Source organism: Rhineura floridana, chromosome 5 (genome assembly GCF_030035675.1).
Source record: "Rhineura floridana isolate rRhiFlo1 chromosome 5, rRhiFlo1.hap2, whole genome shotgun sequence".
In the NCBI taxonomy this organism is placed as follows: domain Eukaryota; kingdom Metazoa; phylum Chordata; class Lepidosauria; order Squamata; family Rhineuridae; genus Rhineura; species Rhineura floridana.
The window spans coordinates 85,191,988-85,480,345 of record NC_084484.1 but is presented as its reverse complement, the minus strand read 5'-3'; the positions used below and the strand labels follow the sequence as shown (position 1 = coordinate 85,480,345).

Below are 288,358 nucleotides of genomic sequence, written 5' to 3'. Positions count from 1 at the left end.
TCCAATGATGTCCTCCCTTCAAAGCCGGCGCACAAAAAAGGAGGTCAGTGTCATGCAGCCCTAGCCCTTTTAAGGCCTCGCTTTAACTCTGCCCTCCTCAGGCCCTCACAGGATCGCCTGAGATTGCTAGCGATCATGCGACAGCAAGCACATGTAGGAGAAGGAATCTCCCTTTCATTGCTCCGGAGTCCATGCACTGGCCTGCAAATGCAGCCTGTGCCGGGCGTGAAGTGGTTCCTGCAACAGTACTGGTTGCACCTGCCTGATCTCGGGGGGGGGGCAGAAGGAGACATAACATCTCCTTCTCCTCCCATCACATTTTTAATTAAAAAAAACTTTAGCCCTGCCCCCTGAATAACTTCAAGGACAGATTCGGAGCAGATTGGCCGGCACAGGGTCAACAAGATTGAGACCACAGGGCGGATCGGAAAGGCTATGCACAGCCCTAATAAGTCAAGAGATCTGACAAACACATGCACACTTAAGTCACTAGGTTTGTGCCTTGGTCCATGGACACAGGTCCTCTAATGCACACACACATACACGTGTGTGCATATAATTGTTTAACAGTTATATAATTATACAAACAAAAATCTCTGGACTGCACCTCTCATCACATCAGCAGTTGTAGTCCTAAACATTGGGAGCACACCAGATTGGGGAACGCTGTTGTGCAAGAAAGGAGATTCTAAGCTTGCTTATCTGCAGGAAGAAAAAGATCTTAAAATCTGTAGGATATTTATTGAAAACATTTCTTTACCATCCTTCATTTAAAAATTTCCAGGGCCATTTACAATAGCTCACACTACACAATAAAACAGAAATAATGAATACAAACAGTTTACACCAGTAAAAAGCAAGGCAAGCAACAGGAAACAAGGAGCAGTTTTACATCTGCTTTATAGATCAACATACCACACATCCAATTCATCTACTGTTTGGGTTTGAATTAGTGAAATGTGTCAGTGTTTTGCTGTGACACTGAATGAAGATTAACTGCATTATTCAGTGTTACCACCACCAAACAGCTACTGTTTTAATGTAAAAGAATGGCAAGATAGCTTCTTGGAGTAAAAGCCTATTGGCATTTAAAACAGAAGGTGTGTGCCACCTTGTGGTTAGCAATTATAATAAAAGGTAGAGCTTGGGCTTTTAAAACATGTCATATAATGAAAATCCAATAATGCATTTTGTGTAATGGCATCATGTGTACAGAAGGCTACTGCTTTCAAACACAAGACCTGAAAGATGGGGTGTTTTTTTAATGTAGCATCCTTCTATTTAACCAATGCTCCATTGGATAGGTGACATTGTCCATGCTGTTTTGGATATTTTAATTGGAGTGAAGCTGATTCATGGCCTAAGAGAGAGAATGAATACAGGCAGCCATTTATCATGTGATAATTTAGCACTATATGAGCACAACAAATTGATAAGCTGTTTGGTTGAATGACCAACTCTTACCACATGGCTAATGGGGGAAAAGACTTATCACTTGATAAGGCCCCAACCTTTCATTATACAGCCACAAAAGTGGCTGCATACTATAGCCAGCGTGGATTTTTCACATTCCACAATGTTAAATTGAAAATACCCCCATGCCATTCTGATGCTTCCCATAAGCTCATTTCAAAACAACCCTCTAAATTTTCATGGCGAAACACAAAACAGTCAGAGAGCATTGTGATGTTCCTGTATTAATGTATATATGGTAAGTACTGTTTGTATAGAAGATATGTGGTAAGTGGAGTGAAAGAGGAGGGGGGAGTAAATGAGCAGTAGAATGCTGGATGATTGGCTGAGTGTTTGGATGGCTGAGAGTATAAATGGAAGGATGACAGTTGAATCTGGGTGGACATTGGTGGGTTTTAGAGGTGTTTGAGAGGTGTTTGGAGGTGGATGTGGGGAGAGTGTGGAGTTCGGATTAATACTAAGACAAGTATCACAGGAATAGATGAAACCATATGCTTATGTGCCTTTATAAAGTAATCTTGTTATTTCTAATATTTAATAAACACTATTTTGGTTTACCGGAGGCCTGATCCTTGGCTGGGGAATATACAGACCAGAGGGGAGGGCAAGGTACTTACCAAGGCTGAAGAGAAACTGTAACAATTGGTGGCAGCGGTGAAGGGAAGAATATAACACCACAAGTATCCAGAGCAACCCAGAATTATATGCATTCTATATAGATCAAAGGGATTGGGACAGCTTAAGCACGCAGTCACAGAGGTAACCTGATTGAGAGAGACTGAGGCAGAGTCTCTGGGAATACTGGTTATAGGACGTGACTGGTGGTGCTGCCTAGCAGAGGGATCTGGTGAGGTCTGTGCTAGAGCGGAGAGAGAAACCATAAAAAAGGACAGTCCGAACTGGTGGAGTCCCTGGTGGTGCCTAGTGACAGGCAGTAGCCACGAGCAGGTAGGAACCTGACAGGGAGAGCCAGGGAAGGGCGTCACAAGCATTGAGAGTTCAAAGTCTAAAAAGAGAGAAAAAAACCCAGAGCCCTTTTGAACTTTTTTGTCAGAGTTCTCATAATCTGTTGAAATTCATTAAAAATCAGCCATGTTCACAGAGTACCTGTAACCCAGAGTACCTGTAATCCTTGCCCCATATTCTGACCTTCATCTTCTGCAGTTTAGAAGTTTTAAAAAATGCCTGGATCATTTTTAATTAATTTAAGAAATTTTGCACTGAACTGAATGATAGTGTCGGGCATGCTCAGCAAGAATCAGCTGTCAGTGTTCTAAAAGCCAGACTCACAGCTGCTGGGCTTGACTAATCAGGGAGCCACACCGACACCAGACAGACGTGGCTTTCCCCAAAGAATCCTGGGAAGTGTAGATTGTGAAGGGTGCTGAGAGGAGACTCCTTTTCCCCTGACAGATCTCCAGTGGCCAGACTGGTTCAACAGTCAGCCACTTTGATTGAAGGTCTGTGAGGGGAACAGGACGTTTCCTAGCAACTCTCAGCACCCTTCACTAACTACACTTCCCAGGATTCTTTGAGAGAAGCCACAACTGTCCAAAGTGAAATAAAGGCCTGGTGTGGATGTGGCCAGGGACAGCTTTGGTTTAAATTTGGGTGGGAGGCTACATTTGCCTGCTGTGGAATAAAAAGGTGAGGGAAACCCTGAAAAGCAATGATACTGTTCACAATGTTTTCCTTTTGGAAAGGAAAGGCGCTTCCCCTCTCCCCAATGCCCTCCCACCCAATCTTCTTCCCTTCCCCTCCTTATACCCTCCCTGCCCCTCCCCCAAGTCACCATTGGACTATGACCAGGGAGACCAGGATTTGAATCCCCACACAGCCATGAAGCTCACCGGGTGACCTTGGGCCAGTCACTGCCTCTCAGAGGAAGGCAATGGTAAAACCACCTCTGAATAACATTTACCATGAAAACCCTATTCATAGGGTCACCATAAGTTGAGATCGACTTGAAGGCAGTCCATTTCCAAACATGACTGCACAGAAATAAATCCCATTGAATTCAAAACGTATTCAAATTATCAAACCCACCCTTCTCCTCCCTCCTATCCACTCCCTCTTGCCCCTTCCTTTGCCCCTCCCTCCCCCTCCCCTTCATCCTCCCCCCTCCAGTTCATCCTCCCCATGGTCAGTTTTATTTATTTATTTTTTATTTATTAATTAAATTTCTATACCGCCCCATAGCCGAAGCTCTCTGGGTGTTTCACAACAAATAAGCATCTGAAGTACAAGTAAAAAGCCATATATAACACAAGTTCTGAAAGAAAAGACAAGACTTATGAATACTTGTAAATCAGAATAATCACAACCACAACCAAACTCAAAGCACCAAACCCCACAACTAAATATTTTTTATTCAAAAACCACGAGGCTCCCTCCGCCCTTTGCCTGGCTCTTCTGTTCTTTGTCAAGTAAGATGTGATCTTTGAATCTGTTAAGTTAGGATCTAAATAGAGCTCATTGACGTAATGGCTTCCTCCGTTCTCCTGAACCATCTCCTGAACTATTCCCATCAGCTCAGAGACCTGCCTGTCCTGCTCTGCTCCTTCTGCCCTGTTATTGAAAGCACAGAAGCGGCTCCCACATTCCCAAATCAACTTCTGGAGGGCCTGGTTATCTGACAACCTCACATAATCCTCCAAGGAGCCCCCTCCTAAATCTTCTTTGCGGGTGAACAAGACAATCATGTGCTTCGTGGCCTCCACCCCAAAGACATCCTTGACATGGTTCACTGTCTCCTCATCTTCTGCGATGAAACGGCCCACCTGAGTCACAAACACCAGAGCGTGAGGGCCGGGCCAGGACTATATATCTTAAGCATGACTGCATGGGAGTAAAGCATGCAAATGATCAAACCTGCCCTCCCCACCCCCTTCCTTTGCCCCCCTCCAATCCGCTCCTTCCCCCTCCAATCCGCTCCTTCCCCCTCCCTCTCCTCCTCCCCCATGGCCAGTTTTACCTATCCTAACCATGATTGCGTAAGAGTAAATCCCATTGCACTCAATAAGCATGCAAATGATCAGACCTGCCTTTTCCCTCCTTCCCCTCTTCTCTCCCTGCCTCATCCCCTCCCCTCTTCCTTCCTCCTCCTCCCCTGCCCACTCCAGCCCTCCCTCCCTCCCCCCCAGTCCGTTTTACCTATCCTAAGCATGATTGCATGGGAGTAAATCCCACTAAACTCAATAAACATGCAAATGATCAAACCTGTCCTCCTCCTCCTCCCCTCCCCCTCCTGCCTGCTCTCCTCCCCCTCCTCCCCTCTGCCCTTCCTCCCCTCTCTCCTCCTCCCCTCCCCATCCCCTGTGGTCAGTTTCACCTATCCTAAGCATGATTGCATGGGAGTAAATCCCACTGAACTCAACAAGCATGCAAATGATCAATCCATTCTCAGCAAACTTGCACAAGATCCCATTTCTTACCTCCCAGACTAAAATGCAGGGAAATTCGCTAATAGGCAAAAACCCTTGTGATTTGAGAATGTACCTATAGCCCACAGGTATTTCTATTAAACTTTAAAAAGCAGAGAAATTGGGCAGCTATAGTGAATGCACCAGGGGAGCAGAAGACCTGACTTCCTCTCTGCGATATTGTACTGCCCTACAAATTTGTAAAAATGCAAACACAATTTCCCCCTCCCAACAATCACCACTTACTTTAATCATTCTAATAAAACCCATTTACCATAAATAACATAATACAAATCTATACAACATTTTAACATAAAGTGTGGAACATCACAGCATACACTGGGCATTTTACATTACTATACTCAACTATAATAGGGAAAATTATACTGGACTGTCATGTTTCTCTTTTTTCTCGCAATTATTAATACATGGCCAAATGCCTTATTAGTCCTTTCCCAAGATCCATAATTCCTCTAAATCTATTGCATATGAGGAAACTTCCCTTTCGCAATAAGAGGAATCCCTCATTGCAGAGTCAGATTTTCCCCCCAGCAAGCAACTCCACAACAATAGGGAGTTAGAGATCAAGAGTCATTCCTCTATACCTCCATGCCACCCAGTTCTCCCACTTCCAGTTCTTTGAGTCAAAAGGCCCACAGACTCTTCCTCAGCTGCAAAGATATCAAGAGCAAGAGCAAACTAGTAGACTGTACACTTGAAGGACCTCTGGCCAGGCTGAGACCCCAGTGAATAACTAGGGAAGAGGTACTGAATCCCAGTTCTCAAAGATTAATAGTTTAATTTTAAACACAAGTACAGTCCTAGATAACATAATATCTAAAGTTATTTTGGACTTTATTAGGCCTCCTCCATTGGCAAAGGCATGGCATGTTCCTTGGTTACTGTACAAGTGGCCTTTGTTCTCACAATCAGAACAATTAGGAGCTTCCTAATAAGAACAACGTATAAGCCCAGAACCCAACAAAGGGCACATTTTCTCCCCAATTATGCATATAAACCTACATGTATACTGTTTGTACACATATCAAGTCTACTGAAGGCAAGTAGGTGGGGCCAATGGAAGTGATCCTGGCCCACTGATATGCTCACTGTACATGCCCATATCACAACCATACCATTCTGCCTGCTCCCTAAGTTCAAAAGGAGAGCCCTGTGATGTCCCTGTATATATATTACTGTAAATATGGTAAGTGCGGGTTTATTAGAGTATATGTGGTAAGTAGACTGAGTGAGAGGGGGGAGTAGATGGGCTGGAAGGCTGCAGAATGTTGTATTATGATTGGCTGGGCGCTTGAGGGTCTGAAGGTATAAATGAGAGGATGACAGTTGAGAGGGGGGAGCTGGTTGGAGAGAGTTCTGTTGGTGGGAGGTTGGAGATGGTTTTGTGGGTTGGATTGGATTAGGCTGGTAGTGAGACAGGTTATTGATGAGTAGAAACAAAGAGAAAAGCATCTGATGAAACCACACGCTTGTTAACTATACCTTTAAATAATCTAGTTATTCCTGTGTATATAAATAAATATTTCTTGGTTTACCTAACATCTGATCCTTGGCTGGGTTTACACAGACCAGAAGGGTGGGCAGGGCATATACCAAGGTTGGGAAACAGTATCAACGGTGGCAGCGGTGAAAAGATAGTGTAACATCATCAAGTATCCAGAGCAACCCAGGGCTGTATTCTTTATAGGCACAAAGATACAGGGGGGTTGTGGCCTGCAAGTGCACCCAGACACAAAGTAGCAATAGGCCAGGAGGAGACTAGGCACAGTCTCAAGGCAATATTGTTGTACAGGGAGTGTCTGGTGGTGCTGCCTAGCAGTGGGATCTTGAGAGATCTTTGCTAGAGCTGGTGAGAACCATTTAAAGACCAGGACCCTGAGGTGGGACCGTGACAAGGCAGTGACCACAGGCGGGATCCTAGCAGGTGGCACCTGAGGTGGGATCCTGACAGAATGGGTCCTGACAAGCCCTTCTCTGTGTCCTACTTGAAGGCACAGTTGATGGCAAAATTAAGAGAACAAATATACAAAACTTAGCCACCTGTTGCCCACAAATACACAGTTCCCCAATTTCGGTTGTTTTTATAGGTATTATTTTGTAGATTTCCAAATGGGCTGACAGCATGGTCTGAAAATGAAGGGCCATAAAAGATTCCATAAAAGCAAAAATGTTAAGTTGTACAAACAAGCTTTTTGGGCATAGTCATCTTTTAAGAAATACATGTAGAAGGTGAGTGCTCCATATCCAGTTGAGTATCAATTTCACAGTGACCCTTATCCGCTTTATAAATGTTTCATAATATGTAATTCTTAACATATCTAAAGATAATCCATAATACGATGTAACCAATATAACTAGTAAAGTGACAGATGAATTCATCACTATCCCTTTTTTCACGTTATTCTCTATGTCCTAATAGCCTTTTTTCAAGTTTCTGTTCTAAGACCTTAACCTCCATGATTCTCCTCTCCCCATCCCCAGCATTCTTTCATAGCCTAACCTGGTCCTCTCCCTTTCTCCCCGGCTTGTTCTTCTATTATAGGTTGTAGACATAGCTCTGCGTGCCTAAAGCATACTACATCACAAATAAGTAAACGATTCAACATCCAACTTTTTCATTGCCCCGGTTATATTCCTGAGATAGTAATTTAATAAAAGACAATGACAGGAAACATCAAGCAATCATTTCAACTATTAGTGGTAGGTAATTCATTACGCACACTCTCTTTTTGTGAGAGCCTTAAATCAGCAGGGCTTCTTAATTAGAGACTTGAACATTTTCATCTGCAGTAACCAAGGGCTTGACGTTTGAATCACCAGGTGGCCATCCGGTTCAATCCAGCCTACTAATTTTTCCCACTTCTGAGAATGAGACACTTAATTATGAACAAGGTCAGACAGAAGGAAAGAACCTGTAACCCATTTTTTTAAAAAAACATCAACGTTGTCAGCATTTTTAAGTATAAAGAGTTGCATCTGCTTGGTTCAATAATTTATTGATAAAACAAGCCATACAAGCGTTGCCAGAATATCTTTAAATAACTGTCATAATAGGTAGTATCTTCCCAGGGTGCTGTTTCTTGCTGTTTCTGAACTTTTATTATAACCATGGCATTTAAGTAGTGTTATAATTTTTCAAAAGAATAAATGGGTACCTGCATACGTATGTGTGTTTAAATGCAAGCATAGAAAAGTTTTACCAGGCAGTTATAAACAGCTCTTCCCACTACTGTACATACCATGTTCCTCTCCTGTGCCCATTATGCAGACTGGGTGCAGATTTGAATTTTGTACTGCTTGCTTTACAAAACAGACAAACAATGGGACACTTTAAATAACATACTTGTAGTAAAAAAAGATGTCTATGTCACACATGGCTCTTACTTGTTTTCCTTCATGAAGATAGATGCAAATGTAAAGACTATAGATGGAGCCTTCAAATGTGTAAGAATTGCATATCGTATCTGTACTAAGACACCTATACAAACTGCTTGACTCCAATGCTTCAAACATCTAGCACAATTTCTACTTTTTAAAATTTGTTTAATTACACAGATTATTTGTGCAACTGTTGCTTATTTATGGAAACCACCCTGGGATCACTATACGAGATGAAAGGTGGTCTATAAATCTGAAAAATAACTAGCAAGATCTGAAGGAGGCTTGTGTTTACAAGCGTCCCCACATCTGGAAAACCTGCATGATTGGGACTGCAAATTATGGGAAACCTTGTAAGCACGTTTAGGCAAACATGCTTGCAAACCCCCTCCAGACCTTGCTACTTAACATAGCAAGATCAGGAATGGTGCCTGCATGCATGATCCCATACTTCTTATATGCCTTAAGAAGGCTCTTGACCCTACTGATATCAATGACAAAGAGTTCTCATTGTAATCAGAGACATGCAAACCTTCTTGGTCTTATTCTAGAGTGTGCTGATCAGCTACAAGTAATATAAATGGGGAAGAAGATATTCAGTATTTATTAATACTGTAAGCTATCCCATTTAGGCTGACAGTTAACTTCAGTGGTTTCATGCTTAATGGAAGTTATACATTTTGAAATGCACTCAGAAAGCCAATACAAAAAAAGGTCATATGTTTTGTTTTTGCTGAGTTGTTGTTAAGTCCCCCCCCACCAGTGTATATCTATATACTATTACCTCAAAATGACATGAAGGCTACAAAGCTTGCATTTATAAAGCTTGTTTGGGGTAGAATAACAACATCAAGCCATTCTTCGATGGTGGTTCGTCACAAACTCTGACTTTGACCTTCAAGAGCTAAAGAATACTTTTTGTCATTGCAGGGTCTGTGGCATTAAATATTCATTAATTCTCTTTCACCAAGGTGACAAGTCGGATATTGCAGGTTGTCTGCTGTGGTAACCAAGTTCGCAAGTCAGCAAACATGGAGCCTGCTCAAGTAATAATTATCTTGTCAGAGATGGTTGTGTCTCTACAAACAATACACATTATCATAGATATTTCAGTATACGTTGCCTTTTATTTTATGTGGCCTTTCTCCAAAGTCATGTACTTTACAAGATGAGCAAATCATATGTACTCGAACATCTCCCAACATTTATTAGATTCTCTTACTCTTATGGCCTGACTTGCATAAGCCACTGTGTGGGCAAAGAGGTATTGACAGAAGCAGGCACTGGAAGAGTTCAGCATCCAAGCAAGAACATTGCTAGTACTTTGATGCTGGGGAACTGCAGCTCCTGTGAAGCCATTTAGCACAAGGGAAACTTAAACTGCATAAGTGGCATAGGGAATGGGGGATGAGGAAACACCTATTCTGAGAATCCAGAAGTGATGCACAACATTGGGATGACTGAGACAGAAGCTTTCAGGCAATTTGAAGATTTTAATGGATATAGGGCAGAGCCACTTAATGCACTGAGCAATATTGCAGCAGAGTCCAGGTTCATCTGAATGAGTTCTGGTCCTCAGTTTTTTCAATAAAAAGGCTGGGATCAAGGGAGGTGGAAAAGATAATCTCATGAGGCTCTACGGTCTTGGCTATTTGGTACAGTCATTTCTATAGAGGGTCTCATCCCCTTCACAAGCATTAATGGGAATGTAGCATTAATGGGAGAGCAGGATCCATAACAGTAATTTCTTTCTATATGCCCATTCACTGCTGCAGTCCCAGTTTTGTTCCTCACCATTATGTCCATGCCAGGAGCTTCACCTGCTAAATATCTGCCTCTCAGGCTGCTATTAAAAGCACAGAAACACAGCCAGTTAAATGCTTGTTTTTCTGTCTCACTTAAACCAGGCCCTTAAGGTGACTTGCATGGATAAAATGGTGCATATAGAAAACATCATATACAAATCTATAGACACTCTAGAACTTGCCTGCATAACATAAAGTTTGTAATTATTTGAACTCCGACCCCTCAGAAAAATTCCAAATACCCAAAAAAAGAAAGAAAGAAAAGAAAGAAAGAAAACACGGTTATATGTATATAGCTGTAGGTTTGTAGAAACATCTAAGGCCAGTCAAAGCATATCAAAAGCGGAATGGGGGATTGTGGGGAGGGGTGAAACACCTGTGCCCCTACATCTGTCTCCATTCACAGGGCCAAACCTGACACTACTTGAAAGATGTTTGAATGCCATGCTTAGGACTCCCAAACTTCTTCTTTTTCTTTTTACAAAAAACCATTTGCAACTCCAAATCCAGATCTAGACTACAACACCGGGGTTAACCCTTTCCCCTACGTTGCTTTCATGCTGACCTCTGCAGAAGCTGAAGGTGCTTTTTACTGCAAATGATAGGTAGCCAAAGGTCACCAAAGCAAAACACAAAATATTAAGAACCAGATAACATAATTGGGCAGCAACACCTCAGAACATATCCATACTTCAGGCAAAAAGGTCTCTATTTTTATTTTCCTAATGTGACAGCTGTACATCATGACTAAAGGTCTTGAAAAGTCTGTGAAAGTGCAATATATTCAGTTCATGCCATTAAAAAAAAATACACATAGTATATGGCAATTACAGATGGGTACATGTTACAACCAGTTGCTGACAACAACTGCAGGCAATGGAGGCAGTCTGTTAGGGCAAATGAGGCACTGCCCCACCAACCTCAGTCTTGATTCTTCCAAGCCCATCTGCCTTTTTACTTACAACTAGCCCAGGAGGTGGCCCTGGCTGTCTGCGTTCTCCTCCTTAGTCTCATTGTTGCCCTTGTAGAACCCATCAGGGAGAAGGATGGAGACAAAAATAGAATTAGCTGGCTCCGCCTGTCATTGGCTCTGGCTCCATCTACTGCTGGGCTCCCTGCCTTCTGCCCCACCAGTCCCAATCGGCACCAGCCACCACTAACTGCAGGAGATGCCACCTGTTTTGCTTGAGAGCTTCCCAACGGCATCTGTTTGGCCACAGTAGGAAACAGAATACTCAATTAAATCAGACAGCTCTTCTTATGGAAACAATTCCCACTGATTTATGCAGAAATGATTACTAGTTAAATGTGTTTAGGGTCACGTCTTAAGGTGTTTTCTTATGCAATCTTATCTGTGCCAGTGAACTTGCCCCCAATATGAGATCTATCATATAGGAAATTTAATTACGCTGAGTCATTAAGATAAAGAAAAAAAGGACACATTATAGTATAGTGTGTTTAGCCCAGTCCTTTGATATGCTGAGCACTCCACATATGGTGTGCCTTTGAGGCCAGTACCTTAGCAGGGATTAACAACTCTAGCATGCCATATTTCACAGCCAGCCAAGACAGCTTCATTTGTGCTAATGCCCCAAAGCAATTTCACCACAGTGAACAACTGAATTACTAACAAAACAAGTTTACAGGAAAATACAGCTCTACCAGACATTTTCCAAACTGACCTACTGCAATGAAGTAAATGGTGGAAAATCTTCCCCTATTTAATCATTTCTGTGTGTCAGGTTGTAAGTTAAAATACATGGATTGGTGGGAGGGATGAAATGCAGCAACACAACAAGGAACATACTGGCTTCATAGTAAGGAGTTACAAGGGAACTATGTGCATAGCTATTGTAGAAAAAGCCAAAATTCTAACAAACAGCTGTTGTTGGGGGGTAAGGAGCAGCAAACGGAATCCTAATCCCCAGAACTCCTCAAAAACAACTGATTGGTTGAATTTCAGCCATTGGGGGAAAGGGGGCTATGAGCACAACAGTCCTTTCTCACTGGATTGGGAAACCACACAGGGAGCATTTATCTGAGCATGTGCAGCCATAGATACACATGCAGAAATACACAAATATGGCTGATAGCTGGTTCTGGGCATGTCCAGTATCCTGTTTTTATTTAGGCTTGTGGATAAATGTTAGACAATACTTAGCAACAATTAAAAAGTCATAAAAATCATAGGTATCTAGATCGAACATCATTACAGGTGGTGGTACAAGCCTACAGCAGCAACACTGAAACTTTTTTTTAAAGTTCTTTATATATATTTTTCATATTTAAATCAATACAATGCTGCTTGGTGAGGATAGAACCCTAACCATACCTCCAATAATCCCCTTCTGAAAGCAGATGCAAGGCTGGAACGTCTCTTCATTTCATTTCATGACCCCTGAAAGCAGTATACAATTATGCCAAGTATACGTAATAATAAATATGTCAGTAGTTCCCAACCTGGGGGCCGTGACCCCCAGGGGGCCAGGAAGTAATCCACAGGGGACCGTGAAAAGTAATGAATTATTTATTAATATTTTTTAAAGTCTTCACTACCTGGATGCTGTCGCTCCCCACTACCACTGCAGACCCCTCCCCCTTGCTCTAAACGAGAGGAGAGGACTTTGCTGAAGCTCCAGAGCATATTTCAGGTACACTAAGGGCAGGCATCTGCCTATACCATGCATGGCAGATACCAAAGGAGACTGAGGGAGTTTCTACCAGGAAGGAGCTGGATTACTATCCCGACTCCCGTCTCCTCCACTGCCGCCGCTGCTGATGCCCTCGCTCAGAATGAGAGGAGAGGTCTTTTCGTAAAACAAAAAGAAGCAAAGCTACAAGGAAAGGCTGCTTTCCCCCTTCCTTCCTGGCCACCTGCCTGCCTTGACTCCTACTTCGCTGTCACCTCCTTTTAAAAATTATTCTTATTTGCGAGGCCACCCAGATGTCACCTTCGGCCTAGATGGAGCCAAGGAGCAGTGAGGAAGCTCAGGACTTGTTTGCCCCCCATCTCTGAGGCCAAGTGTGTGTGCCAGTGTCCCCCTTTCTTTCACCTACATTCTGCCCCCACCACCCCTCTCTCCAAAACGCTGCAGCAGTTGAGGGTTTCCCCCCTCCCACGTGCCCAAATGCATGCACGCCTGCAGATGCTTGCAGGAGGAGCAGGGGTGCGTGTGCGTGTATGTGTGTGCGCACAAGCACGTGTGTGTGTGCATTGATCTGTCTTCTGCTCTACTCTCATTCCCCAAGTGCATGCTAACCAAGTTATCAGTTCTGATGATCATCCCAAGGCCTAAAAGCACTAACCCCCCTCCTCAATCTATCCACCTTTTTGTCTTCACAATCTAGCATCCCTACCTCTACCACATTGCTGCTTCTTGATTATTATTATTGTTATTTTTAAAAAGCTCAGCAGGTTGGCTGAGGCTAGGGTGCACATACTGCAGATGAAATTATTTATTTAATTATTATTTCATTTATATCCCATCTTTCCTCCAAGTTGCTCAAGGTGGAGCACATGGTTCCCCCTTTCCATTTTATCCTTATACCAACCCTGTGAGGTAGGTCAGGCTGAGAGACTGTGTATGGCCCAAGGTCACCCAGTGGGCTTCATGGCTGGGTAGGGATTTGAACACCCGCTGGTGTTGGGAGACAGGATTGAACATCTTCAGACTGTCAGGAGGGATACTCCCAACTAGGGCAAAACAGGGCAAAAGACAGTTTAACAATACACTGGACGCCATACAATAGCAAATGCTAGCTATGACTCACCAGCAATCAGGAGGGAGGAGGATCCCAATTTGATTGGACATTTGCATTTAGAAAAGAAAGCAACACCTCCCTGTCTGCAGGCAGCTTTTCATGGAAAGCGGTATTTGGAGATGCGATTTTGCCACACACCATTTTTTCAATTAAAAGAGACGAAAATTACAATTAGCGTGCGGGGGCAAAAACTTTTGAGCATACAAAGGGGGTCCCATACTCATAAAAGTTGGGAACCACAGTTGTATGTTTCATAAAAGTAAGCCCTTAGCCCACACATCATGTTGAGGTGAAGAAGCCATTTGGCATTTCCTCTTGGTTTTGCACAGCCCAGGAAAGGATGCTGCAATATCAAAGTGCTGATTGAGCTGTTGGAAGACGGCTGTTCACAACAGTGCTGATTGCACTTCGGCCTTTGTGCTGTCCTCTCCTTCAGTGCTGAATTCTAGCTAGTGTTTATATTATGTGCGCTGCTGTCTTCAAAATGGAAGCTGTTCATCATGTCTCCTTCCTTAAAGCTATTCACATTTGTTACTTTTGAAGCCATTAAGAGCACAGACACAATAGAGATAATTTTCAGCATTAAAGAACAGCTGAGTAATTACTCTGAACTTGCCCCATTCACTGAATGGGTTCTTTCATTTGACAGAGAGAGAAAGAGAGAGAGCATGTGTAACAGAGTAGCCAAAAGGTAGAAATCGATAACTCATTACACACCAAGGTTTGGATAAATGTATGGTGAATTCTGGAAAGAAATGGATTCGGAGATGAAGATTCCACTTTTTCTTAACTATTTGTGCACATTTTTAAATTAAAAAACCATACAAGACTAGAATTAATCTCAATAAATTTTTAGTTTGCTTTTAAACTGTAGAATTAGGTTAGCTCATTTGTATTGTTTTATGCAATGCTGAAGAAGATGGTGATGATAAATTAGGAAGACCCTTGATGACAGCACCACCAATTCCTGGCTCAATACCAGAGATGACTCAAGAGATTGTAATGGATGAGACAGGAAATCCAAACTATGTCCCTTCTACCCACCCCACCCCCAAATCATGATAAAATGCCACCATGGTAAAATATAACAATAAACAAATGATAGAGGGGGGTTGTTACAGCAAAGATGCATACATGTGAAAGAGAGTCCTGTAGCACTTTAAAGACTAAAGAAGTAATCCTATCTACAAATGTACCTGGAAGATAGTCCCACTGAACACAAAGGGGCTTTCCTCTGAAAAGATACTCATAGGATGTTGCTAGAACATTTATTATGGCATAGGCTTTCAGGTGCATGAAGTGCTATCCTCAGTTTGTAAATATATAACACACACATTCAAGTACAAAGAAAACATGAGGGGCCAAAGGCCATCAAATCAAAAACTATATTCTAAAAACTGGTATTTAAGAGTTGAGGTAGCCAAACAACAGCCTGCCACATTCAGGCCTTTAGCACCCAAACTAGTCCAATTGCATCCAGTCCAATTCCGCACCCAAAGGCAAAACCACCGTCCTACCTTTCCTCTTATCTGCAGTGTGCCATATTCAGAGAGCAGCTACGATACAAGCAAGGATTGTTTTCCCTTGCTTCACATTTGTATAGTAAAAGGGATGCTGAACCTCCAGCCTCCGGGATAATCATGCCCTCCCAAGGGGTCCACTTTGACCCATGAGGCCATTTCCCCCAAAATCACACCCATCTGCCCACCAACTGATGTAACTAGTGACATCAGCTGATGGGTGGAAGGAAAGGTTTAATCCTGCCTTGGCCATGTGATCCTGTTTCCACCAGGAGCAAGATCGCACAGCCAAAGCAGCTGGTTTTAATCCCCACTTACTAGCTGAACAGAGATTAAAGCCCTGTGAAAAAGTGCCCTTTGAAACAGGGCACACACATGTGCCCTATTTCAAAGAGCCTTTAAGATGGCTCCTGCACTCCCATTTGCCTTAAAGTCTCTGCAATCAGGAAGTTAAAAGGGGAGAGGGAGAGACTTGCAAAAGCATTTTCCAAGTCTCCCCACATTTCCCTTTTAATTCTCCATGAACAGGGACTTAAAGGGGGAGGAGCGGAGACTTAGAAGAGGCTTTTTCCTTAAGGCACATGTTGATAAGGATCTGGCCTGCAGAGCCAAAAAGGTTCCCCACCTTTCAGAGCATTCACACACATCATATACCTTATCTTGGAAATCCTTACAAACATCCTGTAACATAAGGCCATTTCATTGTTGAGTCTAGAAGATCATAACTAGCCCCAAACCACCTACTGTGTTTTGTATATTTTAGTAGAACTATCCAGCTGACCTCGGAACAGCTACTGGCCTGTTTGCTTGTTTTAATTAATGAATATTTTACTTTGTTGATGTTTTTGGATCTCTCTCTGCTGCTGCTGCTTTGGTCATTCTCTGATTGAAAATGTAGTAGGTAACATTTTATAAAAGATTCATCAGCTTAACATTTGCCTGTTGAGTAGCTATTAGAAACATAGATGTCCTGCCAGAAAGATACTGCCAATCCTAGCTGTAAATGTTGTTTACTGAGCAATGGTCTAAAATCGATGACTCTGACAAAAGGAACCAACCCACACAGTGCAGAAGATGATCAGCTCTGAGTGAGTGTATCTGATCCAAATCCCCTAAATTGGAGGATATCTGGCAACTAATGATTGGCCTTGCACACGGATGGCTTCCTCTGGGTCCCAGCTTTCCTTGAGGTTTGATTCCGTTTCTAACACGCATAAGCAGAAATCACATTTTCAGTGTAATTATGCTTTTCCTCTTCCAAGGAAACCACCTATAGCTTCATTGCCATGGCAGTAACCTAAAATGTTGATGCCAGTGACAGAGGTGCAGTATGCATCTCCTAAAAGCAAGGCAGCCTCACAATTCCAGATACAATTTTCTTCTTGTTAATCCAATTTATATGCTACCTCTTCTGGTACGAGGCCTTGTACATCCTTCGTTGTTGTGTTTTAAAGCTAATAGAGATACATTTATCACACACAGACACAGCTAAATTATTGTTTTCTAGAATCTAATGTCACTTGAAAGTCAAGAGCGTTTAAAGTATTGATGTGTCATTTTTATCTTTGAAAGTCATCCATTATAGCAACCGTTATTACAGAAATCTTTCAGGGCAAGCTGGATCTATGGAATTCATTAGACAATTGCAACAGCAAAGAGAATCAGATTCTGCTGAAGTCTTAATATAAACACACTCGGTGGTGTTAGTCCTGATGTAGGTGTTCAACAGTGTGATCCCACTGAATCTTATAAGGTTTGTTCTTGGTTGGTTCTTGGTTACAGCTCATGGTTAGTGCGGAGACAGCTTAACCATGAGCTCAGGTTCCGATGACACACTAAGCCAAACCCTGGCTTAACTCAGCACAGCAGCCACTGGGGAGGAGCAAAACAAGTGCAAGTTCCTCTCTGGAAGCCCGCACACTTGTGCATTCATACTAACCATCAGGCTGTTCAGGATCATCATCAGAATTCAGTTCTCTTTGCTGTTGTGATTGTATCCTGAATACTGTACCATGGAACCAGGGTGCCTTAAAAGATTTCTGCAATAATATGAATCGTTGCTATGGTGGATAGCTGTCAAACACAAAAATGATATGTCAATACTTTTGAGCAAGTATAAGTATAATGCATCTTAATTTAATTTAGAACTTGTGCACTTCTCTGAAGTCTCTGGCACTTCAGTCTCCTTCCACTCTCCCTCACCTAAGTGTACAGGTGCAGGCATGCAGTACTTATTTTTCACCTCTTGCTCAAGTGGCTCTCTTTGTTATGAGCTAGAGGGAGCCCCAGCTGACAAAGCGTCAAGGCGAGTTAAGCAGCAGAGCGAGTTCAGCAGCAGGGCGAGGAGGCAAGGGCCCCCCATTCTGCCTGTCTGTTCCCTGACCTCAACTAAACCGCAGTTTCCAACCCATCGACGTAATAAACCTTAAACAAAACTATGCAGGTAAGAAGCCAGCAGGGGTGTGGGGGCTTTCCAGTGTTTTGCACTGCCTGCAGCATGTATGACTATCTGCATGTTGGACAGAAGTTGTGGGTGTGCTCTCAGTGCAATGAGCTCCTGGCTCTCCAGGAACAACTTCATTTCCTTGAGGCCAAGGTGGCTGACCTGGAAAAGCTGAGAGAGGCAGAGAGGTGTGTGGAGGAGGCCTTCAGGGATGTTATAGCTGTGTCCCACTCCAAGGATGATAGCTCTTCTGCTATCATGGAGAACGATGGTCTCAGGGAAGGAGAGCATCCAGCTGAGGAAGAGGGAAACAATCCCTTACAAGGGACCCATTCCTTGGGGGATGAGCAGCTATCCTCTCGTGCCGAGGATATATCTCCAGGGGGTGGAGGGATCCTTGTAGTGGGTGATTCGATCATTAGGAACATAGACAGTGGGGTGTGTGATGGGCGTGCAGCCCGCAAGGTGTTTTGCCTGCATGGTGCGAAAGTTGCGGATATCGCCCGTCGTTTAGATAGTTTGGTAGACAGAGCTGGGGAGGAGTCAGTGGTCGTGGTGCACGTTGGCACCAACGACATGGGGAAATGCAGCCGTGAGGTCCTGGAAGCAAAATTTAGGTTGCTAGGTAGGATGCTGAAAGCCAGGACCTCCAAGGTGGCTTTCTCTGAAATGCTACCGGTTCCACACGCAGGACCAGCCAGACAGGTACAGCTTTGCAGTCTCAATGCGTGGATGAGATGATGGTGTCGGGTGGAAGGTTTTGGATTTGTTAGGCACTGGGGAACATTTTGAGACAAGCTGGGCCTGTACAAAAGGGACGGGCTCCACTTGAACCAGAATGGAACCAGACTGCTGGGACTTAAAATTAAAAAGGTGGCAGAGCAGCTTTTAAACTGACTGAGGGGGGAAACCCGACAGGAGCTGAGGAAGGTCTGGTTCGGAATAAACCTCCCCCCTGGGATAAAGACCAAAGAAATGATTTAAAAGGGGTAGGCCTAGAAGTAGGCATTGTGAGAGCAGGGGCACAGGATATAAATTCAGAAGGGCAAAATTACCACAGGCCAAACCACAAGTCCCAAAGACACTTGAAGAGAGACACTGCTTACAAGTGCCTGTACGCTAATGCTAGGAGCCTCCGAACCAAGATGGGAGAACTGGAGTGCTTGGTCTTAGAGAAGAGCATTGATATAGTGAGCATAACCGAGACCTGGTGGAATGGAGAAAACCAGTGGGATACGGTTATCCCTGGATATAAACTATATCGGAAGGACAGGGAAGGACGTATTGGTGGCGGAGTCGCTCTATAAGTGAAAGAAGGCATTGAATCCAGCAAGCTCAAAACCCCAAAAGAGGCAGACTCCTCCACAGAATCGTTGTGGGTGGCGATACCATGCCCCAGGAGGGATTTAATACTGGGAACGATCTATCGTCCCCCTGATCAAAATGCTCAGGGAAACCTTGAGATGAGATATGAAATTGAGGAAGCATCCAGACTAGGAAATGTGGTAGTAATGGGTGACTTCAACTACCCAGACACAGACTGGCCGCATATGTGTTCCAGTCATGACAAAGAAGCAAAATTTCTAGATATTCTAAATGACTATTCCCTAGACCAGTTGGTCATGGAACCGACCAGAGGGACAGCAACCCTGGACTTAATCCTCAGTGGGGACCAGGACCTGGTGCGAGATGTAAGTGTTGTTGAACCGATTGGGAGCAGTGACCATAGTGCTATTAAATTAAACATACATGTAAATGGCCAATTGCCAAGAAAATCCAACATGGTCACATTTGACTTCAAAAGAGGAAACTTCACAAAAATGAGGGGATTGGTAAAAAGAAAGCTGAAAAACAAAGTCCAGAGGGTCACAAAACTTGAAAATGCTTGGCAGTTATTTAAAAACACTATATTAGAAGCTCAACTGGAGTGCATACCGCAGATCAGAAAAGGTACTGCCAGGGCCAAGAAGATGCCAGCATGGTTAACGAGCAAAGTCAAGGAAGCTCTTAGAGGCAAAAAGTCTTCCTTCAGAAAATGAAAGTCTTGTCCGAATGAAGAAAATAAAAAAGAACACAAACTGTGGCAAAAGAAATGCAAGAAGACAATAAGGGATGCTAAAAAAGAATTTGAGGAGCACATTGCTAAGAACATAAAAACCAACGACAAAAAAGTTCTATAAATACATTCAAGGCAGGAGACCATCTAGGGAGGCAATTGGACCCTTGGATGATAAGGGAGTCAAAGGTGTACTAAAGAACGATAAGGAGATTGCAGAGAAGCTAAATGAATTCTTTGCACCTGTCTTCACAGTGGAAGATATAGGGCAGATCCCTGAACCTGAACTAACATTTGCAGGAAGGGATTCTGAGGAACTGAGACAAATAGTGGTAATGAGAGAGGAAGTTCTAGGCTTAATGGACAATACAAAAACTGATAAATCACCGGGCCCGGATGGCATCCACCCAAGAGTTCTCAAAGAACTCAAAGGTGAAATTGCTGATCTGCTAACTAAAATATGTAACTTGTCCCTCGGGTCCTCCTCTGTGCCTGAGGACTGGAAAGTGGCAAATGTAACGCCAATCTTCAAAAAGGGATCCAGGGGGATCCTGGAAATTACAGGCCAGTTAGCTTAACTTCTGTCCCTGGAAAACTGGTAGAAAGTATGATTAAAGCTAGATTAACTAAGCACATAGAAGAACAAGCTTTGCTGAAGCAGAGCCAGCATGGCTTCTGCAAGGGAAAGTCCTGTCTCAGTAACCTATTAGAATTCTTTGAGAGTGTCAACAAGCATATAGATAGAGGTGATCCAGTGGACATAGTGTACTTAGACTTTCAAAAAGCGTTTGACAAGGTACCTCACCAAAGACTTCTGAGGAAGCTTAGCAGTCATGGAATAACAGGAGAGGTCCTCTTGTGGATAAGAAATTGGTTAAGAAGCAGAAAGCAGAGAGTAGGAATCAACGGACAGTTCTCCCAGTGGAGGGCTGTAGAAAGTGGAGTCCCTCAAGGATCGGTATTGGGACCTGTACTTTTCAACTTGTTCATTAATGACCTAGAATTAGGAGTGAGCAGTGAAGTGGCCAAGTTTGCTGACGACACAAAATTGTTCAGGGTTGTTAAAACAAAAAGGGATTGCGAAGAGCTCCAAAAACACCTCTCCAAACTGAGTGAATGGGCGGAAAATGGCAAATGCATTTCAATATAAACAAGTGTAAAATTATGCATATTGGAGCAAAAAATCTGAATTTCACATATATGCTCATGGGGTCTGAAGTGGCGGTGACCGACCAGGAGAGAGACCTCGGGGTTGTAGTGGACAGCACGATGAAAATGTCGACCCAGTGTGCGGCAGCTGTGAAAAAGGCAAATTCCATCCTAGCGATAATTAGGAAAGGTATTGAAAATAAAACAGCCGATATCATAATGCCGTTGTATAAATCTATGGTGCAGCCGCATTTGGAATACTGTGTACAGTTCTGGTCGCCTCTTCTCAAAAAGGATATTATAGAGTTGGAAAAGGTTCAGAAGAGGGCAACCAGAATGATCAAGGGGATGGAGCGACTCCCTTACGAGGAAAGGTTGCAGCATTTGGGGCTTTTTAGTTTAGAGAAAAGGTGGGTCAGAGGAGACATGATAGAAGTGTATAAAATTATGCATGACATTGAGAAAGTGGATACAGAAAAGTTCTTCTCCCTCTCTCATAATACTAGAACTCGTGGACATTCAAAGAAGCTGAATGTTGCAAGATTCAGGACAGACAAAAGGAAGTACTTCTTTACTCAGTGCACAGTTAAACTATGGAATTTGCTCCCACAAGATGCAGTAATGGCCACCAGCTTGGATGGCTTTAAAAGAAGATTAGACAAATTCATGGAGGACAGGGCCATCAATGGCTACTAGCCGTGATGGCTGTGCTCTGCCACCCTAGTCAGAGGCAGCATGCTTCTGAAAACCAGTTGCCGGAAGCCTCAGGAGGGGAGAGTGTTCTTGCACTCAGGTCCTGCTTGCAGGCTTCCCCCAGGCACCTGGTTGGCCACTGTGAGAACAGGATGCTGGACTAGATGGGCCACTGGCCTGATCCAGCAGGCTCTTCTTATGTTATGTTCTTAACCAAGATAAAGAAGCCTTTCTGAAAAAAAATCCCTGTTGTAGTTCCCCCTGGCCTTTCTTAACAGTTCAGATTATTTTTCACATATGGGAAGAGCACAAGTGGATAACTGGAAGCACTTCAGCCTACATATCTCCTGCACTGTTTTGGGATGTGCCTTCACCCAAATGGAGATATAGTAAGTATGTTATTCAGTGCTGTTTTACATTGCTGCTTATTTGGTTTTAAAACAGTTTGTCAAAACTGACCATGGAACACCTAAAACAGTATAACACTAAAACTTTCCTTGTTTTTTTGTATTACAGCACTTGTGTTTTGGAAACATTGCTTAGACCAAAGATGGGGAACCTGTGGCCTTCCAGAAGTTGCAAAATGCCAACTCCTATCAGTCACAGACAGCATCGCCACTGGTGAGGGATGATGGGGTTTGTAGTTCAATAACATCTGCAGAACCACAGGTTTGCCATCCTTGGCTTAGACCAGCCTTTCCCAACTAGTGGGCCACCAGATGTTGTTGGACCACAATTCCCATGTTTCCTGACCATTGGCAATGCTGGCTGAGGCTGATGGGAGTTGTGGTCCAACAACATCTGGTGGCCCACTAGTTGAGAAAGGCTAGCTTAGACAAATAATGAAACAATATTTTCAAGATTGGTCTATTATTATTATTATTAGATTTATATCCTGCCCTTCCATCCAGTAGGAGCCCAGGGTGGCAAACAAAAGCACTAAAAACATTAAAACATCATAAAAACAAACTTTAAAACACATTAAAACAAAACATCTTCAAAAATGTTACTTTAAAAAGGTATGAAAACATCTTCTAAGATTAAAAACATTTTTAACAAGAAAGTTTTAAGAACATATTAAAAAGCAATTCCAACACAGATGCAGTCTGGGATACGTCTCAACTTAAATACCTTGTTGAAAGAGGAAAGTCTTCAACAGGCGCCAAAAAGATAACAGAGATGGCGCCTATCTAATATTTATGGGGAGCGAATTCCACAGGGTAGGTGCTACCACACTAAAGGTCTGTTTCCTATGTTGTGCGGAACGGACCTCCTGATAAGATGGTATCTGCAGGAGACCCTCACCTGCAGAGCGCAGTGATTGACTGGGTATATAAGGGATAAATGATCTTTCAAGTATCCTGGTCCCAAGCTGTATAGGGCTTTGTACACCAAAACTAGAACCTTGAACTTGGCCTGTGAACTTTTATATATTCTCACTTTCATGAATGAACTACTCAATATTCCAACAAATATTTTGGTCAGCTTTACAGCACATCAATGTGAACTGGATATTTGCGTATCTGATTTAAGAGGCAAATATTGTATTTATTACATTTTGTTCTAGTGTTACATATAAGTGTGCAATCATCCTCTTCAAGTATGAACTTTATACTGTTTTACATCTGTCTCAAACAAGGAATGTGAAGTTAATAAGTCTTTGTATTTATTCATGCTGCAATATATTCTGGAACCAGACCTCTGCAAGATTAAATTTTGTACTTTCCCTGCATTTCCACCAAGTCTTCAGGCAGTAAAACAAGTGACGGATTGATTCCATAAAGAAAGCCACAGACCTGAACTTACAAGATCTGAACAGGGTGGTTTATAAAAGATGCTATTGGAGTTCGTTGATTCATGTCATCATAAGTTGAAATCGACTTGAAGGCACATGACAACAACACTGCTGAAACATTGCTCCTAAAAATTTAGTCCAAGCAACTTCTCACATAGCTTAATCTCACATGTCTTTTTATGACAAAGACGCTTTCCTATAGCTCTTGCTGTTCTTCATTCCAAATGAAAAAGGCAGAAGTGATTTCAGTTAAAAATAAACCATGTTATTATTTGGGAGGGAGAATGTTTGTAACTAAGGGTATAAACATTTTTGTCCAGCAGGAGAACTAGATTTTCTAGGAGCCAGCTTAGAAAGAGGAAAAGGTGGAGACAAGTGTGTGTGTGTGTCATTTAGTGTAAAGACCCTCTCTTCAGCTGGTGCCCTCTTCCAGACAGTGCTTAGTCATTTGGTGCCAGGGATGAAATTTACCTGGGATTAATTTCCACTGAATTCAATAGGACCTAATTCTGAGTAGACATAGTTAGAATTTCACCGTTGGTCCCTAACTGCAACCAGAAAACCTCCCAAGTCATAGGCTAACTTTTTTTTTTAGGATAAATGGGGTTCAGAGAAAAAGTGCAATCCTAACCATATCTACCCAGGTCCTACCAGATTCAATGCAGCTAACTCCCAAGTAAATTGGGTTAGGATATAACTTTATACTAAATCAGATCAGTGGTCCATCTACCTCAATATTGTTGAGACTGACTGGCAGCAGCTCTCCAGGATTTCAGAAAAGGTTATCTCCCAGCCCTACCTAGGGATGCTGGGCTTCCCCTTGGGACTGCAGCCTAAGATAAAGAGGAAGCTACACAATCCACACTGGAGAATAATAAACCCACTTCTTGGCCTCTTTGGCAATGCAGGTGCCAGACTTACTTTTAACATGCCAGTGCAACGAAAGCTTTCCACTCTCTGCTTGATAAAGTTTACTTCCGAGCTTGGAAAAGTTACTTTTTTTGAACTACAACTCCCATCAGCCTCAGCCAGCATGGCCACTGGATTGGGCTGATGAGAGTTGTAGTTTAAAAAAGTAAATTTTCCAAGCTCTGGCATCTAATTGTTTTACTATTGAAAGCAGAAACAAACATATATCATACATTCTCACACTGATGAAATTAAATATGCCCCCTCTCAATATTGTAATGCTAAAGGAACTGAAAGTATTTTTAAAAATAGGAAGTTCTGCCTTAACTTAAATAATGTAATAAAGCAGATGACCCCATCATTAAATTAGTTACAAAGCTTAGTCCCCCCAAACAGGCATAGAATATGAAATTTCCTTTTAAAAAAGAAAATTTAATTGTGTTAGATAATCCTAGGAATCTCCCAAACTGAGAGATTAGCCATGAAAGTGCCAAATTCCACAATTTTGAGTCTTTCACAAATCTGATAATGGTTTCTACATTACAATAACAATACCATCAGGTATACTAATAATCCTTCAAGTACCTATCCTTATATAGCCAAACCAGCACCACAAACAAGAGGGAGGGTATCAGCAAGCATGTTCAATGCAACTCTGAGGTTTGCAGAAGTATTTTTAAAGGAGTGGGGTTAAGGAGTGGGAAACAATACATCTAAATAGCCAAATGACCAAGCATGCTCAGTTGCTACATGATGCTGGCATACTATTGTAGAGGAGAAGGAAAACGATGGTGGAAAATGGAAGAAAATGTTCTGAGAGAGGCCATGAAAGCTTAGCTGGCACAATAAGCAGGAGCACTTCACATAGCAACATGCTGCAGGAAGCCACACTTGTTCTTTCTAAGACCAAGGTTGGTGCTTCCTCTAGAACAAAAAAACTGGAGAAGAAATACCCCTAAATGGAAACCGGAGATTAGTTAATTCATTAACATGAATTATTTTTGTCAGATTTAAATTTCTTCTGAGAAGTCAACGTTTTTTACCTGAAAAGCATGGGGGGGAGACAAATAAAGGCATCTTCCATCATTTAGGGGCTGAAGAAAAGTTATTAATACTAGAGAAACCTGTCCCTTCCCTAACTCTACTTCCTAGACCTCCTATCATTTAATTTAGAATCTTTCAGAAATCCTTTTCTGACTCCTACTCCTTATATTGATTGATTGATTGATTGCACTTGTATACCACCCCATAGCCAAAGCTCTCTGGGCAGTTTACAACAATCAAAAATATTAAAACAAATATACAATTTAAAACACATATTTTAAAAACAATTTAAAACACAATTTTAAAAATTTAAAACAATATAAAAACAATTTCAATATTTTCAGGTCAAAATATAAAACACACAAAGAGTACTACTCACCACAGCTGCTCTTCATTTCCAGAACTATGTGGCCAGCTTTGTAACACATTTTGGCTCACTCCAAAGGCACGACTTTCAACTGCCTCATTTGAATTCGTAGGCCTGCTCTGGAAAAAAAAAAAGGAAGCCAAGCCCTCAAAAACCACTGAGTCCAAGTGGGATTCCCAGAGTGTCCTACTAGCCATAGAGTTCCAGTGAGCTTTTTTAGTGGAATGTCCCACATTTGACATAGAGGGACATGGATGTTCAGCATGGTGTTAGAAGGTTTAATGCTGGTACAGTGACCAGTCGTGCCTTAGAAGAGTTAGACAGTTATTTTTCTCCTGTTGGTCTCAGTCTGCCTCTTAAAGTGAAAATCTGTGCATGTTTACCTACATGTAAATCCCTTAATGCTCAATAGGACTTTCTCCCAGGCAAGGGCGAATAGGATTGCAGAATTCATCTAAGTAACTGAATAAAACAGAAGGTGGTCTTACAATAATAATTATTAGCTTATTTTATTCAATTCAGGCCTTTGTTTAATCCATCCTTAATGTTATTTGATCAGGAAACAAACAGTTTTTAAAATATATATAACATTTCAATCAATATATATGTGTTTCAGTTAACATGAGTAGTAGCCAGAAACAAATCAAGGTACAGTAATAGGTGGTGTAAACTACCTTCTTATTCTTCTTTTTTTGGTGTTTCATAGTGAATCAAGGCCAGGATAACCTTTCATAAAGCTTAGTTTCTTTAACAAACTGCCAAATAATTTCAAGTACCAAGCCCCAAGAGACTTTTGTCTCATAGAGCCAAACCCACATTCAGGTTTCTAATCCCCAAAAGACTAAGCTTTCGGAGGAGAGACTCTCTATCTTTCACGTACCTAATACAATCCCAAATAACATGGTCCACAGTTTCTACCATCCCACAGAGCTCGCAATCCTCAGAGTCCATGCGTCCAACCCTATACAAACCACTCCTAAGAGCACAGTGTCCCCTTAGGACTCTAAACATTCCTCCTCTTCACCAGTTTGTTATCAAATTCGAAAGAGGTGTTGTAAGCATGCTGGGCTGCGCCCTCTGGTGGTCACATAAATAAGCCATTCTTATCCAGAAATGTTATTTAAATTCCTGACGAGTAAAACTCCATTCCAAGCTGGAAAGCATTTTATCCTTCTTGCTTTTCTGGCAAATGGTGTAACTATCTGTTTTGCTAAATGTATTTATGTACTAGGTGAGACAAAAATCAGAATTGTCATGTGGAAACACTTCTAAATGCATATTTGATTGATGTTTTTATTATAGCATTATTTCACCATGAGACATGTGCAACCTGATGTAAATAGCCATAGACTAACCCAGCTGCAGTCCCGCTAGGAGGAAGGGTGGGACATAAATCAAATAATAACAAATAAATAAATAAATAGTATACACCAGAGCCTGGAAGTAATTCGTTACATTGAATCATAGAATAGTAGAGCTGGAAGGGGTCTATAAGGCCATCGAGTCTAACCCCCTGCTCAATGCAGGAATCCAAATCAAAGCATTCCCGACAGATGGCTGTCCAGCTGCCTCTTGAATGCCTCCAGTGTCGGAGAGCTCACTACCTCTCTAGGGAATTGGTTCCATTGCCGTATGGCTCTAACTGTTAGGAAGTTTTTCCTGATGTCCAGTCAAAATCTGGCTTCCTGCAAATTGAGCCCATTATTCCGTGTCCTGCACTCTGGGATGACTGAGAACAGATCCTGGCACTCCTCTATGTGACAACCTTTCATGTACTTGAAGAGTGCTATCATATCTCCCCTCAGTCTTCTCTTCTCCAGGCTAAACATGCCCAGTTCTTTCAGTCTCTCCTCATAGGGCTTTGTTTCCAGTCCCCTGATCATCTTTGTTGCTCTCCTCTGAACCCGTTCCAGTTTGTCTGCATCCTTCTTGAAGTGTGGAGACCAGAACTGGATGCAGTATTCAAGAAGAGGCCTAGCCAGTGCTGAATAGAGTGGAACCAGTACTTCACGTGATTTGGAAACTATACTTCTGTTAATGTAGCCTAATACAGCATTTGCCTTTTTTGCAGCCACATCACACTTGTAATTCATTTCTTTTTTGAGAAATGAGTGGGTAATTCCTTACATTTTGATTGTAATAGAACGAGGAGTAATTTTATTACTTTTGTGGAGTAATTGTAATGTTTCCAGCATTACTTTTGGGCATTACTTGGGGGGTGGGGAGCAGGGGAAATCTTCTGCTCCTCTGATTTGTGGATGAAAATCATGTGCCTCAAACTGGACTTCTGTACAGCATCGCTCTTCCCTCGTGCTCTGTGGGTGGACAGGAGGCGACAAGGGAGGAGGTGGAGAGTGAGACGGGGTGGAGTAGAGAAAACAATTGTTTAAAAAAATGGATGGTGGTGGTGAAGAATGGAGTGGAGGGAAAAAGGAGCCGGAGGGCAAGAACATGGATAAAGGAGGAGAAGGAGGCAGCAGCAGAATGGAGATAAAGAACTGTGGAGGTGAAAGATGATGACACGTGTGTTTGAATACTGTGTTTGCACTTGGCACACAAAGTGGCCTCCACCACCCTCTCTGGCTACTGTGCTGCATTTGCAATATTTTAACTTTTTTGCATCTCAGGGGAAAATGGTTGCTTGGGTGAGTGTCCCTTAGTTGGTGGCAGGGCAGGGTCCGGGAGGTGGTTAAGTGAGAGAGATTATGCTTGCTGGCTGAGTGGGGGCAGGGGGGTTGCACTTGGTTTGATGTGCAAAGATCTGAGTAGTGGCCTCTGCCTCCCTCCCCACTAGGGTTGGCAGGTTCAGGGCCTGATCCTGTATCTTTAGGAGAAGAGTAAGTCAGCCAAGTGCAGGTGTTCTTGCAACTCTGTAATGGGAAAAACCACAAGGTGGAATTCTCCCTCCTCCCTGCACAATTTTTAAAGATACACAAGATCTCTTGGTTGCCAGGCCCAGCCTCCAAGAGGCTTTTTGTATCTTTAAAAGTTGTGCAGGGGGAAGGGAGGATTCCACCTTGTGGTTTTTCCCATTACAGGGTTGCAAGAACACCTGCACTTGGGTGACTTTCTCTTCTCCTAAAGATACAGGATCAGTCTCAGGCCTTGAACTTGGCAACCCTACCCCCCACCTCCCTTACCAGCAGAGAGACCACCATTGCTATCTTATGGATAAAAATAATTAATTATTCTACTACCTATGTATGTGTGTGTTTATTTCTAATGTTGTTTTGGGCTATTTAGATGTGCAGCAGCCAAGGGCAGCACCGTGTAGGCTTTTTTTTTTATTAAAGTAACTGAAATGTAATGGTAGTGATTACTTTGGAGAAAAAGTAATCTGTTACTTTCAGAGCAATTGTAATTGTAACAGTAATTACTACTTTTTTGGGCCATGTACTTATAACCGTAATTGATTACTTTTTAAAAGTAATCTTCCAAGAGCTGGTATACACTTACTTGAAAGTTTGTACTATTAGACTCAACTGGATTTCTTCTAACTTGTAATAGGCAAGGCATGCATAAGGTGTAATGTAAAGAAGCTACAGAGCAGAGAGACAAATTCTATGCACTCTTTACAGGATTTTTCATTGCAATATGATGACTGAATTTGTGGTCAAATTTGGGCTAAAACGTACTATCTTTATGACCTTTTTGAACGTGGTAAGATAAGTACATGAGTGTTTTCAAGCCACTGAAAGCATTCATGCAACCACATTCTGTTGCTACTTGTGTCTGAAATGAAGGGCAGAGAGCAGAAGATGGAGGAACTTTATTACCACTTAAAATGACTGCCCTTAGAAATGGTGTGCATTTCGTTAACATGGATTAACATGTAGCTGAGCTACAATTCAGAGTTCTGTTTGAAAAGCAGTCCTGATAAAACATATAGGCTGCACTCCTAGAAACACTTTATTATTTTATTCATTTATTGTCTTACATTTATATCCTGCCTTTCTTTCATGAAGAAACTCAAGGCAGCATACAGGTGGTCTCCCATCCAGACACTGACCGGACCCACACCTACTTCATTTCAGCAAGGTGGTGGCCCCATGTGCCTTCAGATTATATCCAGTGCATCCACTTATAGTACTTAAGCTTCCCAGTTGTCCAAGATTCTGATTATACCACATCAACCAAGTGGCTGTGCACAAAAAATAAATATTTCAGGAACACCAAAAATTAGGGAGGACAGGAAAGGTTAGGAGCATATCTTTATTTTCCCAACCTTTTAAACTGAGGGAGTTTGTTGCTGTTGTTTTTAATCTGGTGTTTTATTTTTATTGTTGTGCCTTAATTGAAGGGGTGCACACATATTGATTAAATAAATAAAAACGTTTCACACTGATGGTTAAATTTAATTTCAGATTCCCCACTACAAGTAGAGAAATTCCAGAGCAATTTCACAGTGTCTTGTTTCCTAATGATGGAGATTTGGTTGGTGGTTGTGCTTTGGGTATGGTTTGGTTTTGTAGTATCTGTCTGTTAGGAAGTAAATTCTTCCAGACTAAGCTCGAAAGTAATGTTATCATTGTTAGTGAAATAATATTCCAACTTTGAGACTGTATGTAGTTTAAATTCTACAATTTAAATGGTGGAATGCTCAACAATGTATCCCAGAATCCAAGATTGTTAGTAATTATTATCTCTGGGGGGGGAATCCTACATATAACTCAGCAAACACACACACACACACACACACACGCAAAATGAAGGTGACGTGTTTGAACTCCACCACTAACTGGTGAATCCCCTAAGGTTCGATCTGTATGGTTCAACATTTGCCACCCATATGATGAACCTTCTTCCCACCCCATTATTGGGTAAATGAGCCTTTGCCAAACTGACGCCCTCTGGATGGTTTGAACTACAAGTTCCATCAGCCCCAGACAACAGAATTAAGTTTAATTGAATGTAATGGAGTTAATGGGAGTTGTAGTTCAAAATATCTGGAAGACACTGGCTTGGTGAAGACTAGGGTAGGTATTATCTCACAATTTTCATCTGTTTTGTCCTTTCCTTGTTCCTAACAATACTGTCCTTCCTTTACCTGAAATGTGACCTTGATTAAGGTGAAATGTGGCATAAAAAGTCCAAAGCTTGTTGAAGAATTCAATGTGAATTCCAAATGTTGTGGTTCAGTGTCTTTAGACTCCTACTCAGGTAGACCAAGGAAGAAAGGAAATTACAGCTGTGTTATGAGCCTTCGGAAGCCTCTTTTTTCTGTTTTGCAGAGGCTTGCAATACTTGCCCCAAGGTAATAGGGGAAATGGCATAAGCTGACTCTCTCAAGCATTTTGTCTGATTCCAGATAAATCCTCAAGTACCTGTTCACACACATTCATATGCAGAATCTGTTATTGACTAGTTCATGCTGAACCATTTTTTCCTGCACTTTCCCCCCTTGCTATTTGGATTATTGGACACTGGGTATTTCTTAAATGTGTATGCCATTAATTTCCATTTATTTTTTCATTGTTTTTACTTATTTAAAATAATAGAATTGTGGCAAGAAAAATTCTGTTACAAAATTACCCCAGGCAATTAGTAATTTTTCCAGCTTATTTGTTATTGAAATAATGTGATATCTTTGATGGTTGGGGGGAAATGTGAAAAAATTAACCTTGTAGGCAGCTGGAGAATTCAAGATCAAATTCACTGAAGCCAACTAAAATAGTGCAGATTTCTAGCTCATCAACTGACCATAGGGTATGTCAGTAAACAGAATGATTTGTTTTAATAAAAATCAAACAATTTTTCATTTAACTCTTCAATTAGTTTCAATGTGTAATTAGTTCAAGGCTAGTCTGCATGCCATCATGCTATATAGAATCCAATTAGTACAATGAAGTCCTATGTGAGTGAACTTTCCTATTACCTTTACTGAACTGTAAACAGAAAAATTTTGCTCCTAAAGTCACCTCCTGTGTAATGTGGATATCTCCAAATTGCTGGAGCTTTTGGCTTTCCAATATTCTTTTGTTAGCAGCTTGCTATTTGCATGTCAGAATACAAATATGTTCTGTACAACCATAGTTTGTTTTTTTGGTTGCAACAAAAAGGGTATTACAATCCTGTTGTATTTCCAGTTTGAGTCCCACAAAATCATCAGATTAGAAATTTGATTCCTGACTTCCGGGAAGGGTGACTTAGCCTGTGCCTGCTTTTGAGACGGGCTCCTGCCTCAAAAGAAGCTTATTCAGATATATCAGTCAGTTTTTTCTTTTTTTTTTGACTGATTAAACTTCTCCCGGGTAGGGAGAAACGAAGAGATTAACCTCAAAGCCTATTTTTGTTGGGACGACCAGATCTCATTAATTTATGGGACGAGGTCCAGCCGACGAAGGTGGGACGGATTTTCAACAGCAAGCTCTATCTGTTAAAGCGAACGTTCATCTTATCTTCTAAGAGAGAACGCACTAACAGGCAAGCACCCTTCTTTCTATATTTTTCTTTTACTTGACTTAAATTGTTGCTGTTTAAAAGAGATTTGCCAGATTGATCAGTTTTTGACATCTCACTGGGGAGCCATAACTTCTCTCTGCTACGCACTAATTAATAGCTTATCTCTGTTTTTGTTGCAAAAAGCTGTCCTGGATTTGCATTCTAAAGATATACACAGAAGAGGGATTTCTATTCCAGATTTTTATTTTGAAAAATATTATACTGTTTTGAGACTACTCTCTTTTTGGTCTATTTTATTTTGACGAATCTGTTTCTTGACGATTGCCATTAATTGTTTCGATCCTGGGAACTGCATTTTGTTTACTTAACTATTGGAGAGATAAGGCTGTCTGCTCTGTTTATACTGTGATGTCACCAAGTTTGGAGTATTAACCCAATTGTTGCTGAAATAAGAAGTGGTTTTCCTATATTTTTCTTTTAAAATGGCAATTAAGAAAGTGGCTGAAAATCTGGAAATAACTATGTTTCAGAAAATAATGGATGAGATTGAGATAACGAAAATTGAATTGAGTAAAATGAAGCAGGAGATTAAAGATATAAGGGTCCCTGTGAGAGAGGTGACCCTGGAAGGGGTCCCTGTGAGAGAGGAGACCCCGGAGATTGGAACAGGGGTCCCTGTGAGAGAGGAGACCCTGGAGACTGGAATAGGGGTCCCTGTGAGAGAGGAGATCCCGGAGATTGGAACCAACGTGGAACAGGAACAAGATTTGGAGTCTATGGACTTTAGAAATAAAATCTATTGTTTGGAACTCAATGTTATCTCTGAAGAAATGAATGAAGATTCTAGAGATAAAGTTATCAATGGCATGGATAATCTTCTGGACTGGAATGATGTGATGGAGCCCAATATAGAGAAAATCTATGGAATTAACTGCAGCCATGTGACAATGGAAAAACTTTTAAGAGATGACCCAGTGTATTTTGAAAAAAAGAACAGAGATATGATTTTACAGCAGTATTTCAGCAACCTATTCAGAATGGATGGCAAGAAAATATTTGGGATAGAGGTAATTCCCATCAGACTCTTACTATATGACTATGGCTTTGACAGCAAGATTATTATGGAATACTGATAATGGAAGATTGGATATTGAAATTACTGGACTTAACAAGACTACTGAAGATGGAAGATGGAAAATGGAACTAATAGAGATAATAGAACAATGGCTACTGAAATTATTGAACCTAACAGATTCTGATGTGATGGATTAATTGAAATGTTTATTTTGACTATGGTTATGACAATAAGATTATCATAATTAGTAATGAGATGGATTAATCGATATGCTTATCTGGAAAAAAAAATTGATAGATATATTTCTTAAAGAATTGAAACCTCTCTTTGACTTTTTGTGGAAAGAATAAAGTAATGTTTATGAGATTTGATGATTAAGTAAGATAACTACTGGAGGAAAGTGATTTTATAATATGACTTAAGAGACAGGATTGTTATATATTATAGACTTATAACTGATTTGATCTTTGACAAATGGGAAGTCAACATTTTACTCTTTATTTTTTATTTTTGTTTTTTTTTTCTTTTTTTCTTTTTGTTTAACTATTTTTGATTTTGTTTTTTGTCTTTGAATGTTTTATGATTTTGTCTTGTATGTTTTATGAAAATCTGAATAAAAATTATTGAAAAAAAAAAAAAAAAAGAAATTTGATTCCTCCCTCTAAACCAGTTAACAACAAAAAGGTTGGATACCTTGACTGCATGGGGTGGATCTTGACTGCTTCATAACACACATTTTGGTTGACCAAGAGTATGGCAAGCCTGTCTAATTCTGATGGCTGCTTTGAAAACATTACATTTTTCAGATTTTTTAAAGTTGCTTCCTAATTTATGAACTCTGGAATATTGGACAATAGTATTTTTCAGTATTTATTTCTACAGATATGAGGACTAGAAACTTTAAACTGAAAGTTTTGCATCTTGGAAGCTTATACAGAGTGTGGTGGACTTTTTCTGATGTTTCATATCTTTAAAAAGAGTGATTAATTGTGTAAGATTTCCGTGTAACTCCTTAAGTAACATGTTTTATATCTGCAGGTCTTGTATGTCCCTGATGTTATAAATGGCTTTTGCCAGAGAGAAGAGAGCATAATAAGCCAAAATAAATTCTCTCTTTCTACTGTGATCAGCGTTCACTCCAGAACCGTTTTTCTCTGTTACTGAGCAGAGACCTGAGACAAGGGGCTGTCATACTGTGTACAATTGCCCATCCATCATGTGAGTTAAGATCTATCCACTCTCAGTATTTTGACTTCTCATCACTCATATGATAAGGTTCCCATATAGATAAATGAACTACAGAAATGTTACTGCATTAAAGTTGTCTTTAGATAAATTAAAATGTTATTACCATATTTTTGTAATGTTGCATGCATTCTTCTATAAACCACATAATTTAATCACTGCTAGGAAGTGAGTGATAAGCACAAGAGTATGGAGATCCTGAACATTCAGAACACAAAGTTGAGAACTGCTCTCCTGAAGAGTAATGACCCTGCATTTGCCTCTCTGTCTTGCTGTGTAGATTCCTTATCTGTTGGAAATGGGGAATAGTAGAGGATATGGCATATTCTCCTATTTGTAGATGACAGGTTAAATTTCATGCACTTGGTGGACTAGATAATGGAATGCACAAGCTTTTTCACCATTGTGCTTCAAGTAGGAAGGGGCAAAAAAGTTGCCACAATTGCATCATAACATATTGCTCAAGCCATGGATTTCTTTCCATCTTCCATCTCTTGTGTAAACATGGGTGGATGCTGTCTGGAAGTCCTGGATTTTCCCCATGTCACTATTTTTTCATTGCTATATTCTTTTGTTTGGCCATTAATCAAGTTATCCCAGGAGATAAGTTGTATCAGGTTTGTTTTCATCAGAAGAGCCTGCTGGATCATGCCAATGGACCATCTAGTCCAGCATCCTGTTCTCATGGTGTTCAACCAGTTACCCATGAGAAACCCGCAAGCAGGACCCGAATGCAAAGAGCACTTTCCCCTCCTGATTTCCACCAACTGGTATTTTGAAGCATACTGCCTCTGCCTATGGAGGGAGAGCATAGACATCATGGCTAGTAGCCATTTATAGCCTTTTCCTCCATGGATATGTCTAATCCACTTTTAAATCCATCCAAGTTGGTGGCCATCACTGCCTCTTGTGGGAGCGAATTCCACAGTTTAACTTTAGAAGGAGGTCAATGGAGGTTTATGGCATTTTATGATATTTGGGTTTGTTTACAAAAGCACAAGTTGAGCAAAGGTGGAGTCACACAGCTTAAACCTGGGGTTGCCATTGATGCAATGGTGCCTTTAAAGACTTTTGTTGGTGGATGTGAAGCTTTTAGGCCCCCTCTTTGTTCACTGCCCCCTTCATGACTGTTGACTTCATCATGAAAAATACATCGAGCTGGAAGAGTTATTCTTTCCCATGTCCTTTCAGCTCTACGTGCTTTTCATGGCTGAGATCAGCAGCTGAACAAGGAGCGGAATAAGTGAGAGGCTAGGAGGAAAAGGGGAGCAATCTGGGAGACTGGAGGGGAGGAAAATGGAGTAGCCAAGAGACAGGAAGTGGGAGGCCATACGAGAATGGGGTGTCAGAGAAAGAAGTTGGACCTAGAAACAACCTTTGAAATGGCATAATTTTTTCACAGGTCCCCCACCCCAACCAACCTCAAATCATATATCATATCTGTCTGCATTGAAAAAAAAAATGGAAATGGACTGCCTTCAAGTCAATTCTGACTTATGGCAACCCTAGGGTTTTCATGGTAAGTGGTATTCAGAGGTGGTTTACCATTGCCTTCCTCTGAGGCTGAGAGGCAGTGACTGGCCCAAGGTCACCCAGTGAACTTCATGGCTATTTGGGGATTTGAACCCTGGACTCCTAGGTCGTAGTCCAACACTCTAATCACAAATCTGGTCCTTCTAGCATTGCCATCGCACAAAAAACATGGATTCTGTTTTTTATAAGCCATCCCCTCAAAGCCACCATCAAATCATAGGCTACCTCTGTGTACTGAGTCGACAAATCTGTTCTGTGATTTGTTGGTGGTTTTGTTGTCATTCTGTGTAAAAATCATGAAGATCCATGAGGATCTGTGCTTTGAATTAGTGTTTTTGTGGTGCTGGCTATAATGTTTCATACATTTGTTTTAATGTTCATGCTGTTGTATTCATATATCTATGGTAAGAGGTTTGTATTAGAATGTTTTAGGTAAGTGATAAATGTTGGAAGGGGAATGAGTGAGTAGAATGCTGGAGTGTGCTGGATGGTGATTGGCTGAGTGACTGAGAGTGAGAGGTTTATATTTGAGTGTGTGGTTTTGGCAGTTAAGGATGCTTGGGCTAGTTTAGTAGTAGAGAGTGTAGGATCAGTGTTGATTTATTATTTTGGATTTATATGGTGAAAGGGTGGAGTTAGAGTAGGAATATTTTAGGTGGGTAGCTACAAGTTATAGAATAAACAGTAATTAAGTGAAGGAACAAGAGACCTGTTTTGAAACCATATGCTTATGAACACAAAATAATCTTGCTCATTTAAAAAATGCATCTCTTCTTAAATAAATGTTTTATTGCATGATTTAGCTACACTAAGGGTTGATTCACATACATGGAATCTGTAGTGGCAGCATGTACGAGTGTTATAGTAGCAGGGGCTCAACTCATAGCTGTGAGCTTTAAAAAGACAAAGTGTCATAGGGAAGTTGAGGCTTGCCTATTTACCTGAGCTATTATAGCAACAGAGCCAAAAGAATATAGTGTTGCGCGCCTCCCCAATCTCAGAGCGGAGAGATTTCAGGGGTCCCTGCTCTCATCCAGGGTTTGGTTTCATTTGGGAAGAAGGTCAGCAGAGGCTGTTGGTGTCTTTATGAAATATGGTTTATTTATTTACACACATTCCAACCTGAGCTTAGGATGGAGGGGTTCAAGGCATCATCAGTCCAATATCCAGCTTTTCCATCTGGGTTGCAGGAGGCATCCTAAAGCAGAGGGATAGCCTCTCTGCCTGCCTCCAGTTCCCAGCCTTTCTTTGAGACACACTAAACACACTCAAAGCACAAACTTCTGCTAGCCGCCAAAAGGGGGGGGACTTTCCTGCAGAGTTTAAATGACAAAAGGATCTTCCTGGCCCATTCACCAGGTGCTGGGCACTTGAAAGACCCATTCGCAAACTGGCCACTCTATTAGCTTAACAAAATAAACTCCAGCAGAGCCAGCCCCTCACCCCAAGACACTGGATTCCAAATCAGAGGCTGGAAGGGGACTCACAGGGATCATCCATTCCAACCCCCAAACTCACAACAATAGAGAGGAATCCCTAACAGCATTGCTATATTGGATGGTGTAGAAGAAATAGTAAATAGTAAAACCTTGTCGCTCCCTGCTAACAAGTAAAGTGGGTTGGTGAGGGGTGGGGGCACGACACTGGTAAGCATTAAGTCTGTGATTTTTACTGGGCAGTCTACCACTGTAAATTTTAATTGGATGGTGACATTTGGGTAACCTCATGCTGCAAATTGAAAATGATCAATTTTAATTTTACTGGATTCAAATTTTACCCAGACCCCATAGTGTGTGTGTGCTTTCTCTCTATCTGTCTATCTGAACCAGGGGAGAAAAGAAGCAAACAGAGGTGATGGCATCCAAGGTGCTCCCTCAAAATTACAAATGTGCCCATAGGCTCAGAAAGGTTAGTGATCCCTGGCTTAAACACTCCAGCAGCAAATCCCACAGCCCCATATCAGATCTCCAGAGAAAGGCGACCAACCCTTGCCCCACCCCCAAAATGATCTGGACTTTGGAGACCTCAAAAACTCAGCTCAGCCCCCTTTCCTAGACTGTCCTATAAACAAAATGAGCCATCGTGTTTCTTAATGCTTGCTTTCATTTGGAGCTGAGCAGTAGAAGTCAATAAGGTTCATATTCTGAACTAGTAACTTCACTGACATCACTTATTCTAATAAGGCTGTAGAACTGTTGCCAGAAGTTGGACTTGAATTTAAAATCTATATATAGTTTTCTTTCTGGAGGAACATCAATTGGAGCACCTTTGCAATGGCTGCCAATTTACATACAGCACTGAGCTCTTAGTCCTTCACTGAATGCTGGGCTAGGGAAATGGGAAAAAGACAGAGAACCTATCTGTCCTACAAAACATATGTTCTGTGACATAGATCTGGGTGGTGGACATCTCAGTTTTGTCTTTAGTGTGGTTCTGTGCACAGTCCAATAGTGTAGTGGCAAATTCAGATGTGCAGGATCCCTTCATGATAGTCACAATCACAACCACTTTCCCTCATCTCACTTGCTCTCTGTGTCATCTCCGAGTCCACCCTCCACTACAACATACATTCCTAAAAGCCAATTAGCATGAAAAGGGAGGGTGTGTGTTAGCTACTGAGAAGAGTCTTCTCAGTGGCTGACTTACCTCCTTTCACTATGATTGACTTCAATCAGCACAAAAGGACAATGACTTTTCTCAGTGGCTAACATGCTCTCCTTTCATGATGATTGGCTTGTACATAGGCACCTGGCTGGAGGCCTGCTCTCAAAAAAGCAAGGGGTCTACAACCCCCCATGACCCTGGACAACTACACCCCTGAATGCACACTGACTTCTTGTACTTTTTCCTGTATTGGTCTCAGATGTGTAGGTAACATTTATTCATTGTTCCCTCCACCTTCAACTCCAATGAACCTATCCAAGATCTAGCCTTAGATCAGATGTATCTGGTTTATACAGCCACGAGAGTGGCTGTATACTATATACTATAGTCAGCGGGGATTTTTCACATTCCGCAATGTTTTTCACATTCTGCAATGTTAAATGGAAAATATCCCCCCATGTCATTCTGAGGCTTCCCATAAGCTCATTTCAAAACTAAACCTTACAAAACTTATAGTTCTGAACTCAGAAACGCTTGCTTAACAACCCTGTCAATTTTCATGGCGATACACAAAACAGAGAATCGAGAGTTCAAAGTCTAAAAAGAGAGAAAAAAACTCAGAGCCCCTTTGGACTTTTTTCTGAGAGTTCTCATAATCTGTTGAAATTCATTAAAAATCACCCATGTTCACAGAGTACCTGTAATCCTAATACTGACCTTGCCCCATACTCTGACCTTCATCTACTGCAGTTTAAAAGTTAAAAAAATGCCTGGTTGATTTTTAATTAATTTAAGAAATTTTGGCTGGAAGCCTATTATAACGCGGAGCATGCTCAGTAAGGACCAACTTTCAGAGTTCTAAAAGCCTCACAGCTGCTGGGCTTGGCTAATCAGAGGGCCACACCCACACCAGACTTGATTTCACTTGAGACAGTCATGGCTTCCCTCAAAGAATCCTGGGAAGTGTAGTTTGTGAAGTGTGCTGAGAGGAGGCTCCTATTCCCCTGAGAGAATGGTTTAACAGTCAGCCACTCTGATTAAAGGTCTGTGAGAGAAACAGGGCGTCTCCTAGCAACTCTCAGCACCCTTCACTAACTACACTTCCCAGGATTCTTTGAGAGAAGCCATGATTGGCTTTGAGCCATGGCTTTGAGAGAAGTCATGATAAATTGTTTTAAATTGATTTTAAAAGATGTGTTTTTAAATTTGTATATTTGTTTTTAATGTTTTTAGTTATTGTAAACCGCCCAGAGAGCTTCAGCTATGGGGCGGTATATAAATACACTAAATAAATAGATAAATAAATAATGATTGTCCAAAGTGTAATAGAGGTGGATTCCAAAGTGGATGTGTCCAGGGACAGCTTTGTTTTAAATTTGGGTGGGAGGTAGGGTTGCCAGGTTCAGGGCCTGAGACTGATCCTGTATCTTTAGTAGAAGAGAAAGTCAACCAAGTGCCGGTGTTCTTGCAACATTGTAATGGGAAAAACACAAGGTAGAATTGTCCCTTCCCCCTGCCCAACTGTGAAAGATACAGAAGACGTCTTGTTTGGCAGGCCCAGCCTGGTCAGTTTTACCTATCCTAATCATGATTGCATAGGAGTATATCCGATTCAACTCAATAATCATACAAATGATCAGACCTGCCTTTTCCCTCCTTCCCCTTTCCTCTCCTTTTCTCCTCCCCTGCCCTCTTCCTTCTTCCGCCTCCCCTGCCCACTCCATCCCTCCATCCCTCCCCCCCCGGTCAGTTTTACCTATCTTAAGCATGATTGCACAGGAGTAAATCCCACTGAACTCAATAAACATGCAAATGACCACTTCTGTCCTTCTTCTCCCCTCCCCCTCCTGCCTGCTCCCATCCCAGTCCTCCCCTCTGCCTTTCCACCCCTCCCTCCTCCCCCTCCTCCCTTCCCCATCCTCTGTGGTCAATTTCACCTATCCTAAGCATGATTACCGTGTGTGTGTGTGTGTGTGTGTGTGTGTGTGTGTGTGTGTGTGTAAATCCCACTTAACTCAATAAGCATGCAAATGATCAATCCATTCTCAGCAAACTTGGAGAGGATCCCATTTCTTACCTCCTGGATTAAAAAGCAGGGAAATTCACTAATAGGCAAAAAACCTTGCGGTTTAAGAATGTACCTATAGCACACAGATATTTCTACCAAACTTTAAAAACCAAGGAAATTGGGCAGCTATAGTGAATGCACCAGGGGAGCAGGAGACCTGAATTCCTCTCTGAGATATTGTACTGCCCTACAAAGTTGTCAAAATGCAAACACCATTTGGGTTGGTCTTTCACAGTCCAATCCACTTGCTGTGTAGCTTGGAAGAATTGGGTAACATGTGCCTCTGAGCATATGGTGAGTGGTGACAACACCTGCCATCCCCAAAGATGGAGAATTATATTTTTGTATGTTTGTTGGTGTTCTTCTTACTTTGCTTCTTTCCTGTGTTACTAATGTTTCTACAAATAATCTAAACTAGAAAATTTTATTTCCCTCATTATTTATCCTAGAAATCTGTGTCAACCTGCGAGGGAGGGGACATGGCGAAGATCATAAGGTAGGAAATTCCAGAGGGTGGGAGCCACAATCGAAAATGCCCTCTCTCTGGTCCGCACCAGCCTAGCTGATTTAACTGGTGGGACCGAGAGAAGGTCTTGATTGGCTGATTGGCTTGATTGTCAGGCAGCATACTTGGTGATGCTGGAGGCGCTCCTTCAGATAAACTGGGCTGAAACCGTATAGGGCTTTAAAGGCTAATACCAACACCTTGAATTGGGCCCAGTAAACAACTGGTAACCAGTGTAGATCTTCTAACACCGGCATGATGTGATCACGGCGACGACTGTTCTTAATCATACGTTCCGCCGCATTCTGTACCAGCTGTAATTTCCGGACCATTTTCAAGGGTAACCCAACATAGAGCACATTACAGTAGTCTAAGCGATAGGAGACCAGGGCGTGTATCACCCGCGGGAGAAGATGGACAGGAAGGTAGGGTCGTAACCTCTGTATCAGATGTAATTGATACCACGCTGCCCGGGTCACTGCCAAGACCTGAGCCTCCATTGACAGCTGGGAGTCAAGAATGACCCCAAGGCTGTGGACCTGGTCCTTCAGGGGCAATCTTACCCCATTAAACACCAGGTCTATATCTCCTAACCTTCTTTTATCTCCCACAAGCAACACCTCGGTCTTGTCAGGGTTCAGTTTCAGCCTATTTCCTCCCATCCATTCGCTTACGGACTTCAGGCACTTGGAAATGGTATCCACAGCCAACTCTGGTGAGGACTTGAATGAGAGATAGAGCTGGGTGTCATCCGCATATTGGTGACACTGCAGACCAAATCTCCTGATGATGGCCCCCAGCGGCTTTACATAGATGTTAAATAGCATGGGGGAGAGGATAGAACCCTGTGGTACTCCACAAGTGAGAGGCCAAGGGTCTGAAACCTCATCCCCCAATGTTACCCGTTGATATCTATCGGAGAGATAGGAACGGAACCACCGTAAAACAGTGCCCCCTATTCCCAATCCCCCCAGGTGATCCAACAGGATACCGTGGTCGACGGTATCAAAAGCCGCTGAGAGATCCAGGAGGACGAGGAATGTACATTCTCCCCTATCCAATGCCCTCCTCATATCATCCACCAGGGCGACCAAGGCTGTTTCAGTTCCATGTCCAGTCCTGAAGCCCGATTGGAATAGATCTAGATAATCTGCTTCATCCAAGTGTGTCTGTAACTGTTTGGCCACCACACGCTCAATCACCTTGCCCAAGAATGGTAATTTAGAGACTGGGCGGAAGTTATTCAACTCTTGGGGATCCAAGGAGGACTTTTTCAGGAAAGGCTTTATTACTGCCTCCTTGAGGGCTAATGGCATTGCACCCTCTTCCAAGGATGCATTCACCACTGCCTTGATCCCTTCGCTCAGTCTCTCTTTGCAGCCCATAATGAGCCACGTAGGGCAAGGATCAAGCAGGCAGGTGGTCGGCTTCATGGTAGAGAGCACCTTGTCCACTTCCTCAGAGGGAAGAGGCTGAAACTGATCCCACTGGACCGGAATGCAACTGGCCGACTCTGGCCCACTACCTGTATCCACGGCGTATGGAATCGTGCTCTTCAGGCGCTCAATTTTATCGGCAAAGTGTTTGGCAAATGTGTCACAGGAGGCTTTAGAATGTTCCATAGGTTCCTGAGCAACTGGACCGACCAGGCTTCGGACCACTTGGAACAACCTCCTGGGACAACACTCTGCGGACGCAATAGAGGCAGCAAAGAAATCCCTCTTTGCTGCCTTTGTTGCCACTTGATAGGCAGCATCGCTGCTCTAATCTGTGTCCGATCGTCTTCAGAGCGAGATTTCCGCCACCGACGCTCCAGTCGTCTCACCTCCTGTCTCAGACCCCGCAACCGTGGTGTGTACCAGGGCGCAATCTGAGTTCTATTCAGGGGGAGAGGACGTTTCGGAGCCACCCGGTCTATTGTCCTGGTGATCTCCCTATTCCACTTCATCACCGGGGCTTCGGCCGGGTGACTTTCAGACAGCTCCAATTCTCCCAGCGCATTCAGGAATCCTTTAAGCTCCATCAGGCATCTGGGGCGGACCATCCTAATAGGTCCCTGTCCTCTGCAGAGGGTGTGTGGCATTGAGAGGTCTATATTCACCAGATAGTGGTCTGACCATGACACGGGGTTAGAAGAAACAACCCCCATTTTCAGAGCACTTCCTCCCCCCCCGAGACAAACACAAGGTCAAGAGCATGACCGGCTACATGGGTGGGCCCAGTGTTACTAAGGTGCAGTTCCCAGGAAGTCATGGTTTCCATGAAATCCCGAGGAGCTCCTGTGAGAGCTGCCTCGGCGTGCAGGTTAAAGTCCCCCAGAACTAACAGGTTGGGGGAAAGCACCCGCACGCCCGAGATAACCTTGAGCACCTCGGTCAGGGAGTCTGCTGTGCAGCGGGGTGGGCGGTACACAAGCAGAATCCCCAAACTGCCCTTTGGGCCCAACCTCCAGTACATGCAGTCAACATACTTGGTCTCGTGGAGAGGGGGTCTGGCAAAAACCAAAGACTCCCGATAGATGACTGCCACTCCCCCTCCCCGCCTACCAACCCTCGGCTGCTGTGTGTACCGGAAACCGGCTGGACACATGGCCTCAAGCACAGGAGCTGAGGCCTCATCCAGCCAGGTGTCCGTAATACACATCAGGTCTGCGTTCTCATCCACGATCATGTCATGGATGAGCATTGTTTTCTGTACCACAGACCTGGCGTTACACAACAGCAGTCGAAGGTCGGATGGAGTCTTGCATCCCCCAGTTATCTTCTGGTCATGGACAGGCCCGGAACAGGGGATGGATATTAAGCATCTATCTCTCATTCCCCTAAGCTGGCATGGCCTGCCACTCGCACCTTTCCAGCGTCCGCCGCCTAGCCTTTTGATGTCATGGCTACCCACCCTCCCCAGCGTGTCTCCCTCCGGTCTGCACATGTCCACCTCCCCGTTGAACAGTCAGGCAGGTCCCCACCCCCAGATAAGACACACAGAATCACCCGTAACTTTCTAGCTTCACAAGGGCGGTCAGTTCATCTGCAGCCAATGGCCGTTCGTCTCACGCGGGCTGGGCTTCCACCACGGCTCTCTCCTGGCCCTTGTTCCCCTTCAGCGTGATCAATGGCTCCCTCCACTCTCAAGTCCTGATCTTCTGGAGCTTCCGGAGCAGTCGGCAGAGGGTGCACCGCATCGTATTGCTGGCACCACAGTCTTGCCCCTCCTCTCCCCCGCGGACAAGCCGCAGAGGGACTAGGCGGCCGCGCAGGCAGCGCCCAAATCCGCCACTCCTCGCCCCCAGCCAGGCAACCCCCACAATCAAGCAGAAGTCGTCCCGAGGTGCCCCATCGTCCTCTTCCTCTCCCACGACCTGTTCCTCTGAAGCAGTCGGAGCGGTCTGTGGAGGGCGTGCCACGTCGCGCCGCTAGCACCACGGTCTCTCCCTTCCCTTCCCCCACGAACAAGTCACAGAGGGACGAGGCGGTCGCACAGGCAGCGTCCAAGCCCGCCACTTCACGCCCCCAGTCAGCCAACTCCCACACCCAAGCAGGATGTGTCCCGAGGTCACTAGAAAACGTCGTCCCAACGCAGCCAGGAGAGCCGCAGCGGGAGACACAATCACCGCGGCGACAACGAACGTCAGTGGCCGGCGCCGGAGGCACTCCTCTCTTGTTGCGTCCTTTCTCGTCGCGGTAGGCCCCACTCGATCCCTGGCCTCAGCACCAGCCTCCGCGGCACTCTCTCGCCACTCTCACCGCAACCGCCGCCCACGCTGCAGCTCCGCGTCCAGTCCAGGGAAAAGTAGACCGCGTCAATTAAGAGGGGAAAGAGGGGGGAGAGAGCTGCTCACTCACGCAGTCACACATGAGCCCCAAGAGATGTTAAAGATGTCAAAAAATAGATGTGGAAATATAAGCTGCGGAGCTCCGAAAACCCGCGTCCTCCTATGCTGCCACACAGCCCTGAAGCTCACTGGGTGACCTTGGGCCAGTTATTATTATTATTATTATTATTATTATTATTATTATTATTATTATTATTTACATTTGTATACTGCCCCATAGCCGAAGCTCCTTGGGTGGTTTACAACAATTAAAAACATTAAAAACAAATATACAAATATACAAATTTAAAAACACTTAAAAAAAACACAACAATTTGGGGGAGATTCCTGCCTGGTCAGCTCTGCACCTTGAACACAAGCCAATCTGTCCATTCAAGAACTTGAAGGACAGTCTAGCAGCAAAAGTGGGTAGCTCTCTTCCCTCCACCTTCAAAGGCAGCACTCTTCCTCGCCCATTTCAACCAGAGGCTGGTGGTGAGGCTCCCCTTCAGAGCCTTCCTCTGCAGCCACCTCCTGTGGGGAGGCTGAAGAGGGGCCAATTCCACAGAGAGAGAGGGAGGCTGTGCAACACCAGGCAGACAAACTGGCTTCCACTGCTGCCATCAACAAGGAAGGAAGCCAGAGGACCAGTGCTGTGTCATAGATGTGGGTAGTGTCAAAGGGGCACTCGTTTGTTATCACAGTGCGGGCATCAGCTGGAAGGGCAGAACTGTTGCAACCGGTAAAGAGATAATGGCCACCGTTGACAACAGTGAGGGAGATGGCAAGTGCCAGCCCCACGCAGCAGGCTCCTGAGATCAGGACATTTGCCAGGGAGATAACAACCAGGATCCAAGGCAGGCAATGGTGGGGAAAGCTCCAGGACACCAGGATCGCCAGGACGCCGGCAGCAATGCTCAAGAGCCCAGAAGCCACTACAACGACATTAGCCATGGTGTACTCCGAGGTGATGGTGTGCACAGGCCAGGCCATGTGGTGCAGGAGGGAGCCGTGGATGATGGCCCCCAGCACCAAGGTCAAGTGGCCCAGGACCACCAGCAAGATGCCGCTGCGATCTAGCAGCTGGGCTCTGCAGCCCGCCTCTGCAGGGAGGGACTGAGAGAGGGAGGCTAGTGAGGACTGCTGTGCATGGGAAGCAAGGAAAGCCCGGGGGTGGGGCACCAAGCCCCCAAGAGGAGGAGGGGCTCCCCAGGGCGGTGCTAGACCGAGGCACAAAGGAGGGCCAGGACTGAAGAGGCTTAGAAATCCCCCCCCCGCAGTGGCTGCCCTTCCTCGCCCAGTAACCTCTCAAGCTCGGAGTTGTTCTTTGGGGGCCCGTCCTCTTGACATCATAATTCTGTGGCTCTTCAGTAGGTTGGGAAATATGCTGTACATAATCCTTGGACTCACTAAGTAGTCTAACAGTAGCAGCACAATCTTATACATGTCTACTCAGAATTAAGTTTAATTGAACGTAATGGAATTTTGTCCCAGATGGGGTGGGGATTAGGACCGCAGCCTTAAAATACCTCACAGATCTGAGCATTGATGCTCAAAACTGGTTCCAGGACTGATCCATAACTCAAATCATGCACTGCTGCAACTCCTTTGAAATAAACAAACCACTTATCCAGCAAGGAGCCAGATTTTTTCTCACCACTTTAATGTGAAAAGATGCTAATATCATAAAGATGAATAAGGTGTTTCCAATAAGTATAAGATTTAAGTTATTCAGATTTTTTAAAAGGACATTTGTTGCAAAACTGCACAGTTGACCAATACCCATAATGTTAGCAAACATGATATGCAGGAGTTTCATTTTAACAATTGAAGTGGAATGCAAAGAAAACAGTGGATGTGTATATGGAATTCCCTTCTCTTAAATAGCAGACAAGAACCATCCCTGTTATCTACTGCAGACCTTTCTCTTTCAACAAGCCTTTTAAGTAGAGACCTTTTCCCAGTCTGCGTTGTGCTGGCATTACTTTTTTTATATATTTTAATGCTTTTTTAAAAAGATGTTTTAAAATATATTTTGTTTTAATATGTTTTTAAAGATGTTTTAGAGTGTTTTTACTGTTTTCGTTTGCCACACTGGGCTCCTTCCAGGAGGAAAGGCAGGATATAAATTTAATAAATAAATAAAATAATAATTGCTGTTATTAATACAGCCAGAAGGAGATAGAATAACTTTAACGTATAAACTGCAATTACAGATTCTGTTACTGTTATTTGAAACTCCCAGCAGCTTTTTGAAAAGTTATACGGGCAAATTTGCCCTGTTTACCTTGTTAGAACAAAATTTGCATGAATTTTTATTTTATTTATGTACAAAATGTATCTGTCACATGATTGTAATGAAACCTCAACATTGTTTACAAATAAAATAAAACATTACAATTATCAATAAAGTTTTTGAATGTTTTTAAAAACCAGTTTTTAACTAATTAAAATCAACAATAGGCTAAAAAATTACAACCCAACTCTATACATATCTACTCAGAAGTAAATTCCATTGAGTTCAATGGGGGGGATTTCATTTCTAGCTACCGCAGGTAAAATCCTTGCAAGAATCCTCACAAATCGCTTCCTACCTACCTCAGAAGACATCCTCCCTCAATCCCAAAATGGTTTCCGCCCTTCCAGGGGGACAGTGGACATGATCTTCACTGCACAACAGCTTCAAGAAAAATGCAGGGAGCAAAACCCACCTCTGTATATGGCATTTATTGATCCGACTAAGGCCTTTGATTCTGTAAATCAAACTGCTCTCTGGACCATCCTTCTGAAAATTGGATGCCCTGATAAATTTGTGAATATTTTGTGACTCCTCCATGACAACATGACGGCAACAATTTTGGATAACAATGGCTTTCAGAGTGATCCATTCAAAGTGGGATCAGGCATCAAACAGGCATCTGTCATTGCTCCGACCTTATTTGCTATTTTCATCACCATGATTCTACACCTTGTTGAGGGGAAACTTCCCACTGGCATGGAAATCACATATCGAACAGATGGAAAGCTTTTTATTCTCAGTAGGCTGAAAACAAAAAGTAAGGTAATGTCAACCTCTGTCGTAGAACTTCAATATGCCGATGATAATGTAGTCTCTGCACATTCAGAGGAAGATCTTCAAACTATCCTAAATGTCTTTGCAGAAGCATATGAAAAGCTTGGCCTCTCGCCTAACATCAAAAAAACCAAAGTGCTTCATCAGCAAGTGAGAACCAATCCCTCTGTAGCGCCATCAATCCAGCTTAATGGTGCGACGCTGGAGAATGTCGATCACTTTTCTTATCTTGGCAGCCATCTCTCTGTAAAAGCTGACATCGACACTGAAATTCAGCATTGTCTGAGCTCTGCGAGTGCTGCATTCTCCCAAATGAAGCGTAGAGTGAGGATCAGGATATTCTCAGGGAGACCAAAATGCTTATTTACAAAGTCATTGTACTACCGACCTTACTGTAAGCCTGTGAAACATGGACCATCTATAAATGCCACTCCCAACTTCTTGAAAGATTCCACCAACGCTGCCTCTGGAAAATTCTGCAAGTTACTTGGGAAGATAGGTGGACTAACGTTAGCGTATTGGAAGAAGCAAAGACCACCAGTGTTGAAACAATGATCCTCCAATATCAACTTCGCTGGACCGGCCATGTTGTTCGAATGCCTGATCACTGTCTTCCAAAGCAGCTACTTTACTCCCAACTTAAGGATGGAAAATGGAATATCGGTGGACAGCAAAAGAGATTTAAAGATGTTCTCAAAGCTAATCTAAAAAAATGTAACATAAGCATCGAGAACTGAGAATCCTTGGCCCATGAGCGTCCCAATTGGAGGTTGGCCATTATCAAAGGTGCTATGGACTTTGAAGAAGCACGAGTACAGGGCGAAAGGGACAAATGAGCTAAGCGGAAGGCATGTCAAGCAAATCCTCATCGTGACCATCTTCCATCTGGAAACCTATGTCCTCACTGTGAGGCTGTGTGGATCCAGAATTGGCCTCCACAGTCACTTACGGACCCACAGTTAAAGACCTTATCTTGGAAGACAATCTTACTCGGCCACGAGTGATCGCCAATGATGAATGAATTACTCTCTGGTAAACTATCACATATTTATTTATTTATTTATTCTATCCTGCCCTTCCTCCCAGAAGGACCCCAGGGTGGTAAACAAATAACAAAACACTAAATACATTTTAAAACATCTCAGAAACAAAACATCTTAAAAGCATTTTTAAGTTAAAACATCTTAAAAACTTATTTTTAAAAATCTTTTTTAAAAATCTTAAAAAGCAATTCCAAACTAGTTGCAGACTGGGATAAAGTCTCTACTTGAGGCTTGTTGGAAAAGGAAGGTCTTTAGCAGGTGCTGGAAAAATTACAGAGATGGCACCTGTCTAATATTTAAGGGGAAGAAATTCCAAAGAACAGGTGCCACAACACTCGAGATCTGTTTCTTATATTGTGCAGAATGGACTTCCTGATAAGATGGTATCTGCAGGAGGCCCTCATCTTCAGAGCGCAGTGATTGACTGGGTATATAAAGGGCCTTATAGGAATTGCAGCCTTAAAGGAGCACTTCTGCTTTCATAAATTCAATGCAAAACATAAACTTAATTTTATTAGTGGAGCAGGATGACAGCTAAGAATGCAATCCAAGTTAGAGTACTTTGCAGATCAGTGGCCTTTGCTTGACAGATGTGTGTTTCCCTTTGTGTATAAATGGTTTTGTTGTTGTTGTTTTGCTTTGCAGAACTTCAGATCTGTGACCTCTTTCCAGTCAAAACTAGTAATAAAATAGCTGAGAATGCACAATCACAGGGCCTTTCAAGACAGTCATTTTATAGTGCAATAAATGTGTGTAGTAGTTACTAACCTGCGTAACTTCCTTCAAGGCAGCTCTTCTGCTAGCTTATCTCATTTTTTTTCAGGATTTAAGCTACATTTGTCACTGGGAAAATGTGATTGTTTCTCCACCAAATATATATATCCATGATGGTTAAGTCCAGTAATGTTCAAGGATGCCCGCATAAGAGGAATTTCCCATTCCCTCCTCCAATGCCTCCTCCCCCCGAATCCTCAGCTAAGGCCTGGGATGTAGGACAAGGAGCTGCAGTGTGAGGGGGCAATCAGGTGGAGACAGCTTATGGGAGTAGGAGCTTCAGTCATGCAAGCTGCATCTCTGTGACTTCCCTGTCCCGCTACAGTGTTTGATGTTATGCCTTTAATGAGACCTAACCCTTTTAGGAGGTGCAGTTGGGAGAATGTAGAGAGGAAACTCCCTTTGTGCATGCATCCTTGCACTCATGCACCATTTGATGCAACCCAACTCATAGATACTGATAGAAGTATATGGAGTATGTTAGTATCCAATAACACCTGTGTACCTATGACATTTCTGGTGGTATGCAACACTACTCTTTCCCCCCTCCTACCTTACATGCACTATTGATAATTTTTTTAAACTTATGAACTTGCTGCTGTGTAATTATTAGCTGGGGCTCTTACAACAAAAACTGCCTCTGGTGCTTCAGTCTTACCTTATTCTGTGTCTGACTTGCAACTTTGTGCCATGAAGAAAAGAACAATGGCAAAAAATACCTGCAGGTCCCTACAATGTTACCTAGCTAGAAAAAGGATATTGTGTGTGTCTACTTGTTGATGGTGGCACTTTGATGAACAAAAGATAATTACTGGAAGAAGAACAAGTTGAGTTACACAGTCCTGTTACCTGATTGTATTATATGAGCTGAACTGTGAAATGGGGAGGGGGGGAATGGGGAATTAGAGAGACTGTGGCTAATGATTATAGAACCAATTTTATAACTACTACTATCCGGGTTTCCACCTCATAAAATCTAATAGAAACAATGGGGAATGTCTCATTAGCAGCTCCATAAATGCTTTTGGAGCTTGAGGTCCAAGAGTGTGATGAGTAAGTAGATAGAGCCAGGAGCAGACTTTTCAGTTTCCTGTGTTTTATGTGGAGGCAATTTGCTATTCCTTTTAATTTGTTATGGAATGTAATTAGAGACTCTTTCAGGATATGGAAAACAAAAGTGGTCTCCTTGGAGTGCTGTAAGCACTTCAGAATAAGACACTTATGTCCAGCCTTATTTATGTTCTCATATATGTGCTATAAAGTCCTAAATTTTCCTTACTTAGCAAAGTATCACACTGTGGCTGAGCAAAATACACCTTGTGTCAGCTGTTTATACTCATTTACTTTGATAGAATGCTTCAGTACTATATCATTTTATTGTCCACCACTTCTGAATTACTGCAGGTAAAATAATTAACAATGTGGAAATATTCACCTGCAAACTAAACATTACAGTCCTTAAATGTGAAGATTGCACAATTAAAAAAATATGTATTGCTCTTTGTGTAGTTCGTTTCATTTTCTGGGTGGAGAGAGTGGGACTTTTATATAACTAGCCAATTGTTTTAACCTTCTTTTGGATATTGTCATGACCCTTGGGATCCAACTCCCATCATTACAGGATTGAGGCTGAGGATTCAGAGACAGTATCTGAGTGGAAAGAGATTTACCTGCAGAACCAACCCATGGGATCTCCAGTGCTCTGGAAGATCCAGCACAACAGGAACCAGTGTTGGCAGCACTTCCGCAACCCAAGGGGGTCACAAACTCCAGTCCAGAAGATCCAGCAGAACCATGGTCTTCCATGGACCACCTGAATCAAGAGTTACTGAAGCAGGCTAAGTCCCTTTAATGTGAAGTGTCTTCACTCAGTGGTGGTGGACATAGCCACCCAGGTGGGGCTACAGCTTGATACTGAACCATCATTTTAGCTATGTTTTTATGACTGCTTAGTTTCATATGGACCCATCCATGGTGTGATCTGGTTTGCTTGAAATTTGCCTCAGTGGAACCTAAGCTCTGCTTTGCTTGGACTTTTGCCTTATTGGAACCTGAACTTTGCGTTACTCAGCGTTGTCTTACCGGAAGCTGAATTTGCTCAACTTGTGGGGACCTGAACTCATGCTTATAACCTCTCCCATTTTGTGCTAGAATTCCATATGTCTGAGATCACTGCCTGGAACAGAACAGATAACAGTTCTCTTTCTGATGCTCTCTTCCTTTTTACCACTGCAAGTCATCTCCTGCCACTGAGAATACCTGACGTGAAGGGAAAGAAGATAGCAAAGTGTGACAAAATTTAAGACTGCAAAGCTTGGCAGTCTATGTCCTGTCTGGCTCCTTGCTATTTCTGCTTACATACTTAGGTGACATAAGACAGTATTTTTATCCTGGTCATACTCCTTCTCCTGGCTCACCTCCATCTGTACTTCCAAACTAGACATGTTAAATACGTTATTGCATTAAACTGTACACGTATTTTAAAAAATGCTAATAGCTGCCATGGAAAAGGGGAGCAGGATTGGGACCACCGCAGGCAGGAATTAACTATTTTCTTCATGGTCTTCCCATGCAAATTATTTACTCTTTTGCTATTTGCATTCGATTTTTGGATCAGAAATTCATGTGCAGATATATTTAGAGTTCATTCCCTTCTAATTCCAAGGTATGAATAACCTCCAATTGGACAAAAAACTAAGCATGTACTGCAGTATATGGCCAATGTGGTGATGGGAGCACAGAATTCACTGCTATGGTGTTTCCCTGTGCAAACCCCATCAGATACTCTGCAAACATTCTTGCCCCAGCCACTTCTTCAAATGGGCTTCATTAAAATAATGGGCTGATATAGCACAGCCCCAGCTGTTATGGCCACAAAGTACCTTCCTTCTATCAAGATAATTATTGATACTGGGTTCTATATTAACTGCAAATATTTGCTTCAGTAGCCACTCTCCCTTTCCCCCCTGGTGTTCCCTTGTAGCAAAGTTCTTTATGCCTTTTCCAATTTTGCAGTTCTCTCCCAAGCAACCACTTTTAATTCACACCACAAACTTCTACAGCACAGAGCTTTATAAGACATTGTATGCTAAAGCATAAACCAGTCTCTCTGGAGATCCCATGGAGAGTTTTCCATTTGGAGTGTTGCTTGTTTTTAGCAATATAAGTCCCCCCCCCTTTCTGAATCGTCCCTGAGAGATCAAGGATGTAAGATGGGAAGGAGCAGCAAAATGTTGGCTTTGGAAAAAGGACAGGACAGAGGTAGAAAGTGGGGGGCAAAAGAGGGGGACTGAGAAGATGGAGAAAAAAGTCAGTCTGGAAAAGGTTGCAGTAATGAAACGGTGTATGAGGGTTTCTTTTAAAAAAAATCCAGTTATAAAATGCAACTCATGCATTTCATCAGAAGCTACTTCCAGTTACCTAGAAAGTTTGTCGCTTAATTATGGTACCAGAACCACTTGGACATGCTAGACCTTAATTGGAGTCTCCTTCATAAGCACCCCAGATATTTACACTGAAGGGCCACACCAGGGTACACCTAATAGTGTAGTGACAAAGTGCAGGGTCCCTTCATGATAGTTACAGCCATGCCCCTCCCCGTTTCTTTAATGCTGGATATCCTTGTTAATGCCTTCTACCACAGCAACAGATGTCCCTAGGTGCCAATCAGCATGATAGGGGAGAATGTTAGCTACTAAGAAGAGTCTTCTCAGCAGCTGACTCACCTTTCACTCTGGCTCCAAACAGCAGGAAAGAATAAGGGAGTATGTTAGACGACCCTTCTCAGTGGTTAACACACTCTCCTTTCATGCTGATTGGCTTGTAAGATATTGGAGACATAGGGACCCTGCTGGACCTCAGCCTGCTCCCAAAAAATTAAGGAGTCTAAGACTGCCCCTCTAAGACCCTGGATGAGTACACTCCTGGGTGCATCCATTAAGAGTGACAGAGTGACCTAGAGGCCTGATTCTTTTTTTTTTACAATGTGTTGTATTGTTTCTACTTGTAATTAAATATATAATAACTTTTTCATTTTTTGGATAACAAGATAAGCTCTCAAGTAAAGTGGAGGGGCTACTTTTAATTGCAAGGTTTTCCATCATGGATTGTCCTTTGCATCCCCTCACACTCTTGTTATTGCTAAGCAACCAAAAAATCAGTGCCATTTTGAAATCAGTGGTTAAAATCGGTGCAGTTTTGAAAGATGCATTCCACCATCTTGATTCAAAATAGTGTTCAGTTGTATCCAGACATAGACAAAAACCTGCTCCTTCATCTTGGGAGCCATGATGAAAATTTTGAGTATGATACCTTACATTTGGTTAAAGTCAGTGCAGTTTTGAAAGGTTTAGTCTGCCATTTTGTTTAAAAATGGCATCCAATTGTATCCAAACTTAGACAAAAACTTGCCTGATGATCTCAGGAACCGCCATGCAAAATTTGAAAATGAAAAATTAAGGTGTCCAGATGCAGAGAACAAAGAAACAAACACTTTCCAAAATATACAGACAAATGGATATTTGTGATAGCTCAAAGATAATGGTTGTTACTACAATGAGATTTAAAAAAAATGTTTTAAAATATATTTTATTTTAATGTAATTTAAAGTCTGTTTTTATGATGTTTTAAAGTGTTTTTTGTGCTTTTGTTTGCTGCCCTGGGCTCCTAATGGGAAGGGTGGGATACAAATAAAATAATAAATAAAATAAATTATGTGACATGACTAACAAAAAACTAGTTGTGTACATTGTTGAGCTTAATTTAACAATAGTTTGTGACTGATGGTGAGCTGTAATAACCCATCTGCTTCCTCCATACCCTTGACTATAAATCATTGTGTGATGCTGGTGGTGGCTTGGCAAACCCAGTAGAGCACCTCTAAAAGAATCTAACTTGGATCCTGAAAAATTCCTTTACTCCTGGCTTTGGACTGGAGCAAAACCACACATCTCTTTCCCCCTCCTCCATTGCTGGGTTTGTTAATGCCTTCTCCCACAAAAACAGATATCCCAAGGAGCCAATCAGCATGAAAGAGGAGTATATTAGTTATTGGCTCCAATCAGAAGGAAAGGACAAGGAAGCATGTTAGAAGACTCTTCTCAGTGGCTGACACACATCCATTTCATGCTGATTGGCTTGGAGGATGCTGGTGATGCAAGGACCAAGCTTGGACCTGGCTCCCAAAAAAGTAAGGAGTCTAACACCCCTGAGACCCTGCATGACTGCACCCCTGGCCTTAATGCTCAAAGCACTGGTGTTGCAATTAGCTACCTTGAAGCACAAATACCCAATTTGACAAAACTATGGATGTTGAGGAAAATAACGCAATACCAATTTACTGAAGAGCTCTCTCAAATAACAGAACTGAGATACAGTGAGTGACATCACATAATAGCATGATTTTAATGCTTTAATTATATTTAAGATACTTTAGATGTTTGTGCATAATAAAGCAAAAGTAGTGTGAAATAATACTTGTGTAAGATTTACACACTACTGTTTCCTGCAGAAGTTACTAGTCTTGATTTCATCCTGTTTTTCCTTCCTGAATATCGAGAAACCATCAAGTATTTTTTCCCAGATGATTTTCTCCAAGAGGCACTAGTGCTAACATGAAAAGAAGCTCCATGTAAAATCCTATGTTTCAATCAAAACTTTTATCATTTACATGTTATGTACCAGATGAGTTTTCACAAACAGAGGAGGTGGTGGGAAACTGTACCACTTCAGCCTGCTAGTGGGGGCTCACATAATTCAATATTTTTCCATTCAAAAATTACTTTTAAAAATAAACTAGAATCCAGGAATAGAAACTTCAGTGTAAAGGAGAAGGGGTCTAGTCTAGCCTTTTTCCTAACAAGGAGGTTTTCTACAAATGATAATGTTATTTCCCATGAGGGAATCATTCCATTATGGGGCCTCCCTTCTGTGTGAAGCTATACAGTTCCTAGGTTTACCTCAAGTACTGTTTGTGATGATTATGCACCTGTGTACTTTAACTTCTTTCCAAAATACTCATATTACTGAACCACTCTCATTTTAATATGTTAATTATTGTTCCAACCTGCCAATATTCTGGTACAATGTGGTCCCTAGTGAGTGGGACAAGTCATTAACTGAAAATAAGTAGAGAGGGCAACAATGGTAAAAGAACAGTACTGATGAACAGTTGAGAGGAAAGGCATAGGTCAGTGATAAAGCACAGATTCAGTCACTAACACCTTTAATTTAAAATTGGACAGCAGTGTGTGTGTGGAGGGGGTAGAATTAGGCAGCAGATGATATAAAGGACCTGTACGTAAGACCTTGGGAGAGCCAGTACCTGTGAGAGTACACAATACTAGGGAATAGAAAAATAGTTTGACATGGTATAAGGCAGCTTCCTATGTACCTTTTCTACATTCATGTATTGTTTGTAAAGTGTTTCCAGCATGTAGTGGGAATGCAGCAGAAATGACAACTTCAAAACTCTACTTCTACATCAGATTAGGTTCTTCAAGGGCTTTTACAAAATAAACTATTAAAGTATAAATGTGTAATGGTGGGCATTTACTAATGCTTGGCCAATGTGAACAGTTCTTTTTCTTAAGTGGCAATGCTTTGCCTCTATAAAATGTATCAACTCATTAGGTAAGGATGGGAGATCTGAAGCTTGCATTCCCCACCTATGTAGTCCACACTTTTAAATTTCAGAGTAAAGTCTGTGTGAGGAATAAATATGAAACATGTTTCAGCCCACTACCTAAACAACCTCAGTATAATTTAATACACCAGCTCAGAGGGAACAGCTAAAAATGATCAACAAAAATGAATGATCAATTCCCTATTGACGTTTTAGTGCTATATTGTTCTCTTACTGATATATCCACAGAATGAAGATGGTTTTCTTTTGGGATTAATACTAATGAAGTTATTGCAAGATTGTTTTTCTATACAGCATACCTGGACAAGTTCTAGTCCCATCCCTTCAATATGACGTTGCCACAATGGTGTTGTCTTTGGGAAAGAAATGTTTTTTTTCTTTTAAGTAGGCAGTTTGCTTGCCTTGTTCATATATATGCACATGGATCATAGGGCAAAGTATTCCTTGCACCACAGAAGCAGCGCAGTTATCATAACCAATCCTTTCAATGTTTTAAAATACACAATTACTTAAGTTAACCAGTTCACAGTTTAATGCAGAGTACCAAAAACCAGCTGCCTGTATAGAGATCTAAATGAAGGAAAACATGTATAACCACATTATACACAATATATTTATTAAGAACTTGGCAACAAGTTTGTTTGTGTTCAAACAAAGCAAAATATAGAGGTCTTAACAATAGCAAAATTACTATATTACATGTATCTTGTTTTATTGATGCTTTTCACTCAGCTGGAATGGACAGTGGGAAGAAGGTTCCCATCAATACTCTACCAAGGACAAAAGATTAATGCCCCCCCTGGTTCTGATCTGGCTTGGGCCTTTAAAAAGAGGGGGATCAGTAATGTAAGGCCAAGCCACATGACAGGTCACACATGGTTTGGCCCTGAATTCCTACCAAGTGGCTCTCAAGGAGGAAGCTTCAGCAAGGAGTAGAATGTACTGAGCTGAGAAGACACAACTGGAATAGCACAAGCCAAGCTTTTTTCCAGCCTCCCAACTTTAAATTAATGATGCCACATATCTACGTGCCCATTTTTTGTGTTAATTATTCTGAATCAAGTTAACTTGCTTTTCCCATTTTTTGACCTTGCAATCCTATTACGGTTTAGAATCTCTATTCTGCCATTAAGCAGTGTAGGGGGAACGTCTGGCTTCTCAAATACCTGATAAAAGTATAGCAATGATGGCCATTCCTACACAGCAACTACTGAAAAAGAGGAGGGTGGGGAGAGGAGAGTAGTTACCAGAACATTCAGTTAGTTAGTACTACTGCCTCCATGTCATTTATTATTGCAAATGGTCACAGTACGTTAACCAGTTGCTCATACAGCTTCTAAACTATCACAAGGACATCCTTCCATCTCGCCAGAGCTGTTGGAAGGGAAAAGGAGGAAAACAGAATATGAATGACTTGAAGAAACCAGTCCTTGTTTCAGGATCAACAGTGGTGGGGATCCCGGTGTCCTCCAGATGATATGGACTCCAACTCCCATCAGCCCCAACAAGTATAGCCCATGATCAAGGGATTATGGGAGTTGTAGTCCAACAATATTAAGGTCATTACAGGGTGAGAAGAGGAGCCCTTGGCTCTGCAAGATCTGTGAAAAGGAAGAAACAGCTGAAGATACATTTCTTTGCTTTCTATAGAACACACAAAAATAAATAGAAGCATCTCACGAAAAATATAAATCACGGGCGTGAACACCAAAAAATGCTAAAGTAACTTTTCCTCCGTTAAAATCCATGCAATCAGCCTGCAACCTTCCTCCCAATAGCCAAACGTTTAAGATCTCTCGCTTTCTTCTCACTCCCACCACTCACTAGCTAATAACTATAACACTCTTTAATCAGTTCTTATTTAGACTGACACATTCACATTCGATTATCGTACTGCCTAACGGGAGTTGTAGTCTCAACGTCATCGAAAGCACAACTCTACATAAGCTTTGAAGCTACGATTCCCAGAAACGCCAAATTCCCTTTTGTTCCAAATTGAGTTCCGCTTTCACAGAACCTGACCTAGAACCCAGAATCCAAAACAACCCCCTCCCCACCGCTTCTCACTATCCCACTCTGAGTTACTTGGTCGTCATCCGTCTTTTAAACGGCCTCTTTTCAATGGTTCCTCAAGCTGCTCGACCGTCGATGTCATTATCTCGCGATATTTTCTCAGGGGCGCGGTGCCCTATTAGAGTTGAGAGACCGGCGGGTACAAGGGTTAGAGTCATATGGGTTTCAGCAAGAAGTGTTTCCGGTTCCTGATTGTTTTTCGTTAGTTTGAATACATAGGGTTTAATGTACTGATTTTTGTAAGCAGGTCTGAGATCCTTTTTTGACTAAAGGGAAGGGTATTCATGTCTTAAGTAAATAAATAACAGCGCAGTCCTAACCATTCCTACTCAAAAGTAAGTTCTCATGAATTCAATGGGACTAACTCCCAGGTAAGTGGGGGTAGGATTGCAGACTTAATAAATTAAAAAAAAAATAAGAAAATCGAGAAGGCATAGTAGTTGGAAACTTCCTTTTATTACTGTACTTTAAAACAATTTTGCTTTCTATCATAAAAAGAAGGAAAAAATTCCCTGGAAGACTTAATATATTATTGGAGGGAGAAGTCTACTGTCCCTTTAAAGATGGAGAACGTTGCACCTGTTGCATTTCTGACTGTCATGATAATTTAAACGTACGGACTTTAAGCCCCCTTTTCAATTTTGCGTAGTTTATGGGAAATATGATTTCACGGTGCTACAGTAAGAGCGAACCTGTACCTCATGTGCTTTAAAAACTCATGGGGCAGCAAATGGGAGACGGGTGTAAACCTTTCTCATCGCTACATCGCCATCTGTTGAATTTCTACCTTTCATGAGATTTTTTCTAAAAAGCCAGAAAGAGAAAAAGCTGGAATTCTTCCTAAATGATGATGACGAATCGATAATGTTAATAATATATTTAAAATCCAGGGTCCTTTTCGATTTTTCGGGTGCATAAAGGACATCATTATTATCTCGAAGCCCTGCAACGTAAGGGAGAACGGAACGTTGCCTATATTGAGGTATATTCTCAGCCATCTCCCCGCCTGCCCCAAATCCTATGTCTTCCCACTACTCCTGCCCCGCACATGGAGGATTCTCGGAAGTTCAATTGTGGACCGGAAGTAAAGGCTGTGCGAGTGGGTTTGGGGGCTTTAAAAAAAAACTTCAGTGAGGAGGAGGAGCAGGTGCCGGAAGGTTTGGTCCCTCCCCTCCCTTCTCTTCAGCCAGTCGGGCCTTTGCTAGGCAATCCCAGTTGAATTCCTTCTGCCTGACAGCGGGCGGGGCAGGCTAGATTCCGGAAACCCTTCACGGCCTTGTCTAGCGGGTTGGCCCGCCCCTTCTACTCCCTCCGTCCGTGTTCTGCCGGTACCACCCGGAGACGCCCCCCTCGCTTCACGCAGACGGAAAGGGGGGCTTGTTCCACTCCCCCAAGAAGCGGCGGGGGCTTGGCCTCCTCTGCTACCACCAATACCGGGGGCGAATGGGAGGGAAGTGCGAGATGGTGTTACTGGAACCGCCCCCCCCGCGAGCGGTGAGAGGGAAGGGCCCGGGATGTGTGTGAGGATTGTTGGCAAAACATGACAGGAGAGGGGAAAGCAGCTGGGTGGGTGGGTGCGTGGGTGGGTGCTTGCTGTACGCCCAGTAAGTAGGCAGGAGGGGTCAAAGGGGTGACCTGAGGGGGGGGGATTCAGGAGCGGATTCATATTCTTGCGGTTTGAAGGGAGTTTTTAAATCCACCCCCCCCCCAGTTGCTATTGTACAAACGTTACTCAGGTGGATGAAAACCTTGTATGGGTTGGGGGCTATAAATTAGTATACCCTGCCACCTTTTAAAAATATAATAAAGGCAAAAACAAACTTTGGCCTTCCGTTTTTATTTATTTTATAAACTCAGCAGTGGTATTGTTTGTGAAGTTACAGTAGACTTATAGATCTGTTAAAAAGAAACGAGGTATTTTCTGAGTGATGGGGAACCTGTTCTTGAGGCCTATATACGAGGAGCAGTATTAAGGATCAGGTATCTTTCCCCTTGTACGCATACAAGAGACACACTTTGGGACCTATCTTGTTTGGACGTCTTTAATTAACTTTTTGCAGATACATTTGATTCTCCACAATGTTGAATTATAAAATCACAGACAAAGTAAAACTTTAATAAGGATGTGATTGGTGTGAGTTTTTTCATCTACACCTACATGTTCAGTAAAACTTTTTGTCTGTTTTGGAGGCTGCTTTTGGGTTGCTGCGATATGCCACACCTTGCATGTATTTGTATAGCAGGGTTATGGGTAGTGCTGCAATTATTATCTTGTTACTGTTGTAAATAATTGCATATGTTATTGATGCCGCTGGTTTTTTTGGCATGTTTCCTCAGCATGGTGACTGCAGTATGATGCTGCTGCTTTGGTTTTGGCAGCTTTGGAAACAGACAGTCTTCAGCAGTAAGGCCTTGGTAGTGTACTGCAACTTCTTCTTGCTGAATTTTTCATTGTTTATTTGTTTATGAATTAAAGAGTATATATGTTCAAAAGATGTGGAGTAAGGCTCTGTGCAGATGTTATTGTTTTTGAATGTGTTTTTCTTGATGCTGTTCTTGCACTGGTCTGGATCCAGAGCTACTCATGGTGTACTCTTTGCTTTCATAATTAAAAATGGCAGGGTAGCCTGGCTTCAGGAGAATTGGTCTTCACTGCAAATCAAAAGTGCTGTGGAATGAAAGGGTGTTGTTGCAGATGTGGAGTGTAGCTTGTTCAATGTTTGATTCTTCATTTTTTCCCCTTTGTAAATCTTCTTGGTAAAACCTTGCAAATAAGGCAACAAACAAGCAAGCCTTTCTGCCCATATGCACCTGTGCTAAATATCTGTGGCATAAATGGGACAGGGTTGAAATACCCAACATTTTTAATGACTTTATGTCTAGTAACCCAAAGAAAATGCTTACATGCCTCAGATTGTGATAAAGGGATCCCCTCGTGTTGTGATACAATAGAATAGTGCTCAGCTTGTAAAAGTAAAATGATGGTGGTGAAAGATATTTAAAAATTAAACAGGTGGAATGAGGAGAGAGTTGTATTACTTGTTGCCTGTAATGTGAATGTATTATGTTGTAGATGATTGTGACACTTGCACAGCCGTGTTCCTTGTTGCACAGTTGCAGTTGCTTTATTAGATAGGAAAAATGCATTTTCCTGGTAACAATGTAGGCTGTGAGAATGCTAGTCGCCTACAGCGAAGTGTTTCCATTGGCCACATGTGGAGGGGCAATGGGTTGATCTGCCGATCAGTTGCAAAATCTGTTTGAAGCGGATTTTTTTTTTAAAAAAACCACTCAAGCTGATCCCACCAGGTTTTACAGTAAAAAGTGGTGGGATAGTATCGTATGCTCCCATTTTCAGAAAAAAAGGTGGAGACACACAGGAACAGGCAGAACAGTAAGTGACTCTACCCATAGTCAATGGTACATAAATGTGATTTCCTCTCAATGGAAGCACTACCTGGAGTAAAGAGATATTGAGCCCCTGCAATTAGATCTGTTCAACCACTATTACACATGGTTTTAAAAAGAATTTGGTGGATTCACAGAGAGGATAGATCTGTTTTAAGCCACAATTAGCTGCTTTTGAACATGAACATCTCTATCAGAGGTTAAGGTCAAATAGCAAAGGGGGAAATTGTCAGTTTTTCTAACTATTTGTGCACTTCCCGGGGGCAACATCTTGACTGTTTTCAGTAGATGGTTTGACTCAGCATGGGACTTCTGGTGTCTTGAACAAGTTTGGTGTATTAGTACTGTTTGCTAATACTTAACTATTGCTGTAGTGGACTACACAAATATATTCTTATTTTGGATTTTTTTTAAAAAAAACGTTTACATATATATCAGTATAGAAGGAAGGCATGGGTATAACTTTATTTTAGGCTTTATACTTATATATGTATTATGTAATTGATTTTAAGGTACCAGGTTAATGAGACACAGAATCTAGTTCTTGGTATGTTTTTGGAGGCATATTTTGAAACAGAGATGGACAGTGATATAATCACGTTGGAATTGTAGCCTAAATTGCAGTTAAACGTCTATGTTTTTATGGTTGTATGATGCCTTCTGTGCAATTTCTGATGTGAGAACTGAGGTGGAAGCTAAGCATTCTCCTAGGACATTCAAAAGGCAACAATAAAGAGTAGGATGTATATTTTTTTGAACTGAAGAATCTTTTAACTAATGTTCTCCACATGAACTGTTACGTCTTTAGCCCTGTGTCTTGTGAGACCTTTCTCACTTTCAGTAAAAAATTTCTGGCAAGCAGAGAAGTATGTCAGTCCTTCAACCCGCTGCTCATAAGCATGGTAAATTGAGGTTTTTTTCTAGGTTCCCTTCTAATACTCTATTATTGCTCAGTGAAATGTATTGCTTTTTGTAAGCCTCAATATTCCTTTGCATAGGAATAGTTAGTAGTACATCTTGAGCTACCTTAATTTTTGGTGCTTTGTTCTTTGAGAAGCTGCTTTCTCACCTTTATTTCAGAGGTGAGAAAGTAATATACAACCTGTGGAACTTGTAACTCTTGAAGAAATATCTGTACTGCTTTTAACGATGTTTGCTTTTTGTGATTTTATATTGCTGTATACGACCCTGATATTTATGAGAGGGTTTTATTTATAAATAAATAATAAGGAGAGACAAAGACTGCTGAAGAATGAGGGGACTTAACTGGTAAGGATAGATGGCATTTCAACTTTTGCTCTCTGGTGATAGAAGATAAGCAAGAGTAGGCAGGCTGGCCAAGCAGTGTGTTCTTGTCTTGATTATTGTCTTGGGTCACATAGAATACATGACGGCATAGACATAAAAACTATTTATGCTGTATTAATCTAACAGTTACTTAAGATCCCAAACATATAGCATTGTATCGAATTGGTACCTTTCTGTGATCTCAAGGGTTTTTGCTCCAGCAGAGGTGTCTAGTAGCAGAAGGGTAAAGGAAGGGATTTTGTTTGTGAAAATCTATTCTAGAGGGGTCACCCAAAATCTGTTCCAGAAGAACAGCATTTCAAGGGTGCTGGGGACTGCAGGGGGAAGAAACTAATCAAAAATCACTCTTCTCTAAGTTGATGCCTCAGCTGGAGCAGAGTGCAAGGAGAGCCAGTTGGATTCTACTCACTGTAAAAACCAAGATTTACAGGGAGACGGTGATATTTGCTTGCCCCCTTGCAGACTCACTTCACATTATGGTTTCTCATCTTCGCTTGCAGCCAGTCCTTAATCATGGGTTAGAGGTAATTATTATTAATTGTTATCTGTGTAGAAAGATACACTCCGTCATTTCCAGTTTGGGAGTAAGTGTGGCTGGCTGCTCTCATTCTTAATGAGGAGAAAGGTGAAAAGGTTGCCCACAAGGGAGGGGACTAGGTCAAAAGAAGCAAAATCAAGATACTTGCTTCTAGTTTACTAGTATCTCAAAATTAGACCAGAGGTCACCAGAAGAGGTAAGCAGCAATTCACAAGCATTCAAGCCCCTGTATGCTGCTTCTCATTTATTTATTGAAGTATTTATAATTAGCACTTCCATAAAAGTATATCAAGGCAGCATGCAACATACAAAATCATAATACAATCAACAAACGTATCTATCAAAACATAATTAAAAACAATAAAACATCAGTAAATACTGATTGGTTAAAAAGAGAAAATCATATTGTGAAGGCCTGTTTATGAAAATGCAACAACCTCTGTGTAGAAGTACATCTTGGGTGCGAGAGTTGTGTCTGTCAAAATGGTCATTATTAAATGCTGTAGATTCTTACTTTAAAAAAAAAATTTTTTTTTGTCCTGCCTTTCTTCATCATAGAACCCAAGGCAGTGAACATGTGGTTCTCAGGCAGTCACCCATCCAGTCATTGATCAGGTCCATACTTGCTTAGTTTTAGCCAGGTGGTGATCTCATGTGCCTTCAAGCCATACTCAGGCATTCTGTTGAAGCATTCCACTTGTTATAAGAGTTCATCGATTTTTTTCAATATTTCCCAAAATTCCTATTGAAAAGTCATCAGAAAAATGAGTGGACTGTTTTTTCATTTCCCCCTCAGCCTTCACATCTCTAGTATCAGCACCCATATTTAGAATATAAACAGATGGTGATGTATGGTTTTATTGTGGTAAAGTGCTGACAATGGATGTTTTAAAGGGTTTGGAAGTGACCCAGTGAATGCTGGGTATGTTGGGATTTTTTTTGGATCTTAGTTTGGAAGTGGAAAAAGACTAGAGAAGCTGGTGAATTAGCAGGAGCATGGGATTGGATATGAGGTTCTCAGCTTTAGTCTGCAAGTAGCTGTTAAGATAGTTAGGTAGCAAAGGCCACGTGTGCATCTGTTCATATGTGATAGCAAACTATGGTTTGACATGAGAATGAGCTTGCACATTGCCACTTTGAACACAGGGCTTCTGATCCTGGTTTAGCAACAAATTATAGTTTGCCAGATTATCTGAATCAGGGCCGGCTCCAGGCATTTGGGGGCCCTTGGGCATCAGCTTGCCCTGGCCTCCCAGTGGGTGGGTGGGTGGGTGTGCCATGCCCCCCCACGGCCCCCCTACCTGTCTAGTCTTTACCATTGCCCTTAATGAAGATGGCGGCTGCGGTTTTCCTAAGGGGAATGAAGCCTCCAATGCCATCTTTGTTGATGGCACATGTGCATGCTACGTGCGCACATCTCTGCCATCAGTGGTAACGAGAGAGGAAGTTCTAAACTTAATGGACAATATAAAAACTGACAAATCACCGGGCCCAGATGGCATCCACCCGAGAGTTCTCAAAGAACTCAAATGTGAAATTGCTGATCTGCTAACTAAAATATGTAACTTGTCCCTTGGGTCCTCCTCCGTGCCTAAGGACTGGAAAGTGGCAAATGTAATGCCAATCTTCAAAAAGGGATCCAGAGGGGATCCCGGAAATTACAGGCCAGTTAGCTTAACTTCTGTCCCTGGAAAACTGGTAGAAAGTATGATTAAAGCTAGATTAACTAAGCACATAGAAGAACAAGCCTTGCTGAAGCAGAGCCAGCATGGCTTCTGCAAGGGAAAGTCCTGTCTCAGTAACCTATTAGAATTCTTTGAGAGTGTCAACAAGCATATAGATAGAGGTGATCCAGTGGACATAGTGTACTTAGACTTTCAAAAAGCGTTTGACAAGGTACCTCACCAAAGGCTTCTGAGGAAGCTTAGCAGTCATGGAATAAGAGAGGTCCTCTTGTGGATAAGAAATTGGTTAAGAAGCAGAAAGCAGAGAGTAGGAATCAACGGACAGTTCTCCCAATGGAGGGCTGTAGAAAGTGGAGTCCCTCAAGGATCGGTATTGGGACCTGTACTTTTCAACTTGTTCATTAATGACCTAGAATTAGGAGTGAGCAGTGAAGTGGCCAAGTTTGCTGATGACACTAAATTGTTCAGGGTTGTTAAAACAAAAAGGGATTGCGAAGAGCTCCAAAAAGACCTCTCCAAACTGAGTGAATGGGCAGAAAAATGGCAAATGCAATTCAATATAAACAAGTGTAAAATTATGCATATTGGAGCAAAAAATCTGAATTTCACATATACGCTCATGGGGTCTGAACTGGCGGTGACCGACCAGGAGAGAGACCTCGGGGTTGTAGTGGACAGCACGATGAAAATGTCGACCCAGTGTGCGGCAGCTGTGAAAAAGGCAAATTCCATGCTAGCGATAATTAGGAAAGGTATTGAAAATAAAACAGCCGATATCATAATGCCATTGTATAAATCTATGGTGTGGCCGCATTTGGAATACTGTGTACAGTTCTGGTCGCCTCATCTCAAAAAGGATATTCTAGAGTTGGAAAAGGTTCAGAAGAGGGCAACCAGAATGATCAAGGGGATGGAGCGACTCCCTTACGAGGAAAGGTTGCAGCATTTGGGGCTTTTTAGTTTAGAGAAAAGGCGGGTCAGAGGAGACATGATAGAAGTGTATAAAATTATGCATGGCATTGAGAAAGTGGATAGAGAAAAGTTCTTCTCCCTCTCTCATAATACTAGAACTCGTGGACATTCAAAGAAGCTGAATGTTGGAAGATTCAGGACAGACAAAAGGAAGTACTTCTTTACTCAGCGCATAGTTAAACTATGGAATTTGCTCCCACAAGATGCAGTAATGGCCACCAGCTTGGACGGCTTTAAAAGAAGACTAGACAAATTCATGGAGGACAGGGCTATCAATGGCTACTAGCCATGATGGCTGTGCTCTGCCACCCTAGTCAGAGGCAGCATGCTTCTGAAAACCAGTTGCCGGAAGCCTCAGGAGGGGAGAGTGTTCTTGCACTCGGGTCCTGCTTGCGGGCTTCCCCCAGGCACCTGGTTGGCCACTGTGAGAACAGGATGCTGGACTAGATGGGCCACTGGCCTGATCCAGCAGGCTCTTCCTATGTTCTTATCAACTAAGATGGCGGCAGTGGCTTCAGTACCTTAGGGAAGCTGCGGCCACCATCTTCATTAAGGGCAATGCTAAAAAGCCAGCTGACAGGTAAGTGGGGGGCGTGGGGGGGGCGCAGATCACGGAAGGGGAGCGGAGGGCCCCTCAGGGGTTCCTGTAGCTCCGGGGCCCTCGGGCCAGTGCCCAACCTGGCTGCCCTTTAGAACCGGCCCTGATCTGAATGCACCAACTATTGTTTGATGTTGTCTGCAGGTTAGAATAAGGTAGTAAATCAATTCCTGCTTTAGCAGCAAACCAGGGGAGGAGGCAGTATGTGAGAGTGACTCCCCTTGTGGTTTCTTCTTGTAATGCTGAGTGTGGTTTGGCACTATGTCTAAATGGGCTTACTGTTGTTTTAGGTGAAACTGCTGGGTGCTCATTGAAGTTACATATAAATGTAATAATATTTTGTAGGCTGGGGAGTTCTAGGATGTTAGAATTTTTAAAAATTCATCAGTAGTGTCAGGTAATGGTGTCATCTTTATAGGAACTGGGACAATTCATATGGAGATGCTTTTGTGTGGTAACTGAAGGATGGATGTGATTTAGCAGGGAATAGTCTGGGGGATTATGGAAAAGGAATATATGGTTTACTGTAGGTAATGTGCAGGAAACTGTGTACTGCCTGCAAAATGGTGTTCTATGATCTCTTGCTTGTGGAAGCAATCCACATGCTAACGTTAGACCAGAAACTAGCTTGTGAAGCAGCATAACTGGACATGGAGCTGGAATTTAAGCTATCTGTGCAGCAGCCTTTTTGTGGTCCTCTTTGCATGGAAGGAGCCCAATTCTGTATGACTGGAAGTGAGGCACCACACTGCCAAGGAAGGCTAGACAAGCAAAATCCGGAGAACCAGTCTCTTCTTTTTACATTGCAAAATTATATACTGTATAATGTTGTGCTTTTAGTAATTCTTTGGGATTGCTGTGATCATGACCTCTGAGAACCAATTCATAGTTATATTTTCCCATTTACATTGTAGATAGATAGATAGATAGTAGGATTGGGATTACTTGTAACAGCAATCAGTAGTGCAGTATATTCTGAACCCATGCTTTGCAATTTTCTGGATCAGAATCTAGCATTTATACACAAGTAGAGGAGCAATTAATAGATAATTTCCATTATCTTTTAGAAAGACTATTTTTCTGTGCCTGGATGTTTCATATTTGTAAATATTTGGCCTGTATATGTCTTGTACGATGCTGGTGTTGGGAAGCAGATGTATTTGTGAGGATTTTCTAGGAACAAAATTCTAATTATAATCTTGTGTAAAAAATTAATTACTTGAAATAAAAGTTTTTTAAAGGCTAAGCCAACAATTCCTTCTTGATTTTGGAAAGAAGTCTATCTTTCTAATAATACAAAAATCCTTCATGATTGGGAAATAAGGTGTGTGAATGAAAAACAGACATAGAACATATTATTGCATGGGGGGGAAGTGCAGTTCTAACTTTTTCTGTAGGCAAATTGAAGATCTTTTATCTGGATGCTTGAACTGTACTTTTCCACTTCAGCAAATGCTGAAACAGGACTTTAAACAAAGTTGAATCTTTAAACAATTTTCTACCACTCAAATGTAGGGGCATGTTCAAGAATATGTTGCCGATGATAATACGTAGTGAAGCACTTGATTCCTCTCAAGGTATTGATCTGCACTGGAATGTCTGCACTGGCAGTGCTGATAGCATGTGTGTATGGCTAGCCAAAGACTCCAATGGAATTGTCTCATCTGAGGTTTTTCTGTCGTTACTGACTAGACTGTCATATGTAAACGTTGATGTGTGCATTCCTCCCTGACTGACCTAGAAGGGATTGAACTATGTATTATATCACAATACGGCTGCCCTTAGATCTATAGTAAAGACAAGTTTGTCAAGGGCATGATTATTGTAACATGAAAAAAATGCATCCAGGAACTATGGTTGGCGAAGGGGAATATTTAATGTTTTCAGATACATGTACCTATTTCTTTGTGCAAATAAATTAGGAAAATACACGTCATCGTCGGTAGTTTTGAAATATATTCTTGGAATGTGATTTACTATGTTCCTCTCCTTCTATTTTGAATCGAGGGGGAATCTTATGGTGGCTGATGCTGGTCCAAAGTTCTCTTGTTAGAAGAAACATAATTAAGAGTTAATATAGGAGGGTTGATAAATCTTATAGAGAGCTGTTGTATGATTTGTATGAAGATTTTTTTAAGGGTAGAAGAAGAGTATAGGTTGTAATTATTTCTTATGTCCTTTTGTAGACTTCATTGTGGCATTGAGTAATGAAGGTCAGTCTCATGAAATAATAAACTAGAGTGTTGGTATTTATATGGTTGTCAAATATGTATATGTTTTTGTGAGAGTGTAAATCATATTAAATTATTTCTTCGTTTTATTGCATTTGTATTTATAGAAGATGCAAGAAGCATCAGAAGATCATAACCACTGGGAAGCCTGTTGACTGCCATTTCTTGAGAGTCCTGAGACTGACATCAGTCTGGCATGGCGCAGAGTAGCCAGCAACTTGACATGCAGGTACTCCATGACCTCCGGCAACGTTTCCCTGAGATCCCAGAAGGGGTGGTATCCCAGTGCATGCTCCAGGTAAGAGAATTGTTTTTTAAAAAGTCTATTGTTATATGCTAGTAAGATCCAAGCATAATTTCATTGTCTTTGTTTCTGAAAAATAAAAGCTTTTTTGTGGGGAGAGGAGGGAATGAAAATGAATTAATTCCAAGTTGAGTTTTCAAAGCTTTTCATAGCATGCTTAATTGCATATTACCATTGTCATGAACCTGCACCAGTTCAGTTCCGGGACCCGATTCCCAAACCCAGGGCAATTGATCCTGGCAAAGCACAGATCCCGTGCCTCCCTTACCACTGCTGAGTAAACCAACAACAACCCTGCAAGGTAGGTAGACTGCCACCACCACTTAAACTGGTCACTCACTCTGGGCCAAAAGGAAACCCAAAGTGCCAGAAATAGACCTGCCAAGGATTCCAACAGACGAGAGCCAAAGTTACACTCCTTGTCTTGGAGCCTTAGGCAAAATACCCAAATATGCAGTAGTTCGTGATCAGTAGCCAAGGTACCAGATTCAGGGCCACACCTGCAATGAACACACACAGGTAAATAAGAAGTAGCTTTATTAAATAAAATATAAGCACATAAATATAGCAGCAAATTGGTTCCTTAAAACCCACATCATTGAAGGGCCAGGTAAAAATACAGAGAGTTACAGTCACAGACACTGACAAAAAATAACAAAAATGTCTAGCCTAGTCTGTATTTACAAAGAGGTAAACACCAACATAATGTCATGATTCCATATTTATTATTTATTTATTTAATATTTGATTTATATCCCACCCTTCCTCCCAGTAGGAGCCCAGGACGGCAAACAGAAATGCTAAAAACACTTTAAAACATCATAAAAACAGACCTTAAAATACATTAAATGTTAAAAACATTTTTTAAAAAAACTTTAAAAACATCTTTAAAAAAGGGTTAAAAACATATTAAAAAAACCACATATTAACAAGTAATTCTAACACAGACGCAGACTGGGATAGCTCTCAACTTAAAAGGCTTTTAATCTCCCCAGAGATGTATTATCTGGATAGCAGATGACAAGATGGAACCTCAACATCAGGCAACACCATCATATTGAGGAACAAAGGCTAAGGTTTGAATCCTATACTTATGGGAAAATCCCTAGCAACAGCCAGGAATTCATTAGTCAATCAGGGGGCTTTCACATGATGAAATGCTTTTGGAGTGTTTGCGCCCAATGGTCACATACTCCCAAAACCTTCCCAGGCCTGTGGCCTTGATTGTACCAGGCTGTACTGATAAGCAGGTGTTCTTGCTTGGGCCTAATTAACTAGCTTCATCTGTGAAAACTGCAAGTCACTGCCTTCACAGAGGCCCCATTTCAGACAAGATGAAATCCCCACAGTTCTTTGCTTCTGAGCCATTTTAGAAATCGGGCGTTCTTGATAATCATATCTTTAGAAAACAACTATCTTTTCACTAATAAAATAGACTCTATTTGTACCAATTTAGTATGGTTAAAGATCCCAGAGCATCTGATTAGCACTGTCACAACCTAGAAACCTACGTCTACTGAGATCAGTGGAATTTAAATGCTTGGCTAAACACTTAACTGCTCTTGATTTCAAAAGGGACAGACATGCTCATAAGAATATAAGAACATAAGAAGAGCCTGCTGGATCAGGCCAGTGGCCCATCTAGTCCAGCATCCTGTTCTCACAGTGGCCAACCAGGTGCCTGGGGGAAGCCCGCAAGCAGGACCCGAGTGCAAGAACACTCTCCCCTCCTGAGGCTTCCGGCAACTGGTTTTCAGAAGCATGCTGCCTCTGACTAGGGTGGCAGAGCACAGCCATCATGGCTAGTAGCCATTGATAGCCCTGTCCTCCATGCTCATTCACTGGATGGTGCTTTACAAGCACTAGGACAGGCAGGACATATTAAACAGAACATCACCTGCAGGTCCTGCAATATAATTTATGTCATCTAATGCAAAAGACCAGGATGTCATATCCAATACGTAGGAAAAACCACAACTGACCTACGCACACGCTTCAGAAACCACAAATTGGCAATCTTAACAAAAAAAAGTGGAGCAACCAGATGCAAAACATTTCACCATTGAGGGTCACAGCCTGTTGTACTTTTCTACAACAGCTATAGAGATGCCAACAGATCCAGCAGCATTGACTAAAAGGGAGAACTTTTGGATATACTGTCTGGACACATTGGCGCCACATGGCCTGAACCTGGAGGACAGTACCAGCATCACTTAGCTTCTGCAAATGAAGCCCCTCTGAGCATTCCATCCTCAAAGCTCTATAGCTGCCACCTTGATAACAGCATTTCTATGTTAGCAGCTGATGAAGGCGGAAGCCAAAACGTTTTGGTATTACAATAAAAACCTCTGTTTCGTTAATCACAATTACGTGCATATATGTTTAGGTGATTAACGGAATCTTTATAGGGATCCAGAGCAAGCTTGGGTGAAGTTCAGTTCGTTGCTTTCAAAACTGTCTCTGACTGTCTGTCTGTACTATGCATTTTATTTTCCTCAATTTCTCCATAGGGAATGTTGTGTTCTGCTTAAAATATATTAATAATAAAATTCTCCCTATGGGGGAATAGAGGGAAATAAAATATATGGCAGATTACAGGCACGTGATGTGTTATTCAGAGAAACAGAAGATGAGCATAGCTAGGTCGTTTTTAAATCATTGTGATTTCAATAGGACATAGGTCTCTGGATTCTCATATTATTTAGCAGTAGTGGGATTTTTAACTGGATATTCTAACTTAAAGTACTGCTATGCAAATATCACTTAGCACATATATAGTTGTCTGTCAACGACAGGTGGATGAAAGGGACAGTTTTTTAAAGAAAAAAAGGTATTCCCTTTACTACTAAAGTGAAATTCTCTCACTCTCATAGTGGTCAAAGTTCCTATAAGAGCGGGAAGACATGCATTTCTACTCTGAGGATGTAAAAATGTCATCATTCCTGTTTTTTCAGTCACTTGTTAACCTCTGGCTACATTTTGTATGTCTGTAGGTAGTGTTTGGCTATAGAATACAAGCCTTTCAACAAGCCTTTTAAGTAGAGACCTTATCCCAGACTTTGTGTTGGAATTGCTTTTTAAGATGTTTTTTAAAGTTTTTTTTTTTTAAAAAAGATGTTTTTAAGATGTTTTATTTGTAAGATGTTTTTAAAGTTTTGTCCCTTTGCTGCCCTGGGCTCCTCCTGGGAGGAATGTGGGATAGAAATTTAATAAATAATAGAATAAAAGGTAAGCAGCTTTCTCAAATGCAGCAATAAGACCAGTTTTCTGATCTGATGTATGAGGACAGTAAGATGCCTCTTGGTTTTTTTTTGTAATAATACCCATCCCACCTTTAACCCATTTGATGCAAGGACAAAGCCACAGTAGGAATGGTTTGTGTTTTTGATGTCGAGATAATAAGATAAAGTTCTGTAGCTATTTCAAGCAGCCTGGAAAAGACTTAAGAAATTGTTTTGATGCCTCAGTAAAAAGATGGAGGATGCTTAACTACTTGGCAAATGCAAATATAAATACTTATTTTGATGTTTAAACCCTCCAATAAAGAAGATTGTAATAAAATTAACAAATACTTTGCAATTAAAGAGAAAGTTCTGACTGTTACAAAACTTGGTTCTCTATTGTACCTTTGACTAGTCACCAGTTTTCACCTTCATTGTTACTGTAAATGTCCAAAATAACCAGTGACACAAAAGTAGTGATGAGTGAGTTGTAACCTGGTTTGCCTCATAATTGGTTAGTCCAAGTCTTTCTTGGAGAGTCCTCAGAAATTTTGCTTAAGAATATTCTGATTTAGGTTTGGAATGTTGACATGTCTTAGGGAAGTTCTCCACCAGATCTTTCCACTGATGCTTCCCTTTCCCTCTCCCTCAAAGAAATGTTTGGGAAACATCCGATAATGGCAAAAGCTGTGTAGGCCTGATCCTTAAGTCCTAGATGCTTCTGCCATTGGGCTGCTTGAGAATTGTCATTTGGAAACTACAACTGTCAACTGCCACATATCTCAGAGGCAGTGTATGCTCAGGAACATCCAGCCCTTATGGATAAAGCCTACATCATCTGCTATCATCAGCCAGCTTTCCCTGTTCTAAAGGGTGGAAATCCAACAGTGATTAACAGTGACCTTATTAAGCTTCAGAGGAGTTGTACACTGGGAGGGCAGATCCATGAGTTCAACATTACAGTCTTGTCTCCCCACTCCCCATTCTAAAATTCAGGTATGTCATGCAGGTAAGGCTTTGGAATTTCCAAAAGTTGATTTGGTGTTGGTTAGTAAGTGATAGAAATGAGATGCAATCAGGTAATTTGCTGAAGGTGCCTGGAAATTCCCTAGCTTACGGTAAATATTTTATATGATTAGTTTACAATACTTGATGCATGATAGAATGCAGAATAAAATTTGGTTATTAACTAGTCTGCTGGAGAACTTGAGATTTATTGTTTAAAGGATAATTTTCTCACGTTTCCCACTGGCCTCTGAATACATTGCAAATTAACTGTTTTTCTGGCAAAAGTAAAGGGAAAAATTGCTGAGGGAGAAAATTAAGAACTATAATGGATCACAGTAAGAACATAAGAAGCTTGCTGTTATGCAAATGGAAAATGGGACAAATGCCTCAAAACAAAACAATGATTTTGAAGAAAACTCAGTCTTTTTAGATGAAGCACATATGGCACCTCAGAAGGGGCATCCCATTGGAACCTGCATTGACAGATCCCTTGAAACCCAGACAGCAGAGTATAGAACTCTGTATTCTGCACTTGGTAAGCTTCAGTGTTTTCAGTGCTGTTGATTACAGTTTGAAGAAAATGCAGTTAAATTTAAGAGGTTTCAGAAGATACCAACAAAGAATGTATTTAAAGGCCAACTTTGTTGTTGATGTTATGTCCCTTCAAGTCAATTATGACTTATGGGGACTCTATGAATCAGTGACCTCCAGTAGCATCTGTCATGAACCACCCTGTTCAGATCTTGTAAGTTCAGGTCTGTGGCTTCCTTTATGGAATCAATCCATCTCTTGTTTGGCCTTCCTCTTTTTCTACTCCATTCTGTTTTTCCCACTATTATTGTCTTTTCTAATGAATCATGTCTTCTCATGATGTGTCCAAAGTATGATAACCTCAGTTGCATCATTTTAGCTTCTAGTGATAGTTCTGGTTTAATACATCCCTCCAAGTGCTTTTTAACTAGTATTGCTGTTAGATATTTTAAGAGATTCTTGAACCTTGCACGTCTCCCACCTGCTCCTGCTTTCCTCGCTTACTCGCAAGCTACAAATAAGGGCTGCATTTAAACTTTCCCATCAATTATTAAAAGAGAGAGAGAGAGAATAGGTACTCTAAAAATCAGGGAGTTTATTAGTCGAAGGGAATTTGGATAGGCAATATATTTTTATAAAATCTTCTTTATAATGTTTATGTTCTTAAACCAAAGCAATATGTGCAGAAGAAAAATGTGTAGCAATTTTGTTTCCTAATTTCTTTTCTATCTATGATTGGCAAGTGTCATCTTAGTAGAAACTAGAGCTGAGCTATATTTTTTGGCCTAGCTTTCTTGGCCAATTCTTAGTGGTATGGAAAGAAAAAAAATGCACTTGACACTTTGGCGGGGAGGCAAGTTTTCCCAAACTTTGCGGGTGGAGGTTGGCTTACCTTAGTTAACTTTGAGGTGACCAAATCTTGTTCCTCTTTTTCTGTACTTCTTTAAAAAACCATTTTGCCCTCTTGTAGCATTAGCAGGGTTAGCAGCTTATTGGCTGTGTTTCTTAAGAAATGCGTCTGGGGGTTGTTGTGGAGTCTTGCTGCTTCTACAAGCAACTATGAGGCTTTTTTAAAAAAAATGCAGGAAAAAAGTGGGGACTTTCAATACCTTGTAAAATTAACTTAGGTAAGCCAAACCCCCTGAAAATTTCAGGGAAATTTGCCCCCACTGCACTTACGCATGGGTTGAATAATCCCCTGAAAGTGTCTGAGGAGATTTTCAGCACAGCATTAGGAGAAACAATCTTCTATCACACACAGGAGAGGAAGCGTCTTCTGAGATATTGCCTATTTGTGATATGTGCATGCAGGAGTGGGGATCTTTTTCAACACCAGAAAGTGGCTAGCATATAAAACCAGGGAAATATGAGGAAGGAAAACCAAAATGCTAGAAAAATAAGTATTTATTTGTAATCCAAGCCTAACGTGTTTCAGTCTTAATGGCCTCAATGAGGAGCTAGAATTTCTTCCTCTTTAATGAAATTCAGAAGATATCCAGGTTCCTTTACATGGTCTCTACCTTCAGCTGTCTGTGATCAAGTAATTCTTAAGTGGTTTTACGGGCATTATGTTCTTCGGTGTATATATATATGTACAGGCCTAATTAACTCTTTTCTGAGGCGTTTGCATCTGTGAAAGCAGTTTGCTTATTGGAAGATACTTCTTGCCAGCCTTTATTGTAAGTGAAAAGATTGTTTACAGATAGATGTTACATTTATGATTTTAATTTATATGTTCATGGAAGTAAATTTGTCCCTGCCTTTTTATCTACAGCCCCTGATGAAGGCCTAAATATACAAAGGCTGAAATGCGTTGGGCTTGGATTACAAATAAACACTTATTTTTCTAGCATTTTGGTTTTCCTTCCTCATATTCCCCGGGACCTTTTTTCAGCCTGTTTTCCTTTGTGGACAACTTTCTAGGTGTTAGAGGCAAAAATTAAGTGGAGCAACAGATAATGACTCTTACTGTTATATAGTAGGCTCTATTTCAGCCACACAAAAGTCAGCAGTTTCTACACACAGCCACACCTTTCCATCCAGGCAAGCCAGAGGCATTATCACAGTTCCAGAACGCATTCCAGTCAGGCAAAAGCACTTCAGGAGGATGTGAAGCAAGGCCGGGGAGGAGTGTGGCCTGAGGAGGGTCCTGAGGGCTGGATGCAGATGCCCAGAGAACTGCATTGGATCCCTGGGCATGGATTCATGTGTGCCTTCTTCAAAACCATTGTTTATAGACATATTTTTCTGTTTTTATAAAGTAAAATAATATGGTTATTCAGCTAATACTCTTTGAATCAGATGAGTTCTCACTGAAATATAATGCTAACAGCTTGTTCACACTAGGCTTTATAAGTGCTTGATATGTATGCACATGGAGTTATAGTATAGCTTGTCAGACTAATTTACTTAATTTAAAACTTTTAACATTTGCTATTTCTTATTATTAGAACAACAACAACCTTGATGCTTGTTGCCGAGTTCTTGCACAAGAGAGTAACAAATACCTGTATATGGAGTACCACAGCCCAGATGACACTCGATTGAACAGGAATCGCCTTCTGCATATTAACCTGGGCATCCATCCTCACACCAGCTATCATGGAGGGGATGGAGCTCAACTTAATGGTGGTCGTACACTGGTACATAGTTCAAGTGATGGACACATTGATCCACAGTGCACAGCAGGTAAACAGCTGATATGCTTAGTTCAAGAACCACATTCTGCTCCAGCTGTTGTGGCAGCTTCCCCCAACTACAATCCATTTTTTATGAATGACCAGAATAGAAATGCAGCTACTCCTCCTTCACAACCACCTCCGCAACCTTCTTCCATACAATCTGGAATGAATACATCTGCTATGCAAGGCCCTCCTCCTCCTACGTATATGCACATACCTCGGTATAGCACAAATCCTATAACTGTTACAGTGTCGCAAAACCTCCCCTCTGGACAGACTGTACCCAGAGCTTTACAAATTCTTCCTCCAATTCCAAGCAATCCTTATGGAAATCCTAGTTCTCTTTATATTAGGCAGACATCTCAAAGTTCTTCAGGACGACAGACTCCTACTCAGAGTACACAGTGGCATTCATCACCACAAGGTCCAGTTCCACATTATAGTCCACATCCATTACCTGTTTATCCACACCAACAAAACTATCAGCCTTCTCAGTATTCTCCAAAACAGCCCCAGATTCCTCAGTCACCTTTTCGATCACCACCTACTTCACAGTGTCCTTCTCCTTTTGGCTCACCTCAGCATCAAGTTCAGCCTGCCCAGTTAGGCCATCAAAGTTCCCATGTGTTTATGCCTCCTAGTCCTTCAACTGTGCTACCCCATTCATATCAACAAACACCCCAGACCTATCAAAAACCAAGTGGACACTCAGTATCTTATCTTCCATATGGTGGACCTAATTTATCAAAAAGCTCCATGAACAAGATAGAAATTACAGTTGAGCCACCACAAAGACCTGGGACTACAATTAATAGGAGCCCTTCGCCTTTAAGTAACCAGCCATCCCAAAGGAATCAGCACCCACTGTATGCACCTGCTACTCCTCCTTCAAGTTCTCCTTCCAGAAGTATGTCAGGTCAGCCCAAACCACCTTATAGTGTGAATCCTGTATATATAACATACACACAACCAGCTGGACCTTCAGGTGTACTTACGCAGTCCCCCCGGGTCATGGTATCTCAGCCGAATCCAGCAGTTTTTAAAATCACAGTAGGTCGAGCACCAGCTGAGAACCTTTTAAATTTAGTGGACCAAGAAGAGCATTCTGCAGCACCAGAACCAATTCAGCCCATTTCAGTTGTACCAGGATCTGGAGGTGAAAGAGGAAGCCATAAGTACCAGAGGAGTTCCAGTTCTGGATCAGATGACTATGCTTATACTCAAGGTAAACATATTGAACTGCAAGTTGCAGTAATTATCCAAAGATTTATTTGCACTGTGGTGTATCTTACATGCTTCTGTCCCTAAACTACTACTAATCTTCCAAAGTCATAAGCCATTGTGGAATGTCATTGTTGTTTTATCTGGATTGGTTAATGACAGATACATATCATTTTGTCTCATGAAAGAGAAGATGGACGAAGTATGTCCTTCTGTAGTTTACCATGACTTATTTTAGTCTGTGCAGCAACAAAGAAGGTGTCAGGATGGGGCTTAATGGCTGCTGTGCCGCTGTAGTGTGGCAGGATATTGCATTGTACCCAGTATGTTTCATTGATACGATGTGGTGCAGAAGAAATAGTTAGAGTTTACAGACAGGGTAGAACTAGGTATGATGTATTGCCTTCAGCTATGAAAATGTCTGAAAACTAGACATTGGTTAGAGCTGAATTAAGTTAATTAAGTTAATTCAGCTTGGGTCACATTGAAATCTGTGGGACTTAAGTTGTTAGTCCCATTTTTTTTAATGGAACCTGAGTTCAACTAAATTAGGCTGGCTCTAATTGTTAAACCTTTCATAAATATGTAGAAGTATCATCTCCTTCTACCAAATTGCTGTAAACCGCCAAGAGAGCTTCAGCCTATGGGGCAGTATATAACTGTAATAAATAAATTGCTCAGAGAGGCTAGTATGGAGTTCCTAATTGAAAGCAGTTATTATATTTGGAACTTTGGAACTTGCGTACTGCTTCATGGACAAATTGGAATGCAGATGTTACTTCATTCTCATGTTATGTTTTCTGCTCCAAGTTAAGTGCAGGATTGTGTGTACTCTGCACTAAAATGAAATCCGAATTCTGTGTCAAGATAATCCCAATTTCTGTAACTTGTATCATTTGTTCTAGTTAAGACCATGTGCATGATTTCTTTTCCCTTTGTATTAGTTGATGCTAGTTTGCATAGTTTATTTTGCTGCTGCTATTCATGGGGAAGGACAAAGACTTAAAAAATATGGCAGTCCTGTCCTCTGACTACTAGAAAAGTTATATGAGCCTGAGATGTCATCATGCATTCCCCAACACAGTTTTGCGCATATCTTTGCAATGCTTCAGGTGCACTTCCATGCACACTAACTTAGAAGTAAGTTCTATTGAACACAGTGAGACTTCCTTCTGAGTAAACATGTATAGGATTGCATGGTTAGGACTAGGAGGTTGCTTTTTTTGTTATGAGACCCTTGATGCTGAATTCTGCCACCAATACACATGCAATGGCTTTTGTATATTGTATCTCTTGGATTCTCACTATAATACTTCACTGATTTAGTGTAACAGTAAACAAGAGTCCTTCATGTGGTCCATTCACTTGGTCCTTTTTGAGTTGAAATCTCAATACACAAGCAGCTTAGGTGTGCCTTCCCTAATTTCTGTTCTGAAAGACTGAAAGTGATCTGGGCTATTCCAAGTGTCTTTCAGTTCACGGTGTCCATATTTCTCTCTCTTGAAGTCTAGCTATAGATTGTAGGGTCAGGAATATCTTCCATTTGAACACATGGGGTATAGTTCCTTTCACGTCTGAGTACAGCATTCCTTATAACATAGGTGTATGAGGAATATGTGTGTTTAGGTAACAGAGTAGAATGCTGGCTGGTAATTGAAAGAGTCCTGAGAGAGACATGCATAGTAACCCGGACGTATCAAGGGAATATACAATCTGCTAAATAATTGTGCTGCAGAAGCAGACACCAGAGTGTGAAATCGCATCTCATACAGCTTCCCACTTGTTGCAAATCCTTTCAGCTTTGCTGGCTTATTTGCTCACCCCAGTATGAGATACATTTTTGTGAATGAACCATTGGCCTTACTTTAGATTTCTAACTGTAATATGTAAGCACAGCAAGAATGTAACTATGTGCAGTGTGTGTTCGACTCAATTCATAGGACCCCTTCTAAATGCCTTTATCATGAGGAGGGAGGCTTGGTAGGCCTGTATTCAGTTCATAGGAAATCTAGCATACCAATACTTAAAGTAACAGAAGGTGCAGAATATTTCAGAGGAAGATAGGATGGATAAGTATGGCAGTGTTGAAGGGCTCTCATGTTCTGGCCCTATTTATACTACAGTTTCTCCTCCCACCCATTCATCCCTCATGCAGTTTGTAACAAGTGTAAGAGACTGCTATCCTGTTGTCTGCCACAACTGAGTTGGGTTCTGTTCAATTGGCTGGCAGACCAAGGCCTCAAATTCTCCCTAAAGACAGCTGGCATGATTACTTTGAACAGTCAGGAAGAGCAATCCTGTATTTCCAGCACAGCACAAAAGAGGCTCCAACCTCTTTATCATAGCAGATTGCATTTCTAGAAGCCAAGAAAGAGCAGGATGGAAGGGTCTTGAGAAATTTCTAATCTCTTTGCATGTAGAGTGCTTCTCTTCCCACCCCCACCCCCAAGCAAATATCTTTAGTTGAAATTGCTCTTGACTTTCTCCCCTAAAGATATAAATGGAGACTTATGTGGATACCTACTATGAAATGTGAGAATTGGGTTAAATAGTTAAACTTCTACTGTACAATGAATTTTTAAAGGGTCAATCAAGGAGGATCAATCTTTTAATATGAAGACTCTGTTAACTAATTTGGCTGTCCTGCTCTAACCACAGGCTCATGTAGTTCATTAGAGCACTTTAGATAAAAGCTGTTTTTACAAAGAGTAAAAGCAGCTTTTAAGAAAGAATTGCATTTGTTATAGTAATACATTCCATTGTATTGGGTGACCTTAATTGCAAGAAGTGAAGACCATCTTGTGATCCTTATACCTTTTGTCTTTGGAATTTAGTCTTGCCATTACTTTGTTATTACAATTAGGTTGCCATTTCTTCCTGTGCAGGTGCCTTTTTATTTTTGAGGGACAAAGAACATATAATAAAAAGCAGTGGCCAGAAATGGTAATATTACTGTCTAAAATAATGATTTTTATGGTAGAAGAACTTTGTCTACAGCTATAGTACCATTAACATGAAACATCTTTACACTGATGTTTGACTGCATGTTTATGGTCACTTTCTTTTCTTAAGCTCACTTTTATCTACTATCTAATTTGGGTTTCTCAGTCTTGGGTATTCGCACTGAAGTTGTTTCTTGTAATATACTAGCCTTGTTGTTACACCAACGTGCAAGGATGGAGAGGCTAGCTAAGGAACTGAAGTTTGAAAATGAGGAGCTTGAGAAGCTTAAAGGTGAAGTGAATGGCATGGAACATGATCTTATGCAAAGGCGTCTGAGAAGAGTGAGCTGTACAACCTCAATCCCAACTGTAAGTAAGCAGATTTTACAGTATTATATTAATGTTGTTTTTCCCTTAATGGCAGTGTGTGCAGAAGCCTGGCATGCCATACCTTGTTTATATATAATACACAGTGGTAGATAAAATTCAATTAATTTAATCTGTTTTGTATTGTATTTGTTTATTTCGGTACAAGACCAGCAAATTTAAAACAATAAGATTGTACACATTGACCAGACCAGGTACAAAATAGTTACAACAAGCATTAAAATGCTTGGGCTAAGCTCTTTCTGCGTGTCATGGCTGCCACACAAAATCTCGCCACCATATCCGTAATGAGTGGATCACGGTCGTCGAGTAAAACATGCACCTGGATATCTTCAAAAGGTCAGTCTTTTTAAAAGGCAAGGAGATATAAACAAAGTGCGAAGGTCTGTATAAAAGGAGCAATGTAATATGACATGCTCTACCCCTTCTATCGCTCCAGAACCACAAATACAGACCCGTTCTTTTAGCGGTACTTTCTTATATCTCCCCTCCAATACAGCAGAGGGGAGAACGTTAAATCTGGCCAGAGAGAACGCCTTCCTATACTTGGGGATGCTTAAGGAAGTTAAATAGGGCGCGGGTACAGGTGCTCTTACACTGGGCCCTTTATTGTTGAACGCCGACAATTGGCTCATATTGTGCTAGAGCTCACTGTCCCTAATACGTAAAGAAATAAGCTCTTTAGCTTTAAAGTATGCCAGTCGTAGTATATCTGGCCATGAGAAACCCATAGACAGCAATGAACATGTGGTTAAAGTTAACCTTCTCCCCTCTGGGACTTGCCCCATTAACTCTCACAGATCCATATCAATCGGGTTGGAAACGTGCGGTGAACTCTAAATTGCTATCTGTGGGTTTCTCATGGCCAGATACACTACGACTGGGATACTTTAAAAAAAAAAATCTGTTTCAGCAGCTGGATACCAGCATTGTCTTGTAATTAGTCCACACATTTTCCCAGACCAGAAAGGGTATAGTGGTGCTTTCTTTGGTATTAACGGTTGTAAATGTACACTTAACAGCTCTACACTTTCCATGTTAGCAATATGGCGTGTCTTCAACTGGAACGAAGAACCCAGGGTGGAAAGAGCTGAAATGTGAAGATGATGGACTTGGTACAAGCACTGTGATGCTTGGAAGAGGGAGAGAGGTGGAAGGAATAGGATGTGATTGATTTAAATTTTACAAGACTGCAGTCTGTAATGAGATTTTCTGGAAATTATGTATTTCAGCGACCAAATGTTTTATGTGTGTTTCTAAATTAGTGGTGGTTTTCCTTCTGAGAAGCAAAATTAATCCCATACCCTAAAAATATATGTTGTTTGGATTCACAGGTATAGGGTGAATCTATTATTTACCTCAAAATGACTGCACCATTTAAGAATTTTGCCAAAGTGCAAACTAACTTATTTATCATAATTTTAAAAATGCATAATTGCTTTCAGAGTGCATCTGTGCTGTGTTGGCTTGAAACTTGTTTAAGTGTTTTCCAAAGCAGATAAATTGGGTTTCTCATTTGTAAATAAAGTTTTGCCTGAAAAAAGTCCCTACTAATTGACATTGGTAGGGAACAATGAAAACACACTGGATCTCACTCTAACAAAGCTCTGGTCAGAGATTCCACATACCTTTTGATAGCAATTACATCTGCATAAAGGGGAAAGGAGAAATGGTTAAGTTAATATTTCTCCATATTTATGTATGTACATAGCTTAACAAAATCATTATGCTGACTTCTGTCACTATTCTTGGTTCTCTTTACTAGCCTGAGGAGATGACCAGATTGAGAAGCATGAACAGGCAGCTCCAGATAAATGTTGACTGTACACAGAAAGAAATTGATCTCCTTCAATCTAGAGGTATCTACTTTAAAATAATTATCTTTGTCAAAATATGTATTTGTTTGGAGCTATATATTTAAATATGAGAGATTTTATGTACGTTATTGACCTGTCCTATCATTGGTGCAAACTGATATAAATCCATTCTTATTTTCTCTTTGTCAGTTAGTTATGCTGCTGGTTACTTCAATTCCCCTAGTAAAAGGAACATAATTTACAAACTAGAATATTTGAAATATTGATTCTAGGAGTGTTCCAGGGAATTGCATTTTAGTGCTAATTTAAGTGACAAAACTGCCACCACTTTTGTGTCATAAAAGCACAGCTCCCCAAACAGTAAGATGATGATAACAGTAATTTAAAATAGATTTCTTACCCACCTTACACCAAAAGGTCTCAGGGTGGGTTTCAACAATGTAAGTATACAATATTAAAATCAGTTAAAATAACTTACAATCAGAAGAATAGTGTGTGTAAGTGTGTGTGTGTGTAAATGTGTGTGTGTAAGTGTAAATAAAGAAAATCAAAGGCCCAGGGTAAAGAGGTACATGTTTAGCATATGCCAAAAGCTATACAAAGAAGCTGGTAGATGAACCTCTGATGGGAGGGAATTCCACAAACTTCCATAACAGGAATGTACAAATGAAGGTCTGAAGAAGAGAGTGCACTGTAAACATCTCTCATATTGAAATCATGCATATAAATTAAGGTTACTCACTTTTGTTACTACTTGTTCTGAGGGGATCACCATTTCCCCCCCTCTTTTATATTAATAGGGAACTTTGACCCGAAAGCCATGAGTAACTTTTATGATAACATAGAGCCTGGTCCTATTGTGCCACCAAAGCCATTTACAAAAGGTGAGTCACCAGTTATATGTTCTAGGTTTAGCTTCTAATAGCTTGGTGCTGAGGACTTTTTATGGTACAAAAATTTAAATGCTCTCTATGTATGTGATTTATTAACCCAGTTATAGTATCAAGAAATATGTTTTGTATGTACAATCTGTGTATGAAAAATCCCACTTGGCCTGATGTATTATGATATTGCAGTAGTAATATTGGCAGTCAGAATGTGATAGATGTGTTGTGAAACAGTCATTTACAGTATATTATGTTTATGTATACAGTAGGGTATTATTTAGGTTTACCTTTTTTCTTTTTTTGAGATAAGCACCTTCTTGATTAAGATGCTTATGTGCTTACATCTTTGTGTACCATGCTTCTTCCAACTTGTACAAATTAATTTTTGATTTTCCTCTTAAGGCTATAAAACTTTAAATATAGCCCCCTGTGCATATGCAGAAGTGTTCTTGTCTTGCTTACCTACCCCATCCCAATGTCCTTACTTTCTAGTGTGATCTGCTTCCTGTATCTCCATTGGGCAAACTCCTCTTGTAGCAGGGACAATTAAAGGGCCTGAAAACACCAGAGCAAGAATTGGCAGCGTGACGGCCCAGATGGCAAGCTCTAATTAATGTGTGATCAGACCACAAATCTTTGGGTTGTATTCAGTGTAGCGCTAAGTAGATTGTTCTGTCAGTGCAAGGATTTTTCAGTGTGCAACAGAACAATATCTCCCTCTCCCCCCATGTGCCCCCAAAATCTGTTCTGAGTTCCCCCAAACCTATAGAGCAGATTTGTGGGATGTGTGGAGGGACGAGAGGGGATAACTCTAGTGCAAAAAGTTAGTTGAATACCACTCAATCTTGCTGTCTCTCTTCCCCACCCTTCCTGTTCATTATAGTTGGATAAAAGAAGATTAGACAGATTCATGGAGGACAGGGCTATCAATGGCTACTAGCCATGATGGCTGAGCTCTGCCACCCTAGTCAGAGACAGTATGCTTCTGAAAACCAGTTGCCGGAAGCCTCAGGAGGGGAGAGTGTCTTGCACTCGGGTCCTGCTTGCAGGCTTCCCCCAGGCACCTGGTTGGCCACTGTGAGAACAGGATGCTGGACTAGATGGGCCATCCAGCAGGCTCTTCTTATGTTCTTAAATCTTACAGAAATTACAGTTTACTCTTATCATTGTGGCAGTGTGACTCTACTGGACAAACGTTTCCTTTGCGAAAACTAGCACAGCTTGAAAATCTGTGAATGTAATTGCCATAAGTCAGCCCTCTGGTTATTTTCATATGGAGGGTGTACATTATACAAAGTAACATGCTGAGTGCTAAACAGAATATACTAAAGACTGTTTGTGGCTTTCTGCCTTGTATTACCTACAGTAATTTGATAGCGTTTTGACAATGTAGCATGCATGTTTAAATACTGGTGTTTTATAGTTTAACCTTCTATAGAAGTCATAGGACATACAGTGCCTTGCAAAAGTAATCAGAACCCTGACCAATGCTCTCATATTACTGAATTACAAATGGTACATTGTAATTTTGTTTTGTATGATAGTTTATTTTCAAACACTGAAATTCAAAAGCAATTATTGTAAGGTGACATTGGTTTCATGTTGGGAAATGTCTGTAAGAAACAAAAAAACTTAAACATGTTGCTTGCATAAGTATTCAACCCTTGTGCTGTGGAAGCTCCCAGTTTACACAGATGAAAGAAACTGCCCTGTCGAGGACACAGTTACCTTACCATTGGCCTCCACCTGTGAACCATTAAAGTTGCGGTCACATTGTCAAGATAAAACCCCCTCTGTTGAAGGATCATTGGTCAGGCTGCGGATCTGAAGGAAAATGAAGACCAAAGAGCATTCTACAAAAGGGAGAGATAATGTAATACAATAATACAAATGACTAGATTAGGAAAAGGGTACAAAATAATATCTAAGTGTTTGGATATCCCAGTGAGCACAGTTGGATCAATAATCAGGAAGTGGAAGCTGGATCACACAACCCAGGCACTGCCAAGAAAAGGCGTCCCTCAAAACTTGGCACTTGAACAAGAAGGAGACTTGTGAGAGAAGCCATAGAGAGGCCAACAATCACTTTGAAGGAGCTACAGAGTTCAGTGGCTGGGAGTGGAGTAATGGTGCACCAGTCGACTATATCAAGAGCTCTGTATAACACTGACCTGTATGGGAGGGTGGCAAGAAAGAAGCTGTTGTTCAAAAAATAGCATCTGAAAGCACGTCTGGAGTTTGCCAGAAAGCATGAGAGTGCCCCAGCTGCGATGTGGGAAAAGGTTTTGGGGTCAGATGAGACAAAGGTTTTTGGCCAAAACTCAAAGTGCTATGTGTGACGCAAACTTAACAGTGCCCATGTTTCAAGACACACCATCCCTACGGTGAAGTATGGTGGTGGCAGCATCATGCTGTGGAGATGCTTCTCATTAGCAGGGACTGGGCATATTATTAAAATCAAAGGAAGAATGGATGGAGCAAAATACAGGGAAATACTGCTGGAGACCCTGCTTCAGTCTACTAAAATACTGAAGCTTGGGAGGAAATGCACTTTTCAGCAGGACAATGATCCCAAGCACAAGGCCAAAGCAACATTAGAGTGTCTCAAGAACAAAAAAGTTGAATGTCCTACAGTGGCCCAGTCAAAGCCCTGATCTCAATCCCATTGAGAATCTGTGGTGCTCTTTGAAAATTGCGGTCCACAGGCCACGTATTTGGTCAGGGGTCTGATTACTTTTGTAAGGCACTGTGCATACATACTTTTTGAGCATTCATTTTGCTATTACTCTAACAGTGCTAGCTAAGTACTTGTGCTGAGAAAATTATAGTAAGCATTTTGTGAGGAAAAGAAAGGTGCCTTTAAAGTCTCTCTTGATATCCAGATGCAAAATTTGAATATCCAAAAAAGCATAGGGCAGCTGAAACAACAAATTATCATTGACTTGAGTTTGTGTTTTACCTACTGTGCAAATTTCAATCTGTTAGATTCACAAAGGTGTAAACAGTTTCATCCCACAGATGCTTGAGACTTAAAGATTGAATTTACTTGTGAAGTCTCTATGAAAGTAACAGAGCAGAGCATAGGAAGCTGCCTTATACCGACTCAGACCATTGTCTTATACCGACTCAGACCATTGTCCTATAGCTCAGTATTGTCTATACCGATTGGCAGTGGCTCTCCATGATTTCAGACAGGATTCTCTCCTAGCTGTACCTGGAGGTGCCAGGGATTGAACCTGGGACTTTCTGCATGCAAGGCAGATGCTCTACCACTGACCTATGGCCCTTTCCCTAAGGTGAAAGAGCATTTATAGATGATGTTATAACTGTTGATATACTAAGCTATGGCACTAGTGATGCTCTGTCTGCCTGATATTTAGGGGACCATCTTTGTATTTACAAAGATGTCATGAGGATGAGCTAAGATACCATGACAATTCTGTTGGAAGTGTCAGGTATTCATTCAGAAGCTGTCCAAGCCCTGCTTGTCCTTTCATAGAAGTTGTTGTTGTTGTTATGTGCCTCCAAGTTGACTACGACTTATGGCGACCCTATGAATCAGCAACCTCCAAGAGCATCTGTCATGAACCACCCTGTTCAGATCTTGTAAGTTCAGGACTGTGGCTTCCTTTATGCAATCAATCCATCTCTTGTTTGGCCTTCCTCTTTTTCTACTCCATTCTTTTTTTCCCAGCATTATTATCTTTTCTAATGAATCATGTCTTCCCATTATGTGTCCAAAGTATGATAACCTCAGTTTCATCATTTTGGCTTCTAGTGACAGTTCTGGTTTAATTTGTTCTAACATCCATTTATTTGTCTTTTTCGCAGTCCATGCTATCCGCAAAGCTCTCCTCCAACACCACATTTCAAATGAGTTGATTTTTCTCTTATTCGCCTTTCTCACTGTCCAACTTTCACATCCATACATAGAGATTGGAAATACCATGGTCTGAATGATCCTGACTTTAGTGTTCAGTGATACATCTTTGCATTTGAGGACCTTTTCTAGTTCTCTCACAGCTGCCCTCCCCAGTCCTAGCCTTCTTCTGATTTCTTGACTATTATCTCCATTTTTGTTAATCCTTGATAGGTTCAATGTCCTCATTGTTAACTGTAAAGTTACATAAATCTTCTGTTGTCATCACTTTAGTCTTTTTGACGTTCAGCTGCAGTCCTGCTTTTGTGCTTTCCTCTTTAACTTTCATCAGCATTCATTTCAAATCATTACTGGTTTCTGCTAGCAGTATGATATCGTCTGCGTATCTTAAATTATTGATATTTCTTCCTCCAATTTTCACACCTCCTTCATCTTGGTCCAATCCCACTTTCCGTATGAAATGTTCTGCATATAGCTTAAATAAATAGGGTGATAAAATACACCCCTGTCTCACACCCTTTCCGATGGGGAACGAATCGGTTTCTCCATATTCTGTCCTTACAGTAGCCTCTTGTGCAGAGTATAGGTTGCGCATCAGGACATTCAGATGCTGTGGCACCCCCATTTCTTTTAAAGCATTCCATAGTTTTTCATGATCTACACAGTCAAAGGCTTTGCTGTAATCCATAAAGCACAGGGTGATTTTCTTCTGAAATTCCTTGCTCCGTTCCATTATCCAACATATGTTTGCAATATGATCTCTGGTGCCTCTTCCTTTTCTAAATCCAGCTTGGATGTCTGGCATTTCTTGCTCCATATATGGTAAGAGCCTTTGCTGTAGAATCTTGAGCATTACTTTACTTGCATGGAATATCAAGGCAATAGTTCTATAATTACTGCATTTCCTGGGATCCCCTTTCTTTGGAATTGGAATGTATATGGAATGCTTCCAGTCTGTGGGCCATTGTTTAGTTTTCCATATTTCTTGATAGATTTTTTTTTGGGCAGTTTCAGTCTCAGTAACTTGTAGCAACTCTATTGGTATGCCATCTATTCCCGGTGATTTGTTTCTTCCAAGTATTGTAAGAGCAGCTTTTACCTCCCATTCTAAAATTCCTGGTTCTTCATCATACAGTTCCTCCGTGAATGAATCTGTCATCCTGGCTTCTCTTTTATAGAGTTCTTCAGTGTATTGCTTCCATCTTCCTTTTATTTCATCTTGGTCAGTCAGTGTGTCCCCCTGTTGATTATTCAACATCCCTACTCTTGGTTTAAATTTCCCTTTCATTTCTCTAATCTTTTGGAACAGGGCTCTTGTTCTTCCCTTTTTGTTGTCCTATTTCTATACGGTAACTATTGTAATAGGTCTCTTTGTTCCTACGTACTAGTCGCTATATTGTTGCATTTAGGGTTCTGACTGTGTTTCTATCTCCTTTTGCTTTCCTTCTTTCTTTAACCATTTTAAGAATTTCTTCAGTCATCCATTGAGGTTTTCTTTCTTTTTAACTAAAGGTATTGTCTTTTTGCATTCTTCCCTGATAACGTCTCTGACTTCATTCCATAGTTGTTCTGGTTTTCTGTCAGCTAAGTTTAAAGCCTCAAACCTGTTCCTTATTTGATCTTTATATGCTTTTGGGATGTTATTTAAATTGTATTTTGGCATTATGATTGCTTTGTTGGTCTTCTTTAGCTTTACTCTGATTTTCGATACGACCAGTTCATGATCTGTACCACAGTCTGCTCCTGGTCTTGTTTTTGCAGAAAGTATGGAACTTCTCCATCTTCTGCTACCAATTATATAATCAATTTGATTCCTATATTGACCTTTTGGTGATGTCCATGCGTACAGTTGTCTTTTCGGTTGCTCAAAAAATGTGTTCACAAGAAACAAATTATTGGCTTCACAGAATTCAATAAGTCTTTTTCCTGCTTCATTTCTGTCTCCTAGGCCCCAATTCCCCACAATTCCTAATTCTTCTCTGTTCCCTACTTTTGCATTCCAATTCCCCATGATTATCAGCACATCCTGTTTTGGTGTGTGATCAATTTTTTCCTGTACTTCTGCGTAAAATCTCTCCAATTCCTCTTCTTCTGCATTTGCCGTCGGAGCATAGACTTGGATGATGGTTATGGTGATAGGTTTCCCATTTAATGTCATAGATATAACTCACTCAGACCTTGCTTTGTAGCTCCTAATTGCTCTTGCTACATCACTTCTCACTATTAAAGCAACCCTATTTCTTCTTAATTTCTCATTTCCTACATAAAATATTTTGTAGTTGCCTGACTGAAAATGTCCCATTCCCGTCTATTTTAGTTCGCTCACACCAAGTATTGTAATGTTGATGCGTTCCATTTCTTGCTTGACAATTTCTATCTTTTCCTGGTTCATGCTTCTCACATTGCTTGTTCTTATTGTGTGCATCGTACAACTCCAGACTCTCCTTTCGCATCTGTGCGCATCAGCCTCTGGGCTTCCTTTTGGCTTTGACCCAGCTGTGTCATTAGTCACAGCGCTACTCGTACTTGTTCTTTGTTCTTCCCCAGTAGCTCAGTGGGTGCCTTCTGACCTGGGGGTCTCATCTTCCAGCACTATCTCGTGTTGCATTTTGGATACTCTGTTCATAGGGTTTTCATGGTAAGAGATATTCAGAGGTGGTTTACCATTGCCTTCCTCTGAGTTTGGATGCATCTTAGTCTGGTGTCTCAGCTTTGACCATTCCGCCTTGGGTGCCCTTGCTAGGAGTCTAGCCTCTTGGTCTAGACTCCTGACGGCATTGCTCTTAGCTTCTTCAACACTCTCAAACCCCCTCACCATGTTAAGGTGTGCATCCTAGAGGGGGTTTCACAGAAGAGCAAGAAGTAAATGCTACTATTTAATGTTAGCCTACACCTTAGTAGTGATGTCGGTCAGACTAGACTCCCATATCAATTTGGTAGATCAGATTTTATCTGCTGTAGCTCTACGATGTTGGAATATAGACTATGACTGAGAACATTTCACAACTGAAATATTTTGTGTATGTTGGCCTCCCCTGGGAACAAAGATAAAATGTAGATAACAGTGTGATTGCAAAAATGTTGACATTTCAGCAATCTACCATATTATCATGCATTGTTTTTGTGTATTTTAAAACTATAGAGTTTAAAAGAAAATCGTTCTCTGTAGACCATCAGAGCAGTTCCAAACAAGCTCCACGAACTCAGCCAAGAGATGAAGACTTTGAAGGAGCTCCATGGAATTGTAAGAGCTGTACTTTTTTGAACCACCCAGCACTGAATCGCTGTGAGCAATGTGAAATGCCGCGGTATGCCTGAATCCATAAAGATCTGCTTTGGATTAAAAACAGGCTCTTGAGGACACAGCCATAGGAGATGAAAACATAGGACACCTTTCAGTAATCCACCAGGCGTCTGTCAGCCAATTATTTTCAAATTCTAAGGGAGAGATCCCCCTTCCACTTCATGCTGCACTAAATAGTAGTTTGGGGGAAAATCCCATTGTGGTGAGCTAGACTGAAAGGATACCCTAAATCCAAAATGGATTCCTTCTGTCAAGAATGTAAACAAAAAAGCAGATGATTGCTGCTGTTCTAGCCCCCTATAATTACATTTGCTGGGTAGTAGCCCTTATATATATTTTTATAAGCATAGAACTATTACATTGTGGTGTGAAGTGTTACAGGTATCCAGACAAACTGTGAAGAACCAGATCTGATAATCTGGCCACAGCCACTGGAAAACAAAGACTCCTTGTGTTTCCAGATTGTAAACTACTGAAAAAGAAGGCTTTTTTGGGGGGGAGGGGGAAACAGGAGATCAAAGAGCAAAAGAAAAAGATATTTGTAAATGCTGCTTTTTCAGGGTAATTTAAGTCTACACAAATGCTGTTCTGAAATTATGAATCATGGTGAGGAGGGACAAGTACTGTATGAGCCTTATTTATAGAGTACAATCAGAGGTGATTTTACAATCCCTTTTGCTTGTACAGTGCTCACCAAGTCATGTTAACACTGGTAATTAAATAATTATATCATATTACAGAGGAAAAATAGTGCTGCATGCTTTTATTAGGCCATTGTGTTTTAAAGCTAAAATTACGCTTTTATAAATGATGTTCCCTTAAACTGTGCTTGATGACATTAGAACGGACATATGCCAAATGCAGAACTATTTCAAATTCTCTTTGGAAGACTTGAGCTCAGCCACCTTTATGTATGAGAAGTGTTTGCACCCTGTTCCTTAGGCCTTTTCAGCTTCAAATTATGTGAAGAATTCATGATGTTTACAGCACAGAAGGTACTTTGTGCCCCCATTCTGATTTAGCTGCAAACCAGTAATTAATATTAGCTCTTCAATAAAGGTTTATTTGCACATTGTCAATAAACCAGCCTGTATTAATTTGTAAGAGCGATGGATCTTAAAAAGCGTTTTTTAAAAATTTGGTCAGTTAAAGTAAACAAAAAATGGAACTGTACTGGTACTTTTATGCATCTGATTATCATAAAGAGGATGTTTGATTTTTGTGAGTGCTAGGTTGCTGAAATAAAGCACTCTTCTGTGAAGGTTTCTTGGTTTTGAACTTGAGTCATTCTAAAATAAAGTTGTGCAAGAACAGTCAGACTTTTTTCTTCACTGATAAAACACTGGGACAATGTTTTTAATTTCTTACACTGTCAAATTATGTTGTTCTGAATCCTTCCAGCTTTTGCGAGCAAGAGAGTTTTGCATCTTGCCCATGTAAATGTTTGTCTCTCATCTATTGGTATGTAGAGATGTTAATGGTAAAATGTAGAGATTGTCAATTCAAATTGGAATTTATCTGTCGTGTAAAATCTTACTGAAACTATATCAAGCAGCAAGGACCACAATGAAATTAAAGGAATGAGTGTTGAGATTTAAAAAAATATCCTGATTTTTACAAGCTACAAATATTTGGGCTTCTACTGGGAGGAAGGGTGGGATAAAAATCTAATTAATTAATTAATAAAATTTCATCCAGACATTGAATATGTAAGAATTTTGCTGTGCTAATAAGAAATAGCTTGTGGAATTCTTTTTTATAAAACAGAAAAACAAAGATATGAAATAATTTAGGTGAAATATTTGGTTTTTCAGTTACTCATTAAGTTACATCATTATGTCTTAAGCTGTTCAGTAACATTTGCCATGATTTTATATTGATCCTTTTGACTTTTTTGAACATAAATTCCTGTTTGGTAATTCTTTGTGCTGCCATTGGCAATGAAATTACAGTAATCGAGTTAAGAGTAGAAGTAGCACATTTGAAAGGTATGTTCTACTTTTTCATGCCCATGTGACCTTTATAGCTTTTGGGTGGGGAGAGCTAACTGACAAGTGTTGCATGCAGCCTTTCACTTCTGGGTGCAATCCACCATAAGTGTATGCGTTCTGGAGACAGGCAGCATAATTAGAAGTCTCACAGGACGTTTGATGTATGTACACAGCTCTATCCTCACAAGCTTCCCCTTTCACTGTGTAAGTAGGGAATGCTGTGCTGCACATACGGGTTTCCTGAATTGTGTGTACAGTATTTTCTTAATCATGGGAGATAACAGGGAAGCCAGACATATACACTGCAGTACTGCATGGTGGATCTGTGCTGTTGTTATGGAGTCCTGTTTCATTTTACTTAGTTTTACTTACGGAGTTTTACTTATGGAGTAGAAAGTAAGAACAAAGCTTGTTGTGGGGGACGTGGTAACTAGTGGCCCTGTTGATTAAAGATGAAAATAGTAAAGAAATTATTTTTCCTCTTGAAGACTTAATGTGAGTATTGGATATCAATTTTGGAATCCACTTATGAGTAGGTGGCACCAACCAAAGTGGCTTTAGATTATGCCAGAATAAATGTTAATTGCTTAAAACCATTGGTTAATGTGCTGATGACCACTTGTCATACTAAATGCAGTTCAATGTATACAGCTTTAGAATCTGCACATCTGTGGGTGATGTGATTTTGAGGCCATCGTGAATTTTTAAAACACACTACTTTTAATAGTAGTTTATCCCTTCCTTGCCCATGGTACTTGGGTCGATACAGAGGGTAATCTCTTGGGATGTTAGATACTCGAGACTGTGTTGAGGTTCTCCAAAATACTTCTGTGTATGAATGCCTATTTTATATTAAACTGCTCTTACAAGGATTTGCTTTCACATATAAAATACAAAAGCTTCTCCAAGTTTTACTCAATAAAATAGCTTGTGGAAAAGTTGGAATATAGCAAACCAAAATTAAATCCTATTTTTGGATATATGATATTGCTATCAAGCTAGCTTGTTTGTGTAGGAAGTAAGGGGCTAAGAAAGTGAAGAGAAAATGTTTTGTGGAATATATCAAGTTAAGAAGGGTGTTTGTGTGTCTGTGGTATGTATGTTTTTCCTGTTTTTATGGCAGATGTGCGAAGCAAGTGTATTTTTTAAAGAGCTGGTCTCAGGTATGCTATTAAGTCATGTTTTGTCACATTGTGTTGTTTACGTACCCTTCCTTCATTACTCCCACTCCTTTGATTGCAAATCTCTTTAAAATTACTTGGATTGACAGACATATTGAAGACAAATATTTTAAAAAGTTTAAAGATGATTAACTTTGCTGGCTAATGGGATTGTGAGCTTGGCTTGATAAGCTTTTTAACACAAGAAAAAACTGTAGCAGTCTGAAATAGGAAATCACTTTAAAGTATAGTATGAAGTAGCCTGCTGGGCTTTCAGTTGCTGTTACTACTCAGATGCTGTGAGTCTCCAGAGAGATTATGTGCACAATGCTGCATCTGTGTGCTATCTGTTTATCCAAATGTTCAAACTTGCCATGCGTTTGGGCTAGAGGCATCTTGTTTCTGTATCAATGAGAGGGCTTTTTATTTTGAAATCATCAGAGGTCAGAGTTAGTGCAATACTCTTAATTTCAAAAGACCTTTGAACAATACTTTTTACATTGTTATTTGTGACCAAGCCAATGTATCTAATCTATACTTTCTGCTCTGTTGAAAACCTGTTAATTTTTTTCACTATAAAACAAAACCATGATCTTTCTAAATCCTGTACATAGGGTGTATCTTACATTCTAAATTTATGTATGCTGTGAATGGAAACAATTATTGCAAGATAAAAAGTGTAAAGGCCTTAAGTGGCTGTGCATGCATGGTACCTCCAAATGATATATATTGGGAGCTGCAGTTTCCTTTAAAAAATCAATAAACTAAGAAAATTTAACATCCTGCATTTGTTTTCGTATGTAGTAAGAAACCTTTAAAAAAATAACTTGTTTTGCCATCCAGTTATTCATTTTAATCTGGAGTTTTTCTCCCTAATCAATTAATATACATTTTAACAAAAAAATAAGTACAGGTCTTTTTTTGGTGACTTAATTAACCATGTATCTTCATCTTGAAGGGGAAAAATGTTTTGTCCTCATTGGTCTGCAGTGAATCTTTGGAACTCCGTAAGAGTCAAAATTCAGTATCTGGATATCATCTTGCACAAATGGTGGCTTAGTGTTTTTGAAGATTAGAAGTTTCTTAATTATAAGTGCTACAGAAAACTCTTGAGTTTGTCCAATACAGATATTTCACATTTGAGCATGTTTTTAGATAACAAAAAGGCATCTATACCTTTCCTGGGTTGTTGCAGCAAGAATCAATTTGGGTAGCTAGACAAGAAGTGGCACCTTAACCATTAAAACCTTTTACTTTGTAATTGTCAGGCTTCCACATTTCAGTCATGAAGTACAACTAAACACACCACCAGTTGTTTCTCTGGATTGCTGAGATGATGCTGGCTATCTCTTCAGTGTGGATGAGATCAAGAGTGACCTGAAGGATCTTGTACTCTTTTCTACCAATTTATTCCCTCAGGTGTGAATTCCCTATGCCTTTGTGGTTTCCTCTTAAACAGGGAACCCACTGTAAAATAATACCTAATTCAAAATTTACTGTTAACACGTGTAGGTTAGTTTTGGAAAGGACACAGAGGTAACATATTTTAATTTAACATGATTACATATAAGGGTGGAGCTGAGCAAGTGAAAAAAAGTTTTTTTTGTCTCCCTAAGATAATATAAGCTCAGTGCCATGCCTAAGGTGCAAGCTGAAGGGCAAAATCCTTCTATTCGGAATACTGTACCTGGAATACTGTTGCTATTTTCTGATGTCACTTCACTGTTTCCCCCATAGATCCAGCTGGTCTAAGTAGTAGTTCAGGCGATGTGATGAATTAGGAGGTTTTCATAAAAGGCCTTGGTATATAAAACATGTGCAATTATGTCTTCTAGAACTGTAAAGCAGCTTTTGTTGTTGGTTGATGAGTCGTTTTACAGCATCGAATTTTAAACACAGTAAACAACAGGTGGGGTTGCTGTGGTCTATAAGAGTTCCATCTCACTCACCAAGCACCATGTCCATGCAATCACTGGTCTGGAGTGTTTGCACCTTGTGCTGGGCCAGAGGGACAGACTGGGAATCCTTTTGGTGTACCGCCCACCTTGCTGCCCAATGGCTTCCCTAACTGAGCTGATGGAAGTGGTCTCGGAGGTACTATTGAGATCCCCCAGACTATTAGTACTGGGAGATCTCAACATTCATGCTGAGGCTACTTTGTCTGGGGCAGCTCAGGACTTCATGGCCGCCATGACAACCATGGGGCTGTCTCAATATGTTAGTGGCCCAACACATACATCGGGGCATACTCTTGACCTGGTCTTTGCTACCGGACATGGGGATAGTGATCTGGATGTGGGGAGTTTTACATCTCTCCCGTTGTCATGGACAGATCATTGCTTGCTGAAGTTTAGACTTTCAGTAGCCTTTTCCCTCTGCAAGGGTGGGGGACCTATTAAATTGGTCCGCCCCCGGAGACTAATGAATTCTGAAGGTTTTCAAAAGGCTCTGGGGGTTTTTCCGGCTGATAAGACTGGCGCTCCTGTCGAAGCCCTGGCCGATCTGTGGAATACAGAGATGACCCGGGCTGTTGACACGATCGCTCCTGCGCGCCCTCTCCTATGTAGAGCTCATACAGCTCCTTGGTATACTCCGGAGCTGAGAGCGATGAAACAAGACAGGAGGCGGCTTGAGCGGAGATGGAGACGAACTCCCAACGAATGCAATTATGAGCTGGTTCGTGCTTCTACTAAGCTCCATGTAGGAGCGGTGAGGGCGGCAAAAAAACAACATTTCGCCGCCTCTATTCAGTCATCTCTCTCACGCCCACGGGAGCTTTTTAAAGTGGTTCGTGGCCTACTCCATCCAGGCCTACAAGATACGGCAGATACATCGGTAGCTCGATGTAATAAATTTGCTGAACACTTCCAGCATAAGATCTCATGCATTCACCGGGACTTAGACTCCTATTTAATAGCAGTTAATCCTACTGAGGTGTCCGGAGCACAGTCTTGTCATGTTTTGTTGGATGAGTTTCAGTTGGTTCAGTTCGAGGACGTGGACAAGGTGCTTGGACACGTTCGTGCGACCACTTCGGTACTGGATCCTTGCCCCTCTTGGCTAATTAAAACTAGCAAGGAAGGAACAGTTGGCTGGGCCAGTGAAGTGATTAATGCCTGTTTACGAGAGGGAGTGGTCCCTGGCTGTCTGAAAGAGGCAGCAGTGAGACCACTCCTGAAAAAACCTTCCTTGAACCCAGAGGATTTCAGCAGCTACAGACCAGTAGCCAATGTTCCATTCCTGGGCAAGATCCTGGAACGTGTGGTTGCTGACCAGCTCCAGGCGCTATTGGATGAAACCGATTATCTAGATCCATTTCAATCGGGGTTCAGGCCTGGTTTTGGCACTGAGACTGCCTTGGTCGCCCTGTTTGATGACCTATGTCGGGAGAGAGACAGAGGGAGTGTAACTCTGTTGATTCTCCTTGACCTCTCAGTGGCTTTTGATACCATCGACCATGGTATCCTTCTGGAGAGGCTTGCGGAGTTGGGAGTTGGAGGCACTGCTTGGCAGTGGTTCCGCTCCTACTTAGCGGGTTGTCTCCAGAAGATAGTGCTTGGGGAACATTGCTCGACACCGTGGGTTCTCCAATGTGGGGTCCCGCAGGGTTCGGTTCTGTCTCCCATGCTTTTTAACATTTATATGAAGCCGCTGGGGGCGGTCATCAGGAGTTTTGGAGTGTGTTGTCATCAGTATGCTGATGACACGCAGCTCTACTTCTCCTTTACATCTTCTTCAGGTGAGGCAGTCGACGTGCTGAACCATTGCCTGGCTGCGACAATGGACTGGATGAGAACTAACAAACTGAGACTCAATCCTGACAAGACTGAGATGCTGTTGGTGGATGGTTTCTCTGATCAGATGGTGGATATATACCCTGTCCTGGATGGGGTTACACTCCCCCTAAAGGAACAGGTGCGTAGTCTGGGAGTCATCTTAGACTCTTCCCTCACACTTGAGGCTCATGTAGCCTCGGTGGCCCGGAATGCGTTCCACCAACTTCGGTTGGTAGCCCAGCTACGTCCCTATCTGAGTAAGGAGGACCTCACATCAGTGGTACATGCTATGGTAACCTTGCGTCTGGACTACTGCAATGCGCTTTACGTAGGGCTACCTTTGAAGACGATTCGGAAGCTACAGCTAGTGCAAAATGCGGCGGCCAGACTGCTAACAAGAACTAAGCGGTCTGAGCATATAACACCTGTGCTAGCCCGTTTGCACTGGCTTCCAATATGCTTCCGGGCCAGATTCAAAGTGTTGGTACTTACCTATAAAGCCTTATACGGCGCGGGACCACGATAACTGTCGGAACGCCTCTCCCGATATGAACCGGCCCGTACACTACGGTCTACTACGAAGGCCCTGCTCCGGGTTCCGACTCATAGGGAAGCCCGGAGAGTGGTGACAAGATCTAGGGCCTTTTCAGTGGTGGCCCCCGAACTATGGAATGGTCTCCCCGAGGAGGTGCGCCTGGCGCCGACACTATCATCTTTTCGGCGCCAGGTTAAAACCTTTCTCTTCTCTGAGGCATTTTAATTCCTGTTAATTCTAAATTATTATATTTTGATTTTAGACTGTAGTTTTTTGTACAGTTTTGTATTGTGATATACTGTATTGTGTTATTTTTATTGTATTTTTAATGTTCACCGCCCAGAGAGCTGTTGCTAGTCGGGCGGTATATAAGCTTAATAAAATAAATAAATAAATAAACTTGATCCATTTTTACTACTAGCAGATAACAGATTCTGATGTCTAGTCTGATATGTCAGCTCCTCCAAACTTCACTTCTATGACTACTACAGACTAATTTAGATCTTCTGTACATTAGGAAGGGATTCCTAGTTTTGCCAGGCACTCTGTTAGGATTGGTGAAATGATAAGATTTACAAATGCTTGGAAGTGATAGTTCAGGTTCATTCTCATGTCTGTTGTTAATACTATGAACTTTGAGCCAAAGAAGCTTTCTTACAAATGGGCACCGCACTATGGTAGATTTAATTCAGCAAGACGGGTAAGTATGTCTCTTCTAGAAATTCTCTTAAGATTCTATCAGTCTGTTGTAGCTATTTTTGAATGAAGAATCCAGATGGTTTGTTATCATAGGATACTTCTTCTGCACAGAGGCTATCCTAGCCTTATGCTTACCTTCTGTTTTCACCCCGCAAGGGTGGGGTGGGGGACTACTTCTGCATTTTTTCCTAAATACAAAATCATGGAAATCACTGCATCTGTATTTGTGTATGACAGTTCCTTTGTTCCATTCTCCACATTAATATGTGAGCAATCATGAGCTTGAACGGCATATATGGAGAGGAAAATAAACTCTTTTGAATTTGTTTAATTGTGGAGGTGCATTATACCTATTATGACTTGATTCCAGGTGTTCTCTGCTTGCATTTACATTAATGGTGCAATTAGATTTATTTTACAAAAAATAGGATACTAGAAATGCTGAAGTACAATCTGATAAAATACACTGATTGTTGAACAGAGTTCTAAACACTTTGTTTCTTTTTTTGCAACAGAAGCAACAATATATCTGAAAGCTTTAAAAATCCATGTGTTCATTGTTCAGGATGTAGTGGAGTCATTATTCCCAGGCAATAATGATTTTGCTGAAGTTAACAAAAACTCCTTTGTTAGGTGCACTGGAAGACAAATGTCAAAAGTCAGTAATGTGGACGTGGTCATTTAGCATGACTTCTTAAGAAATAAACTTAACCAACAAGTTAAACTCACAGATATACGTAAGCCACTGTTGGTCATACAAACAGAAATCTGTTGCGGGACAGTGTTTTCTGCTTAGATTCTAAAAGGCCACAATTTATAGACAACCACGACCCTCACACATGGTAGAAAGTCCCACAATTTTCTGTTGGTAGAGTATTCTTTTCTAGTACCAGTGGCACAATAGTATCCTTTCATTATGGATTGGTTTAGCCTTTTTTAAGGTGGGGTATCTATGCTGTTGAGGATAACTCCCTTTTTTTACTACTTTATCACCCATACCCATGGAGATGCATACTGCGGCACTGGTGGACACCGAGGAAAAAAGGAATTGAGGAAAGGGTCAAAGAATGGTAGGGCATTGCTGAAAGTGGGGATCAGGATTTAGTTAAGGGGATAGATAAGTGCTTCCTGCAACACTGATGTTATAGCCATTGCTTAGACAGTAACTCTAGTGTAAAACTTGGAAGAACACAGTATGGGTTCAGGCATGGGGTAGGATGAAGGTATAGGTCACTGGTGATACTTTAGACCAGAGATAGCTAATTATCCCTGATCCCGTCAAATGCTGTTGGACTACAACTCTAATCGGTCAGGAATAATGGGAGATATTGGTCAACATCTGGAGGACACTGTATTGCCTATTCCTGCCATAGTTGTTAGTAGGTGATACATGCACTGCTTAATTATGCATAACACTCATCATCACACTGAATTTGCTTGCTGATGGAATAATTTGTGTTCTCAACAACTTTATTTAGAAGTATTAGTTTTTTGAAGCCCTTGCTTGATAAGGGCCTTTTTAAAGTGGGCCTACCAGATTAGTAATTAGGGCACATCTCTTTTGCAAATACCTCATCTGGAATGTGTCTAAAATCATCAAGTTATGGAAGTGTTTGGATCTATAAAACTGCCACACTGCCAGTGAAAAGTACAAACATTATACTCAAAATGGCTATGAAATTTAGGATGGAGAATCCTTTGATTGAGAAGAAAAAACTGTCAAGACTTCAGAGAAATATGTTTAAAAATGGATAGCAGATATTTTTCTGGATGTTTCTAACCTTTTTTAGTTGCTATTACCGACTTGGGCTTCTTAAGTGGCCCAATATAGCAACAGCTGTCAAAATCAAGTTAGGATAATGTCAGTTATTTTCTTCATGCAGGACAGTATGTCAACAGCATCTTACAAAAGAAACCTAACTGAATGTTTTGTTACATTACATTGCTCTGGATTGTATGCACATACTGACACTCTCTGATCCAGTGTTGACTCTGATTAACAGAATAGAGAGGAAGCCAATTTTTGCTAATTACCCTTCCCCTTTACAATTCCCAAATTGCCCCAACCATTTGCTCCAAAGAATTGTGAGACCCTTCAGAACAGTGTATGAATTGGCCCTGGAGTCTTGCAGGGAGGAGAAGCAAGCAGTGAGTATCACTTCAGCGGCCTTTCAATTGGCAAAAGCCTCTACTGAATCAAAGAGCCTTCTGTCAGCAAGAAGGACAACAGTAGATGCAATCCTCTAAGATATTTGTAGATCCAAGTGGCCAGAATGGAGGGATACATTGCTTGGTTTGGCTGTCTTTTCAAATAACAAGATCATACATTTACTAGGGATATGCAGCTGTTCTGTCCTTGGGCCAAATCAGCCAAATTGGGGTGATTTTTACCCTTCCCTGAATTGAGACATGATGTCAACAAAGTGTCATGAGTTGTATTACGGCCCACACAAAGGCTTGTGTTGCTTTGTCAGTTTCTTTGTACTCTGTTTTTCAGTTTCTTTTTCTCTTCTCTAGGCCCAAGGGCTTTGCAAGAAGGCAGTCCAAGTGTTGTTTGCAGAACACATGATTTCTTTTGTTAAAGCAGAGCATCAGATGATTTTTAAAAATTAAAAATAAAATTGTAATTAAAAAAAAATTAATCGCGTCATTTAACTTTTAAAATAATTTTCTGCTGCTTAAAAAAAAAATCCTCCAGAGCTCTTCAGCACGCCACAAGCAGCATTAAGGCCAACCTCACACTTTATAGTGTCTTATTGGAAGATGTCCCCACCCCAACACAAAGTACTAGGAAAGCCAAGCCAGCTGGTGTGAAGCTAATGTTTTTAAAAACATACATGCAAAAATACACACTAGTCAGCCACCTCTTACTTATCTTAAGGTAAGAAAGAACTGGAGACAAACACCACTCCCCACTCTTGAAAATATGAAACTTATATGGATTTTTGACTTTTAGTTGGCCTAGTATCCTCCTTGCACAGAAGCTTCAGGACATGCAATCTGGTGGGGTTGCTGTGCCTACAAATTTTGTCGGCTTATGCCAAAAGGGAAAAAAGCTAGTCATTCTTAGATTCCCAAAAAGAGTGAATAGGGAGAACGGAACTTTATGTTATACAAAGTGTGTCAGAATCCAAACCACAGATTGTAGCAGACAGAGCAATTCAAACAGACTATAGTTTTTTAAGAAGCACAGTTACAGGGTGAATCTAGGGTCCATGCATACCTGTAGTATTTACAGACCCAATTATAATTTCTGAATTCAAGCCTTGTTGATTCTCTAATGATGCACACAGCAATTTGTTCTTCAGAGTTTTCATAATGTCCATTATATCAAGGAAGTTCTCAAACTTAAGGTATGTAGATATAAACGAATAGGGCTGAAGATTAAAACAGGCAGGAACAGACATGTATGTGCTACCAGCAAAACATCATATTCTTAGGATTTCACCTCTTACATTAATTGCTGTGTTTACAGCACCAGCAAACAATTATGGGAGTTCAAATGTTTAATACTATTTTTATTTCTGAGTAAAGCAATTGCAAGTGGAAATTGGTGCATTTATAAACTCTGAGAATATTTTTCGTGGGCCACTGACCTGAGCCAGCAGACTCTTTTTATATTAGTATTTGATAATAGGACATTAATGCACTATCACTCCGAATTAGTTCAAGGCACAATTACTGTTTGATAAAGTGTAAAGAAAATTGTGAAATTCTAGTCCTGAAGGGACAATGAATCAGGACTCCCACATACTTGGCTTTCCCTTGCAGTTCAGTTTTTACTGTGGTGGGATAATGCAATGTATTTGCATGTACATTTATATCAATATTTTATGCAGTTTGCTCTCAACCATAGCTAAAAAGTGCACTTGGTTATAATTCACTGCTGTTATCAGTACACTGACCTAATTATAACGAGTATACCACTAACCCTACCCTCACCAATAATGTATTCAGGAAGTTGGGATCTGAAAAAAAAAGATCTTAAATATATCAGCTATAAGATTAAAAATTACCAAAGAAAGTAGCGTGTTCCTTGAAAAGTTCCATCATGCCTCCCTACTTGATTGTCTTCCAGCTCTATTCCAAGGTAGTCCTCTTCTCTTCCAAAAAGTGGCCCCAAATACTTAACAGTTCCTTTGCTGATTTTTCCTGTTGGGCATGAAAATTTCACTAGGTTTCCAACTTTCAGGTCTGCAACACTTTTAGGTGCAAATGGCCATCTTGATAGTGCTGCCTTATCCATATGAATCCTTGGATAAAATAATCATAGAAAATCAATAGCTTTTCTTTGAAAGTCAACAGAGACCATTTTTATAGCCCTGCAAACCATTATTACCCTTGAAAACGACCCAGAAATTGCAACTTATACAGAATGCAGCGGCGCGCTTACTTACCAACAGCCGCCGCCGTGATCACATTACGCCAGTGTTATTTGATCTACACTGGCTGCCGGTTGTTTTCCGGGCCCGATTCAAGGTGTTGGTATTAACCTTTAAAACCCTGTACGGTTTCGGCCCAGTTTACCTGAAAGAGCGCCTCCACCGCCACCAATTATGCTGCCCGACCAGATCAGCCACGCAAGGCCTTCTCTCAATCCCACCAACCAAAACAGCTAGGTTGGTGGGTACTAGGGAGAGGGCTTTTTCTGTGGTGGCTCCCACTCTCTGGAACTCCCTCCCGTTTGATCTTCAACACGCCCCTTCCCTAGATGTCGCCTCATCTCAAAAAGGATATTATAGAGTTGGAAAAGGTTCAGAAGAGGGCAACCAGAATGATCAAGGGGATGGAGCGACTCCCTTACGAGGAAAGGTTGCAGCATTTGGGGCTTTTTAGTTTAGAGAAAAGGCGGGTCAGAGGAGACATGATAGAAGTGTATAAAATTATGCATGGCATTGAGAAAGTGGAACTAGAACTCGTGGACATTCAAAGAAGCTGAATGTTGGAAGATTCAGGACAGACAAAAGGAAGTACTTCTTTACTCGGCGCATAGTTAAACTATGGAATTTGCTCCCACAAGATGCAGTAATGGCCACCAGCTTGGATGGCTTTAAAAGAAGATTAGACAAATTCATGGAGGACAGGGCTATCAATGGCTACTAGCCATGATGGCTGAGCTCTGCCACCCTAGTCAGAGGCAGCATGCTCCTGAAAACCAGTTGCCGGAAGCCTCAGGAGGGGAGAGTGTTCTTGCACTCTGGTCCTGCTTGCGGGCTTCCCCCAGGCACCTGGTTGGCCACTGTGAGAACAGGATGCTGGACTAGATGGGCCACTGGCCTGATCCAGCAGGCTCTTCTTATGTTCTTATGTTCTTAAGTCAACACAGTTACAGCAGAAGGTATTCTATGCTGTCAATGGTTTTCAGTTAAGGATGAGGGAAGAAAAGCAGTGAGAATCTATGCTGAACACGAGGAATTAGAGAAACAACAGGAAAAATGCCACAAATTTCATCACTGAGAGTCAAAAGAGACTCAGCCAAAGAAAATCAAGTAATAGCTAAAGTTCACCACAGTATTTCCAACCATTTAAGTGACACAAGCTAAGATTGTGCAGACAAAATGCTTCCAAGAATGTTGCCTGATTCTGAAATTGCCCCGTCCCTCTCTCTATATAGTGGGTGGACAAAAGCAACCAGCATAGCAGAAAGTATTTTGGCACAAAAATCACTAGAACTTCTACGCAAGGAGTTGGATAATGCACAGCTCTTTTTCCATTGGGTCTGATGCCTCCTGCAATGGACACAGGAAATTCTTCCCACTGATTTTGTTACTTTTCTTTGAAAGAGGGAATCAAGCATGGTTTGCTTGATTTTTACAATGACAATGATGAGATGATTGAGATACAGATCTCCAGTATTCTACAGAAGAATGGGTTCAGCATTAACAGTGTGTTGTCTTATGTGGCTGACAATGCCTCTGTAAATTTTGGAAAACACATCAGTGTAACAAATTAAAACAGTTTAATTACCACCTGACGCAAGTGGGATGCAAATGTAATGTAATCCACAATTGTCTCAAACATGGGACGAAGGCTTTGAGTTTTGATGTAGAAATACTTATCCTCAACGTATACAGTGGGTTTAGCTTCTCAGCCAAGAAGGCAAAGTCTCTTTTGTCCTTTTTTGAGTTTGTAGAAATGGAATACAAAGATGTGCTTTAGCACATGCCAACAAGGTGGCTGTCACTTCTACCGCTACTGAATGCATACCACAGTGTTGGCCTGTATTGAGGGCATACTTTTTTTCCAGTGGGGCAGAAGAATGTGTGAAGATTATGTGGGCAGCTTTAACTGAGGAAGAACACAAATCTGTTATGTTTACTTTTTGCACAATCTGATGGTAATCTTTCAAGATGCTGTGAAGAAACTGGAATGTAACAATGTCAGCTCCACAGAACTCCATGGTGTCATGGAAGGCCTCCATTCAAAAGTGAAGACAGGACAAATTATATGGAAGATGAGTCCAAGTCATTTTGGACAATGTGTCTCCAGCTGACAACAGATAATTCAGGGAGGAAGCCTATAAGACATTGACAATATATGGCATGGTTTCTCAACCTTTTTGCAGCAGAAAACACAACACAATCCTATTTGTGTCCATCCAGTTCAGTGTACATAGGATTATCACCTTAATTATGTAGCAAATACCTTTTAATTGAAGATGCCTGGGATTAAATCTGAAACCTTCTATATAAGCTTTACTGCTGAGACATGTTTTTCTGCCCTGCTTTAGGCTATAAAAAAACAAGGTGGGCTTCAATAGCTCTATTCAAGCATTCAACCAAACACACAAGGACACCAACTATGCAGGAGGCATGGCAGCATGTGCAACAGTCCCACCCGCAAAATCCCTATGTACACCAGCCTTGCTTCCCCCCTTTAGGATTCTTGATCACAGGGAGGCTTCTAAGCACACTCAGAATCTCCCATAAGATCTTTGTGCTGAATGCATGAATGCGGAGAGTGGAGGGTGCCACACATGGGGTTATTAGGGATAGGGTAGGTGAATGCACACCCCCTGTGATCCCATCTTGGCTTGTATGCTCAATGTTTGGCTGAACATCTGAATAGGGCTAATATGTGAGAGCAGTGAAGACTTGAAGGGGGGAGGCAAAAATGTGCCTGGGATGTATAAACATTAAGATGCAGCTTGTATTGAGAGACCACAGCAAGAGTTTTCGATGTGCATAATGATTACTTTGCTTAATAGGGAACTAAAACGACACCCCATTAATAACTGCCATCTTTAAATAGATGGAATCCTGCACTATATATCTTACCTGTTTGGAGAATATTTATCACGAGTGTCCACTACAGAGAGACTTCTTGAAATTAAACTTGAGATGTTTTTATCATAGTTCTCATAACTTGTTTGATTGTGTTGAGTAATGCAGGGAAAGTTGTTGGTGCTCACCTTTGTGGTTGTTTCAGATACATCATCTTGATAAAACAACATGAAAAGGAGCTGCTAGAGAAATTTGCATCAAATCTAGTTGCCAACATTTCACTCAAAAATGTCAAACTAAAATAGATAATGTGGGCCCTATTCCCTACCACCAGATGCTTAGGGATAATTATCTAATTTTGCTGACAAAAAAACAATTTCACCTCAATTAGATACATTAGTTGGAAACATCTAGATATTTTTCTGGCACTTTTGGACAATATTTGGCATGAATATGGTAACAAAATGGTGCTATGCATCCTGGGAACTAGGATGCATCAATTCATACTGTTTTTCTTCTTATAAATGCTGGAAAATTGCAAATTAAAACACTGTGCTCTAATGTACTCAATTTGAAACAACTCCACTTTCTTTTACTTGCCACATTTCTTGCGTCCACATTGCTAATTTGGAGGGGACAAAGAAACAGATACTGATACTACATCATCCTGAAGCAGTCACTGGCTAGTCTGCCCTTCTCATGTTAATGGCATTAACTCCCTCGCCCTGAAGATATCATTGGATGTATTGGGGATCCTTAAAGGCTGTGATAAAAGCCCTTGGCTAAAGGTTTGACTTCCTGGTTTAGTTTTGTATTGCTATGAAAGTGGTGTGGCATTGTCTAAAGCACATTCATTCAGTTCCTGCAAATTCTAGATATACTGTGACAACTCTAAGGATGAGTCTTAATGGTCCAATGAAAATAGGTTTAAATTGTACTCCCTCAAGGATGGTCTTCTCTTCAGTTTTCTGTCTGTAGGCTTTTAAGTCAATGCAAAATCCTTGCAAAATCACATTTTGTAGCTACTTCAAAAATGCTGTAAGCAGTATATTAAACCCAGGATCGTTTTCCCTATATGGAGTAAAAGCTGACACTGAAGTGCAGAGTCTACAATTTTGCAGTACCTAATTCATCCCTATCCAATACAGCTTGTTACTAATAGTAATGGTGCCCAAGTAAAGAATTTTTTTCCCTATATTTTGGACCGATTGAAATCTTCCATGTTTTGTGGGAAAGGTCCAGGAAGACAATGAATAAAATCCAAAGCCAGGGCATGTCTGGATAAAATATTTCAAAACTCTCATCAGCAAGTTAGAATTTACTTTTCATTAGTCACATAACACAGAAACTGTAAACAGAAAATAAGTATAGGAATTTGCCTTACAACATGAAGATCCGTGTGAACATATTATATAGCTTTAGATTCTTTTCTGTGCTAACAAGCCAAGATGACAAAGAAAATTTGAGATTGCAAATTTTTAATTACCATACCTTTTAAGTCTCTGTTTTCTTTTGCTTGACCTGTGTCACAGTATCCAGTAATCAGAATTTCTGTAGATTCGCTATTTATGGAAGATGAGGAAGTATTGTTCCTAGAACGTTGTTCTATCTTTTCTACATAAAAATAAAAACCATGCTTATATCAAATTCTTCTTGATGTTTTAGATATTTCATTAATACAGCAATAATTTTACCCAGACAAATCTGAGTTCTTATCACTGTTGATGCAGCCTATTAAAATGAAGCTAGTCTTATCAAATAATGATGCTAACTCTTTATTAAAATGCTATATTTTAGAAAAGTGAAATGTCTTTTTGATTGTTGGAAGAATGTCTTCCAAATTAGCAGCTTCCTGATTTTTTTAAAAAAGTACTATGCATGAGAAATACCCTTTGGCCTTAGAAACATTGGCACAGAAATGTGTTACTTACCACAGATACAGTATTTAAAGAGAACTGTACTCAAATGAGCAAAATGGTACTCATTGGAAAAGACATTATGTAAATGAAAATAGAAAATGCTGCTAGTTGCACTGGTCTTGAGACACTTTTAGTCTTCAGAAAGCTATTATATAGGGGCTTGTCATGGTTCATTGTTGTGACTGCAGTAGAAGGTTATATCCCTTTTTCTGCAGTGATGGATCTCATCTCTTTGCTAACCATCAGCTCTGACACTATTACTTGTTGTGGGTACCTAGAGCAAATAGCTCTTTTAATATTTCAAAGTCCAATGAAGATTTTTTTATTTTTATTTTGGTGAATTTCACTGTTGTAGTGTTGGTTTTAATGTTGTAACTTTGCCTCAGGTGATTTATAAAATACTAGAAATAATAATTTGAGAGTATGAAGATATACCTCACTATTATAAACATGGTATTTAAAAAAGAAAACAGTCTTCCAGGTTGTGTGGATGCATGTGTGCATGCCCACCCACACAAAGGCAATCCAGAATAATGAGATGAGGGTGGCAATATGTCTGTTTATATGTAGCATAAGGTGCCTGGCTTGCTGCACTAGCTACTAAATGGTACTGTGTTATCCTGCTTATGAATGAAATTTCAGACTTTTCACTATATTGGCAGGATTCATATTGAACTTGGTTATTCAAATGGATCCTTCACGCTGAGTTAATTGTCGCTATACTTTTAGCAATGGATATTTCTTCTTCTTGAAAACCTGTTGAATGCACTGATTGTGTGGTAGTCAGTGCACAATAGTGGTGGATGGGGACCTGTTTTATTCAATCTTCCTAGTTTGGTAAGTATACTGCAGCAAGGCTCATGATGAACCCATGCAGAAGAATGAGTTCTATGAAGCTCTGCTATAAAGTCACTGCTTCAAAGTAACTGTTGGTAACGTTAATGTGATGTGGCCTCTTATCTTTGCTAAAGCAGCATACTGGGATGTTTACTGAGCATCCTAAGAACCCGAGCAATATACCATAATAGTTGTTCTTTTACCATCCTGTTTGCCAGTAACTGTATGCATTAGCCATTCATATTGCCTTTTTACATCCCATAGTTCTTCTTTCAATCTATGGTTTTCCTCATTCAACTGGTGACTGATTTCTCTCAGCCTCCTGGATTCACTTCTTAGCTCACAAATCTCTTCATGCAGGGTCTGCTCATAAATGTCTACTGGATCATGTCTGCTGTGCATCCTGTTAACCTTTAAAGGAGAGAGATTAGTTTGAACTATGTTTTGATTCTTGATCATGAAGGTGGAAAACAAAGGGTAGAAGTCAATATTTAAGCATAATTTATCATTGCTGAACTGCTGCTATTCTCAAGCTGGTGAAGGTTTTGACTAATGGCTTCACATGCAGCGAAATCACATGGTAAACCCTACCTGGGACTGTGTCACTTAAGACTGCAGGTTAGGTTCTCATGTTTGAATATCCCATGTGGAAAACAACATGCATGAAGAAAGGCTAGAATGCTTTTTCTTATGTGCTACTTTTCTGCATGCAAGGAATGTTTAATTCCTCACAACATGGTTAAGCAGTGAATGTGTTAAATATGCAGTTATGCTCTACAACGGTAGTTCCCAAACTTTTTTCCTCATGGACCATTTGAAAATTTTGAGGGGTCTAGGTGGATCACTTAATGATTTTTCTGCCTATTGTAGCAATTGTAATGCACTGTGCTAAGTGCCATATGACTTTTTAATGTATTTTTATTGTTTCTTTTACTTCTTACATTTTGTATTTTATGTATTCCATTGAATTCAAATTGTAATACAATAATATACAATATAAGAAATAAAAGAAGCAATTAAAATAAAATTAAAAATTAATATGAACACTGAATGTGATGGATGTGCCATCTCCTATCTTCAACCACAAATCCACAGACATGGTGTGGAACTGGTGGTCCATGGACCACAGTTTGGGAACGCCTACTCTATAAATATATAAAAGTAGTACACTGAGAAGACAAATACATATAAACTAAGAATGTTTATGCTCAAACTGTTATAGACATAAAACAAATTGTTATCAACAGTTGACTAATTTTAGGTATGGTTTGGTGACTCTTGTTTACATGATGAACTATGTTTTCTTGTCTTCCACCCCTCTTTACACTAAAATAAGAGTAGGCTTAAATTAAAGTATAGAAGTTATTCACTAATAGGCAAAAAACCTTGCGGTTTAAGAACATACCTATAGCCCACAGATATTTCTATCAAACTTTAAAAAGCAGGGCAGAAGGGAAGCCCCTTTCCTTTCCAAAAGGAAAACATTGTGAACAGTATCATTGCTTTTCAGCGTTTCCCTCACCTTTTTATTCTACAGAAGGCACATGTAGCCTCCCACTAGGGCTGCCAGGTGCAGGGCCTGAGACTGATCCTGTATCTTTAGGAGAAGAGAAAGTCAGCCAAGTGCAGGTGTTCTTGCAAGTCTGTAATGGGAAAAACCACAAGGTGGAATTCTCCCTCCCCCCCCCTGCACAACTTTTAAAGATACAGAAGACCTCTTGGAGGTTGGGCCTGGCAACCAAGAGTTCTTCTGTATCTTTAAAAGTTGTGCAGGGGGAAGGGAGAACTCCACCTTGTGGTTTTTCCCATTACTATGTTGCAAGAACACCTGCACTTGGCTGACTTTCTCTTCTCCTAAAGTTACAAGATCAGCCTCAGGCCCTGAACCTGGCAACCCTATCTCCCACCCAAATTTAAAACAAAGCTGTCCCTGGCCACATCCACACCAGGCCTCTATTACACTTTGGACAATCATTATTTATTTATTTATTTATTTATATACCGTCCTATAGCTGAAGCTTTCTGGGCGGTTTACAATAATTAAAAATATTAAAAACAAATATACAAATTTAAAAACACATTTTTAAAAAACAATTTAAAACACAATTTAAAACAATTTATCATGGCTTCTCTCAAAGAATCCTGGAAAGTGTAGTTAGTGAAGGGTGCTGAGAGTTGCTAGGAGACGCCCTGTTCCTCTCACAGACCTTCAATCAGAGTGGCTGACTGTTAAACCATTCTCTCAGGGGAATAGGAGTCTCCTCTCAGCACCCTTCACAAACTACACTTCCCAGGATTCTTTGAGGGAAGCCATGACTGTCTCACGTGAAATCAAGTCTTGTGTGGGTGTTAGCCAAGCCCAGCCACTGTGAGGCTTTTAGAACACTGACAGTTGGTTCTTACTGAGCATGCCCCGCGTTATCATTGGCTTCAAGCCAAAATTTCTTAAATTAATTAAAAATCAGCCAGGCATTTTTTAAACTTTTAAACTGCAGAAGATGAAGGTCAGAGTATGGGGCAAGGTCAGTATTAGGATTACAGGTACTCTGTGAACATTGCTGATTTTTAATGAATTTCAACAGATTATGAGAACTCTCAGAGAAAAAAGTCCTAAAAGGCTCTGGGGTTTTTTCTCTCTTTTTAGACTCTGAACTCTCGATTCTTTCTGACTGTTTTGTGTATCGTCATGAAAATTGACAGGGTTGTTAAGCAAGCGTTTCTGAGTTCAGGACTGTAAGTTTGGTAAGGTTTTATTTTGAAATGAGCTTATGGGAAGCATCAGAATCGCATGGGGGGTATTTTTAATTTAACATTGCGGAATGTGAAAAATCCACACTGGCTATAGTATACAGTCACTCTCGTGGCTGTATAATAATAAAGGATTAATCACCACCCAAACGATCTCTTACCTTTTTCTTCAAAATAAGATTTTCTTCTTTGGAGTCTGCTAACTTCTGCAGATATTCAGATTTTAATTGAGCCATTTCATTCTTCAGTTGTGAAATCTCCTTGTCTGCTTTTGCTAGCTCTAAGACAGCAGTCTCATTGGCTTCCTGAAGATCACTGATGTGGCTTTTAAGGTTTACTGTGTATCAAAATGCAAACATACTCATTAGGCATGATCCAGTCACATTTAAGCTCAACTGTGCTTAAGATTTACAATACAATAAATATACTTACTTCTGAGTAGACATGCATAGGATTGCATTTTTCCGACTGAAATAAAAAGGGACTGGAAAAAAATTAGCTTGCAGCTTCATCCTATGCTTGTTTATTCAGAAGGAATGCCCAGTGAGGTCATGAGACTTACTCCCACATTAACAGTGTACTTAAAATATAGCCTTCATTGGATAGTGCCTTGTATTTGTAGAGAAAAAAGATATAACAAAATTCTCAACCATCTCAGGGATTATCAATAGCTGGAGAGAACTGTCCCCCTTCTCTGGAGCTACATAAAACCCGTGTGCCCTGAGGGAAAGCAGAAAGAGGATGAGAAGGAGATGCTCAGGGAACTAGTGTCCTCAGTTCCTGATGTAGGCCTGAGAATACTTTGTACCATTTGTTTGTGTTAATATTTTAAATTGTAAATCACCTTGGCAGAAAGGCAGTATATAAATAGAACAACATTAGAACTGGTGTAGTGGTTAAGGTGTTGGACTATGACCTGGGAGACCAGGGTTCGAATCACCACATAGCCATGAAGCTCACTGGGTGACCTTGGGCCAGTCACTGCCTGTCAGCCTCATAAAAACCCTATTCATAGGGTCGCCATAAGTCGGAATCGACTTGAAGGCAGTACATTTACATTTTACATTTAGAACTCACTATCTAGTCTGAGTGCTAGCCATTAATGCTACACACTATGCACACACACACGCACGCACGCACACACAATGGGGAAAATGGCAGAAAATTCTTCCATCTTTTAACCAGAGCAAAATAGGGGATAGCACTTCAGTGACTTTGAGTAAACTTCTTACGTAAATTCTTACAGCTTGAATTAGTTTTGGGGAAAACAATTTGTTTACTTGATTATACTTAGAGATTTTAAGGCAGGGGAATGCATTAAGCTGATACTTAACTTTATTGCATTCACAATACATTTTACAGTTGATTTCAACTGTAAATCTGAAAGTGTGTTAAATTGAAAAAACAAATTTGAAATCTGAAATTCTACCTAACTAATCTGTGTAAAATTTAGTAGCAGAAATCTGTCTCTTGTCCTAGCTAAAGTAGATGATGTTATCTGAGGCTGTTAACTTTTCTGGAGATAGATACCCATAACTGGCCACCAGATAACATTTCTCCCACCTTCACCACATTATAATGAAAGACAGTGGCAACACATCTCTCTAGCATTTGCACACAACAAAGTAGCAGAGCAGGATTAACAGAAATTGCTGCAGTATTGATTAATGTTTGGTTGACTCTGGCTATCAGTGCAATCCATTATGGGACTGTAGTGGTGCCAAGAGCCTGAATATCCATTCTAGTCTTGTGGAGGAGCAGAATATGGCTTTAGGATTTCTCCAGTGGGCACCAGGACACCCCCAAGTGGGTGCTGTCTTCCTGTGCTAGTGCTTGAGGCAGGAAAGAGTTAACACTCCCAACAGACTGTCACCACAGCCCCTCCCACGGAATGCTAGTTCATTTTCCTGCCTCGCTTGAGCAGTACTTAATTTCACCTTGCTCTTCAGTCTAGCTAGCTTATCTTCTTATTTAAATTTAAAATATTCTTCAGTGTTGTAAATTAATTGTTTGAATGTTTATGAATTATTTCAGAGAGTTCGCTAATGAATTGGTGTGCGTGGCTGAGTGGCTGTTCAATGTCCACTGTGTCCATTGATTAATTAATTTATTGTTGGATTACTCTAAATATTTAATCCCCTGAATTAATTACCCTATTGATTAGCTGAAGTGTTTAAGTTAATCCCGTTACAGTTAATGAATTTTACTGGGTTGATTCCTTTGGTTAAAGAACAGTATTTTTTAATTTAAAGAGAGAGAAAAGAACCAAACAAACCTTTTCCTGCTAATGGCAAAATGCCTAAGGATCATAGCAAAGTCTCCACAGAGCACTCTAAAAAATTTAAGTCATGGCACAAAGCAGCAGGAGCAGTTGGTGCGGTAGTGCCTACAGCCCGCTCAGGCAAAATGATGGTTAAAAAGACAAGCCATGGCAGCACGCACAGAGGCAGCTGCCATTTTGACCAACAGCAAACAGCTCGCAGTCAGCATGTGGCTCATTCAGGGTAGCACAGAGAGCGGCCAGAAATCAGCAGCAAAGCACTGTAAACCCTGCAAGCGATGCGGTAGCAGAACAATCAGGGAGGAAACATGCTGCCAAAAATAAAGGGAGTAATAAGGATGCAGTCTTACCAACATCGTCATTACAGTGCAGAAGTGCAGCTTACATGGGAGAGCAAAGCCAGCAGTGAATGGCAGCAAATGATGAAATGCTCTCTGAGGATAAAAGAGCTCCAGATCCGCTAGTCCTTGTTTGCTCAGATTCAGATGAGGAAGAGGAATTTACTGGGTTTAATACAAAGCAGCCTCAATTCCTGCAGAGCAGTTTAGGCACTGCACCTTTGTGTAATACTGCCATCTCTGGTCAAAATCAGCAACAGCAGCATGCAGTATTAGCTAATACATATAAGCAGCACCAACACCATAGGGATTCAGCACAGACAGTTAATGCAGTCTCTGCTGCCACCTCCTGTTCCAATCAGGAACTCCAGCAGGTGGAACCTTTTCATTTAAGCCCTGCTGAGTTAAATCATATGAGAAGCGCTCTGATGTACAACATTTCAGCAGAACTAGCTGCTTTTCACCAGTCTTTTAAAGTAGCTCCTCAGAAATATAGCAGCTTACACAATTACATCATGCAACAGTGGTCAGTAACCATCCAATATGTTGCAGTGCAGGGACTTCCGGGAAGGGTGACTTCGCTTGTGCCTGCTTTTGAGATGGGCTCCCGCCTCAAAAGAAGCTTATTCAGATATAAATCAGTCAGAACATTTTTTTTTGACTGATGAAATTTCTCCTGGGCAGGGAGAAACGTAGAGATCAACCTCAAAAGCCTGTTTTTGTTGGGAGGACTGGATTTCATTAATTTATGAGAAAAGGTCCAGCCAGCAATGCCGGACGGACTTCCAAACAAGCTCTATCTGATTAATGCAATACGTTTATCTTTTCTTCAAAGAGAAAACCGACTAACAGGCAAGCACCCTTCTTTCTATTATTTTTTTTACTTGGTTTAAATTGTTGCAGCAAAAAGAGATTTGTCAAATGAATCAGCTTTAAAGAACTTCTGGGTGAGCTATAACTCTTCTCTGTTATTCACGAAATTAACAGCTTATCTCTGTTTCTATTGCAAAAAGCTGTCCTGGAAGTGCATTCTAAAGATATAAACAGAAGAGGGATTTCTATTCCGAGGAACATTATATTGTCTGGGACTATTCCCTTTTTGGTCTATTTTATTTTGACGAATCTGCTTCTTCACGACGCCACTAACTGTTTTGATGCTGGGAACTAAATTTGTTTTGTGTTCTTGAACATAGAGAGATAAGGCAGGCTGCTCTGTTTATACTGTGATGTCATCAAGCCTGGAATATTAACCCAATTGTTGCTGAAATAAGAAGTGGTTCTTCTTTATTTTTGTTTTGTTTTGTTTTGGTGGTTTTAAAAATGGCAATCAAGAAAGTGGCTGAGAATCTGGAAGTAATTATGTTTCAGAAAATAATGGATGAGATTGAGATAACGAAACAAACCCTGCGACAGGGCAGTAAGGAGCTGAAAATTGAACTGAGCAAAATGACGCAGGAGCTTAAAGAAATAGGGGATCCTGTGAGAGAGGAGAATGAGATCAGAGATGAGAAAAGAAAAAATAAAGGGAAGATACAAGCCCTGGAGATTGGAACAAATGTGGAATTGGAAAAAGATCTGGAGTTTATGGATATTAGAAATAAAATCTACTGTTTGGAATTTAACGTTATCTCTGAAGAAATTAATGAAGATATTAGAGATAAAGTTATCAACGGCTTGGATAATCTTCTGGACTGGAATGACGTGATGGAGCTTGATATAGAGAAAATCTATGGAATTAACTGCAGCCATGTGACAATGGAAAAACTCTCAAGAGATGAGCCAGTGCATTTTGTAAAAAAGAAGAACACAGATATGACTTTACAACAATATTTCAGCAACTTATTCAGAATTGATGGCAAGAAAATATTTGGGATAGAGGAAATTCCCATCAGACTCTTATTATATGACTATGGCTATGACAGCAAGATTATTATGGAATACTGATAATGGAAGATTGGATGCTGAAATTACTGGAAATAGGACTATTGAAGATGGAAGATGGAATTAATATGGATAATGGAATAATGGCTATTGAAATTATTGGACCTAACAGATTTTGATGAGATGGATTAATCGATATGTTTATTTGGACTATGGTTATGACAATAAGATTATTATTATTATTAACGAGATGGATTAATCGACATGTTTATTTGGAGAAAAATTGATAGATATATTTCTTAAAGATTTGAAACCTCTCTTTGACTTTTTGTGGAAAGAATAAAGTAATGTTTATGAGATTTGATGATTAATTAAGATAACTACTGGAGGAAAGTGATTTTATAATATAATTTAAGAGACAGGATTGTTATATATTGTAGACCTACAACTGATTTGATCTGCGACAAATGGGAAGTCAACATTTTATTTTTTTGTTTAATCATTTTTGTTTTGTTTTGTTTTTTGTCTTTGAATGTTTTATGATTTTGTTTTGTATGTTTTATGAAAATTGGAATAAAAATTATTGTAAAAAAAAAACAATATGTTGCAGTGCAGTGCTCAGATGAGCCAAGCAAGAATGCCTGATGATGAGCAACAAGGGCTACAGAAAGCACGTAGAAACGACTCACCAGATTCACATGATGTGGCCAGAGATAGAGTGTGGAGGTTGGTAGCACACAGACTTGACAGACCAACCGCCGATGTGCAACAGTTTGTGTGCAATGATTCAGTGGTCAATCTGGAGGATGACACAGATTAATGGAGTGATGGTTCACAAGTAGATGAGCAGCAATCCACTAGCCTGTTCCACAGAGCTTATTACATGCCTTATAGGATTTATAGGATTCAGCCACGGAGCAGGCACCTTCTACCTCAAGGGGAGCCACTGTGCTTCCAGAAACAAAGCCTAGCAACAAGGTGGTTAAAGTGCCATCTCAAGAAAATAGTGAAATCTGAATGGGATTCAACAATTCCGTCTAAAAGATCAGTGATATGCTAATAAATTATACTTGTTAGAACCAGAGTTCATGGAGCAGCTGAGAGCTCCAGCAATTGATGCCCCAATTTCTGCTTTAGTTTCCAGAAAATTCCTTTCAAGGGATGGGGATGATCAGTTGAAGCAGCTCACAGAGTGAAAGTTAGACATGGCACTTAAGAAAGTACATAAGGCACTGGTTATACAGGCTCAAGTGCAGCATCTGTGTTTTCAAGGGCAGAACTACTGTGGTTAGACGATGTTTTGGATAATCCAAATCGGGATCCAGAGAGACTCAGGAAAACCATTCTGAAGGCCTTTATTGCGGATGCGACACAATTTGCAGCTAGGCCTATGGCAGCTGAAGTGGTGGCTAGGAGCATTTTTTGGCTTCGCCATTGGGAGGAAGATCATAGAATCATAGAATAGTAGAGTTGGAAGGGGCCTATAAGGCTATCAAGTCCAACCCCCCTGCTCAATGCAGGAACCCAAATCAAAGCATTCCCGACAGATGGCTGTCCAGCTGCCTCTTGAATGCCTCCAGTGTCGGAGAGCCCACTACCTCCCTAGGTGATGGTTCCATTGTCGTATGACTCTAACAGTTAGGAAGGTTTTCCTGATGTCTAGTCAAAATCTGGCTTACTGCAACTTGAGCCCATTATTCCATGTCCTGCACTCTGGGATGATTGAGATGCTACTTCTCATGTAGTGCTGGCTACACAACCATATGCAGGCAAGAAATTGTTTGGTGAGGATGTTTTGAAGGACGTGTCAGTAGAGACAAAGGAAAAGAAAAAGGCAATGCCAATAACAGGCCGAAGAAGGGGTGACCAGTGTTCCTTTCGATGCTATCAGCCATACCCGTCATTTTGTCCATCTAGATTTGGAGGAAGAGGGTGAGATTACCATTCCAATAGACAAGCCTGGGTTCATCCTAGATTCCAGTCACGCAACCAACAGCAATCAGGAGCGCAAAATCCAGGTTCAGCCTCCATCAGGGGTGGAAGGCAACAAAGACAATTCTAACTTCAAATTCCAGTGGGAGGGCGCCTACTAAGTTTTGCACAACAGTGGGAGGCAACAACATTAGACCGCTGGGTCAAAAATGCAGTGTGTCACAGGTATTGAAGAGAGTTTCAGGCCCCACCTCGAAGCAGATTTATCCCATCACCAATTTCTTCAGATCTACAGAAGCGCAGACTAGAACAGGAGGCAATAGACCATCTGTTGCAGATAGCGGCCATAGAACCAGTTCAACAGGACCAGAAATTCTGTGGTGTTTTTTCGCTACTCTTTATTGTGCTGAAGAAAGGGGCACTTGGAGGGCTGTGTTAGACCTAAAATTCCAGAACAGGTTTATAAAATACTGAAAGTTTTACATGGTTGCCATAAGGGAAGCGCTTCAACAATGAGACTTTGTGGCCTCCATAGATCTAACTGAGGCTTACCTCCATGTGCCAGTCCATCCACAGCACCACAAGCATTTTTGCTTTGCTGTTAGTACAGGGCAATGCCTTTTGGCTTGGCATCCCCTCCAAAGGTCTTTATGAAGATAATGGTGACCCTTGTGGCTCATCTTCATCAGGAGGGGGTGCATCTATACCCATAGTTAGATGACATTTTGATTTGGTTGCAGACAATACAGTCAGCATATCAAAACATTCAGGTCACCCTAGCAGCTCTCAAAGATCATGGGTTCCTGGTGAACATTGCAAAGAGCCATTTGATTCCAAAACAATGTCTGCAGCATCTTGGGGCAATGATAGATACGGAATGGGAGACAATATCTCTTTCAGATGAGAGAGAGGAGAAGATAGCTGTTCCAAGTTATACCATGGGCCAGATTTCACGTTCAGCCTCTGTTACATTACCAATTGCAGATAGCACATTCCAAACACTTCCAGGTTCCACTAACAGCATAACTGAGGGCAGCTCTACGGTGGTGGACAAAGGATTGTGACTTACACAGAGGTGTTCCTCTAAAGGACCCATCATGAGAGGTTGTTACAACAGATGCAAGTCTGCATGATTGGGGCGCTCACTGTAGGGGCGAGCTTCTACAGGGTTCATGGTCACCTCAGGAACCAAAACTTCAGTAACTGGTGTTACAGCATTTTGTGCTGCTTTTTCACCTCAAGCACACAATGTTGAGGACACACAACAATTCTGTGAAAGCATTCATAAATTGTCAAGGAGGAACAAAATCACAGATGCTTCATCTGGAGGCATCACAATTACTATCCTGGGCAGAGAGGGCCCTACACTCACTGACAGCAGAGTACATAAGGGGGCTGGACAACATATAAGGCTCCTGCTGGGTAGAAGGGCGGGATATAAATCAAATAATAATAATAAAAGCAGATTGGTTTAGCAGACAGGATGTGTTGCTGGAAGAGTGGCAACTTCACAGGGAGGTATTCAAACAGATCCGCAAAAGGTTTGAGAGAATGGGTGTGGACCTTTTTGCTCCTGACATCAATCAGCAGCTGAGAAGGTACTACACTCAGTACCCATTGTTGGTAGCAGAAGGTGTAGAGGCACAGAATTCTCCTTGGCCAACAGGAACACTTTACATCTTCCCATCATTCCCTTTGCTGGTTCGAGTGTTGAAGAAAGTGAGGATAGAGAGGTCCAATGTCATTCTAGTCACACCAGATTGGCCAAAGAGGCCATAGTTTTCAGAACTAATTAACCTATCTGTGGATCCCCCCATAATTTCTGCCTCTTCGTCCAGATTTGCTGCTACAGGGGCCTCTACGGCATCCTGATCTGCAATGGTTGAGCTTAACTGCATGGAAGTTGAGCAGCAGACTGCTGACAGCAGGATTGCCAGCAGAGGTAGTAATCACCATATTGGCATCTCGAAGGCTTTCCACAATAAGAAACTACCAGTATACCTGGGCTGCATTTCTGCAATGGTGCAACAACAACCATGTGAGAGCGCAAAAGGTGGGAATTGTGGAGTTGTTATCTTTTTTAAACAATGGCTTGAAGCAGGGTTTGAAGCCCAACAGCTTGTGGAGGCAAGCATCAGCCTTGGCAACAGGGCTTTCTAAATTTTCATCTGAGTTACTGGGTGTTCATCCATATCTGAAACAATTCAGATATCTGACATCAGTCCCTATTCACCACGGGTTTCCTACGTGGGATCTTTATAAAGTATTGTCAGCTCTCCAGAAACTGCCTTTTGAACCACTAAAAACCTCCACTCTGTGAATAATGTCTTCAAGGTGCTAGTCCTGGTGGCAATAATGTCAGCTAGATGTGTGTCCCAACTGGGAGTACTCTCAGTAGCAAAACATCTCTGTATTTTTCATAGGGACAGAGTCATACTTCGAACAGATTCTGCTTTCATTCCAAAAGTAAATACAGTCTTTCACCATCAGCAGGAATTGATTTTGCCAACCACCTCAGCATGCTCTAGAGCACGCTTGGCATTCTTTAGATGTGTGGAGAGCACTTAAGGTCTATATTAATAGGACAAGATTGATAAGACAAAGAGATTCGTTATTTGTTTCTTACCACCCAACTACTCTGGGTAAAAAGGTGACATCTTCCACTCTGGCAAGATGGATTAAGGGGTGTATTGCTTTAGCGTACAGTACGCTGCACATGCCATTGCCATCAGGTATTATGGCACATTCAACGAGAGCAGCAGCTGCTACTGCAGCTTATTCAACAAATGCACCTCTACAAGAGGTTTGTCAAGCTGCCACCCAAATACTTTTACTAAACATTATAGAATAGGCATTTACACATCTGCAGAAGCAGCCTTTGGCAGGCGAGTGCACCAGCAGGTGCTGAAGAATCAGTAAGGGGTTATGTGCCCACCCATACAATAGGTCAGCTTTGGAACATCCCACTTGGGGGTGTCCTGGTGCCCACTGGAGAAGGAACTGTTTTACTCACCAGAAAAGACATTTGTCTTACCATGAAACGGTTTTCTCTGTGCATGTCAAAGATGGCCTCAGGTGGGTAGCTAGCTCCACCTAGTGGTTCAATTTTGCAGGGACTTCCTGCTTCCTGTGGCTCCTTATCTCAGTTCTTTATGACAAGCAAATTAGATGAGTACAGCCTTAACCTGTAGAAAACACAACTGAAGAAAAACAAACATCACACACAAACACTGCTAAACACAGGCTCACTTAAAGAACTATGGCAGCCCAACCCTCATAGAGAATGGCACTGAGGTCATCTTTGACATGCACAGAGAAAACCGTTTTATGGTAAGACCAAATGTCTTTTCTCCTGTGCATGTAAAGATGACCTCAGGTGGAACATACCAAAGCTGACCAATGTAGCGCGGGAATATAGCTGGGCTGTAACAACGTTATTGGTCTGGGAGAACGTGCTGTAGCACTCTCCTCCCAAAGATTGCCTCAGCAGAGGTGTAATCATTTATTTTGTAGAGTTTGATAAATGTGTTAGGATCAGCTCATGTAGCCACTCTGCAGATCTCCAGGAGGGAAGCACTGCGGGAAAATGCTGTGGATGTGGCTGCCACCCTAGTGGAGTGGGCCACTACCTTGGTGTGGTGAATTCATCTCAGGGAAGCATATGCCAATTTAATGCATGCCTCATCCACCTGGCTAGTGTTGAGGTGGAAACCTTCTTTCCTAACAAAGTTGGGTGAAAGACACACACAAGCTCTTGTTGACAGAGGAAGTTAAACAACACTTTAGGATGAAAGGAAGGGACAGTGCTGGGAACAGCCCTATATTTATGAAAACAGCCAGTAACACTTGTCAACAGACAGTGCATTCGGCTGTGACGCTCTCTGAGACAGGTAATGGCCACAAGAAATAACACCTTAAAGGACAGTAGGTGGAGAGGAACTTTACTGAGTAGTTCAAAGGGAGGTTCTGAAGGGCAGTCAGCCCTTGTGCAGGTCCCATGTTGGGTAGCGATGTTGCTCCGCAAGGAAAACTCTTCAGGAAGGGATGAGATCTCGGTGGATTCACTGGGGATCATGACAGAATTGCTGGCAGAGCCAAAGCCTAACACTTCAAGGTGTTGGGTCAGAGTCCCAATGCTAACCCATCTTGAAGGAGAGAACCTCACTGATACCAGCTTCCTAGGAGGTATCTTCTTCCTCTGAGAAAGCCTTCGAAGTGCCTTTGTAAATCCGAATAGTGGGTGGATGTCGAGAGGCCAAAATTGTCTCCACTACCAACAGCTGAGGGCCCTTCTTAGCAGGTGTCACCTCTCCAACTGCAGACATGAAGCACCAGCCATCCCAAGTCTGGGAGAAGCTGTCCTAGTGATAGCAGACATCCCTGGGGGAAATCTGCTAAGGAGGAGCAACGACCAGGTCAAGAGTTTCGGAAATCGGGCGCTCCTTGGCCAATATAGAGCGACCAGTAGCATTTTTGGAGTACCCTCAGAATAACTGGAAGTGGAGGGAAGGCATACAAATGAGCTGCAGGCCACCAGGATGTCAGGGCTTCTATTCCTTCCACCTTTGGCATTGCATATCTGGCAAAGAACCTTTTCACCTGAAAGTTGAGGTGGGTGGCAAAGAGATCTACTTTGACTCTCCCAAATGGTCCACTATCTGCTGAAAGGCCATCGGGTGGAATTTCTATTTCCCCTGATGGATTTGGTCCCAACTCAAGCAGTCCGCTTGACTGTTGCTCTCCCCTCTGATGTATTCCACCTGGATTGAGTCCAGGTAAACCACCGGCCATAGGAATAGCAGTGAGGCTTCCCTCTGGAGCTGAGCCAACCATGCGCGCCCCTGACGATTTAAATGAGGTAGATAGCCACATTGTCGGTTCTGACAAGCACCGCCCCAACTGCCTCCATCTTCCTAGGTGCTTTAGTGCTAGGCAGATCATGCACAGCTACAGAAGAATGATGGGGAGTAAGGACTCCTGTGTCAACCAAGATCCTTGGATCATCTGGCCATCGCGTATAGCCCCCCATCCTGTGGGGGTGGTGTCCAATTTGATGAGTGTTCACCTAGGGTCATGAAATGGAATTCCCCTTACAGATTGGGTTCATATGTCCATCATAGTAGGGAGTGACGAACCTTGGTGATAGCAATAGCCTTTGGTGATTCCTGGCTATGTAGCTTGGAAGGGCAGTAGTGACCACTGCAGGGGACGCAAATGGTGACGTGCCCCGGGAGTGGTTCAGAATGTAGAAACCATCAACCCTAGGGCTGCTGTCCAATGTACAGGGTCCACTGATGTAGAGGCCAGAAGATGTGACATCGCTGCACGTGTATTGTTTATTCTGTCCTGTGCCAGTTTAATAATGCCATGCATTAGGCGAAGAGATAGGAACAACTGGCTCTTGGCATGATTGATTAAAGGCCATGGTTCTTCATATAGGCTAAGGTGATGTGTAGATCCTCCCATTATTTGTGAATTGATGAGGATCGAATTAGGAAATCTTCCAGGTAGGGAAAAATGTGTACTCCCTGTGTCCTGAGGCATGCTATCAGGGTCACCGCAACTTTGTGAAGACGCTAGGGGTGGACGACGGACCAAAGGGCTTGGGCCTGTATTGGTAATGGTCTTCCTCTACCACAAACCTGAGGTAGTGTCTGTTGTGGTGTAAATTTGTATATTTGTTAAGCAGAGAGTAACAGCGGTCTGAAATGCATGTGTGTCCGTTTACCTAAGAAAGCAGGCTTTTACCCTGCATTAGGATCACTGAGACTTAAGACTTAGTAAAATAAGAAAAGCTACTTTATTTATAGAAATATACATAGTAGATAGAAAGGCATACCTAGTTCTAACTAACTAACTAAGTTGGAGGCGCAACGCCCAGGCCTGGGAATTGCCCTCATGGCTGGGAGAGAGAGAGCAGAGACAAAGGTGTCTCCTCTCTCTCAGACAGTCAGAAAAGAGAAGAGAGGAAAGGGTGGAAGGAGGAAGGACAGGTAAGCTTCCCTTAAGACGTATCAGTCTAACAACGGAAGGAAGTCAGTCAGAGCATCACAGGTAAAGGTAATCAAGCCTATCCATCTGGAGAACCCTATCTCCCTTCTGGAACATAAACAAAAGAACAAAACAGGAGTTGCTCTTGCCCCACTTCCAACAGTGTTGGTGATGTGGAAAAATAGGGGTATGTAGGTACTCCTTCGAGTCTATCGAGGTGAGGTAACTTGTGGCATGTGATGTACTCATTCAGGTTGTGTAGGTTGAGTACTCCTCTGGACAAACCGTCTTTTCTCCCAACTGTAACAAAGAGTGAGTAGTTTCCCAAAATCTCTCTCCCTGGAAACAGGTTCTATTACTGCTATCTGCAGCAGGTGAGAGATTGCTTGGTGGATCCTCTCCCTTTTGTGTGGAGATGTCGAGCTGGGAGATGGTATGAACCTTGGGTGAGGCGAGAATGTGAATTCAAGATGTAGCCCATACTAGAGGGTCTGCTGCACCCATTGGTCCGATGTTATGTCCCTCCATTGAAGGGCGAACCGGTGGAGGTGACCTCCCACCGGATTGGTGCTGGTGCCAGAATTGGTTTCCACATGATAGGGACCCACATCTGGTCCTGTTGCAGAACTGCTGTGAGCCCCTGACCTGGCTGCTCTGTCTATTCCTGGAGGGGCGGATGGGTCAGCCCTCCTTAGCCCTTCCCAATGGCCTGGAGCCTCGAAAGGGCTGGGACATCTGATAAGAATGAGGGTTCTCCAAAAGAACCTTCTATTGTCTCTTTTGCTGGTTGAGGGATTTCTTTTCTTTAGATTCCAGGACGTCTGTGAGGGTGGCATCAGCCAACAGCTTACCTCCTATGTAGGGTCTGAGGCCAGATTAGAGCGAGCCATGGGGTCTGCGTCCCAATGGCACAACCACAGTGTTTTTCTAAGTAAAGACACCTGCCACCAGTGACTGTGTTGCGAATTATGTGGTGTCTGTTGATGCATCAGTCATGAAGGTCATCGCCTGGGAGATTTTCAGCAGGGATTTGCAGACTCGAGCTGGGTCCTGCTATGGGCCGTCCCATAAATCTTCCCACCACAGGAGGGAAGCCAAATGTGAAGGAGACCGATAGTACCCCAATTGATAAAGCACTAGCCTCATGGATTCTTTTGAGGCCCTGATCCATGTTGTGTTCTGTATGGTCCTTGAGATGGGCAACTGAATCCTTTGGGTTCAAGGACGGGCATAACAATTTACTATGGCAGCATCCCCGAGCAGGGCTTTCAACTGATCCATAAGCTGTAGCTGCAGTGTATCATATTTATTGGTTGTCAGAACTGACTTTTTAAACTGCAAAGGGACGTTTTATCTTTATTTGGTTGATGGGAGTTTCAGCACCCTAGATTTGGGTTATTGGTTGGGACACATGACGGAAACCCTAGATACATCTTGGGCTGGAGAATCTTCTGAAGAATTCAAACTCAGTGCTCTCGTTGCCTTGCACGAGAGGGGAAGAAACTGGGCTTTTTGGAAGATCCTGTTGGTAGAAACCTCTTCAGGTTCAGAATCCCCACTCTGCTCTTCCTCATTCAGAACAATAGAGTTATTGTCTGGGTTTGTGCTCTGGTCTTCCACAAAGCCATGGTGTATGCCTTGAGCAGCTGCATGTGGATCTAGTGACGTGCGGTTGGTTGGTGGTGGTCTTGAAGATGCAGATGCATGCAGTGGGTCAGAAGCTTGAATGCGCTGAGCCCTGCCCGGTTCTGGGAAGAGGGTCTAGCAGCCCCCATGTTCTCCAGGACATATTGAAGAGGCTGCTGAAGCTGACAGGTCTCCGGCCAAATCTATTAGCAGAGATTCCCTCAGTTGTTCTTTCAATTGTTGTAGCATCAGGGATGAAAACTGCAAATGCAGTTGATGAGCATGGCAGCATGATGGATGTGCACCCTCCTGTTCAGACTTCTGCAGGGATGTGAGTCAACTGGGAGCCTCTTGAAATCCTGAGAAGTCCTCAGGAGATGTGGTGGCGAAAATACAGTTTAAAACATAGGTTCCCCCCCCTTTCTCCTCAGAGGTCTCTTGCAATCTGCAAACAGAGCTGTGGATATCTTGCATGGCCGCTGGGCATCTATTGCCATCATCCTGGCATACATCACCATCCTGCCTATTTGCTTCCGAAGAAGATTCCTCTGAAGCCACCCTGCCCAGTTGAATACATGCCTCAGCAACTTCCTGCCTGCAGGTGAAGGGGCAGGCTACTGCTGACTCAGCAGCCGTCTCTGGCATCTGGAGGTCTGTGACTGGCAGGAGCGGTTTGGCCTTCTTGGTGGGAACTGCTGATTCTGTTGTTGCCTTCCCCATGGGAGCAATGTATGGTGTGGGGCTTATGGGGGCAGTCTTAAAATGAAAAGCTGCGGGCCTGTATGGAGGCAGGAGGCTGAATGGTGGACTGAGAATGGTGGACTGAGTTGGGCCTGCCGCAGCCTGTGTTGATGGCAAGTGGGTTGTTTGCAGCTGCAAAAGGCTCTGTTGGGTCTGCTGTGGCCTATGCCGATGATGGGTGATGGAGGCAGCAAGGCAGCGGTTGGTAGCCACAAACAGCTCCGTTGGGCCTGTAGTGGCCTTCATTGGGCCTATTGCAGCCTACTTGTGGGCCTACTGCAGCCTACTGTGAGGATGGACAATGTGGGGGAGAAAGGCGTATGCAGCAATGGACCGGATTGGCGGCCTTCATTGGGTCTACTTGTGGGCCTATTGTGAGGAAGGATGACGGGAGGGAGAAAGGCAGATGTGGCAATGTAGTGGCTTGGCAGCTGCAAATGACTTTGATGGCGAGGAGGTGATCTGGCGTAGGCAGCCAGATAGCTGCTGATGATTGAAAGACGCTCCACTGTAGCTGCGGCCTCGGTTGAAGTGGGGGGGAGAAAAGGAAAGCCAATGCCTGGTGTTTTAGGTGGGCAAGCCTCTTCCATGCACCTGCTGGTGTGTAAAGAATTTGGTTTTGGGGATCTAAACATTGCAGTCCCCTGCTCCTCTTATAGATATATAGATATAAATATAGATATATAGATATAGATATATATAGATATATGTACTCCTGTAGCTATCATGTGTGTGTGTGTGTGTGTGTGTGTGTGTGTGCGCGTGTATGTATGTATGTATTCATGCGAATGGGAGAAAGGATCAAACCTACCCAAGAGGAATGACAACTAAAGACAAACAAACATAGAAATATACAGGCCTGAACCAAGAGAGCAGAGAGCAAAGTCAACCATCTTTGATGAAGGCAGAAAGAACTGTGATAAGGAGCCACAGGAAGCAAGAAGTCCCTGCAAAATTGAACAGCACTCCTTCTGCCTTCAACCGCTAGGTGGAGCTAGCTACCCACCTGAGGTCATCTTTACACGCACAGGAGAAAGGTGTTTCTCTGGGGTCACCAGGACACCTCCAAGACCCACCCTGGGATGCAAAAAAGGCAATAAAAATCATAAGGAAATTGGGTGGAAATTAAAGGGTCAGGAACTGGCCTAGCATGTGCAAGTTTTAGTTTCACGTTAGTTACAATTGCTTCAATGTTGTTAGTGTTTTCTATTTGTGTTATGAGATTATATTTTCAAGCTTGGCCAGACAACAAACTAGCACTCCATGGAAGGGGCTGTCAGGGCCGGCCTGAAGGGCCCCTCAGGGTAGGTGGGTAGCAATAGCTTCCATGATCCATGGTGCGGGTCATGGGAGGGAGTTCCGAGACACCCCCCCTACTGCCGTGCAGACCCGTGACGGCTGCCTGCAACATGCTCCACCTACCTCTCAAAGTAAATCCTGGTCGCCAGGGCAGCTCCAGGCATGCTGAGGCCTGTTCTGCTGCAGGCGCAAGTCTGCCATCAACCAAGATGGCGGCTGTTTTCCTAAGGGCCTGATGCCTCTGCTGCCAACTTGGCTGATGGTGCCATGCAGGCATGCATGTGCCAGGACCCAGGGCAGGCTGGTGTCCAAGGGCCCCAGCATGCCTGGCACTAGCCCTGGGGACTGTGGTGATGGTTAGCTGGAATGTTAACTCTTTTCTACCTCAAGCGCTAGCACAGGAAGACAGTACCCACTTGGAGGTATATTGTTGTGCCCAGAGAAACACTTTTCCAGTGAGTAAAACCATTTTAACATTCATAGAAATTAATAAATGGGAAAAATCATATGGAATGATGCTTATAAAAGCAAACTAGCACACTTTCAAGTGGAAATTAAAATAAAGACATTGAATATTGAATTATGAAATTAACAAGTCTGCAATGCCTTCATACCAATCTGTTGCTGAAGAATTATGGGAGAACAGCATTCAACATTTGGCAGGCTGCAAGCTGACGGCTCTTCATTAAGAACATCTTTCTCCTACAAAATGAATTAATTTATATTAGTTTAAAGGCATTTTTAATCAGCTTTACCTTACATTTTATACATTTATACATATACATTTATATAGGTAAGTTAAAAATAGCACTTATTCCATTTATAACTTTTAACAATACTGAAGCACATTATCCCCTAGCTTTTGAAATTAACGCTTTAAAATATCTATATATGTCTATAAAGCACCCACACACAAACATGCTTCTCTATTCTCCCTGCTATATATATTTCCTTTCTCCATCCGTTCTTATACTTTCTGTAGCGTAAGATCTTCCAAACTTGTGTACTGTATAGTGCTTACAGCCCTAAGTCTGTAGCAGCTCATCCAGAGGACTATAGTTATCACATTAGTTGCTGCCATTGCCATCTGTCCATCATACAACCTAGATTATCTATTTTGGAAGTATTTCAGTTCATTTGACTTGCCACTCCTCCTTCCAGAAGTAGAATCATACAAGTTAACAGAAGCTTCATCTGTCTATTTTATCAATGTTTCCAGTATAGACTAACAGCCTACAGTAGGGCCCCACTCATATGGCAGGTTAGGTTCCAGACCCCAGCCGAAAAGTGAAAAACACTGTAAAGCGCAACACAGCATCAAAATGGTGGTGAAAAAGGCAGGAAAGTCTGACAGCACCATGCCCCTCAAGGGAGAGCAATGGCGGCCATCAAGGGAGAGTAGACAGGTGCCTGGGGGGGCAGTGACAGGTCAACCAACCCCGCAGTCGACTAGCAGAGCCAAGAACCGCCAGCACGCACTCTAGGCAGTCTGCGCCACCAAGCGCTGCTGCCTCCCCCCTCAACCGGAGCTGCAACCACAAGCTCCAAAAATAGAAAGGGGGGAAGGGAGAAAAAAGGCTGTTGCCAGGGGAGAGTGCCACCACCGTGAGCTCCAAAGGTGCTTCAGTAGCAAGTACAAGGAGCCACCACCGAGTGCTCCAGGCAGCTGCAGTAGCAAGCCATGGGGGGAGGAAACCATCGCCATGAGGCCAGGCGGGGAGGGGACAGATGACGACAACGCGGTCAAGCAAGTCGCGAGCAGAAGCCACCACCACGGCAAGCTTCAGACTCGCCGCTTCTGCCTGCGGGTGCAGAAACGGCCCTGGAGGAGGGAGAGACGTCACCGCCGCAGCTCCAAGAACAGAGGTGGCACCAGAAGCCTCCGCCATCCCCAAACAAGAGGGGCAGGCAGATTAAAAATGAAGAGGGGGGAACAACTGAAACCAAACACCCCAAACCAGCTCCATGAACGGACAAAGGTGAAAGAGGGAGGAGGAAAAAGTTGGGACAAAAACCCCAACAACCGACACCCAGTCCCAACACACTCTCTCACACACATTACCCACGTGATGGCATGCTACCGCTGTATTAGTGAACCGTCGAGAAGCAGAACGCCGAGAAGTGGGGCCCTACTGTACTCACTTAAGTATAACAAGGAGGGAGGAAACAAAAGAATGGGGGAATCACACAATTTTTATCCCCCACCCCATTTCTGGATAGTTTATCTGATGGGTCATAATGAATTGTTCACTTCACTCCTGTAGCTATCATGTAGTTATTTAAGAATATGATATTCTCCTGTTTTGGTTTTGAATTTAACAGTATGCCTGAGCTAAAGACACCAGAAATGATCACAACTGTCTCAGCTCTGGCCACAAGCTAGACACTCTCACTTTGCTGATTGACTGCTCTTCATTAAGAACACCTTTCTCCTACAAAATGTATTAATTTATATTAGTTTAAAACATTTTTAATCAGCTTTAAAACACACCTTTTATTATACAGATAAGTTAAAAACAGGACTTATTCTATTTATAACTTTTAACAACAATGCTTAAATACATGTTTATCCCCTATTTCTGAGCTTTTGAAATTAATGCCTTAAAATATCTATATATCTCTTCAAAGCCAGAAGTAGAACCATACAAGTTCACAGAAGCTTCATCAGTCTATTTTTAATTGTATCTGTCATGCACCAGTGCCACCAGCCTGGCACTCTGTGCAGTCCCAGGACTCAATTTCCCACCCAGGGCAATTGATACTGGCAAAATATCTCCCCTTGTCAGGGCTAAGTAATCCAACAACAGCCCTGCAAGGTAGGTAGACTGCCGCCACCCCTTAAACTGGTAACCACTCTGAGTCAAGGGAACACCCAGAACCCAGAAATAAACCTGCCAGGGATTCCAAAAGACAAGAGCCAGAAGGGCACTCCTTGTCCTGGAGCCTCAGGCAAACCCAAATACACAGTAGTCTGTGGTCAGTGGCCAAGGTACCAGATTCAGAGCCAATTTCTCCTGCAATGAACACACACTGGTAAATAAGAAGTAGCTTTATTGAATAAAACATAAGTGCACAATTAATAGCAGCAAAATGGTTCCTCAAAACTCACACTCAACAGGGGACAGGTAAAAATACAAACAGAGTTCAGACACAAAACAAAACAAGACAACTAACTAACCTAGTCTCTACTTGCAGAAGAGGTAGTTGTTGTAAAGTCCCACATCTCCTCAGAGATGCACAGCTTGGGTAGTAGATGGCAGTGGAACCCACACAGGTACCCACCTATAGGCAAGATGGAACCCAGGGGAACAAAGGCTAAAGATTTCACTCCTATACTTACGGAAAAGTGCCTAGTAACAGTCCAGAACTAATTAGCCAATCAAGGGGCTTTTTCATGATGTAATACTTCTTGTCTTCATGCCTAACTGGCACGTAGGCCCACCATTCCCAGGCTAGGCTGACCTTGGGTACCAGGTTCTTAACAGATAAGCAGGTGTTCCCACTTGGCCTCCTAATTAGCTGCAGCTGGGAAATGAAACTGCAAAAATCTTTGCTCTCACAAAGAGGCCTCATTTCTGGACAAGATGAAACCCCACAGTTCTTTGCACAAGAACCATGTTACATTCAAGCGTTCTTCACAGTATCTTCATTTTCTTACATTGAATGAATGAATGAATCAATGAGTATTTATTACGGTCAGTGACCAGCAAAAATCACAGTACAAACTATAAAAAGCATCATAAAAGTTAACAGTACAATAACTGAATACTAATAAGTCTATAAACTCAGTCTAAAAAACGTTCTTCAAACTCCAACGGTCATTGCTTTGGCAGCGCTTTTCGATATTTAATCGCCGCATCACAAAAACTCGCAACCTTGGATGTTACTAGGTTTTTTTTTTTTCAGCTAAAAGATAATGTACATAAAAAGCAGGGTCCCTACCCGGAAATTTTTGAAGGAAAGGAGTAATAAACTGGATGCGGAGGACATGATAAAAGGAACATTCTAGTAAAACATGACTCACAGTCTCTACAGCACCAGTATCACATGGACAGTGACGTTCAGAGAGTGGGATTTTCTGGTACCTACCCTCTAGGAGTGCAGAGGGTAGGATGTTATGTTTGGCCAGTGTGAATGCTTTCCTGAGTCTAGGTGTATGGAGGAGGGCCAGATAGTGCGCAGAGGTAAAAGCTTTTGAATAAAGGCTAGGGTCAGAGTTAAGACCAGCACGGGACAGGTGGTTTTGGAATTCCATATCGAATTTTCTCTGCGTAATAGCTGACTTCATTTGGGAGAAGCCTAGCACTAGGTTAGTAGAGGAAGAGAAACCCAGAACAGAAAGTTTAGTAAGTAGAGATTTTTTCCATTTTGACTGGTACATATCAGATAACACGAGAGGGGCCAAACCGACTGGTGCAAAGATCAGTTTTAGCCAATACCTGAATTTAAGCACCCATATACGAGCCTCAATGGTAGGCAGCCCAGCTTCAAGGCGTAGGTTGGCATTCGGGACACATGGGGGAGTGCCCAATATGTTCCTTAGAAACTTAGTTTGAATAGCTTCAAAGGAAGTATAGCCGCCATAGACACTTATCTGGGCGCCATATAGTAATTGGGAGATGACTTTAGCAGAGAATACCTGCAGCGCGGATGGAATGAATTGCCCGCCCTTCGTGTCGAAGGAGAGGAGTGCCTTAGTGCTCCCCATTGCATTTGCCCTAGCATTTTTTGCCTGCAGGTGCCATAATCCAGAGGAGTGAAGGGTTATTCCCAGGTATCTGTATGATAGTACTTGTTCTATGGGAATACCATTTACTCGCCACCGATGTTTCACCCTCTTCCTTGTAAATACTACAACCTTAGATTTACTGTGATTAATGACCAGCAGTTTGTTGTTACAATAACTGGTGACGGCTCTGAGTAGGCGACGAAGGCCAGTACTTGTGAGAGACAAAAGTACTGCATCGTCGGCATATAGAAGAATAGAAAGAGGCCTATTCGACAAAGTAGGATGGTGCGTGGGGCATTACGTCAGGGTTTTGATTAGGGAGTTAATATATAGATTGAACAATGTGGGGGCTAAAATACAGCCCTGCTTAACTCCTTTGAAGGTGGAAATGGGTCTAGACAAGTTGCCAGTGCTATTACATCGTATACGAACCTGAGTGTTCTGGTATAGGCCACGAATCAAAGCTAATAAGCGTTTGTCAATGTTGGTAGATTCAAGTTTTGACCAAAGCTTATCTCTTGGAATAAGATCAAATGCTACCTTAAAATCAATGAAGGCAGCTTAAAGGCATTTTAAAGTGTATTTTAACAGTATTTCACTATTATCTTGTATTTTGGACGTTGTTTGGTTCTTTTATTGTTTGTTTGTTTTTGGTTCTTGATTTATTGTACTTATACACTGTGCTTGTTTTATCTTTTATGTACACCGCCCAGAGAGCCTTCGGGCTTAGGGCGGTATATAAATTAAAATAAATAAATAAATAAATAAATAAAGAGCGCCCCCTGGCTTGGAGGTATATTTTTCAACAAGATGTTATAGGACAAAGGCGTGGTCCAAGGGGGAGCGACTTGCCCTGAAACCGGCTTGCTCCTCCTCCAAAATATTTTCCTGCTCCATCCAAATGTGCAGTTTTGTAAGTAGGTGACTTGCATAAAGCTTGCTGACAATATTTAGCAGGTTAATTGGTCCGCACAACTACCCTTTTTGAAGATTGGAATAATAGTGGCAAGGCCCCAGTCCTCAGGGATGCAGACAGTTCGATCAATATTTGTAAATAAAGCTGCCAGGACCGGTGCCCACCACTCTGGGTTAAATTTGATTGCTTCTGGGAGAATGTTATCAGGCCCTGGAGCTTTACCCAACTTCAAGTTAGCGATTAAGGAGGTGATTTCCTGAACGGAGACTGGGGGCCAATTGGGGAGATCGTTTGTGGGGTTCAATGCCCATTCGGCCCCAATTAGGCCTCCTGAGTAGATGTTATGGAAATGCGACTCCCATGAATTCACGGGTATGTGGTAATTCAACGAGGTCAACCCCTGGCTACCAGCTTCCAGAAGATGGACGAGTTCTTAGATCTTGAGGCTGCAATCAAGGACTGCCAAAGGTGAGCCAGTGCAGAACTTTCCCCCCGCTTAATTAAAAGTTTGTATTTCTTTTTTAATGCGAGGCACTTGGCAGGCAGAGTCAGGAGGTCCTTTGTTCTGTACTCCCTATATTTCTCTACTAACAATTTTTTTCAGATCAACACAATCCTTATCAAACTATGGTTTGGAATTGTGTGGACGGATGGGGGGTGTTGTCGATGGCTTGGGAATTAAACAATGTTGTACATCTAAGATCAAGTCATAATATGCAGCTAACATCTCCAGGGGCCGCTGCTAGTAGTTTTTCGTGATGACGAAGACAGCTGGGTGAATAAATTATTCCTTTTAAATCCTTCTCCAACTTAGTCGACCATCTGACATGTGAAGCTCTTATTTCCGGGACCGCTTTCAAAGTTGGGGGCTGTTTGATGTGGATTGTTTGGACACCACAGCACATTGAATGGATCAAAGGGAGATGGTCACTGTCAGGGCGATCGTTGACTATGCAGGAGGACAAGTTACTTAATAGGTCGGTGGACACTATGAAAAAATCAGTTGATGATGCTCCCATGCTGGAGAGAGAAGTGAATTCGCCGCTTTTGTCGCCCTCCACGGACCCATTTGCTAAGACAAGATTCAATCTGAATAGCGCTTGAATAAGACAGAAGCCGGCATAGTTAAGCCCTTGATCTTTAGAGCGGCAAGTTGGTAGAGTATGGGTCTCGTCAGGGGCAGGGGGGACTTCATGGAAAGGGGAATATAGGGCCTATCCTGGCATTGAAGTTGCCTGCTATCACCACCGTCGCTTCTGTGTAGAGCGTTGTCAGCTTGGCTATGTAGGCCTCTAGTTCTTGTCAGATTTTGTTTATTCGCTTTTTCTGGCGATTTGGGGGGAGGTAGACGTTTATTAGTAGTAGAGACATCCAATTAAGCTTGAGAACTAATGACATGGCTAACTCTGGCAGAGAGTCCAGTCTGGTGGCGCTGGTTCTAAGGTTTGTAGCAACCAACACACTCGGACCCCTTTGGGGTGGCCGCCTTTATCACTGGACGTTGCTGCCAGCTAATGAGTGGAGTAGCCATCTAGTTCAGGAGCCTCAGTGGCCCAGGTCTCCTGAAGAAACACAATATCGTGCTTGCTTACATAATCCAAAAAGAAGGGATCTACCATTTTGGAATTCCATCCTGCGATATTCCAGGAGAGAAATAACAGCCGGGATGCCGAGCAAATTGTTTTTAGTCAGGGCTTAGCAGGTTTGCTTCCCGTAGTTTGTTGGGATGGTAAGGTTTTCTGCATATGAGAAGCACTGGCCATTAGAGGTGGTTCAGTCGAGAAGAACTCGATTGTCTCTAGAATTGCATCCTTCTGACTGACGTTGGATATTGGTGTCTGTTTGGGGTTAGAAGGAAAATCCCTATAGGCAGGTGCCTTTTGGGGGGAGCCTTCCTAATTTTTGCCCAGCCATCTCATTTCTGTCCAAGTAGGCATTGCACTTGTTGCAACTGTTGCCCTTGAGGGCGCGGTTATCTGAATCTTTTTTATGGGAAATTGGGCTAAATTTGCTGCTGGCAGGTTAATTTCTGCTGTGATTGATCGAAGAGCATGTATATTGGTTACTGGAGGCCTGTGGCTAAAGGTTGTTGACATGAGGATTACCTCCGCCTTCCTAAGAGGCTCCTCCATCAGTTGGTATTCTTTCCGGGCGCTGTTATTGGTCGTCGCAGCCAACAGGTGCTTTAGTTGTATAGTCAGTCTCTGCAGCCTTGAAATTATGTCTATTTGAGCTGGTGCCGGTAGAGCAACGTAGGCCTCAAATAGATTTTTTTCTTCTTCGGTGGGCAAGTCATTCCCTTCAGCACTCCCTAGACAGTGGGCTGGATCATTATCCGTAACCGCTGACTTAGGATTGGCTAGGTGAGGTGGTGCCCATGGAGGTAAGGGTTGCTCAATCTCAGCTTACAACTCAATTAAGTTTTCTCCGGGCGCAGGGGCTGACGTTACCAAGGGGTTCTTAGTTGATATGAATGAACGACTAATTAAGGGCTGTGGGATGGCTATATTTTCGAAGAGTCTTGTTATGGTTATGCCAGTTGATTGAAGGGCGTCTGTTTTTAAATAGCTGGCTAGTTTTTTCAGGAGAGCTGAGGGTGACTATAGTTCGAGCTGTGACCTGGTTAAAGTATAAATATTCCACACTGAATATATCTCCAGAAGAGAAAAGGCCTGGCATAATGCTTTCAAATATTCCCAGAAGGTGAGCCGTGCATTCTTTAAGTACAATGTGACTCGGCGGTTTAGGGTAGTTGGACAGCACTAGCTTCAGACGATTAAGGGCTAAGGTCCATTTGGCCTCAGAAGGGTGACTCTGAGCTGATTTAGCATCCAAGAATGTAAGCAACCAAGGGTCTTGCTGGTCTGAAGTCTGACACTGGTGGAGGTTGGTAGTTGCAGGAGGTAAAGGGGAGGGGGATGTACCTTTGTGGTTGGGGGCAGGTTTGTCGTCATCCAAATGTTCCTGCTGCACTACAGGTTCTAACCTCCGATCAGTCTTCTGGTTAAGGATAGCGTCCAGTAGTTGAAAAAGTTTGGCAAAGTTCATTTTGCTGTAACGCTTAAACTTTGGGTGTTTTATGTTCTTGCTCTTCTTGGAGATGTTGCTCTTTTTTATGATATTACATTGTTTGTTTCGTTTATTCCTGGAGGAATTCATGGGCATCTTAGTGCCCTGCTTTACCCTTCGCGTAGTTTGGAGGTGACTTATAGAAGTCTGGGTTCCCCATGATGTGCTACCAGACCATCGGGTAAGCTTGCTATGTGCCTCCACTATGTGGTTAAAAGTTTATTAGACTCAGACAGAAAAATCTTGATAAGATCAATGTCCCTGGCTAGCATAAAAAGCCAGCATTCAAGTGGGAACTTGCTGTCTATATTTAGTGGATTCTCCTCGTTTGATGGATCGAGGGGAGTATGTAAGTTTGTATTAAATGATGAATCATTACAGGTTGGGTGAATAGGACACTGGCACCCAACTTTCGGCTTCGTCTGGTCTTTGGCCACAGCAGGAGCCTTCATCTGGTCCAGATTTTCCACAGCAGCGAGCTCCCATGCAAGGTTAGGAACAGAAAGGATGGGAGGCTCTGTTTGTAGCGCTCTATTAAGTTCCAGCGACCAGTCTAGGGGAGTGTTTGTCAAGGGAGGAGTATTTTCATCTTGTGCTGTGGGACTGCTGGCTCTATTGTCATCTCTGCTGGGGCTTCTAGATATACTGGCCCCACTTCCCTTAAGCCTCTTTCCGTCTGTCATATCCACTGGATTCTCCGGTTGTTCTTTAGAGATAAAAAAGCGATTTATCTTTGCTTGCTTGAGTTTCCTAGTGTGAAGGACAAGCTCCGATGGGGTCAGCCCCAGAATTTTATAGTCTCTCCTAGTGTGAACCATATTTCCAGCTGTTGCTTTAAATGGGCGAGTTGGATAATGTGAAGAAGTGTCAAAATAAGGTGAATTTCCTACAGCCCACACAGTTAAATGAGCAAACTGTTCCTCAGTGCCACTGGGGATATTGAAAATCTTTATTCTTTGCTTACTTGTTAGTGCTTGTTGGTGCTTGTTGGAGCTCCTCATCATGAGCAAGACCAGACCGCAGGAGGGAGGGGGGAGGAGGTAAGATAAGACACTGTGTAAATTTCACTCTCCGTCAGCCAGAAACAGCAATTTTATGGCTTTTCAGAAGTAATTGGTGTGGTGGAAGATAAGAAACGGCAGGAAGGCGAATGTTGGTGATTACTTCAGTAGTTTTAAAATATCTTTAAAAACAAAAGCAAAGAGCACTGCAGAGCTGTCGAAATGCCATCTGGCGGCTAGTCGCCATTTTCCTCAGTCTCTTCATTGTATTTTACATTACAGAATGTTCACATGAGAGCCCAATCCCTGCACATTATTATTATTATTATTATTATTTATTAAATTTATATCCTTTTCCCACCACATAGAAATGACCAGCATGGATCAAGTTGTATTTCTACCTTCAGAAGGGCAGTACTAGGGCTCTAATACCCACATTGCCTTTCCCCCACTAGACAGAAATGAAGCACAGGAGTCAAGATCAACCTTTTTGCCTTTGCTTCCTTTCCCTGCCATTTGAAAAGTAAACCTGGAGACTAGGATCAATTGATTGCTCTTCTGCCGTCAGTGTGTAATGGTCTAATGGGGTCATCCAGCTTTTTGGATCCATAGACATATTTTGAAATTTGAGACAAATTCTGTGGCACCACCACAGGCTAGTCACCCCCTCAATTCTTTACTCAAATCCAATTCTTGTTCCAGTTCACTCATTTCCCCCATGCCAGCCAATTCTCTCTCCCCCAAGATCGTCACACCACATGCGCACCTGCTCTCTCACACACATACACAAATCCACCCATCCCACACATACAGGGACATATCATCTGCATTTACACTGCACAAACAAGTGAACCATATTGGAACTCATGACATAATCCAGCATGAACACATTGCCACACTTGCTATATCTCTCCATCAGTGGTTCCCAAACTTTTTTCCAGTTGACCACTTGAAAATTGCTGATGGTCTTGGCAGACCACTTAATGATTTTTCTGCTGTTGAGCAATTTAAATGCACTAAGCTAGGTGCTACATGATTTTAAATTATGTTTTTAATTGTATCCCAATTTTTATATTGTATTTTATTATAATCTACATCCCATAAAATTCAAATTGTAATACAATAAAATACAATATAAGAAATGAAAGAAGCAATAAAAATACAATTAAAATCAATATTATTATTATTATTATTATTAGAATTTATTACCAGCCCTTCACCCAGAGGTCCCAGGGCTGGTTACAACAATTGAAAAACACATAATTAAAATAGTTAAAAACAACCTAAATAACATCACAGAAAATAAGGGTGGGTCCTAAAAATATACATCTCAGGTGTCACAGCCCAGGGTAAAGAGGTGTGTCTTCAGCATTTGCCAAAAGTTGTACAATTAAGTTGCTAGATGGATCTGGGTGGGGAGTTTCACAGAGAATGCCCTCTCCCGGGCCACCCCTCCCCAAGCTTCTGAGGGTGATGGAGCTACCAAAAGGGCCTTCTCTGCTGATCTCAACATTTGAGAGGGTCTGTAGGGAAGCAGGAAGTCTTTAATGTAGACACTCCATGGACCACTGAATGGAGCTTGTGGACAACTTGTTGTCCATGGACCACAGTTTGGGAACTTCCGCTCTACATGACCTACCACACAAGGTCATTGTGAGAACAAATACTGGAATAAAATCATGAATATGCCCAAGGGCAGCCATCCTCTAACTACTATGTTATACAGCATCATCACTTTATTCAGGAAATCTGTAACAACTATGAACCAAACCAATGAAAGCTTGCTTTCCTCAGCTAGCCAGAATAAAACACACCAGTAGTTTTCACCAAAATTTGAAAGAAATATATGATGTGCCCATTTAAAAACTGGAGTAAAAATTTGTCTATTTTCAACACTTTTTTAACTTGTTGTGGCAATCATTATTGGATTGGGTTGAAATCTGGCACATTTGCAGACCTTAGCTGGTGCATCATGCATAACATGTCTCAAGTTATTAAATCAACAGATGTCATGTTTATAAGCTATAGCACTTACAGGCTTATAATAGTGGGACTTTTTTGCTACATGCCTTGTCTAATGATGAAATAAGGTGTTGATAATTTTGTTTTAGATTATTTTCTTGTTAACTATATTAGCCTTTTATGCATGTCTGCAACCCAAAAGTCTTTGGGTTGTATCCAATGTTAGTCATATTTGGAACAGACACACTAAAATTAATGGATATTACAAACGAAGGTCCATTAATTTTAATGGGCCTATTCAATGATAAACCACCTCTGAATACCGCTTACCATGAAAACCCTATTCATAGGGTCGCCAAAAGTTGGAATCGACTTGAAGGCAGTACATTTACATTTATTCTGAATAGAACTTAGTTGAACACAATCCCTTGTGTTTATTATCTCAAGCCACTAAAACCTCTGGGCAACCTTAAGAATCCCTGCACTACATTACCTACAATGTCTAGTGATATGCTATTGATAGGTTTTATTCTGTATCCATCCCACCTATGTAGCCCATTCCTCCCACTTGCTGTATTTATTTTTAAAAGTCTACTACACAGAGAGAATATGATGAACAATGCAAAATAGTTCACCTTCCTATAAAGTCTGCCATCTGCAGGATGTAGACACTGTTCCTTCATGAGCAGTTGGCCTTCAGTGTGCACTTTCTTCATGGACTGATGAAATTCCTGTTTGTTCTCAACTGGAAATTTTAGCAGAAACTCTGGCAGTACAAGAGATGCCCCTGTCTTTGTACACTAACAAAAAAGAAAAAAGTCAGCAAGAAATTTCAAGCATTTAACTTCAGTGCTGGGTAGTGAGAACTGTTACATGGTACTGGATGTGCCATTCTTAATGTATTAGGAGTAAAACTATTTTTTTAAAAAAAAACTGTGCATTTATATAATCTACATTATTATTTTTTTTACTACTGATTTTTTATTCCACTTTTCAGCTACCTGAAAGACCAAAAAGCAGCTTATAGTCAATACAACAGAAACCACAGATACAAATTATGAAAATATAACAACTCCTTTTAGAGTTGCAACATAAATAGCTCAGAAGGGTAATCCAGGTGCTATGTGCAGATTTAAACTTCTAGAGGGGTAGCCATGTCTTGTGGCACCTTGAAGACTAGCAAATTCAAACTTGTTATTTCAAACAATGCTTAAAGAAAAAATGCATGTTCTTTTACTATCTGAAATATAAAAAAGAAGTATCACTATACAGACAGTAAGAGCTGCTCACTGAATAAGTAGCACAAAGGTGAATAACAACATACCTTTAAATTTAGATGGTATCTTCACTTCTGAGAAAAAAGTTAGCTTCATTTTTAATAATTAATATAAAAATGATAAATCATTATTTTGTGATTAGCTGGTTGTGACGCCCTTCCCTGGCTCTCCCTGTCAGGTTCCTACCTGCGCGTGGCTACTGCCTGTCACTAGGCACCACCAGGGACTCCACCAGTCCGGACTGTCCTTTTTTATTGTTTCTCTCCCCGCTCTAGCACAGATCTCAACAGATCCCCCTGCTAGGCAACCACCAGTCAAGTCCTAATACTAGTATTCCCAGAGACTCTGAATACTGGTATTGTTATTTTCTTCACCGCTGCCACCATTTGTTACAGTTTCCCTTCAGCCTTGGTCATTACCTTACCCTCCCTTCTGGTCTGTGAAACCCCAGCCAAGGATCAGGCCTTTGGTAAACCAAATTAAGTATTTATTAAAGATAACAAAGCTAACAAGATTAACAAGATTTCTTCTTAAGGCACATAAGCATATGGTTTTACTCAATACTAATCCGAACTCCACTCCCCTCCTTCTCCACTCTCTCCTGGCAAAAAACCCTCTAAACCCCACCAAGCAACCCACTCAGTTTCACCTCATCCACACCCCAGATTCCACTATCACTCTTCCTTTTATACGTTCAGCCATTTTAAACACTCAGCCAATCATCTAGCATTCTACTGCCCATTCACTCCCCCTCCTCTTTCACTCCACTTACCATGTATCTTCTAAACAACAACACTTACCATATATACATTAATATAGGAACATCACATTTCCCCCCCCCCTTAAAACAACGGCAGAGTATTATTCCTGTTCCAGGATTTATACGTCGCGTTAACAAATAAAAGTCTCTATGGGGAAAATGTCTTTCTTTGTTCCTCTGTCTGGTCACGTCACTGCAGTCCCAGCCACTTGCCTGGAAAGTCCATCGGCCAGTACATTGTCCTTGCCTTTTATGAACTGGAAGTCCACTTGATAGTCCTGTAGGGCCCAGGACCACCTCTGCAGCATAGTGTTATGGTTTTTCATACTCTGGTGCTATTAATATGGGTCCTTGGCACAAGGCTTGCTTCAGTAGATCAAAAGCCTTCTGACATTCATCCGTCCATACCACACGCTCAGAACACTTCTTCTTTGTTAATTCATGCAAGGGGGTTGCTATTTCCCCAAAATTTCTCACAAACTTCCTATAAAATCCAGCAACACCCAGAAATGCCCTTACTTGTTTTTTGGTTAAGGGGATCGGCCACGCTTGTATTGCCTCCACCTTGCTCCATAAGGGGGTGATTTTCCCACTCCCCACCTTATGTCCTAAATAGATTACTTCCTTTAGTCCAAACTGGCATTTCTTAGCTTTTATTGTGAGGCCTGCTTTTCTTAAGGCCTCCAATACTGTTGTCAGGTGTTGGACATGCTCAGGCACCGACTTGCTAAAAATGGCCACGTCATCGATATAGGCCACTGCAAAATCTGACATGCCTCGCAACACAGTATTGATTAGCCTCTGAAATGAACTTGGTGAGTTCCTTAGTCCCATGGGTAAGGTCACAAACTCATATAACCCATCTGGTGTACTGAAGGCAGTTTTGGCTCTGGATTGCTCGTCTAGTTCCATTTGCCAAAATCCTTTACAGAGATCTAGTGTAGAGATAATGGTTGCTGCCCCCAATAACTCTAACATTGTGTCTACCCTAGGCATAGGATACGCATCTGGGACAGTAATTTTATTGATTAGCCGATAATCAATGCAAAACCTTGTCGTTCCATCTTTTTTCGGAACCAGGACAATACTTGAAGCCCAGGGACTGATGGATTCCCTGATCACTCCTAATTCCAGCATATCTTCCACCTCCTTTTTGATCTCATTCAAAACTTTCCCATTCACACGGTACGGAACAGATCTGATTGGGGCATGATCTCCAGTATCAATGGAATGTATAACTATACTGGTTCGGCCAGGTTTGTTGCTAAAGAGATTCCTATAGGTTTTCAAAACTCTCAGAATCTCTTCTTTTACCTCCTCCTTCACCTCCTCTGACCATTCCACTTGATCTACCCCTCCTTTGTCTTTGCTTTCCTGTACCAAATCTGGAAGTTCAGGCCCACTTCCCTCAGGGAATAAGGTAACTTGCAACACCTGTGCATCCCTGGTATGGTAAGGCTTCAACATATTTACATGAACCACTTTGCTTTTGTTTAATTGGTCTGTGGTGATTACATACGTCACTGTGTCAAGCCTTTCTCTGATGGTATATGGTCCTTCCCAGTTAGCCTGTAATTTGTCATGTTTCCTGGGTATGAACGCCATAACCATATCTCCCACGAATACACTGCCTTGATCCGTCAGCACTTCATGAGGAAAACCCAGCCTCATAAAGATTTTTAATAAAGCCTCTGCCACTACAGGGGCTTCTACAGATCTTAGTGCTTCTGCGTCTGGGTACCTGGTGGCAAAATCCACCACCACCAATAGATATTTCTTGCCATGCCTTCTGGGTTTGGAAAAAGGGCCCACCAAATCTATTCCCACTCTATAAAAGGGTTGTCCAATTATAGGAAGGGGCTTTAAGGGTGCCTTAGTCTTTACTCCACTTTTCCCCACCTTTTGGCATATTCCACAAGGTAGACAATGTTGTTTTACATCTTTGGAGATGTTTGGCCAATAATAGTGTGCTGCCAATCTCCTCTTGGTCTTTTTTATTCCCAGATGTCCTGCACATGGGACATCGTGGGCTACCTCTAGCAATCTGGTTCTGTATTTGCTAGGTACTATCAATTGCTTCACTGGTTCACATTCATCCTTTCTCTCAGCGGGCATCCACAGTCTATATAAAATCCCATTCTCACACACAACTTGATTCCTCAGTTTGTCAGTGAAAGGAATCTGTTGGGTCAGAGCTTGTTCCTTTATCTGCTTCAAACTTATATCTTTATGCAGCTCTTCCCTGAATTGCTCTGCTTCTTTCTTATCAGAGACCACTTGATACAGTTTGTCTCCTTCAGCAGGCCTGCTAGTGGTTGCTATGGTGACCTGAGGCTGGTTAACAGATTCCACCCTGTTTGTTTCAGCCCCCCTTAATATGGCTTCTTTTTCTCTGCCAATTTGCTGTCTGGTCACTACATATATCTTTCCTTGGGCTCCCATTACATCTCTTCCCAGTATTACTGGTTCTTGTTGCTGGGCATTAATGCCTACTTTATATCTGCCCCCTCGGCCTCTCCAAGTCATTTCCACCAGGGCCACAGGCAAGCTTTCTGGTTGACCCCTCACTCCTTGGATAGTCACAGTTTCCTGAGGTAATATTACCTCAGATTTTATTAAATCTGGCCTCAGTAATGTCTGAGCGGCACCAGTATCAAGCAATGCCCAATAATTTGCCCCTTGTACACTCACTTCCTCTCTCAGACTTGAATCAAGGTCTGTTACTTCTGTCCAGTTTATCTGGCAGAACTGAACCTTTTTCGCTGTTTCTAAAGCCTTGGGCTCTGTTTTCACTGCCCTTGTCTGAGCAGGATTACTAATGGGGTTGGCAACCTCACATTGAAAACGTAGGTGCCCCGGTCTACCACATTTGTAGCATAATTTCTCCTCACTTTTAGGGTACACAGATCCACTCTGGGGTGTTCTGTGCCCTTCAGATTTTACTGGAGGACTCACTCGCTGTGGTATCACATCCCTTCTGCCAGCATTATATGGTCTGGGTTTAAAATCTCTTGATGTTTTCCCCACCCAGCCAGTTCTGTTGGAGGCAAAGTGATCCGCCATCTTGGCGGCCTCCTGCACCGATGTAGGGGAACGGTCTTTGACCAGGAGCCTTATTTCTGGTGGTAACTGATGGTATAATTGATCCAATATCATGAGGTTTTTCACCTCCTCCACAGACTGAGCTTTTGCACTTGTCAGCCATTTCCCAAATATGTCCATCAGTTTTGCCCCCAGCTCCACGAAAGACCTCCCTGTCTGTATCTGGCAGTTTCTGAAAAGCTTTCTAAAATGATCAGGCCCCAGTCTGAATCTTTTAAACACTGCTTCTTTGAATTCAGCATAGGTGACGGGCCTGTCTGAGGGGAAATACTGGTATACCTCAGCCAATTCCCCTTTAATCAGGTTTGATAAATACTGCTTGTATTCATCTTCAGGTAGCCCCCACAACTGAGCTGCTTTTTCAAAGGTGCTGAGGTAAATTTGAGGATCTTGACCAGGCTCATAGACAGCAAAGTCCTTTGGAGTAATTTTTATTTTTGCTCTATCTCTGTCCTTTCTTGTTTCATCAGAATGAAACTTCTCTCTTTCAAATTTTAACTTTTCTACTTGTAATTCGGCATCCACTGCTCGTTGCTTCTCCCTCTCCTCAAACCCCATTCTCATTCTCTCAAATTCCAACTCCCTCTGTTTTTCCTTCTCTGCACCTTCCATCTTAAATCTCTCAGTTTCCATCTTCAACTTCTCAATTTCTAACTCTCGCTGTTTATCTTTCCCATCAGCTTCCATCCTCAATCTCTCAGCTTCCAACTCCCTCTGCTTATCTTTTTCCTCAGTCTCCCTCCTCAACTTCTCTCTCAAATACTCTATATAAGCGGGATTGCTTAAGTATCCTTCTGGGATCTCTTCCCTGACAGGTTGTTTTTGCTGGGCAGTTGCAAATCCTATTAGTGCTACCCTCAATTCATCTACCCCTTTACCCTCGTGAGGTAAATTGAATGTTATGCACTTCTCCACCAGCTCCTCTCTTTTCATTTTTATATATTCAGCCATGGTGTTTGAGTTCACTCACTCTTTGCCAGTCACTCTCACAAGTAATCTTGTTTTGTTATTTCTGTTTGCCACACCACTGTTAAGGATTCTTTAGTATTCGTACCACTGCTACAGCCAACACCTGTGACATAGTCTCCTTTGTTCGTATCTGGATTCTCTGTTGTTCGTATCCCACCGCTACTGCCACCACGTGTGACGCCCTTCCCTGGCTCTCCCTGTCAGGTTCCTACCTGCGCGTGGCTACTGCCTGTCACTAGGCACCACCAGGGACTCCACCAGTCCGGACTGTCCTTTTTTATTGTTTCTCTCCCCGCTCTAGCACAGATCTCAACAGATCCCCCTGCTAGGCAACCACCAGTCATGTCCTAATACTAGTATTCCCAGAGACTCTGAATACTGGTATTGTTATTTTCTTCACCGCTGCCACCATTTGTTATAGTTTCCCTTCAGCCTTGGTCATTACCTTACCCTCCCTTCTGGTCTGTGAAACCCCAGCCAAGGATCAGGCCTTTGGTAAACCAAATTAAGTATTTATTAAAGATAACAAAGCTAACAAGATTAACAAGATTTCTTCTTAAGGCACATAAGCATATGGTTTTACTCAATACTAATCCGAACTCCACCCCCCTCCTTCTCCACTCTCTCCTGGCAAAAAACCCTCTAAACCCCACCAAGCAACCCACTCAGTTTCACCTCATCCACACCCGATTCCACTCTCACTCTTCCTTTTATATGTTCAGCCATTTTAAACACTCAGCCAATCATCTAGCATTCTACTGCCCATTCACTCCCCCTCCTCTTTCACTCCACTTACCATGTATCTTCTAAACAACAACACTTACCATATATACATTAATATAGGAACATCACACTGGTATCTTCACTTTTATGAAACCGCTTCATTTTTCAAATTAATATAAAAATGATAAATACATCATCATTTGTGATTGGACATACTATTTTAAATGAAATGGATCCTTAAAACCACAACAAAGGATATACTCACTTATATCAACATAAAACTTTCAGATTGCTGATGTTTGCATGTACTAATCTTTTGAAGCTACAAAAACTGTAGTGGCTGTGCAACTTAGTAAAAGCTTAGTAAAGATTATACACAAATGCAGCATTATTCCCAGCACTGGGAATAATTATGAGTGCTGTAACATAACAGCAAAATTTTGAAAACATCTAACAGTTATGTACAGTCAGACTAAAGTCCCTGAAGTCTGTGTTATACAAGTAGAGTCCCTGAAACTTGCTTCTATGAAACTAATAAAATACTTGAGTTTCTTTAAAAACAATTAAAAAAATAGTAGCAGCAGATAATCAGGATTTGGGAGATTTGGATTCTGTTTGGTTTATAGTTTCATATAACCATTATTCATACATTTAGTGCTTTAGACATTGACAGAAATGCTTTATATTAACACCAAGTCATCTTATATAAGCTGTTACTATGAAGGTTTTTTGTTTTTGTTTGGGACATGATGACTGTCTACTTCTATTTTCTAAAAAGAAAATCTCTATTTAACAGCACTTTCCATGTTACCTCTGCTATTTTGTTTGTTTTGCCACTCTTTATGCTTCCAGATCCAGGATCCCCAGCAATCCTTGTGTTAGGTCACTGCCCTCCATTTACATCCCAAAAGAGCTTTTGTGCTGGGAATCTTAGCATCATCAAACCAGAAGGCAGGGCTTTGTCAAAATGCACAGCTTGAGCAAATGCTGCTCCAGCCTGGTTTACTATGGCCAATGTGGAGAAAACATGAAGTTCCCTTCCCAGCAAAATACAGCCCCAAGCTATATTGATAATTTTAGAGCACTGAAAAAAAAGAGAGGAAGAACTGGAGCTAGAAGAAATCTGCTAAAACAACTGTGAGTTCCTTCCTCCCCACCCCCACTCACCCCCTGGTCACTGGTGCTTTTCCCAGTTTTGTGGTCATTTTCCATTTTAGTGCATAGATGTATATACCATTCAGAATTTTAAAATATGTATGTGCTCTTTCCTGGATACTTATGAACAAAAATATCACTTATATAAACAATCAATCTGAGTAACATTGAAAAAACATTTCTGTCAGGTTTTATGGATTACCTTCTAATGACTTAGGCTGCAATCCAATACACACCTGGGAGTAAGTTCCTTTTAACCCAAAGGAGTTTACTTCTGAGTAGACATGTACTGGATTGCACTGTTAGAAACTATTTGCATAGATACAAGAAGGGGGACAGTGAGGTGCATATTTGGCCCTGTGCCATACACATATATTAGGTTACCCTCTTCTTCCAGCTTCATATTTTTTATTTATATTTAGAAGATTTCTAACCTGTTCTTCATTAAAAATAAAATCAGGATATTGACAAACATAAGCTTTATATAAAACAAAGATTTTAAATGTATGCCACAGATGGGGATGAAAATGCAGTACTAGCATGGGTCATGACACCTCTGTGATCTTAAATGCTAGTTTTTTTAAATGGCATTATCTTGATTAAATTATTTTTATTGGTGATGTTTTCATCTGTATTTTGTAAACTGACCTGGGATTCTGACTGGATGAAGGTGGTTTAAAAGTTAAACAAATAAACAGATAGATAATCAGAGGTTTTAAGGGAAAAATACCTATTTTTTTCCACCATAGGTTCTTCTTGTATGACTGATTTACCATTAAGCATCAAGAGGGCAAAGAGCTGCCATGCACACAAATGGCACAATACAGCTAGAATTTTCTGTTACTGAAAATAAGTTTCCACTTCCCCATTTCTCACTACTGCCAGAGCAAAAGTCTGCCACGTGTGCAATGCTTCTTCACTGAGTGAGCACACTTGAGTCTGGACTGTCAGCCCTGTTGGCCAGGGCTGGGAAAGGAGGTGCTGGACTTAGTCCACACTTATAGTGCTTGATTACATCTTAGGCAGAATAGCAGTAGCACTACAGCTTCCTTCTGAACTCCCAGTTGCCTAGGTTCAGATCCAAATATCTTGCTAGAGTCTACTCTAGATAATAGGAACCAGTTATCCCAGATTAATTAACATAGATTAAAGAGAAACACTCTTGTGTTCATAGCTCTACAACTGAATCTACACTCAGTAGAGAACAACACAACCCACTAGTTATGTTTACCTGTTCATGTCATTTTTCATAGTTACAGCTCTAGAGGAAACAATTCCAGTAGTTATGATTCAATGTGGTGTCAGGTTCTTCAGCCTATTTCACAAGCTGATGTTGGACTTTTAGTATTAATCAACCACTATGCAATAGTTTGGGCTGTTTTCTGCAGGCTGAATACAGTGCCTGATGTCATTTACCACATCACTCAATCCTCACATATCACTTTTAGAATTGGGATATGTGGAATGTTCTAGGGCCAGGCAGATTAAAGACAAATAATTTTTTTCCCTTCAAATAAACAATTAGTCCTCCAAAATACATGCCTTAAGAAAATCAAGGAAGTCAGTATATTTTATCCTTTTTATGCCACCTTCTTTAGAAAAAACATGTATTTTTGAAGTCTTTCATTTTATATAAGAAACTTTTTCAAAGCTTTCAAATTATCATTCCAACAACTTTCTTAAATTTCACTTTTGTATTCCTTTTCATATTTGGATAGTTCTAAATAGGGTTACAAACTGGTCTGAAAAAAGATCAGCAGGGCTGCTTCTACCCATTAAGAAGTGTTATGAGAGCCAGTGTGGTGTAGTGCTTAGAGTGTTGGACAAGGAACTAGGAGACCTGGGTTCAAATTGTCACTCAGCCATGACACTCACTGGGTGGGCCAGTCACTGTCTATTAGCCTAACCTACCTCAGAGGATTGTTGTGAGGATGAAATGGAGAGGGGGAGAACCATGTATGCCACCTTGGGCTCCTTGAAGGAAAAGTGGGATGTTAATTAAATGAAACAAATAATAAATAAATAGAACTGATATGCAGAAATGAGTTAGTGAAGATTTTTTAGCTGCTTTATGTTTTTTCCCGATTGTCCAGTCAGTCCTTTGTTATGAATCTTCTTCACTATCAAGACTACCAACACCAGCCCCTTCCAATGATCCATATGTGGAAATTATCCTATCATTACAATATAGTTTGGATATTAATCATTAAGTAAGATGCTGAACTACCATATCCAAACCTTCATGTCCCACGCTCATAGTCATCCAATGAAACTGAATGTTGGAAGATGCAGACAAAAGATAGTACGTCTTCACACAGCATAGTTCAACTGTGGAATTCACTCCCATAAGAGACAGTGACAGCTACCAACTTGGATGGCTTTAAAAGAGAACAAATTCATGGAGAATAAAGCTATCAATGAATACTAGCCATAATGGCTACCAATCACAAGTGGAGAGAGTGCATTTGCATTTGGGTCCTGTTTATGGGTTCCCATGGGCATTTGGTTGACCTTTATGAAAATAGGATGCTGGATTATGATGGGTCTTTGGCTTGATCTGGCAGGGCTCTTCTTGTGTTCTTATGAGTTCATAATTCCTCACAGCCTGCATACAGTCCAGAAATATAATATTTGAATTTCTATCACACTAAAGAAAATAATCTTTTGTTTGTACCTGATGCTTATAAGAATTGCTTTCCCAACCATTTGACACTGAGGTATTACATAAGCTCTTTGCTGATGCTGCAGCAGCTGTCCAAAGGTGGTCAATCAAACTTGAATCTTGTTGAACTGCTGAAAAAAGGACACATGAAGAACAATATTACTGCTGAATCACTCATTAATTCAAAGAAGCTATGAAATTATCCTAGTTACCTGAGTTATGTGCTTGATTAATTTGCATTCCAAGCACTGAAAACTTCTCTGTTCTTGGGCACAGTACAGGTATGCACTGTGAACCACTGGAAGACAGCTTTGGACAGTTTGCATCTTTAGGGCTGGGTGATCTAGTGTGTACTATGGGAAAAGCTGTCTTGGAATCTGCAGTGCAAGCAACACCTAAATTATGGTTAAGCATATGAGTACCTATTTTGAAAGCAACTTCATCTCCAATAATATCATCTACAACATCTTGGTTATTGTCTGATGTTGATTTATGTCCTCCACCTGTGCTTTCTAGAGTGACATCGGAAAAATGCGCCAGTGTGCCCTGTGATTGACTAGATCTCAAGATTTTCCATTCAAGAGGTAGGAGGGATTGGGAAGAAGTTAAAGATAATATGCTGTCAGCAGAACCTCCTATCCTATACCGTGAACGCTTCAAGGATTCTTCCTCCTGGCTAGGTAAAGTCTGTGAATTCCAATCTGTTGTCTGCACAAATAAATCCCTCATTATTGATTCTTTTTCAGCATGAATGCTATTCCTTGCAGTAGCATCATCTTCAGCACTTTTAGTCATTCCTGGAGAAATCATCCAATCATCAGTCTCTAATTCAGGTCCCTTCACTAGATCAGGGTCTTCTGTAATTGCATTTGATGTTGGATCCATTCTAATTGTCAAATTCCATCAATCTGATTGTCCTTTGTGAATCCTAACAAGAGTAAAAATAAACCACATATGTTAATATTAAAAAACACAAAACCACTAAAATGTGTTTGAGACATATCTACCTGATCTATTTTCAGTACTGTACATCTTGCAAAAGTGGGAAAATCCTCTTCTTGTTTGCTACTAGATTTTTATGTTGGCATATTATTAGTATAATACATGTATAATATAATTTTATTTATTTATTTATTATTTAATTTATATCGCCCCCTTCCTCCCAGCAGGAGCCCAGGGCGGCAAATAAAAGCACTAAAAACACATCATAAAAACAGACCTTACAATACATTAAAACAAAACAACTTAAAAAACGGTTAAAAACATATTGTTTAAAATAAAAAAAACATATTAAAAGCAATTCCAACACAGATGCAGACTGGGATAGGTCTCAACTTAAAAGGCTTGTTGAAAGAGGAAAGTATTCAAAAGGCGCCGAAAAGATAACAGAGATGTTGCCTGCCTAATAATGTATATCAGTACAATACATGTATAATAAATGTATGAGAAAAATATTTCCACTTTTTCTGACTGATTCCGTTAATGTGCTGACTACTGTAGAAATGGTTTTCTTCCTCTCTTTAGTTTTAGGAGAGGGCTTTTAATCTGTAACTCTCCTGCTGTAACAACATGTTTTTAAACTGACTCAATGGTTTTATGCCCCTCTCATGCTGCTGTTTTATTTATTTATTTGATATATTTTTATTATATTTGTTTTTGTTATTGGGACCTGAATGCAGAGTTGATCTTTCTTAATTGTGGATGAGGCAGCCGGTCTGGCACATACAACTGAGACCTGGGTGGGTGAGCAGGGAGGAGTCAGTCTCTCCCAGCTATGCCAGCTGACAGCACATTCAAATTTCAATAGCCCAAAAAGAAGAAACTGTTGTCTCAAGATCTCTACACAGTACATATAAGGGGTCACCTCAGAGACTGTAATAACATTACATACATTGGCGTTTGTTTTTTAACAACAACAATAATAATTAATACAATACAGAGGTGTTGTGCAAATCCTCTTTATCACTCTTGTGCAAGTCTTAAGTAAATGTGCAAGACCTCTGTATTTTTTTTTAAATTGAAAAACCCAATGAAAATGGATACCCAGTGCCCGCAGTTTTGTTGATTGCCCTATCAGCCAGATCTCAGACCTCCGGATGCTGCTCCTAAACACCAGATCAGTGCATAGTAAGATCCCCCTCGTTCATGATTTCATTGTGGATGAGACAGCCGATCTGGCATGTATAACCAAGACCTGGATGGGTGAGCAGGGAGAAGTCAGTCTCTCCCAGCTATGCCCGCCAGGGTACCTGGTTCAGCATCAGGGTAGACCTGAGGGTCAGGGAGGGGGGTTGCTGTGGTCTATAGGAGCTCTATCTTCCTCTGCCAGCAGCGTGTCCATGTGACTACTGGTCTGGAGTGTTTGAACCTTGTGTTGGATCAGTGGGGCAGACTGGGGATTCTGTTGGTATACCACCCACCCCGCTGCCCAACAGACTCCCTAGCTGAGCTGATGGAGGTGGTCTTAGGTATACTGTTGAGATTCCCCAGACTGTTGGTTCTGGGGGATGTCAACATCCATGCCGAGGCCACCTTATCCAGGGCGGCTCAGGATTTCATGGTCTCCATGACAACCATGGGATTGTCCCAATATGCCATTGGCCCAACATATGTAGCAGGGCATACCCTAGACTTGGTTTTTGCAACTGGACATGGAGATGGTGATCTGAATGTGGGGGGCCTTACATCAGTCCCTCTGTCATGGACAGATCACTGCTTGCTGAAGTTTAGACTAACAATGGCTTTTCCCCTCTGCAAGGGTGGGGGACCTATTAAGTTGGTCCGCCCCTAGAGACTAATGGATCCGGATGGTTTCCAAAGGGCTATGGGGAGTTTTCCGGCTGGCAGGGCTGGCGCTCCTGTCGAAACCCTGGCTGAACTGTGGAATACAGAAGTGACCCAAGTGTAGAGCTTGTATGGCTCCATGGTACACCCCAGAGCTGAGAGCGATGAAACAATATAGGAGACGGCTTGAGTGCAGATAGAGATGAACTCCTGGTGGATGCAATTACACACTGGTAAGTGCCTATGGTAAGCTTTAGGGGCATTGAGGGCAGCAAAAATATATATTTTGCTGCCACTATCAAATCATCAATCTGCTGCTCAGTGGAGCTCTTCAGAATTGTCCGAGGACTATTACACTCTGGCCCCAAGGACATGGTAAATCCATCTGAGGCCCACTGTAATGAATTTGCTAGGCACTTCCAGGATAAAATCTTTAGCATCCACCAGGACTTAGACTCCAGTGTTATAGCAGGTGAATCAAGCAAGGTATCCAGAGCACAGCCTTGCCCCGATTTCTTGGATGAGTTTCAGTTGGTACAGCGTGAGGATGTTGACAAGGTGCTTGGACAGGTTTGGGCAACCACTTCTGTGCTGGATCCTTGCCCTTCTTGGCTAATAAAAGCTAGCAGGGATGGAACAGCCGGCTGGGCCAGGGAAGTGATTAATGCCTCTCTGCGAGGGGGGGGGATCCCTGGCTGCCTGAAAGAGGCAGTAGTGAGACCACTCCTGAAGAAACCCTCCCTGGACCCAGAAAATCTTAATAATTATAGGCCAGTGGCAAATGTTCCATTCCTGGGCAAGGTCCTTGAACGAGTGATAGCAGGACAGCTCCAGACACTCTTGGATGAGACCAATTATCTGGATCCATTTCAGTTGGGTTTCAGGCCTGGTTTTGGCAAGGAAACAGCCTTGGTCGCCCTGTATGATGACCTCTGTCGGGAGAGAGACAGGGGGAGTGTGACTCTGTTGATTCTCCTTGATCTCTCAGCAGCTCTCAGTACCATCGACCATGGTATCCTTCTGGCACGACTGGCTGAGTTGGGAGTGGGAGGGACTGCATTGCAGTGGTTCCGCTGCTACTTGATGGGTCGCCTCCAAAAGGTGGTGCTTGGGGAACATTGCTCAGCACCCTGGACTCTCCAGTATGGAGTTCTGCAGGGGTCAGTTCTGTCCCTCATGCTGTTCAACATCTACATGAAACCATTGGATGTGGTCATCCGGAGCTTTGGAGTGTGCTGACATCAATATGATGATGACATGCAGCTCTATTTCTCCTTTTCATCTCCATCAGGTGAGGCTGTCAATGTGCTGAACCAGTGCCTGGCTGCAACAATGGACTGGATGAGGGCTAATAAACTGAGGCTCAATCCAGACAAGACTGAGATGCTGCTAGTGGATGGTTCTTCTGACCGAATGGTGGATGTCCAACCTGTCCTGGATGGGGTTGCACTCCCCCTGAAGGAGCAGGTTCGTAGCTTAGAGGTACTCCTAGAACCATCTCTGTCACTTGAGGCTCAGGTAGCCTCGGTGGCATGGAGTGCCTTCTACCAACTTTGGTTGGTGGCCCAGCTACGCCCCTATTTATTTATTAATTTATTGTACTTATATACTGCCCCATAGCCGAAGGTCTCTGGGGGGTTTACAGTAACGGTATCTGGACAGGGATAACCTGGCTTCAGTTGTCTATGCTCTGGTAACCTCTGCAATGCACTCTACATGGGGCTGCCTTTGAAGACAGTTTGGAAACGGCAGCTTGTGCAAAATGCAGTGGCCAGATTGGTAACAGGGACCAGACGGTCCGAACATATAAAACCAATTCTGGCCCGCTTGCATTGGCTGCTTGTATGTTTCCGAGCTCAATTCAAAGTGCTGGTTTTGACCTATAAAGCCATACACGGCTTAGGACCACAATACCTGATGGAATGCCTCTCCCGACACGAACCCACCTGTACACTACGCTCAACATCAAAGGCCCTCCTCTGGGAGCCTACTCCGAGGGAACCTCAGAGGACAGCAACAAGGGAGAGGGCTTCCTCAGTGGTGGCCCCCAAATTATGGAATGATCTCCTTGACGAGATGCGCCTGGTGCCAACACTGTTATCTTTTCGGCACCAGGTCAAGACTTTCCTCTTCTCCCAGGCATTTTAGCATGAGTTTTTAAATTGCTTTTTTTTAAAAAGTGTTTTTAAATTTGTATATTTGTTTTTAATGTTTTTAATTGTTGTAAACCGCCCAGAGAGCTTCGGCTATGGGGCAGTATACAAATGTAGTAAATAACAATAACAACAACAACAACAATAATACAACCAACATTGGGGTGATTTATGTAAGTGTATGGAATATTCACCAGGGGTCTGACCTGTGAGAGGTTTATTCAGCAGCCACTGGTAGAATGGTATCATCATCATTAACGTGTTTTACCATTTTTATGTTTGATGATGTTTCATAGGCAATTGATCTTTTCATCACCCCTGTGGCCAGGGAGCAGCACCTGCCTGAGAGAATGACTGGAGACATAAGCTGTAGGATCAGCAGGGCATGGCTACTTTTGCCATCCCCGACAAGGGTATAGGGCATGATAACCCAGGACATGAATGGAGGCACTAATGGTACTGCTGCTAAAGATTAGCCATGCCTTCAAAAGGCAAGTGTCATAACGAGAGAATGGCTTAGCAAAGTGGCTTGATGGCAAGTGTTTTTTTAAAAAGTCATAATTAAGTAGTATCAGAAAATATATTAGCTATCATTAAATGCAACTATCTCAACTTAATAAGACAGTGCAAATTAACTAAGAACAGAAGTATTAAAACATATTTAGTAAGACTTAATGATTTGTGTCTAAGCAATTATCTGTTAATATACTTTCAGAGCAACTTGTATAAGCATGCAGTAACTGTGTTGTTCAGGCTAGTTTGAAGTGCATTTGGGAATGTACCTCTAAATTAAAGCAGTTAATGAGACTTATTTTATGCACAAGCAAAGCCACATCAAGTTGGTGTGCATACTTTTCTGTGGTGACATGTTGAGGTATAATATTGGTAATTTATCCCATAGAGTATTAACTCAACATCAGAACACTTTCTTCATGCTGTGCTTTGATACTGAATTTAACAGTGCTGAGACAAACTAATAACTGAGTATTACAGCTAGAGCAGGGGGCAGGGACTATGTGTGAAAAGCTGTGAGTTTTTTATTATTATTCCTGTTATGATATTTGCAGGACAAAGAAGCATCTATTCCTGGGATTTCGATCCTGTTTTGACAGAGCTAAGTGTCATGATAGTTTGACTCTGTTTCTGGAAATTGTGTCTTCTTTTTTTTAAATGTAGTATTCCATGTCTAGGGATGGGGGGAAATTCAGTTTGGTCTACCTAATTTGTACTTCCCAAAATATAAAAATAGAATGCAGCTATTCTTTGAAATTTGCACTTCTCTCCAAATTTTGCAGTGCAGTTCTCCAACCAAAAATGTGCATGCATTAGTGTAAATAACAAAAATGTGTATAGATTTGGCAAAATTGCTTGCAAAAGTATCTATATTAGGAGAAATGCACACTAAAGTGATGAATTTTGATGCAGAATGTGGTGAACTGAAGATTGCGAAAACTATGTATTAATTTATTAAAAGTATTTATAATCCACCCTTCACTCAAAGGAACAGAAATATTCACAAACTAAATCAAAACTAAACACTGAAATTAAAACAGCATGCAGTGACAGTGCACTTCATATCTCACCAAAAGCCTGGCCAAAGAGGTGTGACTTCACCTGTTATCTCTCAATGTCATTGTGAGATGCACCTCAGAAAGGAGGTAATTTTGAAGGCAAGGAGCCACTGCAGAGAAAACCTGCTCAGAGGGCCTCACCCACAAATCTCATTAGCCATGGTGAACACCAGCAGATCTTATCTTGAAGATCTTAAAATTTGGGGAGATTGGAATGGGATGAGTTGTTATTTCAGATATTTGGGGCCTAGGTCAGTTAGACCATAAAACATTAACATTTATACCTTAAATCAGGTCCAAAGACATCAGGCAACCAGTGCAATTGTTCTGGAATGTATGTTTTATGTTAACACCCCAGGGCACCCGCTAGCACCCTGGCTGCAGCATTTTGCTCCCCTTGAAACTTCTGGACTATTTTCAAGGGCTGTCACATGTAGAGTGCATTATAACAGTACAACCTGGAAGTTAACCAGAGCATAGAAAGCTGTGGCCAAGCTATCCATCCACGAATGACCTGAGTTGGTGCATCAGCCAAGGCTGAGCACAGGCACTCCTTGCCACTACAACTATCTGGACTTCAAGTGGCAAAGATAACTCAAGGAATACCCCAAAACTACCATCTGTCCCTTCAAGGGGAGTACATTCCTATCTAGAAGAGGACTCCCTACCAATTCCCAGACCTAAAAACTGCCAACCCATGGAACCTCCATTTTGTCTGGATTCAGAATCTACATCCATCCCATTACCACCGCCAGATCCTGATTCACCATCTGCAGTGCCTCTTCTGATTCAGATGGCACAGAGATATAAGAGTTGGGTGTCATCAGTATATTGATGACACTGAGAGAAACCAAAGTTGATAGATTTGTCCATCCCTATCCATGTCCTTTGTCTGTGCATGGACTGTAGATACAGTATGTAAACCACCTGGAGCTGAATGTGGAAGTTTAACACATGTCTGTAAAATGGTAGCATGTCCAACAAGGAAAAGAGGAAGGGTGGCAGAAAAATCATTCTGAGCTGTTTGTTCTAAACTGATACATTGTTCCCACGTTCCTGGAAATGTACATTCCTTATATTGTTAAGCATCTTGTATCTGTATATGTCTGTCTGAAAAAATAAGCTGAAAACTCAAAACATCAAGTGACTGACATCGGCCCATGCACTTTTAAGCCATCCTCTGACATAATTTGGTGAAAAAGAAATGGGATTTTTGCAATCAGAGTTTAGATAGCTAGCATGTAAACACTGCCCAGGTGAGACCAAGAGATAGTGCCATTATGCCCCAAAAGACAAATCAATCAAATAGGTAGTCTTACATTACTTTTGAGCGATTGAGTGGCTGGAGAACAAATTGGAAGGTCTCATGAACAGACAGAGGTTGCTCAGCAACATAGTCCAGGATGTGCCTTCACAGGGTATTCTACAGCTTCAACTGCTTGACCACCAGCAACACTAACTGCTGAACCATCATGACCACCATGCAACACTACCTGTTGAACCATCTTGGAACATGGATGCCCTTACAAAACAGCTGGTTGCTCAGAAGGTGAAAATGGCACAGCAACAGCAACGGGCTGAGGTTCCAAGAATAGAAAGAATATTTGGAGGGAGCAGTTGAAGCACAAAGACTTGCAGCATAAGAAGAGGATCACGGCAGAAGTGATGGCTCAGGGCAAGGCAACAACTACTATTCCCAGGAAAACTCCTGAGCAGGGACCATTAACTCCAGCTGAGGATATCTGGGCATTTCTCTCTACATTTGACAGAGTACCTTTCTGTCCCAGCCCCCCCAAGACATTTACATGGGTTTAACAGCAATGTACCATTAAATTGTCCCATAGGAAGGATTTCAGGAGAGAGAGAGAAGACAGGCGAAAATCTTCTCAGGGCCTGCTCCAGCTGGACTACCTCCTCCCCCGCTGATCTTCTATCAACTGTCCTGTGGGAAGGACATCTTAGAGCCTACTCCTCCAAGTTGGCATCTCCTCCCCACACAGGATGATCTATTATCAACTGTCCCATGGGAACGATTCCAGGAGACAGTGGGGGGGGGCAAGGCAAAGACACCTATAAGCCTGCTCCAGCTGTTACCTTCACAATTTATTATTGACTGTCTTGTGGGAAGGATTCTAGGAGAGAGATATAGACAGACAAACACTACTACAGAGCCTGCTCCATCTAGACTATCATCTCCTTACCACAGGGCCATTTTACCACCAACTGTCCTGGGAACTGATGGCTTTTTACATGTTGATATATAACTGTGGTTTTAAAAAAAGTTATTTTGTTTCTTATAAACCTCCTTGGAAAGATTCGTATCCATGAAATCCAGGATATAAATAAATGTAATAAATAAGGGGAGGTCCACTGATAGAAACCTATTTTCCCTCAAGGATCAATTGTGCTGAATTTGAGGATAAGTAGATAATGTCCCTTATGAAAAGGAAAAGTGGTTTAAATGTTTTTCAAAATAAAAAGGAAATAATTCTAGTAGTCTTGCAAGTTTAATTGCAAGAAAAGTTGTGGCTGAATTTGAAGCTTATTTTAAAACTGTTTATTCCCCTTAGCCCAATTCAAAGGAATATATGCTGGCATGCACACACACAATTTCTGGACAATTCTCCTAGGTACAAAGTCAATTAGATACTCCCAAAACTATTTGGAGGAGTACTGAACTTGTACTTTCTTAAAATTAAGTTCACAGCTTTGGGTTTTCTATTGATTTCAGCAGAAAAGGTATTGAGTTGCTGGCATATATTTTTATCTCAGCTTTTTAATGACTAATTAGGTTGGTTGCTCCCATCCTGCTTCTCTCCCCAATGCAAGATATTCACTTATATAAATGAAAATGTTCACTCTGTATTTGAATATAATTACTATGAAATAAAGACTCAATTTAAGGATTAGCCAACTAGCTTTATTTTGCACAGAAGAATACTTCAATGCAGTGAATTAACAGAAGATGCAAAAGAATGAAAAGTATTGGCTCTGTGTGCCATACATCCATCATGAGAACCATCTGCAGAATTGAGTTTGAAAGCCAATTTCCAAATTTACATTGTGTTGAATCCATAAAATGGCTATAGCAGTTATAACCACAATGTTTATCAATGGAATGAGTATTAGGAGGGGTCTTACAGGAAAATCTTATCCCAGGGTATTAGTGTTCCAGCACCTGGGTTTCCAGCAGCAAAAAGAAACTCACAGGACACCTCAGAGATTTAATGGTGTATGGCAGCATGAACTCTCCTCTCACAAGCAACAGCCCATTTTATCACATGCACAAAACCTTTATTAGGCTTCAACAACATTTGTAGCTAGTTGATTTGCCATTAATTATGGTGGGATTGAGATACCAGGGATAGGAAGAGAGATGACTCACTAATAGCCCAGTTTTGCAAGTATCATTTCCCCCCCTGCTCTAAATGATTTGGAGAACAGATACATGCACATGCACACCATTTCCCATTTCCTGTGACCCATAGGAATTTTAGTTTTGTGAGAGTGATAGGCAAGGACTCTAATGAGAATTTTCAGCATCTCACTAAACTACAATTCCCCATATTACTTTGGGGAAGTCATAATTATTACAAGTTTGTACTGACTATTATAACGATCGAGCCTCCCACCAATCAGATAGCTTTGTAATTGAGTCAGGGTTCTATGATTGCAGGAATCATCTTGGATGTGTTCGTTTTCTCAGTGCTCCTGATGTCTGCTTTTGACCCTACCACACAGGAATGTGCATACTGTCCAGGTCAGATGCCAAGCTGTTTATGATGAAAGAAGCACTGTGTTGTTGTTTTTAGGTCACTGTCTAATTGTCTTTTTTAGGTCATTGCTCTCTGCAGATCATACTGTGCTTGTATTTTTATTTATTTTATTACATTAAATATCCTGCCTTTCTGCTGTCATGGAACCCAAGGCGGTGTGCATGTGATGCTTAAGAACATGAGTTAGTAAACATAAGAGGAGCCCTGCTGGATCAGGCCAAAGGCCCATCTACGCCAGCATCCTGTTCTCACAATGTCCAACCTATGGGAAGCCCACAGGAAAGCCCTGAGTGCAACTCCACTCTCCGCACTTGTGATTTCCAGCAATGGTATTCAGAGGCATACTGCCTCCAACAGTGGGGGTAGAATATAGCTAGTAGCCACTGATAAAACATAGGAAGAACATAGCAATTGTGGGTGGTAACCATTGACAGCATTATTATCCATTAATTTGTATGATCCTTTTTGAAACCATCAACATTAGTGGTCATCGCTACATCCTGATGGAGCAAATTTCATATTTTAACTATGCATCATGTGAAGTACTTTCTTTGGCCTGTTACTCACTTCTAAATATTACTTAATGCTTTGGACTTGCTTGTATTAGTATTTTTTATATCACAGAACCTAGCAAGATTAACCCCACTCACTATATTATGAAATACAGTAGCTTGCCTAAGGTGACCTGAGAGTGTGTGTTGTTGTTTTAACGCCAGATCGGTACATAATAACACCACTCTCATCCATGACTTGATTGTAGATGAAGGTGCCAATTTGGTGTGCGTTACCGAGACCTGGGTGGGTGAGCTTGGAGGAGTTGATCTAACCCAACTTTGCCTACCTGGATACTCAGTGTAGCACCAGCACAGGCTGCAGGGACAAGGGGGAGGAGTTGTTGTGGTCTACAGAACTTCCATCTCTGTCACCAGGAAACCACTCTATCTTGGAGCTGGCTGTGAGGGCCTGTACCTGGTGTTGGGCCAAGGAGACAGTAAACTAGGGTTGCTGCTGGTGTACTATCCACCCTGCTGCCCGGTAGCTTCTCTGACTGAGCTGGTGGTCATTTCGGCTGTGGCGTTGGAGGAGCCCAGAACGATAGTGCTGGGTGATTTCAATGTCCATGCGGAGGCTGCCTCTAGTGTTCTGGCTCGGGACTTCATGGCCTCCATGACAACCATGAGGCTGTCTCAAGTTGTTATTGGCCCAATACATAGGGCAGGAAACACCCTCAACTTGGTTTTTGCTCCTTTGATCCTTCACTGCAGGGGTGGTGGACAGATTAAGATGGTCCGCGCCCAGAGCCTAATGGAATCCACTAGATTCCTGAATGCCCTGGGGAAGTTCCCAGTAGATAGAGCAGGTGACCCTGTTGAAGCCCTTGTCACACTGTGGAACAGCGAGGTGCATCAGGCTCTCGACACGGTTGCCCCCGAGCGCCCTCTCCGGCACTGCACCTTGGTACACCAGTGAGCTAAGGGCAATGAAACAGGCTGGATGACAGCTAGAGCGCAAGTGGCAAAATACATGCTGTGAGGCTGATCGGACACAAGTAAAACATCATAACCATGCCTACTGTGTGGCGGTGAGGGCGGCAAAGAAGGCCCACTTCTCTGACTCCATCGCATCCTCAAGTAGCTGCCCAGTGGAGCTTTTCCGTATTGTCAGGGGTCTGTTGACATCAACTCCAGGAAATGGTGTCTTAGACCCTTCAGAGGCACACAGTGAATTGTTTGCAAAGCACTTTGAGGGTAAAGTTGCTTGCCTCCGTAGCAGTCTTGATGTCCCATCCACATCTAATTGTAGTCCCCAGTGAGGTGTCCAGTGCAACGTCTGCTGCAACTTCTTGGGAACGGTTTCAGTTGATGCGGCCTGATGACGTGGACAAGGTGCTTGCGATGATGTGGCCAGCAACGTGTCCTCTTATTGCCCTTCTTGGCTTATTAAAGCTTGCTGAGGGGGTCTGAACGAGTGGATCCAGGGTGTGGTCAATGCATCACTGCGAGAGGGAGTGTTTCCAGCTGCCTTGAAAGACGCGGTGATCCGACCACTCCTGAAAAAGCCCAGCCTGGACCCATCAGTTTGTGACAACTACCGACCGGTTGCAAATACCCCCTTTTCAGGGAAGGTTATTGAGAGGGTTGTGGCGCAGCAACTGCAAGTACTCTTGGATGAAACAGATTATCTTGACCCATTCCATTCTGGGTTCAGGCCTGGTTATGGGACTGAATTGGCCTTGGTCGCCCTGATGGATGAAGAGAGAAGGACAGGGAGAGTGCGACCCTGTTATTCTTACTTGATCTCTCAGCGGCTTTTGATACCATCGACCATGGTATCCTTCTAGGCCGACTTGGTGAGATGGGCATTGGAGGCACTATTTTACAGTGGTTCTGATCCTATGTCCAGGGTCGTTCTCAGAGAATAGCATTGGGTGACTGTCTTTCGGCCCCCTGGCAGCTGTGCTGTGGGGTGCCGCAGGGTACCATCTTGTCCCCCATGCTGTTTTAACATCTACATGAAGCTCTTGGGAGCAATCATCAGGAGCTTTGGCGCGAGGTGTCAGCAGTATGCTGATGATACCCAGCTCTATTTCTCCATAACATCTGAATCGGGAGAGGCTGTGCAAACCCTGGATCGCTGTCTGGACTTGGTGGTGGGCTGGATGAGGGCCAATAAACTGAGTCTGAATCCTAGCAAGATGGAAGAGCTGTGGGTTGGTGGTTCCCGAGTTGAGATAATTGGTCAGTTGCCTGTTTTGGACGGGGTCATACTCCCTCTGAAAGATCAGGTCTGTAGCCTGGGGGTAGTCTTGGATCCATCTTTGTCGCTAGAGGCCCAGGTGACCTCCGTGGCTAGGAGTGCCTTTTACCAGCATCAGCTGGTGAAACAGCTGCAGCCGTTTCTGGACTGGGATAGCCTGACCACTGTTGTCCACGCACTGGTAACCTCCAGGCCAGATTACTGTAATGTACTCTGTGGGGCTGCCCTTGAGGTTGGTCCAGAAGCTGCAGCTGGTGCAAAATGCGGCGGTGAGACTACTCACTGGGGCAGGGGATCGCCAACATGTCACCCCACTGCTGAAAGAATTGCACTGGCTGCCCATTTGCTACCAGTCCAAGTTCAAGGTTCTAGTTTTGGTGTACAAAGCCCTATACAGCTTGGGACCAGGATACCTGAAAGACTGTCTTACCCCTTATATACCCAGTCAATCACTGCGCTCTGCAGGTGAGGGCCTCCTGCAGATACCATCTTATCAGGAGGTTCATTCTGCACAATATAGGAAACGGACCTTTAGTGTGGCAGCACCTACCCTGTGGAATTCCTTCCTTTTGAATATTAGGCAGGCGTCATCTCTGCTATCTTTTCAGCGCCTTTTGAAGACTTTCCTCTTTCAACAAGCCTTTTAGGTTGAGACCTATCCCAGGCTGCATCTGTGTTAGAATTGCTTAATATGTTTTTTAATCATGTTTTAACCCTTTTTTAAAGTTATTTTTTTAAATGTTTTTAACGCTGTTTGGTTTTAATGTATTTTAAGATCTGTTTTTATGATGTTTTAAGGTGTTTTTAGCACTTTGTTTGCCGCCCTGGGCTTCTGCTGGGAAGAAGGGCGGGATACAAATTAAATAATAAATAAATAAATAGTAACATATGTGGTTGTACATTTTATTTATTTATATATTTGATTTATATCCTACCCTTCCTTCCAGTAGGAGCCCAGGGCAGCATGCATTAACACTGTTGCCAGACGTAGCTGTTATGTCACCTGGTTGTTGCTGACCTATGCAGGCACTTCTCTTGCTGGATCCGAATAAATATTTACAATTCCTGCAGTCACATAAAACATAAAGGGAAAGGATAAGAAACAGTGAATCGAAATAAAGAGCAGAAGAAGTGCAACAAACCAAACTATGGTACTGGAGATGTAGAGAATACGTTAACCAGATACAGAGGGAAAGTGAGAGTGGAATATAAGGTAATCCTACTAGCTCTGTCAATCTTTTTCATAAAATTGTTAAGGTTTTCAGCAGTGCTACTAATATACAGAATGGAAGAGGTGGCTTAAGAAAGAAGTCAGAGTGAAGTTATTAGAGGAAGCATGACCTGAATAGGGAATGGCAGATGTGAAAAGAGGTGGCCTGAGGGAGAAAGTGAGCAGATGAGAAATCAGAAGGATTACTGTTGAAGTCCCCAAAGATGGGAGTGACTGAGAGTACAAGAACAAGCAAATCAAGCCTTAAAGTTAGAAAGAAAAGAGGTGTCAATGTCAGGAAGGAAAAATAAGGGGGGGGGAAAATAAGTGACTCATTAGATATTTGGGAGTTTCATGTATTAAGTTACAAAGTAAAGGAATGTGCAATGTGTGCATCACATAGCTATTTTCTTAGAAAGCTTACAAAGATTTGTAGGATGAGGCACTTGCAGCCCTATCCTAAACATGTTTACTAAGAAATAAATCCCAATGGATTCAATGGGGCTTGTTTCCAAATAAACACACTTAGGATTGTATAATTGAATTAGGAGCAGAAGAGCTAGAAAACACTCGTCACCAGTGGATCTATGGAACCGCTTTCAACCACTCAAGGATGAGACTGGAGGACAGCCTGTGGTGGAGGAATTACAGGAGACCCTGTGCGACAACGAGCAAGAGACGCTCAATCAAGCAGGGGCAATGAAACCACACCCCACAACAAGAAGGGAAGAGCACTAGTAGTGGGAGACTCCCTACTGCGTGGGACCAAAACCCATGTATGCCGAGAAGATCCGTGGACTTGCCAGGTATGCTGTCTACCAGAAGGACGGGTTAGAGATGTGACGGAAAAGTTGCCATCACTCATCAAGCCCACCAACAGGTATCCCTTTCTCTTCATGTGCAGAGCATGGGAAACAAGCAGGATGAACTTGAACTCTTAATACGGGAGGGTAATTACGACTTGATAGGTATAACAAACTTGGTGGGATGACTCTCATGACTGGAATACAGCAACTGAAGGATATAACTTGTTCAAAAAGAATAGAAGGAATAAAAAAGGGAGGTGGAGTTGTGCTATATGTTAAAAATATATATCTCTGCACAGAAATACAGGAAGATGAGCTTGGTAGCTCCACCAAGAGTATCTGGATTAAAATTAATGGGGCAAGTAATAAAAGGAATGTGGTGCTTGGAGTCTACTACCGACCACCCAATCAAGGAGAAGACGAGAATGTAACTTTTGAATAGCAAATTGCCAATGTTTCGAGGAGGCATGATGTAGTAGTAATGGAGAACTTCAATTATCCCAATATCTGTTTGGAGACAAATTCTGCCAAACATGGCCCCTCCAAGAAATTTCTGACTTGTGTTGGAGATAACTTTCTCCTACAGAAAGTGGAGGAAGCAACCAGAGGATCCGCTATCCTGGACTTGATTCTAACCAATAGAGATGATTTGGTAGATGAAGTGGCAGTTACGGGAACTCTGGGGAAAGGGACCACACCATGAATTCTTGATTTTAACAGAAGGAAAAGCTGAGAGTAGCCATACACTCACCCTGGACTTCAGGAAAGCTGATTTTAATAAACTCAGAACAATTGTAAGTACAGTTCCATGGCAAGCGACCCTAATGAGAAAAGGAATCCAAGATGGGTGGGAGTTTCTAAAAAAGTAAATTCTGAAAGCACAGTGACAAGCAATTCCAACAAGGAAAAAGGGGGGGGAAACAGCAGAAGAAGCCAATGTGGCTTCACAAGAAGCTTAGAGATGACCTGAAAATAGAAAAAGACACTTACAAGAAGTGGAAAGAAGGCAAGGACACAAAAGAAGAGCACAGGCAGGTAACACGGAATTGCAGGGATGGTGTCAGGAAGGCTAAAGTTGAGAATGAGCTGAGGTTAACAAGGGATGCTAAAAGCAACAAAAAAGCTTAATTCAGGTACGTCCATAGTAAAGGACAGAGAAAATAAATGGTGGCACAGCTACTCAATGAGGATGGCAAAATGATAACTGAGGACAAAGAAAAGTGCTCAATTCATACTTTGGCTCAGTCTTCTCCCAAAAAAGGGTGTCTGACTCTCCCAGGAAACATGAAGTAGAAGGGGCAGGATCAGAGCTTAAGATTGATAGACAAACAGTCCAGGAATCAGCAGAGCCCAATAAACTGCATCCTAGAGTATTGAAGGAACTGGCTGAAGAACTCTCAGAACAGCTGTCTATTATCTTTGCGAAATCATGGAGGACTGGTGAAGTGCCGGGTGACTGGAGGACAGCTAATGTTGTCCCTATCTTCAAAAAAGACAAAAAAGAGGAACCGAGGAACTACAGACGAGTCAGCCTAACATCAATCCCTGGAAAAACTCTGGAGCAGATTATAAAGCAGTCAATCTGTAAGCATCTTGAAAACAATGCAGTGATTACTAGGAGCCAACATGGATTTATGAAGAACAAATCCTGCCAAACTAATCTTATCTCATTTTTTGACCAGGTAACCTCCCTTGTAGACTGTGGGAATGCTGTGGACATAATATACCTCGACTTCAGCAAAACTTTTGCCAAAGTGCCCCATGATATTCTGATTAGCAAGCTAGCTAAATGTGGGCTGGATGGAACAACTATCAGGTGGATCCACAGTTGGCTTCAGAATTATACTCAGAGTGCTTATCAATGGTTCCTTCTCAAACTGGGGGGAAGTAACGAGTGGGGTACTTGGATGAGAAGGTACAGAGCATGCTTATCAAATTTGCAGATGATACAAAATTGGGGGGGGGGCAAAGCTAATACCATGGACGACAGAAACCAAATTCAAAGGGACCTTGATAGGCTGGAGCATTGGGCTGAAAACAACAAAATGAAATTCAACAGGGATAAATGCAAAGTTCTGCACTTAGGAAAAAGAAACCAAATGCACAGTTACAAGATGGGGGATACTTGGCTCAGCAATACAACATGTGAGAAGGATCTTGGAATTGTCGTTGATCACAAGCTGAATATGAGCCAACAGTGTGATGTGGCTGCAAAAAAGGCAAATGCTATATTAGGCTACATTAACAGAAGTATAGTTTGCAAACCGTGTGAAGTATTAGTTCCCCTCTATTCAGCACTGCCTAGGCCTCATCTTGAGTACTGTGTCCAGTTCTGGTCTCTGCACTTCAAGAAGGATGCAGACAAACTGGAACAGGTTCAGAGGAGGGCAACAAGGAGGATCAGGGGACTGGAAACAAAGCCCTATGAGGAGAGACTGAAAGAACTGGGCATGTTTAGCCTGGAGAAGAGAAGACTGAGGGGAGATATGATTGCACTCTTCAAGTACATAGAAGGTTGCCACACAGAGGAAGGCCGGGATCTCTTATCGATCGTCCCAGACAGGGCCAGCATAACACAGTAAGCAAGGTAAGCGTGGCAGGAGGGTGCAACGCTTGCGGGGTGCCAGAGGCGCCCCTAAGCCTGGAAATTTTTTTAAAAGCCTGGAAAAACGTTCTTCTCACGCTCCCTCCCTCGCTTCTGCCTCTCCGCTCGGTCACTCTAGCTCCGCCAGCCCCCTCCGGCAGCTCCTGACATCAGCTTCGCCTCCTCCGGGGTCTGCTGAAGGCGAATCAGACGGGGAGCGGAATGGCAGAGGCACCTCATCCCAGCCCTAGCAAAGCATCCCCTCAGCAGCCGTCTGCAGCCTTGGGGCGTGCGGGTCTCTCTGTGTTTCTCACTTGGCAGAGGCTACTTGCTGGCCGGTTTGTGCTTTGCGTGTAGGCAGGGATGGAGGCGACATCAGGAGAGAAGGGATCGGGAAGGTTATGGGGGGGAGGGAAGAGACCTGTACCTTGGGGATATTGGGGGCAGGGTATTGAGTTGGAAAAGGTTCAGATAAGGACAACCAAAACAATCAAGGGGACGGAGGGACTCCCCTGTGAGGAAAGGTTGCAGCATTGGGGGCTTTTTAGTTCAAAGAAAAGGTCAGTAAGAGGTGACATGATAGACATGTATAAAATTATGCATGGCATAGAGAAGGGGAAGTTTTTCTGCCTCTCTCATAAAACTAGAACTTGTGGACATCCAAAGAAGCTGAATGTTGGAAGATTCAGGACCAGTAGTGTAGTGGCATATTCAAAGGTGTGGGGTCTCTTCATGTTAGTCACAATCACGCTCCCCCCCTTTTTTTTTGCTGCTGGGTTGAGAGTGACATCCTTGTTAACACCTTCTCCCACAACAACAGAAGTTCCTAGGAGCCAATAAGCAAGAAAGAGTGTTAGCTACTGAGAAGAGTGTTCTCAGTGGCTGACTTACCACCTTTCACTGATTGGCTCCAATCAGCAGTAAAGGGCAAGGAAGCATTTTAGAAGACTCTTCTCACTGGCTAACACATTCCACTTTCAAGTTGATTGGCTCATAGGATGCTGGAGACACAGGGACCCTGCTAGGAGCCTGCTCCCCCCAAAATAAGGGGTCTAAGACTCCCTGAGACCCTGGACAACTACACTCCTGTTTAGGACAGAAAAAAGAAAGTATTTCTACACACAGAGCATAGTTAAACTATGGCATTTACTCCCACAGGAGGCAGTGATGGCCACCAACTTGGATGGCTTTAAAAGAGGATTAGACAAATACATGGAGGATAAGGCTACTTATGGCTACTTGCCATGGTGGCTATGTTCTGCCTCCATGGCCAGAGGCAGTATGCTTCTGAATAGAGTTGCTGGAAATAGCAGGAGGGGAGAGTGCTGTTGAACTCGGGTCCTGCTTGTGGGCTTCCTATGGGAATCTGGTTGGCCACTGTGAAAACAGGATGCTGGATTAGATGGGCCACTGGCCTGATCCAACAGGGCTCGGTTCTTATGTTCTCTCTATGTGTGGCTTTGCTGACTTAAATTGCTCCCACCCACCTGAAGCTACTACAAGCAGCAGAAGGCGGATGGTGGTGGTAGACAAGTACCTGTAGTTTATTTGCCTCCCCGCCCCCATTAATAGGTTTAACAGAAAACCTGTCGACATAACCATCATCCAAGTCTATGCTCCAACAGCATAACACAGAAGAAGAGGAATTGGAGAGATTTTATGCAGAAGTACAGGAAGAAATTGATCACACACCAAAACAAGATGTGCTGATAATCATGGGGGACTGGAAAGGAAAAGTAGACAAGAATTAGAAATTGTGGGAAAATGGGGCTTAGGAGATAGAAATGAGGCAGGAGAAACATTTATTGAGTTCTGTGAAGCCAATAATTTGTTTCCTGCAAACACCTTTTTGATCAACCAAAAAGACAACCGTACATGTGAACACCAAATGGTCAATATGGGAATCAAATTGATTATATAATTGGGAGCAGAAGATGGAGAAGTTCCATACTTTCTGCAAAAACAAGACCAGGAGCAGACTGTGGTACAGATCATGAACTGGTCATATCAAACATCAGAGTACAGCTAAAGAAGAAGAACAAAGCAATCATAATGCCAAAATACAATTTAAATAACATCCCAGAAGAATATAACAATCAAATAAAGAACAGATTTGAGGCTTTAAACTTAGTTGACAGAGAACCAGAAGAACTACGGAGTGAAGTCAGAGACATCATCAGGGAAGAATGCAAAAAGACAATACCTCTCGTTAAAAAGAGAGAAAACCTCAATGGATGACTGCAGAAACTCTTAAAATGGTTAAAGAGAGAAGGAAAGCAAAAGCAAAAGGAGATAGAAACACAGTCAGAACCCTAAATGCAACAATACAGTGACTAGTACATAGGGACAAAGAGAACTATTACAATACATTACTATACAATACAATATGTATATGTATACAATACAACACATTACATTACATTACTATTACATTACATTACTATTACATTACATTACATTACTATTACATATACATATACATGCCCCTTCTATGATGAGCTTCCGCCGGGCCTTGAAGACCTGGCTCTTCAGGCAGGCTTTTGGGGTGGGTTAGGTTTTTATTGTTATGGTTTTAAATGTTAATGTTTTAATGTATTGTTTTTATCTTGTACGTCGCCCAGAGTGGCTGGACATCCAGCCAGATGGGCGACTAATAAATTTAATATTATTATACTATTACAATATTACTGTACAGAAATAGAAGAGGACAACAAAAAGGGAAGAACAAGAGCCCTATTCCAAAAGATTAGAGAAATGAAAGGGAAATTTAAACCAAGAGTAGGGATGTTGAACAATCAACAAGGGAACACACTGACCGACCAAGATAAAATAAAAGGAAGATGGAAGCAATACACTGAAGAACTCTATAAAAGAGATGCAAGGATGACAGATTCACTCACAGAGGAACCGTACGATGAAGAACCAGAAATTTTAGAATGTGAGTTTAAAGCTGCTCTTAAAATACTTGGAAGAAACAAATCACCAGGAATAGATGGCATACCAATAGAGTTGCTACAAGTTACTGAGTCTGAATCTGTCCAAATTTTGACAAAAAATTGTCAACAAATATAGAAAACTAAACAATGGTCCACAGACTGGAAGCACTCAATATACATCCCAATTCCAAAGAAAGGGGATCCCAGGGAATGCAGTAATTATTGAAGTATTGCCTTAATAGCCCATGCAAGTAAAGTAATGCTCCAGATTCTACAACAAACGCTCTTACCATATATGGAGCGACAAATGCCAGATGTCCAAGCTGGACTCAGAATGGGAAGAGGTATCAGAGATCATATCGCAAACATACATTGGAAAATGGAATGGACCAAAGAATTTCAGAAGAAAGTCACCCTGGGCCTTATAAATTACAGCAAAGCCTTTGACTGTGTAGATCACAAAAAACTATGGAATGCTTTAAAAGAAACAGGGGTGCCACAGCATCTGTTTGTCCTGATGCGCAACCTATATTCTGGACAAGAGGCTACTGTAAGGACAAAATATGGAGAAACCCATTGGTTCTCAATAGGAAAGGGTGTGAATATGATGTGTGTTCCCAATTAAACATTAGTGAACTAATTCATAAGTTTGCCAATGAATGAAGATTCATAAGTTCGCAAACATGAAAGCATGTACGGCTAAATTCATGTAGCTATGTATCTTTTTGCTAAATAAAGGCAATACAAAAAGGTCATTTTCTTTTTACGTTATTTTACTATTCACACAAAACATTTTCCTACTCCATAATGATTTTCTTATTTGTCCTTATTTGCCTTGTTACATTTTTATAACATATGAATTGAAAAATGAACAAAAAAAATTATAAAAGGTAAGGGCGCCGATTTATAATTTGCAGGGGGGCACCGAACACGCCAGCACCGGCTCTGGTCCCAGAGTGCAGGACACGGAATAATGGGCTCAAGTTGCAGGAAGCCAGATTTCAACTGAACATCAGGAAAAACTTCCTAACTGTTAGAGCCATATGGCAATGGAACCAATTACCTAGAGAGGTAGTGGGCTCGCCGACACTGGAGGCATTCAAGAGACAGCTGGACAGCCATCTGTCGGGAATGCTTTGATTTGGATTCCTGCATTGAGCAGGCGGTTGGACTTGATGGCCTTATAGGCCCCTTCCAACTCTACTATTCTATGATTCTATGAATCATGGACAGAAGCTTCCATCTGATAAACTCCTCAACATAAGCATTCAGACAATCAAATAACCAGCACCATGTTAACACGGAAACTGCCATATTTGTTTTCTTTCCTCAGCTTGTGAAAGATAACATGATTGCCACAACTGTGCCGCTGAATAGCAGTTTTGCACAAGAAAATTAATTATGTGAAAAAAATGGATAAATTGTGGCACATTAAGCCATTTGAACTATCACATTTTCTGGATTTCACACTGAATTTGTCAGAAATGCAGACAGTTTTGAACCTCATTGAATGACCATTCAACACATCTATTTAATCTTTATTGTGATGAAATGTCTCAATTGCAGCAGATGTTGATGAGGCCATCTGGAAGTAGTAGTGACAGGACAAATAAGTAAAATGTAGTTCTTTTTTACTGCTCCCCAAAGAGCCTTAACTAAAATGTCCTTTTAATTTGAAAGCATCTGGAGCTATTTATCACAAACAATTTAACAATGCTTCTGGCTGAGTTATGGGAAAAAACAAAACAAAGTTAACTACATAAGGTTATAGAGCCCACTGCAGAAAATAAGGAACCTAAGTTAATTGTGGATTTTGATTCTTTGTTACACTTATTAGCATGTTTAAAGTTAAATGTCTAAGTGGCAGTTTCTCAAATAGCATGACTGATGCACTGTTCTGCCAAACTCTGTCCCCCCAAATTCCCTCTAAAGACCACAAAGCCATAGCCAAGACACTTTCTCCTGCCCCCCATTATTAAATTTCTGCTTACCTTAGAGGCCTTGGAATTGTTTTTCTCAATCCCATGGGCTAACCCATCACCTTTCTGTACAGCCAATCACAAAGCATCACTATGCAAGGAGGTCTCCTCCTCTTGTTTCTAGACCAGGGTGGGTGTGTTTTTTTTAAACTACATTTTACCAGTGCTGTCAGATCCTAAGCTCAGCCAGATTTCCTTCCCATCCCTTCCTCTTGATTTGCAACACTCAGAATTCCAAATGTGCGCACTGGCCAAAAAAGGTTGGCAGCTAACCTAAGTCTTTAGATCACAGACTCTTGACCAGGAGCTCCTCAGATTAATATTTTGAGCACATCTACCAGCTGAGCTCCATGCTGGATCCTGTATAGCAGGGGTCAGTGGACCACCAGTGGTCCCCAAGCTTCACTCAGGTGGTCCATGACATGTCTGTATTACATATTCATATTACTTTTTAATTGTATTTTTATAGCTTTTATTGTATTTTATGTCACATTAAATATTTATATGACTTTTTAATTGCATTTTTATAGCTTTTGTTGTATTTTATTGTATTACAATTTGAATTCTACGGAATGCAAATTGTAATGTAATTTAGGAAATAAAAGATGCAACAAAATGTAATTAAAAATTATACAGCATCTAGCACGGCACATTACGGTTGCTACAACAAGGAGAAAAACCATAAAGTGGTTCCATGAAGACCATCAGCAATTTTCAAGTGGTCCATGGGGAAAAATATTTGGGAAACACTGTTGTCTAGTCTACACTGCTCAGCCCAGCAAAGCATTGTAAAGGGAAGTAGTCCTATGGAGCTAGCCATAGCTTTTTAGGGAGCAAATTAAGTAGAACCCTTGACAATTTCAAGGAGCTTCTTTGTCTAGAGACAAATTATCAAAAATCTCAGGACCACTTCTTAGGAGATAAATTTGTATTCTGTACTCAAGTATAACATATATGCATACAGTATTGGTTACTTCAGAGTGGATGCTACAGACATTGTGACTAAGAACTGAGTAGTGGTCCATGGAGGTACCTAGCCCTGAGAAATTTACCCTACTTGTCCCTGAAAGTGTACAAACTGAAGCAACTTTCTAGACTACATGGCAACAGCAGGATTGCCAATTTTGTTAACTGGCTCTGCTCCAGTAAATTTAGCAGTAGCCTGATATTAAAAAAATAAGCCAGTGTAGTCCTATGCACTTAGGAGTAAATCCTTTAAGTAGGACTCAGTTGTAAATATACAAGCAGAAGCTTAGGCTGGAAGTTTTTCCCACCGCTGATATAGCCATGCCATGAATAGCTTCACCTCTTTAATTTCTTCATGTCAGATTGCTGTCATATATGACGCTTTGCGCAGAAAACTTCAAGCCATGGATTGAGAAAAAGAATCAGGAGAGCACTCAATGCATGATCCCCATTCTTCCTTTGCAACCAAATGTCATTACTTTTTGATTCTGGTGCCTTTTTCTGTAGGGCAGAATGGAAAGGAGGTAATTCTCAGCTATACCTACTGCAAGGTTACTTATAATGCAAATTATTTTTATTCATTTCAAGCAGATATTAATCAAATCACCCAGTTCTGGATCAGCCAAAGGTTAGCTATGGTTCTAGCTTACAATTTGTAACCATCATACTTTATGCACTTTATGAAAAACTAATTATTTTATGAGTAGTTAGCTCTCTATTAGCCACATTAGAAATTTTGCTTTCAACCTTTGGAGAGTACTGCATAAAGAGTCTGTTCCCCTTTTTGGATGTTTAGGATTTATGAAAGTGTATCCTCAGTTTTGGGGAATTAAAGATGTTCTTGAATATTCAAACTCATTGGTAGTAAATCTCCTCTTCCTTGATATTTGATAAGCTATAAAAAAGAAACATTCAAATTTGGGGGTGGGGTTAAGGTACACTGCAATCCCGTACAAATTTAAGAAAGTCCCATTACACTCCATGGGACTTACCTCTGAGTAGATATGTATAGGATTGCACTGTAAGTTTGCAGAAAATGAAGAGATTAAAATGGAAGATTTTTTTAAAATTCTCAGATCAAAATTAACATGTTGAAACCTTTAATGAGAAGTTTGTGAAGAACAAGAAAAATAGTATGAAATGTGTGTGTTCTCTTTTCTCCATTCAAAATTAAATATTCTGCAGATCTGGTATTTTCCTATTATCAGGAGATGGAATTCAGGTATATGTATTATTCAACATCATCATTATCTAAAAGGGGCAGATATTAATATGCAATAAACACCTCAAATATAGCTGAGAATTAGCTTTCTTTCCATTCTGCCTTTCAAAGACTTCTGTGTAATCTGAAAGGGTGCACCAGGAGAACCTGGCTCATCTATCTGCAATGACGCATGGCATAAGAGAATGAAAACAAAATTCAAATGAAGTCAGGAGGTGACAAAACTATGTCAGAACCAAAGGCCTAGGTGATAAATATGTTTGGAAGGGGCGAAAGCAAGTGAAGGTTAATTAAACAATATCTGACAGCTCAATTTCATATGCAGCACATATCGAACAGTGCAATGGATCAGCTAATTCTCAGCATGGCCATAGGCTTACCATATGTTCAGTAAATTATTCAACTCATCAATTAATATTTACACAATGAAAACTTCTCCAACAAAGCAGCACATGCATTGAGGAAGAATTCACAGAGAAAAAGATAAATCTGAATTTGGGGGCTTAGGTTTCATTTGGGCATATATTTTAAAATCCTGCAGCAAACAAAGTCATTATCCCTAGTTACAGTACCTAAAGCAGCTGACTAAGCATATTTATATTTCTTTTTATGGTTTATTCATTAAAAATATGAATGAAAGTGGATTATAGATTGGCTTAATGAAAATTTAACAAGAGAACCTATTTAATGGGATATGAAAATGTGCTGAGGTTTAAGATGCTCATTTTCCAGAAACCACTATATACTTTACAGATGTATCCACTCTATCTGTGTGTGAGAGAGAAATTAGATCATTGTTGTGAAGTAATTGGAAGAACTTTCCCTTTAAACAGTATACAGAATTCTTATTCCTTTGGAATGGTTAAACAGAAGGTCACGATGCCCTTGAATGTTTATTTTCTTCGTTTGTTTTTCTTGTCTAGTAAAAATATTAGAAAAAAAGCATCCTAAAATTTTTAATGTTCTCCAGTGCAGTTTGCGGTCCCATGGCACAGAGCACTTGACAATCATCTAGAAAACTATGAAGTTCTTCACTAATAGGCAAAAAACCTTGCAGTTTAAGAATGTACCTATAGCCAACAGATATTTCTATCAAACATTTAAAAGCAGGGGAATTGGGCAGCTATAGTGAATGTACCGGGGAGCAGGAGACCTGACCTCCTCTCAGAGATATTGGACTGCCCTACAATTTGTCAAAATGCAAACACAATTTGGGTTGGTCTTTCACAGTCCAAACCACTTCCTGTGTAGCTTGGAAGAATTTGGTAACGTGTCTCTGAGCATATGGTGAGAGGTGGCAACACCTGCCATCTCCAAAGATGGAGAATTACATTTTTGCATGTTTGCTGGTGTTCATCTTACTTGGTTTCTTTTCTGTGTTACTACTGTTTCTACAGAGAATCTAATCTGGCAAATTATATTTCTCTCATTATTCAACCTAGAAATCTGTGTCAAATTTATTTTTATTAATTTCAAAGGCTTTTTATTGGTCAATGTCATATGATGGTGAAGACAGCCTTTTGTGTTTCAAATTGCAGTTATGCTCTATTTCTATTCTGGGTGCATTAACCGGATAGGTGAAACTGACCCACAGGGGATGGGGAGGAGAGGAGGGGGAGGGGAGCAGGCAGGAGGGGGAGGAGGAGGGTAGGTTTGATCATTTGCATGTTTATTGAGTTCAGTGGGATTTACTCCCATGCAATCATGCTTAGGAGAGGTAAAACTGACCATGGGGAGGGAGGGAGACCATGGAGAGGGCAGGGGAAGAGGAAGAAGGAAGAGGGAAGGAGAGGAAAGGCAGGTCTGATCATTCGCATGCTTATTGAGTTCAGTGTGATTTACTCCTGTGCAATCATGGCTAGGATACCGACCATGGGGCAGGGGGAGGGGAAAGTAGAGGGAAGGAAGAAGGGGAGAGAGGGGAGCAGATGGAGGGGAGGAGGAAGAAGGGGATTGGAAGGGGAGGGAAGGAAGGGGGTTGGGAAAGGGAAAAAGGGAGGTTATGGGAGGGGGAAGGAAGGGAGGCAGGTTTGATCATTTGCATGCTTATTGAGTTCAATGGGATTTACTCCCGTGCAATCATGCTTGAAAATGAAATGGACTGCCTTCAAGTCGATTCCAACTATGAATAGGGTTTTCATGGTATGTGGTATTCAGAGGTGGTTTACCATTGCTTTCCTCTGAGGCTGAGAGGCTTTGACTGGCCCAAGGTCACCCAGTGAGCTTCATGGCTGTGAGGGGATTTGAACCCTGTTCTCCCAGGTCATAGTCCTAGGATAGGTAAAACTGACCATGGGGGAGGAGGAGGGGGAGGGCAGAGAGGAGGGGGGAAAGGGGGAAGGAGGGGATTGGAAGGGCATGGGGAAGGGAGGGGTGAAGGAAGGGGCAAGAGGGAGGGGATAGAAGGGAAGAGGAGGGGAGGGCAGGTTTGATTTTGCATGTTTTGAGGTCGGTGGAATTTACTCCTGTGCAATCATGCTTAGGATAGATGAAACTGACCTGGGGGAGGGGCAGGGAAGGGAGGAGGAGGGCAGGGAGGGGGAGATTGGATAGGTGGGCACTCGGCAGAGGGGAATCCCCTTTCCTTTCCAAAAGCAAAACACTGTGACTGGTATCATTCTTTTTCAGCGTTTCCCCCACCTTTTTATTCTACAGCAGGCACATGTAGCCTCCCACCCAAATTTAAACCAAAGCTGTTCCTGGCCACATCCACACCAGACCTTTATTTCACTTTGGACAGTCATAGCTTCTCCCAAAGGATCCTGGGAAGTGTAGTTGGTGAAGGGTGCTGAGAACTGCTAGCCTCACAGAGCTTCAATCAGAGGGGCTGACTGTTAAACCACTCTGGCCACTGGAGCTCTGTCAGGGGAATAGGAGTCTCCTAACACTAACTAAACTATTGCCTCTGATAATAGAGGTGGTACATTTCCATCATGGCTAGTAGCCACTGATATCCATATCCTTCATGAATTTGTATACTCCTCTCTTAAAGTCATCCAAATTGTTGGCCATCACTTTATCTAGTGGCAGTGATAAATACCATAGTTTAGCTATGTGAAGCACTTCCTTTTGTCTGTCTTGTATGTTCCACCATTCAGTTTCATTGGATGATCCCAGAATCTAGAATTATGAGAGGTTCTACACACCATGCATAATTTATAAACCTCTATCATTATTTCTAAGCTAAAAAGGCCAAAATATTATAATCTTTCCTCACAGAGGACCTGCTCCAGCCCCTTGGTCGTTTTGGTCACTCTCTTGTGCAGAACCATGGGAAAGGACACACTGTTTCCACCCGCCTGCAAAAGGAAAAAGAGCTACCAACTGGTACTCAAACAAGAATGCCAGCAAGGAAAAATCAGCCTGATGCCAACTGGATATGAGCACCTGCTCATTTCTTTGTTCTGGCCTTAAGGAACTAACATACCTCCTCTCCTTTTGCCCTCCACGTCTCTTGTGTTGCTTTGTAAGCCTGATAGCAGTGCCTGTTTCTTTTTTAATTGATGTGAATTGCTTTGGGAGATAATAATGATCTGAAAAGCAAGATAAAATACTGTAAACAAAATTAATGAAAACTGAGATTTCTAGTTTGTTTGACCTCACCCCTAGACACACTCCCTTGTCCTTCTTATAGAATAGGCATGGTGAATCTGCAACCCAGATTAGGCACAGTAAGCCACTGCTGATAGCCATTCAGCCCCCACCCCAGTTTACTGGCTATCCTTCCAGTTCAGGTCCTTGAGATTGGAGAAAAGATGCTCTCTGTGCTAGAGGGGGTGCTGGGCTGGGTGGATTTTTTTTCTCCTCAAATCCACTCCTTAAGAGGAAATCTGTGTGGTGTGTTTGCTACATGTGGGGTGTGTGTGTGCAGGAGAATGAGTCTGTGATGGCCCTATTTGACCACACACACTTTTGCTCTGGCCACAACCACCAATGGCATGCAGCCCTCAGAAGGTTGGCCAACCCTGAATGCAGGCCTCAGGCTTAAAGAAGTTAAAGAACCCTGCTACAGGGATAGTATACAAAGATGATGGTATCCCACCCTCCATTCTACCAGGTTTCTGCTATGCTCACTATATCTATGATCCCCTTTAAAGATTCAGTAACTCCAGTTACTCTATTGTGGCTTAGAGGCTTTTAGCATTAGCAAAGAAATACCCTGTATTCCTCCCCACCACCACCCAAAATGATTTTGGACAAAATAAACCTGACCTACATGTAACCCCACAACCCTCAGAGGAAAACCCAGCAGCCACACTAAAGCTTTAACGCTCAGTTAGAAAAAAACACCCACTTTAATCATCAATCCTTTAAGGCACATAGTTATTATGTCAGCAAGTGGGATTTAATGTTGCTGACAATTCTGCAAGCAACATTGTTTTTAATTTGCTAGGCTACAAAATGCAAGGAGCCACCTTGTGGATAATCTGCTCAACTGACTCAAAAAGCCTTTCATTATAATGATTATATCAAACACAACCTGTAAAGGGGGGGGCTCTATATAACCAGATATGAAGCCCAAAATAAATCATCGTAAAATTATGAAAATTCCAACTCATTATTGCTGCTACCCTACCACACCTAAGAGCTTCTACGTCTGATGTGGCATTAAAACCTCAGCTCCGCTGCCTTCCCATAATTTCCTGCGCCATGAATGCTGACACAAGGATAGCAGGGGGTGTCATCTACCTGCTTCTCCCCCTCCTCCCGGGAAGCTGCATCTTTCTAATGGGGGGGAGGGTTTCCTTTCACTGGATTCCCTCCCCCCACCATTTGTCTTGCCGCGACTGAGATCAACGCACAAATTAGCTAGCGTGGCAGAGCTTGGAAAGCCTGAGGCTACGATACCCTGGCCATTTACATAGGAGTAAGCCCCACTGAAATCACCCACTTACTTCCGAGTAAAAAAGCACAGGGTTGTTCTATCAGTTTCTCCACCGCCTTTCCCTCTCCCGCCTTTTTACTCGGGGAGGATGCTAAGGCTTTCCTCCCGCCGAGACTCACCTCACTCTCTGATCTCCCTCGCCTCTCCCGCCTTCTTTTGAGGCTCTGCCGCCCCACAGAGCATTTGCGGCGCAGGCAGCGCGACGCCTAAGGGAGGAGGAAAGACCAAGGGACTAGCACTGTGCGCTTTACTGAAGGACAAAAACAGGTTGTGGCTTGTTTTCCTTCCCGCTTAGGCGGGCGGCTTTCTGGAAAGCGTCATGGCTCAGCCCGTCCCCGGTTGGAAGAAAAGGCCGCGGCAGCTTGTTCACCTGCTGTGGCAGCGCAGTCGGAGCCTCCCTTGGGATGGCCAGGGGCCAAACCAATTCTAGCTTCAGTGGTTTTTCACAAAACCGCTTCACTGCTCGAAAACCAGCGACTTCCGCCTAAATGGAAGAATTTTCATCAGGTTACCTTCACACGAACAACACCAGAGATGCTTCTGTAGAGATTATTCAGAAGGAACTCTTACTGAATGTTTATCACCCTCATAAGGCCACCATGCAAAAACATAAAATAAAATACTAAGAAAAACCGTTTCGGCATGTATGAACTTATATATGGACGATGTTGCACAGCCATCATGCGTGCAAATAGATTTTAGAAACTGTTATTCAAATTCCACAGAAATCCTGCTGTACATTATTTATTAATTAGGCTTTTCAATCACCCTTCACATGGTCCCAGGGCAGTTTACAATGCAATGACAGAAAATTTGTATATTATGAATCTGTATCCTGTCTTAAATTATTTTTTGAATTCTTGGCACATCATCATTCTGTGACTGGTCCATATATTTTATTTGTTCTTCTTTGTTAACTGAGTTGACAGAGTCTTATGTTTCTCCGTAGCCTTACCCAAACAGATTAACAGATTGGGTTTGACTGCTTCCCCCTTTTCACTCTGTGTCCAAAGCTTTATTCTCTACCACTCCAAGAGACCAGATTAAATTATGTTAGATGGGTAAGGAACTTCAAATTTATTTTTAACACTCACAGGCAGTAATAACTTACTCTATTGCATCAATGATGCACATAAACTATACATCTGAACAGAAATTAGTTACTGAGCATCAAAACAGAAATGGCAAGGTAACCAATATGATTTGGGTTTTGAGATGGAAAAACAAATGCAACCTCACTAATTAACTGGGTGCAATCCACCAGAAAAATTTTCTCTGACAACCCATTGAATTGAATGGGAACTCTGCAAGATCAGTACCTGGTGGATTTTATTCCTTGGGGCAGTCTCCTTCCCATTCTGCCACCTCTTAGGGCACCCAAATTTTATTCCATAGTAGGGCAGCTTCTACTCAAACTGTTGTCTAGCCTTCTTATGCCTGCTTACCCCTGTCTTCCTTGCTCCTAGCATTTCTTTAGAGTCATCACAGTGAAGAAAATATAAAACTGAAAAGTTGAATACCGCAGCTAGTTGTAATAGGGACAATGGACTTTCCGTTAATGAGGTGATCACATCAAGGAGGATAAGAGTCGCACAGGTGCCATGCAGCAGAATGGATTGGGAATTGATCAAAAGATTCTAATTCCAGTTCTGTTCTTCAAATGCCTTTGCTTAAGTCCAAAGTCAAGTGACACTCCTTATGTAACCAAAACATTGTCTATACACAAACAGGGAGGTATCAGCAGGCTCCTGGAAGCCCTAACATTTGCAGATGTACAAAATAACGTTTAAGGAAAAACTTAAAAGAGGGAAACCTCCAAAACAGTCCACTGAAGACTGAGTGCTCAGAATGCACAAAATGCTGTCCATTGGATGAAAATAGAATGGAGTATTGTGGAGGGCTGTGTGAGTGAGTGGCTAGAACAGGGGCACTCCATGTTTCTTGCATTTAGTTACAGGTCCCCCTTGGAACGATTTAAAAGATATTTAAAAAGTGACCTACATTGTAGATAGACCACCAGATTGTAGCACTTTAGTTTCCAATCCCATTTTTAACAATGGGAGAAAGTATAGTCCACTGAAAGCCTCTATTACTTCATTCAATTTCAAGCTTTTAAACCTATGTTTTTGTCTGATTTTATTATTCTCTATATCTAACTTTTTATGTGATTATATTTTCAATTCAGGTGCTCCAGTTCCTTCATTGGTAGGTATAAAGACATGGATAAATCTCTGTTTCCCTGGCTATTCCATACAGCATGTGGGAGGACTGTCTCATTACTTGTTATCTATACGTATACATACTATACCTTAAGGGGAGAAACTACAACTTGTCCCTCTTAAAAATGATTTATTTAATTGACTCTCTCTCTCTCTCATTGATTGGTAAAAAATAGAGTAATAATAAATGCAATTACCATTTCTTGTTTAGCTAGCAATATCTGGATAAATAGGTGATATTTTGCTTTGTTTCATTTTGGCTGCAACTCAACAATGCCAGCCAAGTTGTGCTTTTGTGTCTTTTATTTTGTTTCAGTTGCAAACAACAACAAAAACCCTTTGAAACATGAGGAGCATGATTTACTACGTGAAATGAATAGATGACATTGGATGTGGAGTAAATGGCAGAGCATACCTGTCCTTTCAAGGAAGGGTGGGGAATAACCAGACCAGGTGCGTGAAAGCAGAAAGCTATAATAAACTCTTCTTGTGGAACCAAACGGGTTGGAAAGTGAGTGAGGACAGAAATATAGGAACCTGAACAATACACCACTTTGTCTTCTCTTCTTCTATCCTTTGTTATTCCTTTCTATTTCACTCTGCCTTGGCCCAGACTAGGGTTGCCAAGTCAGAGGCATCTGAAAACCTGAGATGTCAGGGGCGGGCCCTAGTGATGTCATTAAGCATGATATATTATGCATCAGGCATAGTTGCCTGGAGCATACAATTCAAACAAAAGCATTTCTCTGACTGGAAATTAAGAAAGAAATCTTAGCTAAAAGAGGGAACCTGGGTAGGGAATATATAATCTAGCCTACTTGCTTCTGACAACAAGGGTTTAAATGCCCTCAGGCCCGGCCAGTCAGAGAAGGCCACTGTAGGACAAAAGGAGCCAAGTGTCGTGGAGATGTTAGACAGGAGCACTCAGGAGTAAAGATGGATGCCCTTGAAACCTGCAATTCTAAACACACTAAGTGACTAAGCCCCATAGAACTCAATAAGACTTACTTCTGAGTAAATATGGTTTTAATTGTGCTGTTGGTAAGACTGGACTAGGGATCCTCTGCAAAAATATCAGTATTCAAGCAGGGTTGGCAACCCCCTGCCTGGAATGTCCACTATTAGGCAAGAAATAAACCATCATGCAAGCAACAAGGTGCATCATCAGTCGGTTTAAGGGGGTTGAGCTGAGCACATGGAACCACTGTTATTGCTTTTATGGATGTAATGGAGTGAGGTCAGAGGTAAATGAAATGCAAATAGAAAATAAAAACAAAAGACAGTGATGATTCCCTAAATGCAATACCATACCAACCACAACAAGGTTCCTGTGAGTAAGTCAGAAAACTCAGCATCCCACAACCAGTCAGGATTCCTAGCCAAAAAACAAAACTAAAAAAATCCTGGAAGCCAGTAAGCCAAGGTCACAGAAATCCCCATGCAGCACAACCTGAACTGGGGGCTGCAGTTAGTGCAGAATGCTGTGGCATCAGGGCTGGCTCCAGGCATGCTGGGGCCCTTGGGCATCAGCTTGCCCTGGGCCCCAGCGTGTATGCGCATGTGCACATGTGCAGCCCCCCCACCTACCTGTCTCCTGTCTTTTACCATTACCCTTAATGAAGATGGCGGCCGTGGTGTCCCTAAGGGAATGAAGCCTCCACCACCATCTTTGTTGATGGCAAACATGCATGCTACGTGCACGCATCTCTGCCATCAACTAAGATGGCGGCAGAGGCTTCAGTACCTTAGGGAAACTGCGGCCACCATCTTCATTAAGGGCAATGCTAAAAGACAGGAGACGGCGAAGGAATGACAGGCAGGCAGAAGCTCCTGCCCTGCGATCCGTGACTGGTGCCACGGATCGCAGAAGGGGCAGCTGAGGGGACCCCTGTAGCTCCAGGGGCCCTCAGGCCAGTGCCCCACCTGGCCGCCCTTTAGAACCAGCCCTGTGTGGCATGATTGCTGACATGAGTGAGACCCCATCAGCACATAATACTTCTGCTCTGAAATTTGCACTAGTTGCTGATTTGCTACCAGGCCAAGTTCAAGGTGTGCTTTCCATGTTACAGATGCCATAGTACTTGTTCTGCTCTTGTAAGAAGTCAGTCCTTTAGTGTGGCAAGCAGCAGCACCTACACTTTGGAACTCCTTGCCTTTTAACATTAGACAGACACCTTCATTGTACTCTTTTCAGCACTAGCTGAAAACATTTTTGTTTAGGCAAGCCTATCTAGGCATGTAGAAGCTATTACGTTTTTTATCTGTTTTTAACTTAGTTGGTTTTATTATTTTGAATGTTTTCAAATACCTGTCTTTAACTGTTTTTGCCAATAATTTTATTGTTTCAATTCCTTCTGTAAACTGCTTTGAGTTTTTTTACAATAAAGTGGTATATGTTGTAAATAAAATACATAAATAAATTTTGGAGTCATGGTGGCCACTGGGTCTCTTTCCACTCTTAGGATCAAAGAAATCTGCCTTATACTGACTCAGGCCATTTGATACCATCTAGCTCAGTACTGATGAGATGGACTAGCATCGGTTCTCCAGGATTCCAGGCAATAGTTTTTCCAGAGATTGAATTTTGGACCTTTGCATGCAAAGCATATGCCCTACCACTGAGCTAGAGCTCTTCCTCTGTTTAAAAAAGTATCTTTTAAAACTGTTCTTTTCAATTCACTAATGAATGCACAGCACACTTACGGCAGAGCCACACCATTAATTTAAAGCACATTCAACACACATTTGAAGCACATGAATGCCACCACAGAATCATGGGAACTGTAGTTTGTTAACGGTGGTGGGAACTATAACTGTGACGGGGAAACTACACTTCCCAGGATTCTTTAGGGGAAGTCACACACTTTAAATGTGAGTTGGATGTGCTTTAAATGTATTGTGTGGATCTATTTCATAAACATTGCTTGTATGTAAATCGTTTTAATTATTTTTTTAATGGAAATAAGCTATAAGTTTACTGGGTAACTATGGGCTACTCACCATCTCTCAGCCTAATCTGCCCCTCAGGATGAAAACAACAGAAGGGAACCATGACCATCCCAAGGAAGAAGGGCACACTTAAAATGTAGAGGAAATAATAATGTACAACCATAATGTGAAATCACATATTTATCTGGACATAGTATGACGAAATATTTAAATAAGCATGACTGTCAAAGATGTTTGTTATTTACACAACTTGTAAATATATTTATAGTGCAATCCAACACTTGTTTACTCAGAAGCAAGTCCTAATGTATTAAATGGGGCTTACTCAAGCAGTGAAGGATGTACAGAACTGCAACCTCAAGTGATAAGGAACTTCACCCACCCAACCCAAAATTCAGAATCATGCCACTAAGTTGTTTTGCAACTGTTTATACTTGTTTTTATGGTTATTGGATTTTAAAGGGATTTATTTCTTGTTATGAGCTGCCTTGGTTTCTAGTCGGTAACCCTACCTCACAGGGATGTTGGAAAGACTCCATAGATACACACACTGGAGATGTAAAATACATACACTCCATATAATCGTTTGTCTAAACCAGTTGGTCATTGCAGAACATTTTTAAAAAAATAGTTTGTTCCTACATATGAAGGCAGTGATACCTAAGCAAGCTATGCCTAATTACTTTAAAAAATAGGATTGGAGGGGAAGAGAAAGTTTTACAACACAAACTCAATCCTTTGCTATGTTCACTCAAAAGTCCTATTAATTTACAGCACAGTCCTAACCATGCCTACTCAAAAGTAAGTCCTATTGAATTCCATGGGTTTTTTTCCAGGTATGAGGGATTAGTATTGCAGCTTTACTCCCAGAAAATTCAATATAGGATTAAAGCTTCGTATTGGGAAAGTTTTCAAAACACTGCTCTCTTCAACAGCCAGGAAGATTTAAACTTGTTTGACACCTGCACACAAGAGAGAAAAAGACTTTTGCTACTGTTGAAAGCTATAAACTTACTGTTTGAGGTTTTCAGACAACCAGGAAAAAACAACAATTTTCTGGTCTTGCAATGGGTTCTAGCTATTGCCTGGAAGTCAACAAATCCCTTGTCAATCACAACCATGACTAGGGTTGCCAGGTTCAGGGCAAGGGAGAATTCCACCTTGTGGTTTTTCCCATTACATTGTTGCAAGAACACCTGCACTTGGCTGACTTTCTCTTCTCCTAAAGATACATGATCAGTCTCAGGCCCTGAACCTGGCAACCCTAATATTGATAGGTGGAAGTAAGGTCTCATAGTAACTGGACACACTAGAGTAATTTATTTTCAATAGGTGAAAATGAAATGTCTTTGTTTGGTAGATAGAGTATAAATATCCATGTCTGAGAAATGATCAAACTGGTTCATTCACATAGACAAGCCTCAATGAATCCTGCAGAGGCATTGATTCAGCTTAGAGGCACTAAGGCTAACATGCTTATATACCAGCTTATTATATTATTTTAATTATTGTATAAGAGAAACTTAGTATTTGCAATTTAAAAAATAAAATTATAATCCAATTTAATCTATTAAAAAAATTATTTTATCCACTCTGTTTTGTGGTTGTTATGCCATAAAATTCTAATGTTAAAACTTTACAAGGTCAATAAAATACTGTTATTAGGATTACCCTATATACTATGCAATTGTGAGCTTTTGAGGTATACAGAATTCTTCCTCACTGAATACTGAATAGTCCTAATTAAAGCATTATTTATACCTCACCCTTCCTCCCAGAAGAAGCCCAGTGTGGCAAACAAGTGATAAAACACTAAAAACATCTATAAAACATGTTAAAAACAAAGCATCTTAAAAAGCATGTTAAAAATGATATCTTTAAAAACTTTTTAAAAAAAATCTGTAAAACAAACCCAACACAGATGCAGACTGGGATAAGGTGTCTACTTAAAAGCCTTGTTGAAAGTGGAAGGTCTTCAATAGGTGCAAAAAGGCAACAGAAATTGTGCCTACTGTTTAAGGGGAGTGAATGCCAAAGGGTAGGTGCTACAACACTAAAGGACTGTTTCCTATATTGTGAGGAATAGACCACCTGAGAGGGACTCTGCAGAAGGCCCCTCACCTGCAGAGTACAGTTATTTACTAGGTATGTAAGGGGTCATATAATCTTTCAGGTATCCTGATCCCAAGCTGTACAGGGCTTTATAGGTCAAAAACATTACCTTGAACTAGCTAATGAGCTAATTAGTATTATTTTACTTACCGTTTTTACATTTTGTTCATGTCATTACTGTAAAATGTGGATATTGCCATCTCAGTGTTTTAACCAAGTTTCATGATCTCAAAAACTCAAGAATTGTATTTTTGCAATGTCACAGCTGTTACTTAGGTTTGCTTGATTTAGAAATGCAGAGGATTTTCAGTTCTTTACAATAATTCATTTCAGCCCATCTGTAAATAACATGTAGTCATTCATATCGTGTTCAAGACTATTATTATTACAGTACAGATGCTGCCTACTGCTGGGAACACATTACCTTCATTTTTCTGAAAACTAGGGTAATATATTTTGTTAATCAGCTGTGCAGTTTGAAGTGAATGAATAATAGCCACTCTTGCAGAAAGAAGCTGCAGCTGCAGCATTATTTTTCTTTATTCCACTCCTCAATAATGTTCCTTCTCCATCAACTAACTCTGCCAAGAAGGTGAGGCAAAATAGGATTAAACAATTAATGTAATTTAAACATTGGCATTTTCTGTTATATTCGCTCTGCAGAGATTTAATTATAAGGCTTCACACAATCCTTTTTATTTTTATGCACAAAGATGAATTTTTTAATTAAAATTTGTGCAGTAATTTAACCTGAGCTGCTTTAGCACAATTATTTGGTAATTTGATAAATATATGCAATTATAGCATTCTTCTGATTTTGGGATTCACAATCTTTTTGCATGTAGTTTTGCACTGTTTAAAACAATTGCAAAGAACAAAGGTAAAATCTGCTAAGAATAATCTATGATGAATCATCATAATGCCTGACACTTCTTACCTGTTGAGCTAGAGAATCCAACCAGATCTGTGTCCTAAGTATATCCTAACCTTACCTTGTCCACAATTCTGTGAAAGTATACATGGACACACTTTAGCTGAAGTTAAGCATTCTTAATTGACCCTTGATTTCTCTGATTGAGATTTAAGCATGTGCATAACTCTCCTATAATCAAGGGAATTTTAATATGCATCACTTTGGCTGGGCTACGCTCAAGACAAAATATCACACAAATGTTTTTGGTAATAACATACTAAAATTGAAGCTCTCTGGAGGAAAAGTGTCTTAATCTTCCATCTGGACCTGCGTGATCTGTTCGGAATGCTAACTTCCATTCAGAAATTAAAACAAGGCTGTCAAGAAATCTTTTAGAGTGAAATCCAAAGGGCATATTTAAACATCTACAATTATCGTAGTGGTTCCTCTGGCTTTGTATCCTGTCTAGTAGGTGGCTGGATTTAGATACATTTTTTATACCTAATCTCATTCAAACATGGTGCAAAAATGTAAGGTTCATATATCACTCTTGTGTATAGGCTCTGTTCAGCTGTTGTTTCTATGCAGAGAAAAGAGTAAGGTGAGCAGGGATGAATCTTCTATTACCGTATTCACTGTAGTCTGCTTAAATGATGAGAAGTAATAAAGTTGCTGGGCAAATGGAAAAATAACGCATTGCTCATCAGCAGCTACAGAATCAAATAGTTGCATTGTGCAGGCATTTTATGTAGTTTTAATATTTTGCTTTTGCTTTTGTAAGCCTGCAGACAGAACTGTTTTATCTTTAAATAAGTGTACACGGCCTGGTTCTGTTCAGCACTTAGAAATAATGGGTTGGATGCTGAGAACCACTCACAGAAAGGGACTTTCCTGTCTTTCTCCTCATGGTAGCTCCCTGCATCACACAAGAGGCTGCTCCTGAGAGCTGGGGGACCCTGTGGAATAATAATTTACTATTCCAAATAGGTGGTTCAAGATCTAGTGGTCTCTAGAGTGAGAAAGATTAAAACTTTTTTTAAAAAAAGTACCAAACACCTATACTCATTTAAAAAAGATTATTAGATCCAAATGGAACATTGAAGAGTCCTGTCTGGCTCATTTTAGAAAGATTCCTACATTAACTCCCATGGTGCTGAACTGATTGGTGCTGCTTGCTTTAGGAGTATATTTTAGAAATTGTGTTCACTAAAAAAAAAAAGGAATCTGGGCATTTTATTAATGTATTTTTATCTGTTTTATAACAATGTTTTTTCTGTTTAATATTTTGAGAGCTTTTTGAACCAAATGATTGTTGGCTTACTAGGCCTTACTACCAATGTGTTTTTTCATCAGGTCTGAAATGTTTCAAGATGTATGGGAAAGCAGCCTTATCTGCTGTGCTGGCCTGGGAGCGCTCATTCAAGGCCAGACAGTAGTTGTCATGGTAATGGGAGACAACAGCTGGGAAAGTTGTAACTGCTGTTAGTTCTTCCTTCTTCTGTGTGTGTCTTTGAAGCAAGCAGGTCTATCCTTGAAAGGGGGGGGAGAATTCTACTTGTAACTATCCTCTTAAGCCTTTGGCCGTAATGTCTTAGTAAAGACTCTTAAACCTTTCTCAAGCCTCTGTGAAGTTTCTTGCTCAACTTAACTCCAACGTAACGTATGCTGTTCACGCAACAATGCTCACACATCAACAGGGTTATGGGCCCAGATCCACAGCGCGTTACACAGGAGTAAGTGGCTGGTCTGAACGGCAGACGGAGTTCCAGAGAGGGCAGCTTGATTGATTGTGCCAGACAGAGGTGAGCAGGATGGCTGCAGTAAACATGTCTGGAGGCTTGCCGATGGAACGACTTAATGAAAAGAATTATGGATGCTGGAGGCCAAGGATGCGGGCTTTGTTGATAAAAGAGGATTTATGGGAAGCTATTGATGGAACACCCCCTGCACCCCTTACAGCGGCCTGGACTCGGAACGATGAGAGGGCGCAAGCTTTTATTATTCTGGCTCTATCCGACTCTCAACTGCTACACGTGAGAGATGTTACAAATGCCAAACAGATGTGGGACGTGTTGGAGGCCCTTCATGTGCAACAGACCGCGGGATCTAAATTGTGTTTGGCAAGGAAGCTGTACCAGATGCGCCTCACGGGTGAGTGCGAAATGAGTGAGCATCTCACGGAATTCAGACGCCTATTTGCTGAGTTGCAGGATCGAGGCATGGAACACTCTGTCCTTCAGAAGACCTATTTGATCCTGGCGTCACTCGATGGGACTTGGAATAATTTTGTTATGGGAATTGAAGCCATGCCCGAGGGTGGGCTGAATGTAGCCTTTATTGAAGAAAAGCTGACCCAGGAATGGCAGCGGAGGCAGGAGGCGAAAAGTGCCGTGCTGAAGAAGGCAGCAGGAAACAAGCAGGAGCAGCAGCGGCTAAAGGCTTGTTATGTTTGCGGAGCTCGTGGGCATCTCCAGAAAGACTGTGCAGTCAAGCGAAACTCCAGGGACGGAGGCTGGAAACAGAGCGGCAGTGTGAACTTTGTTTGTAAACGGAAGTCTCAAGATTTAGGACCTGTTAACTGGATTCTTGACAGTGGGGCGAGCCATATATTAATCAAAGACAGGAGTTTGTTTTACACGTCTACAGATGAGCAGGACTTTGTGCAACTGGCGGATGGATCACGCAAGATTGTGGAGGCTCGAGGTCTGGTGAGATTTGATAAACTTGGAATACTGTCAGATTGTTTGTTTGTACCAGAACTGTCTCATAACATATTGTCAGTCAGAAAACTGGTGAGTTGTGATTTTTCAGTATTGTTTCACAAAGACAAATGTTATGTAATGAGGGGAGATCAAGTGTGCATGCAGGGAAGCCTGAATGATTCTCAGTTTGTAATAAAAAGCAGTCAAGCAGGGTGTGCTGTGTTAAACAGTGAGGCACACACACATCAAGGCTGCATCCATGAATGGCATCAAAGGCTGGGGCATGCAAACTTTGACACGATTAAGAAAACCCCTATGCATAGTGAAAACATGCGGTTGAAAGATTGTGGACAGTTAATGGATTGTGATGCATGTCATAAAGCGAAAATGACAATTGCACCAATAAACCGGGAGGCTGAGAGAACCACAACAGCTCCCTACCAGTTAGTTCATGTTGATTTATCAGGGCCAATAAACACTTCACGAGGAGGTGTGAGATTCTTTATGGTACTGGTAGATGATTTCTCTAGATACACTAATCTTTATTTGCTCAAGCATAAAAGTGAAGCTGAGCAGAAGCTGAAACTGTTCATTAAGAGAATCAAAACTCAACATGGCGTCACTGTGAAAGCGATACACTCAGACCAGGGAGGGGAATTCACGAGTAAAGCATTGAGTGACTTCCTTAAGAGTAAGGGAATAAAACAGAATTTCACTGCTCCATTTAGCCCGTTTTCCAATGGGACTGCAGAGAGAAAAAACAGGGTGCTTCAGGAAGCAATGAGAGCCATGTTAATGGATTCCAGTTTAGGGAATTCTTTCTGGGGAGAGGCAATTATGTATGCAAATTACATTCACAACAGGGTATTACACAGTGCACTTGGAATGTCACCTTATGAGAAACTCACTGGCAGAAAGCCGAAAATACAACACATTCAGAAATTCGGGGCACGTTGCTGGGTCCACATTTCACAGGGAAAAAGAAGAGGCAAACTGGCACCCAGAACACAAACACAGCAATTAATTCTGAGCAGAAGCATTAAAGTTGTAGAAAAGCCTTAGGATCAAAGGCAAACAGTCATTCTTACAGGATCAACTGACACACAAGCACAAACACAAGCACAAACATTCAAACCAAACCTTGACATAAAAGTGGAAGGCACACAAATTCCTCTCAGGGATGCGTTAAATGAACTCATTTGTGCGAAACGTAGAAATAAGAAACGCAAGGCTGAAGAAATGGAATTTCCTGATCAAGCTGTGCCAAGTACCAGCTCAGATGGGGGGGGCTGAGAGAGCAGAAGCTCTAGTTCCTTTGAGACGCTCTACAAGAGCAAACATTGGCAAACCGCCTGAAAGATTTACTGTGGGGGTAATTACCAGCCCAGGTATGCATAAACAAGTTGAGATGGATCCAGAGACACTATATTTGACCTGTGTTCAGCCGAAATTTGATTGAATAAAGTTATGAAATGTACTGAGATGTTCTGAAATGTACTGAAATGTAAACTGGATCTGTATGATGCATTATCTTTGTATTGTAGAAATGTGTTATTGTTATTGTTGTAATGGATTTACAGACATGATGAAAGGGGGAAATGTTGGCTTACTAGGCCTTACTACCAATGTGTTTTTTCATCAGGTCTGAAATGTTTCAAGATGTATGGGAAAGCAGCCTTATCTGCTGTGCTGGCCTGGGAGCGCTCATTCAAGGCCAGACAGTAGTTGTCATGGTAACGGGAGATAACAGCTGGGAAAGTTGTAACTGCTGTTAGTTCTTCCTTCTTCTGTGTGTGTCTTTGAAGCAAGCAGGTCTATCCTTGAAAGGGGGGGGAGAATTCTACTTGTAACTATCCTCTTAAGCCTTTGGCCGTAATGTCTTAGTAAAGACTCTTAAACCTTTCTCAAGCCTCTGTGAAGTTTCTTGCTCAACTTAACTCCAACGTAACGTATGCTGTTCACGCAACAACGCTCACACATCAACAATGATGGTGTACCAATCTTAATAATATTCAGAGACTTATGATCTTCAGTAAAAACTTTATTTTCATGTGTATAGCACCTGTACCTTTCTAGGTAAAGGATAAGGCTGAGTGTTGGGAAAGCAGGCAGGGGAATCACATTTCATACATTGCCTCTGAAACTAAGGGAGAGAGCTTCTATTGGCAAGGCTTTTAATTAGGTTACCATGAAAAAAAAAGTCAAATGTTTTTTACCTTAACTATAAACATCTGGTAGATTCCAGCTTACACAATGCTGCTTCATAATACTCTGTTCTTTCACACAGGAAATATAATTTGTTGGTCTTTCAAAACAAAAAATTAAAAAGAACTTGCAGAGCAACCAAGGATTATTATATTGTGGAATACTTTAGGGTCATGATCATTTACAAGAAAATAGTAAGGTTGCTTATGACATTTACTCTAGACTAATTCAGGCAGTTCTGGAAAATGCTATCAAGGAAGCAAAGCACAGTTGTAGATATTAGAAATAAACATCTGTGCAAATGATTTTCGGCAAAACACAGTTTGCTCAAATAACAGCATGTGCTATGTGGGTGAGAACTCCCCAGCTGATCAAAGACAAGTTTTAAGAAAAACAGTATTTCCTTAACAGCTGCCTGAATGGTTTGGTAACAAACTCACTGGTCTTCCTCCTCAGAAAAACAAAATAATTTGCAATTGTATTAAACAATTGTATCAACTCCTCAGCATAACAGTCATAAATCAAAACAAGCAAAGGGATCCATAGTGTCTTATCAGTAAATGTACCTGTTCACATGATTGTGGCATACAACACTGAAGCCAGTAAATGGAGTAGCAGTGGTGAGACTGAGAATCTGTTTCCAACCTCTCCCACAATGTTGTGATGTTCAATTTATATTATTTTTAAAATATATTTTACTAGTTACCAGGCTGGTTCTTACCCTGCTGTACAATTTTAAAACAGAAATGCTCAGACCCTTAAAAAATGGGAAGGGGCATATAGAAACTACACTTCCTTTGAAGCCATTTCCTACTATTTTATGAACTTTTCACTTTTGTTTTTGTAGATTTCGTTGAGTTTGTGTGATCCTCACCTTGAGGTGGGCATAGGATCCCTTCTGCTATACAACCAGATATGGAGAATTTCAAGGACAAATGAAATATGGAGAAGCCCTTGCACATTCACTAAAGGACTTGCCTAAATTTAAGGACTTTTATTAATTCCTATAGGAGAGTAACATTCCCTTGGTGAATTCTTTTATACTGTGTTTATGTATATGGATATTGTTTATGTATTTTGCTTTGTAAATTTGATGTTTTTATTGTACGTTGTGTATTCTATTGTAAACCACTTTGAGATCTTTTAGATAGTAAGCGATCTATAAATGGAAATAATAATAATAATAAAAATAATAAATATTTTACTGGATTTTAGCCTAACAGTCCAATCCTCCCTTGATCTGGTTTTACCACTGCGTGGATTGGAAATACTCCATTGATTGGGCGATTCACTGTGAATCTGTTGTTATGGATAGATAATTCCTTGGTGAGGTTTGGGTTGAATCCAGCTATTTCACACTGCAGGAATGGGGGACCTATTGAGATGGTCTACCCTCAGAGACTTGTGGAATCTGAAGGATTCCTGAATGCTCTGGAGAATGGGCTGGCTGACATGTCTGGTGCTTCTGTCAAGGCTCTTCTCACACTATAGCACAGTGAGATCCGCTGAGCCACCAACATGATTGCTCCCAAGTGTCCTCGCTGTCACTGTGGAGCATATAGGTCACCTAGGTACTTTAGCAACCTACATACAATGAAACAGGAGGGTAGGCAGTTAGAGTGCAGGTGGCATAAATCTCAGTTGGAACCTGACTGAGCACATGTGAGGTCACCTGATTGTGGCGGTGGTGATGGAGAAGCCTACTTCTCCGCCATCATTGTGTCCACAAGTAGCTGCACGGCAGAGCTTTTCCGAGTGATGAATGAGCTTTTGTCATCTGGCCAAGAGAACTTTGCTCTGGCACCCTCAGCAACCTGGTGTAACTTTGGGAGGCACTTTAGGGACAAAATCACTCAGATTCAGATAGAGTTGGATACCACAGTTAGAGCAAGTCCAATGGAGGCATGCAGTGCGCTGTCTTTTCTGTCTGTACTGGATCACTTTGAATTACTGAAGCCTGAGGATGTGAACAAGCTGCTTGAAGAAGTGTGACTGACTACCTGCCTCCTTTACCCTTGCCCATCTTGGATTCTTAGAGCTAGCCATCAGGAGTTGACAGGGTGGGTTTAGGGAGTGATCAATGCAAGGTTCAATTTAACATCTATATGAAACTGCTGGGAGCTGTCATCGGGAGTTTTGGAGTAAAATATCATCAATATGGCGATGACACCCATCTCTCTCTCTCTCTCTCTGCTCCATCTGAATGGGGAGAGGCAGTTGAGGTACTCGATAGGTTTTTGGAGGCAGTGATGGGCTTGATGTGGGCCAATAAACTGAAACTGAATCCTGAAAAGACAAATGTTATGTGTTCCAGGTTCTTGAGTGCAGGAGATGGGAACACAGCCTTTTCTGGATGGGGTTACACTCTGCTTGGAGCAGATTCATAGCTTGCGGTACTCCTGGATCCCGCATTGTCACTTGAGGCCTAGGTTGCCTCGGTGGCTAGGAGTGCCTATTTCTAGCTCCAGATGGTTCTCTAGCTACAGCCCCTTTTGGATAGAGAGAACCTAGCCATAGTACTACATGCTCTGATAACTTCCAGATTACATTATTGCAACATACTCTATGTGAGGGTGCCCTTGGAGGCCACTTCAGCTGGTCCAAAATGCAGTGGAAATATTACTGGCTGGAGTTGTTTTAGAACTCTTGCAACCCCTGTTCTAAAACAGTTGTAGTGGATGCCAATTCATTTCCAGGCCCAATCTAAGGTGCTTATGCTTGTGTAGAAAACCCTAAATGACTCAGGCCGCAAATATCTGAGAGACTGCCTCCTTCCCTACAGTGCCTCTCGGGTGTTAAGATTAGCAGTGGGGGCCTTCTTGGTAGCTCCACCACTCCCAGAAGTTTGGGGAGTGGCCCAGGAGATGGCATTCTCTGTAGCAGCCCCTAAGTTATGGAACTCCTTCTCCATCAAGGTGTGCCTGGCACCTTCATGGTACAGTTTTTGGCAAATTCTAAAGATGCACCTCTTTACCCTATAGCCAGGGGCACTTGAGTTGTATGTTTTCAGGACTCACTATTCTTGTGAGTGTAATTTGTTTTAATTGATTTTCAATACTGAATTTTAGACTACTGTAACCTGCCCTTGCACCTGCTGGTGAAGGGCAGGCAAATAATAATAATGCTTATTCAGACATAAGCTCAACAGGGTTTAACTGCACTTATACTATTTTACATTAGTTAAGGACTGTGAAATACACTTACTATAGAGAATCACCACAAACTAAACAGGCATTGGGTTGTACTTTAACTCTATCTAAAATTTGTCAGTGTGCCTAGATTAGATTCTTGAACTGACTGGAAGTATTCCAGCTCCTTATTTGTATGTATAATATAGCAATTCAAACAATATGGTTCTTTTAAAAATATGTATTCTAATTCTTTGCCTTCCACCTTATTTAACCAGATATGCAAGATGTATCATATACCAGGCAAAAGTGAAAGTGTTCAACATTGATGTACAAGAAGCAGCATGCTGACACCTTAGTTCTTGATATGTCAGGTAAGAAAAAAATGAATTTGACTTATAAATTTACACTTCATGTTAATAAAAGGCAAGAAAAACAGGACCCCAGTACCAGATTTTGTGAAGTAGAATTTGTTTTCCTCAACAAACAGTAAAACATTTATACACATAAAGCAGATTTCATTTTAATTTTATTCAGGGCTTCCATTGCAAACATAATTGCAAACAAGATCTAGGTCATTTTAGTCACATTTATTCCCAGCAGTGCAAAACCAGCCAGTGTTGCTGTTACATACTTTCTATGTGTCCATTGCAGAACTTGAAGATGTCACAATATATAGAAAAAAAACCCACGTTTGTATTTGCAAAGTGAACAGGATTTCCACAGTTAATTTAATTGTTTTGTAGAAAAAAATGAAGTATATTTTACAAAATTGCAACTGTAATTACAATCTCACAAAAATAATTTAATGTCCTATACACTCCCAGAAACTGTAGTTGACGCTGCCCATGACAGTACGTTGAACAAAGCAGCAATAGAACACACATGAAGGCAGCTCAAGAAATAAGTGATTTCCAAGTTCATTTATGGTTTGCTGTTTCATCGTTTATTTGGAAAAAAGGGTTAGTATTTGGCACTTAACCTGTATCTCTGAAACGCAGTATTATGGCACACTTACCATTCCATGTCTGTGTCCATTCCGTGGGCTTCCCAGTACAAATGCAGTTTATCCAGCTTCCCAAAGACTGGACCCTCTCCCTTCCCACTTTCCTCTGAAAGCCAAGCCCATGGAAAAAACACAACACATTGTAATTGCACAAGGCTTGTGCAAGCAGGGAAAAACCTTGGCTTGCCAAATATGGGCCAAACTACATTGTGTCTGTGCAAGTTAACTTTTGGAGTTTCACAAATCCTACTCTCAAGTTCATATGTACAGATGAGTCTTGACATAAACCAAGATTCCAAATTGCTTTCATCATTACATTTATCGACATGCTGAAACATTTAAAACCTAAGCTACATTTAAGTGACAATGCTGTGTACTTGTCAAGAGTATTCTAGACAAAACGCAGTGTGCAGCAGTTTCAGAGACCGTTTTAGACTTCCATTGCACTTAATGAAAAGATATTTATATTAAGCATCCTGTAAAGACCAAATATCCTTTGCATTTTCCATGTTTAATATTTCCTAAGTGATGGTATACACATATTCTGAAAGAGTGGAGGCAATGTCTCACAAAACAGACATGGAAACATTTTGAGCATGCACATTTCCTTTAGCCTCCTAAGTTGCACATACTTAGAAATACTGCTGTCATTCAGAATGTTCCCACATTGAACTTTCAAATCAGGCAATTTCATGTTACGATAACACCACAGTCTCTTTATTTACCAAAAATAACATTTCATGTTAGATTTTATGGTAGGAAGTAAGCTATATCATTTATCCACATGGCAGCTATTTTCTGCAGCCATTTTCTGGGTACAGTCCAGCAATCTGAGGCATCTCCAAGAACAAGGCAGACTGGATCCAACAAATTCTCATGTCCAACTAATTTTATTGGTGTGGAAAGCAAAACCCTTCCAGATACAAATAGAATTGGCAGTTAGAGAAAAAGACAATGTGGAGGACATGTTTTGGAAGACCTGGGGGGCTTCTGATGATACCCTGCTACATTCAAAGGGATATTTGTATTTGCTTGCTTCCCTCATTCCATTTCCCACTCTGTTTCTCTATTCTATTGGAGCATTCCAAGTTTCGTAAATGGGTGGTGGTAGTGAAGGCAAAAAAAAAAAGGGAAAGGGAATCAGCCTGTGAGCTGACAGACAGGTTTGTAGTAATGTTTCTGTTAAGAAATCCCTCTCCCAAACAATTCCCTCCAATGATTTTAGATGGTATCATTTGAAAAAGATTCAACTTAGTAGTAAAGTTTTTGGTTAGCAACTAGTGTTTTTGTTTTGATTCCTAAAAACTGGTACTTGCACCCAAAAAACACAATGCCACTGCCCAGAATGCTGCCATGCTAAGAGGCAGCTTTTGCTTCTGACCTTTACACCAAATGAAGTAGCGCAAAAAATCCCATTCCACCACCAGCTCTAACACAACCTGACAATGGGAAGTTGTACCCACCAAAAGAAAACATGACAAGTGTATCTAAAACTATCCTTACATCTTAGCTTCCCATTTCTACTGTTGCCTGTTAAACACTAATTTTATATTAAAGTACTTCACATGTGGAGCTTCTTTGCTGCCAAGGTCTCTGGCTTGCCAATGTACATGAAAGCCTATTTTTTACATTTGAAAAAAACACATAACCTTTTTAATAACTTATGATGCTTGCAGGATTTAGGGTTCTCAGTACTGATGAACAATTCACATGAACATAAGATAATAAATCAGTCAATCAGGTTTTTGTTTAAGAAAAAAGCACAATCAAAGACTTAAGTATTGGAAGAGATGAACTGATCATGATAAAAACAGTTGTTTCTCCATTGATCACTAGAGAAATTACTTTGGCAGACATCATTATAGACAATTTTCTAGGAACTGGGAAAAGCCACTATGACTTTACAGATGTATATACAGTGCTAAGTTCTTGAACCATAAAGTTTACAAATAACATAACCCCTTTCTTTATGGCAATTTTCCATGTCAAAATACATGAAACAGATGGTGACAGATAGGAAGCTAACAAAAGGTTTATATCCCACTTTCCATTTAAGTAGGGAACAGGTGGGAGCAATATTGTGTGTGTTCCTTATTCCACATTTAAGTCCTTTCCTAAATTTTCACAAGTTATTTTGACAATAAACTGAGTCAAAACAATGCCGTAATATTGGTAGAGAGCACCAGATTCTCTTCAGATGCTGTAGTCTCCTGGAAATCCATTAAGGAACCTCATTTGCAATTACCTTAAATAGAAAACATATTGTCAGTTGTCCAATACTTTTTGTTAAGAAGATGCAATGCTATGATGCCTTTTTGAGGAAAAACTTAGCTAAAAGTGTTGGTCATTTGGTAAATTTTTACATTCCTATATTAAAAGCATGGATTACATTATCTTGGGGAAAACAACAACACATAAAATAGCACTGAAAAAAGATGTGGCATGGCAATTGTTTTATTGAGTAAGGAACGCCATCTAAGGCTTGGAAAGTGCTCCTGTAATTCACAGGTCCATTTCCATTTCATGATAAGGCCATTCTCTCTCTCTCTTTTTGGGAGGAGGGGAAGAAAGAAGAGAGAGGTCTTCAAATGGGAATTGCCTCTGCAGAGGGAGGCAATGACTTTATCACTTAGACTATTCTACTTACAATAATCAGTCTCAGGATTTTTTGGATGCTGCCCCTATAAAATATGGGCCTGAAATTCAGAGACAAAATCCAGTGGCAATTTCTTCTGCACCAGCCTCACTTGGAATTATGAAGCTAGGCTATGGTAGATAGATTCTGGACAGGAAGCCCATTCCTACCTACAAGACTGCTAAAGGTGAAATGCATAAAGGCATTAATATTCCGCAAGTGTGTTTCTCTACTTCATGGGTAATCATATCTGCTGCAAATCTACAAAGCCCTAATCTATTCTAAAGTGAATTATGGCTTCTTAATAAACAATTCCAATTGTGGCTCAAAGACATAGAATGTAGTGCACTGGAATATATTGCATTTTTCCTATGCACAGCCTCTATGCAGAAGCTTTTGAACCGTGTGTGTGTGTGGTATGTGTGTAGCTAGCCTGGTTCTTCAACATCCCTGAAGTGTTGTTCCTTTTGAAGAGATTACAGAATTACCAAATTGTGAGGATTAGCACCTTTTGACATGAACAGGTTTGATTGTCTGATATTTTTATTCAGTAAGTCATAAATATTACATTGTATGCATGCTTGATCAGCTTCTTTTCTAAAAGGATGGTTAAGAAGTTTTTGAAAAACTCTGTCCTCTGACAAATATAAACCATAATCCCACAGTCTGGATTCTCTCCTCTGGAGAGCTTCATATAAGTCTCTAGTTGACCTTCACCCACTCCACTCCAGCGAGCTACTTCTGTACCTGGCACACCAGAGCTCTGCAGGCTGCTCCATTTAAAGTAGTAAATTAAGGTGGTCTGGGTCTGGTCAGTGTCTGAATAAGAGACTGCCTGGTAACCCTGTGTATGTCACCTTGAGTTCCATGATGGAAGAAAGGATATACGCTAAATTCAACGAATACAGAAGAGTATCCACTCACTGACTGCTTCTGTAGGTCTCTTCAGAAACATACAGAGACCTATGTAAAAACAGGCTGCTGGCACTCTAACATGAAAAGATGGGAAAAGTTTAGCTTAAAATGAATTACTGTGGAGCCAGAGCCTGTCAGTAGCCAGCCACAGAAGTGACTGGTAGTGCAGTCCTATATGGAGCTGCTCTGCACCCTGCTCTCCAGTCAGGCAAGGTACAGCATTGCAGTCAAAGTCTTAAAACAAAAAAGGGAAAGAAACAATGTCAGTATTTACTTTTTAAAAAGAATAATTTTATCCCTTATTTTACTGGTATGCCACATGTAACTAACTTCAAACATGCATGCTGGTTTTTGTATGAATTAACCCTTAATTTTGAACTATCACTGCCTAGAATCTTCCAAAATATATTGCATATTTCACTTTAACTGATAGCATCTATTATTCAAAGCATGTTAAAAAGTTAAAAGCAAGTGTTTTTTTAAAACTGGTTTCTCAGTTTTCCATCAAGCACAGGTCACATTATGTCAGTAGAATAAATCCAGAAAAAACCTTTAAAATCTGCATTGGAAAACACTTTTTAAAAACCTGGGTCAATCATTTGTGCCTAAAATAATATTTGGCTTATCTTTCAATGCTGGTCACATGGAAGAGATTGTTTGCCACAAGAATGAAGACACATCAATGATCAAAGGGTAAACTAGTAACAATTTCAATAACATCATAGTTAGTCTTGCAACTCTGATTCAAAACCTACTTTTCTGACTGAAATGTTCTATGATGGGTTGTAATGGCAACTCAAGATATATATCCAATAATGACTAAAATACTTCAGTTTTTAAGACTTGCTTAACCTACACCATCTGAGAGTTTTTCTTTGTTTTAAAAGAGAATTTTCTGCTTGATACAGAATGAAAATAAAGTCCACTTCATACATCACATTCTACATATACAGATGTTGGTAGGAACACTCTGCACAGAGGTGAAGCTCACCTGCCAGATGTGCTGCAAATAAATGATTCATGAATTCCCTCTTCTAATAGTAGCAGAGTGCATTCTAAGGCACATGCACATGCACAATCACAATAACTTCATTTATTCTCTACATTGGGGGTAGCCAATGAGGTGCCCTCCAAATGTTGTTGAACTTTAACTTCCATCAAACCCAGCCAGCACGATCAGAGGTCAGAGAATATCAGAACTGTAATCTACCAACATCTGGAGGGCAATGTGTTGGCAACCCCTGCTCTACATCACTGTAAAAATCAGTAGCACTTGGCTTTTGCTGTGTGTACACTGTTTCCAATAGTGACCCAATCTAATCAGCCCACCAAATTTTCTCCACGGGTGGTAAATGAAATGGAAGCTTGTATCAAAATATTGAACTGCCATGATCTTCTCAAGTGTGAAATCTGATCTTATGACTAAGCCAGATAAAGACAATTTGTGAAAGGGAAATTTAAAATTTAAAAATAAACAACTATGAAGCAATTTATCTCTTTTAGGAGGCTAAATCTTTTTGATCTTAACAGTGGCTTGACCTTAACAGTGTGCTTGAAATATCAGCTCGTTGGTTTTGCATAGAGTAGTGTTGGCACAATAGTCTGTGTGGAACATTCTAAGCATTTATTTGATGGTCCAGAAAATTGTAAAGATTTGCCTGTAAGGTCTGTGTATCTGAAAACCTTAACTTCTTAAAATAAATTCTGTAGTTTTGAGCTCTCAAAGAATTGGAATACATTATCTTGTTACAATATGTGGAAAATAGGACCTATAATCATGCTAAAAATAATCATGGTTTGAAAAGTAGTTTCACATAGTGTGTGGCTTATGGCAGAAATCCTACAGAAAACAATGGTTCCAAAGAATCTTAAATCAATAAATGTCATGAGAACCAATAGCTATTTGTATCACTGTTTCTTCATGCAGAACAAGAATACTGAAAACGTTTTTACAAACTGAAAGCAGTCAAACTAGCAACGATACCTTGTAAAAATAAGCTAGTTCAAATAATAATAAACTAACCTGAGATGTACTTTGCTCCGATTAACATTAACAGGCTACTCATTATAAAAAAGCCCAAAGGCAGACTACAGAAGATACTAGTTTCACCTGATGTCATCCAGTAGGAGAGGTTCCAGTCAAGCAAATCAAAAGAGAGATACATGTAAATTGCAAGATTTAAGAATCACATGAATAAAAAAATTGTAAGAAAGCAGCAACATCTGCAAAATGCTAGATAGTTTTAACATACGGTAATAATTAAAGATGAGCCAAGCCTTCTGCTTAGACATATTCCAACTTTGCATCCTGTATCAATATTCAAGGTTATTTAAGCAAAGCCAGTCAAATATTAATAAAGCAGACAATACAGAATTCCAAAACAAAGCTGATGTTAAATATTTAAAAAATTCTTCTAGAAAGAATGCATAGGTGATGGAGGAGCAGACACGTGTGTCCACACCACCACACATATATTCACAAGCACACACACACTAACTTGCAACGTAAGGGCTACAGGCACAGGCCCACACATATAATCGTCACTCTTCAAAAGAGGAAGATTGCATGAACAAAGCCTAATGGACACAGTGCACAGTGTCCATATTATAGGGTACCTCAGAGAACCTGCTTGCTCCTTCATCATATGTACTTCACCCTTAGTAAGGGGAGTATGTATCCACCATTATCCAGACTGGGATGGAAAGTGCAAAATAGCTATATTTATTTTACCCAATAATCAATTATAGATGTGCTATATCTATTGTTTCTGACAATACAGTACATCTATAATCTAGAATGTTTTATATAGGGATGCTAAGCAACATTAAGCTTAAGTAGCAACTTGACTAGTTGAGCAAACATTAAAGCTGCCCTCAGGAACAAACTCTTGCATCTAGTTCAATGGTTCTCAAGCATTTCCATTCTAATTCATCTCACATGGATTTTGCTGATTAAGCAACAAACTTTTCCCCTTTTATATCAGAGATACCCTACCTAGTAGTGTCACGGCACTCTGAAAATGCACCCTGCCCTGTTCAAACATACTTGCAGTACACAGAGTGTATTCCACCACAATCTTTCTTGCTCCTTATCGGAAGGCTCATGTAATAACCTTCAAAACACTGAATAGCTCCCCCAAAATGCTCTGCTTAAAATGCTCTTCAACCTCTTTCCTTGGTTTGTATACACAGAAAACACCAGATCAGGTCAGATTATCCGGGGTGCATGTAATATAGTTGCTCTAAATCCCAGAGATTAGGAGGCCCAGTGCAGCATATGGATCGCAGCCCATTCAGTGTCTTCTCACTCACTCCTGCATTGGCACTTGTTGTCTCACACACACCTCCATCTACTTTGCTGCCCAGCCTGGCTCTTGCCGCACGGTAGCCTTTTTGATTGTATGCCAGGCTACAGCAGCTCCATCTCATGCACAGTGAATGCATAGGGATGCCAGGTGCAAGAGTCAAGACAGTGAGGCTACAGTATAAACAAAATTGTAAATGTTCAACAGCGCAGGGAAACCTGGCTTCTTGTTGGCAATGGCATTGACTCTTGACTCTCATAAATGCTAACTCTCACCGGAGAGAGAAGATATGATGAGAGACAGCCAAATGTAGTAGAAGTTCAACTGGTGTTGTTGAGAACAAGCAGAGTCTAAGATGGTCAAAGGAGATAGGGGGAGGATTCCACCTAGAGCTATGGGAGGATATTATTAGCTGGGGTGACGTAACAGAGCTGAGCACAGGACAGATTTTTTGTTGTTGTGAGGCCTCACTCACTTGAGATCGTCCCACGGTGAATTGTGACTCAGGATGTGTTGTATAAAATGCATTCTCTGGCTTGCATTTGGTGTGTGAGAGACACAATATCTAAAAGGGAACTTGATATGTTTTTTTTGGGGGGGGGGAGAATAACTGAGGCCTCCCTGAATGAACTTCATTGTGCAACATTTGCCATCCTGTCATTTGAAATTTCTTTAACGTTTAAGCCCCCTTGGGCAAAGGTAGGAAGGGGAAAGCTAAGTGGTTTTGTTTTGATTTTTTTTAACCAGGGAAGGTTTATGTTGCCATTGATTTGGCAGATCTTAGGCAAGTTTCCCAACCCTCTCACAACAAACCTGTGAGGTAGATTGGGCTGAATTACAGGGGCTCAAGGTCACCCAATGAGCTTTATGGCTGAGCAGGGATTTGAACCCAAGTCTTCCCAATTCAACAGTGTAATTATGATGCTTTTAGGTTTACTTTGCAAAAGAAAATAGCATGGGTTAGAAAGAAATAGCCCCACAGAAAAATTATGAATTTCTTTCTAGAACCTAAATTAAAAAAAAATCCAAAGCTCCATGAAAAACACAAAGGGAAAAGCAAATATGTTCTTTGGTAAAATCATGGCCTCAAAATTAATTTTCACTAGAAAAAAATTATGAACACACCACAATGTTAGCTTATTCTGGAAATTAAGCTATTGAAACAGCTTGATGTGATTACTTTTCAGATTTTTATCTAGATCCTTAAAAGGTACTTCTGAGTATACATGTGCAGACCAGTACTACAAAACCAATTAAATGATTTCAGTGAACACCAACTTAAGAAATAGTTTCATGCTTTACTTCTAGGCATTTAATTTGATTTAATTGTGAATAAAGCACAACAACCTACCGTATATTCCGGCGTATAAGACGACTGGGCGTATAAGACGACCCCCAACTTTTCCAGTTAAAATATAGAGTTTGGGATATACTCGCCGTATAAGACTACCCCTCTTCCAACGCACACCAAATAAAAATTAAAAAAAACATCAGATTTGATTTCAATATGGTAATTTTAATTCACATGCTTATGACATGCAGGTACTTAGCAGGAAAACTGTCACTTACAAACATAAGGCTGTTTGTCATCAAACATGTAAACATAAAACAGTGCAAGTGGATTAAACTTTTCCTAATTCACTCTAAAGCTGAAAGGAAGGATAAGACAATAAACCCATGGGAGCTGCCATGCTGTTTGTTTTCTAAGCTGACAACCAAACAGTTTCCCTTTAAAAGCCTTCAAAATCCTCCTGTTCGTCATCTGATATCATAAGTACATCAATGACATCTTGTGATACATTTGTAAGGCAGTCATCGTATGGATCGAATTCCGTATCAGATGGTGTGGTCTCAGCTTCGGCTTCCTCTTCATCTTGCCACAAGTAGTCGTCCTCCATACCATCTAATGAATTTGATATGCCACACTTCTTGAAAGACTTGATTACTGTTTCTGCATCAATATCATTCCAGGCTTTTATGACAAACTTGCACAAAACATCCAACTGTGGAGCACGCATGTTTCCTCCTTTTGTGAATGACTTTTCGCCGCTAACCATCCATTCATTCCATTGTTCTCGAATGCGATCTTTAAATGGCTTGTTTAGGCACACATCCAGTGGCTGTACCAACGATGTCAATCCTGCAGGAATAACTGCCGCATCTGTGTTTAGTCTTGCAAGCCTTTGCTTGGTGCTGGGAGTTAAATGAGCCCTGAACATATCCCACACCAGTAGACTACTTTTTTGAATAAGTCCACCTGGTCGCCTGCTCCATACATTATCAAGCCATAGCTTTACCCCTTCTTCATCCATCCAGCCTTTTTCATTCACATGTACAAAACAACCAACAGGGAACTTGAGTTTTGGCATTGTTTTTCTTTTAAAAATAATCATTGGTCTCAGTTTGGTGCCATCAGCTGTGCATCCTAGTACCACTGTAAAACTGGACTTCTCATGTCCTGTTGTTTTAATTAAAATTGTTTTTTCACTTTTTTGATGGACAGTTTTATTTCCAACCATATCAAAATTCATTGGAGTTTCATCCATATTTCCAATACTACTTAACGCATAGCCATGTTTAGTGCGCTGTTGTATTACGTATCGATGGAAACTATTTACTTTGCTATCAAGATCTGCAGGTAATTTTTGGGCAACTTTCGTCTTTTGCCTCAGTACCAAATTATGCCTTCCCATGAATCTAGTACACCAGGATACAGTGGCCTTAAATCTGTTGCTGTGATCTGGGTTAGATTTGGCCCACTGAAGTGCAAACAAACGTATTTTATTTCGTGTCACTACATAACCATTTTGGCGATGCTCATTCACCATGTCTGCTACATGTTTTTCAAGTTCTGGCCAATGTGGGGTGCCTCTTCTTAATGCACACTTACCCCTTGGCATACTCTTTAATGCTTTTTCATTTGCTTTCCAGTCCCGAACCATCTTTTCTGTTACTCCATATTGTTTTGCAGCAGCGCAGTTATTATGTTCCATGGCAAAGTTTACAACTTTAAGTTTGAAACTGGCTTCATATTTCTTTCTTCTCGCTGGTGGAGCCATGATGGGGTTTTGACTGTTGGACATTTGTATACTGTACTGTATGTACTGGTGCTATACTGTATGAACAGGTACAGATACTGGTCTTAGAACAGGCGCAGTACACGGCACACGACTGGGGCAGAATGCACTGACTGATGTACACTGTCACGATGGGGCAGAATGTACACTTGGCGTAAAAGGTAATATTGCACAGGATTGCACAGTATCAAAAGCTTTGGAGGATATATAGCCAAATAGCTTTGTATGTAGTCAACAGTCTGACACACTATCAGTTGACCTGGTGTACAGTCAGTGAAGTATCAGCAGTGTTGCAGCAAAAAGAGTCTTTATACTGGTGCAGATAAGCGCAGTACCTCAATAGTTGCCAGGGTCAGTCACAGAGATTGGGTTAGTGAAGTACTTCCTATCTGCAGCACATACACAGGGAGCTGATTACACACAGGTAGCTTGACAAAAAGCTGGGTCCCGCTAACCCCAGCCCGTGAGAGAGAAAAACCCTCCCCTTTGCAATGCTAATGGGCTCTCAGAGAGAGCAGGAAAAAACGGCCATTAAAATGGCGCCCGTAGAAAAAGCGGGAAAATCGAACAAGAATGACGTTTATTTTGCCCAGCAACAACTGTTAAAAAACGTAATGAGCAATGGCGGGCAGAAAAGAATGGCATCTGAAATTTTAACTGTAAAATTAGAGAGAGCCGCCACGGTAGAATACGGCCGCAGGACTGAACAACTTAATCGCGGCTGGTGGAAATATGCTAGAAAAAACTCCGTAAAGGAGGCAGTACAGCCTGTAAACTCCCGTAGCCGAAGAAAATCGACCAACAGGCAAAGCGCAGCCGCGGGCTGAGAGGACTGTCTAGGGCAGAAACAAAGCGCCGTGGACGAGGAGCAAGGCAGCCCAAGCAAGAGGAGCCGCCTAAAGGGGAAGGCAAAGAGCCGCAGACACAGGCTCCAGACGGGGAACTAAAGCGCCGCCCGTAAAAATCAAAGACGAAGGGAGCCGCAGCCTCAGGCTCCCGATCGTCAGGGCACAAAGGGAGGATCGGTAGAGAAAAAGGGGGTCGGAGGCTGCAGCTGCAGCTCCTGGCCAAGCCGCGTCCGCCGCTGAGGCGAGAGACCGCACACACACACCCAGCAAGGAGGAGAAATTAACAAGGAAATTGACACACAAGCAGCATCCCAAGCCAGCAGCAACCACACACACCTGCACTCTCAACACAAGTAAGGTGGGGTAAAGCGCCGCCCATAAAAATCAAAGACGAAGGGAGCCGCAGCCTCAGGCTCCCGATCGTCAGGGCACAAAGGGAGGATCGGTAGAGAAAAAGGGGGTCGGAGGCTGCAGCCGCAGCTCCTGGCCAAGCCGCGTCCGCCGCTGAGGCGAGAGACCGCACACACACACCCAGCAAGGAGGAGAAATTAACAAGGAAATTGACACACAAGCAAAAAGAACGTGCCATCCCAAGCCAGCAGCAACCACACACACCCGCACTCTCGACACAAGTAAGGTGGGGTAAAGCGCCGCCCATAAAAATCAAAGACAAAGGGAGCCGCAGCCTCAGGCTCCCGATCGTCAGGGCACAAAGGGAGGATCGGTAGAGAAAAAGGGGGTCGGAGGCTGCAGCTGCAGCTCCTGGCCAAGCCGCGTCCCCGCTGAGGCAAGAGACCGCACACACACACCCAGCAAGGAGGAGAAATTAACAAGGAAATTGACACACAAGCAGCATCCCAAGCCAGCAGCAACCACACACACCCGCACTCTCGACACAAGTAAGGTGGGGTAAAGCGCCGCCCGTAAAAATCAAAGACGAAGGGAGCCGCAGCCTCAGGCTCCCGATCGTCAGGGCACAAAGGGAGGATCGGTAGAGAAAAAGGGGGTCGGAGGCTGCAGCCGCAGCTCCTGGCCAAGCCGCGTCCGCCGCTGAGGCGAGAGACCGCACACACACACCCAGCAAGGAGGAGAAATTAACAAGGAAATTGACACACAAGCAGCATCCCAAGCCAGCAGCAACCACACACACCTGCACTCTCAACACAAGTAAGGTGGGGTAAAGCGCCGCCCATAAAAATCAAAGACGAAGGGAGCCGCAGCCTCAGGCTCCCGATCGTCAGGGCACAAAGGGAGGATCGGTAGAGAAAAAGGGGGTCGGAGGCTGCAGCCGCAGCTCCTGGCCAAGCCGCGTCCGCCGCTGAGGCGAGAGACCGCACACACACACCCAGCAAGGAGGAGAAATTAACAAGGAAATTGACACACAAGCAGCATCCCAAGCCAGCAGCAACCACACACACCTGCACTCTCAACACAAGTAAGGTGGGGTAAAGCGCCGCCCATAAAAATCAAAGACGAAGGGAGCCGCAGCCTCAGGCTCCCGATCGTCAGGGCACAAAGGGAGGATCGGTAGAGAAAAAGGGGGTCGGAGGCTGCAGCCGCAGCTCCTGGCCAAGCCGCGTCCGCCGCTGAGGCGAGAGACCGCACACACACACCCAGCAAGGAGGAGAAATTAACAAGGAAATTGACACACAAGCAAAAAGAACGTGCCATCCCAAGCCAGCAGCAACCACACACACCCGCACTCTCGACACAAGTAAGGTGGGGTAAAGCGCCGCCCATAAAAATCAAAGACAAAGGGAGCCGCAGCCTCAGGCTCCCGATCGTCAGGGCACAAAGGGAGGATCGGTAGAGAAAAAGGGGGTCGGAGGCTGCAGCTGCAGCTCCTGGCCAAGCCGCGTCCCCGCTGAGGCAAGAGACCGCACACACACACCCAGCAAGGAGGAGAAATTAACAAGGAAATTGACACACAAGCAGCATCCCAAGCCAGCAGCAACCACACACACCCGCACTCTCGACACAAGTAAGGTGGGGTAAAGCGCCGCCCGTAAAAATCAAAGACGAAGGGAGCCGCAGCCTCAGGCTCCCGATCGTCAGGGCACAAAGGGAGGATCGGTAGAGAAAAAGGGGGTCGGAGGCTGCAGCCGCAGCTCCTGGCCAAGCCGCGTCCGCCGCTGAGGCGAGAGACCGCACACACACACCCAGCAAGGAGGAGAAATTAACAAGGAAATTGACACACAAGCAGCATCCCAAGCCAGCAGCAACCACACACACCTGCACTCTCAACACAAGTAAGGTGGGGTAAAGCGCCGCCCATAAAAATCAAAGACGAAGGGAGCCGCAGCCTCAGGCTCCCGATCGTCAGGGCACAAAGGGAGGATCGGTAGAGAAAAAGGGGGTCGGAGGCTGCAGCCGCAGCTCCTGGCCAAGCCGCGTCCGCCGCTGAGGCGAGAGACCGCACACACACACCCAGCAAGGAGGAGAAATTAACAAGGAAATTGACACACAAGCAAAAAGAACGTGCCATCCCAAGCCAGCAGCAACCACACACACCTGCACTCTCGACACAAGTAAGGTGGGGTAAAGCGCCGCCCATAAAAATCAAAGACAAAGGGAGCCGCAGCCTCAGGCTCCCGATCGTCAGGGCACAAAGGGAGGATCGGTAGAGAAAAAGGGGGTCGGAGGCTGCAGCTGCAGCTCCTGGCCAAGCCGCGTCCCCGCTGAGGCAAGAGACCGCACACACACACCCAGCAAGGAGGAGAAATTAACAAGGAAATTGACACACAAGCAGCATCCCAAGCCAGCAGCAACCACACACACCCGCACTCTCGACACAAGTAAGGTGGGGTAAAGCGCCGCCCGTAAAAATCAAAGACGAAGGGAGCCGCAGCCTCAGGCTCCCGATCGTCAGGGCACAAAGGGAGGATCGGTAGAGAAAAAGGGGGTCGGAGGCTGCAGCCGCAGCTCCTGGCCAAGCCGCGTCCGCCGCTGAGGCGAGAGACCGCACACACACACCCAGCAAGGAGGAGAAATTAACAAGGAAATTGACACACAAGCAGCATCCCAAGCCAGCAGCAACCACACACACCTGCACTCTCAACACAAGTAAGGTGGGGTAAAGCGCCGCCCATAAAAATCAAAGACGAAGGGAGCCGCAGCCTCAGGCTCCCGATCGTCAGGGCACAAAGGGAGGATCGGTAGAGAAAAAGGGGGTCAGAGGCTGCAGCTGCAGCTCCTGGCCAAGCCGCGTCCGCCGCTGAGGCGAGAGACCGCACACACACACCCAGCAAGGAGGAGAAATTAACAAGGAAATTGACACACAAGCAAAAAGAATGCGGCACCCCAAGCCAGTAGCAACCACACACACCCGCACTCTCGACACAAGTAAGGTGGGGTAATAAGTGGTAGATGGTAGACGACACCCGGCGTATAAGACGACCCCCGAGTTTGGAGAAGATTTTCCGGGGTTAAAAAGTCGTCTTATACGCCGGAATATACGGTACAAATAAGTTTTCTTCCTTGTTTTATTGTGCACATTCATTTGGGGTGATGGGAGGACCCTGCTGTTGTAACTGTTTCAGAAGCCCAAATCAGCTTAATCCGACCATGGAAACACACATTTCGCTTTTCCTGTGTCCCAGCTCCTTGTTCTATGGGTGCAGGAATACATTCTATGGGTGCTGATATATCGATGGGATGAAAACATAACACAATGTCATTTTTTCTAGTTTCTGAATAAGCACAGAGGTTGCCTTGGTAAAGTAGCAGGGACAGTGAGGGACAGTGAGAGGGGAAAAGCTAACATGGGTACAACAGAGCCTTTCCCAATTCCCTTCTTGATGCATTCAAACCTCTCCTGTTGTTTAAAACCAACACTTTCTTCCTCTTATGTTCTTCCATCTCTGCCTTACTAATAAATGTACTGCCTTCAAGTCGATTCCAGCTTACGGAGACCCTATGAATAGGGTTTTCATGAGGCTGAGAGTCAGTGACTGGCCCAAGGTCACCCAGTGAGCTTCATGGCTATGTGGGGATTAGAACCCTGGTCTCCCAGTTCATAGTCCAATACCTTAACCACTACACCACACTGGCTCTTACTAATACCTTACTAATACCTCTCCCATTGTTTAAAATGGGGTATGTGTGCAAATGAGTCTGCAGAATTGGAGGGGGAAGAGGCATGGAAATGGGGGTGGTCTATGTGTAAGGGGGATTTGAGAAAAGGAGGAAAAAGAGGGTGAAGGTGAAAACAGGATGTGTGTTCAAAGGGGGGGGTGCAGAATAGGTGTGAGGAAGAGGCATGGAAATGGGTGTGATCTATGTGCAAGAAGGAGTTAAGAAGAGGAGGAAAGAAAAAGGGGTGAAGGTGTAAAAGAGGGGCAATGGGAGTTTTGCAAAAAAGAAGGGGCTAGGAGGCATGTGAATGGGGGTCAAGATGAAAACAGGTACAAAAGGGGCTGAAGAATAGTAGTGGCTTCATAACTGGGCAGAAGGTGAAAAGGGTGCTGTGTAGTTGCAATGTGTGGGGGAAAAAGATGCAGGGGGTTAATATGCAGGTGATGTGTACACAAGGAGAGTTGCAGAAAAGGAGGGGGAGGAGGCATGGACAGGGTGAAGATGCAAACAGGACTGTGAAGGTGAAAACGGGTGCCAAGTGGGGCTGCAGAAGAGAAGAGGGAAGTGGCTTCAGTAACAGGATCTGGAAGGTGTAAAGAGAGTTTATTAGTTCCATGTGGTTGGAAGAGGAAGCTCTAGGGGTTATTATGGAGGGAGTGGTGGGGGCTGGTGAATGAAGCAAGCAAGGGTGCAGCCCCTAGTACGTATATAATCTCAGAACACAGAAAAAGAACAAAGTTTAAGAACAGCATAAATGTCATTATCATTGTATGCTACTGGCTTGGTTCGCAGATAACATTTAATAATGGTAAAAACACAAAAGTCCCCACTTTGCTGCTCCTCCACTTTATGCTAGGGAGCCAAGAACTTATGGGTTCTTTGGAGTAAAACAGATCACAATGCTGTGTTCACAAGTAACAAGCCAAGGCTTGTGGGCTGATATTTTTGGTGTGACACAGCCAAGAGCGGGAGAGAAACAAAATGGGGACTTTTAGGCAGCATCCATCAGCATGTTAAACCATTAAACTATTGTTTAACATTATGTGTGAATTGAACCATGGTATGTGTGAACTGCGCATAGGCAATAATAATAATTTTTACTCTGGCACAAAACTTCTAAGAAAGCATGCCTAACAAATATATACAGGGAGGGAATTCCATAGATGGGGTGCCATCACAGAGAAGACCTTTAGTAGAACAGAGCCTCTGCTGAAAATCTAAACATCACTGATGCTGGGTACTATTTGCATCCCATTGCTTTGGGGAGGAGGGTTAACAGAACAGAGACCTCACCTGTCTTTATAGTGAGAGAATAAATTTCAACTCTAGATAACTATTAAACTCAGACCCTTGCCCCGTTAGAATAGCACAAAGTGGTTATTTCCCAACATTTGGAAAAGGGTGTGTGTGTAAAAAGCTCATCTCATAGAGCTACCTCCCCCATATTATCTTGAATACCACTACAACCTGTATGCAGTTGCTTCTGTTGCAGGAAAGAGCCACACAGGCTGGATTAGAAAACGAGTATATACAAGACAAATCAGAGTGAACATCATCCAGTATTTCTCAAGTCTTCTGCCTATTCCTGGGAATGCTATACCCACTCTCCTACTACCAACTCACCCACACCACTCAGTAAGAGCAGTTTTGCTCACATGAACCTTTTGCTCTAAACTTGAGTTTCTTCTGTGTACTTTACAGTTGAAAGAACTGGAACCTCTTGGAGAGGTCCTCCCTGGATCCAGAGATTTCAGAAAACTACCATCCAGTCTTTAATATTTCTTTCCTGGGTAAGGTGATTGAGACGGTGGTGCGTGAACAGCTGCAGGTGTGTTTAGAGGAAGTAGATTATGTAGATCCATTCCAATCTGGCTTCTGGCTCAGTTTCGGCACAGAAACAGCCTTGGTGGCCTTGACTGATTATCTTTATCGGGAGAGAGACAGGGGCAATGTGACCCTGTTGCTTCTCCTTGACCTCTCCGCAGCTTTTGACACCACTGACCATGGTGTTCTTCTGGAGCGAGTGAAAGAGGTGGGAGTTGCTGTATTACAGTGGTTCTACTCCTACCTGCAGGGCTGTTACCATACAGTAGTCCTAGGAGAATGTTGCCTGGGTCCATGTGTTTTGTCTGTGAGGTTCTACAAGGGTCCAATCTGTCTCCTATGGTGTTTAACATCTATATGAAATTGTTGGTAGCTGTTATGCAGGGACTTGCAGCATGGTGTCATCAGTATGCTGATGACATGTAGCTCTATCTCTCCATTCCATCTGGATCAGAGAGGCTCTGAAGATGTTGGACAGGTGTCAGGAGACAATGATGGGCTAACTGTGGGCCAATAAACTGAGGCTGAATCCTGATAAAATAGAAGTGCTATGGGTCGGTGGTTCCTTGATCCAAGAATTAGGTGTACAACCTGGGAGGGGCTGTACTCCCTCTGAAGGAATAGGTTCATAGTCTGGGAGTACTCCTGGATTCCAACTTGCCACTAGAGTTCCAAGTGTATTCTGTGGCAAGGAGTGCTTATGCCCAACTGAGGCTGATTTGCCAGCTATTCCTGCACTGGGACAGCCTGGCCTCAGTTGTTCATGTTCTGGTGACTACTCTAATGTGCTATATGTGGGGCTGCCATCAAAGACGACCCAAGGCTGCAGCTAGTGCGGAATGTGGCTGTTAGACTATTCAGTAGAGCAGTCCAATGGAACCATGTGTCACCACCTCTGAAAGTGCTGCACTAGCTGCTGGTGAGCTACCAGGCCCAATTCAAGGTGTTAGTATTAGCATACAAAGCCCTAAATGGCTTGGGACCCAAGTACCTAAAAGAGTGCATTTCCCAGTATCAACCATCTTGGACCCTACGATCAGCAGCTGAGGCCTTGTTGGTCGTGCCACCACCAGCAGTTGCAGGGTTCATCCTTGACAGGGCCTTTTCAGTGGTGGCTCCCCATTTGCGGAATGCCCTCCCCAGTGAGGTGTGTCTGTCTCCTTCATTACTGAATTTCAGGAGGAATTTAAAAACATTCCTGTTTACCTAGGCATTTGATGGCTGAAGAAGACTGTTTCTAACAGCCTGGAGATCACTGCACTGAAAAATGTGTTTACCTGTAACTGTTTTAGATTGCTTTTTTGATTAAAATGTTGTGTTGATATGTTTTCTGCCCTGGGCTCCTTCAGGAGGAAGGATGGCCTGTTGCAATGAGGAAAAACAACCACCAGAAACTGTGTTGTCTAAAATTTCCCTCTGCCGCTATTTAGGCTTTAAAGAAATAAAAAGCTATGAGTGTTCAATAACAACCCAATGATTCCTTCTACCTAGAAAAAAACTTGTTTGAGAACCTTTGATCTAGTTTGTGCAACTTCTTCCTGCTGGCAGAAGGAGCCAATATTTCAAGCCAAGAACTGAATCTCTTCAGTTTTCATATTATAATGCATCTATAATGACATTCTGTGCTTTGTTCTCACCTTGAAAAAATTGCTCAGATCAAGTCATTAGAGCTTAAGGCTATAATCCCAAGCATATAAGAAAAAAAAAATCTAACTGAATTCAGTAGGAATTGCATCTGAAATAAGTATATGCAAGATCTCATTGTACCCAGCTCTGTAGTGATATTTTGTAAATGACAATGGCGTGGTTCACAAGTCAAGTTAAGCCATCATTTAGAACCAATTATGGTTTAATGTGAATGAACAGAGTGCTAATGAATGCTGCTCAAAAGTTCCCATGGCACTTTCCACCTGCTCCTACTGCTGCCACACCATGAATGAAACACACCAGTCTGGCTTGTTGTGTTGTCTGACCAGGTTCATGGTTTGTTTCTCGGCATACCACTGCTCATTAAACCATAGATTGTTTTAAACTATGGCTTAATGGGATGATGAACTGGGCTAATGAAATGCAACCAAAGTTTAATATATTCAATATGAGAGTTGGGATATATTCTTTATGAGACTTCAACAGCAATTTACATAAACTTTTCTGTTCTGTTTTCATAGGCCCAATTATTTCAGTCAATGTGGGATTGCATGCCCATTCTTGTCTTTTGTTGCCACAGTAGATAGGACAGCTTCTCTTATTGAAAATTAATCCCCCTTGACAGCAAGTACATGAAAGGTTGTCACATAGATGAGGGCTGGGATCTCTTCTCGATCGTCCCAGAGTGCAGGACATGGAATAATAGGCTCAAGTTGGAGAAAGCCAGATTTTGACTGGACATCAGGAAAAACTTCCTAACTGTTAGAGCCATACACCAATGGAATCAATTACCTAGACAGGTAGTGGGCTCTCTGACACTGGAGGCACTCAAGAGGCAGCTGGACAGCCATCTGTCAGGAATGCTTTGATTTGGATTCCTGCATTGCGCAGGGGGTTGGACTTGATGGCCTTACAGGCCCCTTCCAAATCTACTCTTCTATGATTCTACCCGTAGTTGTGTCTTGCACAATTTATTTACTCTTCTCTACATGTGAGAATACAATCCCACAGAATCTGTATTTCACTAGTTTCAAACAACTTTTTACAAAGGATTCAAGGCTACATCTCTTTTGATGGTCTGTTCAGATACAAACATGTTTCCTATCTTCAAAAAGGTATAATACTGCTTAGGAACATTTCAACTGTCTCAACTCCAGATGCCATGTATAAAGTATCATTACTAAAGTTAACTCATGCAGTCAGAGAAAGGTGATTTCCAAACAACCATTATTTAGAGGTTGCTCAGGCAACAAGACATTGATTCTAATACAACTGAACCATGGCCAATTGTGTTCACTTTTATTTTAAAAAATGTATAGTTTTTTTCTAGTCTCACTTTTCTGCACATTCTGCCTTTTGCTAAAAACATTTAAATGAGTTTGATTACAGTGCCGCTGCCACCAGTTATGCAGTTTGGAGCTATTTAAAAAGCTGTTTGCTGCAGCCAGTTCAAAAATTCATTTTCAAAAAAAGACAGGTAGGAGGAGTTTACAGAAGGTGAATGGTATTTAAAACACCGCCACCACAACTCTCAGAAGCTAGAAATAATTGTAATGGCTTACCATCTACTTGTGGTTCTGTTGTTTCCCAGTCCATTGACTTTTGAACAGCTTTCTTCCACCTGGTATAGCGATACTCACTTTCTGAAACCGTAAGGAATATTTTCATCCCAAATTCTAATCTCTCCTCTCACAATTATCTAGTCTTATTTATTTATTTATATATATATATATATATATATATATATATATATATATATATATATATATATACACACCGCCCCATAGCCAAAGCTCTCTGGGCTGTTTACAATATGACATCTGGACTGGCCATCTTACAGTCACATCCAGATAGCAGCCTCCTGAACTATTTATCAAGTGACAACAGTCAAACAGAAGTGCGAAAAACATTGTCCAGACAGGCAGGTAACTTTTCCCCCAGAACATGCCCCCACTCCCAGTGCTAGTCCAATTATATTGATGGAAAAGCTGTATGAGTCTCTGTAAGGACCAACATGGGTTAATGCATGCCCAGAGAATGGATATTACATATTAATTTCCTCCTTACCCTCAGGATTGATCTGTGGCTCAAAACGTTCACATGTCACTGCTGTAGAGTCATCAGGATTCAGACTCCAGACTCCTATTCCTTCTGCAGCTCCTGCTGCCATAGCTGCTCCCAGTGCTGTGGTTTCAGGCATGGATGGCTTTACTAATAAGGCCAGAAATTAAGGCAGAGTGTTTATGGGTTGCTTTATATGGCAACACATTTATAGGATAATAAAAGTCTGCACATTTTAAGTGAAATTAGAACATAAAACAGTATGCTCATTTTGTTTTCTTCAGTTTCATCTTTTGATCTACAAATGTCATTTCTGATCTCCAGTTATTTCAACTGGCTTAACACAGAAAAATAAGTCACAATCCACTTCATTGGTGAGTTAAAGCCAAATATACATGCCTTTTTTAATGGATAACTGTTCTGGTTCATAAGCAGTAAAATAGAAGAAACTAGTAACAGTTGCAAAGATCCTTTATCCTGGGTGCTATTGCAGATAATTAACCCTAGGGTTATTTTACTTCTAGAGAGTTTCTTACCTTTAAAGGCAAGTTAGAAGGGACAAGTTTGTGTTCCCTAAATTATAGCATCTTAAGTTTGAAATAGATGGTGATTATTTTAGGCACTGGGTCAGAAGTATCATGTACCCAAATTTATCAGACTCATCCACTTTACTGTTTATACCGAGATCATAAGAACTGCATACGGTTCAAGATGTGTTGCTACTGGATTTTGAACTTTTATAGAGATGGCATCAAAACCAGACTCACATTGCAACATTTACTAAAATTATCATGACACAGAGAGGTTTTAAAGGGTGTATATAAAATGGAATCTACCTAAGTCATCCAAACATGCTATTGTGGATCTCTGTATATTGCTGGTAAGTATTTTCCCTATGAGTCCGGCCATCACAACGGTTTTAGCTCCACCTATCGTGCGAAGGCAAGAATGTCTTTGAAGTCAAGACTAGGGGCGTCAGGCCCCTCCCACTCTCCAGTTCATTCTTGCCTTTCGTACGAACAAGATTGAGATCTATATAGCGTAGCGTTTAGCTAAGTTCTTTTGGTGTTTTGTTTGTGTGTTTGTTTGACAGGGCGGAGGTATTGTCTCCTGTGTGTCTCCAAGTGCCCTCCTTCCCTCTGTCTTGTGTTTAACTGCTTTTAACTGTATCCGATTTTTGGGGACTTCTCTTGGGGAACCTTTTTTCCTTGCCTGGGTAGTTTGTTTCCCCTATTGGATTACTCCCCACCCCTAGAGAGACCGCGGCTGCGGATCCTCCTCGTCCTTTCGTTTTTCTTTCTCTCTTGGGCTCTGCGCTTCCCCTGGGAACTTGCGGCTGCAATTCCCTTCTAGTGGCTTGTCTTGCTGGGCTCTCTTTTCCCCGCGCTCCGTGACTCTCTTGGAAGACCGCAGCTGCGGTTTTTCTGATCTCAGCGGGAGCTGGCGACTGCGGCTCCCGCCGTTACCCCGTCACCCGTTCTAGCCTGCCCGGGTCCGTTCTCGCCCCACTGAAACCTGTGGCTGCAGCTCTTTCATTAACCTGCGAGACTGTCTGCGGCTCCCTCATTAGCGCTTTTACCTCAGCTCACCCCACCGCGAAGGGCTTTGCAGACGGTGACAGCGGCTCCCTCTGCGGTGGCTGCCGCATTTCCCCTACTGTCTCTTCCCTCCTGGGGGTTTTTTAGAGCCGCTAGTGCGGCTTTCGGCCCCGCGGCTCCTCCTGCGAGACTGTGCTGGGCAGCCCTTCCCCCAGTTCGCTTCCAGACGGCCGCCATTGCTCCTCTCTCTGCGCTCTTTTTTCCGGGCGCCATTTTTTGAATTCAAATTTCCCGCCTTTTTTGTTACCCTTTATTAACCATCGGATACCTCCCCTGCAGGCTATTTATCCGTATGCGTTTTGTATACGTGCTGCAGACAGACTTACACAGGACTGACTTACACACAATTTTACTGTGGCTGTAATCATAGTGGCTGGATTATATTATCAAGGCTGGAGCTCCAATCCTAGTGGGCTGGATTGTATTATCAAGGCTGGAGCTTTAATCCTAGTGGCTGGATTGTATTATCAAGGCTGGAGCTTTACTTTTAGTGGCTGACTTGTACTAAATCTGATTTATATTGGTATATCCTGCCCCCTCTGGGGCCGTGAACCAAGCCTGAAAACCAGCCTACAGCACTAATCTGAGTGTGCCAACTCTAAAACAGCCTATATTATATTAACGCTGATACCTCAGTGCATTCTGCCCCCTCTGTGGCAGTGCACTTCGCCATCTGCCAGTGTATTCTACCCCCTCCGTGGTCGTACGCTGTGCCAGTTCGGGTCTTTACATCCTGCCCCCTCCGTGGCAGTGTACTGCACCCAAGTTAATATAAGATGGCAGAACAGCCAGGCATCTCGCCATCAACCCATATGGTGCCAGATCAGCCAGGCATGCCACAATCAGCCAAGCCACAACATCCTAACACGACTAAGACCAGACATGCCAAAGCACTGGCTAAGACAAAACATCTTTCCAGCCATAGTAAACCAAAGCGCCCATGTTATGTCTCTATGCCAACCACTACCACAGCACAGGCACACATAAGCGATATTCTCCATTCCCCTGCTGATGCCTCTGACGAGGAAGAGTTTGTTGGGTTTCCCGCTCAGTGTTCGCCTAACGAACCTCCCTCCGTTTTACCGCCCCAAACATCTGTTCCAATAGTTCCTCAGGCACATACATCTGCCACACCCGGTCTGCAGCTGTCTCCTGATTTCCTCTCCCAACTTCAAGCCATGCTGGCATTTTTCACCCAAATGCAGTCACTACCACAAGTTCCTGCCATACCTCCACTCAACATGGACCAACGTGCGTGCCATGAAGCTCATTCTTCCTGCTCACCAGATCCCTTTGATGTAGCCAGAGGCAGATGTACGGACGAAGCCTCGTATGCGAAGGAGTCAACTTTCACTGACCATGTTGAAGGAGACGACTGGAGCAACTACTCAGATCATGAGGAGGATACATCATATCGCTTGTTTAATACCTCAGACTATCAGCCGCTAGCACGCAGGGTAGTTAATACCCTTGGTCTCCAGACTGCGCCTACAACTTCGTCCGCCCCAGCTATCAAAGGGGCCAAGGTCCTCAAATCCCCTGCACCTACTGAACACTACATCCCGGTGCCGGACCCAATTGCCAAATTAGCCTCTGAAGAATGGGCTCATCCACTCAAAGCTCGACACTTCAAGAACCTGGCTGACAGACTTTACGCCCTAGCCCCAGACTTTGCCACCAAGTTAGATGTCCCTGGCATAGATGAACCAATCGCTCGCCTCGTTTCACGATCTCTTTTGCCCAGGGAAGGGGAATCCCACCTAAAAGACACTACTGAGCGACGAATAGACTTCGCCCTCCGCAAGAATCACGAGGCCACTGCCCTAGCCATGCGTGCCTCCGCTTCAGCCTCCATCTTCTCCAGAGCATCTATGATGTGCCTGGATGACCTTCTAGAGGACGCTAACCCTGATCCTGTCGCCCTCAGAAGAGCACTATTGAAATTGCGTAAGACAGCAGCTTTTGTGGCCGATGCCACTTCGGATGCCACTCAATTAGGGGCACGAGCCATGACGGCGCAAATAGTCGCTCGTCGCACCCTCTGGCTTCGCCACTGGCAAGCTGATTCAGCGGCCAGATTGAACCTGTCCAGGGCTCCTTACTCCGGATCTCTACTCTTCGGCGAGGAAGCTCTAAAGGCAGTGCTGGTTGATCCAAAAGACGCCCACAAACCGGTTCTGGCCACAGTCAAGAACATCGACCACAGGCCTTTCAGGCGATTTCCTCCCTTCCGTTCTAACCAGCCCTTTCGAAGAACGCGGCCAGGAGGACGAGGCCGCGACTTCAGATCCTATGACCCCAACGCATTCAGGGGCTCCTGGAACCGACGCTTCCAGGGCAGAGGTCAGTACCAAGGGCGCAGGGGCAACTCATCGTCCTCATATAAGGGAGGCCCTCGCCTACACAAGTAATATTAACGCCCTCCCCATAGGTGGCAGATTACTTAATTTTGGAGATTGATGGCTGCGCCTTACTACGGTCTCCTGGATCAGGGACCTTTTCAGTTATGGCTATACCATAGAGTTCTGGGCAACCCCATCAGACAGATTCCATCCGTCTCCTTGCCCAAGGGCACCAGCCAGGCACAACATCATGCAGACAGCTATACACCACCTCTTGGACATAGCAGCGATAGAGCCAGTTCCCACAACTGAGAGGTCGGAAGGGGTGTACTCCCTCCTATTTGCTGTGCCAAAACGAGATTTATCATGGAGGGCGGTATTGGACCTCAAGTTTGTCAACCGTTTTGTAACATATCGCAGGTTCAAAATGGAATCACTCCATTCCATTACGGAGAGTCTGCATGAAGGAGACTTCCTGGCTTCTATCGACCTTAAGGAAGCGTATCTCCATGTGCCCATTTGCATAGCCCACAGAAAGTTTCTTCGGTTTGCTTTTGGCCACCAACACTTTCAATATAGAGCGATGCCATTCGGCCTCTCCTCTGCTCCAAGAGTGTTTACCAAGGTGCTACTCATCCTAGTGGCTTACCTCCGGACCCAAGGGGTTCATATCTACCCATATTTGGATGATCTGCTACTACGGGCCAAGTCTGAAGAGCTGGCTCATCATCATTTAATGATCACCCTCAATGTTTTGCAGGCCTACGGCTGGCTTGTCAACTTCGACAAAAGCCATCTCCAACCAACCCAACGCCTACTACATCTAGGGGCAATGTTGGACACCCTCCAGGCAATGGTCTTCTTGGCTCCAGATCGCATCACTGCCATCACAAGCATCGCAAGGTCCCTGATGCAACAAACATCCGCAGACGTCATGCTTCTCGCCAGAGCGCTCGGGATGTTTATCTCTACAATCCACATTGTCCCATGGGCTCGAGCCCACACTCGGCCCCTTCAATGGATTCTGTTGCCTTTTCAAAAAAACATTGCCAGCTCCGACCATCGCAAAGTTCATTTGAGCCCCGCACTGCGCCTCTCCTTCCGCTGGTGGACCAAGGTTCAACACCTCTCCAAGGGCACGTCGTTCAGAGAACCCCGCAGAACCGTTGTAACCACAGATGCCAGCCTCATAGGTTGGGGAGCCCACTGCAACTCCCAGTACGTTCAGGGGGTTTGGTCCACCGCAGAGCAATCTCAAAGCATCAACTGGCTGGAACTAAAGGCTGTCCACTTAGCTCTATGTCATTTTCAGTCTCTGTTCCCTTTGCATCATGTGCTCATTCGAACAGACAACACGTGTGTAAAATCACATTTGAACAGACAGGGGGGCACCAGGTCTCGTCCTCTGCAGGACTTAGCCTCCCTCATCTTTGTCTGGGCAGAACAACATCTACAATCCCTGAAAGCAGAACATCTCAGAGGGATTTGGAATGTGACAGCAGACTGGCTCAGCAGACAACAGGTCTTTCCGGGAGAATGGAAACTTCATCCAGCCATTTTCCATCGTCTCCAGTGTCGGTTCGGCGCCCTCTCAGTCGACCTGTTTGCTTCCAGTCTCAATTGCCAGCTTCCCAGGTACTTTGCCCGATACCTGGACTCAACAGCAGAAGCAGTGGATGCTCTGACAACACCGTGGCCAGACGGTCTATTGTACGCCTTTCCTCCCATACCATTGTTAGCCAAAACCTTGAGGAAGGCGCGAACCGAGAGGGCACAGCTGGTTCTGATAGCACCATTTTGGCCACGCCGACCGTGGTTCTCAGATCTTCTGGCAATGTCAATGATGGATCCTTGGACACTTCCAGTCAGACCAGACCTTCTATCCCAGGGTCCAGTACTGCACCAGGACCCTACTTGGCTCAATCTAACAGCGTGGCGTTTGAACGGGGACATTTGAGGTCAGCTGGACTGTCTGACGCTGTGATTGATATTATTTTGGCCTCGAGAAGACCATCTACCACTCGTATTTATCAACATACCTGGGTGGCTTTCTCCAAGTGGTGTCAGTCCCACCACCATGATCCATCCCAGGCCACTGTGTATCAGGTGCTCCAATTTCTCCATAGCGGATTTATGATGGGACTTCGACCCAACACTCTACGTCGACATGCGTCCACTCTGTCGTCCATTCTCTCAGTGTCCTCTCCTGGAGCTCATATTTCCTCACATCCGTTTATCAAACGTTTTTTGAGGGGAGTTGCCCTACGCTCTCCGGCTGTTGTCCATCGGTTTCCCTCATGGAGTTTGCCGAAAGTTCTGCAGGCTTTGCAACGCCCTCCGTTTGAACCCATCAGGACTGTGCCCCTACGTATGCTGTCCTTCAAGGTCTTGTTTCTGATCGCAATCACATCTGCCAGACGCGTTTCGGAGTTGGGCGCATTGTCTTCTGCTCGACACCTCTGCGTCTTCCATAAGGACTCTGTTGTGCTGAAGACTGATCCTTCCTTCCGTCCCAAGGTCGATTCAGTTTTTCATTGCAACCAGGACATTGTTTTGCCTTCCTTTTGCCCGAATCCTACCCATCCTCTCGAGAAGGCTTGGCATTCGTTAGATTCGTTAGTCCGGAGGGCTCTCAAGACCTACCTGTCTAGGACCCAAGAGATTCGACGAACGGAGTCTCTGTTTGTATCCTTTCATCCAAGGTCTATGGGGCATAAAGTATCCAATTCTACCTTATCCCGTTGGTTAAGGGCATGCATTACTTTAGCATATGAGTCCCTGAAGCTGTCAGTTCCAGCTAGTATAACGGCTCATTCTACCAGGTCAGCTGCCACTTCGGCTGCTTTTGCCACTAATGCTCCTGTTGCCGATATTTGTAGGGCTGCAGTCTGGTCTACCCCACACTCGTTTATAAGGCATTATAAAATTGATCGTTATGCCTCTGCTGACACATCTTTTGGCAGACGAGTGTTGCAACAGGTTCTTAATGAGGATTAACACGTGGGTGGTCCCTCCCTGTATGGGCTGCTTTGGTACATCCCGCAGTGATGGCCCACCTCCTATGGAAAATGTACCATTGGTCTCACCTGAAAGGTGATTTTCATAGGAGTGGGCCATCACGACCCTCCCAGTTGGAGAATGACTAGAGATTTTATAAATGGGTTACATGTTATTGTTACGCTATTATATTTAAATGTAAGAGTGAAGTCAAGACTTTTAGTTCTGTTATGTTGTTATGTTAGAGTCATGCTGTTATGCATGTGACTATTATGTTATTTTCCTGGCGGGCCTGTTGGCCTTGTTCTTGTATTTTTAGATATCTCTTTTTAGACTCGCTACGAATGAACTGGAGAGTGGGAGGGGCCTGACGCCCCTAGTCTTGACTTCAAAGACATTCTTGCCTTCGCACGATAGGTGGAGCTAAAACCGTTGTGATGTCCGTACTCATAGGAAAATCACCCTTCAGGTCCAATCTATTCCTTAATAAAGTCCCTTTCTGCAATCCATTCAACAGAGAACTTGGTTCCTTTTTTACAAAGGCAGCAGGGGAGTTATTGCTCTTCCACAACAACCTTTAGCGTGGAGACAACACTGTCACCATGAATGACAGGGAGAGCAATCTGCTCCCTTCTCTTGAAGGAATTGGGCAGGATGATGGCATACATATTTTCAAGAGTAGCCTTTCTGAGGGAGAACATTGCTCAAACCATGGTTGAAAGACAAATATGTGGAGGGCTCCTTCTAAATACACAGAGAATAAGTGAAAGGAGTTCTTATCCACATATTCAGAATAGTATAGGAAGATCCAATTAACTAGCAAAACCATGTATGCAAAAGTGAGCTGCATAGTTTCCTTAGATTGGTTTAGAGCACCAAACTTTTATAGCAGCACTCAGGCTACACAAGCAGGACTGAGAATCTTGCTACATTAGCTACTCCAGGAAATACTCGCAATATAATTCTTTAACTGAAACATTTTGAGGGAGAGGGATGTTATCTTATTTATTCAACAGTCATACTCGTTTGGTCTTATAAGTTGTAGTACTAAATAAAGTGCAGGAAGACTTCTTGCTTACCTACTGGAATACACAGAATGTCAGCTTGAAGCTGCATAAGGATCTTATTGTTGGTCATTCCTCCATCAACTTGTAACTGGCTTAATGGTATCCCACAATCCTTATTCATTGCATCCAATATCTTAAAGCAGAATAATGTTACACATTTCACACATATATTTTCAACAAGGAAAAAATCTTTAGGATCGTATCTAATGATTATGCAAGCAGAAAGCAGCTTGTGCAATGAATTTCTCTTCTATTTCACTCCCCACTATACCCTGAAAACTTTCTCCAAAGAGTCATGGGGCCCTCAGCCATGAGGGCTATATTACAGAAGCCCACAGTGGGATGAAAGAATTGATCAAAACCAGGTGATCATGCTTCAGATCCCTCTGCCCAATTTCCAGCAACTCACCCTCCCATTGCAGCCTGGTACAACATAGCCTGCACTGTTCAAAGGGAGAGGACTAACTATCTGGAGAGAGTTTTCAGGGGTACTACAGGGAGAAGGAGCTGTGTCTGCTTGTATCACTGTTTGAAACAACCCTCTTGTCTTCATAAAGGCACCGTCAGTACAACTGCAAGAATCTGATTGGAAGTTCCATTTGAAAATTAAGAAGCATGCGCACGAAGGATTCCTTATTCCAGCATACCTGATGTTTAAAGAAATAAAAGTTACAGAGCCAAAACAGAGTTTTTAATTGCCTCTGTAGAAAAACTATGCTTTAAAGCATATACTGAAATGAAAGACAAATCTTTAAGAAATGGGGGGGGGGAGAAATCAAAGGAAAATAAACTGTTCTTGACAATTTCACCTGCATTTTGAGCTAGAAGGTGAAACTTGCTACAACTCAAAATCATTCAGGTATGTTGGCCCATGGAAATACATCCTAAAGCCAGAGACACCAAAATAAATATATATACACTGCATGAGATATTCATTAATATCAGGGAACTTGCTTTGCTTTTCTATTGTCAAAGACGTTAGAGTATATGCTGTTTGCCGCACCCCAAAGCAAAATCAGCAGCATGACTGTATTAGGAAAGAGAATTCCACATGCCTCTAGACTGAAAAAGTATTTTTAATTCATGTTCCAGTCTGACAATTATTCTTCTCAAGTGCACAAATTTGCCTCATGATACTAAAAGGCCCATTTTAAAACATTATGCTGCCTGAGGCAGAAGAGCAAATAGTGTGTCCCACCCCATTAAGGTCCATAGTATGCAAGGATTGCCAGGTTATTTTGGTACCCAATGTAGAAAATCCCCTAACTGCCTGTCCCTGGGATTAAAGACACAACAACAAATTAAAATAATGATCTGTTGCTCTTTTATGACATCCAGAATCAGCTGCCCTGAGGCATCTGCCTCACTTTGTCTCTTGACAGGACCAGCCCTGATTACTAACATTAGCATTTAAACTATACTGAACTTGAGATCTTTGTTTTTTTCTTTAACAACTTTAAGATTATACAATTTAAAACATCTGAATCATATTGAGTACAGCCTGTATCTTCTAAAAAAGAAGGAAGTTTGCCATTAGCCTCAAATAATTGATTGCACCTTTTATCCATACCTCTCGCGTTTGAAAGCACACAGCTTCTAGTGCAGCAAAGGCAATGTGGTTTTTATTTGTAAACTGAGTCAGGCCACAGATAATTCTGTAAAAGAAGGAAGAAGTCAAGAATAAATGCATCTTTAATTAAAAAAAACTCTCACAGGGTTGTCACAGCACCCTACTATAATGCACTGAAGCTGCTGCATGCGCGTCCTTCTCAGCTAGTAGGTGGCATATACTGGCAGCAAAGGCAGCATTACAGTGGGTGTAAGGCAGACTGTCTCCTCAATCCTTGTGTACAAGATTTCTTCTTAAGATAAAGAATTCCATGAATTTTCAATATTTCAAAGTTAAACATCCAGTCAAATACGCTTACCCTCTTGCACTGGGTTCCCAGTACGGTGCATATAATCCTGAGAATGCTGGGACAAAGTAGCAGCCATAAGAAGTGCCCACTTCAGCAGCAAGTTTCTCTGAAACCAATGCAGAATAGAGGTTATTTTCACATAGCAACAGCTAATCACATTTAAGGTCAGATTGTCAAGAATTTTTTTTATGGTAACTCTAATGTATTATTCCAGTAAATAAATATTGGACTAAGGAATGCAGGAGTCCCAATGGTGTATCAATGGACAACAGCATTCTTGTGCCTCTGGCAGGACATCAAAAATTAGAACTGTCTTAAAAAGTCTTGCAGTACAATCCCATATATATTTCTACCCAGAAGTAAGTCCCACTGAGTTCAATTGGACTAACTCCTAGGAAAATGGAAATGGGATTTCAGCCTTAGTGAATTACAGTAGGGCCCTGCTTTACGGCGCTTCGCTAATGCGGTGGTTTCAATTAGACTAAAGCCCCACTCATACGGCGTTTGTTCCGCTTTTACGGTGGTTTTCAGGCATCACGCGCCATTCTATTCATTGAGTTCCACTTTTCAGCAGTTTTCGTTTTTCAGCGGTGGTCTGGAACGTAACCCGCAGTACTTAAAACCCTTGCTAGGTGGTTAAAAGTTCCTACTGCTACCAGCAATATCCCAGCAAAATATTCTAATGTTTGCCCTATTAAATAATAAGGAATAAAAGGACTCAAGACTAAAAATTGACATTCATCCATTTAAATTCATGTATCTATCCTAGCTATTTGGATTCATAATGTCATAGAACATTAACAGTTTTTCTAAAAGCAAGCACATGCCACATTTAGTGTCCTCAAACTGACACACAGCAGAAAAAAAATATACTCACAGAGTCACAAATCCTGGGCAAGACGAAGGCCGTGTAACTGTTCATCAGAATAAATGATTTAAAGTTATTGACACTCACCAACTTCATTTGAAGACTTTGCAATACCAAGGTTGTCTCTCAGCCAACGGACAACAGCACCAGCTATGGCAACAGAGCCCTAAAACAAAAAGGCAAGTTAATGTATTTTGTTACTTTGTTTTCATTCTCAGAGAGCACATCATAAAAGGCAACACATACAAAACTAAGGCACACCTTTTTCACAGGGCTGGAATTCTTATGGCGATGGGCTTATAATCAAAGGAGTCCTAGACCTCAAAGGATGATTGTCCCAGAAACATCCATCATTAGGGGAGGCAACAAGAGCAACCACAGAGCTGGTTCATAATCACACATTCTTCACTTTATGACTTCACATTTTCACTTACACATGGGAATTTGCCCTCATGGATTAACACTACAGATGATGTTTTCATGTTACCTCACCTCACTTCAAACATAATACTTTTCAGTGGAGTTCATTCACATAATCAGCTGTCAGTCATCAAGCTTAGAACAACTGAGTGTAGAATAATCAAGAAAAAAAATGTATGTATGAACCAGCCCTCAGTAGGCCAACTTTTCTAAGAGTCACAGAATATTGCCTTTTGACATCACAGACCCTGCCCGCCCCCCAAACAACCTTACATCAATTACCCAACTACTCTGTAGTAGATTTGCAGCTATCTGTGGAATATATACAGCAGTTACCTCTTGGTATTACAAACTGAGGAAACAAATTGGTATCTTCAGAGGCCTACAGTATATAGAAAACAATTATACTTACTTCTAATGCATAATACACAGGTTTGTCTCTGCCCAGTTTGTAAGCCACTGTTGTCAGAAGGCCATGCTCAGAAAGTGCAGGCTGAAATACACACACACAGAAAGACCACAATGATAAATGCAGTCACTAGATCTGAAAAGTATTAATTAGTTCTGTCATCATAGTTTGCCCTTTCCTGTTATCTTAAACACTGGCCAACTACAGCTTTCTAGCTCATTACACTTCTTCTTTGGGGACCTTCATGTTAAGTAAATTCAGCTTATGAACATTTTGAGCTCAAGTGAGAATTTAAGTTATACAGAATATAGGCACAGGAAAAACGAACAAAGTTTTTTTTTAAAGAATTTTATACAGTAAGAATATTTCTTTGGGGAAACGAAAGCAATTTGTCAGGGCTTCAGGTTGTTTAATTCACAGCACTAACCTTTTGACCTGTATTGCAGAGTAAGAAGCAGCCTGTTCCATACCTAAAGTGAAGTTACCGAAAGTTATTATTTTCTACAAAATGAAGTACAAGTAACCAGACATATTCTATAATATGACTTCGGATATCAAAATAGCAGTGTAACTGGAGGGATGGTATAGTAGCAAATAAATTATTCTGCATAGAAATGGCAATAATTAGGTAACTAGTCTGTCAAAGACTGGCTTAATTGTGGCAAGCCAGCTGGCACCGGACTGGGGAACCAATGGACCCTATCCTCTGTCTCCCCATTCGGCCAGCACCACTGGCCTTATTTCATTCAGAATTGGTATATATTTTAAAGGCTTTATGTAATAATAGCAGGTAGGCAATATTGTGCAAAATAGTGGGTATATGGTTTAAACATTGTGTTTGCTCAAAAGGTAGGCCAAACTTCCTCAATATGCGCTGGAGCATGTTCCATAATCATCTGTGCAGAAGATTATGGGGCAAGCATTAGTGTGCATATTTAGTTTGCTCAATGAACAAGGCAGAAAGCAATGTGGCCAGCCTCTTGGCTAAACCAACTCATGTGCACTTTCCATTTTAATTTAAGAGCCTCGTGAAAAAGCTGAAGGGAATGGCAAGGCTTTGAGGATGTGGGTGGATACAGGTAGTGCTTTGCAAAGGCACTGCAGAATCTCCCATTCCTGACCATGTTCAGTCCAGAGCAGTCATTTTCTTAGAATCATTCTTCTTCTACATCTGCTAGGCCTGGCATGATCTGAGCCAATGCTGGCAGAAAAAGAGTGAAGGGGAAGGGGAGCAAGCTGTGTATTTTTACACAGTATCAAACTGAATTATTTCAAATACATTTTAAATTATCTAGCTATTTAGCTAGCTGTTTAAACAAGCATATCAGATCAACCAACACAAATGCACAGGAAAGCTATTCCAATTCGTTACATCAGTGGTTGGGAACCTGAGGTCCTCTAGATGTTGTTGGATTACCGCTCCCATCAATCCTGATAATTGGCCATGCTGGCTAGGGCTGATGGGTGCTACAATCCAACAATATTTGGAGGGCCACATATTTCCTGCTTCTCCATTATACCATGTGACTAAGTATAAACAAAGAATGCATTGTGTCCTATTGGAAATAATAATAAAAGTGCTCAAAGCACTATATATATATATTCTGCAAACAACCCTCAAAGGGAGGTCATTATTGTTATATCTATATTCTAGGTTGGGGCGGGGGAAGGAGTGGAAGAGAGACTGGTAAATCTAAGGGGGACTAGCTTGCTTCAGACTAACAGTGAATTCATGGAAGAGGTGAGATTCAAACTAGGATCTTCTTTATTCACTGTGTTATACTGACTATTCCAACACTGCACATAAAAAAAAGGTTGATCCTCTATTTTCCTTTTTGTATCAAACCTATGGCACAGATGATTTCTCATGTTAAACTTACGTATTTTTTGCTTGACCATCCTTGAAACACATTTGTCCCACTAAAGCAGCAGACTGGTCACCTAAGCACTGGAAGGACAAACAATTCCATAAAGATCAGCCAAAGCATACCTGCATATTTAATTTGTGAATTAAATCTATTTAGTTTTAGAAATTAGCTCAACTTCTACAGTTGTCTCATTATCACCTTCTACAGAAAAACACACACACCAGTGGCAATACATACAGGAGATCTTTTGCCCTGGATAATTGAAAATTTTCTCCTTCATCTTCAAGTGAGTACACTAACAGCATCTCCTTCATCTTCAAGTGAGCACACTCAAAGCTCACATAACCAATTTCAATAAGCCCAGGAGAAAATTAATTTTCTCTTCATGGGAGAAAGATTGGCCTCCCGCATATCCAGGGTGGTGGATAAGTCTAGCTTTTCTTCATATCTAAACATATTTTGAAGCACTGATGACTGTAAAAAAAACTTGGTAAGGGAGAGGACATTGTGGCTAAAATAGTGATAATTTATAAAAAAATTAAACCAGATTTCTGCTTTTAAAATTCTATTTACACTAAAACTGCAATCCTATACAAGCTTACCTGGAAGCAAGTCGGATCAAACTCATTGTGACTTACTTCTGAGCAGATATTTATATGAGTGTGTTATACATGTTGCTATTAATTACAATGTCATTTAAAAATGAAATCTGAATTTTATCGACAAACATTCTGCACTTGTCTTAAAAAATATTCATCACTAGAAAAAGCCTGCCTCTCTCTGTAAAAGGAAAAAAAAGATTTGACTTCTGGAGGTCAAGGCAAATTATAAATATTTAGAATCTGCAAAGATTATTATTATTATTTATTTAAAATATTTCTATCCCGCCCTTCTACCCTATAATAGGGCACTCAGGGCGGCTTACAATAAAATGGAGCACGTACATAATAAAACTGTACACAATAAAAATCACAAAAACATTAAAATAAATTAAAATACATAAAATGCAATTAAAATACATAAAATAATATACACACACACACATGCATATATAGGGAGTGGTACTGAAGGTTTATGTAAGTCATGTTAAAGAAATAAAAATTAATTAATCGAAAAGCTGCATTAGAAATAGAACAGAACAGGCCATCTCTGGTCCTCTTCTTAGAATAAAATGCAGGGAACAACCAGCAAGACAACGTGGCGGCGGCTCTTCATAAGCAGCCAACTCCCCGCATGGGGGAGAGATGATGGGGGAGTGGTGAGGCTTTCGCCCCCACAAATCCAACATGGATCAGTGAAGGCCCTCTGTCAGGGATTCAACCCATCCGGCTGCTTTCAACTGGTAGAGAGAATAGGGCTTTGTACACCAAAACTAGAACCTTGAACTTAGCCCGGTAACAAATTGGCAGCCAGTGCAATTCTTTCAGCAGCAGGGTGACTTGTTGGCAATTCATTCATTGGCAATCACTTGTGGCCAAGTAAAACTGTCTTCCAAAATAAGGTCTTTAACAGTAGGTGCGTAAGTGACTGTGGAGGCCAATTCTGGATCCACACAGCCTCCCACAGTGACAACGAAGGGTTCCAGATGGAAGTTGGTCCCAATGAGGAATGAGGTCCCAATGTGCCTTCCGCTTAGCTCATTTGTCCTGTTCGCCCTATATTTGTGCTTCTTCGAAGTCCATAGCACCTTTGATAATAGCCGACCTCCATTTGGAATGTTCATGGGTGAAGACTTCCCAGTTCTCAATGCTCATGTTACATTTTTTAAGAACATCTTTAAACTTCTTTTGCTATCCACCGATATTCCGTTTTCCATCCTTAAGTTGGGAGTAAAGTAGCTGCTTTGGAATACAGTAATCAGGCATTCGAACAACATGGCCAGTCCAGCGAAGTTGATGTTGAAGGATGATTGTTACAACACTGGTGGGGTGACATGTTGGTGATACCCTGCCCCAGGGAGCAGTCTCACTGCCGCATTTACACCAGCTGCAGCTTCCAGACCAACCTCAAGGAAGCCCAACATAGAACGCATTACAGTAATCGAGCCTGAGGGTTACCAGTGCATGGACAACAGTGGTCAGGCTATCCTGGTCCAGAAACAGCCGCAGCTGTCTTACCAGCCAAAGCAGGTAAAAGGCACTCCTAGCCACTGAGGTCACCTGAGCCTCTACTGACAAAGATGGATTCAGGAGCACGCCAAAACTACGGACCTGCTCTTTCAGAGCAGAGCTTAGAAAAGTTACTTCTTTGAACTACAACTCCCATCAGCTCAATCCAGTGGTCATGCTGGCTGGGGCTCATGGGAGTTGTAGTTTAAAAAAAGTAACTTTTCCAAGCTCTGTTTCAGAGGGAGTACAACCCCATCCAAAGCAGGAAAATGACCAATTATCTGAACTCGGGAACCATCAACCCACAGTGCCTCCGTCATGCTAGGATTCAGTTTATTGGCCCTAATCCAGCCCACCACCGAGTCCAGGGCTTGCATGGCCTCTCCTGATTCAGATGTTACAGAGAAATAGAGCTGGGTGTCATCAGTGTACTGCTGACACCTCGCCCCAAATCTCCAGAGAAATCTCCCCAAATCTCCTAAGAAGGGGGTATTTGCAACTGGTCAGTAATTATCACAGACCAATGGGTCCAGGGTGGGCTTTTTCAAGAGCAGTCGGATCACCGCCTCTTTCAGGGCGACTGGAACCACTCCCTCCCGCAATGATGTATTGACCACACTCTGGATCCACTTGGTCAAACCCCCTCAGCAAGCTTTAATAAGCCAAGAATGGCAAGAGTCGAGAGGACATGTTGCTGGCCGCATCATTGCAAGCCAACACCAGAGAGTGGCTAGCATATAAATCTCCTGAAGCTCCCAAGGGCTTCATATAGATGGGGGACAAGATGGTACCCTGCAGCACAACTGCCAGGGGGTCGAAAGATAATCATCCAATGCTATTCTCTGAAAACAACCTTGGAGGTAGGATCGGAACCACTGTAAAACAGTGCCTCCAATACCCATCTCACCAAGTCGGCCCAGAAGGATACCATGGTCAATGGTATCAAAAGCCACTGAGAGATCAAGTAAGAATAACAGGGTCGCACTCCCCCTGTCCTTCTTCCAATAAAGGTCATCCATCAAGGCAACCAAGGCCGATTCAGTCCCATAACCAGGCCTGAACCCACACTGGGATGGGTCAAGATAATCTGCTTCATTCAAAAGTACTTGCAATTGCTGTACCACAACCCTCTCAATCACCTTTCCTAAGAAGGGGGTATTTGCAACTGGTCAGTAATTATCACAGACCAATGGGTCCAGGGTAGGCTTTTTCAAGAGCAGTCAGATCACCGCCTCTTTCAGGGCAACTGGAACCACTCCCTCCCACAATGATGTATTGACCACACTCTGGATCCACTCGGTCAAACCCCCTCAGCAAGCTTTAATAAGCCAAGAATGGCAAGAGTCGAGAGGACATGTTGCTGGCCGCATCATCGCAAGCCAACACCAGAGAGTGGCTAGCATATAAAACCAGGGGAGTATGAGGAAGGAAAACCAAAATGCTAGAAAAATAAATATTTGTAATCCAAGCCCAACGCGTTTAAGCCTTTGCATATTTAGGCCTTTATCAGGGGAATAAAGGCTGGCAAGAAGTATCTTCCAGTAAGCAAACTGCTTTCACCGATGCAAATGCCTCACAAAGGCTGAAACGCATTGGGCTTGGATTACAAATAAACATTTATTTTTCTAGCATCTTGGTTTTCCTTCCTCATATTCCCCTTGTATCGTCGCAAGCACCTTGTCTACGTCATCAGGCCGCATCAACTGAAACCGTTCCCAAGAAGTTGCAGCAGATGTTGCACTGGACACCTCATTGGGGACTACAGTAGATGTGGATGGGGCATCAAGACTGCTATGGAGGCAAGCAATTTTACTCTCAAAGTGCCTTGCAAACAATTCACAGTGGGCCAAGGAAGGAAGGAAGGAAGGAAGGAAGGAAGGAAGGAAGGAAGGAAGGAAGGAAGGAAGGAAGGAAGGAAGGAAGGAAGGAAGGAAGGAAGGAAGGAAGGAAGGAAGGAAGGAAGGAAGGAAGGAAGGAAGGAAGGAAGGAAGGAAGGAAGGAAGGAAGGAAGGGGCCTCCCAGCTGGTGTCACTGTTATACCAAGTACTTGGTATTCCTGCTTCTTGAAAATTCTATGCAGGAAGCTTTAATCCTGTATACTTAACTTTTACATGAAGAAAAGAGCTACAGTTCTGTGCTGTGATGCTGGCAGATGCTTTTTGAATTAGCAGAGAGCCAAAAAAATTGCATCCTCTGTCTCTTAGCAGATATAATTGTGTAGTGCAAGAAGTATGGGAACTTTATGACCAGAGACTTTGCATTATTCTCTTAGCTAGTATATAGGCTTTCTTTGATTTAATTGCTATAGCAGCTAACCCGAATGCACTGCTCTGGAAACATGAAGTACAGCACAGGGACCTTGATTTAAATCAGCCTTTTTCCTTAGTAATTTAAATAATCTTGATCAATCTATGCTGGGGAGCATAGCTTCTATCATAATGAATTTCAAGCAGGATGGGAGAAGAACCCACAATATTCAAGCACCATTTAAAATTCCAAAAATCCCTAACATTTTTCTGCAATTTTGTAGATCACTATGGTGGCCATTTTGGATTATGAAAGCCAACTTAGATGATTTAGGAGTTATGGAGAGTTTAAATTTTAAATTTCCCATACAACAAAATCTAAACATAGACACCAAGCACACTTTCCTAGACTTTAGAACAAGAATATTGCTAAATTCTACATTCAAAGGATTCAATCTTGGATTTGGGCTGCCATACAGAAATAGCTACCGATTCAGAGTGGGCAACAACCATTTTTGACCATCACTATATGTCTTTAAGCTACCTGCAAAGTTTAGTCTGTTGTCTCCAAAAGAGGATAAATTTAGTCCTTCCTTCCTGACTAACCCTTTTTTAAGCGATTCCCAGTAACACCAGACTCAAAAACTTGATTTTGCCTATAGCTACAGTCCCCTTTCACCTGTGATCTGTCCCTGCATTCTGATTCTTCATGAACTGAACTACTTTGGTAAAGACAGTAAGCTTGGCTTTGATGCTGCATTAGGTATCTCAGTTTTAGATTCCACCTGGAAAAAAAAACCTTATCCATACTACAAGTTTAGGGAAGGGCAGAGAGAAAATAAATGCTATAGGGTTTATTAACTCCTCCTTGGGAGTCCCTCCTTCTAGTCTTGTTCCTGGCATTTAGATTTTCCTTCCTGCTTGACAATCAAGGGAAAACCTTTCAACTGGCTACTATATAAAGGACGAATTAAGCAATTATAGAAACTAATTGTAGAATGCAATTGGAATGTTTTTTACAGATTGCTACGTTGATTTTTCTGTTCAGAAACCCTGAAAAGGCCTCATACTGAGCTGCACATATTGGGAAAATCAGAAATTAGGCCTCAGTTACAGGCCTAGGTGTCCAGTAGGGTTGCCAGGTGTCTGGTTTTTGCCAAGAGACTCTGGTTTTGGGGGGTCCTCTCTGGGTCTCCAGGTGACTCACCTTAATCTCTGGACTCTTACCTTTCATTTTTTTTTAAAAAAAACTAAGTTTCTAGGTGGTCTGGTTCAAAATATAGAAACCAAAATGTCAGCCCCCGCCCCAACTTCTGTTACTACTGGCTGCTCTAATCCCTGCCCTTCCAGGTTTTCAGCCAATAAGTGAAATCAGGGTTGTGATTGACAAGATTTGTTGACCCCATGCAATAGCTAAACTCACAGTTTCCTTTTCCTGCTTGTCTCACATCAGGAATTCAGTAAATATATAGCTTTCAGCAACATAAACTTTCTCTGTACAGGATTGAGACTTGCTTCTGAGTAAACATGCATAGGATTGCACTACAACAGAAGATCACAGCAGGATCTTGGTAGGCATAAAAGTGTACATGCAGGGTTTTTTTTAATTATGTGCAAAAATGGCATACATTTTATCTTTCAAATAATTTTGAACAGAAGTTTTAAAAAGTGTACATGCTGCAGTGTTATACTTTTCTAATTAAGGAGTCAAACAAATTAAAATTTTACTGGAAGAGGGCAGTTTATTTGTCTTATTCACAACCTGTTTTGAAAACCTTCCCAATATGAAGCTTTTCTGGGAGTAAAGCTGCAATGCTAATTCCACATACCTGGGAGCTAACCCACTGAATTCAGTAGGACTTATTTTTGAGTAGATATGGTTAGGATTGTGCTGAAAATCAATGGGACTTTTAAGTGAACATAGAAAAGGATTGTGTTGTAAATCTTTCCCGCTCTGATCTTTTTTTTTTAAGCAGTTAGGCAGGGCTTACTTAGGTGTCACTGCTTTTATTTGGCAGAAAACTAATATTTATTTTTTAAAAAAATGTTCTGCAGTGGCAACTGGTTTTGAAAATAACCAATTATATGGCGTGGTGTATTTTTACATCTCCAGCGTGTGTGTGTGTGTGTGTGTGTGTATGGAGTCTTTCCAACAACCCTGTGAGATAGGGTTGGAAACCAAGGCAGCTCACAACAAAAATTAAAGCCATTTAAAATCCAATAACCATAAAACAAGTATAAAACAGTTGCAAAACAGCTTAACGTGGCATGATTCTGAATTTTGGATAGGGTGAGTGAAGTTCCTTATCACTGAATTGCAGTCCTGTGCATGCTTCCCTGTCTGAGTAAGCCCCATTGCATACATTGGGAGTTGCTCCTGAGTAAACAAGCACAAGATGTCATGGTCCCCCTCTGTTGTTTTCACTCTGAGGGGCAGATTAGAATGAGAGATGGTACGTAGCCCATGGTCACCCAGTACACTTTGTAGCTTATTTACATTTTACAATTTAATTAAAATGATCTATATGCAGGCAAAGTTTGTGACATAATGCAGATCTACATAATACATTTAAAGCACATCCAACCCACATATAAAGTGCATGACTTCCACCAAAGAATCCTGGGAAGTGTCGTTTCCCCCTTACAGTTATAGTTCCCACCACCCTTAACAAACTACTGTTCCCAAGATGCTGTGGTGGAATTCATATGCTTTAAATGTATTGTGTGGATCTGCCCGAATATGCTGTGCATTCATTAGTGAAATGAAAAGAACAATTTTAAAAGATACTTTTTAAAATAGGGCTGTAGCTCAGTGGTAGGGCACATGCTGTGCATGCAAAGGTCCAAAATTCAATCTCTGGAAGAGACTATTGCCTAGAATCCTGGAGAACCAATGCTAATCTATGTCTATGCACTACTGAGCTAGATAGTACCAAATGACCTAACTCAGTATAAAAGAGGAAAGAGACCCAAGGGCCACAGTGACTCAGAAATTTATTTATATATTTTATTTACAACATTTATATACTGCTTTATTGTAAAAAACCTCAAAGCTATTTATAGAAGGAATTAAAACAATACAATTATTGACAAAAACAGTTAAAGGCAGGTATTTAAAAATTCAAAATAATAAAACCAACAATGAGTGAAAAACAGAAAAACTTAATAGCTTTTACATGCCTGGGTAGGCTTGCCTAAACAAAAATGTTTTTAGCAGGTGCCAAAATAAGTACAATGAAGGCACCTGCCTAATGGAAATAGGCAGGGAGTTCCAAAGCTTAGGTCCTACTACACTAAAGGATTGATTTCTTACAAGAGCAGAACAAAGTACTATGTGGAACCCTAGACATGGAAAGCACACCTTGAACTTGGCCTGGTAGCAAATCAGCAACCACTGCAGATTTCAGAGCAGAGATTATGTGCTGACAGGGTCTCACTCGTGTCAGCAATTGTGCCACAGCATTCTGCACTAACAGCAACCCCTGGGTCAGTTTGTGCTGCATGGGGATTTTTGTGACCTTGGCTGACTGGCTGCCAGGATTTTTTTAGTTTTGGTTAGGAACCCTGACTGGTTGCGGGATGCTGAGTTTTCTGTCTTACTCCTAGGAATCTTGTTGTGTTTGGTATGGTATTGCATTTATGAAATCATCACTGTCTTTTCTTTTTCTATTTGCATTTCATTTACCTCTGAGCTTACTCCCTTACATCCATAGAAGCAACAACAGTGGTTCCATGTGGTCAGCTCAACCCCCTTAAATCCACTGATGATGCACCTTGTTATTTGCGTGATGGTTTGTTTCTTGCCCAATAATGCTAAAAAGAGAATTCACATACTGGGAAGTGTGGCTTCAATTGCTGTTGTTCCCAATCTGCTGCCTGTGAAGATAGACTAAACCATGTGTGCTTTCTCTCTGTCAATTATTACTCACTGGAATTGGGTTGGATGTCAAAGTAAGTTTATAGCAGCCCATAGAGTAGGCAGGAAAGAGTAGGCAATCCTCTTAACTTTTACTTGTTTCTCAAACCTCTCTCTGCAGTGAAGGGTGAGGTCTGTAAAGAAGTTTGGAGCAGCCACGTTAAAAGGCAGACAGGGCATTCCGGGCAGGAGGTTTGATATGGGTATCGTTGCAGAGGATTCCTAGTCAAGCCTTACCAACAGCACAAGCCTAACAATATCTACTCAGAAGTAAGTCCTGTTGAGTTCTATGGGGTGCAGTCCCTTAGTAAGTGTGTTTAGAATTGCAGGCTTCAGGGGCATCCATATTTACTCCTGAGTGCTCCCATCTAACATCTCCACAACATTAGGCTATCTTCCTACAAGTGACTGGCCTGGCCTGAGGGCACTTAAACCTTTCCTGCCAGAAGCAAGTAGGCTAGATTAAATGTTCCTTACCCAGGATCTCTAAGCGGGTAAGAAGGAAGGATCCCATCACTTCAGCTGGACCTGGAAACACACTCATTAAACTAAGATTTCTATCTTAATTTCCAATCAGAGAATTTTTTGGTTGAATGGTATGCTCCAAGCAACTGTGGCTGCTGCTTAATGTATCATGCTTAATGACATCACTAGGGCCCACCCCATGACATCACCAGGGCCCACCTCCTATGACATCACTAGTATCCACTCTGGAAATCTCAGGGTTTGGGATGCTTCCGACCTGGCAACCCTAGTGTCCAGCCAGCCAGCTAGGTAACTGTAGTGTACACAGCAATATTTCTATTCCTCTAGAGTTGTTTTCTTCCTTTGCCATCAAGTAATCAAGAAAAAGAAGAAAACAGCCACTATGATTGTGGATATAGTGAGTGCTTTAAAAGAGTAAAGGGTAGCCATTTTTTAAGTCACTTTAAGTTATCTCTTTATTTCACCATTAAGCAATAAGCACACAATCCTGCTCATTATAACTGCAGAATAAATAAACTCACAGTTCTTACTGACTGTACCCCCTCAAGTTTATTTTTCTATCATGGTGCAAACATGTTAACAGTACTCAGAAACTGTACCAAAAGAACGGTACTCACCCCAGAAATTGGTACACCGCTCAAGGCTCCAGAACTCTGTACCAAAATAAAGACAGTTTAAAAGCTTTTTCTACATCATCTGCTTTTCATCTTGTAGCTTTTCACTATTTTACAAACAAGGAAAGCAATGTACAGCTAGAAACTATCAGAGCCATAGTTAACCAAGTTTAATATATCAATGCTTTTAAAAATAAAAATCTGAGTATTATTTAACCCTTTTGAGATATGTACACAGATTCTCACACACAGTCTTTCAAAAGCAAAATAAAACTCCTAAATGCCATGAAAAATGACTAAGCCCGTGGCATGTAACATCTCTGACAATTAATGGGAAAAATAGAAAAAGAAAATCCTTTGCCATTTAAGCTATCCAGCGGAGTCCCTCCTGCAGATGAGCTCCATAGAACATTCCCTTTATATGTTTGGAAAAATCTGCTACTATTCCATCATATATAATTTTCTATGCAAGGGAAGGGGATAGTTTTAATTTTAAACAGGCTTCTTTGAATTCTTTCTGCAAACTGCTTAGCTTCTGAGAGGAAAAAATGGGTAGTACAGATAGAGATTATGGAGAATCTTTAAAAGCTACAAAGCCTGTCTAAGAATTACAGAGTATTGTGCCTCTGTAACAAGAACAGGAATAAATATATTAGTGAATGAGTCTCCAATGGACCCACTGATTATCCCACTGGGATATGTAAAAGACACAATATTCCCATACAACGGAAATTGCAGTATATCCGTTAACAGTACAATGGTAGCCTTTAGTTACGCATACATGATCAGCCCACCAATTTTATTCAATATATTTATTATTTTATTCTATTCAATACATTGGGTTGAATTCACTCTCTTTTACTTATATTTTAGCATATTTACTTAAGTCTTTTCCTCTAACATTTATACATTTATTTTCTATTATTATTATTATATGAGCATTTTGCCAATTTTGCCATTACAAAAATACTTGTATTTTTTTTGAAGCATTAAATTCATTGCCCATTATATGATTAAGCCTTGCGTGGACTTAAGGATCATGATTTTTGCTGAAACCAGAATGTGATAACTGATTCCCGTTTAAACAGGAAAAATGTGGCATTTCTAGATGCTCACTGGTATCACTGTAGGAATATTCCACATTCCCTCTCACGTACACATAGAGCACATCTAAACTGGAACTGACTTGGAGAATGTAGGGGAGGGAGGGAGAGAGAAGAAATAACCCAAGGGGCAGATATTTCAACTTAAATCAATAACAACCAACTAATCAGGACTGTGAGGCACCTGTAACTGGGCCAATACAAGACAGACGATAGGCTTAATGGGAGGTTTGTACTTGTTTCCCGAATCCCTATCTAGCCTTCCTTTTTCTGCTCAGTCCAGGAGTTCAAGTGCAGTAGATTCTTTTCCATACCTCAGTTCCTCAAAGAGCCAATATAAGCTCTGCCATCCATCCACTTATTACAGTAGCACACAGAGAACCATTTCAGTTTTGATAATACTTGGGGCTACAGTAAGAAGGTAAACAACATGCTTCAAAATGGGAGGCCAGTGTTTATTATACAGGAGTGACTGTGATAGAGTATTAGTTGAAGAATACACAGAAAGATCTCAGTTTGAAAGATAACATTAATATATTATGAAACAGTTTGTGATGTCTTCTCAAAGAAAGAAAAACAAATACACTATTGTGTTCTTGCAAACAGCCAGACATGCCACCATCTAGTACCCGCCCACTCCACCCAAAACAGCCAGCTTCTCTTTGCAGGTTGTGTGTTGTGCACGCACACTGAGCAGTAGCACTTCAGTTCAGTGGAGCCATGCAGAGAGTACACTCAGTGCATTTCCATTTAGGGATGTCTTTTTGAATAGCATTTTGAGGTTGAGATGAGATATATACAATAAACTATAACTGCCCATCTTAATTGTTTTTGCTCTCAATTCATAAAACCCCAGGAAACGTTGTGAGTCACAAACTACATAGTAGCTTCCCTCTTTCTGTTAACTTTGTTTGGAGGAGAGGTGTGCAAATGACTCAGCAGAACTATTAATAAAAGCTTCAACATCAGTTGGCCTGACTTTGAGGTGGCCACATGACACATTCCCTTTCAGAAAACATAGGGATTTTCCTAAGGAAATGCACTGCATCTAAGCAAAATGGATGGAGATGTGATTAGGGGACATCCTAACAAAATCCTACTCACCAGGGTAAGGGAGATTTTCTATAGTCAGCAAGAAAGGTAGTGGGAAAGGGGGTGGGGAGAGAGACAAACAAGTTCACAAAGCCTGGTAGTCTGTCTCCAGTCTCCTGTGCAACTGTCTCCTCCTATAAATTGCAGTTTTGGGTAAAATGAATACCAGATATACACAGCCACACTTTGAAGTAAACACTCAAGAAGTTTATGAATCAGATTGCAACGTAATGAATTTTGCTTTTCTGTCTTCAAATGGATAAAACAATTGTCTTAGATTCTTACTTAACAGTAATTTCACATAACTGATAATCAGAGATCAAACCTTTCAACATTAGAGATCCTGCATTGTTAGTAGTCAACAAGAGAACTGAAGGGAGGATGCAGCTTTTCCAGTTCTTCTAGCATTATAAACTGTACCTGCAATAATTTCCTCACCTATCTGACTATTAAAAAAGATACAAGACTCATAATTTTTAAAGTTTAGCCACCCTATCTTTAAGTTTGACTTAAAGTCATTTTATACAGGAACACCTACAGCTCGTTTTTAAACCCATCTGAAACAAAAAAGCACTTTACTTTTTAAAAGTCTGCCACCTTCACCTGAACATCCCACAGTGAAATACAGGGATTTTCAATGGCTTCAGATGCATCTAAGATACTAAAGTTATACCTATATTTTGTATTATTCTAAAGGCTTTAAATTCATTTACAAAATACTACCAGTAGCAATACTCTATTCTTTTTCACACAAAGCATAGAAGCTACTTAGAAAAAATAAAGTAACTTGTCCATCAATACATTAATTCCTTCCAAAGGGTTTTCTAGTACAATTATCAAATCATCAGCAAATGCTCTCAATTTATATTCTTCTTTTTTTATCTTTAATCCCGAAATCCTTTTATCTTGCCTTATATCTCTAAGCAGCACTTCTAAGACCAGAATAAATAAAAGGGGAGATAATGGACATCCCTGTCTTGTACCCTTTTGTATTTCACATGAATCCGTTAAATCTCCGTTAACAATTATCTGAGCCTTCTGAGATGTATAAATCGATCTAATCCATTTTATAAAATTGTCTCCAAAATCCATTTGCTCCAAAACCTGAAACATAAATTTCCAATTCAAATTATCAAATGCTTTTTCAGCATCTAAAAAAATCAAAGCTGCTTGTTTATCATTTCGTTGTTCTAAATATTCCAACACATTCAAGACATTCCTGACGTTGTCACATAATTGTCTTTTAGGTAAAAACCCTGATTGATCTTCCTGGATAAATTGTTGCAATATTATTTTCAATCTTTCTGCCAAGATCATTGTAAAAATTTTATAGTCATTATTCAATAGAGATATTGGCCGATAATTTTTTGTTTTAGTTAAATCTTGCTCCTCTTTAGGTATTAATGTTATGTTAGCATTTTTCCAACTATCCGGTATCTTTCCCTCTTGCAGAATAAAATTCATTGTAGACTGTAAAGGTAGCAAGAGTTCTTCCTCCAAACATTTATAATACATTGCAGACAACCCATCTGGTCCTGGCGCCTTTCCTAATTTAATTTTGTTTATAGCTTCAGATATCTCTCTTGACGTAATAGGGCCATTAATAGCTTGTCTCTGAAAGTCTGTAATTTTAGGCAAATTCTGTTTAGATATATACTCTTCTATTTTTTCAGATGGAATTTCCTGACACTTGTACAATGTTGAATAATATTGATGAAAAATCTTTTTGATTTTTACATTATCTGTCAGCGTCTCATCTCCTTCTTGTATCTTTAAAATAATATTTTTTTGACGTTCTCTTCTTAATTTATATGCTAACCATTTCCCTGGTTTATTTGCAAATTCAAAAGTCCTTTGTTTAGCAAAATTTAGTTTCCTTTCAATTTCTCTAACTGTCAGCATTGATACTTGCTTCTGTAACATTTTAATTTGATTTACAATAGAAACTTTAGTTGGATTCTTTTTCAATTCTTCCTCTTTTTGTTTTATTTCTTCCAAAATTAATTGCATTTTCTGTTGTTTCTTTTTTTAAATTCAGAGTTACATTTAATAAAATATCCCCTCATAAATGCCTTACTTGTATCCCAAACAACTCTTTTAATTTCTTCTTACATTCTTGTACTATTTTGTCATTCTGTAATAAAGATTCATTTAGTCTCCATCTAAATCCAAGATTTTTTTTTTTTAAAGTTAATATCACAGGATTGTGGTCCGAAAAAGTTTTTGGTAATATATCCATTTTAAAAATATTCTTCGCTAGAATTTTAGACATCCAAATCATATCAATCCTCGAGAATGTTTTATGTCTTTCTGAAAAATAAGTAAATTCCTTTGCGTTATCATTTATATATCTCCAGGTGTCCACCAATTCTAAATGTTCCATCAGTTCAAAGCAAATCTTCGGTAATTTACCCTGTGTCTCTTTAATATTTTTTTCAGAAAGTCTATCAATTTTTTGTGAGATTACCCCATTCCAATCACCCATGACGCACCAATGATCATATGAAAACTCTGACAATTTTTCCATAAGTCCTGTGTAAAACCTTGTTTTATCTTCATTGGGGGCATAAATACCCACTATCAAAATGTTTGTACCCTGTAAAGTAATTTCAACCCCCACAAATCTACCACTATCATCCAGTAATACCAATTTAGGAAGCAATTGTGGGTTAATGTAAAGAACAACTCCATTTTTTTTTTTTGGTCCAGCCGAAATAAATTCTTCACCCAAATTTTTACAAATCAAATATTTAAATTAAAAGAATTTGGACCGTTAGCAGGATTTAAGATCAACAATCAAAAAACAAAGATGTTGGTGAAAAATTTAACTTTAAGGGAACAGAAAGAGTTAATGGACAAGACAGATTTTACAATAGAGAAAAAGTTGAAATATTTAGGTATCATTATGACAAATAAAAATTCAAAGTTGTTTCATAATAATTATGAAAAATTATGGACAGAGATTAAGAAAGATTTGCTAAAATGGGATAAACTACAACTGTCATTAATGGGTAGAATATCTGTGATAAAAATGAATGTATTACCGAGAATGATGTTTTTGTTTCAAACAATACCTGTAATTTACCTTTTAAACAATGGCAAAAAGATATCTCTAAATCTGTATGGCAAGGAAAAAAACCAAGAGTTAAATTTAAACTACTACAAGATGCCAAAGAAAGAGGAGGACTGGGATTACCAAATCTGAGACTTTATTTTGCTGCCTGCTGTCTAGTCTGGATAAAGGAATGGATCTTATTGAGGAATAAAAGACTATTGGATTTGGAGGGCCATAATTTGAAGTGGGGATGGCATGGATATCTATGGTATGACAAAGTAAAAGTAAATGTAGACTTTAACAATCATTTTATAAGACGTCCTCTGTTGAAAATATGGAATAGATATAAACCAAGGTTTTATTCGAAAATACCATTATGTGTCTCAAGTCAAGAAGCGTTTTACAGAAGAGAAATGGCTGGAAAAGAGACATGGTTAACTTATCAAGAACTATTAGAAAATGTACATGGAGAATATATAATGAAAGAGAGAGAACAACTGATAAAGGAAGGATATAGTTTTCAATGGTTTGCCTATTTACAATTGTTAGAAAGATATAAAATGGACAAGAAAATGTATGGGTTTGAAATAAGTAAATCTGATTTTGAAATAGGATTGTGTACAAATGATGAAAATATAATTGCGAAAATGTATAAACTCTTACTGAAAATGGATATGGAGGAAGAACAAGTAAAAGAGTGTATGGTAAAGTGGGCAAAAAATTTTGGTTATAACATACAAATGGATCAATGGGAAAATATGTGGAAAAAAGGCTTGAGATTTACACTATGCTATAATCTTAAAGAAAATTTCTATAAAATGATGTACTGTTGGTACATGACTCCAGAAAAGTTGTCAAAAATGTATAGTAATGTTTCTAATGTTTGTTGGAAATGTAAACAACAAGAAGGATCATTTTATCATATGTGGTGGCTGTGTAAAAAGGCAAAATCATTTTGGGCACAGATAGGTAGGAAGATGCAAAAAATTCTAAAGATAAATATTCAGTCAAAACCAGAATTTTTTTTATTGGGTTTTATGGATAAACAAATAGAAAAAAAATATGGAAGAATAATATTATATATGATTACGGCAGCAAGATTATTATATGCACAAAAGTGGAAAATGGAATCAACACCAACAACGGAAGAATGGCTATTGAAATTAATGGACTTAGTAGAAATGGATAAATTGACATGTCTACTTAGAGAAAAATCGACAGATACATTTCTTAAGGAATGGAAGCCTCTCTTAGACTTTTTGTTGAAAGATCAAAATAAAATGATGATATTGGGATTTGACGATTAACTAAGACAGCCTATGGAGAAAAGTGATCCTGTATGTATACATTAAGGGACAGGTTTGATGTATATTATATACTTATAGCTGATCTGCGACAAATCGGAAGTCAACTATTTTATTTTTATTTTTTTTGTTGTATTGTTATGTTTTTTGACTTTGTTTTGTTTGTCTTTTGAAAAATTTGAATAAAAATTATTATAAAAAAAAGAAAAAATAAAGTAACATTTCTGCTTCAATTAAATGAAAAGAAATGCTGTATCACGTCATTTTTGTTAGTATTTTTAAGGTTGTCTTAAGCACTTTCCATTTAAAGTTAGTTCAGAAACTGGGGCCTGAAACAATCAGCCTTTAAAGTTCTACAGCGGTCCCAAGAGGGGAGAGATTTGGGCCATGCTATTGAAAAAGCCCAGTCCATGAACAGTTTTCTTATGAGACAGCATTAATAAACGAATTTAACCAGGTAATTACATTGTATCATATAGTCTTCTCTGATAAAATGTTATCTGATCTGGAACTAAGTTCAATTTTTTTTCCTAGCTAGCAACACAATTATGGTGGACTGGTTTTCTAAAAAGAGGACTCCTGCCAAATTGCTCTACAACATGATGTCAGGTGCCAGGAATGCAGAATATTGTGACTTGCTATTTTATATTTGTTTTAATAATCCCTTCTTTCATAAAGTTTCAACCATTTCCAGTTCATTCTTGTACAGAACTTTCACACCGACATTATGATAGCTGATCTTAAGCTTGGAAAACACATCCAGACATGCTGAATAATCAGAGCCATCTCCCACAGCCTAGGCATATATGGTGCCACAGCACTTTAGTCTGCATCAGTCGTTTCCCCAAAATCTGCATGGCCCAACATCAGCACACACAGCAGGAGTTCTGGCTGTGCATTGATTGCCAGTGGCTTCCCAGAGTGAGAAAAGACAAGTCCTTGTAGGAAAAAAGGTTCCTGATTTTCACCAAGGTTCTTCTAATGCTCACAGTGGGGCCCTACTAGGAATACAGTGAAGGTATTTCAGATAGCAGCTTCCTATACTAGCATTTAAGTGATTAGAACAGGGCATATCAGTGCAATACTACCCAACCTTATGAAGAGATCCTAGGAAGTGTCCACAACAGCTTTCCCCAACTTCCTGCCCTTCAGTTGTTTTAGATACAACTTCCATCAGCCACAGCCAGCATGCCATGGTTGATGGAGGCTGCAGTGCAAAACAACAGATGAACGGAACCAGGTTGTAGAAGGCTTTCACAGAACAGAAATGAAGTGAAGGAACACTTGGTAACTGCAATATTTCCTTAAAGTCACTGACAAAATGTACCACTTATTTCCATCCTTCTTACAATGGTTGCCTATGTGCACAAATCCTGTGGGATATGGCCCTGACTTGCAGCACAATCCTAACCATGCCTACTCAGAAATAAGTCCTATTGAATTCAATGGGGCTTACTCCCAAGCAAGTTGAGTTAGGATTCCATCCTTAGTTAAGGGAGAGTACTAACAATTTATATGCCAGATCAAAAGTTCTATAGGCAGTTCACAGTAATACAAAAGTAATTTCATAAGATATAAAATCTTGGAAAATGTAAACAAAATTGTAACTTCATTTATGGAACTTTTCTGCAGAAAGGTAATCACAGTCACATTTAAAATCTATTCTTTTTCTTGCTTGACAAAAAATAACTTTTTCACAGAACTGAGATAGTCAGCTTACTTGATCAAGACTAAACAATTCACACAACTTCAGTTAACTAAAAGCATTTGAGGAAAAGTTATATATAATACCATCAATCCATAGATCTCCGAGGAACTCCGCACTTTGGGAAGAATTTCCATGGGAACTCCAAAAAATCTGGAAAAATATTTTTTTTTCTGAAAGTTAATGTGAAATCCTTCACGGTTGTTTATTAGGGAATGGAGCTGGGGAAGGGGAGGGCAGGAAGAAAAGAGTGTTTGAGAAGAAATTTATCACAATTAATTATTGTGTTCATCAGCTTTCCACACTTTTAATGCTTCCAATAAGTTTTTGTAACACTTGCATTGCTTATCCTTGCGATAGCCTCTTGTAAATTTACAATATGGAGGCTAATCTGTAACTGTTAGTCAAAACAGCAAAGTATTTTGCCAAACACATGGAAACTTGCCTGGCTTTGGTTCTACTATGAGCTTTGGAGGCTCAAAATGTTTGCCTCAAAACAAGAGATATGCACCTGAATGCTTCTTCTGCATGGTTTAAAAACTGAGCTGGAGTAGAACATGGGTTACCACTCTGCCAGCCCAGAACCACAGCTCTGTGAGGTCCCACTTGAGCCTCACCTTGGCTAATAAATCTGTCATTCAGAGACAAATTATTGCAGAGTTTTGCAAGCCCCCTTGATGTGTAGCTGTAAATGCATCTCACAGCATTCATTTTTTGGCTTATCTGGAGCCAAATTGACCTGAGTTGTGTGTCTCCCATCCATCTCCAATTAGGCACCAGACTTCAGAGGGCCCTTGGCACAGGGTCATGATGCCCCCCAACACCCCCCTGGGCCTGTCCATAGCTATAGGTGCCTTGAGAAGAGTTTACAAGCAGCCAGCAGTGGCAATCCTATGTATCCTACCAATGAATGACACGGTTTTTCACAATTAAATCAAAATATTGCCTTAGTTATGGGATAAACTACTATCAAAAAACAATCAATAAACACGTTTGTATTTAAATTGAAATTCCACATTCACAAATTAAATCAAATTTAAGTGAGTTCAGTACAAAGCAAGACTTTTCTTAAAATTTGAGTCTAGTATAATTTGCTCATGAATTGAGTTTGAGAGGATATAATTATCCATTTTACTTAGTGGTGGGGAACCTGTGGCCCTCCAAATCAGCTCCAGCCAGCATGGTCAACAGACAGGGATGATAGGAGCTGTACTCCAAACACATCTGGAGGTCTCCCAGTTCCTCATCCCTGTGTTAGGTTTTAAAAGGATCTTCAGACTCTGTTATCTCAGCTATGCTGGGTACACCTATTGGCTTCACTACAGATTCAAGAGGTTTAAACTGTTGTTGCTATTATTATTTCAATTTATATGTTACGTTACACAGAACATCTCTAGGCAATTTATATAACAATTAAAAACAGCCATCAACCCCCCCCAAAAATATAACACAAAAAGAGCAATAAGTATGATAATATTCCCTCAAATGCCTGAGAGAAGTACACCTGGCACCGAAAATATATTAATGTCAACACTAGGGAGGCCTTGCTGGAAAGAGCACTATCAACTGCAAAATCTGAAAGAATCAATCTGAAAGCATCTGGGAGTCCACGTAAATAATTTAATGAAAGGTAAATTCATCATGATAAAAAGTTTGTAGGTTAAAGTTCTTGCTAATCACCTACTGGTTAAACATCAGCTTTGCTGTTTGCCCTCTTTGATTTTCCCTCTCCTGCTTTTGTACTAAACGTATGTAAATAATATTCTTGTGTATACCTAAGAACAATGGATATTTAATTAAAATTTGATGGAGAATGCTTATTTCAAGTTCAGTTTCTACGCTTATAGAGCAGTGGGAAAATCCACATAACTAGTCATACCATACAAGTCTAAATTGCAGAAACCAGCAAGAAAGCCTTCATACTAATAATCATCATAGACTATTAGACGATCAATTCAGATAAGTTTTCCTGTCCCAATATTTTACAGCTACATCATGAGATCTGCACAGGATTGTGTTTATAACCCTTCAATTTGACAAGCTAGATTTGAGGCTTTACCACAAGCAATAGTATCTACAGAATCTATTGTGTACCATCTTTCAAACAGATACAGTTCCATGTGGATCCTCATTACAAAGTAGAAAATATAATTTTCTGAATCCATCAAAGAAACTTGTTGCTACCAAGGCAACAATTTGGCCTTATTTCTGAAACTGAAGAACACATATAAGTTTTCTACATGTGATCCAGGAAAAGCAACTGTTAGGAGTAAGATCGTATCTGCATTATACATTTAAAGTATAGCATTTTAACTAGCCATATCATCCCCCAAACCATATCCTGGGAACTGCAGCTTGTTAAGAGTGCTGTGAGTTGCTGGGACAACCCTAGTCCCCTCAAAGAACTACAATTCACAGAATTTCCTGGGAAAAAGGATTGTTAAACCACTCCGGTGATTGTTGCCCTGTGAGGAAAATAACAACCCTAACAACTCTCAGCACCCTTAACAAACTACCGTTCTCAAGATTCTTTTGGGGAAGCCGTGACTGGTATAATAGTGCTTTAAATGTATGGTGTGGATGTGACCAAAGTCCCACTAAACTAATAGAATTTATTTCCAAGTAAACCTGCTTAGAAACCAGGATGTCAGTATAGCTTTTTGAAGATGGTTATAATAATCCTTGTCATTTAAGTAGATGGATAGACAAGTTACTTACTTGCAGAGTTCAGTATCCCATTCTAACGAATGAATGTTAAACAGCATTGTTCTGCTAGCATTGGTTACATCAGTGCAATGAATACCTCCATTTTTTCCACCTGTCAAACTCTTAAATAAAAATAATAATAAATCAAAGATCAGTAAAACTAGAAATTCATCACTACTGCACTAGTAATGGAAGTTGAAAATATTGTGGACTAGTTTACTCTTACTATTTAAAAAATATGAGGGGTCCCCAATCCTTTTTGGCTTGGGAGCACATCTGGATATCTAAGGAACAATTAACCAGAAACATACCAGTTTCACAGAAGAAAAACTGGTGATGCTCACAACTCTCCCCAAAAGCCTCATTTAAAAAAACCCACATCAAAATAACAATTGGAAGAGCCTTGGCACAAACCAAGATGGTGTCTGACGATGTTGTGGTGCCCATAGGTACTGCACTAGGGACAGTATTCAGCTGTAATAGGAACAGTGATCATAATTTAGTGTACACACATAAAATAATTATATAGCAAACCTAAATTATGTAGAACTTCCATTCTGAATGGTTACTTCTGAAAATTTCTGCTGCTAGAACATGTATTAGAATTTTGCTATTATGCAAGATATTAAGAATTTTATGCACACGTTTCCTCTCCACATACTCAATGAATGCATGACAGAGAAGCAGGATCACACCCACTTGCCATCTGTCCCCCACCTCCAGCCATGGCTACAAATTCAGCATGAGCGTGAAAGGGCTCCTTCACACAGGGCAGAAGCAATTGGCCAAAGCTACCTTATATGAGAAGGATCTATAAACATTTAGGGACCCTTTCATACTTATGCCAAATGTGCAGCTACTGGATGCAGGTGGCTGGGCATGCACAATCCCACTTATTTGTGTGTTCACTGAATGTATGGGAGGGTAGCAGCCAGGAGGATGGGCCTTGGGTAATTATTGCCTGAAACCACACACTAGCACTGTGATACTTTATGAGACAAGGTTGGTGAAAGTGAGAACTTCAAGCTTGTTGACCATAACTGATGTGTGACCATTTTATCCAGGTCTAATATATTCTGCTGCCAGTAATACTGGAGGCAGATTTTGTAGGCGCATGAATGCTCCTAAGATGTGGGGGGAAATGATTTCCTATGTGCATAAGACTGAAGGTTGTTTGATTCAAATTGAGAAAGGACAGAAGCAAACGAAGTTCATTTAAATATATTGAGATGTACCCATATCAGCCATGAATCAATGGTACCAAACAGAGCTCGTTGCTCCTGAACCGCTTCTCTGACCTCCTTCACATTGTCCAGAAGCCAGCAAAGTTTCACCGCACTGAAATATGTACTAAGTGGGAGGCCAGTCTTAGTCTGTAAGAAAGAAAATCTGTCAGAACATAAAAGAGAAACACTTGCAATAAAAACTACCAAGGAAGGTTCATCTCTAGTATAAACCTAATAAAAAGGTTCATTTGCACTGGTCACATTCCAGTATTGCAAACCCTATATGTACCAAAATCCAACTCCAACATGAATCATGATCAAAGATAAAGAGAAAAAGATAGCTTGAAGATCTGCCGCGTAGCAAAACACACAGAAACATCTTCTAAAGGTCATGTTTTATACAGATTAACTCTGTGTGGTTGGACAGTAAATACTGATGGGAGCACTCAAAGAATGAACTCCTACGTTATATAGTGGAAGCTTTCAAGGCAAGTACGTTAGGAAGCTATTTTACTCTTATGTTCTTAAACAGCATATTTCTTAGACATAAATAAAAGTTTGTGGAGCTAAAGCTGAGGAGCTAAAGCTGAGGGGCAGTTTCTATATAGCTTAATAATTTACATTGAAGTCACTAAGTATTCTCTCTCACGATATAAACATTCTATAAAACTTTAGGCTGTTTCATATTCTCAGTTGCTCAGTAAATAAGGAATGCTTGTTATCCTACTTCTTATTACGTTCACACACGGAATAATTTAACCCTTTTTGCTAGTGACACGTCTATTTCCTTCAACTTTTTAAACATGGTTTTTGTTCCCTCCAGGTGTTGATCAACACTGTGACCAAGTAAAATGATTTCATATTAAATAGAATTGTGCTATTATATCCCAAACTGTGTTCGCTACAAAACAAGTGCAATGTGTTAAAGTCTCACATCAACATGTCACTTCCCTATGTTCTACAAAGCAGATTTTACCTTAAAAAAGGATTTATTCTGTCCTGGAATTTTTTTAAGCAGCCTCTCAACAGTAGACTGGGTTCTTAGGTCAAGCCACACTATAACCCAAAGACAAACATAAGTAAATTGTGAAGGCTATGTTCTGAACATGTAAGCAATTCATTAGTTGTACAAGACCAGGCTTCTGAAATTCAACAAGCCTCCCTCCATAAGAGTTATTCTCCAAACCCACTTAGCACAGCTTGTGTGTACTGGTACTTCTCTCACTGAATACCAACTCAACAGGTGAACACTCACCAACATCCCTAAAGAACTGTATTTTTAATTGTTCTTTTTTCCCCACTGTGAACTGTGCTACCCTCTCCCTGTCATCAGTGTCCATATCTTTGTTTTGCCCCCCTTTGCCACAGCTATTTTTTCTCTTCCTTTACTTACAAAGGCCTCATAAAGACACCACTAGAATAAAGTTAGAATAAATTCTTACATTCTTACATAAATTAATTCTTACAATTTGCAGCCTTGCAAATATATTCAAGAAAAGTTACTAGCCCATGTCCTCACATATGAAGTGTAAAGTGGTCTGGCAAACACAGATTGCTTGAAAGAGCAAATTATAAGAGCATCCCTGCCTGAGAACAATTCTTACTTGTTGCAGGCAACATGAAACTATTAAGCCTGTATTACAAGCCTGTATTAGCTGAAACCCAATATTCATAATGTGTTTCCCTCTCATTTCAGGGCAAATACAACCAAAAATATGTGACATGTATCATCGTGATGCAACATTCTACAAACACCAGAAACAGTTTAACAGGCTATTAATTAGAAGTATCTACATCAGTCAGATGAATGAATAACAATTACCATATGACTAATGCCATTTAACTCCAAAGCTGAAAGCAAATAGCAGATTAGTTATTTTTTAAAAGGAAACTTTAAACTGTAGCAGCAAGCTTAAATTACTTCTGTATAAACTCACTACCTTAATATATATGTGTGTGTGTCAGCAAGAACTTTTTAAAACAAAGACTTGATAATTCAACATGACTATGCATAGTCATAGATCATATATTCAGAGACCAAAGAGGAAGAATCAAATTGTAGAATTTTACTAGATATGAAGACAACACTTGGTTGTATCCGACACTGAAATTCATCTCATGCAAGAGTTCTACTTGTGCAACGCAACTTCCCCCACCTCTCCCCTACAGCCCTCCATGCACCCCCAGAATCAGCTGAAGAAGATTGGGGACCCTCTGGAGCAGATCTGGGGGGCATGAGAGGAAGGGGAAGCCTTGTGGGGCAAGCAAAATGCCACTTGTACAGCACCAGATACAGCCCATAGGCTTGGACCCTAAGATAAATTAACTTCAGGAAATTCACTGTGCCTTGTTATAAATAAAAAAGGATTAGCACATTGTGGAAGACTATATCCTTACTTACCAATAGCATTATAAAGAGGCTCTCCAGTTAGTTTGTCCCAAACCACAGTTGTCTCCCTCTGATTGCTGACCCCAACAGCTTAAGAACAGAAGGAAATGTTAATGTTTGCTGGATTTACTATTACATACTTTTATCTTTTAGAAACATTTCAATATCTTTCATTATTTCTATTTTTTAAACACTTTTCCTATTCATTCTTTATACACGTACAACACAGAAATATTGGGTGGGATCCAGGGAAGCCTCTGAATTCAAAGTGCTCCTGTGCACACATCCAAATGGGGGTGATTGCTTTCAGCAGCAGCCCCTTGCACTAAATGACACGCTACTTTAGACAATCCCCTGATCATGGGGGGCGGGAGGAGAGAAAAACAGGACAGACTGCCTTCTGAAAAAGCCCTGTTCAAGAGACATATGCAGCCTTTTGATTTCTAGAATAGTACTGCACAAACTGCAACCAATTTATTGCCTAATTTTCATGCTATCCCAGCACAGGAGAAACAATGACAAAAAACAGCACATTAACAAGCTACAGAAAGATCTTGCCTTGGTGTTAATAGTTTAGCTTATTTGTTTTATTCCTGAAGAAAAATTCAGAACTGTGCCCCTCTTGACCTCATCACTTAGTTCAGGAAATCATCCACTATTTTTATGAAAAAATGTAGTAATACCTTTTATATTGGCAATGTCCACATTCAGCTGTTTTAGTTTCTCACATGTTCTTTCCACACATTCATAGACAGAGCGTAGTATTTCCTTTGGATCTTGTTCTACCCAGCTTGAACAGACAAGAAAAGCATAAAAACAAGGCTACTATCAGAAAGCTATATTTTGCAACTGGCATTATGGACACAAAGTGTGGCAAAGACTCACCTGTTTGCTCCAATATCTTAAAAATTGTTGACAATTTACTAACATCAATTTCAATTAGTACCAACCAGTGTGTCAAGAAGAAGAATCTTGTCAAGAATTAGAGAATAATGCTTTTGTTCTGACAGAATTATCAGCCTACATTATTTGACAAAGAAGCCTATATATGCTTTGGTGTTTTATTATATTAGACAAGTAAACTAATATTTTCAATAGAAGCATTCTGAAACCTAGAACACATATTTATAATCTCCTGAGTTTTCATTTTCATGATTCCAGGATATGGCCTAAAGGCACATGAGGCCACCAATGAAGCTAAGAAGATCTGTGTCCGGTCAATGCCTGAACAGGCAACCTCTTGGGAACCACATGTATGCTACCTTGGGCTCCATGATAGAAGACAGACAGATATAAATGTAAGGAAATAAATAATAATAAATGTTAGTTGTCCCAGAAGAACAGGGAAAATGTTTTATAATTTGTATTCATTGTGAAAATCAAATTTCAAGCTAGATATTAAACTGCACAAAATTTCTAAGGTGTAAATGTGAATAAGTACTTACTTACATCAAGTAAACAAGTATTTTGAAGTTTTTTTAATGTGTTAAAGGAGCTATGATTTCAGATTCACAGTACAATCTAGCCATGTCTACCCAAAATAATGGGGTTAAGATTGTAGCCTTCGGAAGGTTCTTCCCAAGGCCATCTGAAGTGACATTTTCCTGAAGGGTGAAACAGGCATACAAATCTGATGACATGTAGGAAGATAATTGTATACTGCCTTCCTGGAAAATTGTAGCAATCTTAACTCACCCATTTATTACTTTTCCACCTCACAAAATGTTGTGCAAGGCTAACCACTAACCAACAGCATGGCAGGATGGCACCCCTTACCTGACAGTGTTTGCACTGCTGCTATTTGCTGGGAGGTAGATGGGAAGGACCAAGAGATGGAAAAGTTGGTGTGGTGCAAATACATGGGTGCTGTCTCCACCTCTACTTCTGGGTAAGCGGCAGCAACGCAACCCCACCATTCAGGTGAGTAGCATAGTGTGGTGTAGTGGTTGGACTAGGACCTGGGAGACCAGGGTTCAAATCCCCATTCAGCCATGAAGCATAATGAAGCACACTGGGTCAACTTGGGCCAGTCACGGCCTCTCAGCCTAACCTACCTCATAGAGTTGTTGTGGGAATTAAATTAGGAGGGGGAGAACCATGTACACCACTTTGAGCTCCTTAGAGGAAAAGTGGGATATAAATGCCACAATAAACAAACAAACAAACTATGGATTAAAAATAAATACCAAAGAGAAACAAAAGTATGTTAGTGAAAGAAATCCCGCTGTTTGCATTGTCTCATATTCTTACAAACCATTCCGCTGACTTCAGTAGAAACATGTAGACTTGGATCCAAGAAATGTGAATGGAACTCCATTCAAGAAATTGGCCTTTCCCATCCCTTACTGCAGCCTCCAAAACACTTCAGAAAGACATGGGCAGTCAGAGTGAGGAATTGGTATAATTTCAGTGGGTGAGGCAATTTGAAGAGTTGAAGTGCCTTTCTGCTCATGTAGGACACCTTTGGATATTTTAACAATATCACACCAAGGCTGCAATCCTAACCCCATTTACCTGGGAGTAAACTCAGTAAGACTTAATTCTCAATAGATATAGCTTTAGGATTGCAGCCTAAATGTCAAGCATTCAAGAACGCAAAGAAAGAACCCTACCCTTCCTTGGGAAATTTCTGTTGGATTTCTACTTGGTGGTGACTCAGCAATTCAGCTGTACTTGCATTAAAGACCTGTAATACATAAAAGAAATTCACCAAACCAGTTTGTAAAAACATAAATAGAGGGAGAGGCAGACAAAGAATCTTGACATCTTAAACAGTTCCAAGGATGACAGTGACTTTTAGAAATTAACAGCCCTAACAGAGACCTTTTTATACATAACAGAAAATTGTCAAAGAGCAAAAAATATGTAAAAACCTTTGCTTAACTCTAGAACAGGACACTAAACTATATGTTGCCATAAACTGAATTTTAAAACAAACCAGTTACAAGCAGGGACTTCTTGGCAGTGAGTTATACTATGGCTTTTGCAACCATATGACACAATTTTGCAATGACATGAAAAGTCAATTAACTGAAGAGACAAAGGGAGCAGTGAGTTATACTATGGCTTTTGCAACCATATGACACAATTTTGCAATGACATGAAAAGTCAATTAACTGAAGAGACAAAGGGAGCAGTGAGTTATACTATGGCTTTTGCAACCATATGACACAATTTTGCAATGACATGAAAAGTCAATTAACTGAAGAGACAAAGGGAGCAGCAGATAGTTTCTGGAGCCTAACCTGGAGAGGATTACTGACAAAAAGAGAGGTAGATGAAGGATACCTCCCACAAAGACTAGTAAAAGGAAGGGAAAAAGACTCATACAATTAATTACACATAAAGAAATGTAATTTAATTATCAATTTAATGTAGGTGTCAAATTGTATCACATTATATTATTATTCCTCTAAGATTTTGGAGATCAGCTCAAATCATTTCTCTGTTCATACTGTTGTCACTGAAGATAAAACTATTGAGATGAGATCAACTCTTAGGTACAATTTATTATTCTTTCCAAACGTTCATATTTACTAATCTAAATAAATAACTAATCTAGATAAATCACAAACTCTCTCTCTGAACTGGCTTTAAGAAGAATGTTGATACTTAGGAATGTCAGGTGTATAAGAACAGAGATCACGATAGTTACCCTATTAATTTGAAATGTTTCAACCCAAGTTTGACCCAACCCTTACAAGAAATGAGCTCAGAATCCATTCTTCAGTCTGCAATCATGAACTCTTATTGCTGCTAAATCTTTCTGCAAAATAATCGCTTAAAAATCAAATAGCTAAGGGCCAGTTCAAAAACCACATTTACTTTATGGATAATATATCCTCTGCTTTATTTGCTTGGAGATGTGCCAACAGTTCTGGACAGATACAGTACTATGTTTGGCCAGATACATGAGATGACGAGGAAAAGATAATCCTTGTCTTTTCATAAGAGGCAACATGCAATAACAGTTGGGTCACGGGTTTTATTACATCCAAGTGGTTTACATTATTGACAGAAACCTACATTATAGGACATTACATTATAGAACATCTCTTCAACTGGAAAATGTGTTTCATGAACATCCTACAAAAAGGAGACTTCAACAATGAATCCAGTCTCTTGAAATTATAAGACTTAATGTGTGGGTCAAGATTTAGGACCGCAAAAGTACATTTTGGCTCATTTCAAATATCATATCAAACCATGTGATATTTCCAAATCATCAGACAAACACTGTTTTTCCGATTTTGTCTTTTGTGTACTAAGCACTCCTCTCTTCAGATACAGTCGCCTTTGGAGGCAGACCAACAGTCATAACTGGCAGATATCACACCAAACCACAGTGAACAAACTCACACCCAACTATAGTTCCAGATTCTAACCACAAACCATGATATGTTAATTGACAGTAAAGCTTCTTTGGCATTAAATCTTAAGTGAGTCACACTGTGCAGGCCCGTGATCTCCCAAGAAGTCTCTCTTTCAGAATGCATCCAGAGAACCTCAAACTTCTCTTTAACCTTTACACGGCACCCAGCCACATAAAAACACGTTTATTTATATGACGCTTACTTGCCAAAATGGCTTCTAATCTTAGTTTACTGGGATAACTGGTAACTCCAGCTAAATGTAGTAGTGCTTTAGAAACAAGCTGGAAGGAAATTATATTGTTTTTGATGCAAATTGGTATGTGCCACAATACACTGTATACTGTATATACTATGTCCCATCAACCATTTGTACTCCACCTCCTTCTACAACGAGAACAATATCTTATCCCAGGTGTGCTTTTCATTGCAAAACATACACAAAAGTAGACCTATAACATAGTCCTTCTAAAACATTGCCCAATGTCTCAAAATTCAGCCTCTTATCATTTACTGATTTCTTTCTGTATAACAAAACAGTGCCAAAACAAAACTATCCCCAGGAGTCTGATTTTTGCCAAGGAGGTACATTTTTGTCCTAATCAATGTAACATGTATACATTTTTCCAACAAAAACTGATCTGGGGAAGCAGAAAACCACAATGAGCGGGGACATAAAATACTCCAAGAAATCTATTGGCTATTTCTATTGGAAACTAAGTTCTATTTTCAAAGACTTTGGATTTCTAAGCAGTTTCTAACAATTTAATGAAGATTTGAAAGATACTAAAGCACTTCAACACATCTCAACAGGACGGCGTACCCACGTCAGTTTTGAAATTATAGTCCTTATCTTCTGTTTTTACAAGAATATGTGTAATACGTAGTTTTGGTCTGAAAACAGCCACTTTTCAGATCTTCGTCTCCGACAGCCACTTTTCCTGCATTGGTAATTGGGACCCAGTTTGCTCATTCACTTATCCCAATTTTGCTATATAAGTAAGATGACAAAGGGTTAATCCTTTCCAACTCACTACAGATACCAGCACAGATACACTGAGAAAAAAAGTCAGCTTAAAACCTAACACAATGAGATACTGATAGAGTATCTAACACTGGCAGGACATGGACCCCATACATCTATTTGATTCCTCCTTACAGATACTTAGAAAAAATTGAGTTAATTTTTTGTCACTAGAAATAAAGAAGATACTTAACATTTTGATTTCAAATCATGAGGGAAAGGGGATGACAACTATATAAATATCACTGGTCAATGTAGCACAAAATGCAGTAGAGATGTAATGCTTTCATTTAAAATATTTATGTATGCAAACATGTAAAAATGCCTCATCTCAAAAGTTAGTTATTATTTTCAAGGAAAAACTACATTCTGTTTTCCCCACATATTTACAAGTAGTATGACAGTAACCTATTTAACCTATTTTCACTGGTTAAAATAGTACACCATGGAGTATCATTTAACCATACTTCTAATTCTCTATGTGAAAAATATACACCTGCACCTACTTAAAATCCTCCAAACTTTATTAAGGAGGGTAAGACACTTAAAGAAAAAAGAAATCAACCTGAAACATTTGCAGCTAGAAGTTTTTCCTAATTGACCTGATCAAAACTAGTCCCTATTTCATAAACAAAATGGTTTGATTTTGCCATATCAAATTAGGACACCATGGCTTGTGTCACTCATAGCTTCTGACAGTTCAGCAAGAATGATGCTGGAAGGTGGTCGTTTAATACTGGCCATCATCTCTAGTGAACTCTGAATCATTGTTCTCTGCTAAGCTAGAGCTGCAATACACACCTCTGAAGTAGAGATGTAAAGCCCAGAGGAAAAAACCAGACGAATTTGGAAAAAAACAAAGTTATTTCCCCCCTTTTTTCAATTTTTTGGGGAAAAGACAGAAAAAAAATGGGAGAAAGTGTTTTTTTCCTAAAAAATTCTGTTATTTTCCTGGGTCTTCACATCTCTATGCTGGATTTCAACTCCCACCATCCATGGCCACAGGCTGGAGCTGGAGCTGATGGGAAGTGGAGTTCTCCATTTGGAGAACCACATTTTAGACATCCTTGCTACTCAGCTTTTCTCTGATATGCAGAGGATGGCACTGTAAGACACTAGGTAGCTGCCACATCCTGCTAGCTGAAAGACTAATGGAATTCTTCCTGAAAATTAACCAACCTAGGATGACTCACTAAAAGATACCTTCTGTACTTTTGTTGTTGTTGTTGTTATGTGCCTTCAAGTCGATTACGACTTACGGTGACCCTATAAATCAATGACCTCCAATAGCATCTGTCATGAACCACCCTGTTCAGATTATGTATGTTAAGGTCTGTGGCTTCCTTTATGGAATCAATCCATATCTTGTTTGGCCTTCCTCTTTTTCTACTCCCTCCTGTTTTTCCCAGCATTATTGTCTTTTCTAGTGAATCACATGTCTTCTCATTATGTTTCCAAAGAATGATAACCTCAGTTTCATCATTTTAGCTTCTAGTGATAGTTCTGGTTTAATTTGTTCTAACACCCAATTATTTGTCCTTTTTGCAGTCCATGGTATGCACAAAGCTCTCCTCCAACACCACATTTCAAAGGAGTGGATTTTTTTCTCTTACCCGCTTTTTTCCACTGTCCAACTTTCACATCCATACATAGAGATCAGGAATACCATGGTCTGAATGATCCTGACTTTAGTGTGCAGTGAAACATCTTTGCATTTCAGAACCTTTTCTAGCTCTCTCATAGCTGCCCTTTCCAGTCCTAGTTTTCTTCTGATTTCTTGACTATTGTCTCCATTGTGGTTAATGACTGTGCCAAGGTATTGATAATCCTTGACAAGTTTTTTGCTGTCATTATTTTAGTCTTCTTGACGTTCAGCTGTAGTACTGCTTTTGTGCTTTCCTCTTTAACTTTCATCAGCATTTGTTTCAAATCATTACTGGTTTCTGCAAGAAGTATGGTATCGTCTGCATATCTTAAATTATTGATATTTCTCCCTCCAATTTTTCTTTTGTGTTAGGTTTTGCAAGGCAATACAACAGAAGATAATTAATATGTATGAACTATTTGTAAAAGATTTTCTGTTTCATTTACATTTTCTTCACCAAATCTTTTTAATTCTAAATTTTAATTTCTGTTTTTCAGTTAATATAGCTATGTAGGTTCAAAGGTCAGAATGAACAGAAGTGTGCTTATGAATGCTTCCAAAGGACTCTAGCAGTTGTTAATCATTGCCATGAGTGCATTCAACTTATCTCTTACTCCAAAGTATTAACTCTTTCACACAAGGAAAGCATGTGCTGCGCCTAGTATTATAGCCAATTTGTGCATCAGACCTGTATACATAAAAGCATAAAGACTCAATTCACATATTGGCATCAGGCAGGTGACTTCACTGTAGTCTTTTCAGCACCTGCTTAAAACTTTTTTATTTAGGCAAGCCTATTCAGAAACAAAAATGTTGTGTTTTAATCTTTTTAGTCTATTGATGTTTTGATTTGTTTAAAATGTTTTAATTACTTGTTTTTGACTGTTTCTATTGATAATTTTAATGTTTTTGTAAACTGCTTAGAGGTTTTCAGCAACCAGGAGTTACATAAATTTGGTTAAAGAAAATCAAAATCATTGTAGAGATTAAGCTTTTTGCATATTTTACTATACTATACATTGCTCAGAAGAGCAATTGTCTACCTGATAGGCTAAGCCATGCATTTGCATTATCACATTAAGATAATGTGACCTGAAAGTAGCAATATGTCTATATATAAAGTCAGTGTGATGCAAAGGAGAGTGCCAATTTAGACTGAACACAACAGTAGAACTTTGTGGTCAGGAGTGCTTTTTACCATCTTTGGTTGGTTGGCCAGATGCAGCCATCTCTAGAGAAGGCAGACCTTGCCTCAGCGACACATGTCCTGGTTAGATCCAGGCTAGATTACTGCAGTGTACTTTTTGTGGAGTTGCCTTTACAGACAATTTGGAAACTTCCATCAATACAGAAGATAGCAGCAAGACTGCTTGTGGGGGTGGGGAGAAATGTTCAGCTACCTGTCTGTTTCTGAGCCCAATTTAAACTGCTGGTTTTAGCCTTTAAACCCCTAAACAGTTTGGGACCTTCAGACTATTCTAAGGACTGCCTTCAAGCTACATGAGCTTGCCCAAGCTTTAATATCTGCTTCTGAGGCATTATCTCTGGCCTGTCAAGAAAAGATATCAGGTTAATGGGTATCAAACACCTGTCTTTTTGAGCTTGTGGAATCGCCTCCCCCAGGAAATGCATATGGCTCTATCGTTCATTTTCAAGAGATTTCGTGAAGACATTTTAATTTCAGTCTGTGTTCTATTAATGGTTGTATTTTGATGAAGTATTACTGCTCATTTTAAATTTATTTATTTATTTATTGAATTTATTAGTCGCCCGTCTGGCTGGTTATCCAGCCACCCTGGGCGACGTACAAAATAGACATAAATGGGGTGTAAAGTGCATTTTCATCTGATGATTTTATATTTTGTCTTGCATGTTGTGTAATTTCCTGTATACTGCCTTGGGAAGGCAATATGCCCTGAAAGGATAGAAATATTTTAATAAATAAAACAATAACAATCGAATAAGTATCAAACCAATGGCTAGCTTGATGTTTGAAGACAAACACATGCTCATACAATCCTGATTGATATTGCAAGGTTGCATTTTTTCACTAGAATGCAGCACATGTGAACCACTTAGAAGTTTTGTTACAATAAAGTGGCATATAAATTTGGTTAAATAAAATAAATAAAAATGTGTCCATAACATATATGAAAACATTTTTATAGAATTTTCAACAGAATTCATAAAAACTTCCAGATTCCATTGAGTACCAGAATGGACTTTTGGCATGTACTGAACATGAACGCAAAGTTAGTACCAAATCTGGCAGTCCATTGCTCTGATACACAAACAACCAAAAGAATCTTTATAAGGTCATAACAGAAAGAGAAATAAATTCTTGTACTTCATACCAAGTTGTAAACAGAATGCATGAAAATCCTACCAAAGCACTTTAAAACTCTGGTGCAAGGTTAGTACTTTTTTTTGTACATTTATGCACTGCAATTGTTTTAATGGTCTGTTATGCATTTCCCTTATCTGTGATGGGATTCTCCTTCAGCAACAGACTTTAGACTTAGACTGTCCATGACATCTATTTTAGCCTTGCATGCTTTCATAACCTCTGATACAACAGATTCCTGAACTTTAGCCAGATACTCTAGGAACTTAAGCCCAGTTTAAAAAAAGAAAAAAGGTGGAAAAGTTGGGTGAAGAAAATGCTTTGAGAATCAGAGATGAAGTTCAGACCAGTTTCCCCCCCTGCTAAATGTGTTCATGACTGCTGATCTTAAATCTGGTGGAAACACATTAAGTTTCTAGTGACAGTTAACAAAACGTTCTGCTCTATAGAAAAGCAGTCAATGTGCAAAATCACAATCAAGATTTTACCTTATATATCCAAAAATATTTAGACATGCTTACTCGGCAGTGTTTCCAAATTCTAGATTAGAGGACTGAGGTGGCCCTGTCCCCTGCCTCTCATACTCCCTGGCGGAACAAACAGCTTGACAAGAAGAAAGGAGAGCAGCTAAGGGAAGGAGAGAGAAAGGGCTCCATATCAGATTGCGTTCTACTCAAGGAGTACTCCGGCCACAAAAAATTGACACAGCCGACACCAGCAGCGACGCACCACCAGTCAAAGAAAGAGAGGTGAAGAGGTCTCATACACCTGCTTGGTAGTGCTTCATCTACAACAAGATAAAATAGCAGCAAGGCTCCCATCAGCCTGGAGAGACAGTCCTGTGACCCAGAAACCTTCCCCTTTGTTTACTAGCATGTGGGGATTCTCTTTTAAAGTAACGGTGAAGGCAAAGCTCTCTTTAGCTACTCAAGGGCACTTTCATCTATCCTTCCTTCATGGGTCCCAGAGATGAACCTTGGTATTGGAAACAGTTGCTAAGAGCGAGCCTTGGTAAGGGGATATCTGAACTTGGCACATGCAATCTCTTCCCAGCCCCTCTCTGTCTCCCCGGCTCTCGTCCTCCACGCTCTCACCAAGGGCAACCACACCGCCTCCTGTTGGCCTGTCACTCCAGTCCCCCTTTCCCGGGAGCGGCTGCTCTTTTTAATTTGTATTCTCACTCGTCAGGTCGCGCTTACCAGGAAGCGCGTGGAGCTGGTCCCTTGGTCGATGGCCCCTACCAGCGGGCCCATCACCCCACCCTGCGGCGCTGCCATGGGCAGGCTCCGTTCGCGCGACCCCGGCCTGTCTCCTAGGCGACCCTACTACCCCGGCAAGGAAGGGAGACGAAATACTGACGCTCCCGAACCGGCGCCCTTCACTCTTTAGACTGCGGCGCGTGGCTTCCCAAATCAGAGGCTGAAGGCGGGGCAGGGGGCGCTGCCCAACACGCTGCCGCTCGCCCTCCAATCAGTGCGCGGGGAGGGGGGAGGATGGCGGGGCGGGGTTACCCACAGGAAATGGGCGAATGCATCGGGAGTAGGGATGAAGCTGGAGGCGGGCGAGCACGGTTGAGTCAGCCGGTCACGTGCATCGAGCCTCTGACGTAACTGGACTCTTCAACCTTTGGTATGAAGCAGGCTGGCTCCGTTGGCTCTTCGTGTCGTTGCTGCTGCCAGACGGCGAGCTGCGTTAGGAGAAGAGGCGCAAGTGGATTATGACGGTGTTGGTGATGCAAGAGCCATTGCATTGCGGAAATGTAACGCGTCACTTAGAACGCTGAACGGCCTCCGGCGTTCTTCCCTGCTATTACGTGCTCTTAGAGGAGTCGTGCTCCTCTAAGCGTAACTAGTTGACAGCACCAGAGTCACTTAAGAAAAAATGAATTCCGCATCTCATCCGTCTGTTAAGTCATTGCACGTTTGTGCAATCTTGTACACTCTGATCTGGGAACTCAACAGACGTAGGATTGCGCTATGATTGCTAAAGAGTTGTCCTGGAGGCGGGGGAAAGGCGAAAACAACTATATTGTGATAGCCCATGTCTTTCGCCTTGCTGGATAAAGCTGTTTCTTCTTTATGAAGAGTAACAGCAAGGGAGGGGTGGGGGGAAAGGAAAATAAACATTTTTAACTTGCTGCCTAAAAGAGGAAATGGTGCTGAACAATATTTCTGAGCAACGTGATGCAACCACGTAAAAGAACCTGTCTCCACTCACCACCCAGCTCATGTCTGAGGACGGGCACCAAGGCTTCAGCATAGATTTATATCTATATGGACCAAAAACCCCACAAAAACAGGAGCATCAGTGCCAGATTAACAGTGCAGTCCTATACAATCTTGTTGCCAGTACTGTTTAATATCTATAAGAAGCTGTTGGGAACAGTCATTGGGAGTTTGGGGGGCAAAGTGTCATCAGTACACTGATGATGTTCAGCCCCGCTTTCTCCATAACATCTGACACAGGACAGGAGAGGCTGACCAGGGTGTGGAATGTTAGCTGGATGCAGTTGTGGAATAGATGGGGGCTAATAAACTGAGCTTGAACCTGGGAAGATGGAGGCATCATGGGTGGGTGGTTCCTGTGTCCAGGAGATTGGCTATATTCCTGTCCTGGATGGGGTAACTCTCCTTTTAAAAGAACGGGTGCTTGGTTTGGGGATCCTTCTGGCTCCATCTTTGTCACTTGAGGCTCAGATAATCTCAATGGCTAAGAGTGCTTTTACCAGCTATTGCTAGTGCACCAACTTTGGCCATTCTTCGACAGGGATAGCCTGGCTAGGTGATTCATATATTGGTAACTTCAAGACTTGATTATTGCAATGTGCTCTATGTGGGGCTATCCTTGCACTTGGTGCAAAAGCTCCAGCAGGTGCAAAATGCCGTGGCTAGACTGGTGATGGGGACAGACTACTGCTAGCACATAACTCTGGGCCATGCATTACCAGGCCAGGTTCAAAGTTCTTGTATTAATTTATAAGGCCCTTAACAACTTGGGTCCAGGATATCTTAAGGACCCCCGATTCCTTTTTTTTCTCCTGACCAATCACTGAGATCTTTGGAGGAATCTCCGTTGGTGATCCCCCATGGCTCAGATGCATGGCTCACAACTACTAGAAGCTGTGTATTCAGTGTTGTGGGCCCAAGCGTGTGGAACTCACTCCCAAATAAGACAGGCACGCTCCTTGCTTAACTCCAAGCTCATGACAAAGTCTTTCTTATTCCAGCAGGCATTTTAAGGTAGTGTTTGGGTTTCTGTTTGGTTTTATGATGATTTTATTGTTTTATTCTGTATGATTTATTTTATGTACCCCACTTAAAAATGCAAATGATTAAATGGTATATAACTGCCCTAAATAAATAATAAACTTTCAGTGGGGCAAACTCCCAGTCCCAGTTAAGGAGCCACAATGAACTCAATGGACTTGCTTCTGAATTTATTTCTATATTTTTCTTACATTTATATTCCACCTTGCTTCCATCATGGAACCCAAGATGGAATACATGTGGTTCTAGGATAACCTGATTAGCGTTTGCAAGGTGTTGTCATCATGTGCCTTCAGACCATACTCTGGGACATGCATTTTTGTTGTCATGTGCCTTCAAGTCAATTACGACGTATGCTGATTCTATGAATCAGTGACCTCCAATAGAATCTTTTATAAACTGCCCTATTCAGATCTTGTAAGTTCAGGTCTGTGGCTTCCTTTATGGAATCAAACTATCTCTTTTTCTACTCCCTTCATTGAGCTAAAAACAGCCTGGTAGGGTAGTTCTGTTCTGTTGCACCATCCCAGAGAGAACAAACATATCAGTAGCAGACCACTGCAATCTACAGATGAATTTTAGTACTAAGAAAAAGAGTATCAGTTGAAGAATGGCACATAACCAATAGTTTTAAATTTTTCATTAAATTATTCTGCATGATGAGTACTGCAAAGCAGTTAAAACGCTTAAGACACTGTGATAAGGGTCCATGTTGAGAAGAAGAAACTAGGGTTAATTTTGGCTGCAATGAATGCTGAACACCAAAATACCAATGGAAGTACAAGGTGTGGCTTTCTCCTCTGTGTTCTTTTGTTTAAAAAACAGGGTTGTTGCGAGGTCAACTGTATGCTTAACGAACACAGACAATAAGCCATTTTGTTCAGTTTCAAGGAACACAGAAGTGCAATCAAAAGCGAGATATTTAAACAAATGTTGTTCACAGGTTGGACAGGTTTCTTCCTTCTACCTGTTAATGTCTTAGACAGTGGCAAAGAAGAGTTTCTGGTAGCTAGGAGAAAGTATGGACAACACGCTATTGGTGTAAGGATATGTATACCCTTAGGTTTGAATTTAGCCACTGCAGGCTGTCCTGATTTTATCAATTTATTTTGTTTCCTTCCCAGAATAGGCAATATATGACATAAAATTTAAGCATATCTTTATTACACCAGTATAACTACGTCCCCAAATCTTTTTCTGAATTTTAAAAATAAGTTAATCCTGGCATCATAATTTTATCATAATTTAAGGGGGGTTTGCACTTGACCTTAAGGAAAGGGGGCATTATAAGAAAAGAGTTACTTCTTAGCTTAGTTTTCTGGCTTCAGGGAACTCTTTCCACAGTGATTCTGTACATCCATCTTCTACAGAACTGTTGGTTACACTGGAATATTTTAGACCAGAAGCGGAGAACCTTTGACCCTCCAGATGTCTTAGCAAGCATGGACAATGGCCAGGGATGATGGAAGTTGTAGTTCATCAACATCTTGGGATGGGGGAGTCAAAGATTTCTTTCAGATGGTGGTAATGTTCCAGAGTGGTGACTGTTTCAGTAGTGGGGCTTTCAACTCTCTCCTTTCCTTACACTTGGACTTGAATAGCATGAGTAAAGGAGCAATGTTTAAAACCTATTGAGAGTGTTATGCAGGGCCATTGCTAGGTACTTATATGGCTCAGGGTGCAGGCCCATGGCAGAAATTTGCATATGTTGGGTGGCCAGGACAGAATAGGGATTCTGTTGGTGTACCGCCCACCCCGCTGCTCAACAGTCTCCCTTCCTGAGCTAGCTGGGGTAGTCTTGGGTTTGGTGTTGGAGTCCCCTCGGCTTGTGGTATTGGGTGACTTCAACATCCATGCCGAGACTGCTCTGTCAGCAGTGGCTCAGGATTTCATGGCCTCCATGGCAACCATGGGTCTGTCCCAAGTATTATCTGGCCCCACTCATGTCGCTGGTCACACTTTGGACCTTGTTCTGTGTGTTGGATGGGATGATGGTGATCTTGGTGTGGAGGAACTTTCTATAGTTCCGTTGTCATGGACAGATCACTACCTGGTTGGGTTTAGACTCACTGGGACTCAGAGCCTCTGCAGGGGTGGGGGACCGATTAGGATGGTCCGCCCCAGGAGGCTGATGGATCCGGATGGTTTCCTGATGGCTCTTGGGGATTTTCCTGTCACCATGGCAGGTGATTCTGTTGAAGCCCTGGTTGACCTCTGGAATGGGGAAATGACCAGGGTGGTGGACATGATTGCTCCTGAGCGTCCCCTCTTACGGAGTAGAGCCAAACCAGCTGGCGGCGATGAAACGAATAAGACGGGGACTTGAGCGACGTTGGCGAAAGACTCGGTGCAAGTCTGACTGAACACGGGCTAGAGCCTATCTGAAGGCCTACTCCGTGGCAGTGCAGGCTAAGAAGAAACTTTTCTGCCATCATTGCGTCTGCTGCGAGCCGTCCAGCAGAGCTGTTTCGAGTGGTCAGGGGTCTTTTAAACTCTGGCCCCCAGGAGGGTAATATAGACCACTCAACAGCCCGTTGTCAAGAATTTGCACAGCACTTTGCAGATAAAGTCGCTCAGATTCACTTCGACTTGGACGCTAAAATTGATACAGTCTCAGGGGATGTAACTTTGGCTCCTGCTTGTCCAATAATAATGGATTCCTTTCAACTTGTACAGCCCGAGGATGTGGACAAGATCCTTGGAGAGGCAAGAGCCACCACATGTCTGCTGGATCCTTGCCCTTCCTGGCTCATTAAAAGTGCCAGAGGGGGACTGGCCGTGTGGGTGAGGGGAGTAGTTAATGCCTCTTTACAACAAGGCAGAATTCCATCGTGCCTAAAAGAGGCAGTTGTACGGCCTTTGTTGAAAAAGCCCTCCCTGGATCCCTCCATAATGGGAAATTATCGGCCAGTCTCCAACATTCCATTTTTGGGCAAGGTAATAGAGCGTGTGGTGGCTGCCCAGCTCCAGAGATTCTTGGATGAAACCGATTATCTGGATCCATTTCAGTCTGGTTTCAGGCCTGGTTACGGGACAGAGACAGCTTTGGTCACCTTGGTGGATGACCTTCGCAGAGAGCTGGACAGGGGGAGTGTGTCCCTGTTAGTTCTACTGGACCTCTCAGCGGCTTTCGATACCATCGACCATGGTATCCTTCTGGACCGCCTCGCTGGGATGGGACTTGAGGGCACCGTGTTACAATGGCTCCATTCCTTTCTGGAGGGACGAACTCAGAAGGTGGTGCTGGGGGACTCCTGTTCGATTCCTTGGTCGTTGACCTATGGGGTCCCTCAGAGTTCAGTTTTGTCCCCCATGTTATTTAACATCTATATGAAACCGCTTGGAGAGGTTGTCTGGGGTTTTGGGGTTTGGTGCCATCAGTATGCAGATGACACCCAACTCTATTTCTCCTTTCCACCTAAAGCCAAGGAAGCTGTCCTGGTCCTGAACCAGTGCCTGGCATCAGTGATGGACTGGATGAGGGCGAACAAATTGAAACTAAATCCAGACAAGACGGAGGTGCTCCTGGTCAGTCGAAGGGCAGATCAGGGAATAGGGATTCAGCCTGTGCTCAATGGGGTTACACTCTCCCTGAAGACACAGGTTCGCAGTTTGGGTGTGCTCCTGGACTCAGCTCTGAACTTGGAGGCCCAGGTCTCGGCCGTGGCCAGGAGTGCCTTTGCCCATTTAAGACTAGTGCGCCAGCTGCGCCCGTTCCTGGAAATGCCTGATTTGACTATGGTGATGCATGCCTTAGTTACAGCCCGTTTAGACTACTGTAACACGCTCTACGTGGGGCTGCCGTTGAAGACTGTTCGGAAACTTAAACTGGTACAAAGAGCTGCAGCCAGAGTATTAACAGGGGCTGATTACAGGGACCATACAACTCCCTTGTTACAACAGCTCCACTGGCTGCCAGTTTGTTTCTGGTCACAATTCAAAGTGCTGGTTTTGACCTTTAAAGCCCTATACGGCCCAGGTCCAGGCTATCTGTCAGACCGTATCTCCCTATACGAGCCTGCCTGGGCCCTGAGATCTTCAGGAGAGGCCCTTCTCTCAGTCCCAACACCCTTGCAAGTGTGATTGGTCGGGACACGAGATAGGGCCTTCTCGGTGGCTGCTCCTAGGTTCTGGAACTCTTTTCCTAGGGAGGCATGAATGGCCCCCTCCTTGCCATCCTTCTGTTGGCAAGTAAAGACTTTTTTATTCCGACAGGCTTTTGGGATGGAAGGTGTTTAGGATTGGGCTTTACAAGGCTTGTTTTATTGTTTTATATTATTATCTATTATTTTAAATTGTTTTTAGATTTTTAAGTGCCTTTTACGGTTTTAAGGTTGTGCATAGTTTAATTGTATTTTAATTGTATGTTTTTCTATGTTTTTAACTACATGTAGTTTTATTTGTAAGCCGCCCTGAGTTCCAGTTTGGAAAAAGGGCGGGGTAAAAATAAAGTTTCAATTCAATTCAATTCAATATGCTAATTTGGATGTATAGAAGTCTCTGGGAAAATTGAGATAGCAGGTGATAGCAGGTGGTCACCAGCATTGTGCTGTGCAGTGTACTCGGCTCTCCTACAAAGACTTTAAAAAAAAATAAGGGAGAGGAAAAGGCAGGAGATTCTGGATCCAATGCAGAAGACCCAGGGCTTGGGGGCCCTGGGCCTCCTCCTAACAAAACCCCAGTGTCATTTTCCCCTCCATGGAGAAGCGTCATCCTTTTTTTATGTAATCTTGGCTTCCATGTAAAAAAAGCATGGATTGACTTCCATCCAAAGTTGAGCCCCAGCCTTGTCATTTATAAATTAAGCATATCAGAATGAATTGCACTGCCTGCTTATTAAGTGTCCGGGCTAAGTGCTGTTACTAGTATACAAACGCTTATACAGCTTGGGACCAGGATACTGAAAAAGATTATCTCGTTCCTTATATACCCAACCAGTCACTGTGCTCTGCAGCAGAGGGCAGGCAGCGTGATGGGGTTGCACCTTTCACCTGACCTCTGTCTGGCTGAATCACTGCAGCATATTGGAACAGAGAGGGGGTGGGGTGGGGTGGGGTGTGGCGGCAGCAATGTTGGTATGGTGAAAATGCGCCAGCAGGTAACTTGAACCAATGGCAAGAGGACCTTGGTAAAACAATTGAGTCACATCTATTCTGAAATTTATTTTATTTCTGCAAAATGCAGCCACAGATGCAGCAGTTTATAGCAGAGGAAAAAATGTAGCAGGGGACTGTTTCCTGCAAAAAAAAAATCCCCCTCAGGTTGCTTTTTGCTACAGAATGGAAAAGTTACAAGTTCTTACATTGTTGTTCTTTCAAAGCAAGAGCAAAAACAAATAAATGAACAAACAAACAAGAGTAAAGCTTCAGGAGTTAAACAGCACAAGGGCAAATAGTTAAGAAGCTGCAACCCTATGCTGGTTTTCCTCTTTGTAATGTAGGCTGGTCCTTTGTATTAAAAGAATCTACTTTTAATGCTGTGGCTTATTTCTGGAATTAATAACTTTTGCATCATTGCCTCGTACTATTGAGCCCTCCATATGTCCTTAATCCTGGAAGAGAATATCTTCCAGGATTAAGGAAATCAGTCTGACATTTGACAGAATCGAACCAAGGGACCTCAGATCTTTATCTGATATCACTGATGTGAACTTTTGAGATTCTACAGAACTCTGTCATGATTTCTTCAAGAGTTCCCAGAATGCAGTTTGCCATCTGCCTTTTTGCTGATCCACTAAGCCATTTGCCAGGTAGCCAGTCATCTCTTACAAAATTAAATTGTGCCAAACATGTGGCAAATGACTTATCTGAAAAATTGATTGCAAGCACAAAACACAAGCCACCCTAAAAAAGACTTTTGATAGCATGCCAACTCAGTTTCTGTGCTTGTGTGTGACCAATAATTTGGATGACCACTTATCCATGTGTACCATGCCAGCCAGACTGAGACAGCAGCTGCTCATACACAGATTAGTTGTGTGAACTAGTCCTTACATCCTACGCACAAACTGAATCTTTCCTTCCCCTTAAAATCTCCAGGAACTACATTCCTATTGCTCTTGCTTGATTTTGTCCTATCCTTTCGCCCTAGCAAAAAGCAAAGTTCAAAAAGGCAAACGCGGTTTTGGGCTGCATAAACAGAGCTATAGTTTCCAGGTCGAGGGAAGTAATAGTCCCACTATATTCTGCATTAGTCAAGCCTCATCTGGAATACTGCGTTCAGTTCTGGGCGCCTCATTTTAAGAAAGATATAGACAAGTTGGAGCGGGTTCAGAAGAGGGCGACAAGGATGACAGCCGGTATGGAGAACAAGTCTTATGAGGAAAGGTTGAAGGAACTTGGCATGTTCAGTCTGGTGAAGAGAAGGCTGAGGGGTGACATGATTGCACTCTTTAAGTACCTGAAGGGCTGTCACATAGAGGAGGGTACAGATTTGTTCTCTGCTGCCCCAGAGGGTAGGACTAGGTCTAATGGTTTTAAGTTGCAGGAGCGTAGATTCAGATTGGACATTAGAAGGAACTTCTTGACAGTAAGGGCAGTTCGGCAATGGAACCGACTGCCTAGGGAGGTAATGGGATCCCCTTCGCTGGATGTCTTCAAGCAGAGACTGGACAGCTATCTGCGGGAGATGCTCTAGCTGTGGATTTCCTGCTGTGAACAGGGGGTTGGACTCGATGGCCTACAAGGCCCCTTCCAACTCTATGATTCTATGATTATAGAAGGCTTTATATTATCCAAGCATGTGACACAGAATAGATCAGGGAGTGGATGCCAGTTGTCATTCAGTCGTATAACACTGACATTATGTCAGTGAGATTAAGCCAATTGCTTGAACATTATATAGCCACGAGAATGGCTGTATACTATAGTCAGCATGGATTTTTCGCATTCCGCAATGTTAAATTGAAGATACCCCCGTGCCATTCTGATGCTTCCCATAAGCTCATTTCAAAACAAAACCATACCAAACGTATAGTCCTGAACTCAGAAACGCTTGCTTAACAACCCTCTAAATTTTCATGGTGATACACAAAACAGTTGGAGAGAATAGAGAATTCAAAGTAAAAAAGGAGAGAGAAAAACCCCAGACCCCTTTTGGACTTTTTTCTGTCAGAGTTCTCTAATTTGTTGAAATTAATTAAAAAAACAGCCATGTTCACTGAGTACTTGTAATCCTATTACTGACCTTGCCGCATACTCTGACCTTCATCTTCAGCAGTTTAAAAGTTAAACAAATACCTGGCTGATTTTTAATTAATTTAAGAAATTTTACATTGAACTCAACGATAAAGTCAGGCATGCTCAATAAGAACCAACTGTCAGTGTGTTCTAAAAGCCAGACTCCCAGATGCTTGGCTTGCCTAATCGGGGCCACACCCACACCAGACCTTGATTTCACTTGAGACAGTCAGGCTTCCCCCAAAGAATCCTGGGAAGTGTAGTTTGTGAAGGATCCCGAGAGGAGACTCCTATTCCCCTTACAGAGCTCCAGTGGCCAAAGTGATTTAACAGTCACCTGCTCTAACTGAAGCTCTGTAAGGGGGTCTCCTAGCAATTCTCAGCACCCTTCACTAATTACACTTCCTAGGATTCTTTGAGAGAAGCCATAACTGTGTAAAGTGAAATAAAGTTGTGGTGTGGATGTGGACAGGGACAGCTTTGGTTTACATTTGGGTGGAAGACTACATGTGCCTGCTGTAGAATAAAAAAGTGGGGGAAATGCTGAAAAGCAATGATACTGTTCACAATGTTTTCCTTTTGGAAAGGAAAGGGGCTTCCCCTCTGCCCAGTGCCTACCCTCCCAATCTCCTCCCCCTCCTCCTCCTCCCCTCCCTGCTCCTCCCCAAGGTCAGTTTCACCTATCCTAAACATGATACCACAGAAATAAATCCCATTGAACTCAAAAAGTTTGCAAATGATCAAACCCACCCTCCCTTCTCTCTCCTATCCATTCCTTCTTGCCCCTTCCCTTCCCCTTCCTTTGCCTCCCCCCCTCCTCTCCATGGTCAGTTTTACCTATCGTAAGCATGATTGCACAGGAATAAATCCCACTGAGCTCAATAAGCATGCAAATTATCAAACCTGCCCTCCCCTTCTCCTTCCGTCACCTCCCTTTTGCCCCTTCCCTCCCCCTTCCTGTGCACCTTCCCTTCCAATCCCCTCCTGCCACCTCTCCCCTCCATTTCTTCTTCCCTCTCATCTCACCTCCCCCTCCTCCCCCATGGTCAGTTTTACCTATCCTAACCATGACTGCATGGGAGTAAATCCCACTGAATTCAATAAGCATGGAAATGATCAGATCTGCCTTTTCCCCTCCTTCCCCTTTCCTCTCTCTTTCTCCTCCCCTTCCCTCTTCTTCCTCCTCCCCTGCCCACTCCACCCCTCCCTCCCTGGTCAGTTTTACCTATCCTAAGCATGATTGCACGGGAGTAAATCCCACTGAACTCAATAAACATGCAAATGATTAAACCTGTGCTTCTCTCTGGTCCTCCCCCTCCTATCTGCTCCCATCCCCCTCCTCCCCTCTGCAGACCCCCCTTCCTCCCCCCCTCTGCCCACCCCCTTCCTCCCCCTCTGCCCCCCTTCCTCCCCCTCTGCCCTCTCCCCATCCACTGTGGTCAGTTTCACTTATCCTAAGCATCATTGCAGGGGAGTAAAACCTACTGAACTCAACAATCATGCAAATGATCAATCCATTCTCAGCAAATGATCCCATTTCTTACCTCCTGGATTAAAAAGCAGAGAAAACCACTAATAGGCGAAAAACCTTGTGGTTTAAGAACATACCGATAGCCAACAGATATTTCTATCAAACTTTAAAAAGCAGGGAAATTGGGCAGCTATAAGTGAATGCACCAAGGGAGCAGGAGACCTGACCCCTCTGAGATATTGTACTTCCCTACAAATTTATCCAAATGCAAACACTATTTGGGTTGGTCTTTCACAGTCCAATCCACTACCTGTGTAGCTTGGAAGAATTTGGTAATGTGCCTCTGAGCATATGGTGAGTGGTTGCAACACCTGCAATCAGCCCAAATAATAGAAAGAAGACATGTGCTGTGCTGATCTTGTTTTAGCAGGGAGGAAGCAACAATATTAAGATATAGTTGACATAGTTCAGATAGTCAAATATGTTTGATTTACTTTGCAATTTTAGTGACATTTCCTATAGTAAATAGTTTTCTTTTGCTTCTGTTTCTGTGAATATGTGAAGCACAGCAACACTTTGCAAAATATTCACTAAAAAACTCCAAAAACAATTGTGGAATAATAGCACTCACTATTCTGCAAAATAGTCTCCAGTGGACATCTGGAGTGTCTCAGTTTGCACAAGAGAAAACAGTGGGAGGTGAAATATATTCTAGCAGATTTCTAGGTGCGCTCTATGTTTTTAATTGACCATGCCCACCCGTCCTTGAATGAAGTGGTTTAAACATAACAGGCTGAAAGCATGCATCTTGGGTAGGCCGAGTTTGTTTTTTCCAACAGCTAGAGTCATTGCTTAAGTAGCAACATGTTTTAATAAGTCTGATTTTACATCAAACTGCAGTTTCAGATTCAACTGTTAATGCACCCAAAAGAGAAATAGAACATAAGCTCCAATTTGAAATACAAAAGGCTGTCTTCACCATCATATGACACTGACCAATAAAAAGGCTTTGAAATTAATAAAAACAAATTTGATACAGGTTTCTAGGGTAAATGAGGGAAATAAAATTTTCTAGATTAGATTCTCTGTAAAAACAATAATAACAGAGAAAAGAAGCAAAGTAAGAAGAACACCAACATACATACAAAAATGTAATTCTCCATCTGTGGAGATGGCAGGTGTTGCCACCACTCACCATATGCTCAGAGGCACATGTTATCAAATTCTTCCAAGCTATACCGGAAATGGATTGGACTGAAAGACCAACCCAAATTGTGTTTGTATTTTTACAAATTTGTAGGCCAATACAATATCTCAGAGAGGAGGTCAGGTCTCCTGCTCCCCTGGTGCATTCACTATAGCTGCCCAATTTCCCTGCTTTTTAAAATTTGATAGAAATATTTGTGGGCTATGGGTATGTTCTTAAACCACAAGGTTTTTTTGCCTGTTAGTGAATAGATAAACTGTTTCCCACAGGAGCACTACTCCTGCTTTGTTTCCTATTGAAAGACCTGGTAGACTTTATAAATGACATAAAGTGGTGCTAAGGTTTGATTGTGTAACTCCTCCTGAATTAGACTACTAGGTAGTCACAGTAGGTTTGGTAATCTTTAGGAATAAGAGCTTAGGTCTGTTTGAAAGTGGAATTCCCATTTATGATTGAGATTTCCAGCTGGATTTGGGATTTTAGTTCTGACAGACTAAGGATGCTACTTACATGGGAGTAGGGTTGGAAGGATCTGTCTATTTCAGTTCTGTCCATTTCTCATTTTCTCAATCTTAAATTCAGTTCTCCACATTTCTGCAGCAATTTCCAAATTCATTTTTTTAAACCCTCATGAAAGTTTTTCAGCATATTAGTGTGTTTCTCCTAATATACACATTTTTGTATGCAGTTTTGATTAATGTACACATTTTTGTAAGTTATGTTGCCTAATATTATTCATTCTGAATGTTATTTTTGCTAATATGTTCATTTTTATGCACATTTCACCCTAATATATGCATTTTTGTAAACACTGGTTGGAGAACTGCATTGCAAAATTCAGGTAAGTGCAAATTTCAACAGATGGCTGTGTTTTTGTTCACATATTGTTTCAGAAAGTGCAAATGTGATAGATTCATCTTTAAATATGAACTGAATCAAATATTTTACCTGGGAGTATGCCCTATTGAACATTGTAGGATTTATGTCTGAGTAAACATGCATAGGATTGTGCTTGTAAGTCTGCAATCATAACACAGAGTGTAAATTCCATTGAACACAGTGAGATTTACTTTCAAGTAACCCATAAATAGATTGGGGTGGGGAGAACTCACCAATATCTTGAATAGTTGCATTGGGTTTTCTTCTGTTCTTCCGCTACTGCTATGTATCTTTCACAAACTTACATGTATCTCAGGCCAATACAATGTTATAGAGGTCTCATGTTGTCTTGCACAGGTGTGATTTTTTTTATAATTGTGCTTAATACTAGCAGTAAAGTACAAGATTTAATGGGGTTGAATTGTGCATACAGGAAGCCATTGAAGGTTTGTTCCATTATACTCTAATTTGTCTCAGCTAAAGATAAAAGCTTGACAGCAGCTACAGATGGTTAGCAAAAAGATTCCATTTCTTAGTCAATCAAATCCTTGTGTATTTCAGCCCAGTATTAACTATAGGAGAATGAAATAATCAATTAGAAAAAGCTACAAAGTTTTTATAACAAGGTCTATCTTGAAAAGTAGCGGTAGAGACAAGCCCCTATGCATAATAGTCTTGAAAATTGAGGATTTAGTAAATGTGCTGTGATGCATGAGAGGTCTACTTAAAACACAAAATGCTGCAACACACATCTTTTAAAAATGTTCAGGTCCACAATGAAGAGGCTGTTTCTTTGTAAACCTGACTCTTCTTCCCTTTGTTGGGGAAGCATATATACCTTTCTATTTAGCTATACTTCGTTCAGCTATGACTAAGATGTCCAGGTGAAGAAGGAGTACAAGGTTCCTGCATCTTTAAGACAAGTAACACCCCTAGCAAAAAATCTTCCAAATATCAGCTCATACATATCCACTCTTAACGTTAATGCCTCTTCTTTTAGAGCTTTTTTTTAAAAATCAAGACTGTTCACTAACCAACTATACTCCAGAATGGAAATTACTAGAAGCCCTTTTCAGGATCATAAAACAGCATTTGCATATAAAGTGGACGGCAGCTGCAATTTCATTCTCGTTTTTGTTATTAAGCACAATTTCTCAATTTTATTAATATAGAATTTCTGGAAACGAACTCTGGTCCCTTGCCTATTGTAAAAAAATCTATGATCAGAAACCTTTGCTTTTAAAATAAGAGTTCTTACTAATTCACTCCTGCTGCAATAAGCATCAAATGAAAGCTCACATCTTAATTTGCATGCCCTCAAAGCAGTAACAGACATGGTTTTGTCTTGCATATTGTGCTCAGTTGCAACTCAGCCTTCATGCACCCTCACTTTGACTTCTACAGTTCTTTTTCTTCACAGGTTGAGGAAAACAGAAGAGTTCTTGCCATATAAATGTTTAATAACAATTTAGGTACATCTTGAAATTCATGACGTTGAATGCCCATTTGAAGGAGTGGATGAAACAGAATTGCTACCAATTTAGAAATAAATTCTATTGACATTTGTGACTGTGAAATAACCCAACAGAGCTGCATCTTTTGGAATGGGGTGGGCAAGAAGGTGTGGAATAAGGAGGACAGTATCTGGAAGAATGAGTGGCACCAGTGAAATGAGAAGGCAAGACTACAGGTCTGAGCACAGCTGCAAGGAGTGGCATGCTAAGACAAACAGCATGACCATATTTGGATGAAAGAAATGATTAAGAGAAAAAATTTGAGACTGTGGGGAGACCGGTCATTATATAAGTCCCCACAGACTTTCTGGGAATGGCAATAAATATACATGCTCCCTTATATAATGTAAGAATATTGTAACCACCATATTAAGTACCATTTTCATGTATCTCCATTTAATAATGAGAATTCAACAACATGAAAACATAAAAATACACAAAAGTATGTTTTTCATAAACAAATAAAATTATTAGCTCTCATAGTGCTATAACACTGTGCTGTTGTCTTGCTTTTGCATAAGTAACTGAGGGAAGAAAGACAATAATAAAGGATTTTGTTCTCAGCTTCTTGCATCATTTGTTACCTTGCTTATTATGGGGTGTATTGAACCCTCATATCATCAGCATAGACAAAGAGATCCACCATCCCAGCCTTTTATTCTTCAAGGTGAGTGAATCCTTTGCAACAGCTGCTCAATGTTTGAGGACTAAAATTCCTGAAGTGGAAGTACTACATTTTAAGGACAGATTATCTCCAGGCCTGTAAAGAACCTTGTTTTCTTAACAATGTTAATATTTTGTTATTTAAATTTTTGTGCACTGTATTTTTTTCTGATGTGTATTTTGTATTTGTGTTTATTTTTTTGTGAGCCGCCTTGAGGGCCTTTTGGCCAAAAGGCGGCATAGAAATCGAATAAATAAATAAATAATGCTGAGAAAAACAGAAGGGAGTAGAAAAAGAGGAAGGCCAAACAAGAGATGGATTAATTCCACAAAGGAAGCCACAGTCCTGAACTTACAAGATCTGAACGGGGTGGTTCATGACAGATGCTGTTGGAGGTCACTGATTCATAGGGTCGCCATAAGTCGTAATTGACTTGAAGGCACATAACAATAACAACAACTGAGGGAAGAATAAGGGGGATAAAACAAGACCACAGAAAATATCTCATGTACTATAAGATTGTTAATACACCGAGTTCATGTAGCCATCTAAAATTACTTGGAAGTAATTCTTACATCGTTTGCTTTTGAATATTGTTAGAATTGCAAGATATAAATTAAAATAATCTTGTGAGAAGTTAATGCAATTCAGAGGTGCAATACAGCAAGTCCATCTACATACACTCTAAATATGCAGCCAGGCTATTTCAAGCATTAAAAAAACCCAGGTGGGAACCTGTGGCCCTCTGTGTTGCTGGACTCTACAACCCCTATCAAACCTGATTATGGCCGTGCAGGCTGGGAGTTGGAGTCCAACAACATCTGGAAGGCCATAGGTTCCCCATCTTTGTTTTAAAATCTCACCTGATATTACAGCTTTAAATGCAGGAAAGGGTATGAGAATAGTCCGTGCTTGCATTTGACCTGTACCAAAATAAATACTACCTTTTAGCATTAAAATATTTATTCTTTATTTATTTAAAATATTTTATTCTGAGTTTCAACAAAAAGTTCTCTAAGTGGTTCACACAGTAAAAGGTAGTTTACAAATATGTTTCAATCAAGCTGTTTAATGCCTCAGCACATGTAGATCATTCTCGACAGGGCCGGTTCTAAAGGGCGGCCAGGTTGGGCACTGGTCCGAGGGCCCCGGAGCTACAGGAGCCCCTGAGGGGCCCTCCGCTCCCCTTCTGCGATCCGTGCCCCTCCACGTCCCCCACTTACCTGCCAGCCGGCTTTTTAGCATTGCCCTTAATGAAGATGGTGGCTGCAGCTTCCCTAAGGTACTGTGATGTGCGCGCGTAACACGCACGTGTGCCATCAACAAAGATGGCGGTGGAGGCTTCATTCCCCTTAGGGAAACCGCGGCCGCCATCTTCGTTAAGGGCAATGGTAAAGACTAGACAGGTAGGGGGGCCGTGGGGGGGTGCATGGGGAGGGCTAGCACACGCGCACGCACACACACACACCAACTGGGGGGCCAGGGCAAGCTGATGGCCAAGGGCCCCCGCATGCCTGGAGCTGGCCCTGATTCTCGAGCAAAAGAATAAACTCCTTCACCCTGCAGCTGATTGTCTACAGAGGTTCTGGCATCTTGGAGATCACCCATCTTTGCTCCGTCCAGAACACATTTGGGAATAATGTCCAGGGCAGGGGGCCAGGGCTTCTCCTGCCCCACTTGTCTTTTGTCAGACAGCTGACTTGATGGCAGCTGGAATCCTCACCAGATGGAGCTTGATGTACTCCTTCCTTGCCAGTGGCAGTTCTGGGCACTTACTTCCTCCCCAGCCCCAAACACGTCTATTCTCCCTTCTAATATATAAGGCTGCTTTGTTAACGGGTGAGAATTAAAGCACTTATATTAAAGGCCTTTTTCTGTAGTAATTCAAGTGGCACTTGTTCTGCATTTAATCTGTCTGACTTCAAATTTTAGACAAGTTGAATAAGATTCCTGAATTAGCAGCACTGCTGCATTTAGTTTTCATACACTGAATTTGAAGATGGATTACTTTGATGATGATCAATTTGATGACTGGCAGTTTAATCCTATACATGCCTACTCAAACGTAAGGCCCCATTGACTTCAGTGGGGCTTTGATTCATACTCCACCCAGGTTCCCAGGGTGGTTTACTTCTAGGTAAGTTTGTATATGATTGTAGCCTAAGGCAATTGCTGCAACAATCAGTTAAAATAACATGCTATACTCTGGGGAAGGCTGAGTAGTTTAGCATTACAAAACTGCTTGAGCACATTGCACATGAATCCTATATTTACAGTCCAATGAAAAACATTTCTTCACAAGGTAAGGAAGCCTACCGTCACATTATATGAACATGAATTACCCAGTATCAAATATCAGCCAGCAATATATGAATAAATGAGAGGAAGATGTTAAGAGTGAATGTGGGATGTGTTTATTCCACAGGTGTGTTTTTTAAAAAGTGTAAAACATACGTGGGATGATTTATGTCTATTTCTAGTAAACAGAATGTAGCACACAGTTATGGGTGGTTGCCATACAGTAACATTCCCCTTAGGTGTAGAGCAGTGAGGTGAAAGGGATCACAGATAGATAACAGAATTATGTCCCTTCCATCTGTGGTTTCTGATGGCTCAATTCTAATTGCTACAGGACCAGGCCAATACATTTTGGTGCCGAAGATAAGGGATAGCCTCTGTTGTATACAAAAGGAAGAGCCAATCAGACTAGCAGCTGAATCTTGCTTCAACACTGGGGATGGAGCAGTGTCCCCCAATGTGCCTTAAGACAGCAGGCTACCTTAGGGGATGCAGGAGATGCTGTGTGGCCAGTGGCGTCACTAGGGTTGGTGTCACCCGGTGCAGTAACTCATGGTGTCACCCCCATGGACCTCCTCCCATACCAGACCATACAGAATCCTTAGTAATGTTTTTTGTACTACTGTTACTCGTAAATTGTAATTCCCGTATATCACTGAATGTAATAGCACACACACACAGAGCCAGCTGTGGGATCGTCACACAAACAACCTAGAACAATTTTTCCCTTTCACAAGGACATGCAAAAGATTGAACCCAGGACCTTCTGCATGCAAAGCACATGCTCAGCCTACCACTGAGATATAGGGTAGAAAAGCACTCACTGTTCTGCTGGCCTGGGGATAATTCTGAGGGCCAGTGGGAACCACAGATGGGAGGCAGGGAGAAGTGAGTGGGCAAAGAGTGCAGGTGCAATGCCAAGGTGCCGTCTCAGCAAAACTGACGCCAGTCCTAGTGGGTAAGCCCCATTCAACAGGGTGGGATTTACTTCTGAGTAAACATGCACAGGATTGCAAGGTGGGGGGAGCAGCAAATCCCCCCTCCCTCAACCCCAGCTTAGCCCTTCCCTACTTTAAAGTTGACAATGAGGACACTAAACTTCTCAAGGATTATCAATACCTTGGCACAGTCATTAACCAAAATGGAGACAATAGTCAAGAAATTAGGCTAGGTCTGGGGAGGGCAGCTATTGGAGAACTCACATGCAAATATGTATCACTGAACACTAAAGTCAGGATCATTCAGACCATGGTATTCCCCATCTCTATGTATGGATGTGAAAGTTGAACAGTGAAAAAAGTGGATAAGAGAAAAATCAACTCATTTGAAATGTGGTGTTGGAGGCGAGCTTTGCGCATACCATGGACTGCGAAAAAGACAAATAATTGGGTGTTAGAACAAGTTAAACCAGAACTATCACTAGAAGCTAAAATGATGAAACTGAGGTTATCATACTTTGGACACATAATGAGAAGACATGATTCATTAGAAAAGATAATAATGCTTGGAAAAACAAGGAAGTAGAAAAAGAGGAAGGCCAAACAAGAGATAGATTGATTCCATAAATTTTTATTTCATTTTTACCATTGTCTTCCTCTGAGGCTGAGAGGCAGTGACTGGCCCAAGGTCACCCAGTGAGCTTGATGGCTGTATGGGGATTCGAACCCTGGTCTCCCAGGTCGTAGTCCAGCACTCTAACCACTACACTAAATAAACTGAAAAGTGTCTTACTTTGGTTCAGAAGGGGTCCCTGCTGTCATAGTTGCTTCTTGTTGAGAGAAAGGTTGTGTGGCTTCCATCTGACTTGATTCTCTTCTTGCCCTCCTCCTTTGCAAAGAAACAGTGAACACTTCCACATTGCAGTTTTATTAATACTTTGTACCTGTCTTACCTTGGTTTTGTATTGCTGTTACTATTTCTAGGGTGGGCTCATGCCAAAGAAACCACACATTCCTCAGAAGTAAGCCTCACTGAATTCTATGGGGATTTCCTCCTTGATAAATACGCACAGAGTGCAGCCTGAGTTGGTTAGTCTTAAAGGTGTCAAACAGGATTGTTAACAAGGGCTCCCTACATTTCCAAATTTATGGGAAAAGATTATTTCCCTCCCCCAGCTTATTCACTTCTATGTCTTCTTTCCAGAATGTGGAATAAGGTAGAGGGATATTGTGGACTAGGACCTGGGAGATCAGGATTAAAATCACCTTAGGTCGTTCACTGTTTCTCAGTCTAACCTACCTCACAGGGTTGTTACAATGGGGGAAAAGGAGACCCATGAATGCCACCTTGAGCTCTCTAGAGGAAAGGTAAAATGGATATAAACTCAATACTAATAAATACATATTGATGATAATCATAAAAAGTCTTCCTCCAACCTGCCTGCCCCTGATTTTGAACTGGAAAAGGTTTGGAATAATGAAAAAATCCAACATAAACATCAAAGAAAAAAATATCTGGAACACAACCAGGATATTCAGGCCTATAAACATTGGACTTTACATGTAGGTCCTCTGCAAACAATGTGTAGCTGTCTGCTGGACAGGCTTGCTTGGGTGGAGTGTGCAAGTAGGGTGCAATCCATGCTCCCATATTACAAATAGGCTCTGCACATTGAGTTCTCATCTGAACCATCCTCTGCACCATGCATCTTACATTATTTTATACTGCTCGCTTCACTCACCAACCCAGCCTACTGTCACCAGTGCTCCCGCTCTCCCCCCCAGGTCACTAGCACTCCCCTTCCCTTCCCCTGCACATGGGTTGCCAGCGCTTCCCCCCCATGGGGCACCGGTGATCCTCCTCCCTCCCTCCCCCAGGGTCACCAGTGCTCCTCCCTCCCCCTATGGGTCATCAGTACTCCCCCTCCAACCCACCCATAGGTCACCAGCACCTTCCCTCCCCCCACAGGCCAGCAGCACTTCCCCTCCCTCCACCCATGCATCACCACTGCTCCCCTCCCTCCCCCTACACTTGGATCGCCAGTGTTCCTCCCCCCTCAGGGTGCTAGTGATCCCCCTCCATCCCTCCCCTCCTTCCCCAGGGTCACCAGTCCCCCCTTTCCCCATGGGTCAACAGCCCTCCTTTTTCCCTCCTCTCTCCTCCCCTCCCCTCCCCCCATGGTCCTACCCCGCCCAGTCATCTCTGTCTTTCCTTCCCAAACCCACCAACCGGTCTCCCTTCCTATCAAATCCAACGACCGACCAAACGACCAAGGGCCAGGCCCAGCCAGCACAGTCCCTGCTACCCCTACCCCTCTCACTCACTCTTCCATTTGCCACCAGATGCCTCATTCACTGCCACTGCCAGGCATCTTGCAATCTGCTGCTGCTGCCACCACCTCACACACCGACGCCACCACTGGGCACCTCACATGACACTGGCACTGCCACCACCAGGCGCCTCATCCACTGCCACTGCTGCTAAGCACCTCAAGCACTGCCACCATCATTGCCACCACTGCTCCACCTCGCCTAGCAGCATCATGCTACCCATTAACACTTGTGCACAGGCACACACCTGCACAGAAGCGTTCATAGGTAGCGTGACGCTTAGAAAAATAATATATAGCAAGATAGTCTTTTTATCCTCACAACAACCCTGTAAAGTAGATCATAGTCCAATTTAGCAAAACAACAAGACTAGCATTAACACCTTATAGACTTAAATTTATTATGGCATATGTTGTCTTGGACCACTGTCTGCATAATTCTTGGTAATTCTTGAAAGCTTATGCTATAATACCTTGGCTAGCCTTTAAAGTGCTTCTGGACTATTGTTTTTATTTATTTATTTAAAATATTTCTATCCCGCCCTTCTACCATACAACAGGGGACTCAGGACAGCTTACAATAAAATTGCACACATATATAATAAAATTATACACAATAAAAACACAAAACATTACAGTAAATTAAAATGAATAAAGTACAATTAAAATACATAAAATACAATATGCATATACATACATGTATATATATGCATAGATATATGGGGGAGTGATACTAAAAGGACTCAAACAATAAAAATTAAAAATAAAGAGGATAAAAACAGTGACAGGTTCATCCATCAGTTCCTCCCAAAGGCTCTCCAGAACAAGATAGTTTTCACAAGTTTCCAGAAAACCATCAGGGAGGGAGCAGAGTGGGCTTCCTGAGGCAGAGAATTCCAGAGCCTGGGAGCCACAACTGAAAAGGCTCTCTCACGCGTGCCTGTCAATCTAACATCTTTCAGTCCAGGCATGCAGAGGAGACCAGAGGCAGATGATCTTAAATCTAGGGTAGAAATATATGGACGTAAGCGGTCCCTCAAGTACACTGGTCCAAGGCCATTTATTTATTTAAAATATTTCTATCCCGCCCTTCTACCCTACAATAGGGAACTCAGGGTGGCTACAATAAAATGGCACACATATATAATAAAATACACAATAAAAACACAAAACATAAGAACATAAGAAGAGCCTGCTGGATCAGCCCAGTGGCCCATCTAGTCCAGCATCCTGTTCTCACAGTGGCCAACCAGGTGCCTGGGGGAAGCCCGCAAGCAGGACCCGAGTGCAAGAACACTCTCCCCTCCTGAGGCTTCCGGCAACTGGTTTTCAGAAGCATGCTGCCTCTGACTAGGGTGGCAGAGCACAGCGATCACGGCTAGTAGCCATTGATAGCCCTGTCCTCCATGAATTTGTCTAATCTTCTTTTAAAGCCATCCAAGCTGGTGGCCATTACTGCATCTTGTGGGAGCAAATTCCATAGTTTAACTGTGCGCTGAGTGAAGAAGTACTTCCTTTTGTCTGTCCTGAATCTTCCAACATTCAGCTTCTTTGAATGTCCACGAGTTCTAGTATTATGAGAGAGGGAGAAGAACTTTTCTCTATCCACTTTCTCAATGCCATGCATAATTT

General features: G+C 41.6%; 4 protein-coding genes across 19 annotated transcripts; 1 reads left to right on the top strand and 3 right to left on the bottom strand.

Annotated features, from left to right (window-relative positions):
- Window positions 1–45,638: 45,638 nt before the first annotated feature.
- Window positions 45,639–51,776, bottom strand: LOC133386073 (keratinocyte-associated protein 3-like; the record flags this gene model as incomplete). Its single annotated transcript, XM_061629698.1, has 2 exons — window positions 51,641–51,776; window positions 45,639–46,183 (listed from the first exon to the last, which is right to left on the bottom strand). Coding segments are annotated over exons 1-2 (681 nt in total), but the record flags the coding sequence as incomplete, so codon positions are not given.
- A 7,182-nt stretch (window positions 51,777–58,958) lies between these two features.
- On the top strand, window positions 58,959–95,538 carry TAB3 (TGF-beta activated kinase 1 (MAP3K7) binding protein 3). 5 transcript variants are annotated; one of them, XM_061627376.1, is made up of 7 exons: window positions 58,959–59,021; window positions 69,534–69,724; window positions 76,941–78,396; window positions 81,543–81,703; window positions 83,487–83,580; window positions 84,339–84,422; window positions 91,448–95,538. In XM_061627376.1, the coding sequence occupies exons 2-7, from the start codon at window positions 69,623–69,625 to the stop codon at window positions 91,621–91,623; spliced, it is 2,073 nt and encodes a 690-aa protein (XP_061483360.1). In that variant the 5' UTR covers window positions 58,959–59,021; window positions 69,534–69,622; the 3' UTR covers window positions 91,624–95,538. The 5 variants fall into 5 exon arrangements, with proteins under 5 accessions (XP_061483360.1, XP_061483359.1, XP_061483357.1 ...); XM_061627375.1 differs by lacking the exon at window positions 58,959–59,021 and adding an exon at window positions 59,366–59,668; XM_061627373.1 differs by lacking the exon at window positions 58,959–59,021 and adding an exon at window positions 59,828–60,180.
- Window positions 95,539–100,085: 4,547 nt separating this feature from the next.
- Window positions 100,086–180,955, bottom strand: LOC133385083 (uncharacterized). 8 transcript variants are annotated; one of them, XM_061627364.1, is made up of 13 exons: window positions 180,660–180,955; window positions 179,083–179,188; window positions 164,888–165,017; window positions 151,124–151,839; window positions 150,924–151,042; window positions 140,899–141,063; window positions 129,201–129,288; window positions 112,659–112,834; window positions 109,953–110,160; window positions 108,485–108,607; window positions 107,048–107,207; window positions 103,787–104,023; window positions 100,086–100,408 (listed from the first exon to the last, which is right to left on the bottom strand). In XM_061627364.1, exons 4-13 carry the CDS (start codon window positions 151,794–151,796, stop codon window positions 100,351–100,353), a joined length of 2,007 nt encoding a protein of 668 aa, XP_061483348.1. In that variant the 5' UTR covers window positions 151,797–151,839; window positions 164,888–165,017; window positions 179,083–179,188; window positions 180,660–180,955; the 3' UTR covers window positions 100,086–100,350. The 8 variants fall into 8 exon arrangements, with proteins under 8 accessions (XP_061483348.1, XP_061483356.1, XP_061483355.1 ...); XM_061627372.1 differs by having other exon boundaries at window positions 150,924–151,039; XM_061627371.1 differs by having other exon boundaries at window positions 164,956–165,017.
- A 16,325-nt stretch (window positions 180,956–197,280) lies between these two features.
- Window positions 197,281–266,433, bottom strand: GK (glycerol kinase). Of its 5 annotated transcripts, XM_061627359.1 has the most exons (21): window positions 266,181–266,433; window positions 258,211–258,284; window positions 256,282–256,388; window positions 255,611–255,688; window positions 254,186–254,265; window positions 253,219–253,356; window positions 252,398–252,457; window positions 251,996–252,105; window positions 249,364–249,430; window positions 241,022–241,057; window positions 231,661–231,728; window positions 230,208–230,250; window positions 229,784–229,864; window positions 229,039–229,117; window positions 228,093–228,189; window positions 227,735–227,819; window positions 226,177–226,297; window positions 218,167–218,310; window positions 217,662–217,742; window positions 203,348–203,434; window positions 197,281–200,019 (listed from the first exon to the last, which is right to left on the bottom strand). In XM_061627359.1, the coding sequence occupies exons 1-21, from the start codon at window positions 266,256–266,258 to the stop codon at window positions 200,006–200,008; spliced, it is 1,728 nt and encodes a 575-aa protein (XP_061483343.1). In that variant the 5' UTR covers window positions 266,259–266,433; the 3' UTR covers window positions 197,281–200,005. The 5 variants fall into 5 exon arrangements, with proteins under 5 accessions (XP_061483343.1, XP_061483346.1, XP_061483344.1 ...); XM_061627362.1 differs by lacking the exon at window positions 203,348–203,434 and having other exon boundaries at window positions 217,662–217,738; window positions 266,181–266,432; XM_061627360.1 differs by lacking the exon at window positions 252,398–252,457 and having other exon boundaries at window positions 266,181–266,431.
- Between the last annotated feature and the right edge of the window lie 21,925 nt (window positions 266,434–288,358).

Excerpts from the sequence above, each read along its gene's own strand:
- TAB3 (XM_061627376.1), top strand. The coding sequence starts at position 69,623 with ATGGCGCAGAGTAGCCAGCAACTTGACATGCAGGTACTCCATGACCTC. Across the intron at positions 81,704-83,486 it reads GTACAACCTCAATCCCAACT|CCTGAGGAGATGACCAGATT; the intron begins GTAAGTAAGCAG and ends TCTCTTTACTAG. Across the intron at positions 83,581-84,338 it reads TGATCTCCTTCAATCTAGAG|GGAACTTTGACCCGAAAGCC; the intron begins GTATCTACTTTA and ends TTATATTAATAG.
- LOC133385083 (XM_061627364.1), bottom strand. The coding sequence starts at position 151,796 with ATGGATCCAACATCAAATGCAATTACAGAAGACCCTGATCTAGTGAAG. Across the intron at positions 112,835-129,200 it reads AATTCTTCAGCAACAGATTG|TAAACCTTAAAAGCCACATC; the intron begins GTATGAAGGCAT and ends TTTGATACACAG. Across the intron at positions 100,409-103,786 it reads GGAACACGCTACTTTCTTTG|TGCACCTAACAAAGGAGTTT; the intron begins GTAATTTTTAAT and ends TTTGTCTTCCAG.
- GK (XM_061627359.1), bottom strand. The coding sequence starts at position 266,258 with ATGGCAGCGCCGCAGGGTGGGGTGATGGGCCCGCTGGTAGGGGCCATC. Across the intron at positions 254,266-255,610 it reads GCCTCTTTATAATGCTATTG|TGTGGCTTGACCTAAGAACC; the intron begins GTAAGTAAGGAT and ends TTTGGGTTATAG. Across the intron at positions 227,820-228,092 it reads TGGGAACCCAGTGCAAGAGG|AATTATCTGTGGCCTGACTC; the intron begins GTAAGCGTATTT and ends CTTCTTTTACAG.